Here is a 288,358-nt window from a genome sequence, read left to right as displayed (position 1 = left end):
AAACATTATGAAAACACTGACACAGAATCGCCAAGGTGTTTCATACACTACTATAAAATATGAATTGACTTTGAAATTCCGGGAATATGAAAGTAATTACATTGCAGATAATAGGTCAGCGCTGGCTAAGATGCAAATTTAAAGACAACTGTTTTAATTACAATGTTGCCCGGAGAGCGGCACGTTCGTTTGATGAGCCAACAAAATTAACGGGCGCAACAAAGCATTAAAAATGTGGAGTCACTCAGACGAGAATACATTCCATGCCGGCGTTGCATAAACCGCTCGTTTCCTGTCATGAGTTTGCTGAGGCAATTGATTTTCTTGCTGCATTGCATTACATAACACAGCATTCTCGGGGGCGGTTAAAATTAATTGCGACGAACAAAACATGGTAAGCGTTATTAGTTTAGGACTTTATCAAGTACACCAGTGTAACAAACTTCATACACTATGAGCTTTTTTTCATGTTTATTTCGTTAAAACTCTGAACATGAGGGATTGTTTGCACATCAGTAAAACACATTTTCTTCTGCATACATAAATTTACACTGAAAAAGCCTCTGAAATATAAGAACTGAGAAAAATTGAATATTTTTACAGATCAACTCTTGCCACATTAAAATGAAAAAAGGGCGGTCACTGCCTTTGGCGCGCTTTTCACACAATTCAATTGTGCCAAGTTGTTTGTGACGTCACAAGAATATTGTTCATTGTCGAATGATTGGTTATTGTTTTATGTACAAGCAATATTGTATGTTTTAATTTTGCATTGAAAGGGCTTAGGAGGAGATTTATCGAGGTTTGACGGTAGTCCGCGTACATATTAGTATCCGTAGAAACCTTACAGAAAACGTTAGTGGGGCGATGTACAAAGGTACGTCATCGCAAAGCATTGCTTTCACGCAAGCGTTGTGTTAGCGTGGCCTGGTCACTGAAGGAAAATCCAATGGAATCAAGGTAGTTATGGACGGATGAATATTTTTCATCAATGTAATCCAACAAGATCTGAATTGTGTCATCGGGATTACTCTGTTAACAATAGTAACCAAAATCAACTAGGTATCAAAATCCGTCTGTTGTTAACGAAAGTTTTGGAAGCTAAATAATTTCTGAATATTTTAGTGTAATGATCGCCAACTTCTATTATACGTTTTACCAGGTAAATTTTGCCTTGGTTAAGTATTATTGTTTTGTCTTTGTAGCGATGACTATAAATTTATTAAAGTCAACAAAGAATTGTTAATCTATTTCATGATTTTAAAGCTATCATTAACCTTACCTGTGCTGCATTGTAATCCTCAAATATTTTGCTCCTGTCAGTTCCACTCATTGCCAGAAGCAGGGCGGACATCATCCCCGTCCTGTCCCGACCATGATGGCAACAGATTACAGCTGGTAGATTTTCTTCGTCGTTAAGAAGTTGTAACACTGTCCTTATTGACACCCCGCACAGATCGACCGTCATCTGCCAACAAAAATAATTACTTTAGTTTTTGGCAGCAGTATTGCCATTCACAAAATTTCTTCCATTGTGTAAACATTGAGAACCCTAAACTATGAATGTGTTTTAATTGAATCAGGACTTTGCGTTTACGGGAAAATCGTATCATCTCCTGCAGTGCTTTCCAACCTTTTTCAGTCCACTTTTAATGCAAGTTTTATTTTGCAACCCACAATGAGATATGACCAAAACAAATATTACATAATGATAATGCAATAATTTCGTGATCTAATAGAAAACTGTAACATTTAGAAATGCTTCGCGACCCACTGGTTGGGAAGCACTGATATACTGCAATATTGACCCAATGACAATCATTAATAGGAAATCATTTTCGCAAATTGGTTTCAATTGAAATGTGACAAAAGTTCGAATAACACCAACGAGATCAACGCATTGTGAGCGATCCCACCTTGTAAATAGTGATGAATCCTAGCGACTTGATCAACTTTTTTATGTATTTGCTCACTGATTTCGTCCCCAGCATTCTCCACATCACCCAGAGCGCCAGAAGCCGATATCTCTAAGAAACAAAACAACAGTCTTTTACGACCAAATTTGCCATGTTAGAAACTGCATATGTTCATGTGCATTTGCATTTGCAAGGTTCGATGCCCTTTCATGTATTAAGTAGAATTGTTATAACGTGGAATCACCAAGGACCGATTAAAGGATCAATTGTACTGTTATGAACCTGGTGCTTTGAGCCTAAATTTAAGGCAAAAACAACAGATCCAGTTAAGAACGGAAAACTTTCGATATTTCATTTTTTCCATTGTTTTAAATATTCGATACGAAACACACACAAAATCCAACCTGAGCTCTGGGGAAAAGTTCGGACGCCATCATTTTGCGCAGACACGTGGTACCGAAAAACTCAACCATATAATGTTTAATCGGTTCCACATCAGAACCTTTTCGTTTCCAAATGATGTCATCGGATGACGTCATCTCCATTTCCCTGATGTCGACAACGTTGACGCCTAAAAATACAAATATATGTATAAGTGGGCGCCTAACTTAATGGTTTTATCGGTGCCCGTGGCATTTTATATCTTTTCATCTACGTAAAATATACATAATTTGATTTGTAAATGATATTCTGTGTTTCCCAATTAAAACCAATCAACTTTAAGCAAACAGGTTGGGTGATCTGTAAATAACCTTACTTTGAGTATTTCCATCGATAAGTTTCATTCCGTCTTCGTGAATATATTCACTCCCAAAGTTTCGTAAATCAATCACAGACCTTCGTACAATAAAATAACATAAGGGTTATTTATAACGTCCTATAAACTTTGCTGATTTTCATCGACTTTGATGTTAGAGAAGTTGTTGTTTTATCTAAAGTCACGTTAAATCACCAGCGCATTAACGGACAAAGTAGTCATCCCCATTTACACAGATGTAAGTGTAAACAAACCTTATCCCAACATCCTTGTGTAACTTGGTAAAATCGTCTTCACTAATTTTGTCCATCCTTCCACTTCTATAAACCCGCAGATTTAAGTGATCGTCACATGACTTTTCCTGCGAAAAGTTGTAATCCTCAGGATTTCCACCGAGAGGCCGAAAGTTTTTCACCGACTTCAGCATATTTTTGATGCAAAGTTGAAATGAAGAAGCTTCGTCGTCTCTTCTCTGTCACCTTCAGCTGTTGCATTTGTCCGGAATCGACTCGTCTGAACTACCTATACTTGGTTAAAATGGAGAGAAACGGAGTGCAGAGCATGCTACCACAACGTGACACCGTCCAATATTCCTGTCATGCCAACACTCTGGAAAACGGGCGAAACTGACAAGTCCCAGATTTTAATGTGTGGGAAACGGCATGTATGACGTCACAGACGTGCATAATGACTGTAGAACAATTACATTGTTGGCGCAAATACGGATCAATTGGCGCGTATTCTTGTTCGTGGAACACAAATCCTACAGTTATGAGATATTTAATATTGCTTCCAAGCATGATGTGGTGGCAAGCTTGACTGGTTAAATTCTTGGAATTAATTTCCCCACAGAAACATGATTTAACCGCGCAGCGGAACTTCCGATCATTTTAACAGCGCGAGGTTAAAAGGTCATCTTGTTAGGAACAACAAATTTTTTCTAGCCCAAGATTTTTACGTCTTATTACAACTCAGAAATGCAATCCAATAAAATTGCGGAAAGCTTATTTTGTTTACAAAAAATTTGCATTGTCCGGAGTTGCATAAAAGTTTTATTAATATTTAGATGAAATAACCACGAATACATTTGCACGGTGTCGACATAAAAAGAAAAAAGAAGTCACAGAAATTAACAATTTTCATTTTTCAGCGCAATTGAAGATGTTTGATGACGTAAAAATGCGATTCATATCCTTCTCACATTGCCATGAGAATATAGATTTGATCCAGTGGCAGCAGGATGTTCATTTGCATAAAATTAGATGTTTTAGTTCCAGCTGTTCTTCGAAAGAAAACCCGATCGATGCAAGATATTGAGGAACAGAACCGTATTTATCATCAATGTAACTCAGTAGACTTTCCATGACGTGTCTTGGGGCGCCTCGCATGTTTTCCGTGCATTTTCGTAACTCAACGTGTTCCGGTGGAAGGCTTATCTAAAAACGAAACTATCTCAAAAACTTTTTTTTAAAAAAATTCAATGAGTGGTTTTAGACCCAATTTCATGTCCATAAAAATCCGCAGGTAAAGGTCTCAATTAAGTGATGGTGACTTTTTTCTTTCTAGTAAACTGATATCCCTTTACAATTTAGGGCTCCATTTTTAGATGTACCCCTTGTTTTAGGGCCACTTACAAGCCAAGGGCGGTCCTAACTGCTGGAGTATTTGGACAATGAAACCCCAGAGAAAGTCAAAATTTTAGGCACATGTATTCATCAAAACTTTCTCTTCTTGTTTCGTCACAATTTATTTTCCACTAGGGCTTTGTGACGTATTTACCTCTGTCCTATTGTAGTCGCTCACAATCAGTTCTCGGTCAAAACCACACATGGCCAGTAGAAGTGCAGCCAATATTCCTGTCCTGTCCTTCCCGGCATGGCAACATATAACAGCTGGGATGTTATTCGCTTTGTTTAATAGTTGAAACGCTGAACAAATCGAAATCCCACAAAAGTCTATTGTCCTCTGAAAAACAAATACATTTCTCCACCAGGTTGTAGTCATGTGTGGTGTAGGTCGCCTGTCTTGCAAGCACCACAAACCCCAATTTATTTTATCGTATATTTTTAAACTGACACCACCAAGTGACGTTATAAACATTTTGTATCAAGTCGCCTGATGGCGCGTTACACCAAAATAAGACTGCATTCATGACTCGCGTCAGACCGATATGTCAGGAATTCCAACCTGGTTTTCTGAGTGGGTTCGAATCCCGATAAAACAAAGTATTTTGATCACTTTTTGGACTAAACCGGGATTCGAACCGAGGTTATTCTGGGGACGATTCCCGATTAGGTTTTCTGCTTGGGATTGCTGGCGCCGTTGATCGAAATTCGTAAGCAGGATAACCAGGGTTCGAATCCCAGTGCCGTCAATGAAAACAAATGCGTAAAACCTGATTATTTTTCAACGTTTTATACCTTATACATGAAAACGAGTCCCTTTGTATTGAAATAATCACTAACGTATTTCCATATCGCCATGTTGCTGCCGGTGAACTTGGAAATGAACCACATATACAGAATTTTCAGCATCTGGAAAAATGTTTTGTTTTTGGTCGTAAGTGTTGATGACATCAGTGATGTCAGTCATTTTTAGACTGGTTTATCGCATTATGAGTAATCATGATATGGTGATATCTTGTGCTGTGATTTCTGTTTAACTTCAAGCACTTAACGACCGATAGACAGCAGGAAAAGCACGAAAGCAAGATTTTAGTACCTGGGTAACCTCGAAGTTCCAACTAAAGAAGAGTTTGTGGACGAAATATTTTCCATAGAAGCTTGTCATGAAATGTTTTATTTGACTTTGATCGATCGACATGTGACGTTCCTCCCAAATAATTTGCGTCGTTAAAGCTTTTTCCATGCTACGTATGTCAACAACTTGCAGGTCTGCCAAAATAAAAACTACATTTCCCAGAAAGCAAACAAAAACATTGGAATTCGACTTTCGTTTTTTGCACTGAAATGAATGCCTTGTAAAACTCTTAACTAGGATTTTACAGTTGAAAATTCCAATCGAATTTTTTACAGATGTGGGCGGAGTATACAGTTTATTATTGGTTTTCCATTAGCAGGAGCAACTTACTGTGGTTTTCATCCAAGAGCTTCGGACTGTCGTTGGATTGATATTCGTAGTCAGGTGAACGGAAATCGATAACGGCTCTACACCATAAGCATATTGTTCAGGTTATAATACAGCATTGGAAAAAAATCGGGTAGTTACGAACCGGTTAAAGTGAAATATATGCATTACGTTCGACTTTTGGCAGATTTTAAATTCCATTCATAAAACTTTTTATGCCTAGTTGTATTACAGTCGCAATATAATAGCTTATAAAACTTGATTATGCCTCAATCAATATGACATAAGAATGACAAACCTTATATCAAGCTCATTTCGCAAACTCCGTAAGTCGGTTAGAGTTATTTTATCCAACCTTGCACTTCTGTAAACTTTGATCTTTGGTTTTGATACGTCATTACTTCCAACTGGCCTAAAGTTATCCAGCGAGTTGTACATTTTAACTGCGACAGCAAGCTGTCCTGCACTTAACACTTATTCTGTCCAGACATGCACCATCGGACGCACCAAATGAAAACACACTTCTCGGAATTCATTTGTTCAATAAATGTGATAGTAAATCACGACCGGATAATCCTGGTTGTAACGTAACAATCCGTGTTTCCGGAGCAAACCATTTCGGTGTTGTTCATGTATGTAAGGGATACAGGAGGTGAGAGACCAAATCTTGGCGAAAAAGCTTTATTTTTTAAAAAACTTTCTTGTACAAAACACACAGATGGTGAAAGCAGTCTTTTGCAAAACTTCAGTAGGAATCTACTGTAAGGACGATGTACGTGCATTGCGAATATCGTTGCATAACCAAGGGCATTAGTGCTGCAACGATTGTACTTTGGCATTGATTGAAATTGTACTTGGGTGTACATTGACAAACGCTTTTTCTTGTGTATTTAACGCGCTTCGTGTCGACAATTCGTGGCATATTCTGTAGGTCAGCGGAAGACAGACCATTAAATATTTACAACAGAAATTCCCGAATATATTTTTAAGAGGCTGATGACGTAAATCACGATAAAGCTGTCGGCTCGTATTTGGTTAATGCCAACAAGAAGCAATACGATTGGCGGCTTTCGCGTTGATAATTAGTTTTTAAAGTACTCGAATGACAACAATTATGTGTTTGGCGGAAATCTGATGTGATCGGAAGTATGACGTCATATAATTGACATTGTGAATAGCACATTTATAGATGTAAACATTTTCACATAATTTCTTTACTTGGTGCACTAATTTTACTGTAGACTATTAAAGTTTCCATCGCTTATAAAGTAGGCTGTTTTTTAGCTTATTTCATGCTTTTACTTTTTTACTTTACTTCGGAAAAGAGAAATGAAATGTGGTCATAAGCTATCCAACCGTTTTGGACTCCTACACAAGTAATATAGTCGAACACTTAGGGAGGTATTGTGTTATGGATGTCAAAGTATCGGATATACTGCAAAAAACTGCTCTTAAACATCATCTTACAAGATACTTGCACAGAGGGATAGCTAGCTTAAAGCATACACTGTACGTTTAAAATTTACACAACGAGCCAATTACTGAATTGCACCAATAACAAATGGCTTAAAACAGTACGTGCGTGTAAAATTAAGGCAAAAGCTTTAAAAAATAAGCGTGAATTGCACAAGTTGCTAGAGTAGAATGCGTTCTTTCAACTCTTCTTGCTCCTCAACAGAAAATCCTATTGACGAGAGGTACTTGGGAACCGACCCGTATTTTTCGTCGATGTATTCGAGAAGTTGAGCCATGACGTAACGTGGCGATCCACGTAATGTTTCACTATATTCGCTGAGTCCAGAGCCAGTGACTGGAAATGCCACCTGTGAAATACAGTTAAATGGGGTTAAAGAAGCAGGATTTTAGTCATTTTTCACGCGAAACAGAGGTTCTTTCAACAACAAAAACTATAACATGAAATAATAAACAGTGATAGAAATTAGATTGTTTGCAAACAAGATCATTTAACGATGCAGTCAACATGCATATTTAAAAAATCACTACATTTTTACATGGTTAAATTTATGTCAAATATTTGGTAAGTTATGATATATATATATATAAATGATATAAAGTAAGCACCAAGATGCAGTGCCCGGGACAATTGTTTCCAAAAAAGGATGCGACCATTTAACATTGCAGCATACAATGCCAGAGATAGATGAGGCATTTGATGACAGTGGTTCAACCATTAAACTAACAGCATTAAAACTCAAACTTACCTCAGTTTTGCTGTAGTCATAAACAATTGCTTTTCTTTCGCAACCGCAAATTGAAAGCAGCAAGGCCGCTATTATTCCTGTCCTGTCCTTCCCGGCATGGCAACATATCACGGCTGGTATGTTTTCATCATTGTTTAATATTTGGAGAACTGTGCGGATCGACACTCCACAGAAATCAACAATCATCTGCACCAAAATGTACGCTGATGGTTTAAAAAAATTGTGCTGGGACAAACCATTTATAACAGTTATCACAATACTATGTAAAGAGAAATTGCCAACAAACTTTAGCAATCAAGACTCAAGAATAACATAATATGTGTTTGCAATCATAAGCTTACTTAAATTTTATATTATGTTCTGCTCACCTTATAAAGAAACAACAACCCTCTTTCGTCAATTATTGAAATACTGTAAGACCAAATTGGTTTGGTTCCAAGCAGTGGGATTAAAAGTGACAGAAGCAAAAGCCAAATGATCTAAGAATGTATAAAATTTTTTATTTGTAGTTCTAGCAATTGTTATATTCATGAAGAAAAGGGTTTCAAGAATTTTATTTAATGCTTTAAAAATCAACCATATGGATACCTGCCATATTGAAAGCAATCTAGCAAACAAAAGCCCACGAACAAATTCTCTTCCAAAAAAATTGATCATAATATGTTGAATCCTTTGATTTTTTTTATCACAAGCTGTTGTTTTCCATTTTATTGATGTTGTATTTTTGTCCATTGCATCAATGTCAACCACATGAACATCTGCGGAATCATCGAGAAGTCTTGACCCCCCCTTCTTAAGTTCATTGTCATGATTCCGAAAGTCTATCACAGATCTGTGACATAATAAGAAATTACTACAATGACAAAATCATGCACAAAGCGAAAATAGAAACCTTAATTATTTGGCCTACTTTATTCCGAGTTTCCATTGAATGTCGTCCAGGTCTCCCTGCTCTATAAAATCGGGCTTTGAACATCTGTAAACCTTGATTTGTTGTGTATTAAATTCTGACAGGACACCATAGTTTCTGGTAGAATAAAGTTCACCACCAACTGGTCTGAAGTTTTTGAGGGATTGAAACATCTCTGCCGTCAAAAAAGCCCTATTTTTGTTTTGTTTTCCTTAAGTATCGTTCTACATCGAGAGGCAATCATGCGTTGACCGGCACAGTATCGGATTTGACCTTTGGCTTAAAAATCATCCAATGGACCGAAAACACGAATGATATAAACGCAAATATTTTCTGATAAATTAACTTCAAAGAATTTTCATTGATTTTAAATCTATTTTACAGCTAAAAGTCTACTGCAATTTCAATAAAATTATTTACTTTAACAGCGTCATCAGGTGGCGGTAGTTTTGTTGTCAAGGCAACAAACGCACAAAAGGTGAGTTTAGCAAAATATCGAATTCGCGTTTGGATAATTATCGAGGGCGATAATTTAATTTCTGCATTGTGTTTAAAAATTTAGGGTTTCGATTAGGTTTGCCGCCCAATTAAACACAATGTTGGCCACCCAAAGAACAAGAAGAACGAGAGAACATACAGGGCCGACGCCTCACTCTGTGGCCATTGTAAGATTATTAATTGGTTGTAATAAGCTTGATAAAGTTGTTATTGTTCGATATTGTGGTGTTCAGAGGGCAAAGATGCCGTCGGCCAAACTCCCCGAACATTTGATATTGGAAAGACGACGACAAGAAGATCTTCGCGAGGAAGCCATACAGATAACCAAATACAACAAAATGTTTGACTTAAAGGTGAGCCAATCTAACTGGTAATTTTATGTGGTCCAGTACATAACTGCAATGATATTTTGTAGGATAATTAAGTAGCACATTTACTTTGTCCTGAAGGATTATGATTTCTTTCCAATTGCCACCAATGATTTTACTTCAATCTGCTGACAATACACATAGCAGTGTTAAAAACATGTGGATATGTCTTCCAGTTTCAGCATAATTGCCCCTTCCTAAAAAATGGATTAAAGTAGAATAGAATTAATAAAAGCAAATATACAAAGTATTTTAGAAGCCAGATTGGAAAGTTTGTTTTTTGCGCGGAGGATATCGTTTCGGCGATCGTTAATTGCGCGGACGATCGCAACGTTTTTTGTATGTTAATGCATGAGCTAATTAATATTGCGCGGATTATCGGCGAATTTTCGCAAAAGTGCGCAGAGGATATATCCTCCGCGCACGACATTTTTTCCAGTCTGGTTTAGAAGTACTTGTATGTGTCCAGAATGACTGGGAAAGGATCACAGATCGATCGATTCAAAAGAATACAATCCAGCGTCGGGTGAAAGAGGTCATGGAACAGGGGAAGTTGGATCTCGATGAAAGAAGACAAAGGTGAAAATTTACCAAGTTTTTGTTCAAATTATAGTCGTCATTACAGTCAAAACTGTGTGACATGAAATAAAACCAACTTGTGTTTAGAGTAAAAAAATGTTTAAAAATTTAGGCTCCGTGAGAAACTAGCAGAAGAAGAACAACTGTATTTGGAAGAAATGGAGGCAAAGCAAGAAACAATTGAAGCGAGACAGGAAAAAATGTTAAAGAGAGCAAAAGTACTGAAGGAGAAAAGGGAGATGGAAAGACTACAAGTTGTTGAGGAAAAACTAGATCAACAATGGAGGTAAGTTTTCTTTCATTTTGTTCTTTCTACATAGATTATTTAACATTATACAGTTCCTAAAATTGAGAGCTGCTCTCAATTATTATGACCATTTTTGCACATATACAGTTCCTAAACTACTTTAATCTTTATGTCTTTTTTGTCAAGTTCTGAGATTAATGGCACACTTACTGTGGTGTTTTTTATGTTATGGAAGCTATAATTAACAACAACTCATTTTTACAATGCATTAAGCTTGGTTGCTTTCCCATACTAACTAACTGTGTTGTAAAAGTTGGGATAAATGTTATTGTAAAATTACACGACAGAGAACAGTGTGAGGAGCTAAGAGGAGTTCTGTCTCGCCGCCACCAAGATGAAGTCTGCATTGATCGCATGAACCAGCTCTCAATAAAAGCTGACCTTGAGCGAAGAAGACAAGAAGAAGAAAGAATGTACGCAGAACTTTGGGAGAAGGATCGACTCGCTAAAGCAGCAAGGGAGGAAATTGAAGCTCAACAACAGATTGAAAGAAACAGGTAGCCAACATGTTTTGTGGAAATAGTCATATGTGTAACAAGTGTAGTTTTGTTCATTCAATTTATGGTAATGAATTTATATCATGTGTGCATATCAGCCTCATTGCTGCACATGCTTGGGATTATTAATGTTGAAAATGGTTGAAATGGTATTAACACCAATAAAACCTTATGGGTTATATTTATTGGTACATGAAGTAAGATTACAAGTTTTCTGCAAAGTTACATCTGTTAGCTCAGCTTCCATTGTTGTGTTTGTGTTCTTTTGTATTCCTTTGTGCTTGTGTATCAGGTTTAACAACTGTACTGAGCTCCTTTGTGTGAATACAGTTGACTTTTGTTACAGAGCAATGGTCAACACTCTTCGGACTCAGAAGGCATCTCTGGAGGCCAAAAAGCAGGAAGAGAAGCGTTTAATTGAGGAGGAGGCTAAACTTTTGTCGGAGGAGAGAGAACTTCGTCAACTGGAAGAGACGAGAGCTACTGAGCAAAAGAGACTTCTTCAAAGACAACACAAGTGCTTTTGCATTTTACTTATTTTATAAGCACTGTCTGTAATAGATGCCCTATTTTATCTTAATACTGTTATGAACTGCCAGCCCAAGAAATAGTGTTACTGCTAATACTTTGCAGACAAAATCTTTAAAATGCATTTTATATCCACAAATATTTTTACTTTGGCCACATTATTGTACATTACCTTAGTAATAAACACATGAACATATTTGTCGTAAATCTTTCAGAGCTTCGTTAGAAAAATCGATGAAGCTGAAACTCCAGCGAGAGGCCCAGGAGAGACAAGAGGAACTTGCTCTTGATATGAAGATCCTCGAACAACTTCTGGAGGAATCAAGAAACGAAGCACAGGAGAAAGTTCAGAAGAAGGCTCAGAGAAGAGATGAGGAACTGAAATATAGAGATTACCTCCTTCAGCAGGTGACTTGCTTGCTTTCTCTATTTCTTAATGTGGCTTAATCGACTGCACAACTGTTGAATGCACTTTTTAAAAAAGTGAAAACTATTTTTGTTCTTCAAAATACTTGTATAATTCTTAAGATAGAAGCCAAAGCTATAAGTTTGCTGGTGAGCAACGAGGCAAATGTTTTAAACAGGAACATAATACAGTGTTTAAAACGTATACCTCCTTGCTTATCAGCCTAAAAAAAAACTCTGATTTTTTATCTTTAAAATGAAACTATTATGTAATAAGAAAGTTATCATTTTCATTTTAGGCGAAATGTGATGAAATTTTTCATTTGTCTAAAGTTGGCTACTCCTTAGGATGTACTTACACTGCATAAATAAATGTTGTTGAATTTGGTAACTCCGCTTACGCTATAACGCATAAAAAGCTAAACATGTTGCTCCAAACATATCTGCTGCTGTGTTGTGGTTGAAGGCAGTGCAAACATTAAAAATTTAACTTCTGTTATCTTCAGATGGAAAATGAGTTGCGTCGTGAAAAGGAGTTGGATCGTCTCGTTGAAGCAGATGTTGCTGCGATGTGGGCGAAGAGAGTTAACCAGTGGAAGTTGGAGAAGGAAGCAAGAAACAGATTGATGCAGGATGTCATGGTAACCAGGAGGAAACAACTCCAGGAAAAACGTAAGATTTTATTGTGTAGAAAGTATTTAGTTTGAGGAGGCATGAGTCTATAACTGAGAATTTATGAGTGGCTAAAAGTACACCAATGTCACACAAAATTTTTAGCTGTAAATTTGCATACACTGTGTTCCATCAGTTTTGCTGTTTAAAGTTAGATTATTATCAAACACGTGTGGCAGCTCAACATTTTATTTAATTCAAACGGATCAGGAGTAAAAAAAAATTGGTTTACCTCATGTAAGAGATCTTTTAACCTACTGTTAACTCAATCATTGAAACTTCATTAAGACATGAATGGTATCATAGTTCCTAGAAGTACACGACATTGTTAGGTTATGTTATTGTTTGTAACTACGTGGAACCTAAAACAACGTCATCTTTAGTGCAAGTTTTGGCACGTGAACGCGAGGAACTAAAGCGTGACCGCGAGGAGATCGCCAAAGCAATTGAAGAACACCACAAGATGGAAGAAGAGCGCATCACCAGGTTTGAAGCTTGTGTAAAGTTTGAAGCGCCCGACCCATATACCAAGAAGAAAACCTGATCGGGATTCGTGTCCAGGATGTCCTGGGTTCAAATCCCGGTGTTGTCAAAAAACTAAGTTTGCAAGTTGGGACATGTTTTTGCCAGTGTAGATCAAGGCGCTCGACTCTAATGTTAATACACTATTGGGTTCCTCCAGCATCATGACAAAGCACTATATTGCGTTCAGCCAACCAACAAAAAACACTTGTGGTGGGCAACCTATTGTGTACACGTGCTTATTATGAGTTCTTGATGCTTTCAACAGAACAAAGACGATCAACAAAAAGTACGAAAGCGACCTCTTGGGTCAGATTGAACACGAGCATGCGAATAAGAACGCCAAGAAAGACGAGGAGTTGAGGGAGTATAGGGAAGGATTGAAGACCGAAGCTCGTTACCAGGAAAGACTCAAGAATGTAAGTTTCTTCTGTGGCTCACTCAGCTGGAAACACCTTTTGTTTCACAAACTCTTGTGAAATTGTCAACTTGTTTTACGTATATACCGGTGTTTCTCAGCTGCATTCATTTTTATCGGCTCCATATATGTTTTCTTTCTACGTTATATGGATTTCCTCTGGTGCGAAGTGCGCGCTTTTGCCTTATCAAAGATTATTTTTAATTAATTTGTTGTATTCGTTACATTTTGGTTTAGATTTTTTTTTAAAAATTCGCAAAAGTTGTTTAAAATTTTACCATTCCGCGGGTGCAAAAAATTTAAGAACCACTCGTTTACACAATTTATAAGTAGCTGTAATCCATATATTTCAACGCTTTTTGCATATCCCCAATTGCACAAGTACGTTTAAATACAAAGGAATTACAAATCACGACCATGTATGAATAAGTTTCAAGCTGTCGTTTAACTGAATTTTTTTTGTTACAGGTTTTGTCGTCAGCTTCCCCACAGAAAACCCACCCCATGCGTCGCCAACAACCCCAACTGGAAGTGGTCGGCAACCAAGTCAAGTAGTTTACGTTTAAACCTTATCTCTTGTTTGTTGTATTTAAATTCCGTGCCTTTCGTATTTTCCGCGACGTTAGCGCAATAAACAAACTTGTGTTCAACCAATGCAATTGTGTGTACCTAAATCTTAGCCCTAACAGTGGTACAGGTTCAAACATCAAATTAGGATTTACTGTGAGTGGCAGTCAGAAACCCTCTTGGTAATTTTTTTGGTTTAATTCAGGGGTGCACGAAGCAGGGCACGCGTGCTAACATTATCACCAAGAATATGAAGCGTCATTCTCAATTGTCCACGCCTCAGTTCGAGGCAACCTTTTTTTGTGCAAGCTACAAATCTGCCTTTTCATCAATCACAATTGATGCAGCATAATAATATTAGACTTTAACTTATTGCACAAACAAATAATGTATAGTCTTATAATGCAATATTTTGTTAACAAAGTTTTTCCATCAAAATAGTAAGTAAACAAAATATTGGATTCCTTTGGTCATGATTACATGATAAAGAAAGTCTACCACAGTCTGAGTACAAAACAATAAGTCATTTCACAAATAAGCGCTTCGAAAATCTTTTGAAGAATGAAATGTAAAAAGTGGAGTCTTGAAAGAATGGTGTAAAGTATGTTTAAACAAACATTATTATGACGTAATACTGCATTACAGGTAACAAAAGTTCACTTAAAGGTCAGTTTCAGATCGATGAAAGGGTTTACTTTTGTGTTTTGGGGCCGAAAAAACATTCCTGCTCGATGCTATTTGCCAGGACCTGATATCATCCCTCGTCTCATCCGTCATAGCAACTTCGTACGAACGTTGTGGTGACAGAGGTAGAAGGGTTCTTCTCACCACTGGAGGGCTCAGTTCGTTTGCTGAAGGTCGTGGCAACGTGGATACAACATTCACAGCCACATTCTGATGACCGATGCCCTCGACTCCGTACATTCGGTGGACGTTGATACAATCCAAGTATTCTCGCTTGGTTCGTTTTTTAACGCGATTCCGGTCCGGTAGCGACATAGCGCCGTTATATGTTGTGTCATAATGCGAAGTTTGTGGCGTCATAAACGTTGAAAATGTTTGCACTGGCTCTGGATTTACCTCCACAGTGACGTGTACGTTAGTAATCGACGTCACTACGTCTTCCTCGCTGTCGTCATCCATAACAAATGACGCATTTTGTGCTGACGTAAGCGAACGTTGACGTATGTCTTCGTTTTCTGTCAATGGTGGAAGGGTTGTGACGCCGTTACATGGTGGTTCCCCATCTACTGACGTAACGGTTTGAAGTGACTCGGCAGTGCGCAGAGTAAAACGCCATTCTGTGAAACCATTGAAAATTCAAGTATGTTTGCAATATTAAGTGGCGTGTAACTATATTTATCACTTTCGCTATGTCTGTTAGCGCATATTTTGTTGATACAATTGTGTGTTTTTGTGGAAACAGTGCATCAACGTCGCCTAATCATGAAACAATTACATTCTCCATATGTTTGCACTAATTTAATTTTTACATGTATACGTATTTCGTTATAAAACAATGCGTACCTAGTATAGGGTACCCTGCAGATCGACGTTGACCGAAAGGTACCACAAAGTGGAGACTAGTGTGCCTGCTAGTGTGAAAGCTAGCACAGTGCCACTCAACAGCTGCACTGATGAGACCTTACAGGTCGAAACAGTGCGTGTACACACCCTGTCTGCAGCTTTGCAATATTATGGCTTTTTTTGCACATATAATGCGTTAATGTTTGGGAAATATATCGCGTCTATGAAATACTTACCATCGTTGGTCGGTTGAGATTTTCTTTTTAAACTCGACTTGAGCTTCTTATGCCAAGGCTGCGTGGCGCTTTGCCATTGGCTGACGCCGTCAGCATGTGACGCGTTTCTGTTCTCTGATTGGCTTCTGGTTCCAGTTGTTAGGTACGCCCTCGAGCGGTCAAATGTTGCACGTTTACCACAGGAAAACAAATTTCTGAATAATTAACCTCAATTACTATCTGTTATTTCTGTGTTAAACATACGTTTGCTTACGTCATAATGGAACAGATTACAGATTACTACAGTAGCGCGATGAAGTTGTATTTACCAACCAAAACTTACATGAAATGTGATTTGAAATTCTGTGTGCAAGCTCCGTACAGCAGCGGATCCCAAACGCACGTGCTCATCGACAACCACGTGACCACGAACTCCATCCATTGTGATGCAATAGTGACATTGCGCTTTACGCCGATCCATCCAAACGCGAGATAAAGTGCATGGGAGAAGTAGGGCACCCAGCAGATTACGAATACTGACAGAACGAATACTATTGTCTGCGTCGCGCGACTATCCATTGTTGCGTGCGTTTGTCCGCTAGATGTCGTAAAAAGGTTGTATCTTGACGAAAAGTAAGAGGTAAAGTTTCGTTTCGGGTGGTTCTCCTTGTTTTGAGGTATATTCAGGTTGACTTGTCCGCGACTCTCGCCGTTGGAGGTCGCCCCGTTCGATGTGGCGTGTTGCATCATGTTGCTATGGCTACGCTTCACAGTCTTCCGATGCTTCTGTGCTTGTGATTTAGTAACCTGCAACGCACATCTTGTATAAATATCCAAATAAACAGCATTGTAATAATTACAAAGATATATAATCAAAAGGAACTTTCTAACTCATGTTGCGATTTAGGTCCTCAGATTAAACATTTCTTTCATTAAATATCCACTAAACTAAAGCCAGGACTGGGTTCCTTCGATGACCCCGGAGAAATTGTTGGAGCGCAAAATCGCTGTTGACCTTCTGGCATTAAAACAGTTTCAAGGGCACCGCTTGACCCATTTTCCACTGACATTAACGACATCTCCAGCTGTTTTAAGACAAAACGTCATTTTACGGGAAATTGTGGATTGTTTGCAAGTGTCAACGTCACTTATAAAAGTTGGCTTGACCCCAAAAATCGTTTGCCGTCACTTCCGAAATTATGCAGTGGGTTAAGAAACTGCATCTCTACCATTTTATTGCATTATGCATTGAGAACAACAAATCCTCCCGCACTGTGTCGTAATTTCTGACAAGCGTTATAGGCTTCTATTTATTTCTCTTCAAATAAGTGTTACATGTTATTGCACGACAAGTCAGGACCTCCCTACTGCCCACTTGTATTTCGATCGTGTCCTTTACATGAATTAAACATCAATCGATTATGTCCTGTGGTAACGTTACCTTGTATATAAGTGCATATGATGAAAAAGCGGCCAATCCTGTTGTTACGTAAACAGTGGTGATGTAGAATACGGAATAAACGGTCGCACTTCCTTCTTGAACCCAGCTAATACCACATATATGACCGTTGTCAGAATATCTGTGAAAGACAGGTAAGTTAAAAAATGCAGGGATTAAAAGCCATCTGCTTATTAGTGATGCAGCCAGGCATATTATCAATACTAAAAAGCTCTTATAGCAATGATATTTATTTATCAACGTTTCGGTTGCTGATGCAGCAGCCTTCATCAGGACGTACATTTATAAAACAGTGCGGTCAAATGTCAAGGGCGCATAAACTGCGTACAGCGGCTATCTTATACGCTTTCTTTTTGTTTACTGCGGGTCAAAAAAAATCCTATTCAAAATTTAGTTACATAGAAATTTTCCTGATAAAATGGTGTCTAAGAACAAAAAAGTCTGAAAGGCCCTGGTGTGCAGCATGCCCTATTTCCATCAGAATTAACTCGTCAATGCACGCGTTCAAGGAATTTTTATTATATTTTCAAACCTGTAGCGACTGAGTCCAGTGAGAGGAAAGACGCACGAGACGGCAGCCGACCACCATGAGAGGAAGATCAACTTCTTTGCTGTTCCTTTCTTCATTCTCTTGCTGAATGGACGACTAATCACGTGATATCGGTCCATTGCGATTCCGGCCACCGATAAAATCGAGACGGTTCGAAAACTGAATCGAAAAATATTTCGTAAACTTTTGGGTTAAATTATTAAACACATTGTAACGTGATTTTACGTTACATGTCAACGGTTGCATTAATGGACTTAAGGTTGCATGTCATTTTGGCGTCTCACTCCACTGGGAACGGGTAATTGATATTTTGTATGGAATGGTATGGGGAAACTGTTCTTAGATAAATATGTAACAAATAAGTTTGCAAAAGCCAACAATACTGCATACGCACATTTCAAACTCGTTGCAACTTAGTACTGGGTGATTGCTCCCCTATCGCAGAGAATAAAAATCGTCATAAATACAAAAGAGATGGGTGCAAAATACGTAGCCTTAAATAAAGAACCTAAAAAAATCTGAACAAATGAGTTATGTAAAAGGTTCAAACAGTTAAATAGATAAGCAAAGTGGATGTTTTAAACTCCAGCGCATTTCACGTTTTCTAGCGCTTGCTTTCCATGCATAGTTTTTTGTGGTTTGGGTTGTTTTGTTGGTTGTTACAACATATATTACAAGGCAAAACATAATTTCACAGTAATTGATATTTACAAACTTAACAAGAAATATCTTGATCTCCACTCACATGAACGTGAAAAAACCATAAGCCTGACAAAATTCACTTCCCAGGAACCAACCATCCAACGCAGTCGCAACAACAATAAATGGTAGCGAGAAAACGCTCGTGAGAAGTTGGCTCGTGCACAGCGATACGACCCACAAGTTAGTGATGGTTCTCAGGGTGCGCTTCGTGTACACCAGCCAGATGATGGCGCTGTTTAGCACGGTTCCGAAGATCACCAAAGCTGTGTGATGAAGGTATGTAAGTTGCCGGCGGATGTCAATTATAAAGGGTACTGATAGCATGTGATACTGAAACACATTGCGTTACGTTTGCCTTATGGTTGTAGCTCCGTATCTAAACTGGCAAATAAGTACGCGCTGATCGGCGTATAAGAACGTCCGCAGTTAACTTTTGTTGAATCCACAACAGCACATTTTAAGAATCGTGACTTGGTCAGTTACCAAAAAAACTTCCACTTTTTTTATGAATAAACTAAATATGATTAGTTCTTCCCAGTATAATGCATTTGTTTGCAAAAAAATAATGCTTGGTCTGTTTCTTAAATTGTGAAAATTGTCGAAAGGCTCTCGGCATTAGTTTCTAATCCGTTTGTTTCGTCATAAATGTTTGAATTTTCCAACAATCGACTGATTACGAAATCACACAGATATTTGAGGTATGCTTCAACACCAAGTTTTAAAATTTAACGAATGCTTCAACACAAAGTTTTAAATTTTACGAATGCTTCAACACAAATTTAAATTTATGGAATGTTTAAACACCAAGTTTTAAAATTTTACGAATGCTTCAACACCAAGTTTTAAAATTTTACGAATGCTTCAACACCAAGTTCATGCGACATTCTCCCAGGACCAAATTAGCTTTTTCCAGATTGAGGGCAAGTCGCGCCGAAAGCGAAATACTTTTTCGATCTAAGTAACCGTAAAACGACCTAATTTTTTTGACCTGACATTCGTGCGAGATTGTCATGAAGAAATGTGAATTTTACACTGCGTGGGAAAAAAAGCAGCAATTTTTAGTCGACTTTCAGTTGTTCGGTCAATTACGTGCTTAAGTAGAACTATTTTGGGAGCGGTGTTACAGTTTCATGTTAGATCTAAGATAGGAAAAATGCCCAACTGGTCAGCCGAAAAAGTCCTAATGAGGTATCTTAAACATTTTTAAAATATTGCCAGATTTAAAAGATTTTGAGGTATTTAAGCTGCTGTGCTTCGCTGTGGAGAATTGTGTCAACGTTTAATTTCCATCTATTTGCTACAAAAGTAGGGACCACATTACAACATACTATAATTATTACCAACCTGAAAAGAAAATGCATTGTACGATGGTGGCAGCCAGAGAAATGCGGTAGTTGCCATTTTCACTGTTGAAAGTGGAGTTGTCCATGGTGTGCAGAAAACTTTCACATTCTATCACAATAGGTTTCTATAATTGTGAGTTTTACTCTTCGACCTACATATTCTAAAAATATACAAATGATTTTTACACAATTTTGGCTTTGGAAGCACCACTACCCTACGAAAGCTCCTTGCCACGACAACTACCTGCACTGTATATCGTTAAGGGTTAAATTTCGCCGCGTAAATGAATTATTCAACTTTATTTGTATTTCTTTAACGCCAAGCGCCTGCTTTTGCAAAAGCGAATACAGGAAAAACCCAGCCCGGGTATAAATTGCGTCACAGTAGAAATTTGGTTGTCAATCGCAGGGATTGTTTTGCAAAATTGGCCATTTACGACCTCAAAGAACGCTTCCGTATGTTAAATATTTAGTGCCCCTCTAATGGTCCGGATCTCACAAAGCCAACAAAGGAGTGATTCCACACAAGGCCGCGGTAGAATTTATACAAACCCAATTCTCATGCGATTCTATGACAACACCGGCCACCCCAGCCCTCTTCTGTGACAACAATCGAAAACCGGTTAAGGGCCCACAAAATTCTGGCAAAAATCTGAGCGCTAAGCTTATTTGAATTCGAATTTTGATAAACTGTTGGACTTCAACTCCAACAGCTCGTGCTTTTGTGATACAACGTAACCAACAAAACCTTGCAAATTATTTTTTTCCAAATTGTAAATTTATAATAATTTGATAAAATCAAAGAACAAGACAAATATGATGACCATTACAAATATTATTTCAAATCTCCAAAATTTTCCGTTGTGCAAACAAAATTATGTCCCTTTCTTGGATAAACGTTAATTAGGTAAGCAAGAAATTTGCACTTTTTCATTTGTCATCGGTCAACTTTTTTGACAAAATAACCTTTCATAACTTCACAGTTAGACTAGAGACACTCAAGATACCAGTTTTGCCTCGAAGTAATTCTTCACCTTTCACCAATTTCAAATCAATCGAGTCTCGGTGAACTGATCTTGCACGAACAATGCCTATGAAACCCTGCCAAACTTTTCTCCTGATTGTAACAGAATTATATTTTGCTGCTGACATCTGGATGGAATTGATACAATTTCAACGATCTTTCTTTACCATTTTTACACGGTGGTTGAGGCTTTTTTTGAATAATAACTGATACCGACAGGTGTAAGGGACAAAAATAGCATCTGCATCTGCCCCGTATGTCAAAAAATTGCCACTACACCTGTCCGTACAAAAGTATAGCCAATTAAGCATTGATTGACATTTCTAAATTGATCCTTCAATGCAGTGCTCGTAAAATTAGGTTTGGACTTCAGGACTCTTCTTAATTGACCACAGAAAAACGCAAACAAACCACATCAACTAAGCCTGACCACCTTATCTGTGAGTTCCTATGTGATGTTGTTCGACAAAACTTACCCTTGTGTTTGAAATACTCGTATGTATACAGGTATATAACGATTTCCGACAATGTAAATGCTTTGTTTGAATAGGAAAGTTGCTCTTTCCAGTTAGATTAAAAAGTAGACGTCCGAGGTTAAACAGTAAAACTGCATGACTGAACCACAACATATTCAAATAACATACATTCAATTCAACATACACACTTTTTCAACTGTATGGTTTGCTGCCGAGCTATGCTTTATTTCTGTCAGTCAGAAGCTCTATCTCTAATAGAGCGTTTCGCTACTGGATTGGTCACGTATTAGATGGAGATAAGTGCTCCTCAGGTCGCCACGCATGGCTGCCCGTCTAAAGCAACAAACCTACGCAGCGTCGGCTTGGACATATTTTCCAGGCGTTTGAAAATCTTAAGGGCCGCCCGACGTCGTTGACTCAATCATAACACGACCACCCCAAGTCAGACGTAGACTTACATGTCGCAATATTTTTGAACTATACAAGATCCTGCATCATTAACAGTGCTACCTTCCTGCAAATATCTTGGACATATTCTGAATATCGTTTCAAACAATAAAGCTACTTTCATGCACGCTATTTTCCGATTTCGCAATGTAGTGAAATTAAGGTAAAGTGATCCTTTGTGACGTAACGTGAATGATTAATTGTCATGACAAGAGCACTTGTCAGTTGAAAGAACAAAACCATTGTTTTTGAAAGTCACCAAAGTGCACTTCAAAGGCAACATAAAATCTAAGCTTTTATGCTATTTTATCGATAAGGGTTGAGAAATTTGTTTGTGCTTACAGACGAACATGGCGTCTAAAACAATATGCTGGGTTAGTTACTTTACTGTATGTCTTGTTTGGTCACAAACACTAAAACGAAGATCGCTTAGCAACAGAGGTCGTCGCTTAACCCTCACATGGTTTTAATTTACGCAAAACACTGTCGGCTGCCTCACTCATAAACTTTAAATGCGAACTAAAAATGCCTTTCCTGCTATGCCCTTGGCCGTCCGGTTGAACGCTTTCTGAACCCTGTTTACAGGCTGCAGTTGAATAACTACTTTCACAAGGGCAACAGCCCACGTAATGTGAAGCCAAGCAAGACCGAACGGATCGTTGCATCCAAGCAACTTTCATATGATTTAATTTAGTTGTTATTGACGACATACCAAACACCTCTGCGCTCTAGCCCTTACCTCGTTTCATGCTCTATCGAATGTAAACCATTGTTTCTGCGGCCGACAATCGCTCCCAAACGACTGATAGTGATTAAAGACCAAAGCCGCCCGTCGACTCAAGCGGCGGAGAAAACGCCACAATGACCTGACAGACGAAAAAATCTCTGCTTGTGAGATTAGACGGGAGGTTATTGGCACACTTGGCGGGAATCCGAGACTTCATTGCACCCCAGTGCTAGCCTTTGTATTTGTTCTCAAGGAAACTGACTGTTGGCCGCCAAGTCCAGTCGACAAACACCGGCCACACGTGGATGTCACACTTTCACAATCAGAGGTTTAACATTTCCAACGTGTTAACATTGATCGTTTCGGGCATAATTTCATTTTGCTGTGTCGAATTTTTTAACTTCAGCCACATAAAAAATAAAAGTTGGCTAACATTACACGAAGCGCCCTGTTTAAAGTGACCAAGTTTTGTGGTACTTGCTTGAGCGACAGGCTTTGACACTGAGCAACTTGTATTATTATTTTCATCGAATGCTCATGGGTACCCGGAGCTGAATTTAAAATAAAAAAAATGTGATAATTGTCATTTTGCAAATTGCATGAGTCTGTCATAATCCAATCTCAATTACTCTATTTTGTGTGCGCACACGAATATGTTCGTCCAGCTGTGACCAACACAAGCAATCCCATGCAATCCGAACGTAAACATCAACGTCATTTGCATACGGATGGAAGAGATTAAATTGAGAATACCATCTGTTATAATTTCGGTGCAGTGGTTTGCCTTCAGGTTGCTGTGCACCCGTTTGACCTGACTGCTAATGGAAGACTGAGAGAAGTGATTGTGGTACAGCGTGCACTTATTGCGTCATGTTTGTTTGTAAAGATTTCGATTGGTCGCTTCAACCTTCCCTCAAGCTCTTATACGGTTGGCGGTTTGTGTTTTTACTTTACGAACGAAGAAAAGATTTTAATTCATATAAATAATAAGCAAACTATTATCGTGGAGTTTATGGACACAAAATATCCCAAGAAAGTCGGCTATTATTGCCAAGTGGTAAAGCTAAAAACAAATATATAGCGTTACCTATTATTTGTCAAACTACAGGGATTTCCCATCATTGACATTCCTACCTTATCCGTTGCTCACAAAAATCGAGGTTTTGCAATAATACAAAATTGTTTCCTAAAACTTAAGGTTCTTTTCCATAAGCTGCGTAACAATTCTTTAATTACTTCGTTCTATAACCGGCCGTTGGAATTCGCGTTCAATAAAATTACGTGACAACAACAAAGTTACCCGCTATCTACCGCAACACAAGTTCTACCACGTCTATTACAAAATAGTTCACTGCGAGCTGACTTTACGGACATCAAAACTTAACAAGAGCGCTCACAAAAATCTTTGCTTTGCACGATTCGAAAGTGCATCGTAGCTCATGCGGAACGCCGTGCTGACGCTAATGTCCCCAAAAGAATGCACAAATTTTGTTGTGAAAATAGAACTCGTTCCAGTTAAGTTATGCTCTTGTGTGACTAATTCTGTTGTCATCCAAAAATACCACTCTTTGCACGAACAAAATTTAAAATTATCTCCTACTTTTTTTGAGATTTGTGTTTTTTAAAACACTTGTATCTGCAAACATCATAACTCTGAGAAAACTGCCTATTTACAACTCATATAGTCTGTATGACAAATAACAACACGTGAATCTTTTCTACAGCGTTTCTATCAAATTGTAATTTTGCGATAAGATTTTGACAACCACCACGGACACCCTAAGGGCAATCAACGTCTTGTACCACAGCGCCTAAATTTTCAAGAAGCCTCAATTTAAAGCAGCTAAACATATGCAGTCTAGTTAAATCAAGACCTAAGTTCCTTTGTCACCCAACCCCAAGAATTTCATTGTTTGGATCTGTCTGGACTTGTGCATATCGTCAACACCACTTTATTGTTTGCTTGAGATAATCGGCCGAGATTAAGTCAACATCCCATATAGGCGGTCTATCCAGGACGGGTATCTGAGAAAATTTTGTCTGTCGGTACAATAAAACTGCAGCTATTTTCGAAAGTCACTCTGAAGAACACATCCAAATGTTTACAAACTTACGACGCTATGTATGTTTCACAAGCACAATGACCTGTTAAAACTCCGAATTTATTTGTACTTTGTAATGTAGAGTTCTCTTTAACTAGCGTATGTTAAACCAAACAAACATTCCCACTTTAATTGTGTGTATGAATTGTGATTTTTTTTAAATCGGCCGACTAATAGTTCACTCGGTCAGAAAAGGTGTCCTTTGTGAGGACACGTAAAAGAATACTATTAGCCCAGGTTAACAACAAAATGTATATAAGTGTGGGTTACAAAACTTATGACGTAATGAAACTTTATCGTACAGTTGCTGACCATATTTACTGATAATTTCATTGAAAATACTTATAGTAATTAAATATTTACTTGAGCTATTATTTATAAGTGGTTTAAAAATTTCTATAGCTGCAAACTGTTTTAAATTGATTTGCTTTTCAGATTGGCACGGACTTGCGTGGTTTAGGCTATAACCGTAAGCAATAGACTCAATAGAGTTGCTGCTTCTGAGAAAGTACATCAACTTAAAATATTGTGTTTAAAACACACAAATGTAAACTTTGAATTTAATAATAAGTATGAGTGCTCAACAACAAACAGATCGCGAAAATAACGGAAGTGCGAATCGAAAAAGAACTCATTCTTCAACTTCAGATTCATCTTTTAAATCTCCGAACGAACCCCCCAAGAAACGAACATTAGATAGGGCGCAAAGTGTAGGTGAAGATGGTTTATCAAGCAAAAAAAAGAAAGAACTAGTCGATGGAGAAGAACGCTTAAAAATGCAGTAAGTCATGACGACAATACACATTTGGTTAATGGGAATTTCAAATTTCGAGATTGTCATTGTTGTTATTAAAGATAAAAATTTGTGTAAAGGCAGAAGGAATTAATCAAACGCTTCCATTAAATTAAGTTGCTCTTAATTATTGTGAAAAATATTTGCCACATTCATCCAGAGAACAAGAAGAGTATTTATGTACTTTCCTTCACACTATTTTTCCTGCAAAAATAATCTTCAGCCAATTGTATTAAAGAACCTATTTTAAAAATCAACAGAAGATTGGTGACCTCCTTCTCAGATGACCAACTTAACAGATATGAGATGTATAGACGTTCCTCCTTTCCCAAAGCATCTATAAAGAGATTGATGCAAAACATTGCTGGATGCAGTGTGTCTCAAAATGTTGTCATAGCGATGTCAGGAGTGGCAAAGGTTTGTACATACTTGTTTTGCATATATACCAATTGCATTAATAAGTGCCTATGATATATATATACATACTTGGGGATTGAACTAACATTTTCCATGGTATGTTAAACTGCAATCATGTTTGTTTTTTGCAACTCTAAACTGTGCCAACTATGGTTTCCAAAAGAGCTTCAACAAATATATGGGTATATCTTCATGTTGGATAACATTTTCAGGTGTACATTGGTGAAATTATGGAACAGGCTCTTGATGTTATGGAGGGCTTGGGTGAGCAACCACCAGTAAAACCACGACATATTCGTGAAGCTGTGAGGAGATTAAAATCCAGGAGAATCGTTCCTTACTCAACAGCAAATGAATCCCCTTTTTGATCATCAGCGGTTTTGTAGAGCACTGTCAATAAACTGACCAAGACCGACCGGAGGAGTCATAGCAGTGTGGCTGGATTGATGTTCTTGAGTGTGAACATATATATTTTTTGGCACTTATATGAAAGGAACTTTAGAAGTGTTTTAATGCTTCCTAGAATATTATTTTTTGCCATAAACTTTGTCTTTGAAATAGAAAAGCTAATATGCTGGCTTTTCCACTCAAGTACTCAAATTAATCAACTTCAAGTATTTTGCACCCAACTTTGTGCTATTTGTGTGCTTTTCTGTGGCAGCCAAGTTATTTTACATTGATTATCTGTGATCGCGGAAAACTACCAAAAAATTAGATTTTGTTTGATTGCTGAAATTTGCAGATGGATACACCCAAAGCACGTGCTTGTCCTTTTTTGAAGTTTGGAATATGTAAAATGTATAGGTTGCGCAATCTGACCGATGAAAAATTTTGCAAAAATTATATATACGTTTACTAACAACAGTGTTGTCATTTTACCATGATAAATTGGATTTTAGAGTTCGGACAATTTTTTAACCAAAGTATCGTTATATAAATATCGATAGCATTATGATTTATTTATGATTACATTTTAACAAAATGAAATGTTACACAGAATACGTAGTTTTGTTCAAGGTAGATTTTTGCGAGCTGAGCAAAACATTGCTTAGGTCAGCAATACATACTGCCGACGCCAGTTAAATTGACGCGAAACGCCACAACCATTGCTGTGCAAAGGCCAATCATTAGGACATTGTGACGCCATTTCATATTTCTCTACTTTACAACTCCTATTGTGCGGCCAAGCCGGCTAGGTAATACATGTATCAGTAGAGGAGCAGTCTGGATTTTGTAATGTCTTTTCTTTCGGTATCAATTATTTCACATAGTACAAAAAAATGACGCAATAGAAGTGTGACGTTGACAGCGCACTTAAACTAAGTGTTTGCAGGACTAAAGCTTGTGGTTTTAGCCGATATCTCCCTCGGGGAAGTTTTGGAGAGTAGGCCTACGTGCTTGGCCAGTAACTCAGGCGAAATTACCATGGCTATTGTACATAAAATGATATTCACATACATACAAGGCCAGAATTTTGTCATAACAATCATGCATGCTTTATGTGTTTTTGTCCAGACCTGGAAATATTGTCTCCGAAGCAATTATAATTTCACCTGCTGTGCGCCGGATATAGTCACGTGACATTTTTTTTCGGAAAGTTGTCAAACAAACTGAGAGGAGTGAAGGTGGACGCGACTTGTCTGTCACTCAGTTTGCTTGTGAGATGGCGACTTTAGAAGAGGGAAACGTCCGTTAGAGCGACGTTGCCCGTGCATTGAGAAATCAACAGAGCAACAGAGGTTGCGAAGGCCAACGCGCACGTACGCAGTCTGCCGTGTTTGCCAGACGTTAGTCAATCTGTCTGACGGTGAAGTGGCCTTGCCCCTGCGCAGTGAGCGAAAGGTATCTTGCAATCGACAATAATAAGATAAAGCTGGGGCTCGATACCGATTGGTGCAAAAAGGTTTTTGTAAGTGAAATCATTTACGCTGGCGCACGAAAAAGTCTGCTATATAGTAAGGATTTCGTCAGAATCGTGAGCAAGAAAAATGTTAATTCTGTTTTGTGTGGAAACTGGATTCAGACGGATATGTTGGAAATAGTTGCTTCATAATAATAATGATTAATTATTTGTTAAAGGGTTAGCATGTATCTTACTGAGTTTATGCCTAATGTCAACTTGTGCTTTTTGTTTCTATATAGGCTAATTTTCAGCTCTGTGCAATTCTAATTTTATCAGAGTAGCCCATGGCCTAGTTTACCATGAACAGTAACATAAATTCAGTAATAAAACTAATATTTTTTGTTTTAGAAAGGCTACATTGCAGTTTATCAAATTGAGTTGTATATATATATACAGCATTTAATTATGGCCTCATCATCCAAGCCCCACAAAGAGCCTGGCAAAGGAATTTTGAAAAAGGCCGACAATCATCAAGAGCACAAACACAAGGATGCAACTTTTGATGAAATGAACATTCTAGCTACCTACCACCCTGCAGATAAGGATTATGGTCATATGAAGATTGATGAGCCAAAGACACCGTATCGTCCAAACAGTGAGGAAAATGAAAACATAGATGTGGACGACATTTCAAAGAGGTTGGCAGACGGTAATGATCCCAAAGCCTTTCGCACACGACGAGATAGCGGAAGCGGAAAATCTGATGATGATGACGAAATGTTATCACCTGATGAGCGAGAAAGGAGGAACAAATTTCGTGAAGCACGCAAGCAGCATTACAACATGAAAGAACAGATGAAAAAGGCAAAGGAACTTTTAGCCAAGGAAATGGCAGAATTAGAGGATGACTGAATATTTAGATGCTTTTGCAATATCAATTTTCTTGTGCTCCAGCTGCCCTAGTGTATTCAAACCAACCTCTTGTTTCGATAATATTGTAACAAATGTATTGAAAATGATCCTATGACTTAATTATTTAACACCTATTAGCCTGTAACAGTTTTGCCAATCTGTTGTTATATTCTTGTATGATCATGTGCCTTAACCAAATATTTACACCTTACACCAGCCTTAACCACTCGTTTAGTATAGAGGTGTGGCAAACAAAATATTTACCACTCTACCAACAAAAGTTTTCATTTTTATATGCTCCAGAACTTGTTCTATTACCATTATTAACAGGTGTATTATACAGAGCATATTTTTGTTGAAGTTTAATTGCTAGTTTGGTTTTATTGTCATTTGTCTGTGTCGGAAACTAAAGAAAATGCAAATAGACGAATAGTGAAGTTTTCTCAAAATTCTCCTAAATCCCAGTTGTGTGGTTTGCAGTCCCAATTTGTTATGTTTGTGTTTAAATGTTTTGCTCTAAATGTTACGACTCACTGCATATATTTAGCAAGTAAGTCTATGTTGCCATGTTTTTAAGTCTGGGGCAAATTAGCCAAGCATTTATGTTGTAGTGTATCAAAGTTAATCTGTGTTTTGCATAATTCATGTATGTTTTTTTAAGAACGATCACTTGCTTGCATGAGTATAAAGCAATGATACTGATTGCACGACAATAAAAACAGCAATTTTTATGTCACGTACAATAAAATTGTGTTGTGCAAGGCAATTATTAGGAAATACATCAGCTTGTTAGTAAAAAGGAATTACTTTTCGAAATAATTACTCGGTAATGTCACAGGTTTTCCACCCTTTTTGAATTAGAAACATGTAATTTAGAGAGAACTAAAGTAGAACAATGTTAGATGTGTTTCATCTCCGACAAAACGGATGTTTGTGTTGTCCTTTTACAACATTGGGAAGTGCGTACATTACTTCCAGACAATGACAAAACGTTGTAACAAATACATTAATCACATATAATATGCAAAGAAATACTGCAATACGTAGGAATGCGAAAACTATTGAATAATTAAGTGCTTCTTGGAATAACCCTTTCTTAAAATATGCGCGCAATCAAGCGTAAAAATACATGGTGATTTCCCAAGTAATACATTCACGTGTGAAGAAATAAATCAAATTGAATTGAATCATTTTCGTGACTTTACTATGTTGTTTCGTGAAAATATTATGGTTTTACGCGGGCTTAAAATAAATGTTGAGCTAATTTTTGTACATTTATGTAGTTCCAGTTGAGTTATACAATACAATAGAATGGAAGGGACGGTTAGTCACACAACCGTTTTTGTGCAAGGAATTCCTACATCATGCTCCAATGATCAACTCAATGAAACCTTCAGTGTTGTGGGGCCAATTAAGAAATGCTTTGTTGTCAAAAAGAAAGGTGATGATGAAAATGAAAAGTCCCGATTTGTTGGTTTTGTTACTTACCAAAATGTTGACGACGCAAGAAAAGCTGTTAATTTTGCCCCGGGTAATTTTGAAGTTGATGGAACAAATCTCAGAGTTTGTTTTGCCCGAAAGAAAAAGTTTTCGAAGACTTCACTGAAAAAAGAGAAGAAAAATCTTGCAAACGACTTTGAAGTTGTAGAAAATGATGACAATACAGAGCAGAGTGGCGTCACACATAACAAGCCTTCCAAAGGAAAGAATAACTCAATGACTGATTTGTTGTTGAACTGCACTGTTGCTGTAAGTGGTCTCCCAAAAACATTTAAAAAATCTAATGTCAAAGATATTTTTAAGAAGAAAAACTTGGGTTCTGTGCAGTCTATTTCAATTAACAGCAAAAAACCCAAAGTTTATTATGTCGTCTTGCAAAATAAACAAGCGGCATTAAAGGCAATATTTCAATTGACTGGAAAGGTTATTGAAGATTGCACAGTAAAGGCTGTTCTTGTTGTTGATGCAACATCAAAAGATTTTAGGAAGTCCTCAAAACGGTCAAGATTAATTATTCGAAACTTAAGTTTCAATTGCTCCGAGGAAGAATTAAAATCTGCTTTTGAAATGTAAGTTTGAATTTTTTTGCACTGATAGGGTAAATCATTGCAATATAAAAACAAATTTTCTGACTTTAATTTGGCATTGAAATTCCTCAAAATGTGTTTTGAATGTGAAAAGTATTTAAAGCTGAATATGTAAAAAAAATATGTACATATATATATATATCACAAAAAATATTTGTTTAGCTATGGAAGCATAACTGACCTCCAAATTCCAACCAAACCAAATGGAAAGAAGCTGGGTTTTGGTTTCGTTCAATACACTCACATTTTTGAGGCCCAGAAAGCAATTGAAGAACTCAACAAAACGGAAATTTGTGGAAGAAAAATAGCTGTGGACTGGGCTTTGCCACGTGAAAAATACAAACAAATGAAAGAAACCCAAGAACCTCAACTGAAGTCTGATGACAGTGCAGTAGATAATGACATTGGTGAACATTCAGGTGAATTGTTTGGTTTTGTCTGATAGCTTCATTGTGTATTTTATTATAAACTAAGTTATTAGCTGACACAGAAATAAGTTTATCTGCACTTTTGTACTTAATAAAATAGACAAAACACACTGCATATCATATCTTGTGAAAACATTATGTACTTTAACCTATTTTCACATCTTAGCTGTTGTATTATTACTTTAATGCATACATTTAATAAATCCCAGCAAAGGTTACCACTTGACTCATTTAAATTTTATTTCCTTTTTGTGTTGATGCAATGATAACAGTCATGGGCGTATCCAGGGGGGGGGTCCGAGGGGTCCGGACCCCCCCCTTTTGTGAAATATTTTGGTCTTTTTTGATAACTAAACAAACGCCACTGTATTTTTTGTCAAAATCCGCGTGAAAACCAGAAATTTTCTTTGACGTTGACCTAAAAACCGCATCGTGTTGCATTCGCCATTGTTTCCAAACAGGGAGCATTGTTACCGAACATGTTGCATTGTTACGAAACAAGTGTCATTTTTCGTCAGTTCATGGACGAAACGTCGTTTTTCAGTGGCCACGTTGTAATGACAAGCGGTTTATTTGCGTGATAGTCAATTAGTTTAGCCGTTTATGTGACGATTGGCGCGAACACCGGCGTTGGTATTTTGCGATTCTCGCCCACAATAGTTTATACTTAGTTTGTACTTGAAAATCGGGGAATTCCCTAAAAAAATTTGGACCCCCCCTTTAAAAATTCCTGGATACGCCCCTGATAACAGTACTTAAATCAGATTATATGGCTTATGGTGATACTGGGAGTTATTTGCAACCTTTTTTGTCCTTTAGAGAGTGATGATGACGATGAAGAAGATGTTGATGAGGATAATGCAGATGATGATGAAATGCAATCAGATGAGGAGGATTCAGGGATGGATTCTGACTCTGAATTTGGTGAAGATGATGAGAAGGACAGCAGCGAGGAAGATGTAGATTCAGATGATGAAATTGAAGCGGAAAGTAAGAAAACAAACAAACAACAAAATGGTGAGAAACAAATACAGCTATCAGCACAAATTGAAACTTACAACAAGTCAAGATCATTCAAAAAAGAAAAACCTTTTGCCACAATTATTTTGTTAATTTAGGTTTAAGATAAGGTTTGCACATTGAAAATGCAGTTTGAACATAAGATGTCAGTTTTATTTTATGTTTTAATTCTTTAAAAATGACAGTGATAGTTGTATTTTACCTTTTTTAGGCACAAAATTTGAGAAGAAGCCAACACAAAAGAACAAGGATTTCTCATCAGATGTCCATGAAGGAAAAACAGTTTTTCTACGAAATTTATCTTATGACACCGTGGAAGAGGATTTAGAGGAAGAAATGATCAAGTTTGGGGACATTAAGTATTGCAAAGTAAGAATTCTCATCAACATTCAAAAACATTTGCATTTGTTGTGACATGACATCTGTTTCTAAAATTTAAACAAACCAAGTAAAAAATCTTCATGAAAATTTTTTTTCTAATTTGACATAAAAATAATATATCACATTGCAGGTGGTCATCAATCGGGACACTGGTTTATCGAAAGGTTGTGCTTTCGTCCAATACTTAAATGTTGAAGATGCTGAAAAGTGCATGGATACCTTGAACAGTGAATCAACTGTGAGTACTTCTGTTGCCAGGATGGATAGAATCACAAAAAAAAGTCCTAATAAACAGTGCATATATATAAGTAATTGCAATACTTTAAAAGAAATTGAAACTGGACGGTCGAGAACTTCTCGCATCTGTTGCCATGAGCAGACCGGATGCAAGGAAGAAAGTGAAAGAGGAGCAAGATGACAAGAAGGAAAAGGACGATAAGCGAAACCTGCATCTGGCTAATGAAGGACTTGTAAGAGCAGGTGGGGATCATGCATGAAGAATGACTTTTGTGGCAATACAAAACCGTGACAATCTCCGTCAGCATTACTTCATAAATGGGCACAAAACCTTATAAATGTGATACTTTTACATCAATGCACATGAATTCTATTTCAGGTTGTTTCATTTTCAGTGCACATCGTATTTTTCTAATTTTTCATTACTAATTGTTACGTCACACAGGCACCCATTCGGCGATCGGTTTGAGTGAGATTGAACTCAACAAGCGACGTAAGATCGATGAAGCGAAACGAATGAAATTAAAGAATCCCAACATATTTGTCTCAAACACTCGTCTGTGCGTCCACAACATTCCCAGGTCGTTCGACGACAACAAACTCAGGGTATTTACTTTCGTTGATAAAATTACTTACTCAATGTAAAACACTGTTTACCCCACCTTGTCACAATAACATTGTTCAATTTGTGCTTCCTGACTGCATTCACATAAATCCATAAATGATTCAGGCTTATTTATAAACTTCCCCCACGGAATGATTCTGTTTACCGGTAAATGTGAAGTCATAGAAGCAGGCGCTACTATGTGTGTAAAAGTGTATATTGTTTCTGCTGCCTGAAGAAGATTGTGTGATTGACGTCTTGAATCATTTATACGAGCACTGCATGGTGCGTCACGTCATCGATAGTCTACATTGTCCATGTACACAAATGTCGTAAATTGCTTTTTTTGAACTATTTTTGTGTTGCTGTTGCTATTAGGCATGCTGCAATTTACAATAGAACTGATCTTCTATAGCATAAATTAACGTAGTTTATTTCTCCTACGTTTCGTCTGCCATACAACGAGACTTCATCATGGTTTAACACAGAAACATTTACCCACAGGAACTTTTCCTCAAGGCAGTAAAAGGTTCAAAACTTACGGAAACTCGAATCATGCGGGATCGAAATAAAGTCAACACCGATGGTGTGGCAAGATCGCTAGGATTCGGCTTCGTCAACTTCACCAGACAAGATCACGCTCTGGCCGCCCTACGAGAGTTTAACAACAACCCGGATGTGTTCACCGCCACCAAGCGACCGATCGTCGAATTCTCGCTCGAAAACAAGCTTGCTCTCGCCACCCAGCGGCAAAGACGCAAGCGTCAACTGTTTAAAAATGATCTCCAGAAACGAATGAAGACTGGAGGAGCGGAAGGTAGTGGTGGTTCCCCTGAATCGAAACGGAAAAATCGTTGGCAGCGAAAGCGAGAGTTGAGGGAAAAGGAAAAAGGCGAAGTCGAGAAAAAGAAGAAAAAGGTAAATAACGTCAAAGAGGAAAACCGGGAGGTGGCGGCAGAGAAGAAACCCTTCCAGGGTAGCACCGGAACGACCTCCAGCGGCAAAAAGTTGCGCATGCCGAAACACACAGGACCGAAAATTCGCCAGAGAAACAAGGGCCAGGTGCTCGAACAGCTCCGGATTAGTAAGAAATTAAACAAGAAATCCAAGGCGCCACCTGGTGGAGCCCGGACCAAACGACCCAATCAAAGTGACGTCACCCCCCAACCGGCTGGAAAGCGATTCAAACCGAAGCTTTCGAAGGATTTTAAGGAGGACAGGGAGTTTAATTCGTTGGTGGAAAAATATCGAAACAAATTTGAAACTGGTTTTAGCAAAAACACGAAACCAAAGTGGTTCGAGGCATAACTGGATGATAACGTCGGAAAAGGGTGATTTTCTGTTACATTTGTCGCAACAAGACCTGTCTTTAATCACTTTGTTAATCGTTTTTCCAGGGAGCATGAATTGTTCTTGTGGGTTAATCACGCACTTTTGCCCAAGCTTTTAAACCATGTCGCCATTTTTGGTTGTGGTTATTTGGTGCAGACAAAGATTAAAAATTTAACTTCTTTAAGATTCTGTAACTTGATGGCATTTATGTTTTCAAGCGACACGGTTTGCAACTTTCAGTCAGTTTATTTTTCACCATCGTAAAGAAATAAAGAAGGCATTCTATTCATTGCAACAAACAGAAATAAAGCACCGTTGTTTACGTCACAAATACCACTCATACGCAGAATGATTATGTTAACGTTCCAATTACAATATGTATAGCATTCATTTTGTTGTGTCTGGGGTTTTAAGTGAATTGTACGAATAAAAACGACAGGAAATTTCAAGCCGAGTACTGAAAATAAATGTATAAGTTATGGTAGATATGCACATTTACAACATAACGCTTTATTAGTACTCTCTATAAAACAGTGTTTCTCAAACTTTTTCCAATCACGTACCGCTCATTTGTTTTTTAATACACTGCGTACCACCGTATTACTACACCATAACTGTTATGACATAACACCAATGAATAACAATTTAGCCAATATCACCAGTTGCTTGGTTTTCTTTATTGTGCATTTGTGACGCAATAGTATCAACGTGAAATTGTTGCACAGTTGAATACACGATGTTAGAATTACTTCAACAGTGCAACAATTTCACGTTGATACTATTGCGTCACAAATTCACAATGAAGAAAACCGACATCATGTATTTGCAGAGGTTTGGGCTTTTGCAAATGCGGCAAATTGTATAGAGTAAACTAAATCGCATACCACTTGAAAAGCTCTCGCGTACCACAGTTTGAGAAACACTGCTATAAAAGATGATATATATTGGGAAGCAAGCCTAATTTTTGGGATATGTTTTGCTGTGTAAATTTTACATATCACTATTTTGGACACATGAGTAGAATGATACACTTGATAATTTGGATCGGCATATGCTGAATTGTCAAATATTTTGACACAAAGTGTGTGTGTTTGTAAATGCCTGCTTTGAGCACCCAAGACGAAAGTGGATAAAAACACAAAAGAAAAGAGAAACCTACAAAACTATGGCAGTAACAACGCAAGAAATTAAATAATAAAACACAAACTAAGAGAAACAACGAAATGAGGAAATAGTCAATTGCTCTTCACTGCAAATTAATCGGAGGGCAATCTTTGGTGACGCCATTTAAAACTTTAGCACTTGAGGTATTATTGTTTGGAAAAGTCCTGTTGATTCTCTCGCTAAATTACTGTGGCCAGTTGACCCCTGGTTTAGCTAAATGCAATAAGGCTCCTGATACATCCTTGTAAAGTTGAATTGAAACTGATTGGTTGATGACAACGATAACATCACACTAATCGCACACCTCAAATTACTTGGAAACCTTGCAACCGATCGCGCCACGCAAGAAAAAAAAATTTGACGTCACAATAAACTACGTCACAGTTCCAGAATTACAAACGTTTTTTCTTCCCTTTCGAATAAAATTGTGAATTTCTTCGGGTGCTTTGTTTTTTGTGTCAGGAATGAAGACAGCCACGTAAGCGGCGAAGATTGCATTGAAAAAGGCCCAGGGGGTGAAAGCGTAGGCACCCATCCATTTCTGTGGAGATGAGTTGAGTGAATATGTTACACTGTTATCTCAAGCAGCAGTTCTCAATTTTGAAATGTAATAAAAAGAAAGCATTGTCCGAAAGTCGATAAATTCCACTTACTATGAAGTACGGTGTGATAAAGCTGACAAACCACGACAACACCCAGAAAATACCGCCTCCGAATTTGAAGGCGGTTTCCCTTGTTTGGTCGGAAGTAAGAGCGCCCAGTAGCGGAAATAATGTGAGGTTTATTCCACACGCCCACCTACATAGAAATAGTAAATCTTGCTTAATAACAGAAACAAAGGTTTTTTATTCAGAAATGAATTTTCAGATAAAATACCAGAACTTATTTAGACACAAAAACAACATCGCAAGTTGGTGGTTAGAAAAAAACTTTGTTGAATCAAACTCACGAGACAATGTAGATCATAACGGCACCGATAGTGACGAAGGACATGAAGCTGGCATAGGGGCTCGTCGCCATGGCAACTGTAAGGAGGACCATTGAGGCGGACATTATTGAACCGGAATAAATATTGATTGATCTCGGACCCCATCGGTCAACGGCCCCGGACTGAAAAATAAAAAATTATCATTTTCGAAAGCTTGACTTTTTTAGATCTCGCTCCGACTTGTCGCGAAAAAGTAGCTGATCTAGGTTGGCTGCAATGCGTGCGAACCTAACGATTTAGATACGAAAGCTGTGGTCGCAAGGTCAGGACTTACGCAGTCATGCGAAAGCATGAATCATTTCTGCATTTTTTCAAAGCGTGAAAAGCTGGTAATGGAATGTTGAGGAGTCGGTCAGGTTAGTTTACTGTAGTAAGGAATACTTACACCAGCAACTGCAACGATAAACTGGACGAAATAGACGATAGTTGATGCGAGTGTTGCTGTATCTTGAGTAAATCCACCTTCTGTAAAGATCTTCACCGTGTACATTCCAACACCGTTCACGCCACACAGCTGCGCTAGAGAGCAAAATAAACGTAAAATTCGTTTGAGAGCATCGCAAGCCACACGTAGCATGTAAGTAAGATGTAGAATAACCAAAGTTTGGCATGCCACATGACTATTCACGGAATACCAAGTAATTTAGAAGATTAAACTCCAATACATTGCCACACGTCCGGGAATGGGTCAATTTCGACGCAGTGGTTACCAAAAGGGAAAAAAATTGTCATTAAAATTTTGACATGATTTGTAAACTGGCACAAGGCGTTCAAAAACTTGCCTACCCACCACTGTATATAATGCATACAATGCATGTGACGACAATACGTTTTTCTGTTTTGAAAGTAACTTTTACAAGGACAATTTTAATTGTAGCAAACAAACCCAGTGTGTTTAGTAGATGGATATGTTTCTTTTCTTTCATACCACAAATGTTTAAAACTTGGACTTTGTAGTCGGTATTGTATTTGCACAACATGACAATTGGCTAATAGCCATTCGATTCAGCTCATATTATGAGTAAACATTGTTTACTAAACAATAACAATTATCAGAATGTATTTTCCAACTGTTGTAAACAATTGGTGAAACGATGACATTGTCACAAATGTTTGTAGTTTTAACCCTGGAGCGTATATAGTGCTGGATGTTAGTTCCAAGAGCAATGACTTGGCGATTATAGCGCTGCGTCACAGTGGCACCACGTGTTGTTGTTTATTGCGCAACAGTCGCGCAACTTTATGAAGCGCTTGGTAAACGAAAACTTGTCATTGGTACCTTGCATGAACACCATTAAAACTGCTACCAGTTGTCTTCTGTACCTCGTAGATCTAAACATTGTCATCAATGGAACTTGTTTAATCTCTCCGTGTGCCCGAAGTTCACGTTCCACCCGTGCAATCTCCTGATGCAGTTGTTCCTGTTCAAGTTAAAAGTGTTCGTCAAAACTTTCAATTTTTTTGGCTTTATTGACTTACATAACGACAGAACCACAGACAACACTGGTAAGCTGTTAAGCTTTGTGATGAAGTATATACAGATCGAAACTATATACTAAATACTACTTAACGTGGTAGAAATAAGTGAGTAAGGAATATATTAAAAAAAATAATGTATGCACAATAAAAACTACGCACATTAGTGTTGAAAAATAGAGAAGTATGACGTCACGTTAAGTCGGACCATGCAAAACACTAGGTTACTCACATACTTAAGTAAACAGTTAAATAATTTCGGAACAACTCATTTCCCGATTTTCCATAATCGTGCGCGTCCTAAGCACAGTCGCCGTCCCCTTACGCTTCGGCGCCAGCACTTCGATTACGTCAATGAGGAAAAAACATCCGTCGACTACCCGATTAGGCTTTCTATTGTCACGTCACAAAGGTGAGTGCACGGTAATGTTCTAGCTCTCGAGAGTGTCTATTGTCATGAGAGAGGAGACATGTGATGTTGTCGCAACAATTTAACGGACGAGATAACGATGTACTGGTTCGTGTTTCGAAGTAACAGTTTGGGATTAATTTTGAAACTTGAACTTAAGCAAACAAAACGAATTAAATCATAACAAAAAATTCAAGTTGGCCTTCCGCGGGCATTTAAACCAAGAGCTCTGATTTATTATTAGAAGCACTTATGACGAAAGTCTTATTTTTACACTATATTAAGTTATAAGCGTAGTCCTCAGTAAATTTTTGAACACTTCACTTTATCCCCCGACAAAATTGTTTTGAAACGATTTGATAAATATTCGCCCCAGTCGAGAAATGCTCGCTTGAAGCAAAAACAAGCTGTGGCAAAACTTGTCACAAACAACCAATCTACTGACGAAACCAGAGCTCCAAGATAAATACATGTTATTAGACCACAACTTAGGGACAATCAAAAGTCACCAGTCATTAGTATCAAGTAACTAGCGACCTGAAGAACGTGGCAGCTATTTTAGGCAACTTCTTTATCCGTGCTGGGAAGTTAAAGGTGTCCTCTTACATGGTTCACTAGGTCATCTTTTGTTTCGATCCGAACTCGATCGACCCAACATTATTATGGAACACGTTTTTGTTAAACCCGAAACACTCATTGAGCGTTGTGATTTTGATGGCGCGCAACAACAAGGCTGATGAGAAATTTGGTAATGGTCCTTCACCAAGCTTCTGTTCCGTAAAATGAACAACAGACTAAATATTAAACGACTTTTACCAAACACCAGGAAATCAAAACTCGTTCAAAAATAAAATAGTCGAAACTCGGTGAAGATTTAATTTATTACTGTTTAACTGCCATTGTACATTAACATTCTCATAAAAACGACAAAGTAACCTAAAACACGTGGATAGATAAGCGTTTTTCCCCAAAAACCACGTCAAAGTATCGCAGATGGTTGGAGTCAGAACAATTCTCATGTGTAACCTTTCATGAGGCGTAATCCATTAAACAAACAACACCAGTGGAACGTTCCTCAGTCAATGACGTAAATTAGTGAAACCTTGTTTGCGTAACCTTCATTCATTTACGATTGTGATGTCACAGACTCCATGCCGGGCCGACCTGTTTACTCAGCAAACATAATATTTGGCCAAAAAATTCAGAAAACCGTCAGAAATATAAAACGATTTTATGATTTTAACCAAACTTCAAGTAATTACGTCGATATTCTCTACTAGCCAGGGAATTTAGAGAAAAGAAAACCTGACAAAGCAGCATTAAAGGCTCAAGCTACAGCATTACGTAGTTTCAACGGAGCGTAAAATATGGGTTACTCTTCCACGCATGACTGCGTTCGTTGTTCTCTGTGCTGAGTTCGAGGTTTGTTACGAAAAGCCCGAGGCGATAGAGCATGACAGGCTCACATTCCAAACGACGTCGGGACAATTTAAGGTTTTGTGTGACTTGATCAATTGTGCTGAGGGCCGAACTACGATTTGTTCAGCATTTGCATTACTGAAGTTGTCGGGGGTTTTTTCTTGGCAGCACAACAAAATTTCATAAATTTTTGTGGAAACGTTTTAGTTTTTATCAAACAAGCTAAACATATACTTCCAATGCCACACTTTAAACAAGATTGTTTTTAGAAAAACTCCTTTGATATCTAATCTGCCACTCATTAGATTTACTTTCCCACAAAATTTTCGTGTAAACATTTTTTACAACTTTTGCCAGTTGCAAATCAAAAACAATTCTTGAAGTGTTCATGAGAAGCAAAGAGCCACAGCTGAAGATAGGGTAAATACTACAGGACCTGTTTATTTTTCTTGCTCAGCGAAAAAGTCGTTTCTCCTAAAACGCCCCCAGCAAATTTCCCAAAAACAACGAACTATTTTTGATTTTGGCGTTTTAGGCTGAAGAAAATTTAAAAACAATTGCCAGCTTCGTACGTGTTATGTGTAGCCGCCACGTAAACACAAAAATAAATTAGAAGCTTACCACTATACCAACAATGCCACAGCTAAAAAATAACTTTGCACTGGAAACAGAAAAACAACGTTCCGATATTTACCGGAAAAGTGGGAAGTACGTTGTACAGAATGAATGAAGCTTTATTCATTAAATATTTACTTCATAAAAAACCAAGCACATTTTCCAACCTCTTCCGGATTATTCCTCAGCTTCCTAAGAAGATCCAAGGCCTTTTCTTTCTTCTTCTGTCGGAGGAGATAAACTGGTGTTTCCGGGAGCCATTTTACGACCAGCAAGTATGCGAGGGATGGGACGGAAGATAGTGTCAGTAGGGCAGGCCACAGCTCAGCCGTACCCAGCACCTGCATCAGATAAACATGCCTGAATTTTACATCAAATATGCAACGCGCCTAAAGTTAAAAGGACACGCGTAGCCTTGGAACGTCACAATATTGAGTATCTGCTGTGGATTGTCACATAATTTTTACCGCGCTGGAGTTAAAAAAAAGTTGCGACCGACAAACTGAGGAATGCCGGAAAGGGGGTGTGTCCTGGGCGGGGCACATAACTGCGGCTGTCTGGCGAAAAGCAAAATTTAACTTACATCATCTGTCGGTAATATACGGTAATGGATAAAGTGCGTCCTTAAATTAGTTTAGCTGTACTAGAAGTAGATTATTGCCGATGTAAAATTCACGTGATCGAGGTAAATGTTACAGTTACCTAGCAACCGATACACACAAGCTACAGAAAAAAGTAGCGTTTAACGAACAACATAAATTAACATGTTGTTATCCTACGATCACGGAAACATCGTCACGAACATGGATAGATTTCGGTGACATTTACTACAGTTTTTAAATTCGCAATTCTTGGACCGCCCCAGTTTTATTTCCACAAATGTTCGGACAGTAGCATTTCAAACATTGTTAAAGTTAATTTCAAAGCAATCCATGTTGAAGGAGGTGATTTGTTCGGTCCAAGTAGCCGCAGGTAACTGTGAGCAAAGCGCATTGGAGGCAAATGATCATGTCACGTATTTCGGTCGTGGAATGTCTAGACGTGTATCGACCCAGATAGTAGAGAGGAGGGTTATTTCAATGTGGGTGAAGCAATTGAAATACCTTCCCTGGATGGGAAATGGGTCGCAATTTGACCTACTTTTGTGAACTGTGTTTCGAATATAATAAAGTCGGGCCCGAAACACAGACAAGATTACTGGTCTCTGTGAACCATCCTTAATATAGGATCATTTCCATCGTTTTTAATAGTATCCCACGTTTCACCTCAAAACCATTCAGATTCAAATGTAATTACTAATACGTGTAGCCCACACTGTTCAAATCACGCTAGATAAAATTTGTTCCTAATTTCATCTGTGTTAAGTTTCTTGAAACGAACCTCCTTGAATGCCAGACAGATTCCAAAGAGACCTCCAAATGACAAATTCACTCCAATTAAGCTCAAATAGAAAGCTTGTCGTTTCAGATTGGAAGTTTCGGTCACAACGATTGGGATAAGATCTGAGCAAAAAATATTGAATTTAGAATATGCGAGAAAGTGTAGAAATATACTGAGAAAAGCGCCGTCAAGTTAAGTCGGGATTGAACAGGTTTAATGTTTAAATATCGATAAAAATTAAGTAACAAATAGTGATTTTCTTTTCGTGGTTTGACGTAAATTTTGTTTCGGTTTATAATGAATGAAAGATATATTTTCTGGTTATTCTGCTCCTCCAAACTCATACTCACTCATTCCGAATCCGGAAAAAAGTCCCATCATGAACCTCCCGATGATTATACACTCATACGATGGAATAAGTGGACCTCCGATACATAGGACAGCGACTGCCACCACATTCGTAACGTTCATGATTGCCATGGATTGCTTTCGACTAAAGCGAGCCAGGATGAAACCGATAGAGAGGGCACCGATTATTCCTCCAGCAAGCAACCCAGATACTGTTAACGCGATGATTAGAAGACTCGTTTCTTCAGGCATGTAAACTCCGTATCTTTCCTGAGTAACGAAAGACGCAAGTTTACAATCACATGAAGACATAATGTAAGTAGTTTTGTTTGATCAAAAGCGCAAACTTGAAGTTTACAACACGCGATCCAGTCGTCAATTTTCTTAAATGTATAGCCTAATTACACTTCAAGTCGACCACTAACCTTGTTTCGCAAGCAATACATGAACCAGAAGCTCATTTCCCTACATCTTATATGCAAATTTCCGTGTTTGAATTTAATGTAAGCTTACGGTAATGAGGAGTGGATTTGGTCTTTTCAATATATATAAACGGGTAAAATATAAACGGACAGACGACAGCAGATTGACGTATTGAACTGACTTCGAATGACGTATTAACCTACCTAAATTATTCATAAATCTTCAGACAAGAAAAGGTTGCCAAACGAAAACTAAACTATTTGATTTACTGTGCCTCGTTAAATATATTATACCTAGGTGTATCGGCAGCCCAAGGTTTTATCTATGTAGTAAAAGGTCTACAGGATACGCTTCTCACATTAAGTATGACAACGTATTTGTTTTTCTTCATTTAGTCCGTACAATAAACAATAATCACTAACATGCATTCCAGTAATTAGCCAAAGTCTTTCGGCATATAAAATTTTCTAAATTCTTGGATATTGATAACATCGCGATTTTCGGTCGAATTAGTTGTGAAAAGAATTAAATGCAATAAAAAAAGGTTCGCTAGTGAAAAATAAATGAAGAAATATTTTTTGAATATCTTGAAAAGGTTCTGCAATAAAGTAGCTCACGTCAAGACAGATGATGAAAGTGGGTCAACGCCCGATTTTCAAAATGTCACGTTTGTTGTGTTAATATTTGAGCCCCGGTTACTCAATCAACAAAACAAACATGAACGACGAGAAAATAAAATTCAGGTCACAAAATATTTCATGTGTCATCTATTGTCCCTGATGGTAACGTTTGTCGTTTTTATCAGAAAAAGATGGTAAAATTACAGGACAAAGAAACCCGCTCTTAAATAAAAAAAATCGCCGTAACAGCACGCCTTGCTCTCTCAACCAGCCCAGTTGTAAATTTAAATGAAGTTCAACAATTGACCAGGAGGAAGCGTGTTGGGTTAGAATTGTTTAAAAATTTGCACCAGTGTGACAATAAAACCAAGCTGAGATTAAAATTTGGATCAACGGAGTTGAAAGATTCTAGTGTGCGCGAATAAAACAAGTCCTTTCATCATTTAAGACAAGCATAAGTGACATGGATTCAACGTATAATTGTTCAGCGGGCAAATAACTGTATTTGCGCTAACATATTAGTTCAAAGAAAAACGAAAAGTTTTTTGAATAATTAATCAAGTTTTTTTTTTCAGGGCCTTTTTTAGCTGGCAAGATGGTCACCAGCCACCTAGATGAGACCAAATAGATCGATACAATGGCCCTGCCTTTAGCTCACTACAAAAATTAATTTTACCTACACAAATAATTAAAAAAATTATTGAATTTTACCACCCTTAACTTTGAACAAATAAGTAAAAATTAAACTTACATAATAAGTTTGATTGTAAAAGTCGCCGAGAATCGCCATGGTTGGGTTCATGGTTCCCACTGCTATTCCAGTGGACATCATCACAGATGAAACAGACAACAACAGTGTCCACATACAGAAGCTTGAATTCTGAAGCAAAATATTGAACCAGGTTGTGAAATAATATTTTTAGAGTTTTAGATCGATGAGTATGCGTTAAAATAACACGGGCAGTTTACCAAGAATCCGATCGTGCCAAACTGCCATTCCTGGAAACAACAGGTCGAAAGTACCGCGAGAATCTCTTATGCAACCATTCGGCGAAAAAATATTGTTATCAAAATCACCTGTAGCTGTTTGGGGGATGCACCATTTTCGACCAGGGGTGATTTGTCGACGTCGTTGTGACCGTTTACCCCATTCGACTCCTTCATTTCAACCATTTCATGCGCTTTTTCCATTTCGTCCATTTTGGTTGCCCGGAAAATCTCTTCTCGGCAAAATCGACGGAAAAAGGTTGTTGCTCCACACGATTATGTCATACCTAGTGGCTACTGTAGTACGATCTGCGGGCAACACAGAGCGAGCACCTTTATTTTATAATTTGCCTCAACGAGAAAAAAAAGGGAAGACGAGGTAAAACAAACGACTTTCGAAAAGCGAAAAAAGGATGTTTGAAAGGTTAATGGGCAAGGATACATAACATCCGACCTTGCGTTGTGATTAAAATAATTTGATTAATTATCGTGTTGCCTAATTACTGCCATTTTCGTGATTCTAGTGGCGATGCACCAAACCAAACGCCTTCACAGTGAACCTGCGAGTGGAAACCACCCAGGAAAAAATTACGGGATTGTTACGTCATAGAATTTGGTCATTTTGTTTAGATTCGAATTCTTAAATCCATTCAGTTAGTTCAACCTTCACCAGTATACAAGTCTTAACTAACTTTAAGTCACACAAAATCATTTTGAAGCAGACATTTTGTATAATTAAAAAATCGGTCTGCTTTGAAGCCAAGTTTCTTTACTGTCACAAGGTTTTCACGATGCGGGCGGAAATGCAACTAGGTCGACAGGCGCAAAACTGCACAAGCGCCTGGGGCTTGCCAGTCGCTCAAGTCTCCAATAAATCGATACTAAAATATGCTGCAGGAATGCAGATTCGCAGCATCCGACATGGGTAGTGCAAACATTGATGCATTGCACGACCTTCAATTTACTTCAGTGACACAACCTTGCAGGACTTGCATCGACTGGGTGCACAAAGTTGATCCAGTAGTCTGCGTGGCATTTGTCTCTGCGTGAGATTCTAGTTAAAAGTCCGTCTCATCCAATAAGCTTGAAACGTGATCTTGCATATTCACAACGAGGTCATTTAAACACAATGAGTGACAACAGTGCGCGTTTGTATCAATAAGATAGTTTCCTTGAAACATTTTCACCTTCTTCTGAAATATTTCAAATAATGTTTTACTTCTGGCTATAATTTCTAGCTAGGTGCGTAGCTTCGTCAGACTCCAAATATTCTTAGTATTTAATACCCAGTGTGAAGACAGAAGTTTTTTTACAATCTAAATGTACTGCAGTGTGCAACCCAAGTTAGTCTATGCTGCTGTCAATATGCAAAGTTACAACAGGGGAATAACAGCACTTTCCTTCCTGTTACCCATAGCATGACTTATAAAAACGAACTACATCCTCAAAGAGTTTGATGCTGCAACACACTTTAAAGTGAACTTTGCCCATAGAATACAATCTGTTCGAGAGTTACTGCAGATAATTCTCCACATCAATGAAGCTGACAATGCAACAAATGAAATGTGCAAGTGCTACGATGACTGTATGAGGGCACAACATTTAACTTATAACACTTGCCTCCGGTTTTGGCAATAATTCAGATTTTTATGCTAGCTGACACGTTTTTCTCGAGGCTTGCATTCAACAAAGTACTTCCAATCACACAGCTGCGTGTGCATGTTACGTAACAGAGGCAAATATAACTGAAGAAACAACGACAATAGCTTAACTGCAGCTCTGAGGGTAAATGCTCAGGCTCTGGAGGAGATGCTGACCGTGACGACTGCACAAGTAGGTCAGCCCATTGTATAAGTGGGCCCCAGATAAAAGAGCGAGTCAATAAATAATTCATTTCAACACAAAGCTACCTTCAATTTGATAATAACACCACCTTCAGTTGTCCACAAAACTCAAGTCTTATTACGGCCTGCTTATGGCGTAATAATTGACGCCTGACCTTTATGAATGGAATGTTTCCATTGTTAGTGGAACAAATACAAGAAAGGTCGCAGGTTTTTATGGCGCGCAGGTTTTAACGACGCTTAACCAGCGTTTGCTTGGTCATACTTGACTAAACATAACTAGAGCGTGACAGTTGCTTCAAAGTACGCCCGGAATGCAAGAAATTGACGTCTTTAGTTGTTTTGAAAGCGAACTTTGACGGCCAAACAAATAATACTGAAAGTGTTATTCGGTACTGCAGTACATGGGCGCTTTGACCCCCGCTGTCAAATCGTCAAACAAGACAATTAGTTGATGTAAAATTGAATCGTCGAGTGTATTCAATTTGACAACGTGGCGTGGAATAAGACAAACCGGTGTTGCGTTGTAAGTTGTGAATCACGCCAGATGCACTTTGAAGGTGGAATATCCCCACGTACTCAACAAACACTGTGCCAGGACACTATTACTCTGTTCAACAACCCAATATTTGACGTTTCAGGCGTGAAAGCATACAATAGTCAACACCTTTTCGCTGCTATACACACTCTGCTGGGTAAACTCTGAAGCGTAAAAAATCAACACGTGTGTTTGCCTAAACTTGCATTCTCGCTGTAAGCGCAGTCAAAGCAAACGCATCTCACAGCTCGAGGCAAAACGTTTCTTATCTCATTGGCGAGCGATTTGAGGCATTTACGTAACGCCTGGAATCTGCCCCGGCTTGCAGCTAATGGGTAACGGCTCCAATCGTCGGCATACGCCCTGCTTAGCGAGGAAACAATTCTCAATACCTTGTCGGGTGCAACTTCCATTCTAAACTACTACTGCACTAGTTTTACGTGGAAGTCTTCTTGGATGTTTACCAGTGGTGTGAAAATAAGTGATATCTTTTTTTGCTTCGAAGTTTTTTTCCTACTCTGCATTGTTGCATGAAAACCTCATAATAAAGTAACCGCAACACACGCAGTCATATCACTTCGTGATTGCGGAAATGCAGATACATAAGCATGATGAACGTGGTTCCATTACCTGTTCAACTGTGTTCCTTATCTTAGGGTCAAGATTGCGTTATTTTTTTATTTTGAACAAGTGAAGAAGTTCTCAAATGGAACACCGCGATGCATCGATGCAGGGTTTCCTGGACAATAACTTTTTTAACTCTGTGTCCCCCATCACCGATGAACTGTTTTTGGAAAGCCCCGTGGACACCCCCCAAAAAAGGTCGCCATATTCGCCACTTAGGGGTCAATAGGCCCCACATGAGATACCTTACATTGGTGGGTCGTTTTTCAGCTAAGGCGTCGCAAGCTTATATTTTATGGCATTCCTCAATTTTAACACATACGAGTTTTTTGGCCGTTTTACATTTCTTAGTGCAAAGTAAGCCTTTCAGCTGATGCAGCCAAAAAACACACGAGAGGAACACGTTGACTTGCGAATTCTTCTCAACAAAGGAATCTCATCCATTCCTTCTCATTCTCTGTTCAAGCTTAAGCAATTCCGGTACCAACGAATCTCCGCTAGGAGGAAATTTGGTTATGTTTCAATGAAATTGCCATTGAATTTGTTTTTAACTCAAATTTTTCGCCAAAACTTTCGTCAAAAGTCATGGTAGATATTATTTAATTGTAAACGTAGGCAAGTGGTAAATATTTACGATAACTCGGTTAACTTATTAAAAAGTTCACCTGCGGAATCAACGAAAGAATTCTTTAAGCATCAGTGGTGAGTATTTTACCAGAACATTTTCACGTTTCTACTGTAGCGGTGCAAGTGTAGGTAACACCTTGTACCATCCAGTAAGCTGCATCACCAAGTCTGTGGATAGCTTGTTTATTTACCATTAAAACTCATAGCCGTGAGCAATCGGGCGACCTCAATTCAACTTTTACGAGACAAACCGAGCGACCAATAAAAACTATTTCTGTCACAACTTATATCCAATGAGCTCCCAGTTACGTCAAAGCTGACATTTTTGATTTGGAATTTGACTAAATTCACTTCTTTGTGAAGGTTTAGAGAAACAACATTTGAGTAACCGAAAAGTGATAATTCACAAAATCCTTGTGTTTACGTCACTGACAGCTTTTCTTTTGGTCTTTCCACATTCATCGTTGGTTAAATCCCAGAAGTTTAATTATACGCTTTAGTGTATTTACTAATCGCCGATAATTCAGCTTCATTAAGATTTGGTCGCAGTCCAAGTAATTTCAGAGCCATCATGCATTCTGTTCCGAAACATACTGATTCATAAAGACACCGTTTATTAAATATATCATAATATTACTTTGCGACGACTTGCACAACCCAAGACGCCAGTGAGGGTTTGGTTGTTAGTAAGTATCAACAGCAACGCGTTTCACATAAAATTTATGTGTACTAAACGCTAGCGCCACCTTGCGACAGTGCTCTAATCAACATTTAATCCGCAAGACGACGATGTTGCCGTAAAAACTGCAGAGGCTGTTAAAAATAAACATCAGAAGCTCACATTTATTCTCTGAACAAAATAACGTTAACTTTGCTTTAACATAGGCCAGACCCTCTCTCCGTATGATAACGATTTCCTCAAACGGCAGTTATCAAAAACAAGTCTTTCATGAAGTCAGCGTTCAGTCACGGGTTTAACACCAAGGTGTGAGTTGCACCGCCAGCAATACATGCAAAATCGAGTGCTGACCCGACATCAAATGAACCGGGAATTACGGTGGATGTATCACAGCTTCCGGGAAGGAAAAGGTATATTGGGTCGGTGTGATTCATGTAGTTGGGCACCCATTTCACCACTGATATTTCCACACCACTGAATCTGCGAATGTCAAGAAAAACTTTCAGTGAAACTAAACCAGCCAAGCAAGGTTCAATTCTAGGAAATACGGGGTCGCTCCCCTGTCGAACCCGATGGAAATGAGCAAAACCATGAATCGGAATATCAACAAACCGTTGCAAAACACAAACCAAAATTACCAGAAGTTTCGTCGCACAATATGTTTATACATCACCATAGAAACAATAACCACAAATTTGTTCAGCACCTTTTTGCCAGACTCAAAAAATCATCCCAGAAATTTTTTAAAAAGTAGGGAAATTTACCCAGAACTGTAACAAATGACGTCATCCCTTCCATCGCCCTCAAAATCAGCAATTATTACGACACCGTATAAACAAAATGACGTCATGGCTTCCCAGGTCACAGACGGGTAGTCCAACCTATTCCTGGCGAGTTTTACCGACCTAAAAAATATTGTTGGATTTGATCAGCTGAGGAACAGTCGAATAAAAACCATTTTGTATTTTTAACGATTTCTATTTTATGATAAAAAAAAAGGAGTAAATATTCTGAATATTTAAATCAAATATTATTTTTGCAGAAAACTGACGATGCTTGCATGAGCGAAATCGATTTTTCACAGTATAATCTGCTGACGTTAATCAGAGGCTTTGTTGCTTCATTATATTCGTAATAAAAGATGAGTTGTTTTACAACAATGGAATTAAAATCATACAGTTCAATGAATACTTAACGAAATATGTTTACATGTATCCAGTGTCTGAGTGGCACACTAGATCTGATATCTGATCAGCATTTAAATCGCCGAGCAACAAAGTTCCGTTGCAGAACCCACTTGACGCCACCAAGTGGTTTGTCGAAGTGTCGAAAAAACTGGCTGAAAGAAATCCACGTTTAATTGAACACAAATCATGAATATTCTATGGTTTATTTCTGTAGATTTTTTGGAATAAATGTTTACAAAATTGACAGTAAAAGTGCATCAGACCATTAAGGATAGAGATTAGCTTGAAATGTGCTTGACGCCAACTCATATAACACTTCTTGTCGCTTTTGACTTCCCAGCGAACACTTAACCCCCCCTTACTCGTTCTGGCTTGTGGTAGTAAATCTTTCTTAGTGCAACCTCCATTGTTACAAATCCTTCCTTCTGTTGATCTGCCCAGGCAATCCTTTCTTGAGCTGACACAGTTCCTCAATCTTCGTAATAACACAAACTTTACTGAATACTCGGGGTGGACATCCCTACACCCTACTGACTATAGTATTGTCAACTTAACAAGATCTGATGAAACACAAATTATTAGAACAAGGTTACAGGTTTAGATTCTAGTTTGTTATTATTTCTGTGGGCGAAGACATGAATGCACACAGAGTAGATTTTAGTAAAACAACGGATTTCATACAGTATAAGGTCGACCTCACAACACTTCTCTACATCCAAACCGCAGTTGAAAATAAAACAATGCATTACGAAACATCCAATTCGCTCGAACAAGCGACTGTAGATTTTCCGTAAATGATTCCATTATTGTACAACAGGCTGGACAACCTTTGAACGCCGCCAGCCTACATATGCGCACACAACAATTGACTTTTTTTGGCCACCATTAAATTAAAATTATTCAGGCATTTAGGTATTTGTTCACGATTCAATACATTTCTATACATATATTAAACTATAGGAGTACGAAGTCGTAATTCACCTGTTTGGCTATTAATAAGAACTCCGTTTTACACGCATGATGTAAAGTAAAGCTTCACCAACCTCCATTGTACACCGGATAAACAGGATTTACTGCAGTGACTCCAGGTCGACCAAGTACCCCACTCGGCTTTATCGAGGTTGTACCTTGCGTCCGGCACACGAACATCATCCGTTGCGCACATCTGTACACAAATACTTCGGTGTTGTCTTTTTAGCAGCGTTCAATTTTACGCAAATGAGCATAAAACCAATGATATGATTTGTGTAAGCTGCAGACAGATGGCCACTGTTTCGATCTAAAAGGTCTCATCAGTGCAGCTGGTGTGACTTTCAGACGACTTTGCTGCCCAAACGGCCAAGCAAAGACTTCCACTTTGTGGTGACTACACAATCATCGTCATATCGTCATCCGCTGGGCACAAAACCAGGTGCAACCATCCGGAAAAACAAAGTTTAATTTTATGTTGATGACAAAAAGACGACAATATTTAAATACATGAGGTGACAATTTCGTCCAAACCAATAGCGTTGTTGTGTTTTGTTGTTTGTTTACTAAACTTTAGCAGTTGTAATACAGGGTTTTTCAATGTGCTGCCTGAACACTCCAGCGAAATAATGACTATAAAAATAACTTGATTTCGTGCTTTTGCGATTACAATTCCAGGACGTTTCGATAGTTATCGTTCGTTTCTTACTAAACCTTCCTGCACGGATACTGGACGGGAAATTGATGTGACATATAAGATCGCCATCCACGATATTGTGGTCCGTGCGCTAATCAGTTTTGGGAACACCTCCAATAACATTGTAAACTTTCCCTAACTATTTTTAGGTTGACAAAAGTTCGTTGACAAAAAGAAGTTGTTCAGCTTTAGCCGAACTGTCCACTTCTGTACTAACACCACTTGTTGCTGGGTGGCTTTATCCACAAAAATATTCAGGTACATCATATCCCTGCCAGTTTGCCATCTAGGTTTAGCGATCTACAGTCACCAGCAGCATTGATATGACCTTACAAGTTGATGCAATGTGCCGAGCTGTCTGCAGCTCAGGTAAAGTTTTCAGTGAGACGTGGAAATCGTCGACCGAGTGAAACCAAATATAATAACTTATAAATATTGCAGAAATCCCTGCATGTCCAATGTTCTCGTCATTAGACAAATAGTTGTCACCACCTCAGGAACGCAGTTTTCCTCTTCGTTTTCTTCACCAGTTTGGCCACCGTTTTCTTTACTGCAAGTTGCAACAATCTGGTTGTCATGGGAACACGTCCTACGTCTTTCTCTCGTTCCCTGACAATCGGTTGGGCAAGAAGTCCATTGTGACCAAACACTCCAAGTACCAACTGAGCAAAGTTGTCACAATTAGTGAGTTTAGTAAGAACCAGATGAAAGTACGCCTTAAAAAAATCCAGAAAAGCATCGTTTTTTTTTGCTAAAAACTGTTTTTTGCATAGCAACGTTCGGAGAAATTCACAACGCACAAACCCGCATATTTAATTTCATCACTACGTTAAGTTTAATGTTTTCTAATTTCGCCAAAACTGTCCCATCAGTACCCACAGTTTTAAACCACAACTTACCTGGACAAAGTTTCTCACATAATTTCGCCTCTGTTTTGTGGCCAACACACTTTCCATCACACACTCTCGTTCTGCAACAAAGTTTAAAACGCAAGAAAAACAATAAATTATGCGAAGTTAAGTAAAATCAAAACCCAACGTCAAACAACGACAATAATCCATTCATCCTCGACGTGTGACGGGTTTCAAAGTAACGTTTTATTGCGAAGCTACAGGGAGTTACTAAGATAGTTGGAATAAATTTACACAATCCCACCTTTTGGTCTGACCCCGTCCGCATGTCACAGAACAATGAGACCAACCTGTCCATTCCGACCACTGGTTAGTGATGCGTGAAGATTCACCTACGACAATTACCAACATTTCTTAACTGGAAAATGTCACCACAAAGTTGGGCGAAAAATAAATTATGCTGATTCCCGTCAGTCAATCTCCAGGGAAAATTTTCTAACAAAAACGAAGGAAATATGTTTTTGTCATCGGTATTTTCATGTTTTTATTATTGTAAATTTCTTCGCATGTTGCTTGACGCAAACAAACATATTGACGTCACACTGTTTACTAACTTTTGGGTTTTGGTGTAACAGAGGTTTCTTTGATACAGGGCTCGGTGTTACATTCATTCATCTCCGATGAACGCCCACGACAAAACCCATCCTGGCTGAAGCACTTTCGGATTCTGAGCATCAGTATAATAAAATACTTAAATATACGAGTCAAACTTATGCTGGGTCAACATTTTCGTCTCCATCAAAAGTTTTGCAGAGAGATTATTCAACGTTTAGATTTAAACATGAAAATGTAGGGCAATTTTATTTATAGCAAGCAAGTTTGAACGAGGTGTTTAGCGAACAGATACCGACCTCCACTGAACACCGGATTTGCACGTTTTACTGCAACCGCTCCACGACGTCCACGGAGTCCAACCATTCAACTTTTTATGTCCAGACATTCGTGACGTGCTGTTCACGCACACCTACAATACGACGTAGTTGAGTACGTAACTGGAATACGGACGTTACCACAATTGTAATGTAATAACAATAATTAGATGTATACTTCCATAGCATTGATAAACACCATAAAATTGCCTGTTTTGTGACAAATCCTCAGTTTAATGGACACTAGTAAGCATTTGATTTTGGAAATTTCTGACAAAATAGGGGACAAAAAATGACTCGCGATGTGAAAAAAACGAGCATTGGAATTTATGTTTATTAAAGTTGCGCTAGCGGTTTAGTGAGAAATAAACTGGATCAAAAGACCAAAGGCCCCTGGCTGGCTGTCGATCGCCCACCGTATCAATAATGGTTCTATTTCTTTACAAAAACAGTGGTCTAACCGCGGGAGTGCAAGGTTCTATTTCTCTTTGGCGTCCACTTTTCCCGTTTCCACCTTCGCACGTCGGAACAATCTGGTTATGGAGATAAAAACACCTCCTCTGACGCTCCCGGTCACCCACGCATTGTACGAGACAATTACTCCATTCCGACCAATCGCCCCACGAACCAGCTACATGTATAACAGGGTTGTGGTATATAACTGCCCTGGGTGTATCTAGCAGCACATTAATGTACTGCTTTGTGTTATTCCTAGCAAAGAAGATTGCACCGAACAATAAACTAATATCTTAATCCTCTAGCCTACGCCGGAATTCGAACCCACGCCATAAAGTTTTCTTTTTCATTATGCAACAAAACTTGACTATTAAATGTTATTTTGACAGCCATTGTCCATCACTTTTTGATAGACACAGCACTCGGTTTCTCGGTGCAAAACGTAAGAATTGTTGGATCAAACGGAGCAACTGCCCGGGGCGAAATACAATGAAGTGAAAGTCTGCAAACACTCGTGTGCGTGGTTTCGTGTTGTTGGGAATTTGAGCGAAGTATGTTGAAGTTGAAGCTGCGTCTCATCAAGTTAACGGCGGGAATTGTTATTGTTATGACAATATCCTGGTATTTTGCTTATAACTACCAACAGGCAAGTGCTGTGTACATGTTGGTAGCACAATTGACAGGCAATTTATGTTGACGTCAAAGGTTCAATGCCATGATTAAGAACTACTTTGAGTTGAAGTATGTGCACTGCTTTGAGGCTGCCTGATTTGTTGTTCGTGCTCATACAAGAAAATATCTAATGTGTTGAAATTGTTGCCAGACCAAGCGTAATTTTCAAAAACTGTCCTTGTGGATCCCAAAATGAATAGTTATTAACTATCTCCAGCCAACAGACCAAAGTTAGCTGGTTTGATTATGTTTCAACTCAGGGTTTTCCCCATGCAGGTGAAGATTGTTGATCGAGCAACTCCAGCAGCACAACTAGACTTTCACAAATCATCACACAGATTTGGGACGAGAACTTGTCACCGACCAGTCACTAATATTGTGTTTGTGAAAACCCACAAGACGAGTAGTTCGGCTGTTGCGAACTTGTTGCAAAAATATTGGAAAAATCAAGAAAGACACGGGGTAAGGAAACATGTTGTGATTTCAAAAATAAAAAGAATGCAATGGAAACAAGACGAAAAAGCTCAGTTAATTAAAAAAAAAGCTTGATTTAACAAATCTAAATTGTTATACATTAGGCCAGGAAATACTTCGAAATTAATAAAAGTTTCCTGATTGAATGATTGAAGTTTGCAGATTCACATTAGGGGAATATCAGAGGCCGCAATTCAACTTATCCTGTTTCATAGCAAGTTTGTTTTTGTGCACATGAAAAAATGGTCTTTTTAGAGAGAAACGAGCCCCCAACCCCACCCCTTTGTTGGGGGTTACCCGGGGAGATTCCGGTGCGAATACAAATACCCCAAACACGCAACCTCCAACTTCCGTCACACGAGATTCGATGCAGAGGAAATGCGGAAATGTTTTGAACCAGATACAAGGTGGGTTGTGGTTATTTAATGGTTCATGATAACATATGGACTCAAAACCATCCCTAATAGAAACCACGGTCTTGCACCAATCTGTTTATATACAGACTCCGCGCGTCCTGTGTCGCGACTCTGTTTTTCATTTACATTTATTCGAATCCCACGATATTTTTACTTTAATTATGTTAACTCTGAAAATAATTATTAAATAAAGTAGGACTTGTTTTGCTTCTTATCCGGCTAGCAGATTAAAGCATATATGAGTGCTTGGATTAATGATAACTTGCTTTGTGTGCCTGCCAGTAATAACCTTGAAATGCAAGTTCACGCTACAACAGTTATAACTGGTGTTCATTTTAACTGATTCATTCGATTGTAAGATACAAGCGCCGTTAGGGTGGCGCTTACATTTCAATGCACACTATGAACAGTTCAGAGTCGTAAAAAGATTTTAACAATGCAACGACACCCATGTTGTTCAGATACATTTCAATAGTAAGAGAACCACGATCTGCATTCCTATCAGCATTCAACTTCTACAGGGGAAAGTTTAAGGACCAACCTCGATGTTTTGGAATGCCCCTGGCTTATTTGTTAGGAGGGGGAAAGTTGGATGTCAATCAGTTCCTTCTAAAATGTGCGAGATTTTTGAACGAATCCATCCCCTGGTATTTTAGGTGTGGTAAGAAAATTTAGATACAATCTTGTGTTGTTTTGCTGCCAATGGGCATCAATTTGAGGTCAAAAATTATGCTATGAACGGTTCGGTACAAATATTCCACAAATACCATTTTATAGTGGTATAATATTTGTTTCTAGCAACATGTATGCCCATTATTAACTAGCAAAGTTCTTATTGAATGGATAAATCAAACATCACTCTTCAACAAAGGTTTTTATTGTTACAAGATTCCAGAACTACCAGGCTCATGACCTCGGAATGGATCCAACTTTAAAGAATAAAGAAGAAATTGGGAGGCAAATTAATGAGATTGATAAAAATATGGACCTCGTGCTGCTTCACGAGTATTTAGACGAATCTCTGCTACTTCTCAAGGTATATTAGCAAACTTATATTGGTCAACAATGTAAAAGGTAGGATATGACCAATTATGGGAAATAACTTGAGAGTGGGAGTCGGAGAAAGTCTGGATTTTCCATAGGATTTGCGTTGGTAACAAACTTATTCACAAACTCACGATGTTTGACGCTCAGCAAATAACACAGCATTGGGATCCGCTGCATTGATGAATGGAATTCTCGAACGAATAAATCTCTTTAAACTCACGACATTCCAAAAACAGAATTTTTTACGTCGCAACTTTTATCTCGGGAAGCGACTGATGATGACGTATTCTTTAGTGGAAACTTTAAGTGAAAAAATTGTTTTAAGATCAATTAAACTTGTATATTCAAAACAGGAAACACTGTGTATGGGTTGGGATGACGTCATACTGGAGAGAATATTGCCGACGTTCAACGTAGCGTACGAGTTTGCCAGCGGAGAACACGAAAACATATTTCGACAACTCAACAACATAGTACGTATACTTATGTTTATCAGGCTAACAGAATACTTTAGTGCTACTGTTTTTGGGTATTGCAATTTAGAATTGCACAACTGTTATCAAACTAACGTAGAATTTATTTTGACTAAGGTTTGGTTCTGTATTTGAGACTTATTTAGGGTTAATGCGTTTGTTAAAATAAAATCTACGTTAGTTTACTGCCAGAAGGGGAGTTTTTCTGAAATGACAACCACTGTTTCTTTGGGAGAATTTTAAAATGCCCAATTTTTTCAGGATATTGCTTTGTACGAACACTTCAACCGCACTTTATGGAAGAGAGTTGATTTGTACGGACAGGAAAAATTCGCGGACGATTTACTGAAGATTCGAGAATTACGAGCAAGAAAAAGACGTCACGTGGGAAACCACGAAAAAGAAAAAACAGAGGAATTGGAAGCACTCAGTGAAGAGTGGTGGAAGTCGTTAAAACATTATATGATGGAGAACGCAGGGGGCTGTTACATGCCAGGGGGGAAGAAATTACTTGAAAAAGTCCATGTTTGAACCTTTTTTAAATAAGAATAAACAAGAAATGATGTTAGGTAACGAGGTGATGAACAAACTGTTATTTTATCGTGTAAGCTGCAGACAGATGGCCACTGTTTCGACCTAAAAGGTTCATATTATTGGCTCCACTTTGCTTATCTTATGATCATTGTGACACGGGGCCTGACGGCACTATTGGTTGAGCTTTGCTTGGTCATAGTGTTTCCACCTTGTTTTCTCCGTAAGGTTGCACCTAGTTTGGTGCCCAACGGATGACTGCGATTGTATAGTCACCACAAAGTGGGAGTCTTTGCTTGGCCGTTTGGTCAGCAAAGTCATCTGAAAGTTACACCAGCTGCACCTTTTTGGTCGAAACAGTGGCCATCTGTCTGTAGCTTACACAATTCATATTATTGGCTCCACTTTGCTTATGTTATTTTATCGTCTATCTGCCGCAATGCAACCGTAATGAAAAGGTAAAATACAACTTTATTCGAATATTTCCTATCACCAAGCTAGTATGTGGCATGTTCTTCTTCTGGAGCATTCATAAATTCACAAAAAAGTGTTTGTAAATTGTTGCATACGTGACGAAGTTTACAAAAAACTTCATTTGCCCTAATGCTATTGTTAAATTGTAGCTGTTCAATTAAAAACAAAATATAAAAGCTATAAAAATGTTGCGAGTTAAATAACAAACATCTTACTGATGGGACAGGGATCTCCACAAGATCTAGTTTCCGTTTTCATTATTCCATCGCAATTTCCGCTACACGTTCGCTCCCTGATCAGTAAATGCAAGTTAACCTAATTAACAAAAGGCAACAAGTCCCTAAGGCTATGTCAAAACACAATAAAAAGACAACTATTTCACAAAATACTTGGGTCGTTGTATTTAGAAAGTCAAAATTTCTTTTCCACACACACACGCACGCACCTTCTCATTTGTCCGTTGCCGCAAGTTAGAGAACAATCACTCCATATACCCCACTCTGACAACGTACCTGTGAAACCTGGATAGCAACAATATTTTGTTTGCATGTTTATCAACCCAAGGAAAATGCAGCTCGCAAGTGATCAAAATATTTTTTGTTCTATAATATGAATTTTTACAGCCTCAAATTAATTGTTTAACGGTAAATGGTAAATAAACCAATTACTTTGTAGACAAACAGTCTAAAACAAAATTTGTCTTCACAACAGTTAGCTGGGGAGCAAGATGTTGTTCTGCTCCCTTATGTCAAATCATGATGAAACCCAAACGTAGCTGTATTAACGTAAATATGCCAGGTAACATCGGTGGCAATTAAGTCACCTGTAACATTGCAAGATTCCGTGGCACAAAGTTCACTCTCCTGGTGGGAAGGGACCGTCTGTGGACACATGGTGATGTTGGAGGTCTCGTAGAAACGATCCACGCACCTCCTTTTCCTCTTCCTGAACCCTCTCCCACAAGTGTTGGAGCATGGTAACCATGACAACCACAGACCCCAGGAAAACTCCTCTGAAAAAGCAGTTGCAGAGATTGACGAAAGAGAAAATATTCTACAGAGACATCTACTGTGATGGCTGTTTAAAGTTTTGATGGGAATTACAGCAAGACGGAAAAAATGCAAAGAGTCCAAGTGGAGTTGTTCGTATACATACAGAGGTCCTGGTTTAAAATCACAAATAAATGAAGAAACCTTGGGAAAGGCATGGAGCGAGACCACAAGATGCAATTTCATATCTCTCCAATGGGTAACAACAAGAAGTCCTGGGAACACAACAAAGGTTTAGAAATGCCAGTGTTTACAATGCTGCCAAACTATTAACTTCTAGGATATTTACAGAATAAAACAAAGCGTGTTTCAAATAAAAATTGCATTCATTTTGTAGTAGATTTTCTACATGATTTATCAGGTCATGTTTCATTCTGCAAAACTGAAACAAGTGTCAGAAACTGACAAATTTAGGGAATATGTAGAACAAGAAATGTGTTTCTAAACAATATAATCTCATGTACATTCATTTGATTGCATATTTCTATACTTTATGATTCACCTGGTCATGCTTGATTTAATGTGGGAGTCACACACCTGTGCTTTTGACCGATCCCGCAAGACACAGAACACGATGACCAAGGTGCCCACAGGTCATTGTTGCAAGGTGATTCCCCACACTTCTTGTACATGCGATTTTCCCCTTGACACATGCCTTGCCAAACCAGCTCGCCTGCCAGATCCAAACATTCCCTTAATCGAACCCTATGTCCAGTACCACAGGTTGCAGAACAGGGAAACCACCCAGTCCATTCTGACCAGTGGTGATCAACATCATCCATAGAAACTTTAAAGAATTAATATAGGGCACATACTCAGCAGATGAGGAATCAATTGAACGTAATTTAAAGTTTCGACCTATAAGGCTTAATCAGTGCAGCCAGCAACCCAGTGAATATTATTAGTTTCATGTTTATTTATATAATTTAAAATGTCGATGAAGTCCGAGAATTTGGGCAAGACAATAACCTATTATTTCTTGTTTTAAGCAGAAATCTTAACATTTGTGCAGGAATTTCCCGACAGTCTTATGGTAACAAAGGCTTGGTATCTGATTTTTTAACAAGTTACATAAGAGCAAACGTAAGTCCTTTGTCTTTCAGTTGTTTTAGATACTTCGCCTATAATTGGGCATCATTAGTATCACTAAAAACAACGCTTATTCAAAAAGAATCCTACTGTAAGATGTAAAGTTTATAAAGACATACCTGTAAAGTCGTGATCTGGGCAATCGTAAACTTTTTTGATTCGTTTTATATCATCCTCACTTAGTTTTGACCTTCGGGCTTTAATTGGTTTTCCACTTGTTTTATTTACAATTGTTGCCTTGTTATTTTCTGAAAGAGCAAATCCATCCAAGTGCATGATGGAGTTAACATCATATGGAATGCTGAGATTGTCAAAATACATTCTGCCCATTTCCTTAAAATTAAAGTGGTTTTCTGTAAAACAATTGATGTCTTACATTAAGTGTGATATTACTAAAGCCAACTTCCATTACTCTGAATTGCACAAAACAGAAATATTTAAACATCTAAGTCTAAAATATTTTGCTTACAGGTTTTCAGGACAAAACAAGATATCAAGATAAAATATGTTAATGCCTGTAACAGAATTTTTCTTGCAATAAAAAACATGTTCATGGAACAAAAAAATTAAAGTCAAGTTGCCCGAAAAAGGCACAATATTATAATTAAAAATAGGCTGGCCAAAAAAACACAAAATATCATAGTTTTCAATATTGTTTCTGAATATTTAGCAAACTGGACATTGTAAAAACAGTCCTATATTAAATGTAATCTTTACTTTTGGCAACATTATCCAAATTTACTATCACATAATCATCTCTATCAGGCCTGGAGTCTTCATGCCAGAAACCCAACACGTGGAGAAGTTGGTGTTGGATCACAGCTGAGTAATTACAATTAGTGCCAAGCGCCACCGACTGCTTTCCACCGATGCGACCCACAGCTGATCTAACAACAATAAAAAAGGATGAACTAATATACTTGGGTGGCAAATGTTAGTTGGAAAAAAACTTATAATTTCATGATGAACATTTTGGGTTGATAAATAAAAGATTTCTTAAATTTTCAGCTCTCATTTTTGGAAATAATTTATTAATTATATTGGGGTGTACATGCACTGTTTGGTACTCAGCATAGGGTACCCAACAGATCGACGTTGACCGAAAGGTACCACAAAGTGGAAATTAGTGTACCCACTAGTGTTAAAGCTAGCACAGTGCCACTGTCAACAGATGCACTGATGAGACCTTACAGGTCGAAACAGTGCGTGTACATCCTGTCTGCAGCTCTCCAATTTCATAATTATTTAGCAAATATATTACAGCAGCAACTACTTGACTAATGACACAAATCTGCAATACAAGAAGAACAATAATGTTTCTATTTTTACTCAAGCAATTGCGTTTTTTCCAGCTAACCTACAACCGTGACCAAATGATGAAAATTCGATAAAGTCAATCTCTGATACTTTGGGAAAGAAATCGATGCAAGTTTTGTTGGATATTGCTGCTGTTGCCTCTTGTATTGCATTGTGTAAAAGGCTGCCAGTCACTGCAAAAAAAGAATATATATATAATGTAACGTAACCCCAACAATAAATTCTTAAAAAAAAAAAAATTAAAAGGCCTAAACATATTGGCAGAAACATCTTCAACCTATTTCATCAGAAATAATGTAAGGTATTCTCCACCGTCCAGCAACATTGTAAAGATCCCAAATATTTTTTTGCAGCACTGTTCCTTCAGATAATCTACCAATGGAAGAATCTTCTTCAGAAATATATGCCTGCATTAATAACAGTATTAACTTTCTTACTGAGATAGATAAAAAATTTCCTTAGTCAGTTTTATCCACAGATACATAATTGTTTACAGTGGTAAAAATAAACTAGTTTCACACATAACTTACATTTAAGACTGACTGAATGTTTATTGGATTAAAAGTAATATCAGTTTGCATAATTCCACCCAATGCGCAATCACAGTTAATTTGGCATCCGTACTGGTTTTGCACATAACCAAGATCACATGTCGTCGTACACTGGGTTGTGTCAAATGAACAAGAGACACCTTGTCTATATTCTACAAGCAACAAGAATACACTTTAGAACTGGGCCAGCATGTACAAAAGTGTACCGAAAATAACTCTACAGAAAAGATTTATTAAGAAACAGAGACATTCTTACTTTCACATTTTAAAATATCATAAGCAGTTGGTTCTTCAAAGTAGTTGCACAAATCACTGCCAACAACAACATCTTGAAGAAGAAAAACTACATAAAAGCAAAAGTAACACAGTTCAATACAATCTTAATAGCTGCTTATAAAGCCAGATGACATTCTGTTGACCTTTACATAGAGGAATTTTGCAGCTTATATTTTTTGTTTCTCATTAGCCTACCTGATCACATTTAGCCTATAGCAAATCATGATAAAAATATGAAGTTATTCTTTTAGGCTTACAGTATAGAAGAACTCCAGTTGCACCACCAAGCAAAAGAAAACAAATAAAGGCTATTGCTAACTTCCGACACCTCCTCGAAGAGTTTTGCTTTGATTTTATGCGTTTTGCCGCTGTAAATAAAAATGTCACAAACTCTATTCCATTTTTTTCTGTGTGCATATCACACGAAGATTTAAAAGACATTGATTTATTACCGTTTTTAAACCTACATATTTTCGTCATTGCCGTTTTTTGGCAAAGAAAGCAATTTAAAAATAATAGCCTACCCGCAGAGGTGCCGACAATTGCCTCCCGCTCTTTCTTATGTTTGGAATGTCGTCTGCGACTAGGAACCTCTGGTTTTGATACATACACATTGTAATCACGCTCTGCAGATGGAAACGGAAATCTAAAACCTTCCGGTTCTTCCATTTTTATTCAAATCCCAACAAAAATAATTACAATAATTAAAAGCACGTGACTAGATTTGCAGACGAACTTTTACCGAACACTTCCACAACTAATATATTTCATTTTCAGGGCAACATTCTAATTTTTGAATATTTTTAGGACAGTATTAAATCACATTTAATCTAAAAACCGATTTAAATGTCACCAACAAAGTTGTAAACAAAATTTTCTTAAGCACGGTATTTCCATTATACGATGGTCACCAATCAAAAACAGTTGGAAGCAGTTTCTACCCAACACAACGAATTTTATTTACAGAAGTCGTCTTTTTGGGATTTAGGGCCAAGTGTTTATCAAAACTTGTGTTTTTCCACTTTCTTCGACACACAATAAATCGCTTTTGTTGTCATCGTCCATAAGTTCGGTTGTAATAGTGGAAGTAGAATTAACACAAAACTCTCCCGAGTTCCACTCATGCATCTCAGTGTAGTCGGCGAAACTTCCATTGCGGGAAAGCGTGATAACCGACGACCTGGCAAACACAATATTTTTTATATGATGCATAAATGCGAAATTCATACTTTTCAAATCTGTTAAAGCAAAGAATATCATCAGAGCCGTCCCCATCAAAGTCTCCAGTGAGAAAAACGCCATTTGATGAAGGACAAAAGTTGGCCGATATATTTTCTGTTTTCAATAAACTGTTGTTTCCTTGGTTGGTTAGAACAAGTCTTGAAAGTACAAACACAATTTAATAGTCTGTTCTTGCAGCAACAGAAACATTATATTTGTACAAACACAACACAAACACGCTCATAAGCCAGTTTAAAGTGCTCACAACGAATGGAAGTTCAAAATACAAGCAAGATCTTCCAAACCATCTCCATTCACATCTAACATTCCAATCCACCCACCAACACAATCCAAATTTACTTGGGCCACCACAAAAATGTATACTGTTGGTGAATACACAACAATTGTTGCTTGTTTAAAAACACAAGTTTTGGAATGCACCACCTGCTGGGTTGGTACTGTGCGATGTTAAAAACGTGGTTGATGGTGTTAAAATCGTGGTTGATGATATTTCAACATAGCTTGGGCATCCCTTAAAATAGTAAAAAACAACAAATAAAACCACCAAACCCATTGCAATAAAACAGATCTTGTGTTTTGCACTGTGCAATTTTTAAATGTGTTGAGCACTTGACTATCAACATTAACGTTTTTTTTTGTCATCGACCTCGAAAGTAGCCGTAATTTGCACCCGGGTCAATTTCAACTTGGTGTATTAATATAGGTTTAAATTGATGAATCTGTGCGATTAGTGGCCGAATCTCAGCCTTTTGGAGAAATAGCGCATATTTTTTTTCTTCTGTTTGGACTCTTTTCTGTGGCCAGGCATAGTTGTAGTCATTTGATCGCAAATTTTTGTAAACATATACTACGCATATTTAACACCCCTAAGAAACACGAAACCATTCCACAGAGTGCACAACTATTGTACTGATCTAATGTCATTACGATACAAATTCTAGTCGAATTTTCCACATCCGAAGTTAAATTATAACCCCACCTTCTCATGGCAAACTGCAGTCTGCAAACCATCTCCCTTGCACATGTTCACAATAATATCTGCCATAAAACAATTTCTAAAGCGAGTTTTGGTTCCGTTGCAAACATAAGAACAACTGGACCAGTCCTGCCAGGAAGCCCACATTGCAGAGTTACTAAAATTGCCTGTGGAATAATTATGGATAGTTCAATGGACAAAGGCTTTTATTACACCATATTGTAAGAATAAGGTCAGTTTTATGCTACAAGAAAAATGCTCACATGGTATTGAAGTACATTCTATCGTTTCAGTTGCATTTCCAATGCAGCCTGGTTCACCGATGTCACCATCCAGGCAAATTCTCGATCTACAACCCGGAATATTAACATCAGCAAAGAAACCAGAAATAAGTTAGAAACAGTTTTGCCCGCCTGGTTGAATTTAGTCAAAACAAGATCAACATTAATATAGGGTTAAATTTTGAGTAAAATCTGCAGCAACTTTCTATTATTGACGCACTTAGTATCCCATTAACTACGATTAGTATGTTACACTGATATGGTTGATATATCATAAACTTCTTTTGTGGATTACTTACAACATAAAAAAACACAACTTTACAATAGATTGGAGCAGGTTTTGCTCCTTCTATACATAAGGTTTGTAAGTCATCTTGCAATACAAAAACTTATCATTTCTTACCTTTCACTGATACCTAGCCCACAAGTCTGACTACATGTCCCCCATTCAGTCCACAGCGACCATCGGGGTTCTTCTTCAGCCTCTGAGAAAACTTGGAACGTTTGATCTCCGTCACTCCCAGGTGCATTCAGATCAGGGCACGACTAAAAATCACAATTTAACCAAAATTTAACAGGTGGCCCAACAGGTAATGTGATTTAATTATGAAGTGTGCAAAAAGCATTTAAGCCAAAGTGTTACAAGGTATAATCAAAAATCTGAAAATCAAAAAAATCACACAAACTAAAGTCACTTTCATTTTTCACTTTCAAAATGAAGAATGCTACACACAGATACTGACATCCAATTGGCCTAACTAAAAGGCCCAGTGGGTTGGATTTGGCACATGGAGTAGTTTTTCAAGGTCTTTTGTAGAGAGTAAGGTATTAAGAACAATGAGATTGGATACATTCTTAGATACTGTTACAGAAAACCTGCGGAAAACCTTTTAAATGATGGTATGGAAAAGCTTGCTGAAGAAAACAACTGTTTACTTGTTTAAAGCAGGAGCCAAGTTCTGTATCAACATCACTATTAATGGAAGGCCCGACACACTCTGGGACAATTGCATAGTTTTCCCCAAAACAAAACCTTCTTCTGTTGGTTATTCCTTCTCCGCATGTCTTTGCACACAATGACCACCCACTCCATGGACCCCATGATGGCGACACAACTAGGAAAATATGGAACAACATTTATTGGAGAAGAAGAATAATATGTTGTAATGAAGGTTTATTTGAAACGAAGAAAAGTAAGAGTTGCTTGTCGAAGAAAAACTTTTGAAAAAAAATATATTATTACATTTATTGAAAAAAGGGTTTTATATCACCTTACAACCAACAAATAGACCATTGTATACCCATTTAAATAGTTTGTTGCTGATGCTGCCAGGCATAGTACTTAGTACTTAAATTACATTGTATACCCAACCTACAATATGAAGTTTTACTTAATTTTCTGTCCATAATATTAGTTACCGTAAGTCTTGTTTCTTTCAGGACAAGGCCCGAACATGCAGGCAGCCATTTCACTCCTAACCCCGTCGCACAAACCTCCAGGTGGGCATATTCTATGTCTAAGAATGCCACAATAAAATTTAGCAACTTAAACTTTCCCCATGATTGCAACAAGCACTCAAACAGGCTATATGATTTTGAACATCATAAGTCTGATAAAACAATAAATATTAATGCAATGGACATCAGCACATAACAATAGCATTTTAAGACATGAGGCCACTTTGTTACCTCATAGAAACAGCAGAACCACAGGTTTTTGAACATTCTGTCCAAGTTCCCCATTCATTCCAACCAGGGGCCGCTACAATCAATTACATTGAAACAAAGCAAATAAACTTCTATGAACTCTTTTCACAGTTTGTTTAACTTTGACATTACCTTGGCCCATTTTATGACAACAGACGAAAAAACAAAGAAAACATGAACTACCACACAATGTTAGTTATGACTTTTGGGAAAACTACAGCCATACAAAGTTATATTATGTGGACATTTATGCATAATTCTATAAATTCCAATACAAGTCAAATTGTTATTTGGGGTTTTACACCTTGGGCAAAATTGTCACATCACACACATGTACAATAAAAATATTTATGTCCTAATGAAAAAAACGGTATTTCAAAAATGAGATTAGTAAAAAATATATACACAGGGTTAGAAATTAACAGATTCTAAACTAAGTATAATTATTCAAAATTCCGGTAAATATTGCAAAATGCTTTACCTGTGCCATTACACTGTGTTGTCGCACAATTTCCCATTTCAACATCACCTATAAACTGCACAGGACATAAATGTGGAGCCACCACATTCCACGTTACATCTACACACTTCCTTTCTCTGCGGCGCCATCCAATGCCACAACTGTGTGAACATAATCCCCATAACGACCATTCACTCCACGATGTCACATCTGCATGAGCACCATTTATATCACAAACTTTCATGTAGTAAAATGTGATTTTAAACTATCTGGCTTAGGATTTCAAACGGAGAATGTTAATTAAATGTTAGATATTAAGCTGCTAACTATGTACATTTAAGTTAATCTTACAACAAACAAGTACCCCTGATACCAAAATGTACCTGGTGGACATGCAACATTCTGACATAACTCAGTTTCGTGTTTAATATTTGGATAACAACAAGATGATCTAAAAAGCAACAAACAATTAAATTTAACAGATAATAATTTGCTTGAATCATGTCCTGTCTCAGTTAAAATTAATAAAATTACACAAAAACTAACACAATCTTTTGTGCTATGCATAAAAATGCTAAATATGTATAAACTGGTGGCAAAAATGTGCAAAGCAACAATTTTTTAAGAAGGTCAAAACAATAAATATAATAAACATATATCTAAAATAGTATTAAAAATCTTTATGACTTAATCTTAATTTTTATAACCACCTGTGTCTGGACCCAACTCCACAGGTCACAGAACATTGTGACCACTCCCCCCACAACCCAGCACTGCAATCTTTTCCTGAACATTTTTTTAAGTCATAACTCTGGCCTGAACTACACCTGCCGCTATACACAATGGATGAAGAAATATCCAAACATTCTCGGACTCTTGCGCTTTCTCCAGTACCACATGAAGCAGAACAGGGCTGCCAATCACTCCACTGTGACCATTGGTCTCCCTCTTGAGGGGCTACAATGAGTTTTGTTGCAAGTTAGTTACAAGCCAACCACTTATACAATAGCTCACTTCATATACACTTAATTTATTTGACAAGTCAACAAGTTTTGTAAACATACTTCAAAAGCCTGCATACCAACTAGGTTTTCTCAAAAAAGTGTTTTAGGCTACAAATTTGTTCATGCTGATTCTTAATTATGCATTATCTGCATATACACTAAGCAGTATACAGGTAATTACTCACAAAATGCAAGCCATACACCAACCCAGTGATTTCTAACAATTTTCTATTACGTTCACCCGAAATGTTGTACAATGTATTCATTATGAGACAGTTTTTCTAGAGACAGTCATACAAATTTGCAGCAATTGTCTCATTAAATACCTAGACAAATCTTGAAACCACTGACTGCACTGTCAGTCCGTGGGGAGTGTGTGTTAGTAATGAATGCATGATAGACATCAACAAATAAGACAATGCGTTTAACTTGCAAAAATTTCATTAAACTGCCCACCCAGTTAAGAAACACTGTACTAACCAATCATATCTGGAGTGATAACACAGTTATAGAGCCTGTTGATTTCTGTAATATCCTCTTTACTTAAAGCATCATGCTGACCACTCACAGCTTCCCCAGTTGATGCATAAACAACCGTAGCTTCGGAGTTACTTGAGAATGAATATCCATCCAAATGCATTATGGATAAAAAGTCATACGGTGAATCCAAGCTCTGTGCGAAGCTCCTTCCAAGCTTTTTAAAGTGAACATGGTTTTCTGGAATAACAAAATTGTATCTGTGGCAACAGGACTGCTTTGAAACAATTAAATTTTAATGAAAAATTAAAGTAAAAAGTAATACTTAGATATTTTTTCTTATTATTATTTAACGACAGTCCAAAAACTGAAAAGTGTCCTTTGACATGCAACCATGCAAGGAAATTAAACGTATTTTCAGAGAAAGGGTAAGCCATATTTATATTCACCAACGATGAAACTCATTTACCACAAAAACACACTGTTTTCAATTTGTTAAATTTCTGACATTGTCATAATAATAGCTGAACCATTAATTTGCAATTAAACATCTAAATTCATTTTCACCTTTTGCAATGTTGTCAAATTGTACTGTCACGTGAGAATCCCGGTCAGGTCTTGCTTGCTCATGCCAAAATCCTAACGAATGCATCAACTGATGTAAAGTGTTGCCTACATTTTCACAACCGTTACTGATCAATATTTCCTGTCTGCCCCCAAGTCTCCCCACAGCAGATCTGCAAACAAGTTTTAGGGGTACACGTTGTGCAGCAAGTATAACAGAATTAATTATACAACTGTCTTGAGATGGGTAAAGGTTGTGACAATTATAGAAAAATATATACACATAATTTATTTTTGTTTTAACATTTCATTAAATGGCTTGCAAAAAAAATAATGCATAATATATGACACAATTAATCACAAATATATTGTCTGAAATTATAAAGGAAATGTTTTCTTTATATTCGATGAATTACGGTAAATATAGTACAGCAATAGTTTACTTGCATCCTCTTCTATTACCAACGAACTCAATGAAATCACTTTCAGCAGTTCTTGCAACAAAATCAAGACAAGTTAAGCTTGAAATCTGTTCCATGGCAGATTTGATTGCACCCTCTGCAGCTGCATTTTCTACTGCAAACACCGTATGAAACAAAAAGCAATTTTACTAAAATATAAAAAAAAGGTCAAGAAAATTGTGACATACAAATGTTTCCAGAAAACGCAAATGGAATTTTTGTTCTGCCATTTATAACAATGTTGTTCCAAATGTTTTGGTGAAGGCTAACCGAGCCACTTGGTTTAAGGACAGTGTTGTCCTCTTCTGATATGTACGACTGAAACAATAAAACACAATTGCAAAAAAACATAACAGAGTCTCTGCAAAAAAAAAAAATTATTCGAAATGGCATGAGTTTGAAATTACTTTCTTTATTCTAATGTATGCCTTAGCCATAAAATGTAAATTCAATGTAACTAGTCTTGAGAAGGTTAATTATTCAATAAAATGAAATGAAGTTTAAGTTGTGTGGAGGTTGTAAGCAGCAACAGGGTTAAATTGGCCAATCAGTCACCGCTCAACAACTTTTGACAACAAGACATTGAGACCCCTCGGCAACTTTACACTTACTGTTAATACTGACTGAACGTTGATTTCATTGAACTGTATGTCAGACTCCAGTGTTCCTTCAGTTGCACACCTACAACTTTTAGGGCACTCGTACTCATCTTGCTCATAACCCAAAACACAGGTCGAACCACATTTACTGACATCAAACGAACAGTCAACACCATCTGTGTACCCTAAGAGATATGAGTTAGCAGAAGCATGATTTATGAAGTCAAATTTAAGTTCCATATAAAAGCTTTCTTGGCTTACTATTACAGAGAAGAATTTGGTATTCTGAAGGTGTATCCTCAAAACTACACGGTCCTTGCAACAAAGGAATCACTGGAAAAAAGGGACACACATTAAATTCCAATCCCAAAATACTTGCAACAACGAGGTAATTACAGTAAACAACCAACAGTGCTGAAAGTCCAGCCAAAATGATCAACAAAACACCAAAGAAAAGAATAAATTTCGGATTGCAGATTCTTCTGTTGGAAAGCTTTGGTTTTCCTGAAGCACAAAATTGTCCACCAAATTAGCTTTCAACAGAAATACAAAACATTAAATACCAAAATTTTTGGCACAGGCTGGATCTTGGCGAAAATAGTTGCACAAAAAACTGAGCAGCAAAAGTTTTTGGTGACTGCCAATATTTAGATATCTGTTATTTTATTTAAATAAACTTATATACAGTCACCATGTGTTGCTGCACCAGCCGTCGCAATAGTCTTTTCGTGGCGACTTGACGTTCTCTGGGGCGGAATGGGCGCAATTGTGACAGTTTGTCCATCCATTTTAAATAAGTGTGGACCAAATTTGACATTAGGCTAATACCAACTAAACGGTAACAATTTGAAATAATATGATCGAATTGTGATAAATAGTCTTTCCTTTTTTAACTGAAGGTGTTTGCAAAATGGTCGTCGAGTGATATTCTTTCAGTTAGTGGTTGGTGTTTCGAAAACGCGCAACTAAAAAAATCGTAAAAAGGCGGGAAATTTGGCGGGGATTTTTGCGCACATCAATATCAATATCAAAGTTCATTTATTTTTATTCGCTGGAATAAGACAAGAAACAAACAATCTGGTCGGGGTTTCTGTCCTGTATGATTGTAAACATTGCAGTGCATTATTTCCCACTTTAAAAGAAAACTAGAAGAACGGAAATCTTTGAACGCTACGTAGATGACATATTTTTTCTCTCGTACGGGAAAAGATCAACAGAATTTAAGTTGCAAAAAACGCCCAACCCAAGAACAGTTCTCAATGACGATAGACTAATACTAACTTTCAGATAAATAAACACGACGCAAGAAGACAGTGCAGTGGAGTTTCTCCACGTGATTATAAGTGATTCCTTGTTGGGTTTCAAAGATTTCGTGAAGCTGAAAAGGGAAGGGAGTATATTCATCGATTGAAGATCACACCATCCCAAGCATATCTCAAAACATAGGAACATAACTCACGGTTTATAAATTTTAGAGAGAAACAATATGGCCTGTGCAACTTCACCGCACCATTTTATTCGCTCGCCTGCATATTACATTAAGAATGATTATAATTACAATCGAGACGTTACATGAGCTGTTTGTCTCGAAATATCCTAAAAGCTATCGTACACGAAGAAGCTATTAGGATGCGCTGTCTAAATGAAGAACCGAAACCATAGGGTGTCAAACAGCTACAGAGAAAGTGCGCTATGTCTAAATTCCTATCAAAAAGTACCAAAAGACTGATTAGCCATGAAATCGGAGGAAACGTTTGGTCCCAAGAACGAACAAGAAAAACCGAAAAGTGCCGTTCAATCGATGTATTGGGCTACATCGGCTGCGTAACTTTATCTTCGAAGGAAAACGCACTATAGAACTTAACGCTAAAGTGATCACGGACACTACAAAACTGGCTTATTGCTTTTAGGTTTTTAACTGAAACCCACGCCCACACAGAGCCAGGCTGATCAAAACCCTGCTGAAACAATGGTCTGTGTGGACACTCATGGCGGACGAAGTTAGACACCTTGATACTCCATCTGGTGCAAAGTACATTGTGCAAGGCATGGAATATATGTGGCAATTGCCACATTATGGCCCATCGGTTGTGGTAAATAGAAAGGTTACACAACATTGCACGATACCGGAAAATACAGTAGATAATTTCTCAACAGCACATTATGGCGGAAATTATGAATGCTGATGGCGCACAAGCTTGCAAGACGATTGTGACGTATAAGCAGTTTGGAAGGCGTGGCTTCATTTTGTCGTTACGTAAACGCGGACGCTATAGAATCTGTAAAATTACGAAAAACGTCTATTCTTTTTGTTTACTCTCAACATATTTAATACTTTTTGCAACATTTGTCTCATTGCGGAACAATTACTTTACATATGGACAACAAGGCTGGTGGGGACAGAGGTTGGTTGTAATCAACTTTGCAGTTTCAAGCCATATTTTCGTGTTGCACTCATTTGTTTTCGCTGCATTGAATTTACCACGGATTCCCCGTCGTACGCAAGCTATTGGAATGTTTTGCCAACAGAAAAACACTTCCATGCATCATGACTGATGATGGATTGCAACCACGTTGTAACTTCCACATAAACAAAATGACTTGTTAACTTGTCAGGTTGCCGTTATCTGTGTTAACATGTAATTGTCGAAACAGTAAGCTTGCATGCATAAAGTTTACTTTTCAACGAATGGAATAATATATTGAAACTTTACTCTGGTCCCAAAAAAACATTCTTTGAATCCTCGCGTTTTAATGAAGCGTGGCTTTTTCAATGAAGCGAAAAACAGTTTTTTTTACCAAATCTCCCGAATGAAAAGACTTCACGCCTCCCCCTTGAAAAAAGGCGTGAAAATGTTATTCTGGTTTTGGAAACGAGGCACAGTTAAGGCTGTGCCACGTAATTTTAAAAGTTCGCCAAGGTTGTGTTCCACTCAACCGTGAACTTGAGCGGCTTTGACCTTGCTTGCCAGGCGTAACGGCGCGAATAAATTCTACTGTCATACGTTATTAGTCATACTCGTGTGTTAGCTGCGCACATTTATTTTTCACATAACGGGAGGAAGGAATAGCTTGTTACACGCATCAGTGCAAACAACGGGGATGCTAAAAGCGGTGAGTGAAAAGGAAATGGTTTGTCATTTGTTTGGGCGAGGATTCGCAGAAACGTATACGGAAAAAGACAATTTCCTGCCGCATCGGCGCGGTCTTGTATAAACTGCCTGGTTTAGTAAGAGTTTCATTGTTTATGCTTATGTTAGTAACAGTTAATGCCATTTATGTTGTGGTGCTTTGCACCAACTCGATCAAAAAACAATATTTTTGTAGCTCCATATAAACCGGAGCGTACTTTGTCTAATTCAGATGAAGTCAACCGCCGACACGTTTTTTGTTTCTCGTCCAAAACGAAATCAAGAAAACATGCCCCGTTTTGTTTTCGCCGTATGTGAATCAGCTTTGAGTTTTTGGCTTATACATTGGCGAAGTAACAACAATAACAGATTTCTTTTTATATAGCTTTAACATTTCATATAGCTAAAGTCAGGTCTGATTTAGGAAACTGTAGGCAGGCATTAACATGGAAAAGGAACAAAAGCAACCCGCACAACAGAAAAGGTAACATATATGGTTGGAAACTTGCATGCTTTACGTCAACCACTCTAAACGCGGAAGCCAATAAAAATAGCGGAGTGCTTGAAAGTAAATGTCATTTAGCCTTTATTGTCACGGTTCAATGTTTTTTTAGCGACAGTGTTTCCAGAAACCTTTTGAAATTCAATTTCTTGGTCAAATATTTAATTGAAACATTATGTTCCAGGTTGATCTGGGATCGTCCGTCTGAGTTCATGTTCACCCTACTGGGATACAACATCGGTCTTGGAATGCTTTGGAGGTTCCCCTATCTCTGTTATAGAAATGGCGGAGGTTCGTGTAAGGTTTTCACCGCCAAACTTAAAACTGGATTTGACTTCTACGTGGAACTTTGGTCGTTGCTCCGCCACCAATTTATTGTAAAGATTTGTTTTTTGTGGCAAAGCCCGACCGCCATCAAAACGAGAAACAATATTAAGTTGTTAAACAAGTTTAAAACTTCATGCCCCGTGCGGACTGTGGTTATGTAGGAAGCCCACTTATGGTTTATTGATAAATTGTTTGCCTAAAAAGCTTTTCCTAAAAATTCATTAAAAACTATGATCTCATCATATTATTTAATCCTAAAATTTGCGAAAACGGGCTTAAATGAGCCATTATACGAAACCCAACAGACCAGCGGTTCCCAGTACTTCTTCGCTGGGATCGATCAAGTTTCAAAACAACTGTTACGCCCCAGTAACTTCGCAAAAATTTAGGCTAGAATGTAATGAAATAAATAATTATGATAATAATGCAAATTTAACATTGCAAAACTTTGCAAGCCCTTTGCATCAGCAGAAATCCATTTGATGTGAAAATAATATGCCGGGTAACTGGTAAAAATATCACCGCAGATAGGCGGTTTAGGAACGTTGCACTAAACCTATCAGTAGCTTAGACGTACATGGATAACCGTTTGAAGTTGTTGTTGTTTTAGGAGCATTCCTGGTCCCCTTTCTACTATCGTGTCTTGCCATCGGGATTCCCCTTTACACATTTGAAATTGGTCTTGGACAATTTACTAAACGTGGAAGGTTGGGGGCCTGGGACAGAATCCCGCTTGCCAAGGCAAGTAGATAGCATAACTATATGCTGGGATGTTTGTTTAAACCTAGTAGTGTTGATAGCTAACTGTTAGAGTCCTCATTAACAAGGGGGCGATATTGCTGTCAATTTCATCAACTTTCTATAAATGTATTAATAAGAAATACTCATATATGATTCGGGAGAATCGTTCACATATATTCGTGAGAATCGTTCACATATGTTCGTGAGAATTGTTCACAAATATTCGTGAGAATTGTTCACATATATTCGTGCGAATTGTTCACATATATTCGTGAGAAATATTCACTTCGGAGCTCTGCTGCAGGCCATAAAACAATTCCATTGTGCCTTTTTTCCTGTCATTGAGAATACAACGAAATGTCGAGTTTTTCGACAACCGCATCAACGGAAAACGATAAAGTGTTTATCGAATTACACGCTCTGTATCAAGTTATTACCACCACGGAAAATTGCCTTTGGATTTTCTGGTTTAACAGAAATCTTCGATGTGTGTTTGTTGGTTTTGGTCGGACTTGTTTTAAATGAGCCCAGCATAGGTGGGCTTTCTATGGAATTTTGTGGCTTTCCATAATCTTTTTTATTCTTTTCGTTAGGGTTTGGGGATCTCCAGTGTAGTGGTTGCCACGTACTGCATGATTCCTTACATGCTGATCATGGCTTGGTGCATTTTCTTCTTTGTCAAGTCGTTCACTACCGGCCCTCTGCCCTGGACCACCTGTGGTATGTAACAAAATCATAGAATTATTAAAAATTCAACCCAATTCTGCCTGATGTTTTGTATATTTCCGTTTGTAACGGACAACGGACTGTTTAGCGACTGGGAAATTTCACCGGGTAAAGCGATGCCAAACAACCTTTGTTTTCAAACACAAGGGAGTGTTTTTTTCCGACTCTTTTGTTCGTTCACAATTCACCGGCGCCCTCAACTCCCCATAAAGTGTCAGGGAGACACTTTTGTCTCTGCTATAACGGAATGTTGACTTGAAAAAGTATTAAGGGCTCCGTTGCGCCTCAACAGCCGAGCGATACCGTGTCCCACGCATACCTGCAGTGGGTGGTACGGCTTTCAGCATCACAACGCCAAAAAACAACAGCTTGTCTTCGTATTCTGTATGATTTTGACCAAGGTTTAAAACCTAGTTGTGTCGATAAACTAGTCTTGAACATTTTAATACAGACAACAGCTGGAACACAAACTCATGTGTACCGATATCAACTTCCTACACCAACGTTTCCGCAACAAACGTTGCCACGAATGTCGTCAACTTGACGTCGGTGGAAAACATGACGATGTCCCAGCAAAATTTCACCCTTCCGCAAGTCGAGTTTTGGAGGTGATTTTAATGTTCATGTTCTTCTCAATATGTGTTTGTAAGTTTACAACGATCATGCAGTTATCTCAGTTAGTTGATGTTTAAGTGTTGATTTTACATGGAAATATACATCGTGTTACGGTGCGCGATTGACAGCTTGCCAAATTAGTTCAATATTCATGTGGGACACAAACTGGAGCCGTAATCCCAAAATATAAGATTGAAACAAATGCACCAATTGTAGAGTTTTTATACTAGGAAGCAAACAAAGTCGCCAGCTTTTGCGACCTTACAGGAAGATACAGTACGTACACCTGTATACAGGTTTCAATGATTATTAAAGCTCTTTTTGCACATGTTATCTCAATTGATGCGCCGGAGTATGAATTCAGAACCACGAGGAAATGCCTCATTTAATCTGGATTTTAACTGAATGAAGTTCTTTCCAGTGCGCACGAATGGCAGTTTCGCCCAAACATTACGTGCGACAATTCCGCACTCTGCTGTGTTTACGTGTAACAAGTTGTGACGTCATGGGAGGTTGGCGAACACCTGAATGATTTAAGCGCGCGTGCTCTCCTTGAGGTTTTTCAACCGGTTGCATATTGCGCAGTAATGCAACAAATATGCTGATTGCGCATTCACTGGAGCGGAGCGGAATTTTTTTGTCCGTTAAACTTTTTTAATTTTCTTCCATAGAAATCACGTTCTTCAGGCCTCCTCCGGATTTGAGGATCCCAGCATCGGTTTCAACACAACCATGTTCTTCTACCTGTTGCTCGCCTTCGTAACAGTATTTATGGTTACAATAAATGGTGTAAAATCTAGTGGAAAGGTAATTGGATTATTTTTCTTATCCTTGCAGCCAAGTTACGCGGCGAGCTCTTTAAGCAACAACTTTGTGCTAGCAATGTAACTGGACCAAGTAAGTCTGATAGGACCACCAATAAAACAGAACATATCTTTTCTTTCAGCAGAAGATAACTTTTTCTGGTTTCCCTTTGTTTAATGTTTTTGGGATTTATGTATAGGTCGTATATTTCACTGCCACCTTCCCGTACGTCATGTTGTTCGTTCTGCTTGTACGAGGTTTGACGCTGGAAGGTGCGACGGACGGAATCAAAGTGTTTCTTCTGCCAAACATGAAGATGCTTCTGAAGCCCTCGGTGAACGAAGCTTTAAGTACTGTAGTAATATACACCATTATACCAGGGTGTTCATAATGGGATCCAGTGGTTCTTAAACTTTTTCGCGTGCGCCAGGATATCCTGGGTTCAAATCCCGGTGTAGTAAAAAAAGTCTCAATTCTATCAGGCCGACACGACGCACAGTTTGAGAACAACTGGGTTATAGACCGTGGGAAACTGTAGCGCCATGTTACTAGTTGAAATACTTCCTAAAAGTACGTTTTTAGCAGATCTGCGGTGACCGTTCACATGCGAATAATGCCACGTTTCAGGCGACGATAACATGCGGGAATTTTGTGATGATAAAGTAGGCTAAACAACCCACTACCTACGCTTAGTTTGTTAAACATAATTTCCTTCAGTAAACATAACCAGACAGAGGAAATCTATCCGTATCAAAAAAACTCGATAACAGTCTTAGATTGATTACAATTGAACCGACTCCGAGAAAGTTTAACACGTCACATCACGTGCCAACTTAGTTTTAGATTTCCAGTAAATTAATCTCACTCCTACAGTTAAGAAATGCTGGTAGATTGTAAAACAACACAGTTATCGGATACAACTTAATGTTATGTAACTCCAAAGAAACCAAGTATATTTTTGTCTTTTTGATGATTGAAACACGTCCTGAAGCTACTTGAGCAACAAACCTGTAGCAATTTTGTAAAAATGTCAACAAACGTCGTGTATTTTGTTCCTAACTTGAGTTGTTTTGCTTATAACATGTAAATACACACTGCATGTTTTGTAGGTATGGATGGAGGGGATATCCCAAGCTTTTTACGTGTACGGAATTGGATTTCCAGGAATAACAGCTTTCGGAAGCTACAATAGAAAGAAGCAGGACTTCTTCAAGTAATAGTTTAAACCAAAAACAACCCCTAAGATAGTTTTTTTTCACTTAATATTTCCACCAAAAGCTACTACATGATCTGGTATCCATTCATGCTACAAGTGGAATGCATTTTATTGTTTCTCCTCTATTTCCAGACAATCGGTTTTTATTATACCCTGTGGCATTGTGACGTCATTGGTGATGGGGTTTGTGACGTTCAGCATTCTGGGAAATTTGGCGCACGAAAACCAAGTCAATATTACGACGGTGATAAAGTCAGGTACGCGTCGTCGATTTCAACATTTACAACGGTGTTTAAAATGAAACAGAGCGAAATAAAAAAAAAATTGGGTTTTTCCCATATACGTTTCGCTGTAAATTGAATCACATTTCAAAATATCAAAAAAGGACTTTCAAAATATAATACAGAAAATTTTCCACCCTTATCTTAACCTTGAATTTTCAAGGTCCTGGACTCGTGTTCCAAGTCGTCCCATCAGCCCTGGCCTTGCTGCCTGTTCCACAACTGTGGTCGGTCCTGTTTTTTCTGATGTTGTATTTTGTCGCCATAGATTCAGCGGTGAGTGAAACTGTTTGTGGTATTCAATAATTTCGGCGTTTTGCAACCTCCGCCATTATATTGGGGCAGCTCATACAATAACATAGAAAGATCACAAAGGGTGTGTATGTCCATTCCAAAACAGCCTATGACTATGGCATGTGATGTTAAGACGGAAGTATAGTTAGCAAATTTATTCTTCTATACGACGATCATCCCCTTATAATATGCTTTCATTCCATGTTAACAAACAATAAGGTAACCAGAAGATCGAAGTCCATACGTCTGGTTGTTTGGAGGGCAAGATCGCTGTATATTCACCACTAAAAGCTGCTGTGATGACGTCCTAATAGGTCAAAACAGTGGCCCTGCACATTTTCCTTTGTTTACAGTTTGGCGAGTTTGAAGGATTGTCAACATGCCTCATTGACACGTGGCCCTCCCTCGGTTCCACGTTCAAACGACGAGCGTTGACCAACATCGGACTTGGAACAGTTTTCTTTGCTGCCTGTCAGATTATGCTCACTAGTGTACGTAAGACTTTCTTCGACAGAAGGAAACATTTTATGATTGTTCCAGAAAAAAAATATCCATCAAATGGACACTTTGATTATATGCGATAACCAAACAGGGTCACAGCCTCTGTTACATCTGATTTGTAATGAAAAGTGGGATGCCATTGTAACCCAATACCTATATATGTATGTGTTTTTAAATTCGTTCTAAAACAGTCTGGAATTACATTCTCAGTCTGGAATCTATTGGTTCGAACTGATCAACTATTATGGTGCCTCTGGTATATGTTTGATATGGATCGTCTTCTGTGAGTCAATGGCTTTGGGCTGGTTGTGGAACGCAAAACTTTACCGTGATGACGTCAAACGTATGATAGGAAGATCTCTGCCCACGTTCTTCGACTACAGCTATAAGTTCATCATACCACTTATAACAGCGGTAAGTTCACTGTTGGGTTTGTCAACTTGTGGTGGTCGGGTTTTCTTGTTAATCAACTGTCCAGATCACCTTAATCTTATGCTTCCGACCCAATTATGTAACGTTGCATCATTTCCACCAGTAGTAACTTCAACCATCACCAGTAGTGTGGGCCAGTGGGCGCCAATGGGGGCCAGTAGGGGCCAGTAGGGGCCAGTGGGGGCCAGTGGGGGCCAGTGGGGGCCAGTGGGGGTCAGTGGGGGCCAATGGAGGCATAGTTTTTTCTCATCTAACTGGTTTGTAATGTTTCTCTTTGTTGTTCAGACTGTACTGGTGATGTACTGTGTGAAGTTCTCACCCCTGACTGTTGGGGGTTATACCTACCCGACGTGGACGAACGTGATTGGCTGGATTATGACACTGTCATCCATTATGAGTATTCCAATCATGGCAATTGTGACTTTATGCAAAAGCAGAGGAACTTTTCGTCAGGTAAATAAACTTCTAGATACAAAAACACTTTCCTTGTGAAAGTGGATAGTTTTGATGTGTTCGGGTTACAACTATGTTTGTAGCATCGATCTGTCTTACAAAAAATAACCTGTCTGTCAATTGGAGCGAATCAATATTTTCGTTCTGCAATTTGTAGCAGATGAAGTTCCAAGTGTTTTTTGGTGAACTGAAAGTAACATGTTTAATTTTGCTAACATTGAGACTTTTTTTTTGTGTGTGTGTGTGCTGCATACTGATGTGACCTTGAAGGTCGAAACAGTGACAATCTGTCTGTAGCTCACATAATTGAGACTGTGGAAGGAATTTGAAAATACTAACGCTTAATGTAATATTTCGAAAGTTAAGTAAATCTTCAATATTACTTGCATCCCATCTTGTTAAATTATGGGTTTCAATATCTGTAAAGTGATTTTTATCAGGTATTCGTGTGAATAATTCAAGGTTACTCCAACACAAATCATAAAAAGTATTTTTTCAATTTTCAAATTTATGGTATGTAATTCCAAAATCTTTACATTTGCAGAGATGGAGTAAAAGTATTGAATCCAAATATGATTTTGGGTCGTTGCATGAAGAGTGGAACGACGGGACAGCAGAAAAAATCTCTCTCTCCAGCACCAACAGCGCTCATAGCGACGCTTACGCTATTAATAAATGTTAATATTGTGCAAAGCTTTCACTCGTGCACAGATTTTGATTGCACCCAAATAATACTTTTTTCCCTGGTTGCTGGTTCATGTTGAACGCGTATGCATTACGTTGCTGGGTTCCAAAAAAGTGCTTTTTGTGCACAATGTATATATTGTTGGCTTCGCTTCGCGTGCACATTTTAAAGCAAGAAATATCAAAATAGTTTGTAGCAAACCAACCATTGTGGCGTAAAGTTTGCAATGTTTATTTGACACAATTTTCCCTTCGTATCGACCCATTTGTACCCGCTCATATTAAGGTTCTTAACGCACTCAACTGCTTCCACGAAATTTGACTAAATCAAAATTTAACTACGAACCCAAACACGAAGAGGTTGGTTTTGACATGGGAGTTTTGTTTAGTTTTTGCAGGGTCATTTGTTTTGGATTTTGGTTCTAATTGTGCAGAGGTTTCCTAATTGTCACCACCAAAATAATCTTTGAAAATAATTAGTATCTTTTTCATACATTTGTCTACATTTAATATGAAGGATTTGGTTTGGTTCGAAACGTGTGAATACAAATACTTAAATTTGTGTTGAAATTTAAAAATAAAAGCTAGACCTTTTCTGAATGTGTCACAAACTCTCCCATCTGATGGAATACTACACAGTGCAATGCCGTTTCTTTAAAACGTTTGAAATCAAATACTCGCTAATGGTTTTTCTATTTAAGCACCTGTCCTTCATTTAATCTTTCTCTGCATTGAATCTCTCAACGAATGAAGCAACATTATTTTTGCAGCAGTTTGTAAACCAATATTTCTACACAACGACGTTGACAGAATCAATTTTCACTGACAACCGAATATTCCGTTCTGCAAACCGGGAACCTCCCCTCGGATCCAAACCTCGTGTTTGAGTACGTTCGTGTACAGACCTGGAAGCCCGGCCAGTCCGCACTGCAGAGGACCAAATGACGTCACAGCAGAGATGTACCAAGAGCAGGAGGAGCATCTTTGACACACAAGAGGTCCTCCACTGTCACCCTGGCAACGATTAAAAGTGACTTGGAATGAAAAGATTTGCCAAGTGCATAAATGGAATATGTGTGAGTTAATTGGCCTAAATAGTGGCCCGATTAATGGAAACAACAGGTAAAGCAGAAAGTAAAGTAAAACTAGTTGTCATTCTAGATTCGTCTGCAATCCATATTCACCTCATAACGAAAATAAATGCGTAACGACAGAAAAAATTGTATGCAACATTTTCCTTACAAGCAAAGATACATGACAAAAACACAAAAGTTTGAAGAACACAACAAAATTGAGGATCATAATTCGTGGTTTTGTAAATTTTTGGTACAAACAAAATAGTCCATATACCTGCTGTAAAATTTGTTTGCAAACGTTGCGATTGTATGTTATGCAATCATTTTCAACACACATTTTTCATCAAAGAATAATTCTAGACATACGATCGACGTTTGCAGATAAATTTTACAACAGCCGTTTGGACGATTTGTTTGTTTTACAAACAATAAAAGGATTATGTAAAAAGAAGAATGAACAAAATTGGTGAGAATTCTTACCACGCATGTATCGATTTGTCCAGCAATCCGACCGGCGCACGATACCCTGTCTGCGTTCAAATTCCCGAAAAAATTTCTTCCCTCGTATGACTGGGAACAAAACCTGTACGGGAGTTTGCGGATTTTCGCCTCTTGCAAAAGTTTTGGAAGCGTGACGGGGGTTGACGTAATACCTGGGAAAATACGCGCCCGATGACGTCACACCGATAGGCTGAAGATCCAAACGCTTTGTAAAAATGTCACAGGAAAAATTTTCTGCCACTTTAAATTTAATATATTTAAATTTTATAAGAGAATGCTTCATTTCATCGAAATAAAAAACGTTATTTTGTACGATAACCCTTTAATTGATGTTGACCCAAGGTACAATAGAGTGGCTGGAAAACGTGATATATCAGCGAATATCCACATTAGATTTATAAAAATAGTAAGAGCAAGAAAAATAAATATTATTGTCTTTGTAAGACTTGCTCAACAAGCTTCTAATTTATGTCAGCAAATTTATTTAGAAAAATCGATTTCGTTTATGTAGAATAAGCATCAGTTTCTCATTCAAAATTATTGCCTTTGTGTATTTAATATTGTGCCGTAATATTAATATATGCAGCATTAGCAGCAAATAACTCACTTCCCCATCCAACAATGAAGCAATTCTGACCATCTTCTGTCTTCTCCCCGTTAGGAAGACAAACCGGACCGACAAAGTCATTGTATGCTAATGGAGATTGAAACTGCAATATTTCACAATTAAAGTTACGTTAAACAAGATTTACAAACGTTTTCATAATATTCGTGATTCACATTCACTAATTTTCACACTTGCTAACTTAACCAATTCAGAAAATATTTGATTTTACCATTCCAATAATTCCCGCCCAGATCTCTAGCATGCAAAACGGTGAACTCAGCAGTTAAATTCCAACGTAGAAGAAGGAAGTCGCCTTACCCTGATTAGAGCAATGTCGATTCCAGGGTGCAGGTAATCTGGATGTATCAACACTTTGTTGAGTGGGACTTTCTTCTTTTTCGACGTCCCGAAACCCACGTAAGCTTTAATCTTGTTTGGAGTGATTCCTCTACACAACAAACATGTGTTTATTGTGTGACATATTAACACAATAAATACTCGTTAAAATGTATTGTGGTGAACATGTTAATTTTATTTAGCAAACATAGTTATATAGGGGACATGTAAAATATTCAAGCAAAGGGCATCGTTGAAGGTCGAAGTTAGGCCGGTGCCATACTTTATATATAGAAGTACAGGCAGTCACTGGGAAGCGTATCGATTTGAAAATTCGAGTTTTGCCCGGAGATAAATTTCTGACTGGGAAGCAGAGAAAGCAAGTTTCACTACAACATGGACTGGCACTTAACGGTTCACATGGGTAACAGGATTGCACATCTGCATTGAACATATTGCACAACTTAGCGGTTGCCTCTGTGATAATGACGTAGAAATTTGACCTACTCTATGCAATGACCGGCTGTGACGGCCCAGAGTCGGCTGATAATGGTTGCTCCGCATAAACTGCGTTGTCCAGGCCTTCGTTCAATTTCAAGACGAACCTGAAACAAAGTTAGTCCAAAGGTAAATAATTTACTCACTTTGACATCTTTTGAAATTAAATAAACATTACCTCATGACTTCAGATTTACATGCAGTGTTTTTTGAATGGGTTTGGTCTGATGCGAACTGTCATAGATTTTTTTTTAAGAGAACTTTCCTTTAGGCACAAAAGTTTTTATTCAGGGTTTGAAGATCTCTCGCCGAAGAGGCCTCTTTCCCTTTAGACTTTACAGCGAAAGGCATTTTACCTTTAGATTATCATTTGGCGACATGCCCGTGGAATCTACTATACATGGAGCGTTACCAGGGGTAAATAGCAACCACTGAAAACTCACTTTATGTACGGAAATTATAAAGGCATTAACTTTGTCATATGGAAACAAAAACATAATATGAGATGCACCCCAAGGTTAGTTCTTGGATGAGCAAATTTTCGAAAAAGCAAAAAGTGTCTGCGATTATCCTGACGTCATCAAACGGGCCCACTATTGCACAAAATTGTCGAGAACCAACTGAAATAAACCAAAGAGGGAAAGCTTCGTACCATGAACGGCCACTGTCCGGGTATCGCATCAACACCACCCAGAATCCTTCCTGCTGTTGGCGTTGACTTCCCGCAGGGTTCGTTAGGTTTCGGTCGACAGCACGATCCTTGTAACTGGTAGCGGTGGTTTTGTTTTGAGGGACATCCCACTAAAACATAAAGCGTGTAAAACAATAAATCAGACCTAAATGACATTGTGATTTTTTTTATTGATGTCTCTATCTCTCTTGTTTAACGCTTTTTTTCACTTCGCTGAAAAACACAAAACAATCACATTGACGGTGACATAAGGTTTTGCCAAAACGTCTAAAACAAACAAATCGTTTCAAAGTTTTTTACATCATATGGGCTATATTTCTTTTCACTTCGGCCACAACATTTTCATGTTATAGTTTTCGTTTTTTTTCACGATCACATGTGATTTCTGACTGCACGACAATGCCGACATTTTACACCAACTCACCGAGCGGACAATCCCCTTCATTGCAATCCTCGTATTCCCTTGGGCAAGCTTCAAAGTCATTAAGATTGCACAGTGGAACTCTGTACCGGGTTCCGCCCCCGCATGTATTTGTACACGGGGTCCATGTGTTCCACGCTGGTTGATCTGCAATTGGTGGAAAGATTTGAATGTTTTGGTGTGAAAAACACGGAGTTAAACAAGTCGGAATGGAAATGCCCAAGCTGAAATGATAATAATGCTAAAGCAGATGTTTCAAGCACTACTGTGTTCATCATCAGTGCTTAAAGAAGGACCCAGTTGTAACAACGCGGGCACAAAAGTAGGCAACACGACTGAAACGCATCACGTGACCAGCAACCAGCATACTCTGAGATTTGCGGGGGTGACGTCATCGTTTGAAATGAAAATGTTTGTTTTTGATTCTCAGCGCACCGAATTGGACACTTGTTTTGATTCGGTAACACTCCTTCTGCTATAATTTCTTGTTGCAATAACTGCCCCACACTGGTATCCACTGCGTACACTCACTAGTTTACCATCACGAAATCCTTTACTTTTTTTTCCACATAGCTTCACAATAATATTCGTTATTGTAAAGTATTCACCATGCTCACACAAACAAATGCGCACTTCTTAAATGACAAAAAAATACAATAAAAATTACGTACTTTGCAAATGGTTGTAAAGGTCACAAAGATCGCAGGTTTTGGGGCAGGTCTTCACATTTCGTTCGTCGGGGAAAAAACGACACCACAGAACACCGCAGAATCCAATCGGATTGTCCTTGCATTCCTGTCCATCTACAAAAAGAATGTTGACGAGTTAGTTGCTTGTGTATTGTTCATCTGCGTAGTTTTTTTGCGCAAAATACACTTGAGTTGATTTGATTTGTTTGAAACGTTCGAAAACCCATCAGGTTGTAAAATAAACGTCCTAACTGGGAAGAACTCTTCTTGCGCTACAATAGAAGTTTCAAAAATGTAGAAATAATAAGTGATGAAACAACGCGAAATTAGATTTCTATTGCGGCATTTTTAGTCGTTGGCTAAACTGCATTCACTTATTTGTTGACAAAACAAGAATATATTTTTGTATGGGAATCTATTCATTGGCGAATACTCTACAAGTTAAAATGAGGGTTTGCGTGAACAAAGTCTCCTGATATCTCTATGGCTGACAGAGGTAACAGATAAAACAACTTCATATACCTGTCCTATATAAAAAAAATAGGAGTTTGTATGTCTGTAGGCGATGTAATTACAATCCAAACTGGTTTACGAAAATTAGACAGAGCTTGACAGATGGAAAGGTCGCCCTCAAGCCGAAAGTTTATTTTTAGCGAAGGTTTTTTCGTGGACAAGCATAGTTGTGTAGGCATCCTATACGTAGGAAGCCACAGATAGTCCGCAAAGCTATGTTCGTGTGTAAACATATGTAGACCAATTACGCACCGTGGCGGCATAAATTGCCCCACGCCTATAATTTCCCCAAGGTCGTTATAACGTGTCAGCCATTACTGCACTTTGAACATTTAGCTGGTATTTTTGTCCAATGGAAAACAAACAACATCTTAAATTTGGAAAGCTGCAGACAAGGCGTGTACACGCACTGATTTGACCTGTAAAGTCTCATTAGTGCACCTGTTGACAGTGGCATCTTAAATTTAACATTAACGAAAATATATAGATTCGTTTATTTTTTTCGTGATCAATGCACACATTTTTATAACAGTCATGAAGAAGAGACGAAAAGACGCAGCTAAGAAACAAAAATGGTTTTCAAACAGGCTGACCGGACAGGAGGCTGAACTAGGCCGAATCTAGGACAACAAAACAAGTAAACTGTCCAGAGTACTGTTGAGGCGATCGGCAAATGAGTAACATTTAAAACCATTGGTCTTTGCTAAACGTTTGAAACTTTCAAAGTATTAGTATTTTGTGCGAAATATATTTATATACATAATATTTATATCTTGTAAAAGTAACTTTGGTTTTAGTTATAATTAAGAATGGCGGCTTAATTAATATGGTTGCCAATGAACCACAACAAAATTGCACGTTTGTAATGTTATCAAATAACTACACACCATATCGATGTATGCCGCTGTAACCTCAGCGGTATCAGTTTTTTTTCTGCATTCCCCTGTGAAACCAACCTTTCCCACCCCCCACAACCCTTAATTCCAAGAAATCTTAACCTTACCTGCAACTGCAGCAATTCCACAAACAACCACGAAAACAACGAACGACCTCAGCAGCATGACGGCGGTTTTGCAGCCGAGCGATTCGTACACAAAAAAGCGAGCTTTTGCCAGAGGCTGAAAATTCCCGCGTCAAATCCAACGTTTCAGCGAAACGTAAAGAATAAATGAAATTCCACGCAAGGCTTTGTATTAAATACTTGACACAGAGCCTTAGGCGAGGTAACTTGCCGAAAACTTTCGGTATATGCGATACTGGAAAGTGTACGGTTTGGGTACAATTAGCCTTAATTAGTTTAAATCCAGTTGTGGCGGGAACGCAAATTATTTCGCTTAAGTACACAAACCTTGGAAACACAACATAAGAGTAAGTTGTGCGCATGTTGCAATGCCAAACAAAGTTAAGGAGGTTAAACCCAAGCAAAATTCCAACATGTTAAACTTGGACTGAAATACTCTCTTATAACGAAATACATTTCCCATGACAGCAAAATATATTTAGCTTTTTGGAATTTGCCTCAAGCATTATTTTTTGTTGGCATTCACAATTGTCTTACTGATACTGTCTTTTCTATCCTGGAAAGGACTCAAACACTTAATGGGATCTAAACAAAAACAAAAGGTTAATAATGATGTATTTGGCAGGTAAAGGTAATATGATATTTAAAAAACATTTTAGGGCAAAACTTAAAGTGTGTAAATATTAGTCATGTAAATGTTTCGTCATGGTGGAATTCAACGGCAAGATACACTCCCTGTTAACGAGAATTCGACACATGAGAAAACAAAACCGCACTTGCAATTTCACTTTATTTTTTCCAATCATTTAGGAAATCAGTTTTCCAAACCAGAACACAATGAACCTTTAGATATTTCTGCATGAAGCCGTGTTGGCGTTTTAAGCACAGTAGTTTTGAATAGATGAGAAAGTTTTCTGAAGCTCTTCATTGTTTCCTGCAATAGTAATAAAAGTTAAAGCAGATAATTTTATTCCAGCATCTTATTGGATATGTAATAAAATGCAGAGGGTGTTAAGTGCTTGTCTTGTGCTACTTCTCACCACATACGAAGCTGAATCTATACCAGGTAACGGTTATGATGTCGTACGGTATTCTCTGGAACAGATACATAATATTTCATTTGGTCTATCGGGATTTTAACTTCGTCGTAATCAACAGATTAGTTGTAGCAGTAAAAGTAGAATTTGGCCTATATATTTACCCCTTGTAATAATAGATTTAAATACAACGACACGATTAGTTCAAAGAAGTAACTTGGACAGTGTTTTTTAATTTTATGAACCAATGACGTTCTCATCCCCAACAAAATCCTGCAACTAAACACGATTAGTGCAAAGAAATAAATGGAATATAAAGGAATAATGCAGTCACAATGTTATGTAGTACTTGCTGGTGCACTGTTTTGACAAGCGACAACTTTATTCGGACGAGCTTCCGCGAGCTTAATTGATCTCGCTTCATCAGGTGCAGCAAATCGAGATCAAGCTCGCGAAAGCTCGTGCGAATAAAGCTGTTTACAGTCAGTCTCTCGCAGTGCACCAGTAAATATATAGGTATATAGCAGAGACCGACACGGCGTATTGAAAGAGTTGAATGTTATGTAGGAAATTTTCTGTGTTTTCCAGTTTTTATCCCATGTACTGGAACCGCCATCAACTACGCCACAAGGTCAATCACCGTCACTTGTCCGTCCGGTTGTAACACCCCATCTGCCCGGGTATGGGGCGACGGGACGTACAGAGCTGACTCATATATATGTGCTGCTGCAATACACGATGGAAAAATATCCGGTAAAACTTATATTGCATACAGATAATTCTCCTACACAATAAAAAGAAAATCTTCTGTTTTGCACTTTCCTCTGATATAAAGCTTTTTCATGTTTTTACGATGCCGCAAACAATTCATTCAATCTCTTCCGCCAAAAAAATAATTTACTTGGTCGGCTTTTCCGACGTTATACAATCGATATTCATAAATTGTTTTTTTTGTCAGAAAAGCTTGTGAGTTTTTTTAACGTTATGTTTGGCTGCGATAGCAACAAACTGAAAAACAACGATTTCATAACATTTCCATTAAAACTGTAATGACGACACACCATGTTAACTTTAATAATACCAAGAAGAATAGACAAGTTGGTTTCTAACACTTTCTAAAACGACAAACGATCCATACACAATTATCATAAACTCCTTCGAACATTTTCTTTTCCCGAAGCTGGAGGTGGAGTTGTGAACGTTAAACTGGGCGGAGGTCAGCTCAACTTTCAAGGAACCACAAAGAATGGAATTACCAGCAGAGAATATTACGGTTACTTTCCACGCACATTTACTTTACTTCCCAGATCAAGTAAGCTTTAATTAAACCTATTGTGATTCTTGCTGGGTTCGCTTAGGCATAGCTAAGTATCTTTGAATATTATACACCCTGTTTAATCCAATATCGAATGAATATTTTAATAAACTAAAATCCCCCGTGTTTGCGACCCGAGATTTTCAAGAATAGATGAATACGTTTTAAGTACAAACAGAATCTATGAGAATGAGCGATACTGACGATGGCTGATGTAGGCTAAATATACAGCAGAAAAAAGACGATCAAAACGACAAATGACTTTTAAACATAACAAAAATCAGATACTAAGTCTTTGTTGCCCATAAGAATGTTAGCCATTCTGATACGTTAACAAAGAATTTTAAATATAAGCCTTTACCTCAGTAAAGAACGCGCTTAGTAACAAAACACCTTTGCAGCCAGTTGCACAACCAGAGGAGTCTCCATAACCACCAAAACGGCGGAGTTCAATTGTCCACCAGGGTGCGCAGCGCACACCAACTTCCTGTGGGGAACAGCGGTTTATTCACATGACTCCTATGTGTGCGCAGCCGCCATTCATTATGGAAGAATAACCAGTAAGTTCACGTTCTTAACAAATTCGGTAGATGTCCGAATCGTTTACACGATAGAGTATTTAGCGACACGAGGTCATTTAAATTATTGAAGCACCTGCAAAAGAATAAAGAATGGATAAAGCAAGCGTTCCTGAAACGTGTATCAATTTTACTGTATAGTTATATTACCCTGTTACAACAGGAGAATATTATGTTTGACACATATAACACATCATATGTAAATAATGTCATGCTCCAGTGCTGAATCGTATCACAGCCGGTAGCACGTGACCAGTCGACCAATATTGGCGGTAAACACCCAACTAATACTTTCTGCTGTCAATGATCTTCAAGCAAGCAAAAATTTTACTGTTGTATCAGTTTTTGGCCTACTGTCCACACCACTAAACATAATTATATCATGTATTTAATCGTGTCTGTGTAAGTGCGTAAATCTCTCAACAGATGCAGGAGGCGTGGTGGTGGTGAACAAGCTACCTGGCAAGTGCTATTATTCTTCATCGGTCAAAAACGGGATCCAAAGTAAAACACACGGACCAGCAGCTGCGTCGTTCGCATTTTCAGGTAAAAAATGTACGGCGTAAAAAATATATGTAGGAATTGAACGTAAAAACAAATGAATAAAACTAGTCTATTTGTGGAACATGAGGTTCGAAAAATACTGAAGCCTAGTGAAAAATGAATCTTAGTTTTGCCCAAATGGCAAATGCGTTGTAGATGTTAAAGGTTGCTTTGCGACTGGATTTGACCAAACAACTGACACATTTTCCATCACCTGCCCTCAAAACTGCCAGGAAGTCACCTGCAAACTTTGGGGAACCAATATTTACTCTGCAGATTCCTATCTCTGTGCTGCAGCAATTCATAATGGGCAGATCAATAGTAAGCATTCTATAGTAACGATTATTGAAATTGTTGTTTAAACTACCCTAAAATATTAAATTTGTGTAAGAAACATTTATAATATTTAGTTAATGTTATTCATGAAACTTTTTCACTTCCCCTAATACACAGTACATCCTCATTGAGTAAAATTACACATTAACAGCAAACTAAAAATATACAAAAAATTTTTTAGGTGATGGTGGGAGTGTTACAGGATACAAAGTTGAGGGAAAAAGTTCATATGAAGGATCTACACAGAATGAAATTACAAGCAAATCATTTGGAAGCTTTCACGCAGCATTTACTTTCACCAGTAATGAGAAATGTCTTACAGTCCAACACCCAAATACACCTTGTGTTTTAAACAACCACCAGCATAATTACACTACACACTGAATAATATAGTTTTTTGGAATGCCCTAATGTTCCAGAAATATTTTTGGTCAAAAATTAAATTTCTTTCGCAGATCTTTGCTTGAAAAGAGCAAGTAGTGAATCAGAGTCTGTGTTTACTGTCATGTGTCCACCTGGTTGCAGTAATTATGCCAACAGATTATGGGGTACCAGGGTTTATACCAGTGACTCCTATGTGTGTGTTGCAGCCATTCACTCAGGGTCGATCACTGGTGGGTTTTAGTTTAGTTGTAGTACTTACAATTGTGGCACTTTAAAGAGACACAAACTTATACGTTTATCTATAAAAAATGTATATTGAGATTAAACTTTTGGTAGTTTGTTTAAAGGCAAGTTACTGGTTCGAAAAAGTAAACCATACTTAAAATTTCGTTGTGTATTAGCATCTAGTGGGAATGGTTATAAAGAGTGTTACACCCATTTTTTTATGTCACTGTACAAAAACTAAAACCTGCACAAAAACTTTGTTATATCAGACTCCGGAGGAGAAATCACTGTACAAAAAGAGCCTGGTGCTTCATCATATCGGGGTAGTTTTCAAAATGGAATTACCAGTTCATCATATGGACCATGGTCTTCTTCATTTGTTTTAAGAGGTACTTAAAATATAAATAGTCGATAAAGAAAAATGATGCTTCCCTCTGACGGCTTTGTGTTATTTATTTGCATACTTTTGTACAAAAAACTCACAAGGAACTTTTTTTTTGACACACAAAAGTGCCAGATTACAGAAAAATTTTGGCACTTTATTTTTCTTCACCTATAACAAAACACCTATCTGACAGATTCTTGCATGAAACGTGGTGACTCCAATCATGGCCCGAAATTTGATGTCTGGTGCCCAACTGGATGCAGCTTGGTTACTGATCGTTTGTGGGGAACTGAAATTTACGCTGCTGATTCATACGTTTGTGCTGCAGCTATTCATGATGGCATTATTGATGGTAAGTTACATAACTTACTTCACTGAAGTGAAAAGAGCTACTGAAAAAATATGTTTGGGTTTAAATTTGTGAAACGTAAGAGATAATATGTAATTAGACAGGCTCCCAAATGTTAATTGATTTAATATTATCAGTTTAGAAAATTGTTTGGTCAAACTTACGCTATTAAACTTAATTTATGCAAAACTTTTGCTATGAAACTTATTTAAACTTAAACTTGACTACTGCACTTGCCACATTAAAAATTTAAACTCTCATATGATTTAGATTTTGGGCATACACTGATAGAAATTTGTTATGTTTATCTACTTGCACAGACGAAGGTGGAAAGGTGACTGTGCACTTAGTTGATGGATTATCATCATACACAGGGAGCACACAGAATGGAGTAATGAGCAGGGAATATTCAGAATGGGATAGCTCTTTTGTGCTCTTTGGTAAACTGTTTTTTTTTCAAACCTTTGTCACACAACAGTACAATTTGTGGTAATGCATTAATCTGTAACCCTTTTCTGTTAATATGATACTGTGATACCGATTTGTTTCATTGTCAATATATTGGTTTGTTAAAATGTATAGTTTCATATATAGCTGTTCGATTGTTCACAAATTACAGATCCTGAAGTTTGTAAAGAAACAGCGGAAGATAAAACAACTGAGGGGAGAATATCTTGTCCTCGTGGTTGTCAACATTTTGTCCGTGTTTGGGGAACATCAACTTATACAGATGATTCCTACATATGCGCTGCTGCTATTCATGATGGTCAAATAACAAGTATGAACTGATTCAGGCAACTTATCACTACTCTGAACACAATATTTGCTCATAGATTTTTGTCCAGTGAAATTCTCTGAATGCAATATTTTCAATTTTTTCCCAGGAAATGTCTTATGTGCTATGTTTGCTTAACAATATTTTGTGCTAAGAAATATTTTTGTGTCTGAACAAAATGTTTTGTTTGTATTGATGTACAACACTAACCCCATGACACATAAGACATTATTTTACTTACTTGATTGTTGCAATTGTCCCAAGATCGTGGTGGTGAGGTGAGATTTTACATTAAGCCTGGCCAGGCATCTTATGAAGGAAGTGAACAAAACGGAATTCGCACAAGAAATTATGGAGCATGGGGAAGATCGTTTGGATTTGACAGTAAATTTCAAAGCATTATCATCTTATTCATTTTATGCAAAACATAATTCATTTTAAATCAAACAATTTCATTGAAAATCTCACCATTCTTATCCAACTCTTCCTTTTATTTAACACAATATATATTTTCTAGTTTATCTTTATGTATCCACAAAAAGTGCATTTATAGTAAACACAACATATTTACCAGTGCAACTGTGTCCTAGACATATGCGGAAAAACAGCAGATGATTTTACTGAAACTGTAATCACCATTGAGTGTTCCAACCAATGTCAAAATTCCCCTTATAATGTTTGGGGAAGTAAAACGTATACAAGTCATTCCAACATATGTGCTGCAGCACTTCATGACGGAACATTTTCAGGTTAGAAAATAAGCAGGAAGTTGTGAGTTATCTAACTGCACATTAGATAAAACTATGTATTTGCATACACATAGATAGTAGTTGAGCCAATCAAAAACCTTATTTTTACATGCAGTGGAGGATGCTAGAATAACAGTTTACAAATCTGGATCACGTTTTCAATATGTTGGCACAACACGAAATGAAATAACAAGCCTTCCATTTGGGTTTTACCAATCTTCATTTGGATTTTCTGGTAAATATTACACACTATATAGAAATAGGTTTTCATAACAGTAAAATTAGTGTTGTTAAATTTAAGTAAACTTTATACACAGTAAAGATACCAGGCATCAGCCTCATAATAATGAGATAAATTTTGTTTTTTTCGATAAAAGCTTTGTAAATTGCACAGCAAAAAGTCATTGTTCTTTACAATGCACTAAATTTCAACTTTGTCTTTGAAATGTTTGCATTTATATCAAACTCAGGCATTCTAGCTCTATTATTCTCATTCAAAACTTTGTAATAAATTTGTATTTGTTTACTTTCAGATACATGCACTGTGCAGGGTAGTAGCTATGCAACAAAATCTTTTGATCTCACCTGTCGACCTGGTTGTCAGAGTATTACATCACAGTTGTGGGGCACAGATGTTTATGCTGACTCATCATATGTCTGTGCAGCTGCAATACACAATGGAATCATTACAAGTAGGCTTGAAAGGCTCCATTATGTAGTTAACATATTTAAAAAGTGAATTTTGAAAGTTTATGATTTTAGTTCATGCAAATTAATCATAATCAAATTCAAACATGGTGAGTTATTGCAGCCGAAGATAAATAATTGTTTTTGTTTCATTTTTTTAATTTAAAGTAAACGTAATAAAATTGTAAAATATGTTTAAAAAATATGGAAAAGTAAAATTTAGACCAGAAAGGTGGTAATTCTTACAATAAATATAATAGTAAAAGCCAGTAAATCCAATAGTACATTGATTGTATAGATGAAGGTGGAAAAGTGACCGTGTACAAAGTGAGGGGATTGCAGTCGTATCGAGGTAGCAGGAAGAACAGAATTGAAAGTCATTCACATGGAAGTACTTCAGAAGCATTTGCATTTGGTGGGTTAATGTACATTGCAATGAATTGTTAAATCAATCAAAAAAAATTAAATCGAGTATGTCAGTTTAAAAGCAGTACTGGGCTTTGAAATTGATGACTTGTTAATTTTTTCACTGGCGATCATTGAAATTATTTTACAGAAAATCTTTGTCAAAAAACTGCGATGCAACTTTCGTCGAATGTAGAAATTACCTGTCCATCTGGTTGTGCTGATACATCTGCTTCATTATATGGAACCAATTACTACAGTGGGGATTCAGGCATATGCAAAGCTGCTGTACATGATGGTGAACTTACTGGTGTGTGAAAATCAATAAAAAATATTTTATTTTATCTCCAAATATTGATGAACTAGTTTCTGAATGTGCAGTTTCAGTCAATATATCAATTCCATAATGAAATAATAAGATTTCCAAAAGGTAATTCATTGAATTGGAATTTTGTTGTTGCTAAACTGGAACTTTAGTATTATATTAGAAGTGTAAAGCTTTACACAAGTAACTTTCATCTATCAATTTCATGACTGATGTTAAAGATGCTGGTGGAAAAGTTATGGTTGGAATTGTCGCCGGCATGAGTTATTATGTTGGTTCTACAAGAAATGGAGTAAGAAGTTATGACAAAGGAAGTTTTTCCAAATCCTTTGTCCTTGGAGGTAAATTTAAAATAATAAATTTGCACTTGTCTGGATTTATGCAGAAAAGGTTATAACAGAATTATGTTTTCTGCTAAAAAATTATTTATTATTTTTCTTGTAGTAGGGAAACTGGTTTTTGAGAAGTTTAAAGAAAAAAAATAATTTTTATGACGTTATGTAATTGTTTAAAAATAAAATAAATTAAAAAACTTTTATTTATACTTAAATTTCTAACAAGGAATACACAGCAACTTATTAAAACTCTACTGTAGATCACTGCAAGAAGACTGGACTTACACTTGATAGATCTTCTGTTTTCTTCTGCCCACCTCGGTGTAACGCCAACACTTACACTGTTTGTGGAACCAAATATTATTCGTCTGATTCCAACATTTGTGCTGCAGCAATACACAGTGGGGTTATAACATGTATGTTTGTACATATAACATATTGCACAAGTATGTCAATGCAAAAAAAACAGTGTTAATTTACATTTTTTGTTTACTTACAGCTAATGGTGGCAAAGTAACTGTGTACACCACTGTAGGAATGGATGCCTATGAAGCGAGCTATCAAAATGGTGTGACATCACAATCCAAAGGAACTTGGAGAAAAACATTAACTTTTCAAGGTGAGAGCAAAATAAATATGCAATAACTTTTGGTAGGAAATTGTTAGTTTTTTGCAACCTATAAGTTTACTTTCTTTCACCGATCTTATTTGGTTTGGACTAAAGGATTGTTGAAACTTAGCCACTTTCAATATGTTAGATATCTGCCAAAAAACTGGCTCAACTTTAAACAACTTGGGAAAGTACATAATACCCTGTCCAAGTGGATGTGGGAATAATGGAGTTGTGATCGGTACCGACGTGTATCAGGATTCTTCACAAATTTGCGCTGCTGCAATTCACAATGGAAGAATATCAAGTAAAATCTGTCAAATGCTGAAGATAAATATGTTTGTTATTAAATAATATGTTTAATAATTTTTTTGGCTACTTTGCCAAACACATTTTGTTCATATTGCCTAGCCAGTTTTTTATGCATATGTTTAGATTCTGGGGGTTTGATTACATTTTACAAAGCAAGTTTTGCTGAAAGCTTTGCATCTACAACACAACATGGAATCAGATCAACACAGAGCAATGCAAGGACTTCAACTATTCTCTTCTCAGGTAATTAGTTTTTGGGAAAAATTTCACACATATTTAAACTAAAATAAAAAATACCATAAAAATATTAATAATAATGCCAAGATGCCATTAAATAACTTGTTTGCAAGACACATGTAGAAAAGAAGGAGATGGGGTACTTGCAACCACGTTCACTATAATGTGCATACCTGGATGCGACAGGGAAGACATTAAGATTTGGGGAACTGGGATATACACGGATGATTCTGATATTTGTGCTGCAGCAATCCATGATGGAAAGATATCAGGTTAAGAGTTTTCAAAAATCACAAATGTGTTTTAGTGTCATCTGTTCGTCTATATTTAAGAAAGTATTGAACTTAAAGTTTGAAAGCTAAAACTGTATTATTGGTAAAATACCCAGAGAAGCCTTTTTTGAATTATTTATATTCCTGGTGACTTTCATAATACAAACACTAGAACAAGTGTTTAAAATACAGTGTTTAATATTATTGGAGTATGCTACGTTTGCAGTTTATGTTGGTTCAGGTGGGTTGAAGTTGATTTAATTTTAAACCGTCTAATCATATAATGATGCCATGAATCAACCTTACCCTTTCTCATGATTATGTTTTACATTTAGCGTCTACTGGGGGAATTGTGAGAGTGCAGAAAGGTCCAGGAATGTCAAGTTACCCAGGCTCCTCACAAAATGGAATAGAAAGCTTTACATTTGACAAGTGGCACCGATCCATGACATTTCTTGAGTAAATGAGCTTTGTGCATAAATTGTTACTGATGCTGCCAGGCATATTTATTGCTGAATATTGCCCTTCTGGCAAACTTTTTTTTATTTTGTTTCGGCTGTTATGTTTCGTAATTCAGCAATAGCTTTGGTGCATGCTTGTAAATTTTGGGCAAATTCATTGTGTTTACATTTTTTCAAGGCAATTACAAACAAGTATGTAATACATTTTGTATATTAGTTTGTAAATAATATACCACTACTATATTGAATATACAAGTGTGTTTATTGAAAAGTGAAGAAAAAGGGGTACAGCCTAAAAATTAGACGAATGTGTGAAGTGCTTATCAAAAGAATGAAAATATATAAAAAGAAAATTATTGTTGCACCTGTTAAAGCATGCACATTCAATCAACAGATTGTGGGCAGATATATTGCATATTTACATACCGCAACATCATTAAACAGGCACCAAAAACCCGAAACTTTCCCATACAACAAAGGAAAATGTAAACATCTGTCACCAATGGAAAATAACACAACAGGATAGTCATTGTTGTATGGCAGGTTGGCAACTTCTGCCATGAGGTGATTATTCATGACATGCCAAATTATTGATGCATTCATACTTTGCCAAACATCTATAAAATTTACAATTAAAACCCAAATGTTCACATAATAAGGCAGTTACGGCGTGGCAGGGCAGCCATAGTTGTATTGTCAGCTTCAAGCACCAAGGAATGGAAAAGCGTTGGGCAGATAAAAGTTGGGAGCTCATGAGATAAAGCGTTTGTGAAACATTTGTATTATTCTCATTCATCGGCCTTTCCAAACTCCATAATCCAATGTACTGTGTCCCAATTGTATTGTAGAAAGGACAAGGTATCAAACATGTTGCTGATGAAATTTCTTGACCACTTTACCAAGTTAAATGTCTCATTTTTGAGAAAAGTTAACTGTGTGTAGATTTCAATCAGGCCACACACCAGCGCCTCTAGGAAATAACCCCGGGAAGTTAGGAAAGAACAAAAGTTACTCAAGGCTTTGACAACTTCTTTGCAAGTTTTCGGGTTTATTTTTGTTTTCAAAACTTCCAGGACTCCTTCTATGTCAACCACATCTTCATCATCGAAAATCTGAGACAGGTGAATGTTTCCCAATTTCAGCAACATTTTGCATCCCACTTTAAAAGACACATCAATGCAGCATATAATGTATTCCATGAGATGGGGCAGACATAGAAGCAAACCCTTGTCTGGAAATGGAAGAACAACTTCTCCGCGTTCCAAGATGGATTCTATGCACATGTTTAGGAAAATGACTATGCTGAAGTAGTCGTACGTACTTCTGACTCCGATCATATCGAACAGCATCATGAGGTCACACAAGGGCAACTCCTCACTACTGACCCAATCTTCTTGTCGTTGTTTCTTCAGATAGATGCGAAGGCGTATTTCGCAGGCAAGTGCAACCGCATACTTCAGCTTGTGTGCGATGTGAGGTTCTATCACACCTTTCTCTAAAAGCTCAGACACAATGTCAAAGCTTGAGGTGGAATGAATACATTCTTCCCTGCCCAGAGCCGAGATAAAAATTGTAGTTGCGCGATATATCGTCTTCTTTACATTCCACTTCACTGCCAACAGCATGTCAGTTACTCCTCTCAGACCGTTGAACTTGACAATGTCTTTGGCCATTGTGTGGCGCGCTTGCTCATTTAAACTGTCGTCCATCTTGCCTTCATCCAACTTTGACTTAAGCAACTTCTGGTAATCATCATAGACTTTAGGCATTCCAGCAACAAAGCAAGTGCACATTAACATATCCGACAGGTGAAAATCATCCACAGTCTCATCATGATTTACAAACTCAACCATTCTACTGACTGTTTGTATCAATTCCTTAGGGGTGCCAGGGTTGTCTGGGGTTCCATTTTGCCAACCAAGGGGGGACTTGCAGGCATTGGGCATCATGCCATCGAACGAGATCCCGTTACCAGAGTAAGCATCAAAAAACCAGTTCTCACCATCCTTGTGGAAATCATTGAGACATGGTATAGCCAAGCAAGGAAGTATAGTTTCACCAAAATTGATAAGAATAATCTGGAAGATTACAGAATACCATCGAAAATATTCTTGGATCTGAGCAAAGTCCTTTCTGTCTTCGATTCCATCTTCCAACAAGATCATGTTTTCAAAATCAGAGTAAGGTGTGACTTCCTTTCTTGCGAGCGATCCCATTCCAACTTGTGTGAAATTACATTGTGGATGACCAAGGACATCAACACAATATTCTGATATAAGTTTCATGATGTGAATGAAGTCCCTTGTGATGCCATCCTGGATCTCAATCATGTGAGAAATCTTCTCTTCCTCCTGAATCTTCATCTCTGGTCTTCCCTCATGTATCAGCTCCATCATCTCAATGAAGGACTTGATGGGGTCGAATGCTTGCTCAATCATGTCAGAAATTAGCTCCCATTTTTTCTCGAATGATTCATTGGAGTGCTCGATGTTCAACATTTGCGATTTGAAGCCGTTCATGTCATCTTGGTAATACTCATTTTCACCGTCAATTTTGTTTAGACTATCAAGGCTACTGATGGACTTTTTTCTCATTTCTTTCACCTCATTGAGAAACTGATAAGAGGCATCAATCAAACTGGCATTAGCCTTCCTGGCTCCAGATAATTGAAGAATATGCATGCACAGCTCATGGAGATCTTCTCTGATATCATCGCAGTCTTCTGGGTTACGAACTATGGCTGCATTGAAGAAAGCTGCACTTCTTAGTAGTTCAACCTTGTTGGGACTTTTTTGTCTGTAAATCTTTCCCAGCTCATGAAAAATGGGAACTGACTCAATTGGATTTTCCTCCTTGCCATTTTTATCACAAAGGGAATTCAACTTCTTCGTCAACTTCCATTCTTCTTCTGTGATTTCCTCGATCATTTTCTGATGGTGAATATCTGAAAAATTGGAAAAAAAGATCAAAGCTCTTTGTACAACAAATTATTCAAACGTATTTAACATCTCAAAAATAGGCTTCCTTCTGTCATACTATCATTAGATACTGACACATTAAAACAGCTTAGTTAGTCACAATTATGCAGTGAATGCCGATTCCTCTAGTTTTTTTAAACAATTTTACCTAAAAAACAGATCACTAAACATTTGTCAGCAAGACTGTTACCAACAAAGTCACTTGTACCTTCAAAAGTTGAGTCAACGTTTGTCAACATAGATTCGGTCTCGGATTTTAAACTCTCATCCACCAATTGATCATCTACAAAAAATTTAAATCACAAAAGCTGGAACACAAGTAGGTAAAATACACCGAATACAATCAACTGATATTTACATGTGGTTTCATAGCAATGCTTTAGTGTTATTCCATTACCTGGCGAAAAGCAGTAATCTTGAATAAAATCCAACATCTCCGGGGCAACTTCTGACATTTTGAGCAACGCAAAAGCAGATGCTTGTATTTCGGCTTTTTGCAAACCATCAGAGGATGTTAGACTGGAGACATAAACACACTTAGTTATAGATCATGATTTTATCTATGTACGATTTATATCTTGCCTAAAGTCTACAAAAACACCAACAACAATTGTTTCTGTTTTAATTATTAATTCTGTGTAGTCAGAATATGAAACACATTTAATGCTAATAGTAATGTCACGCTTTCCTAATGTAGTTAATGAAACAAGTTCACCTAGAAATATTTGTTTGTAATTAAATGATTTTCTGAAACCTTGTCATAAATGGATGTATAATACACAAGCATAATATCACTTGGGTTCTAACCATGCTTCGAGGAACTCCTCATCGCACAACATTTCAGTCAAGTCCAATTCCACGTCAACTTTCTCAGACAAACCACAAACTTAAAAGCAAATATATTAGTTTTAAACTTTATGCAAACAAGAGATAAAGATAAAAGCCAAAAACAGGGTATCTGGTGGTTATAGAATTAAAAAGTCTTTCTGCAACTTTTTAACTTAATAAATTTACCACATACTTTTTTCTTTAACATCGACCATCATTTTTTCGTCCAGTTCAGGTTTTTTCTCCAGAAGAAATCTTCTAATTTCGATCAACGTCGCCTCACTTGGTTGTGGGGGAACATCTAAACATTGCACATTTACTTATCATTTCGCACCATTGGTATGTAATTTAAAGTTCAATAGTTCCATTGTCCAGTTTTTAGTAAATAATAAACAAAAAAATACAGCATGATTCCAACAGTAATGTAATACATACTGGTGTAGAGAATGGCCTGTTTGATATTTCGGCTGCTCCAACCCATTTTAGGGTTTTGTGATTTGATCCATTTCACTAAAGGTGTGAAGTCATCTGAAGTCATTGCTAAACATAAAAAAAATGAAATACTGCTGTGAACATCACCACATAACAAAAAAGTCAATATATAGTAGGTCATAACATGAATTTGTTGCATTTGCTGCAGATAACCCTAATGTTTATAATGTTAAACCAATGTTTTTAAATTAATCACCTGCATATCGTTCATTGTTAAGATGTTTCACCAAACTGCAGTAAATTTCCTCAATTATTTCTTTCATCATGTTTGGCAAACTTTCAATCAAATCCATCAATTCTTCAGCAGATTTTTCAGCATCATCATTACCTTAGAAATTTCATTCATACATTTTTACCAACATACCTTAAGCCATCTATACGTGTATTTTTTCTGGAAACAAAACGACACATTTTTGCTATCCACATTACATTATTTTACACTAGACAGCATTTGTGAACAATAATTGCAACCATTTTACCATGATCATCTGACTGGTGTTCCTGCAAATACTCCAAAAGACATTGAACATTTACTTCATTAACTCCAGGACCTACATCTGCAATATCACAAAAAACATTGAGTATAATAGTTTACAGTGAAATAATCCCAGAGGTTACTTGTTGCTTTTATGGCAGCTTTGATTTGCATCTCATTGTAGTTGTGTTTTTCAACAGCTTTTATTAAATCCTTGTACATTTTAGTTTCTTCTTTCCTTCGCTGTTGTTTGGCATTGCTGTAATGTGAAGAAAATTTTCACTTAAACTCAACAAACTGGTCAAAATGTCATGTGGCAGCAATTAACGTATTGTTTACCAAAGTTTAACTAAAAAACAGATATTTCACAGAATATGAGGTTTCATGAGCAAGGATATTTATATCATTAAATTTGAAACATGAGGATGAATGTGATGCCTTGCAAAATAGACATATCTTGCAAGGCAGCATATGAACATGTTTTTTATATCAATCTGCCTACACTTGAAATTTTTAACCCACATATATTTGTAAACTTGGTCCTTTGTTTGTGTCTGTTTATAAAAACTTTTTCAGTTTATTCTTAAAAACAATCTTAATAATTTTAACAACGTTTTTTTGGAACTCACCGTTCACAAGCTAACCAATACTGTGGGATAAAATGACAAAAATCTTGCATCGAAATGCTTGCTGCATCTTCATCTTCTTTGTGAATAACATAAGCAGTCATTTCTTTAATCACTAGTTTAATATCTTCTTCTGTCGCTGTGTCCACATCAAAATTCTGGATGTCTAAGAGATTCAATGTGCCAATATTGAACAAATATTGAAAAAACTAGAAATCTGGTCAAGTTAGTTCAGAAAGTCTTTTTACAAATTTTGCAATAGAGATTGACTAATGTTGTTGTAAGTTATGTATTCCTAATATAACTTGACAATAAAGGGGTAAGCATTTGACTATGGGCCAGTGGTTCCTCCTTTGCAAAATCTGTTTCTAGGGGTTCTGAAATATTTAAATTACAACAGGGCAAAAATGTTAATTTTGAAGTTTTGCTGATCAAGGATAAGAATCTGCTTTGGTTGTAATCTAGCATTGAGCATAGGCAGTTATTTACCATCATCTTCCTCAGTTTCTACTTCATCTTCACTGCAATGTGGCATGCTGTGCAAGTAATCGAGTAATGTTCCAACAGTTACGTCTCCAACACTCGGATTTACATCTGAATTTAAACTGATTTGAAAAACTTGAAAGCTATAAATTAAATGTTGTTGGTGAACTTCCAGCTCCAGGGCTTAACAACTGCCATAGAAAACATTTTTGTATTTGCAGTAAATTGTTTTATGTAACTGCCCAGGTTGGTTTGTTATTTTTAAATTACACTTTTGAGCTTCTCTCTTGGTTTAATTTTTTACATCAACAAACAAATTTATATTTTATGCCAGTGAACCCATTTTTAGTATTAAGTGTTGATTGTTTTCCATTCTATTTAACATTGTTTGTGTTTCTTTAACTGACTTGTTGCTTTAATTGCCTTTTCCACCACATGTTGAGTAAAACCAAATCTTTGGACTTTTCTCACAAGAGCAGAAAATTCATCATCGATTTTATTTTGTTTTCTAAATAAAACAAAATAACAATACAGGTTCCTCATGAGAAAATAATAAACAAGAAGTTGGCAATGCCCAAAATCACCTACAGTAAAAACAGTACAAAAATCACGTTACATATTCATGATGTTCACACAACAACTTTGATAAAATAACAGAGCTGTGAAGAAATAAAAGACATTTTTAAAAGAAATAAAATAGTTAAAAGAACTTACAAATCATTTACCTAATGACTAGTTCTGCCTCATGTAAGGCAGTAATCTGATCAACAGCGGAATCCACCAAATCTTTCACCACAGCTCTGACGATTTCATCATCAGCGAGGCAAGGTCTTACAAGGTCAGCTGCATGAAGTTCTTTCTGTATTGTGTCAGGTGGATTCCAATCAACAGGTAAAGAATTGAGCTGTTCTTTGGCAACGCTTTCAGGTGCAGACATTCCATCATACATTGTTAAGTTTTCCTGTTTCATGTCAACAAGTGAATGAAACTCGGGAATCACAACAAGATCCTCAACCCCTGTTTCCATCATGTTTGGCAAGGAGCTGGGCTTCGTGTTGGGGGTTGTGTCCCCATGCACAGGAAAGTTAGACTTTCTTAAAATCTCATTTCCTGCATTTTTGTTGTGGGGTTCAAAGTTACCAGATTTATTTTCTCCAGTTTCATCACAAACTGAAACATCCACGTCATCATTAAATGATGTGTCCCCAGCAAGATGAAGGGGTAGAATTTGTTTAGGGACTGCAGGAATGCTGTTTTGCTGGCACTCGAAGAAATTTCGAGTCATGTTTCCAGTGTGGGCATCATTGTGGGTTTCTGTTTCCTGAGCTTTGGTGAATTGTGAATGAGGTTCGGAACTACGATGTGACACATTGTTACCTGCAAGACATACAATGTCATTGAAACTTTTCCCATGATAACATAAACAGCAGACCTACACAAACACTTTACTGCAATATTACTATAAGATTGATGTAAAATGAATGTAACCAAAAAAAAGGTTAACTGAATATAATCAATGTAAATGACAGCATTTGTACTTTGTGCAGGGGAAAGAAATTTTTACCTTGCATATTTGATTCTATAAAATCACTGAGAATTCCAATGCTGATGTCACTTACACTTGGGTGGACGTCTGTAAAAGGCAAAAAATCATACACGATTAGGAAAATCAACATTGCACAATGCTTGCATGTGGTAGGATTGAACTTAAACCATGAAATAATTGCCCATAGTTTGTCACAAGCAGCTTACTTGTTGCTTTAATTGCTTGAACGATTGACTCTTCAGAGTACCCAAGAAATCTGGTTCGTTTTATCAATGCATTGAATTCATTGGAAAGCTTTTGCCCTCTGCACATATAAAAGAGTTCGTAAAATGATATTGGGAATTGCAGTTTTGCAGTTGGTGCAGGATTCCTTAAGTCACGAATTGCTGATTTACCATGTTACAAAGTTATTACCTAAACAAATGTCGAAATTAATATAGGTTTTTATTCAACTTCAACAAATTACCTCAAACTTTCTTGATTTGTCAACAAATTTGACGAAGGTTTACCAGTAGGTTGTGGTGCATTCTTTTCATCCCGCTCTGCAGTCAGTTGTTTCTTTAATTCTTTGGGGGTTATTTTTACCAGTTTTGCTTCTGTATCCTGACCGGCACTCGAAGAATCTGATTGTTTTGGAACTTCTGATACTTTGAAAGAACCAGAAAGGGGTTGAGATGTTTTGAAGTTGTAAATATCAAGAGTTGAATAATCAATGGAGCTGAATGAGTGGTCAGATGTACACGGAGAGCTTAAAACCTGCCCTGGTGTTAAACTTTCACCTGGTTGTTTGGAAGTACTTGGGCTGTCTGTATGTGGACTGGCATCCACCACATTTTCAGGTTTAAATGGGGTGATTTTGGAGTTAATTGAATGCAATTCTTGACCAGGGGCATCAGAGTCTTCAGAATTTCTTGACAAACTTTTAATATCACCAAGGCTTATATGTGACATGGACTGAGGATGAGTCTCTACTTTTTGCTTTGGACTGACATTTTCGTTTGCCAAAACTTGTGGTTTTCTTGTTGGTGTTACAGACTTGTCAGGGGTTGAACTGTCAATTGCAGCATCTTCTGCAGTGACGTTATTTTCATTTGAAGTTTGCTCGACAACAACTGATGGATCGCTAAGTAAGGTATAAGAATGAAGTGATTCGCTGTCGCCATCACAACTATGGTGACAGGAGGAATTTTCGGACTCTTCGTCGTTGTCAAAAGGTTCCACCTTGCTCCTCATTTCCTCAAACCCATCAACCTCATTGACCTTTGTTGCTGAATGTGGGGTAGAGAAAGTGCTTTCATGTGATTTTAGTGAAACTGAATGTAAAACCAAGTCATCATCTTCTGGTTCTTTTCCATTCTGTGTAGGAATAGATGAGGGAAGCTGGCTGGAAATCACTACATTGACAGTCGGGTCTGACAAATAAACTGGAGTTTCCGAGTTTGCTTCATCAGACGGCTTTTGAACTTGATCATTTAAGCTGGGAAGACTGTGTATACTAAAACCTTCATTGGAAGAAACCAATGTTGAAAAGGTTGTAGAATTTGTTGTTTCTTCCATTAGATCTGGATTTTTAGATATATTATCATTTTCACTGGTAGACTGTAAATTAGGTACAGGTAAAGCAGCACCAGATGAAGGTGTTAAGGACACAGGTGCAGGTGATGTATTAGCTTTTACTGCAGTTTGAGAGTTGGAACAATTTGATGAGAAAGATGATACTGTGTCATCTTGTATTGTAAATGCATTGTTATCTGCTGGTTTGTTTGTACTTGCATAGGGTGACATTACACTAAAACCACCTTCAGATGGCCCAGGTTCATTATCTGAGGTTGAGGAAACACTGTTATCTTGCAGCAAGGAATGTTCATGTAGGGCTCTTATCTTTGCAGATGTGGTTGGCTTTGAACTATCACCAGTTGTTGATGTAGCCTTGCTATACAGTGGTTGTGTAGCAGTGGACAAACAGGGTGCGTTGCCAGCTTCTGAAAGAGTTTCATTGAAGCCTGGGGTTTGGGTAATACATGTATCATGCTCAAGATTTGTGGTTTCTGGAATATCTGCAAAAACATTGAAGCTACTGTATCATGTTATGTTACTAGAGTTAAAAGCTAAATTGCTTATTTCAGCATGTGCCACAGAAGCAACAGAGAAAAAAGTGATCACCGAAAGTATGAAAGTTCTTTGTCATAACAAAACCAACATTTTATATGAGAATAAAAACACAAAAAATACCTTTCTGCAGTTCAAGGTACTCGACAACCTTATTGATGTTTTCATCAGTTACAAATGGACTCACGTCTAAAAGAATAATTTAACATAAATTGTATGTTTATTAACACAGTTTTTCAAAAATATCATAACAGAATTTTATCGAGATTTAAAGTGTTGAAACAAATTACATTCAAGACATACTTGTCGCGATAACACCTTTTCTGGCTTGAATATCTGCGTACCCAAGAACCTTCAGTTGAAAAATCATAAAATCAAATGAACTTGGTAATTTCTCAAGTTTCTCCTGCACTTTATTGTTTCTATAGAGGCAACAATAAAAGTTTTAAACCAGAATAATGCAATCTTATTTTGAACGTGTCTGAACAAAAAATACGCAAATCGCATGTGTATGATAAAACCAATAGGTTTATTGGCGCTCAGAGTAAATGCATACCAGACTAAACCTACTTCATTTTTAAGGATGTAGACTATAGTGCCTAGAGCAAATAAATATTAAACTTTTTCAAGCAGTTGTAGTTTTTTCTGTTAGTATGACTGTGCAGGTTTACAATTATTTCCGGTACACCAAAAACTTACACAATTACCACACTGCTACTTACTTTGTCAACCCACACTCAACCGGTTTGGCTTTTTCATATGTAACTTCACTTGTTGCATCAGATTTTGTCCCAACAGTAGAAGCAGACAGCTCATCTTTGTCATTACCCAGTCCTTCCTGTGCTGTTGGTTGTTTGGAATCTTTTTTGTCTGGACATAAAGTAAATCAAACAAGAATAAATAAAAATGTCTTTAATCTATAAACGTTTTCCAAGCACCGATGCAAAACAACAAGAATACAAAAAACATGTTTTACAATAAAAGCAAATCAGACATATCAAAAATCATTGAGCAGCAGATAGTAGTGTATATGATTTGGGTGAATCCCGAGTCTATAGCACTACTAAATACCAAACAGTTGTTTGGCCAAAGTGCACTTAACAGTGGTGCATCTAGCTGTTGTTTGGTTCCTACCACACAGATTGAAGTTGACTAAAAAGTGCCAAAAACTAAAACATTCAGAGCAGGCTCATTTGAAATCTAGTTCAGTCAACAGTAACCACCAGCTGCACTGGTGAGACCTTATAGGTCGAAACAATGTGAACTACTGTCTACAGCCCAATGTATAACAACGTTTCTGTCCTACTTCTACATACCGTCCAGTGGAGCCTCAGAATGAAAAGATAAAAATTCAAATAAGCGATTTACATTGAAGTCATTCAGTTGTGGACCAACATCTAAACAACAAAAATTATACTTTTAAAACTACTATTAGACACTTTTTAAGAGTAGTGTGTTTAATAGGTATGGCTGTCAGATAACCTCTGAAGTTTTTTGGGTGTCCATGCCATTTTGTTTTTTGCATGTATATTTTATTTACGTTGTAATCTTTTGCACAAAATAAATTTGGATACAAAGCAAAACAGCAATTGTGAGTCCACAATTAAATGTAATTAAACATACTTGCTTCCTTGATCGCTTCAACCAGTTGTCGCCGAGAATATCCGAACGGCTCAAAATACTGAAGAAGTTGTTCGTAAATTGCAACCAACTCTTTGTCGTCGCTATCTGTATCTAAATGCAACATGGTGCACTATTTACAAAGTGCATGAGCACACTGCACAAACGTTTTCAGAAGCATTTGCAAAAATGGCGAAAACAAAACTAAAGTTCCTCTTTTCGTTAAATATGATTCGTAAGGTAAACAAGGGGGTTAAAGGTTAACAATGTGCTGACTAATTTAAAGTATTGACAGTATCAGAATTTGTCTAATACCTAAACACCCATGGCAATAATTGTATTGAAAAAAGAACAGTTTTAAAATTTGATTTTTATCCAGATTACCGGTATATCAATTTAAGTTTCAAGTTTGTTTCAAGGACTTTTAATATTATTGGTTTCAAAACATGTTTTGCGCTTTTTGGTTGAATAATTGCAAAAATATTTCCATTTTAAATCGTTGCGATAAATAGATTAGTTTAGACACGATGGCGAAAGAAAGTGATTTTATTCTTTTGAAAAATGATTGTCACGCACTGTTGCACTGTTGATGCCCGTTCTGCGCATGTGTGGTACAGTAACGGACGACAAATGAAAATTGGAAGTTAAGTGAGTTTTTCTTTTAATTTTGGTTCAGATAACCATGCGGCATAACTGCCTTATTACATAACAGTTAAATGTAAGTTGATTCTTGCAAGAAAGGTTTAGGCCCGTGCTATAAGTGCTACTGAATTGCCGATATTGCAGCAGTTTTCATGTCAGTTCTTTGTTTATTTATTATTCAAAACTTTACCCACAAGGATTTTCGTACAAATTGACAAAATTATCCCTCTGACTTGAGAGAACTCGCACTAGGGGCGTTTGATGCGTTTTAATCGTGTGTAGACATAAGCCTAAATGCCGAGATTGAATCTGAACTACCTGGGGCTATTTTGTTCAGGGCGTGAAGGCATATTACCTTGGATAACTGGTTTGATTATCTTAGTTACCAATAAAGGAAACTGATAATTAACACCAGTATTGTTTTTTTAGCAATAGTTTTAGACACCTGTTCGTGAATTTATTTTTGGCATATCTCTTTCATGCAGAAAAACTGCCTGACAATTCCTTTAGTTTCCCCCATCCTGGGGTATTTTTCCCAACTTACTGAGCAAAAGTTTTGTTCCGAAAGTGTCATGAAAACTGTAGAACAGGATTTTGTTGAAAAATGTGCTCATAATGTTACAGATTTTATATGGATCTTAATAGAAAATTAAAGGTTGTTGAAAACTAAATGTATTTCAATTTACACCAAAATGGGTTCATTTGGGTGTCGTCAAAAAAAAAAAAAGAGTTTACAACTTCAGCTATTGTTCACCCCTATATTTTCCACTTTTTAAATCCTGTATCTGTGCAATTTATGTCTGCTAATAATCAAGGACGTTTTGCATTGCTCACTTCATATTATTTTAGGGGTTCCCTTCTTTGAAGTTTATTCAGTGAATTAAAGCAAAAAGATTGCACTTAATGAAGGTACGTGTTAAATTTAAATGGGTCTGTTCTAACTTCTATCAACCGTTTTTCTCTGTTCTGTCAGCTGGTTGTGTGTGCAGCAAATGATGATTTTTATTGCAGTGTAACAAAAATATAGTCAAAAAGTAATGAAACTCATCGTACAGCATCATAATGTACTTAGAGACCATATCCTGGGTAAATAGTGTGCTAAAAACCATTTAGATCATTTTGAACAAAACCACATACTCAAAGATGCAAAACTTATTTCCTTATAATGCAAAAATAATTATGCATATTCAGCAAACAAACCAATAAACACTGGCAAAACTAGCAGGTGCATGCAAGCGCACTACATGTGGTAAATATTGTTTATTCATTCATATCATTGTTTTTTCCCTAAATGGGCTCCCCCATCCTTATGGGACCAAAGCAGAGGAATTAAAGATGCTGCTCCAGATCTCCAGAAACGTCATTGAATCCCCCCAAGTAAAAACCAAATGCTCCTTACAAGATCAGAACACGATTTGGAACGTACCATGAGAATGGACATTAGCCATCTGTACCACCACAAACTGTACATAACCCTGCACCAGCTCTTTGTTCATAAACACCAACATGAAGAGACTGGGGTACAGCTTTGAGATGTCTTGTATGGGTCATGTTAAAACAATCGCTCTCTGCCAGAGAGTAAAGTGTGTTTAAAATATGTGACTGATAATGGCCTTTAGGTTTCATCAATATTTTTTGCATCTTGCACACTCCATTTTTAACACATTTTTTTATTTCCACATGTATAAATTCACAAATTTAACAGAGTGAGCTTATGTACCTTCCTGTTGTACTTCAATGATGGCAACATTTACCACAAACAGGGAATCCCTCCTCTGTAAGCATGACACATTTCCTGACTAATGTGGATGCTGAACCCGTTCCGTTGTTTTTTTTCAAAGAATTGCTGCATGAGCGCTTCTGCTTTCGGTTGAGTAGTACATACTTTCCATGGCTTGGCTTTAAAAACCTAAGTTGACCTCCATTGCAAAAAAATTGTATTCCTTGATTTCAGTTGATCTTCATCTTAAACCTTCTGTGACTTTTTGGCACATGAAATGAATTTTACAGATTGGGGAATCACCACAGAAGTGATCGATATCAGTAATCAAACTTGGAATTATTCTCTTTGCCAAGACATTGTTGCACAAAAATTTGTTTAGTACAGTTTTGTAAGTGTAGACTTCCTTTGTTTCACAGACCAATGCCTACAGAGCTATGATCTGTAACTTTTCACAAAAAAATCAAATCGGATTTTGTTTTCGAAGAGATGCCATAGTTATAAGTAGCATGTTAAAAGCATTCAGGCAATGGAATATTTAATAGGAATTCTGGCAGTGTTTATTAAAACCAATGTTTCACAACCATCTGTCGAGACTTCCTCAGGGTTTTGAGGGGTAATTCCTATTAATTACAATGTCTGGCAGCAAAAAAAAAGCACAATGGAATATTTGTTTGTCTATTTATACAACAACTTCACATCCGATTTACAGTTCCTTATGAATTAGTGTGTTGTTTTAGGAATCCAAGCAATTACAGTAGAGCACATTACATGGTAGTGTCATCTTCCTGGTGACGCAAACCAATTCAGCAACTTGTGGGCTATGTGTTGTAATTGTGACAAAGCGCCTACATGTATGACTGGGCAGGAATAATACTGACGGACCACGTACAACTATTGAACTTCAGTCTAGATAGCAAGGCTTGTTGAACACAATGAGGAGATTATGTATTTGTTGGTGTTGCAGGTAGAGTTAATTGAAAAGTGTATCTATAAACCAGACACTGGTACTATGTTTTGAGCTGTAATAGTGCTTTGAAATGCATTTAGGTGTTAATACATAGGATAACTCAAATTTTAGTTTACCACACCAAAAAGTGGCACATTACTTCGAAAGTTTGTAATTACAAGCTTTACCAGTGAAAAATTGACGTCTGTTTATAAAATTTATTGATGGAAGATGTAATTTCCTACCCAACCCCCAAAAATGCACACACAAAATAACGTGCGACTTGCATTACGATTTTGTAAAAACTGTATATTTCCCCTACAAAACACATTTTTGTGTAGATGGTGTAGAAAGAAAGTAATTCACGCTACTTTTTACTGCTTTGGTTAAGTTACACAAAAATTAAACACTGTTGTTATCGGAGTTACATTTCAAATGTAAACAATAGTGTATTTCACCACCGTCATTTCGGCGAAATGGAATTTGGTAAAAACCGAAATTATTTCACGCATGAATGAACACGGCTTCAAACAATTGTGTTCACACAAAATAAGCATTAACTCACGAAAAAAACAAAAATGAGTTGTAATAACAAACATTTCAATCAGCAAGGTGACCAATATTTGCAAAACAATATCTACACTTTAAAATTGCAATTTTTGAACACCTATAAAGTATATAACAACGAAATGGGTTTGACTGCGGTGTCGCTGTGTGAATCCCAGCATTCGCGTATTTTCGGCGCTGCATACAAGTGCCAATTTAATGATGTTCCGGGCCATAGGATTTTTTATAAATTGGTGGAGAATAGGCTTAGAACATGTAGATCACATTACAATAGCGTTTTTTGAACACCTATAAAGTATATCGCAACGAAATGGGTTTGACTGCGGTCACGCTGTGTGAATCCCAGCGATGGCGTATTTTCGGCGCAGCATACAAGTGCTAATTTAATGATGTTCCGGGCCATAGGATTTTTTAAAAATTGGTGTAGAATAGGCTCAGAGCATGTAGATCACATTACAATAGCGTTTTTTGAACACCTATAAAGTATATCGCAACGAAATGGGTTTGACTGCGGTCACGCTGTGTGAATCCCAGTATTCGCGTATTTTCGGCGCTGCATACAAGTGCCAATTTAATAATGTTCCGGGCCATAGGATTTTTTAAAAATTGGTGCAGAATAGGCTCAGAGCATGTAGATCACATTACAGTAGCGTTTTTTGAACACCTATAAAGTATATCGCAACGAAATGGGTTTGACTGCGGTCACGCTGTGTGAATCCCAGCATGCATGCGCATTGTTCGTCAAAGGCTTTGACTCAAACAGAAAGCAGTGAGCATTTGCGGCGCTGCACACAAGTGCCAATTTAATAATGTTCCGGGCCATAGAATTTTTTTTAAATTGGTGTAGAATAGGCTCAGAGCATGTAGATCACATTACAATAGCGTTTTTTGAACACCTATAAAGTATATCGCAACGAAATGTGTTTGACTGCGGTCACGCTGTGTGAATCCCAGTATTAGCGTATTTTCGGCGCTGCATACAAGTGCCAATTTAATAATGTTCCGGGCCATAGGATTTTTCAAAAATTGGTGTAGAATAGGCTCAGAGCATGTAGATCACATTACAATAGCGTTTTTTGAACACCTATAAAGTATATCGCAACGAAATGGGTTTGACTGCGGTCACGCTGTGTGAATCCCAGTATTAGCGTATTTTCGGCGCTGCATACAAGTGCCAATTTAATAATGTTCCGGGCCATAGAATTTTTTTTAAATTGGTGTAGAATAGGCTCAGAGCATGTAGATCACATTACAATAGCGTTTTTTGAACACCTATAAAGTATATCGCAACGAAATGGGTTTGACTGCGGTCACGCTGTGTGAATCCCAGTATTAGCGTATTTTCGGCGCTGCATACAAGTGCCAATTTAATAATGTTCCGGGCCATAGGATTTTTTAAAAATTGGTGTAGAATAGGCTCAGAGCATGTAGATCACATTACAATAGCGTTTTTTGAACACCTATAAAGTATATCGCAACGAAATGGGTTTGACTGCGGTCACGCTGTGTGAATCCCAGCATGCATGCGCATTGTTCGTCAAAGGCTTTGACTCAAACAGAAGGCAGTGAGCATTTGCGGCGCTGCATACAAGTGCCAATTTAATAATGTTCCGGGCCATAGAATTTTTTAAAAATTGGTGTAGAATAGGCTCAGAGCATGTAGATCACATTACAATAGCGTTTTTTGAACACCTATAAAGTATATCGCAACGAAATGGGTTTGACTGCGGTCACGCTGTGTGAATCCCAGTATTCGCGTATTTTCGGCGCTGCATACAAGTGCCAATTTAATAATGTTCCGGGCCATAGGATTTTTTAAAAATTGGTGTAGAATAGGCTCAGAGCATGTAGATCACATTACAATAGCGTTTTTTGAACACCTATAAAGTATATCGCAACGAAATGGGTTTGACTGCGGTCACGCTGTGTGAATCCCAGTATTAGCGTATTTTCGGCGCTGCATACAAGTGCTAATTTAATGATGTTCCGGGCCATAGGATTTTTTAAAAATTAATGTAGAATAGGCTCAGAACATGTAGATCACATTACAATAGCGTTTTTTGAACACCTATAAAGTATATCGCAACGAAATGGGTTTGACTGCGGTCACGCTGTGTAAATCCCAGTATTAGCGTATTTTCGGCGCTGCATACAAGTGCTAATTTAATGATGTTCCGGGCCATAGGATTTTTTAAAAATTAATGTAGAATAGGCTCAGAGCATGTAGATCACATTACAATAGCGTTTTTTGAACACCTATAAAGTATATCGCAACGAAATGGGTTTGACTGCGGTCACGCTGTGTGAATCCCAGTATTAGCGTATTTTCGGCGCTGCATACAAGTGCTAATTTAATGATGTTCCGGGCCATAGGATTTTTTAAAAATTAATGTAGAATAGGCTCAGAGCATGTAGATCACATTACAATAGCGTTTTTTGAACACCTATAAAGTATATCGCAACGAAATGGGTTTGACTGCGGTCACGCTGTGTGAATCCCAGTATTAGCGTATTTTCGGCGCTGCATACAAGTGCTAATTTAATGATGTTCCGGGCCATAGGATTTTTTTGAAAATTGGTGTAGAATAGGCTCAGAACATGTAGATCACATTACAATAGCGTTTTTTGAACACCTATAAAGTATATCGCAACGAAATGGGTTTGACTGCGGTCACGCTGTGTGAATCCCAGTATTCGCGTATTTTCGGCGCTGCATACAAGTGCCAATTTAGTGACGTTCCGGGCCATAGGATTTTTTAAAAATTGGTGTAGAATAGGCTCAGAGCATGTAGATCACATTACAATAGCGTTTTTTGAACACCTATAAAGTATATCGCAACGAAATGGGTTTGACTGCGGCCACGCTGTGTGAATCCCAGTATTAGCGTATTTTCGGCGCTGCATACAAGTGCTAATTTAATGATGTTCCGGGCCATAGGATTTTTTTGAAAATTGGTGTAGAATAGGCTCAGAACATGTAGATCACATTACAATAGCGTTTTTTGAACACCTATAAAGTATATCGCAACGAAATGGGTTTGACTGCGGTCACGCTGTGTGAATCCCAGCATGCATGCGCATTGTTCGTCAAAGGCTTTTACTCAAATAGAAGGCAGTGAGCATTTGCGGCGCTGCATACAAGTGCCAATTTAATAATGTTCCGGGACATAGGATTTTTTAAAATTGGTGTAGAATAGGCTCAGAACATGTAGATCACATTACAATAGCGTTTTTTGAACACCTATAAAATATATCGCAACGATTATGTTATGTTAATTAAATATACCTCTTAGTATCACAATCTCCCCTTTTTTATTTCCGCCCACGCATAACAATGTAAATGTTGCGAAAAAAAATCATTCAAAACACAAATGGAGGTATTTTCGAATATGTCCGTGTTTCGAAAATGTGTGGGATGAATTTTAAGTGGCAACGTCGACGTTTAACTGATATCACATTACAGTGAATTATGTGGGTGAACGTTTTCATTGATTAAGTGACGATTCTTTATCTTGTGTGGCGTAGCAAAGCCCAATGGGGATTTAACAAGGCGTCAATGGTGCGTCGCAGCATACTCAGCTATTTAGCATCATTAAAAAAAAAATTTTAAGAAATTCCTGGGGGCATTGTGTGCGGCCGCACTTCCAACGAGGCCTCTGTTGCGATACAGGCAAGTTGTTTAAAATTCATCTTTCTTTTCGTTTGCTAGAAACCATAGTGTTGCAGCTTCTCACTACTTGTGGGGCAGCTACGACGGTGGGTTGACAAACTACAAACAAAATTTTTGTAATTAATGTAAATGATTTTACATTACCATTCAATAAAAGGGCACAAGGATACTTTTGGGCGGTAAAAAACGCTTTGAATTGTGTTTAAAGTCACATAAGCTTTTGCAAAAATAATTTTACAAACATATTGTATCACTTGCCGGTATTTGTTTAAAGCCACTACACCACGTCAAGGTTCCGGCAACCGTAGTGGATTTATTTTAAAGATTTAACAAATAAACAGTTATTTGGCAGATTGAAGTTGGAGTTTAAAGTTAAAGCAAGTTCTAATAAGATTTTAGCATAAGTAGACCACGGCCTTTAAAATTATTGGGTAAAATATCATATCTGGCCTTACATTGATTAACGCAACAACGATTTTAAGTACAAGAGGTTTGTCCTAGCGGCAAATGCAAAAAATATAAGATTAACACAAAAACAAAACATTCACAGCATAATTGCGACTACTACAACTTAAGGCATGCAACGACCCAAACAACACAAATATTTTCTTTTGGTTTCACGTTGGTGAAGTTTTAAAAAGTCTCATACAACAAACATACAGTCACGGGAATGAACACAAATCGACACAAAGTATTCACAACAACATGGATTTTATAGATTTTTGTACATCAGTGCAGGAAAACCAAGCTTAAGAGAGGCATCTTCGTACGTAAAATTATTAAATTTCATTACGTACAGAATTTCTGCCTCAAAATTGAGTATTTGACACAAAATAAACCTGGATTTTATCTTTTTGTCCAACACTATATGTCCCAACATGGTATGTTTACTGATCAACTCAGGTTTTAGCACAAAATCAGCAATAGATTCTCGAAAAATTTGTGTCCCCACGAGTTGTTGTCGGATAAGGAGTTGACAAAAGGAGAACTCTACAAATCTCCAAAGGTTCATATGGACATTTGCCGATAATATTTGTTGCCGTACAGTTTGATTATACATTATAAGGCTTTTAGTGTGTTCCCGGTAACATAAACAAAGGCGGTAACAATCTGTCCGGAACTGACCTTGTTCAAACGTCTGAAAAAGAACTGTTTTGAGCTGTTTCGCAACGAAATCGTAGATATCTTTAATGTCTGAAGATAAATCGTCCAATTCCGAAATTTCAACATCTTTACCGTTAACTTGTTGTTTTAAAGTAATATTTTTATAAACCAGGCATTCGGTTGATTTTGCTGCCTCTTCGTTGAAGCGGCGTCGCTTCCGACGAATTACAATCTTTGGTTGCTGGTTAGGATCGTGAAGGTTAGATTTAACTCTTTTGTAAAATAATGTACAACAACCAGTAAGAATTCTTTCTTTAACACTAGCCCAAGTGACGTGTTTTAAAACTGCGTCATCAAATTCAGTTAAACCAGATTCACAAAATTGATACGCCACGTAGTGACCCGAGCTTACACTGTCTCCAATGTGCACGAGAACGGACACTAACTGAAAAGAGAAATGTTGCGAAATATGTAAAACCTGATTTGGAACGATTCTTCTCTTTCGTTTGTGGCCATCCACATTTCTGTGAAGTCCAATACACAATATATTCGAAACATCAGTGATCTGGCCTTCCATATTTGTGGTAGCTTGTTTATGACAAAAGGGGCATGTCCTAAATACCGTGTTTCGAAACTCAGCATCACAGTATGTGGCCAGATCACTATTGTCAGCAATGTTATCGGCAACAGGCAACGTCAGTAGAGATTGTTCTTGCACTGACTCGGTAACATTACCACAGGACTGGCAAGTTGCAGATGTTTTGTACTGAAAACACATGTTAAGATTACAGTATTTTAAAATAGAGCTAAAATCAAATACCATTAAAAATTCATTTGGGTCTTGTTGCTGACCCAACTTCCAGCCAAGTGCGCCACATACATCTTTGACCAACTGCAAGTACAAGTTGTTATCTGATTGTTTGAGATAGAGGCGACAAATGAAGTTAGCGATTCTTTCTCGTAAAGTTTCACCGATGGTAGCCGCTGGAATCTCATCAAATAAACATTGGGCTGCTTGAAACAGACTACTTAACCAACAGTTGTTGTGAACATTAGGGAGACCCAGCTGGACCAAACTATTTTTCTTCAAAAATAGTGCAACTTTGTCGCTGCAACTTGCAGAGTCTTCAACTAACGCGTATAACATCCAAATGCGAAAGCGCGCAACAACAAATTCCAATTCACTTACCTTCAGTACATAGTTATGGTGTCAACAGTAAAACATGCACATAAGCCGCAACTTGACAAATCTTCCTGCTCAACTAGTGAGCTGTTTTTCTGTATGATTTCATTGCTTGTGAAAACGCATAAAATCGGTATCAAGTTTTTCCTAATTAAACTTGATAATTGTCTGCTGGACCCCGGAGCTGAATTAAAAAGTATCAGTTCTCCATTAACCTGTTTAAACCATAAAACCACAAAATGTCGCTCGAACAATGTTGGAATGAAAATATTTTCGCACAATTTTTCTCCAAAAAACATTCCATGGCATGCCCTTCGTATGTTTTTTAACTTCTTTCCACTCAGTATTTCACATGCTAATACGGTTGAAAGAAAACCAAACTTACCAGGGTGTACGGAATTAGCATTTCTGACTGTTCTGGAAATATAACAATCTACTACATTATTGGTTAACCATCCAATCGTTGCATCATTATGAATGTTGATTGGATTTTGAGTTAAAGAGATATAGGTTTTACCTCTAGGTTTACTGCAAAGCGAACACAAATCCAACCATGACAGTGACTCACCAGAAGGCGTGACTAAAGCTGTATTAAAAATAGAAGTGGGAGTAAATGGAATAAGATGCCAAACATAGTAAGCAAGATCTTTGCACGATGTATGAATTTCGCTGTGATCTGGACAAAACGTAAAACGTGGCAGAACTGGGGTGACAATAAGTTTTTCGAATTTTTGAGAGGAATCGCATGGCTTATTTGCGTATTTCAGATTTTGAGAAAACGTTTCTGAAGAGTAAAAACTTTTCTCTTTTCTTTTTCTCTTTTTGAATTTAGATTCTACCACCTGCGTACGCTTGACAGCATCCGAAGTGACATTTGTACGTCTACCAGGCTTGGTACCTAAATGTGTAATGGAATCTGCAAATAATTTTTGTAAAATTAGTATTGATTCATGATATTTAATGACAAATTCATCTAATCGCGCAACTCTTTTTCCGTCTAATATGTTTGATTTCAGGTCACCAAAATGCTCTTCGATTATTCCTTGCGTTTGATTGTTCTGTAAAATGGTCTGATGTTTACAATTTTTTAACAAGTTACATTTACTTGAGTACATATTAAACAGTTGTTCCTGTTGATAAGTGGTTTTTTCTTTGTTTATATGTCGGGATAAATCCCCCAGCAGTAATTTTGATGTAGCACAAATTCTACTCAAAATTATTTCTATTACACGTGCACAAAATGTTGGGTTGTAATACACATTTTTACTGGTACTTGTATTGAACTTCTGGGACACATCCGACTTCAAGTAGGAGTCAAGCTTGCTTCGATATCTGAGATAAAAAGGTGATTGGCGTTCTTGCAGTTTATCTGAATGCTTGGATGTGTAAACAAAATCGGAATTAGAAACAAAACATTCGCCTTCGTTAATGTCGCAGTCGGCTTGGTCAGAAAATACCTTTTCTTTTAAACGCTTAAAATGAAGTTCCACTAATGATGAAGTGGATTCGTTATTGGTTAAAACTATAAAACTTTCCACCATACTATCTAGTTCAAAAATAGTTACAGAAACAAAAAAATGCATTAATCCAATACAAGTATGTTTTCAGGAGTTTTTTATTTTCACTATACTTGTTGCATAGCACTTTAGCTGCTTTCATGGCATGGCTATAGCAATTGTGCACGAAAGTTTCTTGCATGTCATTCTTCAACGGAACTCCTGTAACAATACGGTAACATCGGTTGTAAAAGGTCAATCGTGTTTCGTGACAAAATGCCTTTAAAGCGGAGTTCCACATAGCGAACGAGCCATCAATAACAAGTAGTTTTGGTTTGCGTACGGTGCTGCATATTTTGAGGCAATCCGACAAAAATGTTTCCAAAAAATGACTGATGTTTACCGCATCATGCTTCGATGTTACGTGAGTTGCAACTGGAAGCGGTGTCCCACCCTTATTAGGGTTTCGAATTAGTAATGTATATATTTGAAAATCAGAGTAACTTTCCATGCGTCGAAGCACGCTGCCGGTCGCATCCAAGTACGCAATATCAAAGGCACAAATTTGATTAAAAATTTTTATTTGTGCATTGGAATATAGCGTTACTTCTGGAGGGTGTAAACGAATGTTCCTGATAAATGGTTTATTTTGATTTGCCAACACGACACGCAAACAATCCAAATTAATAAACCACAACTTACTTCTACGTGTTCCGAGATACGTTTCGCTTTTTATATTGTTCAAGACCGATTGGGAAGGCAGGTACGTATGGGCACCCAGCCATCGTTCTTCTGGATAAAGCGTGTTAAATAATGTGCGATGCTGCTTGACAGCGGTTTGATGAACCAATGTCTTTCGAAGTTTCCTCCTCATTATTCCAGTTATTCGTCTACTTTTCTTACAGCCTGGTAGGTGGTTACGCTTACCTGATATTTTAACCCTTCCTTCAACTTTATCAACAAAAGACCAAAACGTTACTACAAACCTGACTCCACACACACAATCTTCACATCTGCGGTGACCGCAATAAAAGTTAATCCAACCTTCTTTATAACATTTTTCTTCCTTTGTAATGTCTTTTACCCCATCAAAACTCATAAGATAGTTGTTGGACACGTTTGGAACACAGCCTGGGTATATTTTGCGAATTTCCCTAATTGTTACTCCTATGTAAAAATCGTTAGCAAAATGGTTGACGGATCTATTTTTGACTAATGACTGCCATTCCTGCACAGATAGAACAAACACACCATCTATATTGACGTCTGCTGTGTGCGGAAACTTTTGCTTTGTTTCGTTACTTATTCCCCCAAGTTCACTTAAAACGTCAGCATTTTCATCAAAAGGTAAATCACGATATACAATTGTTGCCATATCGTCCTCAAACGTTTCTGTTACATTAGGGGAAGTTTCAGAGGTTATTTCACTGGACAAATTATCCAGTGTGTTTCTAATTGGAGAAATAGGTACATCCGGTAATATAGGAGACAAACTTACCTTACAACGTTTGCTTGAGGAAGGTAAACTTGGGTCTCTATCACCAACTAAACCGTCCATGCTTTCACTTTCAACCAACATGTGCTCATAGCTATGTGGTGAGGAAAGTTTTACACCTGGACAAACGAGGCGAGAACGTTTCCATTGTTTTTCAGAAAGTGTTGCGGGAACAGACAAACTTGTAAAAACACAACTAGGGTGAAACCATTGTTTGCATGTTTCGCATTCTACCATCAATCTACCATCATAAGGGGTTTTGCAAATGCAGAAAAGATCTTCAGAACGTGAAGGGGTACTACTACTTAATACTGGGACTGGTGTAGTATTAAATCCCTTTGACCTGTTATACAAATCTTGTACAGATTGTCGAAACATCGGGTCTATTACCCAGAGTCTGTTCACTTTAAGCTTGTTTTTTGTGCTTAGGGCAATTTTGCAAGACTTCAACGTGGCATTAACCGCCTTACACGGCAATTTTGAAGTGTTTGGATATCTGTGTAAATGTTTTACCAGTGACGGCACAGCACTAAAAAAAATATTCTGTTTTCTAAACGGCGTGGATTCAAAGCCAGTACATTTACGTAATAAAGTATTAATTTCCGTGCGAAAAGAACGACAAAAGTTAAAAAGCCGTTTCACGCGTTTCCTGGAATGCAAACCCTCCCAAAGATTACAGTTGCTGAGAAAGTCTTGTGCTTGGTTTCTACTAAATTTTTTACGACCACGCATGGACAAATACTTTGCAATGAGGTTCATTTTGTCTTCGGAAGTTACAAATCTGGAACCACCAGTGCGCGTTACACACCACATTAACTTACCTAGACTGCGTAAGCCGGTGCAATTTTATGCCATATATTAGATTAGGCTGCCTCGGGTGAGCACAATTAGAAGTAGAAAACAGTCTAACATAAATTCTGTGTGGACCAGGTACATGTAGTAATGCATGCAGAACAACGCTAAATATGTAGCCAGTGCCAATAGCACACAAACAGTACAACATAAATAGTGTGTAAAACACAAGAAATGCTAATAAAACGAAAAAAAAATCTTGGACCAAAAAAAATAAAATGCGTAACAACCAAATCCATGCCATGGGGTTTAACAAATTTTCACCCACGACATGCTTACCTCCAAAACATTGTCCAACATAGGGACGAAAACTACAGTCGGTCGCCTTTGCAACCTCTCTGCGTTTTAAATTGCTACCAGCAACACATGGCACAAAAATCTTGAAAATAACTTCTCTGAATGTGACCATACTGCAAAAATAACAACTAGCTTCTCAAAGTCAACTCGCTGACTTGTTGTAAGTTGTTCATATTATGACAGAATTTAAAAACACACGAGTTTTAATAGGGTGTTCGCAAAAAAAGAAAAAAATGATTTGACAGATCGAAAAGTAAATTGGCGATTTGACTGGGCCGGTCAAGCCCAACGGGGGACAAATCGAAACACATAAGATGCAACAATTGCTACGTTTCTAAACCTGCGGGAAGGGAAATCAATTTCCAAAGTTTTCCGCAAAACAATTGTTCGATCGGTTCGCAGCTTCCTTTGTTTTTATATGCGTCCTTCCAAGTTTGTTCACGTCTTGATCAATCAAGTTCTGACGTTTCGGACCTTGTGGGAAGTAAAATAAATTTTGCCACTTCGTAGGATACAATTGTTCAATCAGTTCCTTGTTCCATTGTTTTAATTTACGACCCTTTAAGTTTTATCACGTCTGCTGTCTGGCCTGCCAATTTACTTTACTATCAGTGAAGTTAAAGGGTTATGCGATCGAAGTCTGCGGGAAGAAAAAAAATAATCCTTGCCAAACCAAAGGGAGCAATTGTTCAATCGATTCATCGCTTCCATTGTTTTTGTTGACGGGTTTCAAATTTGGTTTTCATTTAGTCGCCTGTCTGACAATATAGAAGACATCGAAAAGTACAAGTTTCTCAGCAAAATTTCAGAAAAATACATCTGGGACAAGTTCATTTCGTTGCGATATACTTTATAGGTGTTCAAAAAACGCTATTGTAATGTGATGTACATGTTCTGAGGCTATTCTACACCAATTTTTAAAAAATCCTATGGCCCGGAACATCATTAAATTGGCACTTGTATGCAGCGCCGAAAATCCGCGTTCGCTGGGATTCACACAGCGTGACCGCAGTCAAACCCATTTCGTTGCGATATACTTTATAGGTGTTCAAAAAACGCTATTGTAATGTGATGTACATGTTCTGAGGCTATTCTACACCAATTTTTAAAAAATCCTATGGCCCGGAACATCATTAAATTGGCACTTGTATGCAGCGCCGAAAATCCGCGTTCGCTGGGATTCACACAGCGTGACCGCAGTCAAACCCATTTCGTTGCGATATACTTTATAGGTGTTCAAAAAACGCTATTGTAATGTGATCTACATGTTCTGAGGCTATTCTACACCAATTTTTAAAAAATCCTATGGCCCGGAACATCATTAAATTGGCACTTGTATGCAGCGCCGAAAATACGCGTTCGCTGGGATTCACACAGCGTGACCGCAGTCAAACCCATTTCGTTGCGATATACTTTATAGGTGTTCAAAAAACGCTATTGTAATGTGATGTACATGTTCTGAGGCTATTCTACACCAATTTTTAAAAAATCCTATGGCCCGGAACATCATTAAATTGGCACTTGTATGCAGCGCCGAAAATACGCGTTCGCTGGGATTCACACAGCGTGACCGCAGTCAAACCCATTTCGTTGCGATATACTTTATAGGTGTTCAAAAAACGCTATTGTAATGTGATCTACATGTTCTGAGCCTATTCTACATTAATTTTTAAAAAATCCTAAGGCCCGGAACATCATTAAATTGGCACTTGTATGCAGCGCCGAAAATACGCGTTCGCTGGGATTCACACAGCGTGACCGCAGTCAAACCCATTTCGTTGCGATATACTTTATAGGTGTTCAAAAAACGCTATTGTAATGTGATCTACATGTTCTGAGCTTATTCTACATTAATTTTTAAAAAATCCTATGGCCCGGAACATCATTAAATTGGCACTTGTATGCAGCGCCGAAAATACGCGTTCGCTGGGATTCACACAGCGTGACCGCAGTCAAACCCATTTCGTTGCGATATACTTTATAGGTGTTCAAAAAACGCTATTGTAATGTGATCTACATGTTCTGAGCTTATTCTACATTAATTTTTAAAAAATCCTATGGCCCGGAACATCATTAAATTGGCACTTGTATGCAGCGCCGAAAATACGCGTTCGCTGGGATTCACACAGCGTGACCGCAGTCAAACCCATTTCGTTGCGATATACTTTATAGGTGTTCAAAAAACGCTATTGTAATGTGATCTACATGTTCTAAGCCTATTCTACACCAATTTTTAAAAAATCCTATGGCCCGGAACATCATTAAATTAGCACTTGTATGCAGCGCCGCAAATGCTCACTGCCTTCTGTTTGAGTCAAAGCCTTTGACGAACAATGCGCATGCATGCTGGGATTCACACAGCGTGACCGCAGTCAAACCCATTTCGTTGCGATATACTTTATAGGTGTTCAAAAAACGCTATTGTAATGTGATCTACATGTTCCAAGCCTATTCTACACCAATTTATAAAAAATCCTATGTCCCGGAACATTATTAAATTGGCACTTGTATGCAGCGCCGAAAATACGCTAATACTGGGATTCACACAGCGTGACCGCAGTCAAACCCATTTCGTTGCGATATACTTTATAGGTGTTCAAAAAACGCTATTGTAATGTGATCTACATGTTCCAAGCCTATTCTACACCAATTTATAAAAAATCCTATGTCCCGGAACATTATTAAATTGGCACTTGTATGCAGCGCCGAAAATACGCTAATACTGGGATTCACACAGCGTGACCGCAGTCAAACCCATTTCGTTGCGATATACTTTATAGGTGTTCAAAAAACGCTATTGTAATGTGATCTACATGCTCTGAGCCTATTCTACACCAATTTTTAAAAAATCCTATGGCCCGGAACATTATTAAATTGGCACTTGTATGCAGCGCCGCAAATACGCGATCGCTGCCTTCTGTTTGAGTCAAAGCCTTTGACGAACAATGCGCATGCATGCTGGGATTCACACAGCGTGACCGCAGTCAAACCCATTTCGTTGCGATATACTTTATAGGTGTTCAAAAAACGCTATTGTAATGTGATCTACATGTTCTAAGCCTATTCTACACCAATTTTTAAAAAATCCTATGGCCCGGAACATCATTAAATTAGCACTTGTATGCAGCGCCGAAAATACGCGATCGCTGGGATTCACACAGCGTGACCGCAGTCAAACCCATTTCGTTGCGATATACTTTATAGGTGTTCAAAAAACGCTATTGTAATGTGATCTATATGTTCTGAGGCTATTCTACACCAATTTTTAAAAAATCCTATGGCCCGGAACATCATTAAATTGGCACTTGTATGCAGCGCCGAAAATACGCGTTCGCTGGGATTCACACAGCGTGACCGCAGTCAAACCCATTTCGTTGCGATATACTTTATAGGTGTTCAAAAAACGCTATTGTAATGTGATGTACATGTTCTGAGGCTATTCTACACCAATTTTTAAAAAATCCTATGGCCCGGAACATCATTAAATTGGCACTTGTATGCAGCGCCGAAAATACGCGTTCGCTGGGATTCACACAGCGTGACCGCAGTCAAACCCATTTCGTTGCGATATACTTTATAGGTGTTCAAAAAACGCTATTGTAATGTGATCTACATGTTCTGAGCCTATTCTACATTAATTTTTAAAAAATCCTAAGGCCCGGAACATCATTAAATTGGCACTTGTATGCAGCGCCGAAAATACGCGTTCGCTGGGATTCACACAGCGTGACCGCAGTCAAACCCATTTCGTTGCGATATACTTTATAGGTGTTCAAAAAACGCTATTGTAATGTGATCTACATGTTCTGAGCTTATTCTACATTAATTTTTAAAAAATCCTATGGCCCGGAACATCATTAAATTGGCACTTGTATGCAGCGCCGAAAATACGCGTTCGCTGGGATTCACACAGCGTGACCGCAGTCAAACCCATTTCGTTGCGATATACTTTATAGGTGTTCAAAAAACGCTATTGTAATGTGATCTACATGTTCTAAGCCTATTCTACACCAATTTTTAAAAAATCCTATGGCCCGGAACATCATTAAATTAGCACTTGTATGCAGCGCCGCAAATGCTCACTGCCTTCTGTTTGAGTCAAAGCCTTTGACGAACAATGCGCATGCATGCTGGGATTCACACAGCGTGACCGCAGTCAAACCCATTTCGTTGCGATATACTTTATAGGTGTTCAAAAAACGCTATTGTAATGTGATCTACATGTTCCAAGCCTATTCTACACCAATTTATAAAAAATCCTATGTCCCGGAACATTATTAAATTGGCACTTGTATGCAGCGCCGAAAATACGCTAATACTGGGATTCACACAGCGTGACCGCAGTCAAACCCATTTCGTTGCGATATACTTTATAGGTGTTCAAAAAACGCTATTGTAATGTGATCTACATGCTCTGAGCCTATTCTACACCAATTTTTAAAAAATCCTATGGCCCGGAACATTATTAAATTGGCACTTGTATGCAGCGCCGCAAATACGCGATCGCTGCCTTCTGTTTGAGTCAAAGCCTTTGACGAACAATGCGCATGCATGCTGGGATTCACACAGCGTGACCGCAGTCAAACCCATTTCGTTGCGATATACTTTATAGGTGTTCAAAAAACGCTATTGTAATGTGATCTACATGCTCTGAGCCTATTCTACACCAATTTTTAAAAAATCCTATGGCCCGGAACATTATTAAATTGGCACTTGTATGCAGCGCCGAAAATACGCGAATACTGGGATTCACACAGCGTGACCGCAGTCAAACCCATTTCGTTGCGATATACTTTATAGGTGTTCAAAAAACGCTATTGTAATGTGATCTACATGTTCTAAGCCTATTCTACACCAATTTTTTAAAAATCCTATGGCCCGGAACATCATTAAATTAGCACTTGTATGCAGCGCCGAAAATACGCGATCGCTGGGATTCACACAGCGTGACCGCAGTCAAACCCATTTCGTTGCGATATACTTTATAGGTGTTCAAAAAACGCTATTGTAATGTGATCTACATGCTCTGAGCCTATTCTACACCAATTTTTAAAAAATCCTATGGCCCGGAACATTATTAAATTGGCACTTGTATGCAGCGCCGCAAATGCTCACTGCCTTCTGTTTGAGTCAAAGCCTTTGACGAACAATGCGCATGCATGCTGGGATTCACACAGCGTGACCGCAGTCAAACCCATTTCGTTGCGATATACTTTATAGGTGTTCAAAAAACGCTATTGTAATGTGATCTACATGCTCTGAGCCTATTCTACACCAATTTTTAAAAAATCCTATGGCCCGGAACATTATTAAATTGGCACTTGTATGCAGCGCCGAAAATACGCTAATACTGGGATTCACACAGCGTGACCGCAGTCAAACCCATTTCGTTGCGATATACTTTATAGGTGTTCAAAAAACGCTATTGTAATGTGATCTACATGTTCTAAGCCTATTCTACACCAATTTTTAAAAAATCCTATGGCCCGGAACATCATTAAATTAGCACTTGTATGCAGCGCCGAAAATACGCGATCGCTGGGATTCACACAGCGTGACCGCAGTCAAACCCATTTCGTTGCGATATACTTTATAGGTGTTCAAAAAACGCTATTGTAATGTGATCTATATGTTCTGAGCCTATTCTACACCAATTTTTAAAAAATCCTATGGCCCGGAACATCATTAAATTGGCACTTGTATGCAGCGCCGAAAATACGCGATCGCTGGGATTCACACAGCGTGACCGCAGTCAAACCCATTTCGTTGCGATATACTTTATAGGTGTTCAAAAAACGCTATTGTAATGTGATCTACATGCTCTGAGCCTATTCTACACCAATTTTTAAAAAATCCTATGGCCCGGAACATTATTAAATTGGCACTTGTATGCAGCGCCGAAAATACGCTAATACTGGGATTCACACAGCGTGACCGCAGTCAAACCCATTTCGTTGCGATATACTTTATAGGTGTTCAAAAAACGCTATTGTAATGTGATCTACATGTTCTAAGCCTATTCTACACCAATTTTTAAAAAATCCTATGGCCCGGAACATCATTAAATTAGCACTTGTATGCAGCGCCGAAAATACGCGATCGCTGGGATTCACACAGCGTGACCGCAGTCAAACCCATTTCGTTGTTATGTACTTTATAGGTGTTCAAAAATTGCAATTTTAAAGTGTAGATATTGTTTTGCAAATATTGGACACCTGATTTGAAATGTTTGTTATTACAACTCATTTTTGTTTTTTTCGTGAGTTAATGCTTATTTTGTGTGAACACAATTGTTTGAAGCCGTGTTCATTCATGCGTGAAATAATTTCGGTTTTAACCAAATTTCATTTCGCCGAAATGACGGTGGTTGTATTTCAAATGTATGATACCAATATCTTTTCGCGCAACAATTTTGCTGACTAATAAACGGAAAATTCATTACAACTAATTTATTTTTTCGCAACTTCTGGACGACTTACAGGAATTTCAGTTGACAATTACCGTGTTTAAAAAAAACATTGAGTTTCGGGAATAACTAATTTATTTTAAAATGCAAAATCATTTTTGCAGTGTTTTTTTATATTTGCGCATGCGCAGTATTCGCACAGAGGACGTACTAATGGATCTGTCGCAGAGAAATGTAGCGAAATATTTTCCGGTTGTAAAGCTTTTCTCAATATTGTATGTTTCTTTAAAGTAAAATTATTAAACATATTGTGTTTCTTTATAGTTTTATAATCACTGCAAATAATTTCAAAGCGTAATATTAATATTGTTTTCAATCTAGTAGGCGTTTTCTGAGTGTAACCGCTGATACTGCGAAAATGTGAACTACTATTGTTGTTTTTTGACGTAGGTCTGAAAAAACACGCCTTCGTATGTAGGCCGTGGGCCTGTAAAGCACCATCCAGGTAACTAAACGGTTAGCCAGTCACCCACAGTTGGTCAATAATGACGCATGGTGGTATTACACCAACGTAGGCCCCGACACCAACGCTATGAGTAAAAAAGAAGTAGCTCGAAACAAACTGACTGACTATGTTTAGAAACTACTCAATAATAGTGTGATGTCTATCGCAAATTACAGAATCATGAAACATTTTTGATCTCGCAAAAGTAGCTGTTTTCATATACACCTTTCTCCCTAATGTTTGCTTAAAAAGATATATTTGGGGTGTTCGGATAAATATTTTTCGATTTAGCTGTACACTAGTTTCGGACAATCACGCTTCATTTAACAAGGGGACTCGACCAACCGTGCTGATCGGTTTGTGTAGATTTCAGTGTGAAGTTATCGAATGGGGATTTTTATATAAATCGCTTACTCCGTTTACCAACTTTTGTGTAAACGTTCCTGCGTTTGAGTGCCAACTGTGGATCTGTATTTTCTTAAGTTTGTGTAGCGAAATAATATTTCTAGTAAACACAAAGGGCATTGTTAAATGCATCATCATTATCAAAATACTTTCCTCTATACCACACCACATAGCCTTGGCCGAACTTGCCAAATGCATTAGGTTCCAGGCTTTTATTTGTTACTAGAGCAGTGTTTCTCAAACTTTTTCCAATCACGTACCGCTCATTTGTTTTTTAATACACATCATACCACCGTATTACAGCACCATACCTGGTATGGCATAACACCAATGAATAACAATTTAGCCAATATCACCAGTTGCTTTTATTTCTTTATTGTGCATTTGTGACGCAGTAGTATCAACGTGAAATTGATGCACAGTGAATACACGATGTCAGAATTACTTCAACAGTGCAACAATTTCACGTTGATACTATTGCGTCACAAATACACAATAAAGAAAACCGACATCATGTATTTGCAGCGGTTTTGGCTTCTGCAAAGTGCGGCAAATTGTATAGAGTAGACTAAATCGCGTACCACTTGATAAGCTCTCGCGTACCACAGTTTGAGAACCACTGCACTAGAGGAAACACTGTGAATAATAGGGTTATTGTCATCTCTTCCAACAATCCCACTCTCGTTTAAGACTCGATACAAAAAACACTTAAATTTGGATAAGTTTTATTGTGTATTTAATACCTTCACATAGAGTTTGATAACCAACTGTAATGGGGACTGTATATTGACACGGTCTACAAAAACTAGCTAAAAGCACCGCAATTGTGTACAAGCTTAGGCACCACATAGGCCAGGGCACATTGTGAGCCGTGTATCATGCACTGGTACACTCTCCAATGCGTTTACAGAATAATTCGGAGAAAGTGATGATGTCTTTTATAGGCGAAATATATTTTTCTAAAAAAAAACATCCACCATCTGAGCTGTCTACAGATCTTTTGCTAATTTTAGCATATAAGCCGGTACACTCTCATTTAAGATATTGTCTTCTGGCATTTGCTAGTGCATCACTGCTACATCCTTTGGTTACTACAGTAGTTGTGCAGAATCGAGCACTGCGCTTAGTAACCAATCGTACTTTTCGCACCGGAATCCACAAAGCACTGCACTCATTCCTTCTCAAATCTAATGCCTGCTTAACATAACTTTATACAAAAACACATGGGCGGGGTAAACACCCCTAGGATTGTTGTGGTTCAAACAGGCGCGACGCTCGATCAATCTATCAAACAATCATCAAAGTTTATTTTGATAAAAGAGTTTATTTTTAAATTGCCGCTTTGTGTTTTTATTCTTGTAACGCCTGAACGCGGCTTCATAACCAAGAATGTTTTCATCAGTCTCTTGTCACCGTCTGCATTCGATTTGCACGTCGTACTATTTTTTATTTTTTTTGCTGACGAAAATAAAATAAATTGAATTGAAAATTGAATTCACGCATACGCTTTTTGTCTAAATGTCGTTTGACGGCGTATAAAGTAATTTGGGAATGAAAGGGGGTATTGGCAGATTATTTTTTGGGTGCGTTAACAAATTTTGATTTGCGGTTTAATGTGTCGTTAACGGGGGGAAATTGTGTACATGGTGCGACATATTTAATCGTAAATTGATCGATAATTCCTATTTTGAGGATGGGTGATTTTTTTTTATTAGTTTTACCATTCCCTAAAAGTGAGACTGTGTAGCAAAGGCTGAAAATGTTTTATTGTCGATATATGGGGCCCGCGGCTGTGTTATTTGCCAGGCAGAATTTTAGGTTCAGCGCCGCAGGAGGAATGTTTAGACAGCATTTGAAAAACTAGATTTTGAAAATTCTTTAAAAGCGTTGATTTAAACCTACCTGAACCTGAAAAAATTCATTCGGTTATTTTCAAAAGGTTCAAACAATTTATGAGGTATTTTTTTATCATTGACCGAGAAAGTGAGTGTAGCGAACCCAAGTGGTCAGATGTTTTAGAAGTAAAAGTTGAGACTAGTTCTGGAATAGTTAAAGAAGGCTGTGGCAGACCGTGTGGTGAATAGGTTCATACTATAATGTAAATAAACCTCGTCATTTTTTCCGTCAACTAGTTGCCAGTAGATTGAACTGAAAGGCAGAGGTATGTAAGGTTTTGTTAGCTGTATTAGTAGGCGGGTGTAGCCAGGATTTTTTTATTAATCGAATCGGTAGTTAGACCACATTGCTGTTTCCGAAACTACTTGGCTTATAAAATTTCTAAAGGCATATTTTGAAATAAAGCGTTATTTTGTTCTTTTAAGTTGTAAAACAGCTCCCTATCACGCGTATTCAAATAAGGTGTAGAAATTATAAAACCCAAATAAATACCTGTAACCTAATAGATATGACTTAGTTTTTTGGTTGGAGTCATTAAGCTCTGTAACAGTGGTTTCCAACCTTTCTTGACATATTCCTTTTGTAAAAATTAAAAATCTTTTTCTTTTAATAAGCTCAGTAAAAAAAACTTATTTTTTAGAAAGAATCCAACAAAAAAATTTTAACCTTGTCTCGGTAAAGCAGAAATTCACTGTGAATTACGTTTGGTAATATTTACACGTTTTAGTGTTTAATTTAAAGATCCGCAAAACCATACACCCATAAAGGTGCCCTACCGGTAAATGTGTACCCACAAAACAAAAATATAAAAGTAGTAAAACTGTATTAACACGGCAGATGTTCAGCAATATGTTTTTTTGTACAAAACGTCTGTAAATTTTGCGAGGCTTTAAAGCTTTTGCAAAACACGCTACTAAGTATGAATAGCATTTTTCGGGATGTTTTAAATAGAGGTTGTTTTGATTAATCCAAACTTCTTTGCAGATTTAGCCTACAGCTAAATTTAACTGTTGTGTTTAGGCTAGTGGTTCCAGGTTGTGTTTAGGCATGCCTCAGTAGTGGGTCACATATGCAGTTTCATTTGGCCACAGAGCTATTTGAACAGATTATGATATTTTATAAACGTATTTTGCGCCTTTGTTATGTCAAATATGAGTCTCGAATTTGGTCTTAACAATATTATTTATGATCGATGGAAATCCTATTTGATTAGCGCATTTGACATTAGATCGCACGTGAGTTCTAATTGTTGTGTTTTTCTAACCTGACTTAATTAACTGTCGATGCAAACACTACACCAATATTTATTTCCCACGAACAATTTTGGATACGAAATTAACATGCACAATTATACCAACGCCAAACTAAGTGAATTTACGAACTGAGGAAAGCACAGTACCGCTGCACTGCCCCGCTCCACCTCAGCTAAACGCACACGGAAAATTTCATTATTTAAACCGGAGAGAAACAAAGCGAACGAAGGATTTTGAAAAGAAGGACTAACGGTCAGCGAACAGTTAACAAAAGACGCACTCTTACACAAAACAATGAAGGACTTCTCTAAGGCGACACATTTAAGCTGGCCAATGAAATCACATAAAAACACAGCTGTTGCGTAGAAACTAGTAACGAGATCAAATCACTCGAGAAAGCAACCGTTGCTATACATTTTGAAATGAGATGCTGGATAAGACGCTACCTAAAATGCCTTAACACAAAAACCCATGGAAAGAGATTCCGGACGTTGGTGACGAAACTGGCTGTTATGTGACCATAGTTCATATTTCCAAGAATGCAAACGTTGCTATGTAACGCAAAATTACGTTACAAGTATTGTCTAAAACATGGGTTGTTCGAGTTTCATGAATTTCGAAACAATATTAAATGCTTTTTACCTTGTAATTTTTTCTCGTACCTTTCAGAATAGCCTACACAGTGGGCCACAAGCCATTGAAAAAATATAATTTTGCCACAGATAAACGCTAACTGTTTCGCAAAAACTTTGTAGTCAAAAGATTCACTCATTTCGATTTTTTAGTTTTTTTTGTTCAACATCATTTCAAACATTGAAAGCTTATGATCACCGGTGTGAGAGATAGAGCTTTTGAGAAAGGAGTAAAACAAATCGTCACGAACATATCGTGATAGGCGCCAAGTTTTCATAATAACAGCCTCTTAAAGTTGAGCAAATAAAAATGGAACTTGTTTCGTAACAATGCGACATGTTTGGTAACAATGGCAAATTTAAGCACGACAATCTAATGCACTTGACGCGTTGTTTTTGGTTGGTAGAAACATTTTGTCATTGCAAGGGAGCTTTATTCCCTTCATGGTGCAGAGTGCCTTTTTCAAAAAAGTCACACCTTCGTGTTTGATGTTTGCTATATTAGAGATAAAAAATTTTTGGAGATGTCCTAATCCAAACATACGTAAGTTTTCCTGGCCACGGTTTAATATGGGTGATGTTTTGTGCATCACCTTATGGGGCGACTGTGTTTGCACCTCCAGCAAGCGCGTGACGTCATACACGGAAAGAGGAAGCGCAGTAAGACCGAAACTCACGTTCAAAGAACCCAAGTCTAATTTATCAACTATGCGGATGCGAAACTTCAATTAACGAATGACCTTTGCGGCATGAAAAGCTTTTGGCATCATTTCAAACATTGAAAGCTTATGATCATCGATGATCCTTAGTTAAAGCTTTTGAGAAATAAGTTAAATAAATCGTCACGAACATATCGTGATAGGCGCCAAGTTTTCATAATAACAGCCTCTTAAAGTTGAGCAAATAAAAATGGAACTTGTTTCGTAACAATGCGACATGTTTGGTAACAATGGCAAATTTAAGCACGACAATCTAATGCACTTGACGCCAGATTTCATACAATGTGGGTCAGTTTACCGACATTCCTGGTTATTTACATCTTTAATTTTCACTCGTTCCAACGCGTCGTAGCGCAACATTGTGATTGGGACCAAAAAACTGAAAATTTGAGGGGGGACCTGCTCCATACTTTTCAGTATAGCATACGCAGTGGGACACAAGCATTGTAGTTAAAATATTCACTCATTTCATTTTTTTAGCCCATGTTCAACATCACTTCATACATTGAAAGCTTATGATCACCGGTGATCCTTAAATAAAGCTTTTGAGAAATGAGTAAAAAAATCATCACGAACATATCGTGACTGGACTTCAACGGAATGTAGCTGGTTCAGCGTCGTGCCACTATGGTGTATGTTTCGTGATTGCATTGATAATTTCGGGCATAATTTATCAGCATGAACAAGATGTAAAGGCCCACGGTAGATGTTTGTGTCGATTCCAAGCAAGTGTTTTAGGATTTTTTGTTTGTTCGGATGTGACGTCTTTCGAAAAACTTTCAAACATTTCGGTAAAAGCTGAAAATCATCAAACTTGTTGCAGAATATTTGTAAATTCAGCAAAGAAATATTTGTACATGTAATAGCCTATGCTAAAATACGTTTGGAACAATCGTTTTTTGTGTATCAACACTCCTAGATTACATAAATATAAAAGTAACCATAGAAACAACCGTTAATTGATCAAATCTGCTATGGATGTAATGATATTTAATTTGATGTAAGGATTGGACTCGCATATTAACCAGAATAAGTTATTATCTTGAAAATTTAACATAAATGATGTTGGGTTATAAACACAATGTTTCTAAATATCGTCAACTGCAATGAAAATATGTTTATAGTCGTTACGAACCACTAAAGATGTACCGAAACGCTATATCTAAACTTTTGTTTTTCAACGTAAAAACGTTTTTTTTACCGGCATTTTTTTTTTTTTTTATTTACAGAGACTCAAACAATTTCAAGGAAGAATTATATGCAGAGGTATTGCAGAACGCGTTGCGAAGATTAGGACGTATTTTGGCAAACAACAATGTAGGTTTCCGATGTTATGGTGAGCAACATATACAAAAGGTAAACAATATACCCTGTCAATAACAACAATATTCAGTTTGTCAATAAAGGCTATTAACAATTATAATGGTGTGTAATATTGTAATTCTTGACTAAGACAAAATAATAACCACACGATGTCGCCATGGCGCTCAAAATCAAGCAAATTCGTTGAATGAAGCAGAAATATCTGTGTGCGTCACTCAAGGAAGTGTTTCGCCTCAGATCTTTCTTGCAGTCGAGATTCGGGCATTTCCAACTCGAACTCTTGAACAGTGCATGACCTCGAGTAACACACGAAAATAGAGGACGTTAACCTCGGGCAGCGATTCTCATAGTGGGTTCCGAAAAATCCTTGGGTTCCAAACAGAAATTTAAAGAGGCTCCATAAACTACAGGCTAGATTTAAACATAATTCTAAATATGAAGCCTTTGGGCATGAAACTGACTCCTTTGAATTTCATTTGAATACTGTTTGTGCAGTGTTTCACAGACAAAAAGAGTTTAGGAAAAACTAACCTAGATAATTGTGCTACTTAGCACACCATGTGGGATATATGTTACATATAACACATCGCATAAGTCACATCCAGATAAATTAATAGGGAGCACCAAATGTTTTTGGCCAAACAGCACTACGTTCGTTCATGTATTACGTTGGAACGTGGGTTTATTTGTTGTATAAAGGTAAACATCTAAGAAACATACAACAACTATTGGCTAGGACCAAGGCTTGTTCATATACATTGGGTCACATCGATGATTTGTCAATATACGATTGGATAAGGTGAGTAACTAATGGTGACGCAAGATGGAATGATTTAGTCACCTTCGAGCTCATTTGCTGCGTATTCGGGTTCATCGCAAAGCAACATGAATCAGATTGTTTATGCTTCTAATTGACTGATTATAAAACGTTGTTTTCTGTTCAATCTACGGTTTAACCGTTTACGTTTTGTAAAGTCCTTGTCACAACCAAACGAAGAGGAAGTTGATGCTGTGACGTGTTTGTGCGATTGTGTTGCAAAAACGCGAAATCGAGAACGTGTTTCGGTTTCGCGTTTACAAAGCATTCCTATCACAAAGCGAAATTGTCAGAATCAAAACTGGTTGCGATGGGAGTGCTTAACGTTTATATTGTTGTGTCAATATATTGAAACCACTTGTGGGATGAACGTATATCGCAAACAAGCTGCGCTAAATTTGGCAAACAATGGAAGCGGGCGGCCGTACTCCCCACGCCTAGGGAAATCCTGGCATCCCACATACTGTGAAATGGTGGAATACCAGGAAGCTTGTTGCATCCAACTTCCTGATTAAAGGCTACGTTGTTTTTGGTTGGTAGAAACATTTTGTCATTGCAAGGGAGCTTTATTCCCTTCATGGTGCAGAGTGCCTTTTTCAAAAAAGTCACACCTTCGTGTTTGATGATTGCTATATTAGAGATATAAAATGTTTGGAGATGTCCTAATCCAAACATACGTAAGTTTTACTGGCCACGGTTTAATATGGGTGATGTTTTGTGCATCACCTTATGTGGCGACTGTGTTTGTACCTCCTACAAACGCGTGACGTCATACACGGAAAGAGGAAGCGCAGTGAGACCGAAATTCGCGTTCAAAGAACCCAAGTCTAATTTATCAACTATACGCGGATGCGAAACTTCAATTAACGAATGACCTTTAAGGCATGAAAAGCTTTTGAGACTATGACACAAACTGGTTTCAAAAAGTTTTTCAGAAATGAATTTGTTTGGCGTGGTACATTTTGAATAAAAGTTGCATTGTTTAATGCCGGAACACAACTCATCGCACGAAGCTAGACACAAGGCAGAAGGTGTATTGTTCTCATGCAAAAACCTGTCTAATAACATGCACCACTTGCCGACAAACTTATGCGTCAGAAGAAAGTAATGCAAATTGGGTGTTGTCTCGCTAATAAACTAATGAACATACCAGACACTAAACAACATGTGCGGGTCATTGACCTTATAAGGTCATTTCCTTCAGTTCCTTTGACGTAAGCAGGGCAACCAAATATTCAATACCGAAAGTTGTTTAAAAAAATAAACAAGCAGTTACTGATTCCCCGATACCAATGGTCTCAATTTGTTCTATAAACGGCTACAACACATAACAAAGCGAAAGTGGTGCCATTCTTGTCAGGCTTTTACATCGTATGTCGTTAGCCGTTACGTCTGTATTGTGAATTGACAAATATTGGCATTGTGGTCGTCGCACGAAAAACCTGGAAACTAAAATCGGTTCTCGGACCATTATTTGTAGTTCCGGAGTGCATTAGTTGCGTAACAATGTCCCAAGTTCTTCAACTGTCACGTAGCATAAGCCCTTTTGGTGACCCTCCATGGAAGATTGAAGTGTTTGTTTCGATATTTCGTAGCAACCCACTTTACAAACGTAATTAAACTTTGGGCGACCTCCAAATGTTCGGCTCTGAACCTTGTGGAAGCACACATGGTCTCATGATACCGTGATTACTCGATTGTGAGCCACGATTTAAGAAGATTATTTTTATGTCACTGTTAGTACGACTTGCAATCGAAGCGGCTTACATTTTTTGAAGTCATCCACTCGTGCGATAGATTAGCTTAACAATTTTATACGACAGGTTTGGTAACAATATTTTCACTTGCAATACAAACCCCAAGTATTTCCATTTGCATGTCGCTTGTAATCGAATAAATACCACCTGCATTTTAACTTTGTTTGTACTCCAATTTTTTATTATGTTTCGTTGTTTTGTTTTTTACTTTTATTCATTGGTCAATGCAATGAGGGACATGTTGGAGCCATCAAAGTTTTAGGTGTCGCCACAAAAAGTATTAAACGTCATTTTGTTCAGCCAAATGCATGCGTTACGCACATTCTGCTGAACAACCCGCGGTGCGCTCATGTTACGCTACGGTACTTCCTTGTACAGGCCAATGCATACATGCTGTTCGAGACTGGAAAGTAATTAATTCCTGACATGTTCTGCCCCTCATCGCCTTGTTACATACAACAATTCATAAGACATGGCTTAATATTCACACTTCAAACCCCCGAAAGAAGTTGATTGTTTGAAAGAATCACGTCACTTGTACAACCAGGGATTTAATGGCAATTTTATACAAACACTTTGTATGAATAAAGAATACTTGTTTTTCTAATAACCGATGATTATCTTGCAAGGGTGTCGAAGCGGAGATGCCACTGCTTACAACATTGTTTTAGATGCTCGTTGGGTAATTTTACTTGATGAGCCTTGAAACCAATATACCGGGTGGGCGACGGGGGTATAGAGGACTGTCTGTGATCAATTTTGAGTAATCAATATATACACTAACATTTATGCCGCGATAAATGTCTAGCAAAGGCGCATTCTCTTCATTGTTTGCTAAACAAACTCAATACCGAAAGTGTCGTTTCACGCAACGGAATAAAATTTCCCGGTAAAAACTTGTTTGTTCAGAACGGGATAATGTTTGCGTGGTCGGTTACAACACACAATAAAACGAAAGTGTTGCTCGTTACCCGTTATTGTTCATTGACTATTGCCTCGTTCGTATAATGCTTTGTATGAATGGCAAATATTAACTTTGTCGTGTGCAACCCGTGGTTCTCACAATCTGTTCAACATTTTCACGCTTTTTATCATAAGATTTCTTCGTTATAATTTGGCGACTTGTATTAAATATACGACATCGAAGTTTTGTTTCAGGACGAAGTAGAACTATTTCCTACAACAAACGAAGTTTTGTAAAATTTTGCATTGTTATGATGGTGCGCTGAATGGCGCGTCATCCGCCTGTGACGTTTTACAAGCAACACTTTCGCTTAATTGAGACATTTGAGCAATGTGTATTTTTTTACCAGCATGGGACGACCATACATCTAAGTATCAAAAACTGCTGATTTTTATATTTTTTCTTATAATATATCGTGTATTGCCGCTACATGACACAAAGTGTACAGTCACCTTTAGAACAGCGTTGCGACCAGGTTACCTCACTGTATGTTACTTCCTTATGACTTGCTGTACATGTGACTCATTTTACGTTGAAACCAAGCTCCCCACTGTCCTGTTGTATCAACCTTATCTTAGAGTCAACGTGGGGACAACGCAGATTGGATTTTTCTTATATTGGTGCAAAATCACATTGTACAAATCATTGACGGAACAGTGCAGCAAATACACAGGGCTTGAAATAGGAAGTTATAAACACTCAAAAAATTGGCATACTGGAAAAACAGCAGAAGCACGCATTTCTGCATAAAACTAGCGGCACTTGAAAAACATCAGGAATTGCACTTGAATTGTTTCAAAATTTCACAATAAAAACAAAACTGCAGTGTTTATGAACGAAAGATGGGTTTGAAAATTGAAGAAAAAATTAAATATTGCACATGAAAACTCACTTAATATCCAAGAAATAATTCTAAGAATGTTAGTTCAACGACGTAAACAAATCACTACAATAACAATATTTTTTTTTCTAAAACTGTGACATTTTGTGAGTGATGAGTTATATACCCTGTTGCATTTTGGAAATATGTGAAACCACAGTGCTTTCCAAAAACTTAAGTGCAAGTGTTGAATATTTGTGTATGTTAAAATTCACTTGGGACTCCTCATAAGGTAAACAGTTTAGTTGGCTTTACATAGGATTTAACTAAATTTGTTTGCGATAAAATCTTGTCATGGCCAGTAGCGTGCATAAACTTAAGTAACAGAAATACAGTGCATATTGATCCGACTACAATACAAGAATGTGGTAAATATAAAACGATTAAAAAACAGCAGTTCTGCATATAAAAATGCAAAACAAGCTTCAAGCTTGTCCATGGATGAGACTTATAGTCATTTTCTCAGTCAATTCTTGTTGGATGAATCCTGGGCAAAAGTAACATCAAAATTAGATCACTTTAGTAACTTATTGTATGCATTTGAGTCATAATAAATCCCAAAACTGTAAACCTGGCAATCACAGCCCTTTGGTAGTTACACACACAAAGCACTGTGGTCACAGAAAATATTTGCTGATCACTAGAAATAAGTAAGTGCCTTCATATGCATATTATTTTGTGTGGTTTAGTAATTCCATGAAATCAGGCATGCAAAAACCTAATTATCATAAAAATAGAGAAAACGTTAAAATTACTACATGAATCAACCTGTGTAGGTCAGTGGCCTTCTGTCTTACAAATCAATAAATATTATATTCCTGAGACTTCACAATGAGTGAAGGATGCTTTTTTATCTTTCAATGCTATTCTTTAAGACAGAAACTGAGGATGCCAAACGGCGAAAATAATATTTCTGTTCAAAAATAAAGATTATACACTGGTGCTGATCGTCCTTTACTCCTTGTGGAGTCTCACGAAAATAACATATTATGAAGATATTACAATTCATTGGATATACAAGTAATAATTTGAAAGTTACAAACAATGTTTGGAAGTACTAAAGTCTTTCAAGACAAAAAATAAAAACTATTTAAGAATTATTGGAAAATTGTTAGTGCTGTAATTAGTTAGCTGTCATTAGCATTGTACCAAAAATGTAATTGAGAAGTTAGAATTTGTTATGCAGGACTTATAAAAAAACAATTGAAGTGAGTCAACTAATTGTTTTCATGCATAGAGATCTTACTTTGACTACTTCTCAATCTTCCTGTTTACACACAAAATGTCATCTTATTATGTATCTCTATACACTTGAAAACATTCAAAATACACACCTGACCATGAAGATCAACTTCAGCATATGGGTCATCATCTAAACAGAAATATGTGAAAATTTCTAAGGTAAGAAAAATCAAACACAACACACTATGTAACTAGTAGTGCTTTCAAATCAGTATTTGGTGTCATACGGTAATAAAAAATAATGCTTACTGGGACTTTGGGGTGGGGATGTTGATTCTTTCTTCTTCTTTTTAGGCTTAACCACAGAGTAGGTTGCACCACCACTGTGTTCACCCTGCTTTTGGCCTGTCAATATAATGCACAGTAAGAAAACAGCAAAGAAATTTGCTTATACACAACAAACCAGCATTCTTTTTCTTCCTTTTATCCACCTCTGCATAGGCATCTTCTCCACTTCCTCCAGCTGGAGAGGAACCATACAGAATATTCTCCTTCATCTCTTTCTCTAAAATTGACCGAGGATGTATTAAGAAAGACGTATTTCAGCCTTACACAAAGTTTATGGCACCTTTCTTGCCCTTGTTTTTCTTGGCTTTGTTCACTTCAGCATATGCTTCTTCAGGGGCATCAGGATTTTCAGGGGTTGGAACATAAGCAACATTTACTTTCATTTCTTTGCTTTTATCTATTGATTGAAATATGCCATGTAAAGCTATGCATGCAAGTATATTTTTATTATGTAACTACTTTTCTTTTTCTTTCCTTTATCCACTTCAGCATATGCATCTTCAGTTTGTGATGAATGAGCACCAGCTGATCCATACAAGATATTCATTTTAACTTCCTTCTCACCTAAAAGTGCAACGCCTGATAACCTTTTTTAAGGATGAAATTATTTTAAATGATTTGTGCAGAAGAACCAAAATAAAATTAATTTTCTCAAAAACCACTGGGGATTATTAATATTAAATAGGTTAATTTCTAATTACTTTAAATTAAGCTATCAAAGTTTGTGTTTGATCACAATACAAGACCTTTCAACCCTTTGTTAGCAGTTAAAAAAAAGTTTTAAAAAAACAGTTTCATAAAAAGGACAAAACAGTAAAAAATTTTCATAACCATAAAAGAAAAAAGCATTCATCACATACCTTTGCTAACAGAAGCATAGGCGTCCTCAATAGCCTCAGGAGAGGATGCAGATTGGTAAGCGACATTCACTGTCATTTCTTTCTCCTTGGATTTTTTGTTTTTCTTTTTAACCTGAGCATCATCTGTCCCATTGTTGGGGGAACTCCCATATATCGGGTTGTCTCTTTCCTCTCTCTCAGATTCTACAGCACAATAAATTTAAACTATAAATTAGTTTCATCAGGTCTTATGTGTTGATATTGCACGGTTGTACAACAATTTTGCATCAGCATGCATTGTCATTCAAAAATATCTTTACATTTGACATATTCTTATGATATGTAAATCTTTGCACACAATTCGTCATAACTACAAGTATGTAGTAAATTACTGAAGTAAACAACAAAAAACGATGCACTTTCAAGAAAGTATCAGAACTGTCATTAAATCATAACTCAATTAGTAGCTTCCTACCTTTGGAACCAATGGTCTAGCATTGCGTAAAGCAAAACTTACTTTTGGATTTTCTTTTATGCAATACAATAACCAGAATGATTAATGCAATTACAAAAACAGCTGCTACAGATATTCCAATAATCATTCCCAGTTGGATGGTAGTGATTGCAGGTATTGTTATTGTAATCGAGCCTATTCCAATTGCATTTGTAACATGCAAAGTGTAGGTTCCTACAGGCTTCTACAAAAAAATAACTAAACTAGGATTACAAAGAACTCACTGTGCATAGTTTGTTAATGCCACAAATGCACAATATTTTTACTTTGACACTTGGCTAATGCCCATAGAGAACAATGGTTTCTTTTAATGGATTATATTCTAAATTGTATTTTTATCGCATTTTCCTACATCTTTTATTTAAGTCAACCTTATGGACACATTTCATATTAAACAAGTATTGGTAACTGGCATCAACTAAAGCAACCATTATGGGCATAGGCGTATCCAGGATTTTTTAATGGGGGGGGTGGGTCTAACTTCTTGGGAATTTCCCGATTTTCAGGTGAAAACTAAGGTTAAATGTGGTCAAAAGTTACAAAATACAAACGCCAGTGTTGGTGCAAATTGTCACATAAACGGTGGCTTCCTGGCTTGCACAATCGCGTAACGTTGTGGAACACTTGATGCGAGTTTTTGTGGTAGTGCTTGCGCCGTAGTTTTATAACTACTGCTTTTAAAGAAAGGCTTGAAATATGTAAAAAAGTATTGGTAACTGGCATCAACAAAAGTAAATGTTTTCAACATGTGTAATATTGGCAACGTGTTAACCAACTAAACTAATTGACTTTATACACAAGTAAACCGCTCGCCATTACAACAACATGACCACTAAAAAACGGCATTTCGTCCTTAGACTGACGAAAAATTATATTTGTTTCTTAACAATACAACATGTTTGGTAACAATGCCAAGTGTTCGGTAACAATGCCCCCTGTTTGGGTTTTTAGGTCAACGTTAAAGAAAATATCTGGTTTTCACAGAGATTTTGACAAAAAAATACAGTGGCGTTTGTTTAGCTATCAAAACAGAACAAAATATTTCACAAAACGGGGTTCCGGATCGCTCCTGGATACGCCCATGATTATGGGATTTAAGATAAACATTCCTTTAATACTATTCTATATTTGAAGTAACTTACAATAACAAATAAATGATTCCCTACTGTTTAACAACATAATTTACCTTAATTTGATATGTGTAAACTGGTGGAGTACTTATCAACCATGAAGAAGTTTCATTTCCACCTCCTAAAAAATATATTTATAAATCAAATGTTAAGATATGGCAAGTATTCAAGCATTACAAACCTGGTGATATTAAAACAGGGGCATAAGGTGGAGGATTTGAATACACAGTAATATCACATGGTTGGTTTGGTTGGCAGTTCACATTGCCAACAGTGTATGGTTGGTCTACGAAATGCCAACATTTAGCACAATTACAAAATATATACAATTATCATTTGAAATAGTGTAAACCAAATTTAAATTCACACATGATTTATAAAATGTCTAGAGGTAACTATTAGCATTGTGCTAAGTGCTCAATCATTAATTGGCTTTGATGCACAAATTGCTTATTGGGAAAAAAATCTGCTACTTGTACCAAAAGAGTTTCTAGCTTTATCTGATTGTAAAGCAAGTAATGGTATTTTTGTAAATTTTAATGTTAGGTGACATCTTCGGGTGGCATTTTACATTATCAGATTTATGAAACTGATAATAATCACAAAAACAGAAGAAAAATCATCCTAATAGATTATTAGTTGCTATGTCACAAGTGCGATGAAACTTTCCACATGCTACACACATAGTTGGAAGCATTTCTCATACTTGTTATTACATTATATTACTAAGATTAAAACCCAGGTATTTGCTGCATGATGTGCGTAAAGGTTTAAATGTAAGGGATATAATTTTACAAAAGACCTGTTCTACGATGAAATGTCTACAGTTATGCTGGGAATACAGGAAATAGGTTGCAAAAAATAAGAACTTGTTTTCGGAATAGAACCAATGCAACCAATAGAAACCGTTACTGAACACCCAGTTATTAACAGGTTAAGCAAGACATAAAACACAAAACAAAATTATTCATAATTAAATCATTCACCAGATAGCATACATAGCACAATTAAGGTATTCTATTAATACACTCAAAGGTGTAGTTAATCTTAAACAGAACAAATTTGGGTCGGTTAAGATTTCTACCAAATTCTACATTTTGCAATAGCTTCCAAAACAAATTATTTACGCAACATGTCAAACAACACTCTGTTTTTAAGAGAAATATGGAAACATGCAGATTTGAATGGACAAACTATTTCAAATTAACACCACATGCAAACTTTCTATGGTGCAAACTTACACTGAACATCAATGTTAACCCTTGTTTGAAAACTTCCAAACTCATCAGAAGACTTGCATACATATGTACCAGTGTCATTTGGTGTAACATTTTTTGGCAAAATGCTATCATTATTAACATCTATCTCAACATCAATTCCATCTTTTGTCCATTTAAAGATTGTACCAAGATAACTTTGGTAATCAACAGTGCATTTAAATTTAACAGCATTGCTTTCATTGAGAAGCTTTGTTGTATTGTTATCAACTGTTTCACCATTAACTGTTATCTTTGGTTGTCCTGAATAAGAATGTTTTAAAAGAAAAAATGTATAAATTCAAAAACTAACTTCAAAGTTAACTTACTCAATGTTGGAACTGAAACAATTGAAATGGTTGGACTGGTAGAATTACCAATGCCATTAGTGGCTTGACAAGTTGCATTTGTTGAATTACTAAATACTCTGCTTATGCTGCATGAATTGTTGTGTTCATTCAAGTTATCATATGACCAAACACATTTGGATGGGGGATTTGAATCCACAGAGCAATTTAAGCTTATACTTATGTTTCGCAAAATAATATATTGGTTTTCAGTTTGTTGAAATAACCCCTGTGGTGTGATGTGGGTTGAAATTGATGGTGGATCTGAATACAACAAACAAAAAACAATCAACAAGCAAAATTCTGTGAAATATGTAGTTATACCCATTTCAAAATGCATTTGATTGCAATTTATAAGTTTGGAATTTGAACATTATTTTTGCATGAGAGAACTTGTTAATTTGTATCAAATTTTTTTTTTTTAACAAACACACAAATTCATGTTCAATTCAGCTCTTGTTTATAAACTTATCACAAATGTCCTTTTTCAGAAAGAATTAAATTTTAGTTTCAAGATTGTCTTATACAACATTATTGCATGAAAGAACTTGTTAATTTATATTGCAACTTACACTGACATTTAAATCGATAAAACATGAAAACGTCACCGTTGTTTTTATGACATATGTCATTTTTCAGACATAATCAAACTTTATATTTTAAGATTGTCTATTAATACTACAGTTTCATGGTCCATTTTGACAGACATAATAGATCACAATTAACATTAATTTACATAACTAATGTCCTTTTTATCGGGATAAGAGAAGTAAACAGACAATAGTATTCCTGATACATGTAGTTTTTTCACATCAATAATTAAGGGTACAAATCTTGACAAATCACATCAGTAAGCAACCCCTAAGCCAAGAAACACCTTTTGCAAAATGCTGCAAAGAAGGCCAAATTTATAACTAATCAAGGTGAAAAAAATATTTAATTAAGAAAGTGTTTTACTTTGAACACAATCATTTAAAGTATTTGACATGAAGTTTAACCAATTAACAATTTTCTATATTGAATAAAGTTAAATTCTGAAGAAAATTATACAGCATGCAACATCTCATAGTGCAAACTTACACTGAACATCAATGTACACCATTGTTTGAAAAGTTCCAAACTGATCGGAAGACTCGCACACATATGTCCCACTGTCATTTTTTGTTATACTTTCAAATGAAATGCCAGCATAATTTTTAATATCCCTCGCAACGTCAACATATTTTGCCCATTTAAAAGTCGTATTCAGATAATTCTGGTAGGCCACAATACAATTAAGAAATACATCATCATTTTGTTTGAATGGCTCTGTTGTGTTTTCATCAACTGTCTGTCCATTAATTGTTATCTTTGGTTGTCCTAGTAATGTTTACATGCGGATTACTTCAACTGAACATTATCTCAAACAACGAGACTTACTCAATGTTGGAACTGACACAACTGAAATAGTTTTGTTGTCAGAATTACCAATGCCATTAGTGGCTACACAAGTTGCATTTGTTGAATCATTAAATTTTCTAACTAAGCTGCATGAACCATTGCTTTCATTCAAGTTATCATAAGACCAAACACATATAGACAAGGGATTTGATTCCACAGAGCAATTTAGGGTTATACTGGTGTTTCGAAGAATAATGTACTGGTTTTCAATTTGCTGAAATGAGCCCTGTACAGTGATACTTGAAATTGAAGGTGGATCTGAATGCAACAATCATTGAAGAATGAACAAATATAAAAAAAAATCTGTAAAATATCCAGAAGTAACATATTTATATAAGAAGCATGTAATAGCATTTTAAATATATTGAATTTGAACTTTATTTTTGCATAAGAGAACTTGTTAACTCCAACAGCAACTTAAATTGATATTTAAACCTATATACATCAAACGTCAAATTTGTATTTTTCATTTATCAGATATCATTAAAATTTACGTTTTAAGATTTTTCTCCCAAACCACACTTTTACGATCCACTTTGAAAGACATGAAAAATCGGAATTAACATTAATTTATACAAATAATGAGCTTTTTTATGAGGACATGAGAAATAAACATTTTTAATTCTGGTCATAGGCGTCGATTTCTTAAGTTTCCAGATTAGGCCAAGTAAAATCATTACTCGGCCCACAAGTTCTGAGACGTATTCGTATTGGACTGGTCCTGCGAGTGCCGAGTCAATTTACGGCCTTAGTGCTTTTTGGTGGTGAACCGAATCGTCTAAATTCGTTATACGTTATCGCCAGATCGTCTAAATTCGTGTTTAGATTTATAGGTTATCTTGGCCGTCATTGGTAGTTTCCAAATGTATTACCAATCTTGTACCGTGCGTGAGCAAAACATGAGCAAATTCAATACCAAGCACTAGACTCCCGTTTCTCAAAGGATATGTCTTCAGCGACAGTATATGCCAAGACTTACATTACGAAAATGTTACGTCACTGAACTATCACAAGGCGTCGTTTATTCGTTGGTTTTAGCACAGTTTGTAAGATTGTGTCTTGTGTGATACACAATTACACAGAAAAGACACGCTAAATACTATCATTTTTCATAGTATTGAAAATTATCGCTGATTCAGTAAATGAAATCTGGAATCCGAAGCTTCGGTACATCACTTTAATGAATAAACTGTTCCAATCCGTGACGATTAGACAAATGCACGCCACACATTTAAACAGTGAAACACAAAGCGAGCATTTAACTATCGCACGATGCGAGATAATGGTTGCCTTTGCGGGTATATCAGCTAAAAGAACGAAGGAGACTTTCCAAATCCAGGGTAGGCCGCCTAACCTGGGTATTTTGCAGGTTAGGCTGGCCTTCTCTAGAAGATAGGAATCGACGCCTATGATTCTGGTTGCATGGTAACATTTTCATGTGAATAATTTAGAGCAGAAATCACATCAACAAGCAATCACCAAGCCAAAATACTCCTGAGCAAAATGCTGCATTTTGCTTTGGCATAGTTTAAAATACAAAAAAACGCAACCTTATGAAATTAGCCTAAAAAACTTTTCCGATTGGAATCCAAAATCATTAAATGTTTTCAAATTGAAAAAAGTTATAAAATAAAAGATAATCTTTTGCTTTGAACACAGTCATTTATAGTATTTGACAAAAAATTGCACCAATGAACAATTTTCTATAATGTATAGGCCAAATTTCAGGTAATTATGTATCATGCAATATCTCATAGCGCCAACTTACACTGAACATCAATGTGCACCATTGTTTGAGAAGTTCCGAACTGATCAGAAGACTCGCACACATATGTACCACTGTCATTTTTTGCAACATTTTTGAATGAAATGCCAGCATTTTTAATGTCCACCACAACATCATCACCATCTTTTGTCCATTTAAAAGTGGTATTCAGATAACTCTGGTAGGCCACAGTACAATTTAAAAATACAACATCACTTTGGTTGACTAGCTTTGTTGTGTTTTCATCAACTGTCTGTCCATTAATTGTTATCTTTGGTTGTCCTAGTAATGTTTACATGCGGATTACTTCAACTGAACAATATCTCAAACAACGAGACTTACTCCATGTTGGAACTGACACAATTGAAATAGTTTTGTTGTCAGAATTACCAATGCCATTAGTGGCTTCACAAGTTGCATTTGTTGAATTATTAAATTTTCTATCTATGCTGCATGAACCATTGCTTTCATTCATGTTATCATAGGACCAAACACATGTGGATTGGGGATTTGATTCCACAAAGCAATTTAGTGTTACACTGTTATTTCGAAGAATAATGTACTGGTTTTCAACCTTCTTAAATGAGCCCTGTACAGTGATGTTGGAAATTGAAGGTGGGTCTGAATACAACAAATGCAAAATGATCAACAAACATTTTTTTCTGATAAAAATACCGTTACTGCCACATTCCAGGCATATATCTTCTTTTCAATGTGTTAAATTTCCAGCTTATTTTTGCATGAGAAAACTTGTTTATCAACAAGTAAACTATATAGCAATATACATGAACATATAAGACTATGAAGAAGACAAATGTCATTTTTCAGATATTATCAAACTTTACTCAAGAAATCGTTTGATAGAATTTACACTTTTTTGGAATATGTGATGAACATGAGGAATTAGTATCACAATGAATGTACACCGGGAGTAAACAGTAGTTTTCCTAATCCATAAAGTTTTATCAGTAAAACTGTGGAAGAAAGCAAATGTTGACAAATCACAAGCGACCACCCAGGTAATGAAGACTAAATGCTACAATTTACTCAGGGCATTAACATGAGGATGGCAATATTTAAAATGGAAAAAGTAAACCATTTACATTAAGTTGTTATAGACTCAGTAGTATCTTTCATTGGTAATCCCATAACTTTTTGAAATGTAACAAAATATTTGGAATAAGAAGATAGGACTTTAAGTTTAAGTAAGATATACTTTGAACACAATCATTTAAAGCACTATACATTAGGTTTACCCAATACACAGTTTTCAAAACCAATAAAATCTGCAATATTTTAAATAGATAACTTAAGAAGAGAATTGTGCAATTCAATAGCACCAACTTGTACTAAACATCTATGTACAGCAGTGTTTGAAAAATTCCAAGCTGATCAGAAGACTCGCACACATATGTCCCAATGTCATTTTCTTAACAAAGCATTATACCCGATAACACCAATCTCAACAGCTTTTCTGTCTTTTGATTATTTCAAGGTTGTATGAAGGTAACTGTGTCAGTCCACAGAACAATTAAAAGTAACAGCAGTGCTTTCATTGAAAAGCTTGGTTGTGTTGTTGTCAACTTTTTCACCATTAATTATTATCATTAGTTCTCCTGAATGAGAATGTTTAAATGCAAAAATCAAGTTGAAGTGAAAAGTTACGCAAAAGTTAACTTACTTATTGTTGGAACTGACACAATAGAAATAGTTTTGTTGGCAGTATTAGCAATGTCATTGTATGCTAATCAAGTTCCATTTGTTGAATCATTAAATTTTCTATCTAAGCTACACAAACTGTTGCTTTGATTCACATTATCTTAAGACCAAACACATGTGGATTGGGATGTGACTTCACAATACAAGGGTTATAGTGGCTACAACCGGCCTACATTTTAAAGAGAAAACCAATACAACATTATACTTAAAACAGCCAATATACTGATAAATGCATTTCACATCACTGAACTACAATGAATAAAAACATATCTCGCTAAAAATAAAAAAGCTGGACACAATGACCTCCAACATTTAACTATTTATGCAACACAAGTCCAATGAAAACAAAAACACATTGCCAGGTTTGGATTTTTTCAAATACACAATTTTTCATACTTTTTATATTCCTAAACACATGTTTATTCTTAACTGACCAAAAATTAATTCTACCAGAGGTAAAAAAAGCAACTGAAAAGTTCTGACCATAACCTGCAGACTCCTATGGAAAACAATAACACAGACAGTAAAGAAACTGTTTCAAAGACAACACGAAGAACTTTTGTGCAATATACAGCTTTTATCTCAAGCTAGCTTTCTATTACATCAGCATGAAATGAAACAAATTAGTCACTTAATATTTAGCAAATTGAAGTTTCAAACATTTACATTAATGAAGACTCTCAGCTTTCAGATCAAGGTTGGCACAAACTTCAGTGCAGTTTTGATTTTTTTTTACTACAACATACACGGAGCAGCTACTTACACTGTACATTGATGATAACACTTGATTGAAACTTTCCATAGTCATCAGAAGTGTTGCAAGTATATATACCCGAGTCAATTCTTGTTATATTTTTATGATAAAAGTTATATGTGCTGTCATTTGCAACAATAATTCCATCTTTTTTCCACTTAAATGTTGTATTTAGGTAAAGCTGAAAATCCTCCGTACAAGTGAAATTGACAGCATTGCTTTCGTTAAAATGTTGTGTTTTATTATTTTCAACAGCTTCACCATTAACTAGTATTATTGGTTGCCCTGTGTAAAAAATATGTCAAAAAAAATAATTCCAATGTAAACTGACTAACTTACTCTCTATTGGGACTGACACAAGTTCTATGGTTTTAGTGGTTTTGTTGCCGATGCCATTAAAGGCTTCACAAGTTGCATTTGTTGAATTAATAAATTCTCTGTCTATGCTGCATAAATCATTGCGTCCATTTAAGTTATCATATGACCAAACACATTTAGATTGGGGGTTAGAATCCACAGAGCAATTCAACCTTATACTTGTGTTTCGCAAAATAATATATTGGTTTTCAGTTTGTTGAAATAACCCATGTACAGTGATGTTGGGAATTGATGGTGGATCTGAATACAACAAACAAAAAACAATCAACAAACAAAATCCTGTAAAATATGAAGTAGTACCCATTCATCTTACAATGCATTCAATTGCAATTTAGAAGTTTGGAATTTAAACATTATTTTTGCATGAGAGAACTTGTTAATTTGTATCAAATTTGTTTTTTCAACAAACACACAAATTCATGTTCAATTCAGCTCTTGTTTATAAACTTATTACAACTATCATTTTTCTGACAGAATTAAACTTTAGTTTTTAAGATTGTCTTATAGAACATTATTGCATGAAAGAACTTGTTAATTTATTTTGCAACTGACATTTAATCGACAAAACATCAAAAACCACCATTTTTTAAGACACATGTCATTTTTCAGACATAATCAAACTTTTATATTTTCAGATTGTCAAATAAAACTACAGTTTCATGGTCCATTTTGACATACATAATAAATCAGAATTAACATTAATTTACACAACTAATGTGGTGTTTTTATTGGGACAAGAGAAGTAAACAGACAATAGATTCCATGAAGTATTTTCACATCAATAATTAAGGGTACAAATCTGGACAAATCACACCAGTAAGCAACCACTAAGTCAAGGAACTCCTTAGGAAAATGCTTCATGTTGCTTAAAGAAGGCCAAACTTATAACTAATGAAAGTAAAAAAATATTGAATCAAAACGAAGTCTTTTACTTTGAACACAATTATTTGAAGTATTTGATTTGAAGTTTGCCAAATAAACAATTTTCTATATTGAATCAAGTTAAATTCTGAAGAGAATTATACAACATGCAACATCTCATAGTGCAAACTTACACTGAACATCAATGTACACCATTGTTTGAAAAGTTCCAAACTCATCAGAAGACTCACACACAAATGTCCCACTGTCATTTTTTGTAATATTTTGGATTGAAATGTCAGCATAATTTTTAATATCCACCACAACATCAACATCTTTCGTCCAATTAAAAGTGGTATTCAGATAACTCTGGTAGGCCACAGTACAATTAAGAAATACATCATCACTTTGGTTGACTAGCTTTGTTGTGTTTTCATCAACTGTCTGTCCATTAATTGTTATCTTTGGTTGTCCTAGTAATGTTTACATGCGGATTACTTCAACTGAACAATATCTCAAACAACGAGACTTACTCAATGTTGGAACTGACACAACTGAAATAGTTTTGTTGTCAGAATTACCAATGCCATTAGTGGCTACACAAGTTGCATTTGTTGAATTATTAAATTTTCTATCTATGCTGCATGAACCATTGCTTTCATTCATGTTATCATAGGACCAAACACATGTGGATTGGGGATTTGATTCCACAAAGCAATTTAGTGTTACACTGTTATTTCGAAGAATAATGTACTGGTTTTCAACCTTCTTAAATGAGCCTTGTACAGTGATGTTGGAAATTGAAGGTGGGTCTGAATACAACAAATGCAAAATGATCAACAAACATTTTTTTCTGATAAAAATACCGTTACTGCCACATTCCAGGCATATATCTTCTTTTCAATGTGTTAAATTTCCAGCTTATTTTTGCATGAGAAAACTTGTTTATCAACAAGTAAACTATATAGCAATATACATGAACATATAAGACTATGAAGAAGACAAATGTCATTTTTCAGATATTATCAAACTTTACTCAAGAAATCGTTTGATAGAATTTACACTTTTTTGGAATATGTGATGAACATGAGGAATTAGTATCACAATGAATGTACACCGGGAGTAAACAGTAGTTTTCCTAATCCATAAATTTTTATCAGTAAAACTGTGGAAGAAAGCAAATGTTGACAAATCACAAGCAACCACCCAGGTAATGAAGACTAAATGCTACAATTTACTCAGGGCATTAACATGAGGATGGCAATATTTAAAATGGAAAAAGTAAACCATTTACATTAAGTTGTTATAGACTCAGTAGTATCTTTCATTGGTAATCCCATAACTTTTTGAAATGTAACAAAATATTTGGAATAAGAAGATAGGACTTTAAGTTTAAGTAAGATATACTTTGAACACAATCATTTAAAGCACTATACATTAGGTTTACCCAATACACAGTTTTCAAAACCAATAAAATCTGCAATATTTTAAATAGATAACTTAAGAAGAGAATTGTGCAATTCAATAGCACCAACTTGTACTAAACATCTATGTACAGCAGTGTTTGAAAAATTCCAAGCTGATCAGAAGACTCTCACACATATGTCCCAATGTCATTTTCTTAACAAAGCATTATACCCGATAACACCAATCACAACAGCTTTTCTGCCTTTTGATTATTTTAAGGTTGTATGAAGGTAACTGTGTCAGTCCACAGAACAATTAAAAGTAACAGCAGTGCTTTCATTGAAAAGCTTGGTTGTGTTGTTGTCAACTTTTTCACCATTAATTATTATCATTAGTTCTCCTGAATGAGAATGTTTAAATGCAAAAATCAAGTTGAAGTGAAAAGTTACGCAAAAGTTAACTTACTTATTGTTGGAACTGACACAATAGAAATAGTTTTGTTGGCAGTATTAGCATTTGCATGCTAAACAAGTTACATTTGTTGAATCATTAAATTTTCTATCTAAGCTACACAAACTGTTGCTTTGATTCACATTATCTTAAGACCAAACACATGTGGATTGGGATGTGACTTCACAATACAAGGGTTATAGTGGCTACAACCGGCCTACATTTTAAAGAGAAAACCAATACAACATTATACTTAAAACAGCCAATATACTGATAAATGCATTTCACATCACTGAACTACAATGAATAAAAAAATATTTCGCTAAAAATAAAAAAGCTGGACACAATGACCTCCAACATTTAACTATTTATGCAACACAAGTCCAATGAAAACAAAAACACATTGCCAGGTTTGGATTTTTTCAAATACACAATTTTTCATACTTTTTATATTCCTAAACACATGTTTATTCTTAACTGACCAAAAATTAATTCTACCAGAGGTAAAAAAAGCAACTGAAAAGTTCTGACCATAACCTGCATTTACATTAATGAAGACTCTCAGCTTTAAGATCAAGGTTGGCACAAACTTCAGTGCAGTTTTGATTTTTTTTTACTACAACATACACGGAGCAGCTACTTACACTGTACATTGATGATAACACTTGATTGAAACTTTCCATAGTCATCAGAAGTGTTGCAAGTATATGTACCCGAGTCAATTCTTGTTATATTTTTATGATAAAAGTTATATGTGCTGTCATTTGCAACAATACTTCCATCTTTTTTCCACTTAAATGTTGTATTTAGGTAAAGCTGAAAATCCTCCGTACAAGTGAAATTGACAGCATTGCTTTCGTTAAAATGTTGTGTTTTATTATTTTCAACAGCTTCACCATTAACTAGTATTATTGGTTGCCCTGTGTAAAAAATATGTCAAAAAGAAAGGATTTCGATGTAAACTGACGAACTTACTCTCTATTGGGACTGACACAAGTTCTATGGTTTTAGTGGTTTTGTTGCCGATGCCATTGGAGGCTTCACAGGTTGCATTTGTTGAATTAATAAATGTTTTGCTAATATTGCACACAGAGTCATTTCCAATGAAGTTGTCATACAACCAAACACAAGTGGAAGTGGGATTTGAATCAACCAAGCAAGTCAAAGTTATAGTGACATTTCGATAAAATATGAACTGATTTATGTCTTGCTTTTGTGAACCATATGCAGAAATGTTGTAAATGGATGGAGGATCTAAAATGTAAGACATGCTGTTCATCAGCATGCTTCAAGAAATCGAAAAAGCCCCTGAACATTATTTTTTTAGCCACATAAAAAAATATTATAACAAGCCCAATTGAACAAACAATAAATTTTACAAATGATCTATACCATAAAATTTTGAAAATCAAGCAGCCACAATTATGACACTTTTTACAATGAACAAAACATTGTTCGCTGTCTCAGTTAACCTAGTGACTTAGTTCAAATAAAATTGATTTTTCATCACATTGAAAATTTTATAAAATACACAGAAGGCTTTACCAGTAGCATATGTTGTATATTCAAATCAAATACAAAACTTAAACGTTAAAATTCTCAAAAAAACAAGTACAAATATTTTGTATAAAGCAACTTGTTTACTGTTTTCTCTTTGGAACTAGTTTCACAAGCAAATAGTAATTCCCAATGATGACAATGTTCAGCTTTAAACCATCTCCTGAGTTTAGAACGTATACAAATTATTTTTTAATTTACTAAGTAGCTCAACAAGTAAAATGGCTTGTTCCATACGCATATTACTGTTTTTTTCCCTATTAATTCCTAATACTCATGTTGTCTTGAAACTTGAAACAACCAATATTATCCAAACAACCAATACTCACAAAAACCAAATTGTTTAAACTCAATAGTTACATTTGTCTATTGAAGTAAGAACAAATATTCCAGACAAGAAATACAGTTAACAATTCCAAACATGCTTCAAAATGGTAACATTTTAAGTAGACATGCAACAGTTTTCTTTTTGTACATATAAATTACCTGGTAGACTCAAATAACCAAGAGGAAAGCCAGGACTAAACAAGGTTTTCAAGAGCAGTTAAAAATGTAGCACCAGTTAATAAATCCAACAGATTGTGCAAAATGAAGCCAAAAACCAATCAGATGTACAAAAAAGTGGCCATGCATGTGTTATGGTATTGAGAGATACTTTATATGTTTATGACATTGTTGGGTAAATTTTACATTAATATGAATAAAGATTTATGGCAACAAATGCAGCCTTTCATAATAACAAATAAAAGTTTGAAACACTCAAGGGAAGGTCAGTTTTGTTTTTACATTTAACTATTCATGCAAAGTTCACTGAAAACAAAAACACATTGCCAGGTTTGGATGACTTCAAATACACAATTTTTCATACTTTTTTTTCCCAAACACATATTTATTTTTAACTGATCAAAAATCAATTCAACCAGAGGTAAAAAAAAGCAACTGACAAGTTCTGACCACACAACCTGCAGACTCTATTGGTAAAACAGCAACACAGACAGTAAAGAAACTGTTTCAAAGAATATAGGAAGAACTTTCGTGCCATCTACTGCTTTTATCTCAAGCTAGCTTTCTATTACATCAGCATGAAATGAAACAAATTAGTCACTTAATATTTAGCAAATTGAAGTTTCAAACATTTACATTAATGAAGACTCTCAGCTTTCAGATCAAGGTTGGCACAAACTTCAGTGCAGTTTTGATTTTTTTTTACTACAACATACACGGAGCAGCTACTTACACTGTACATTGATGACAACACTTGATTGAAACTTTCTATAGTCATCAGAAGTGTGGCAAGTATATGTACCCGAGTCAATTCTTGTTATATTTTTATGATAAAAGTTATATGTGCTGTCATTTGCAACAATACTTCCATCTTTTTTCCACTTAAATGTTGTATTTAGGTAAAGCTGAAAATCCTCCGTACAAGTGAAATTGACAGCATTGCTTTCGTTAAAATGTTGTGTTTTATTATTTTCAACAGCTTCACCATTAACTAGTATTATTGGTTGCCCTGTGTAAAAAATATGTCAAAAAGAAAGGATTTCGATGTAAACTGACGAACTTACTCTCTATTGGGACTGACACAAGTTCTATGGTTTTAGTGGTTTTGTTGCCGATGCCATTGGAGGCTTCACAGGTTGCATTTGTCGAATTATTAAATGTTTTGGTAATATTGCACACAGAGTCATTTCCAATGAAGTTGTCATACAACCAAACACAAGTGGAGTTGGGATTTGAATCAACCAAGCAAGTCAAAGTTATATTGACATTTTGATTAAATATGAACTGATTTATGTTTTGCGATTGTGAACCCTGTGCAGAGATGTTGTAAATGGATGGAGGATCTAAAATGTAAGACGTGCTGTTCATCAGCATTGGCCAAAACTTAAAATAGCTTCTGAAAGTTTATTTCTTTAACCACCTTTTAACCACAAAAAAATATAATAAGTCCTTTGAGACAAACATTACATTCCACAAACATTGTACATTACAAAAATTAAAAAAAAACTTTAACGTAACGCAGTTACAATATCAAAAAACAAGTATTTCTAATTTAAACTTATATCTTGTACCTGCTGAAACCATTTAGGACATGAAAACAGATTAATACAATGAATAACATGCTATAGCTTTAGGCATTAATATACAGTTTAAAGTTGTAAGAAACAAATAATTCTAGTTTCTTGAATATAGAAATTAACTCACACACAGCTACCCTGATGCATCTTTTTTTAACAAAGCATCAGAAGAGGTCAGAATACTGGTTGAACAAGAATTTTCTTACTAGTCACAGTACTGATTCACTGTTAGAACTGGTTTCACTTAAAGTATTTCTAAATGATAATAAAATAAGTTGGAAACCATCTCCTGAGTTTAGAATGCATACAGATTGTTTTGCAACTTAATAAAAGACCTTATTGTCCATGCATACCATTGCATATGTCCATAAAACTCTGTCTACCAGCATCACCAAACACACTTTTAGGTAACAAAGACTTGGTATCATTTATTTGTAGTTATGAGCAATTTTTCTGACATATATATTTAAATTTTCTGATAGGCGAAAATTAGATATATCATAGGAAAAGCACAGTCGTAACTGTTAACCATACATTTTTTCTTGAATGTGTCTTTTTGACTTTTCTTTATAGAGTTCTATTTTCTTTATTTATATTTTAATTTATTGCATGAGTGATTTTATATATGTGGCAACATGCATGAGTTGTCACTCATCCTCCTCAGTTGGTGTTACTATTTGTTTGTGTTAGGATTGTGTTATCTACTTGTTAGCATGGGTAGGTCATATGTTTATGTTAATGCTTTATGTTTTGATTCTATTTGAACAAGGTCTAATACAATGTTATAAACTGTGCACATGTGTGCATTTGTTGGATATATTGACTTCAAGAATAAGATAAGTTTTCATGGTAGCAGAAGATGGTTAAAAGGTCGCCACCAAAGTTTAACGATGACTTGCCATATTCTAGTTGGAAGAATAAAGTTGGAATGTGGCAACTGGTCACTGATGTTCCCAAGAACGAACAAGCAGCTGTTGTAATTTTGGAATCATTTGATGGCAATTCCAAGGCAGAAACAGCTGCTTCTGAACTCAGAACTGAATTTATACACAATGATAATGGGATGGAGCGCTTGCTCGCCCATTTAGATCTTGCCTACAAAACTGAAAAAGTGGATGGTGCATATTCTGCATATACAAATTTTACAAGCTTTTCAAAAAAAGCAGGTATGTAAATGAATGATTATGTCTTAGAGTTTGAACACTTGCACCATCGGTTAACATTGCATGATATGAAACTGCCAAATACTACACTGGCCTTCAAACTGCTAGATGGTGCTAACTTAAGCCCAAGTGAAAGACAGTTGGCTCTCACAGTTGGCAGTGATTTGAAATTTTGTACAATGAAATCAGCTTTAAAAAGGGTTTTTCAAAACCCTGAATCTTTTCAATCCATTAAGGAGGAATCTTATATTGGTGGCTCAAAGTCTCTTACAAAGAGAAACACTTCTTTTAAAAGTAAAACAACTAGATGTAGGATTTGTGATTCTATCATGCATTGGGCCCACATGTCCTCATAAAGATTGTGTAGAAGAACTGACAAAAAGATGTTAGTGCGGAGCAATGTGAAGAAGTGGAGATAATATTGGCTACTGGTCAGTCTTCCAATGAAGTATTTGTGGTGGAATCTTCATGCTCAGCCATTATAGACACTGCTTGCACAAAGACTGTGTGTGGTAAATCTTTGTTTGATGGGTGTTGTAAAAAATTAACTGACCGTCTTAAAAATAAAATCAAAATCATTAACCAACAATCAATCTTTACGTTTGGAGATGGTAAAAAGGTTATCTCCTTGAAGCAAACTGTAATTCCTGCTTTCATTGCTGGAAAGAGTTTATCTATTAGAATGTGTATTGTACCGTCAGAAATCCCTCTTTTATTGAGTAAAGCATCTTTGAAAAAGCATCAACTCAACTTGACTTATCTCAAGATAAAGTGACAATGTTTGGTAAAAAGATTAAAGTTCGCTTGACAAGCAGTGGTCACTATTGCATTGATATTTTACCTAGAGAAAGTGTTGATATCCTGATATTGGATAATTTGCCTCCAGATGAAGCTCTAAAGTGCATGAGGAAGTTACATGTTCAATTTGGACATGCGTCAGAATAAAACTTGTTGAAATTATTGAAATGTGCAAAGGCGTGGAAAGATGACTTTTCTGCAGTAATCTGTAATGCGATTCAAAATTGTGAAGTTTCTGCTTTACACAAACGTCCTGTTGCAAGACCCATTGTCGCACTTCCCTGGGTAAAAGATGTAATTGAAACAGTAGCAATGGATTTACATGAAATTGAGCCCAGTTTGTGTTATTTCCATATGATTGATTTGTTTTTTTGTCACGGTTTAGTTGTGCTGTGATTATAAGAAACAAGTCTGCTTTGGTCATTGTGAAAAACTTTTTGAAATATTGGGTAAGCATTTTTGGTTCCCCAAAGAATGTACTGAGTGATAATGGCAGAGAATTTAATAACCAAGAATTCAGGGATATGTGTTCTAGGTTTACAATTGAAGTAAAAACAACTCCTACATACTCTCCATGGAGTAGTGGTGTTTGTGAAAGACACAACATGATTATCACAGATATCTTGCAGAAGATCAAGCTTGATACAGGATGTGATTGGGACACATGCCTTGTCTGGGCACTTTCACCTAAAAACTCACTTGTTAACAACAATGGATTTAGTCCCAGTCAGATTGTTTTTGCAAGCAATCCAAGACTACCATCTATTTTTACAGGTGACCTTCCAGCTTTAGAAGAAGGCTATGGTACTGTTGGGTCGCATCTGTCAGTCTTGCATGGAGCAAGGAAAGAATTTATAGCAGTTCAAACCTCAGAAAAGGTTAGGAGGGCTTTGCATAAACAAACACGCCAAACTGGGCAAACTTACAACATTGGGGATCATGTCCTTTATAAACAAGATGATCAGGCAGAATAGAAAGGCAAAGTTTTAGGACAAGATGGAGCAGTTATTTTTATTCGACATGGTGGGCAATTTGTTAAAGTTCATGTTTGTCGAGTGCAGCCTGTGCACAACAAAGTGATTATACAGGAGTCTGGTGACTCCTATCAGAGATGGTGACGAAAAAGAAGATTCAAGTGAAGATGAAGACCCTGAGCCACAAACGTCAACACAAGAACCAACATTTAACAGAAACAGACCATCGGGTAAAAACCTCTTACACAGGAATGTAAGTTTTTCCAATTTGGATGGTGTCGATTGTACTGCAAAAGTGTTGAGTAGAGCTGGAAAGGCAACCGGAAAATACATTTAACATTGAATTCATTACTCCTGGCAATCTAGCTGGAAAAACAACATGGGTTTTGTCGGTGATGCCAGAAACAGTTGAAGTTGTGGATGAAGTTTATAATTGTGACGTTTCTTTTTAAACAGCTAAAGAAGAAGAACTTGAAAGCTGGAAAAGAAATGGTGTTTATGAAGTTGTACCTAAGAAAAATCAAAAGTGCATCTCTGTGCGGTGGGTTTGCAAATTAAAAGAAAATGAAAATGGAGTAAGGCCAAAAGCCAGGTTAGTTGCAAGAGGATTTGAGGAAACCAATACGGATTCACTTGGTAGGGAATCACCAACTTGTTCTAAACACAGCTTATGGGTTCTTCTAAGTGTGGCAAGACAGCAGAAATGGAAAATTAACTCAATTGACAGTAACGGCAAATCACAGTTAATAAAACGTTTAAAACATGGTAAAATTTTTCTATTAAAGTAAGAATAATCATCCAACAAATATGTTTACAGTTTAGAAACTGATATTTTTCAGTGAAAATGTGACAACTTTTTTTTTGTGGACAGTTTGTAAAAAAAAACTTGGTGGATTTCTGTAAGGCTAAACAAGTTTATTCAGGAGTAGTTAAAAACATAGTAACCATAAATGATTTATATCATCTTGAGCAAGATGATTTATTTGATATTTAAATCAGATATATGAGAAAAGTGTACCTAATCTTTAAAACCAAGTACAGACAAATCAGTGGGGCTAAAAAACGCATTTGTTGAATCATTAAAATTTGTAATTTAGATGATTACACCAACTTTCTTTAAATTTATCATTTGTCCTTATTGTCCAAATACATAGAAAAAAAACGTAACTATATGCAAATTAATGGCAAAGGTTGATTATCACATTTTTTTTATTAATCACAATTTTATTAAATATTCACAGTAGCAACATACAGCATTTTACCATGACAATGTAAACTTAAAACAAGGTCAGTTACGTTTTACCAGAAAAAAATATACTGGTTTGAATTTATGTTGGTTCTAAAAAAAGTGATGTACATGATCAACATACCCTGAAATGGACCCCAAATGGTAGATTTTCTGATGCAATTGATTTACATCACTGACTAACTCAAGCTGTTTTTTATCATTAAATGATGACTTTCTCTATTGAAATGCAACTTAAGGTTTGAGGAAACATAAATTAACCACACATTTTTAACTTTTTATTTTTTTAACTTTTTAACTAACCAAACACCAGAAATTTTTACTGTAGTAAGCAAAACATTTTTACTAGAATAAAACCAGCGACTTTGCCAGACAAACAATGCCAAATATTGTTTTGACTATTTTGTCTTTGATCACTATATTGACACAACTGGCAGACAGAGCAAAACCATAAAAATCTCACTTCCTATAGGCATGCTTCTAGGAAGACTGAACCACATGATGCAAAAGTAACAAAAAAACTAAGTTATGTTCAAAATTGGGTGTGTTATCAAGCCTACCACTCTAACTAACCACAACTACTAAAAAATGAAATTTTGACTGAAAGATGTTAACAGTCTCCAAGCCCAAATAAAGAAGCTATTACAGGTTATATAACAATGATAGCATGAAAATTTGACCACTTACAACGTGTGGCCAATGGCCAGACAACTTCTGTTTTGTTAGGAACTTGAAACACATGACTTTTGCTGTTTCTTACCACCACACACATATTTTAGCAAGATTTAAGACTATGGTTGAGGAAGTAAAAATGTAATGGAATGGCCCTGATAATAGTTTGTGGCACATTTTACAAACCACCTGGCTGTGGCATATGGTGAGCGCACCATTTTTCCTTGCTGAAAGTGAATGCTATAACTGCAAGACCAACCACTCAACTATTGCAACTATTTACTCTGAATTCTAATTTTAAGAAGATTAAATTAAGTCCATTTTCTTTACATATAGCAACATTTAACTTCACCAAATTATTGGTAGAATTTATGCAAAAGTTCACCCAATCAACAGTTTTAGAATCAATTACATCAGAAATTTGTCACACTAGAAAAATAAAATGATTAAAAAAAATTTTTATTCAATGCTGTTAATGGCTTAATATAGCAATTGCTCTATTTAACTTCTATAATTCAAGTTTTTGTTAGACCAAATACACCCTGACACATAAATGCCCCTTAGGGCTGATTCGGTTTGCTTACTTTCTCGCAATTTTTATTTGATAGCTATATATAACTAAATTGTGCAATAATAAGAAAACATTTTAACTTACAGTATACTGTAAGTCGATGGTCAGAAGAATTTCCTGATGTACTTTTTAACTTTGTGTAGTTTGAGGTGACCTGACAATGAACCATTTGATTGTTCATTTCTCTTTTCAGTTGAAAACTGAAGTTTTGTGATTCCTGCAAATATAAACTTACATGGATCTAAATTTAAAAGATTTGCCACTGCCATGTATCATATTATAAATTCAGTAGCAGACTTCGTTGACCTTCCACATACTGTTTAGGGGTACATTTTACACAGAAAATATACCATAGCTACTGATAGTGTTTTGTAATTTCTTTGCCAAAAACAGAGCATTTTTGTTTGTACGTTTTTGATATTAGCAATGTTAATAGTCTTTTTCAAATGACAAACCTGTTGTATATAAACAACATTTCCAATGTAGATGGAGTAGCTTGTAACAGGCGGAAACACATGTGATGCAACATAACACTTCAAAACCACCACAGTTTTTTCTACCCCAGTAAAGTTTCCAGAAAGCTGTGGCATTGGGTCTAGTAAAATATACAGCGCAACGTATTACATCACAATTTATTGCCGAGACAATATTTTACACAAAATATGTGAATCAAAGATATGTTCAACTGCTATCTATCGATTTACAAACACTCACCATTGCCAATGAAATTATACCAACATAATTACCACTAGCAAAACACTTTGTTAGAAGTAATAGTTTTCATGAAGTGCTGTTAACAAGACATGTACAAGAATTTTTGTCAAAAAAAGTTTCTATCATATTATAACAATACGAAATAAATATAAAAATCATTTAAAGGTTTTCTTTCCATGCCATAACTAATTTAGTGCATTAGACATCTGTAGTTCATCATCACAATCATGAAGTGTTTCTATTTAACTTTATTTTTGTATTTAGCTAAACTAATGTTAGCAAGTTTACCTGACCAACATTCTAATCCATCAGCTCCAAACCATGTTGCATCATTTTGACAAGTTGTATTAACAATACCAGGAGTTGAGTTGCTGTAAAACAACTTTTGACCTGCTGGACATTTAAACTGACCTGGTGACTTATAATTAAGTTTCAGTGCTTCGATAAATGGTCTGGAAGGTAAAGTGTCATTCGGACAATCTAAACATTAAAAAAAATGTTAAGCCTAATATAATGTTTAATTTAAGTACCTAAAACAGCCTAAGGTGGTTCTTATTGCTTAGCTAGTTTTGTAAATAAATGACTAACCAGGTTGTTCTACAAATTTTATATTTTTCTCTTAAAAATCCTCAAAAAAACTACAAAGATAAATGGTGGCACTTAGGTCCAGCAGAAAGTAAATGCAAGTCATTTCAGTAACCACTGTTCAAATAATTTCAAAGCACAAAACACTATTCCCAATAATATATATACTGTTTTGAATGTAATTTAATAATGGTTGTGTTACAATTAAAATTGTGTTACCAGGATAAAGACTTTCATTCAAAGGTAGTTTAAAGAAATATTGATAACAACTGAAGCAGGTTTCTTGTTGTAAATACGTAAAGTAAAATTCACAATATCAATTACCTTTTACTGAAAAATTTGCCGTCTTAATCAATGAACTTGTTCCAATAGTCCAAGTGGCAGTGGAATAATTGGACAGCACATTAAAAAAGATGAAAACTACGTTTGTAACTCCTGATGTGTTGGTACAACTGAAACACATAAAAAATATTTCTGCATTAAATGAGTAACATTTTATGATTTCTGTGTTTTAGATGTCCAAAATCTTCCATTTTATATATTTTTGTTTGTTATCTGACATTAATTAGCCAACAGCTGATGGGAGACCAAAGTGTTTGTATATATTAACAGCAACAATAAATTTTAAGAATGTGTCATATTATTGGGAATATTCCAAAAATAAGTTAAAATCAAATATTAACATTTCTAAATACAACAAACCATACTTTTCAAATTGCACCTTAAAACCATAAATAAAGTAAAACTGTAGGTGGGCAGGCTAGATGCACTGAAAATGGTAGGATTTTGACATATGCTGTATGATAGGCAAAACAAATCTATACAAAAAAATGTTTACTCAAAACCAATGTTTTTAAAAAGAAGCAAGGCACTACTGCTACAATGCAATACCTTATATTCCCATGAAAATTGTTTAGCACTGAACATTGCAGATTATTCTGAAATTGAACTGATGCTACACCCTAAAAACATAAAATGTTTTTGTTATTATTGTGCTAGAGTAGCATTAAAAACCTTTACAAATATAAACGTCATCTATCTGCCAAATTGTAAAGATGGGCACAACTGTAACTTTTAACTGGTAAGTTTCTGAGGCTTAATTGTTTGAACAAGAGCATAAAATGCCCATAGTTGTAAATACACAACCACTTAATTGTGTTTCTAGCAAACCCAAAAATGTGATTAATTGAAAGTAAAAATAAGTAATATGCAACTCTACCAGCTTGGTGATATTGTGTTTAGAAAAGCTGCAAATATAAACCAAACTTTAAAAACTACCTTTTTAACTTGGAAAAAAGTGCCATACTCACATTAGTGATATTCTGATTATTCAGGTATAAGAAGGCAAAGGAGGAACCACAAAATGTGGAAAAAAGTGTAACATCTGCATTGGTTGCTTGATTGGGTACAGGAAAAAGTGTAACATTGGAAACGATTTCTGTCAAAAAGTAATTTTTAAACTGGAAAGTTGATACACAAACATTTTGTTTTGATATTAATGATCTTAAACACTGGCGTAGAATACGGGGGTGCAGGGATGCCGCGCACCCCCGACCTTTACTAAATTTAACCACACAATCGCATTGCGTCCTTTCGGCAACGGCAGCAAAGATGAAGACGCATTACTTTTCTGATCACACTCGTATTTTCGTCCAAAAACGTTGCTAGCATATTTGTATATGACAACGCTATAATTTGTATATTATGGCGTGCAAACGACCTTCTGACGTCAGTATTTTTTTTTCGCCTTTGATCTTAAACATAAACTGTAGCAACACAAATTGACTTCGACTTGTTTGGTGTAACGCACAGTGATGAATAACAGAACAACAAAATATCAGCACATCATATCTAGTAAAACAAAGCACATCCACAATGCAATAACACTTGTTACCAATAAAGAAATATATATGGATTAGCATACGGGGTTCGAATTAGAAGTACCGTGACAACACAAGAAAACATTCAACGAATATATACAAAAAATCCAAATTAAGCAGCATCGCTAGCATGCAGTAAATTATTCCAGTAATTAAATTTAGGGTAAAAAACGTTTTTGCGAATTTAGGTTCAAACATTTTAACTAATTTGTACCCTGGCATAGGCTATATGATATCTATTATCTAAGTGTTTAGCAACCACTAATAATTACCTCCTCATAATTTAGCAATATATATTTCACCATTCACTACAAAACTAGCATTAAATAAATGAACTAAACAACAGTAACAGGATCCATGAGACTTACCAGCAGAGGTGAAGCCAATTGCAAGATATAAAATCACAATCAAGGTTTTAAATGAATTTGTTTCAAAAATGCTATACAAGCCAGTTCGACACATTGCATAAACACAACTTCAAAGATTGTTTTATTATCCTAAGAGACGACCAATGAGACGATTGTCGACAAAACTTTTTTTCGAGTCAACAAAACGTCAACGCACACTCTGCCCTCTGTCGTTACTAGTGGAAATGCGAAATATTTTTTTGTTTCAACGAAATATTTTTCACGCACGAGTGAACACAACTTCTGGGGATTTATCAAAAACAAAACACATGTACATACACAAATTAGAACACAATGACAATCAATAAACATCAAATGTAACTTTAACATCCCTATGCTATTGACTCTGACGTTCATACAAGATATAATTTAAGGCAAGAAAACTTGTAAGTTTGATGCGATCATATATCAAGCAGATAGTGGTATAGTCGCGTGATATAGGCGAACATTTGAAACCTTTCCGGTCCATAGGATTTTTTATAATTTTGCACAGGGCTTGCCTGGAGCCTGCTGATGAACGTGGTATAAGTAAAAATACCAACTCATTTCAAATTTTCCAGCGAAATGAACTTAACTGCAAGTCACCGGCTGTGACGGCATAGAGTCCATTGCCCGCGTACAGCTTGGCGACAAGGTCTCTTGTATAGGCGAACATTTGAAACCTTTCCGGTCCATAGGATTTTTTATAATTTTGCACAGGGCTTGTCTAAGGCCTGCTGATGAACGTGGTATAAGTTAAAATACCAACTCATTTCAAATTTCCCAGCGAAATGAACTTAACTGCAGGTCACCGGCTGTGACGGCATAGAGCCCATTGCCTGCGTACAGCTTGGCGACAAGGTCTCTTGTATAGGCGAACATTTGAAACCTGAAAGTTAAGACCGGTATTGATTCAACCAGCAACCCAGCCCAACCTAAGATTTTTGTCCGTCGCAAGCCAAGACGTTTCAAGGAGTCGGCGGCTTTATTAAAATCATTTCAACAAGCCAAAAATTTACCAGAATGTTACCGCCTATGTTTATATTACCATGGTAAAAAAAATATGTTGATAAACTACAACAAAAAACTTTCCCCCCTTACAATTTCCCAGAATGAAATGAACAATATAATGCGATTCGTGGAATATTTGTTTTGTCGACGTCTCCTGGGTCAACCACTTGTTGGTATTGAATCATTTTGCGGCCGAGATTTGAAACCAGGTTTGATTGTGGAAGGAACCATGTTGAGTGAAATGGTGATGGACAAAATACTGGATGTAAATTTTTTCCTAAACAACGTTTTGTACTTTGAGGCCATTATTTGCTATTTAATGAGTACGAGTAGCAGTACATACGAGGAAACGAGCAGAAGGGTCTGTTCTAAACCATCGATTTTTGTTCAAAAAAGAACACAGTTAAATTTGCCTTTTTTTTGAGAAGGTGTATAGATTGACACAAAATTTTTGAAATTTTGTAACGCATATTAATACGCATTTTCATAAATCAGCTATAACTTTTTTCATAGGTCGACAGGAATAATAATTCTACCACCGTTGGAAAGCCCTTTGAATGCCCTTTAAAATCCCTTTACAGCGATACCTAACTTGTGCGCGATTTCGCGGGGGAAATATGTTTACCGGCCGAATATTGTTCATAACCTCGCCCCCCAAAAAACATTTTCGATCATAACTTTTTTTTTTTCTAGGCACAGCAAGAAAAATATGTTTTTTTTTTTTCGACAGTAGCGTTGCCAACGAGTTCGCGTCATGAATGATTTATTTAATTCGCCACAATCAACCACTAATGTATTTTTCGCAACATAGTTGTAACTAGAAATGTTGGAATCATCAAATTAAAGTCAGCACAAAGGTGAGGTTAAAGTTATGACATCACACCCAAAATGACGTCATGTAATGTCACTGAGCAAAGAAACGCAACATCCCCGTCTCATCGAAGTAATGTTGTATCTGCTGTACCCTTTGGTCTGCCGATAATCAGGGACAAATAAGCCTTTGGTTTGTGACGTCACAGTGACATACTTTTGTGTGATGTAAAACCTTGTCCTGACCTTTGAGGTAACGTGTTCTTTGGATTCTCCTATGCTAAAAACTATTCGATATCTGCAATATAAGACGACTTCTCCTATCTAAACAATGCATTTTTTCGACGCGAGCGCCTTGTGTCATGTCAAGCGAGTTTTCTACATTTTTTAGTTGACGTAGAACCGTGAAACTTTGGATAACTGTTTGTTGTAGATGTACCTTTAATTTTACGCAAAGTTGCCATGGCCGTGTCATGTGCACTTTAAGTCACGCGAGTAATCAAGCCTACAAGTTGGTTGCGTTAAGGACACAAACTTTGGCGATTACACTAATAATTATTATATTTAATTGTGTAACATGTATAAAAATATTTTATTTCTTGCAAAAATATTTATAAAACTTGTTTATGGCAAATTTTCTACTTTTTCGCTTGCACCTTTCAATCAGTGTGGATGCTTTCGGGTGTCGGGAGCGTGAGTGATCGGCCTCATTACCCGCTGACTTGAGCGGCCGCGCATCTGATCGGAGGTGAAAAGGCTCAAAGTCGTCGGCAAGTTTTCCAATCAGAGTTAATCAACTATTTTTATGTTTTTTTAAGAAACTCTATATAAACCTAGATGTTACGGACAATAAGCTCCCCAGTACAAAATAATTATTTCCCGCCACTACAGTGATTTTGTTGTCGACGTCTTGTGACGTAATAAGAACCTATATGATCCCCAAGTTTCGGCCGATGTAATGTTGAGGCCGGTGCAATGAGCCTGTATGTGCTTTAATATTCTATTTGAATACAGGTGTGGTCTAAATCTTTCAAAATCGAAACCTAGAAATTTATTTCGAGAATACTGAAATAAACGTTAATATTAAAACTTGACCGACCTTATGCAACCAGTTCAAGAACTGTAAGGTAGAATGGAGGAGGGACTTGAATTCCACACTAGGGAAAATGCTGTTTCGATCCATTTCGTTTTTTACAAGGAAGTACTGCCAAAATTTACAGCAATCTTCTTTGTAAGTTTTCGAAAAAGTTTTGAAATGTCTTCTTCCATGTTCAATGGTTTTAAGATAGTCTGTAGCCAAAGAAAGGTTTGTGATATGCTTGATCTTCTGTTGATAAATTGTTGCGGTTGTTGACGTTGGATCGGTTTTAGTCCAGCTGAGTCGAGAGGTTTATGAAACGGGCTTCTCTGGCAAGCAGACAAAGTGGGGGATTCCGGAGAAGAGTGTTCGGGATCGGTTGCTGTCCACGCCAGGCGGTTTGTATCTCCGTATACAGTCAAACCAAGCGATGACTTTTGTTTAGACATTGCGGCTCTGAGTATGCCCGGAGGAAGGATTGACCACGCGTTCGTTGAGTTATCCAACACTCCCATTGTTGAGGATGTCGAAGCTGTCGTCGTAAGCTTCGGTACAAACAACATCCTCAACATACACGGGAGCTACCAAAGCATTGCTAAAGTCGTGGTGCTTACAAAGTAGCTCATGAACTTGGTTAATGTTCTTTACCCCAAGGCCAAATTGAGTTTATAATTTTGAACTTCGACATTGTTGTTGCTTTGCTTTGTAACTTGTTTGCAACTAAATGAAAACAAACTAAACAAAAAAAACGATCTTCTAACAAATGGTTTCATCGTCTAACTACAAAGGAAACCTCTTATCACAAAACTTGTGGGACTAATGTATTTAGTTCTATCACCGTCGTCCGTCACAATATTTGTCTCCGCTATCGGTTATGGTTGACTACATGGATAAGTACAAAGTTTTGAAAAGATAACGTATGGGAAAAATGGATAAGTATGAAACATATTGATGGGTTGATTTTGGTTTTAATTAATTATGTGTATTATGCAGATTTGCCACAGTGGTATACTCATGCCGCTTGCTGGAAGACGAGGATTTTGCGCCGCAGAAATGAACGTTCATAGAAACTGCGGTTCCAACGCATTTTCTTGCAAGGGATGGTATTCACTTAACAGAGGAAGGTTCAAAACTGTTTCTTTCACAGGTGGAGGAGAAAGTTAAAAGAGGCATTGTACGAGTTTCCGAGAAGAACGAGTTTCCGGCTCTAGGGTTTCAAGCCACGCCGGAGAAACCCAACAGACCGACGATACTGTGGTTGAAAAAATGGAGCATCGGAGAAAGATGAAAATGTTCCGAATTTCTGAACCAAAAATTGATTAAAACGTGAAGCGACCAAAGGAAAACAACATTGTAAAAATAACCGAAGCTCTTGCTAATATTGACCACCATTGTGCTTCATCAAGTAATTTTGTTGAAGGTGAGGATGTATTTACTGAAAACGCTTTCACTAATTTGCCCGTTGTTGGTGACGCTCCTGTTGAAATTAATGAAGAAACGCTTTTTAGGACGCATATTGGTATTTCTATGTAAATAAGTTTTGTTGCTGGGAAATGCCCAACCTATGCCACAATAGAAATTCATGCATCACCAAGCAAAGCAGTGATGCATATAAGTTAAATTTACGGTTGAATGAGCGCACATGTGCGTGCTGTTGTCATGGCGAATTAGGGTGTTTGGGGCAATTTTAGTGAGGTGTTGGGCTATTTCAATTAGGTAGTTACTTGCTGGTGGGTGCTGCTGAAAATTATGTTGAAAATGGAGCACAAAATTCAGGCTGTATTTGTGGAAAAATAAATCGTTTAAGTGGCCGATCATTCTTAATTTTATGAAAGATCCCTCCCATATCTAAAAAAATTGATCAAAATTAGTCACTAAAAAATGGTTTAGCCATCCCCTGGGGGCATTAGCCCCCCTGGTTATTTTGTATGCAAGTGTTTGCATACGAGCAAGTTCTGAAAACTTCTTCATCTTTTATAATAGAGGGCGCTATGAGAAAGATCAACTTGTGAAATTTTATTTTTCTTAATTCAAAATAATTATCCATTCTTTTGAATTGAACTTGTTTCATCAAAGCCATCAAAATATTGATTGCAAAATAAATTCATCTCGCCGAAAAAGATTTAATACCATCTTTATTGACTTTAAAAAGAGAAAAATAAACTTGTTCCCGTATCAAAAAATGCATTTTAGTTATCTTTCTTTTGTTTGGTAGGTACAGGAACAAAGGCGAAATATTCGTGAGTTGATCTTCAATGTTCCAAATAATAATAAATTGTTCGAGGACATTATTTCTGGTGTCAAATTGTGGAAAATTTAGTTTGCTAAGCAAAACAAAATGATTTTATCAGGTCGCTTGTTGCCAAAATACAGTTGATTACACCTTGTCAAAATTTGTGTGTAACATACGTCACAGAAACCAGTGCTTGTATTGCATAATGTTTTGCGTGTAGTGTTTTTGCCCTAACGATTGTTACATTCTATTATATTCGCTTCGATTGAATCGTTCGTATTGCAAAGGTTGTATGTATCGACAACCTAAAGTTATTTACAAAGGTGCCCCGCTTGGGTCGACTCCTTTCTTGAGAATTTACAATGATGCCCCGCTTGGAACATTTCAGTGGATCCAGGAGGACAACTTAGTTTGATATTGTGCTTGTTTTTTTTTATAGCCGTATCACCGAGACGTTCTTCCTGCGATAATGACGTCTTTAGAGGCCATGTGTGGATTTAAACCTTAACTCCTTGCACTAAACTTGAGTTGTTTCGGTTTGATGAAGCACGTAACTTCTAACAGGCCAATTTCTCGCATTGGCAAATTTGATTTTGTAGACTTTGATTTTGTAATGCTTGCATCAAACTGTACAATATTGAATACCATCAAACGCATTAAAATTTCGTAGTTACTTTGAATGTGCATTTTGTTCGCTCAATCGCATTAACCGACTTCTTAATCGCCTACAGCTGATGTTATGTTCATCACCTGCAAATCTGGGGGGAAGTATTTGTAACATACGTCACAGAAACCAGAGTCCTTGTATTGCGTGCAGCTTTGCACATGTATTGTATAATCCCATAATGTGACCCAAATGATTTATCCATCGAATGTTCTCGAGTAAAGTGATTCATTGTATTATATTACTTCAAGCGGCTCATGGTATCACGTGACATTATTGACCAATCAGCACTCAAAATGCAGAGCTTTTGAAAAGCCCAGTGTGTACCTAAAAAGATTATTTTATTTTATTCTCTTCGATTCGATTCTTTTAATATTCTATTGAGGAGCTTTCAAAAAGCCCCGTTTTAATGAAGCCGATGACAGTTTAAAATACATAAATTATTCGCGAAGTTATCCGAATTCTAATTGCTTTATAGGACTGGCAGAAGCAGGCTAAACAGTCAAAGAGGCTCAATTCGCGCTATCGAGGCACTGTTAAATATCTCTGAGACAATTAAAGTTATTTACATGTGCATATGACATGTAATTTCCACCTTAAAAGAACAAAAAATATATATATGTCCCTGAAAATTTCAGGTAGTGCTTTTCAACTGTTGTTTTTTCATTGTTATTTTATTGTTTTTTTCCTTGTTATTAGTTAGTTACCTTTGAGAAACACGCATGCAATTATGATTTGACAAAAAAATAATTAAATAATGTTTAAGCTAAAAATACATAAAAAAAGCTTAGCCTGAAAAAAAGACACAAAAATCTCTCACTGTTTATTGTCACTGTAAACTTTGTCACTGTTGTCACTTATTATCCATAAGTGAGAAAATAATCCAGCCTTTGTTTGGGAACAATTGGCATATAGCTCAGTTGCAGGGTTTAAATGTGGAAGTGCTTGATCTGCTTTTTTATGTATGCGACATCGGATAACAACTTGTTAAGGTTGCCATAATTTTTAAGTAACTTTTCAGAGACGGTTGGGTGAGTTTCGCAGCGCTTAGAATGGCGGAACGAGATTTTATTTAAATCTCATTATCTGTCAAGGATAGAGTGCAGAATAGCTTGAAAGTAATAAAAATCGGTAGAGATCCCACGTATTCCATCAGAATGACCTGAAACACGGGTGTTTTTGCGCTTTTTTGCATTGCCGGTGACGTCACTTTCAATCAAGTGCCAAACCACTTTCCGCTTCATAGGATTTTATTTAAATCTCATTATCTGTCAAGGATAGAGTGCAGAATAGCGTGAAACTAATAAAAATCGGTAGAGATCCCACGTATTCCATCAGAATGACCTGAAACACGGATGTTTTTTCGCTTTTTTGCATTGCCGGTGACGTCACTTTCAATCAAGTGCCAAACCACTTTCCGCTTCATAGGATTTTGTTTAAATCGCAGTATCTGTCAAGGATAGAGTGCAGAATAGCGTGAAAGTAATAAAAATCGGTAGAGATCCCACGTATTCCATCAGAATGACCTGAAACACGTTTTTTTTGCGCTTTTTTGCATTGCCGGTGACGTCACTTTCAATCAAGTGACAAACCACTTTCCGCTTCATAGGATTTTATTTAAATCTCATTATCTGTCAAGGATAGAGTGCAGAATAGCGTGAAAGTAATAAAAATCGGTAGAGATCCCACGTATTCCATCAGAATGACCTGAAACACGGGTGTTTTTTCGCTTTTTTGCATTGCCGGTGACGTCACTTTCAATCAAGTGCCAAACCACTTTCCGCTTCATAGGATTTTTTTTGAATCTCAGTATCTGTCAAGGATAAAGTGCAGAATAGCGTGAAAGTAAAAAAGATCCCACGTTTTTCATCAGAATGACTTCAAACCAGGGCTTTTTCACTTTTTTTGCGATTTTTAATGAGGCCCAACGCTCCACCAGATGAGCTGTACATGGTCGCAACGATTAGAGAAGTCAGATTTTGGCCAATGCAGTGTTTTGTGCACAAATTGCCTGGCAAAATTTGCATTTACGATATCCACCATTGTAATAAAACAACACAGAAATGTTTACATTGCATGTACTATAGCTGCCAAATACCATAGCTGCCAAATGAGGGTTTTCGCATTGTGACGATCCTGTCTCGTTATGCGATAGCCTTTGAGGTACTTAATGTTATCCGATTGGGAGTTTTTATTGACGAATGGTAGTGGCGAAATCGTCGGATTTTAACCTTATTTCCATACCGACATTAACATCCTTTGCAAGACTTCTTGATTAAATATGCCAATTGCCCATCATGCTGGTTGACTTGATTCGATATTGTGCATGTTTAATTTCGATTTACGTCGCTGTATAAAGTATGTTGATACACATACCAAACGCGTTTGTTAGTCTTTTCATAAACACGCCTAACCCTTGCGAATATGTACATGTAACCATTTATGTTGACTTCCTTTTAATACGAAGGTTGCTTAGATTTATATTTCGCCTTGTAAAGGGCGTCATCAGTTTGCGTGGAATGCAAAACACATATAAGCAATGTGATAAACATTTGAAACATAGGTCCAGCAAGTATCAAACCTTTTACTCAGCACGATAGATACGGTAATCGATCGACAGCCTGCCAGGGTAGCTTGGTTCCATCATCCAGTAAGGTTTGAACAAATGATTTTTTCTCTCGTTTGTTTTCCTTTTTGTATTGCGAATGTGCATGACCGCCATTAGGCCTATTATTAGCATTGCGCACACCTTTATCGTCAATTTTGCGTGTAAAACGTACTGTGAACATACATTATTTTTCAAACATTTTTTTTCACGTTCTGAAGTACATCCCAATATCAGGGTTAAGTACTTTTTAGCGTCATTCGATTTACATTGCGGTCGTGTGACGCAAACCGCCTTTGACATATGGGTGAAAATGTACCCGCAATCGCGTTGATAAGAATTTGCATTGACACTCACCAAGTCGCATGTGGGACAATGTCAGAACTGGAAGCTGCATTGATAAAAATTTGTCATCGCATTCCATTGTTAGGGGAGTTTGTTTGTGACAGGGATACTTCACCCTACGTAATTGGCTGGGGCTTTCTTACCCAAATTTTATTTACGAGCCCACTGTCTTTCTCTCACAATATCGCATATCACGAGACTATATGTTTATACGGTAACGCATTTCGCCCTTTTCTGACCGTTCTATTTGATTCTAAATATATTCCATTTTATTTTATGCTATTTAGTTACATTTCATCAATAAACAATTACACCCAACTGCCTGCATCTTAGCCAAGTGCACTGGTAAAGGGACAATTTAAAGGCAATTAGCCACCATTATCATCGTGACATATTGCAACTTCACATTCAAACCCTAAACGTAAATTATGTTGTTTTGGACATACTGTTGGCCAGGCTTTAAATAACGAGCACGTTCGTTATGTTGTTTGGGACATCGGTGTCATAATTCGCCATATTGTACGCGTACCTTAGATAACGTGCGTGTGCCGTAATAATGAACGTGCGCGTTATCTAAAGCCTGGCCAACAGTGTCAAATTCCGAATAAGAGCGACATCATGTGGAATAATAAGGTACGCGCGCGTTAGTAAGCAGCACGTTCGCTATTAGTTTACATGTACCTTAATTGGATATATTTCATGGCCAACCGTGTCATAAGTCAAACTGATGTACGCATACGTAATTAACGAACATGCAACTAAGTAACGTGCGCGCATGTTAAGTTGGCCGATAGTGTAATAATCTTAGGTAAAATTACCTGTACTGTCGTCGTATTTTTTCATTTCAAAGAACAAATAGTTAGCTTCAAGTCAAAGCTTATGGGAGTCGATATGCCCTTGTTTTCTGCTTTTACTTTGCAAATATCACTCATGTATCCATCTTGTGGATATCTGTGGTTCGCACCGTTTACTTTGATGTCTCGCAACCCCAAAGAGAACTTAAAACGTGAGGTTTCACTGCAATCAACTCTGCTTTTTGGCAAGCTTAACACAATTAAATTGCGACGTAAAGATGCAAACTTTGTAAAATTATTGTGTGGCATTGCAAGCGCTGTAAAATTCTTTTGAATATGGGCAGCCCATGCGCACTAAAACAAAGTATGTACATGTTTACTATAACTTAAAATCAAGATAATTTGTAAGGGCATATGCGCACGTAAAAGTACAAGGTTAGCTGAGTATACAGCGCAACTTCGCTGTTCAAATGTTTAATTCTGGAAAAAGAGGACAAATTTGACAGAGGATAAATATTTGAAACATACATTTCGGTACTTACAAATTTGTGCGGGGCCATGGTATATTTGGGCCTGTGATGAAACACTTACATTTTTAAGCAGTTGCGATAACATTTGAGGATTTGACATAGATCTGACGCTGCCTGCCACTAGATGGATACATGAGTGATATTTGCAAAGGTGAAAGCAGAAAACAAGAGCATATCGACGCCCATAAGCTGGTGACAGTACATGTAATTTTACCTAGGATTATGACACTATTGACCAACTTATCATGCGCGCACGTTAATTAGTTACGAGCACGTTAATAAGTTGCATGTTCGTTAATTAAGTACGCGTACATGAGTTTGACTTATTACACGGTTGGCCATGAAATGTATCCTATTAAGGTACATGTACAGTAATAGCGAACGTTTCCGACTCATAAAAATTTCAGCAATCTTTGATCCTGTTACCAGAAGGTACTTACTACAGATGATGCAGAAATGTTTATGAACTCAATTGTCAAAGATGTGGCAGATATCAAAGCTTCTGATAATTTAAAACTGTCCGAATAAACGTGCAATGTTTCTTCTTTAATTGTGCCTGTTTACTCAATTTGTTTCTTAGATTTAGTGGCCACCATAAAAATTGTGTTTCTTATATGTTTGTGTAACAAGCAAAGATCACTTTCACCTGTGATACATCAACATCATGTATAAATTTACCATTTTTTAAGAGAAAATATCATTTCATTTGAAAATGTTAAATCAAAATATTTATTTTGGTATACCTTTACGGTCATTTATATTCACTACAAAAAGAAGGAAAAACAATTGGACGCATATTGCACAATAAAACGTTCTTTGCAAGTTCGTGACACATTGTGATTAGAAGGGAAAATATATGAGATTGTGTGAAAAATCGAGTGTGTCACTCCATTAGATTTTGCGACGACATAAATTCTGGACAAATACAGAGATTAAAAAAATCCTATGAAGCGGAAAGTGGTTTGGCACTTGGTTGAAAGTGACGTCACCGGCAATGCAAGAATGCGCAAAAACACCCGTGTTTCAGGTCATTCTGATTGAATACGTGGGATCTCTACCGATTTTTATTACTTTCACGCTATTCTGCACTCTATCCTTGACAGATAATGAGATTTAAATAAAATCCTATGAAGCGGAAAGTGGTTTGGCACTTGATTGAAAGTGACGTCACCGGCAATGCAAGAAAGCGCAAAAACACCCGTGTTTCAGGTCATTCTGATGGAATACGTGGGATCTCTACCGATTTTTATTACTTTCACGCTATTCTGCACTCTATCCTTGACAGATACTGAAATTTAAAAAAAAATCCTATGAAGCGGAAAGTGGTTTGGCACTGGATTGAATGTGACGTCACCGGCAATGCAAAAAGGCGCAAAAACACCCGTGTTTCAGGTCATTCTGATGGAATACGTGGGATCTCTACCGATTTTTATTACTTTCACGCTATTTTTCACTCTATCCTTGACAGATAATGAGATTTAAATAAAATCCTATAATGCGGAAAGTGGTTTGACACTTGATTGAAAGTGACGTCACTGGCAATGCAAAAAGGCTCAAAAAGATCCGTATTTCAGGTTATTTTGAATATAAACTTGGGACTTCTACCGATGTATTAGTACGAAATGATGAAGAAGTGAAATATTTTGCAAAATAATGCTTACTGGTATGATATATACCAACAATAAACTCCTTTGTATACGTTAAACCTTCTTGTGCAATGGTGCTCATTGATGCGGAACGCATTTTGCGAAACAATAATTTTGGATTCTGCCAGAATGACAGTAGTCTTAATATCTTACATGCGCTGCTGATAGTGCGCAGGTTCTTCTGAGTCCAAGAAAAATGGAAATAAAAAGATGGTTTGTGTTTGGACTTGTTTTTGCATGTTTATTCTATAAATCAAGTAAGTTGTTAAAAAAGTGTTTAAATATTACTATGCACCGAGACGCAACTATGTTCCAGAAATAACAACAACCCCCAGTTGCGAAACCATAAAGGTGGGGTTAAGTTATGACATCACACCAAAAAATACGTCAATGTGATATCACTGAGCTGCAAACTGTAAAAAAATGCACCTGCATCAAACTTTATTATTCTTTGTGTCGGATTTGTAATTACGTCACATACATGCTGATGCGCATATGGTACGTTGGGTTAATCGCTTGGCTTCTGCCTGACATATTGAAAATTGGCTTTAGGTTTAATAAATAAATTGATGTTTTAATAATCCTGTCCATGTCACTATTTTTTTTACTTTCAATAATCGTATATAGCCTATATCGAAATATACGCCACGCTAGCGAAGAATAAGCTAAGCGAAGAATAAGACAAGTGGGAATATGAAAAACGTTATGCGATTGAAGCAAAGCTCTCGTTGCCGCATTTAACGTTAAATCTAAGGTATGTGATATGTTTTGTTATTGTTTTATTCTGAAAGGTCACAAAGGTAGTTCATGGCAAATGTTTTAATAGTCATATGATGTGATAGATGGAGTGTTTTCCTGCACACCTTCCCTGACCTATAAGCGGCTCTCATGTAAGAGCATTTGATGCCATATGGCATAACATCAACGAAATAAAAACCCTCTAGTTTTTACACTTATGCAGCATGGTTTAATACAAACTGAGCATAACTAAACTGTTTAGGGGTTAGGGGCTTAGTTACTATTAATTTAAACCCTATCTCTGAAATAAGTTTAATTGTTAACATGCAGACCAATTTTATGGTTGGTGTACTTTTTGCCCAAAATCAGAGGTATGCCAGTGCTTGTAACCTTAGTGTGTGATGTTACAATGACCAAATTTTTTTTTGTGATGTCACAGCATGCCCTGACCTTTGTGATATTATTGTGCATCTGCAAGGATCACATAATTACATGTTCATTTCATGTAAAATCAGACTTGGTTTTCTACTCCTGGTTTTCTTTGAATCTAATAAATGACACTTAGTTAATTGTCTTTGGAAGGAAGGGTTTAATTCGAGTATTGAACAATTGTTGTGCATGAGGGAACTGAAAACTGTGTGTGCTGTATTGAGGGTGACTAAATTTTTTTTCAGATGCACAAACCATCACTGCATCAGGTGGCTTAGAGGATGGTGGTAATGTATCATTCAACTTTAGCCCTTTGTTCACGGGCAGTGTTCCTGCTGCCTCAGTTTTTGTTTGTACATGGAGAAGAAACACGGTTGCGGTTTCTACTTACTATAATAGCGGATGTGTTGAAAATACAACTTTGACAATGAATAATATAACTTGCTCAATATCAGGACCAAACATAATTTCAACATATTCACCACCTGCCATAACAAATGATATCACAATTGACATCACTTTGAACCCATCAATCGGCAACCCAAGTTTTACATTGACAGCCAAGTGTAAGTGTATTCATAGAAGAAAAGGAAATATTACCAAATCACTAACTATTTGATATGGCTCATATGCATTCAGTTTTCAACCAAAAAATGCTAATTCATAAAAAAGATGTAAATGACGAATCGATTCATGTAATTTTTGTTCCCCTAAAAAATATTCGAAGTTTAAAGTTAAAACAATTTAAAAGATTTTATTTTTTGAATAAATATTTCAAGTTTATTCAATTCCTGTTTGTGTAAAATTTTTGTTTAACAGTAATTTATAAAAAAGTTTCAGTCTGTATTGGTTAATCATAGCTACAAATGTTGCAAAACTGACTATGCTTTTGGTGTATTTTAAGAGCAACATAACGCTGTGTGAACCTTATACCTACTGAACATTTGGAATAAATCTTTGAAATAACAAGCAATTATCTGGATTATGCTATTTACTGTTTTTTCTTCACAAAAAATAGAGATAAAATGCAATAAATTGGATCATGTGATTAATGTATTAGTTTACATTTCACCTTACAAAGGTGTTTGGATGAATAATTTAGCAGTGCCAGGACAGCAAACAGGTTGTTACAAAATATTTTTCATAATTTACAGAGAATCTAGTTGTTAATATTTACTAAAACATGTTACAAACAGTTTTTTTAATAATTTAGTGATGCTTGTCGCAAATATCAGTATGTTCTGTGGTAGGTTTTCCATTCTATCTTTAGCCAATATTTGCCTAAATTTTTTTCAGATTGTGGAAATGTCTCAACTCCTAATATCATTATGGATGTGCCAGCCAAGCAAGGTTACATGAGCTCACACACATTTTCATGCAATACAGGGTATGAAGTACGAAACCAACCTTCCACATGTCAAGCTAATGCAACCTGGAACCCACCTCCTGATTGCAAATTAAGTAAATGCATTCCTTGTTTCGAAGTAGTAGAGCTATCTTTTTTTACAGATAATAATGTGTTCATTTTGTACAACTATAAAAAGAAACACAAAGCTAGGTTGGATTCTCTATACCTTTCAAAAATTAACATGTTTCTGGGTTTCTTTTTGCTCTTTCAAATTGCAAAGTTTGGCAATGCCATTACCAGTGGTGGATCCAGGGGGGTGTTTTGGTGTCAGAACACCCCCTCAGCATTTTTGCACATTGTTTTTTTAAGGGGTGTGAAAGTGCGGTCAATTTCCCGCTACGCAGGAACGTACACTACCGTAAAGTTTTCGTCTCCACAGTTGGTTTGTTTTTTCCACAGTTGTTTTTTTTTTTCGCTACCTGTTTTTAAAGCTGAACCTGCATGGTAAATGTCTGATGAAAATGCATCTAACAGCTTCATTAATTAGGTACCGAAGCCGAACACCTCCCTTATATTTTTTCTACCCACGCCACCAGTTTAGTTGTGGTTGCATGGTCCAACCCAACTATGTAGGAAACCCATGTGAACTTTTCTATTACAACCAAGCTGCCAAACTTTTTTTAGTTTATTTAAATCCGTAATGTGGTTGATTTGTATGTTTTATGGCAAAATTTGTTCTTGGTATGTAAAAAAGTGCAAGCAAAGGTTTCATGCATAAAAATAGCTGTTTGCTTAGGAAATATGGTGTAAAATATAAGGATATTTGTGCCCGGACAAAAGTCATGTTTGGTATAGAAGCAAAGTTTAATTGGTATTATAGCTCAGTTTTGTTTCACTGGCTCACTCACACAGCTGCAGTATAATTCGATCCAGAGTGTGTTTGGTTTGTGTGTTAGATATTTTTTGAGCAGCATATTTAGTCTAAAGGCATTTAATCAGAAAAGATGTGTTGCTTACAAGTAAATTATGGTGAAGTATTAAGTATAGTGTGTTACAAAATTGCATAAAAATAGTACACTGTCAACTAGTTGTTCAATGGCAATGATAGACTTCTGTTTTGCATATTAACCAACAATAGCAATATGTTTGATCTGCTTTGCAAGATACAAGTATTGATTGTTTCATATCACATTGTTATATTTTAGTTAAGTGCGCTGATACTAGTGTACAACAAAATGACTCTTATACTGTGCCCCAAAATGGCTCAACTGCTTTTGGGGAGATTGTAAACTTGACATGTGCTGGAAATTACTCTGGAAAAGCAGCAGCAGTGTGTGTGGGAGTTGACATATGGAACATTACCAACGACTGCATGGGTATGAATTAAAATCAGTGGTTTCTCCAACCTGTCACGGACCCCAAATAGTATCAAGGATGTGTGCACAACCTAATCAGTTATTTTAATAAATATGTTCTGCTGTCATAAGTTGGTTATGCGGTAATCCATAGCCACCGACTGACCAACATTTGTCATGTGTAACCAACGCCATTCAGCTTGGTTATTGTCTCAAAACCAGGTAATTGTTTGCATTAATTGAAATTGTGAAACGGGCTACACTAACTTTTTGCAGCAAGCAGTTTGTATTTCATGCATCATGATGTCTTAACGAATTAAGTTATCACAGAAGCAAATCTCAATTAAAAGTTTCTGTACAAAAAGGATAGAAAAGCGTGGTTTAACAGTGTTAAATATAGACCAACATATACGTAAATATGCTTTCCATAACATTCCAAATATATGTCATTTTTTAATGATGGGAACACATTTTTGCACCCTTCTTATTTAGGAAGTGGTACATAAAAAACACTAGCTGTGTCCCAATTTTTGCAAGTTTTGTTCTTTTTCTGGTTTGATTATTTTTTAGCAATTGTTGAATAAATTCGTTTTTAAAAATTTTTTATGTCATGTGTTACATAATTTTTTTTATTTAGGGAAGTAAAACAACTGTGTTTGTCACAAAAGCTTTAGGTATAGTTTTTAGAAGTTTGCAAAAGGGGTCCGTGAATTTAATAAGGTTGAGTCCACTGATCTTGATTAATTTATCTAACCATTAATCTTGCACAAGTATCTGTGCCTAATAGACTTTATGATTTTGCTTCAGGCTCATGTGATAAATCAGCCATACCAACTGACATGTCATATAGTAGTAATTCCACTGGTGTTTTGCTGGTTAATAAAAATGTAAATCTTGTTTGTAATACTGGCTACACTGGAAGCCCATCTGCACTATGTGTTAGTCCAGGGCTATGGAATGTTACAGAATGCTCAGGTATAATTGCAATTGAGTATTTATATAAATGTTTTACAGGGTTATTTTTCAAATTTTTGTTTAGCTGTTTGTGAAGTAGACCCTTTGGGTTCCAGTGCAACATATTGCACAAACAGCACAAACTCAACCATTATTGAAGGAACTGTTGGTTTTGTAGTTTGTTGTAATGATGTCAATAATGGTAGAAATGCAAACTGTGCACATAATCGGATAATAAGTGATGTTCCAGATTGCCAAGGTAAAAAAAATATTTCCAAGCAATTTGTATTGAAAAAACTTTTTCTGCGACAAATCTTTTTGAGACCAATGAAATCAACACCTTGTAATTTTTCAATAGATTCACTGCATTTCTTGAAGCCAAATAAAATTTCTTTTTTAAGCTTAAGCTGACAATAAGATACAGAATTGTTGTGTCACCATTATTTATCCTTCTGTTGCTTAATGTGCTTTGTGTTGGTTGTGATATAATTTGCATGAATAAAGAATTTTTTTGCAATTGTTCAGTCTGCTTTTCTCACAAGCATGATTTACAAGTTCATAGTTTCTATTTTAACAATTTTATAGCAGTTAGACATGTCGAAGCTACTAAACTGTGCTACAAAATAGAACATATTATACTAAAATATGGGTAGTATTTTTTGGGGGGTTTTGTTGTTACAGGCACAAATATTTGTCTCATGTGTCCTTTGCTATTTGTTTCTTTGCATGAATGTGGTGTCAAATACATATGCAACAGATTAGTTACACTCTTTGTGTTGTTTTAAAGTGGTCTTTGGTGCTCTTCACAGCAAATATCAATGAATTTTCAACAAAAATTTAAAAGGTGTGCTAAAATCTGTACAAAAGTCTTTGCATCCTCTGTCAGTTTTTTTTTGCATAACATTCCATTTCTCTCTGTTTTAAAACTTTTTCTTGTCTGTATTTACTTCTTGGATATAATTGCCAGCATTAGACTACTTCATTAACAATTGTTGCTTAGCACCTGTAGGAAACATGTTGTAATTGATGTTTTTCAACTGCAAACTTGTTTTCCAGTTACCACTTCTATAATGGATATGAGTAATGTAGGCAATACAGGTTATATTTTGGTTATGTAGTTGTTTTTGTCGAACAAACCCAACGTCAAAAGTCTATGGGTGACATTTGTGCTCTTGAAGTTTTATAATGTGGATTTGTAAGTAATCTGCCAGACTCAAACTTTTTGTGCAAAGGTCCACTTTTTTAAGTTTAGATAAAAACTATTTTTAAAGCCTTTAATTATTTAATTATCCTGGTTTGGCACACCTTAAGAAGTCTAACATTTATTTTCTAAAATACACAAGCTCCCCCATTCTGCACTTGTTTCTTCTAATGCATTCATTTACACATTATGCAGCAAGAGGTACGCGAAAGCTTGTGCATTTTGGAAAATATAAGTCAGTCTTCTACCAAACCAGGATAATTCAGTTCAAAGAGGCAAGACTGATATGGCACCTTCCATAATTTTTTTTAATTACCTTGGCAGTTTTCATTGTTTTTGTTTTTTATCTAAAATAAACATGGGTTATTGATGTTAATGGTACACATAGTTATTCGGTTTTTAATGTGACCAGGAGTGCTTCCTGTTGGTAAACTTAATATATTGTCTGTTTTTACCCCCCAATTTTTACATGAATGTAGATATGAACATACATTTATGGTAATATATTTCGAAGGAACTTGCAGAGTCTGCTTGTTTTTAAAGTTTGAATAAAGAGCAAAAAAAGTGACATTGAATGTAAGATAAGATATTGTTAGTTTTTTTTATTATGGAGGCAACAAAGTTATCTAAGTCTTGGTTTGTTTGTTTAGAAAATTGTTCCTTTTTACAGTTGCTACAACTTCCAGTGTTGTTGAATCTAAAGTTGATACAACCACCATGTCTGTTGTAAACACATTGGTTTCGTCTGAAAGTAGTACTTCCATAGACAATAATACAATGACTGTACATAGCATTGTTGATCCAAATATATTTAGTACCAATGCCATTGATGCATCACCTATGGTAACTAATAATGGTGAAGTAACACAACCAGGTATTATGCATATCATGCTTAAAAAATTCCTTTCCAAATAACATTTATTTTCTTAGCTGTCACTTTCCCATTTTAATTTCTTGGATTCTTGAAATGCGAGAAATTGCCATCTTTACTGACAGTTGTTGACATGCTCCTTATCTGCTATGACATAATTAATTGTTAAATCCCCAATATGTAAACATATATTTGATAAATTCATTCAACTATTTGACGCTGTTAACTTGAGTTTTGCCCAAAAATGAAGTCACAAACTTTTTCTAAGAGGATATTTATGTTTTTTGGTATAAACATGGTCTAATTTACTATTTGTTGTTTGGAAAAAGGATATTCAAGTATATATTTGACTAAATTTGTTGCGCAATATTAGAAACTGCTGATGTGAAGCATGTATGGGTCAAAATGCAAAACTTCTTGCTCTGTACACATGTTCTTTGTCTTCTATCCCTTTGTCTTCAAAAAACACCATTTGCATGAGGCATGTCAGCCAGAACTTGAATTTTTTGTTTAAACATTGCAATGAATTGTTTTCCAGTAACCACAATGACCATGAGCACCTCAGGCAGTTCTGCGACACAATCTTCTTCTAGTGCATTGGGTACTGTTGGACTTCTAATCAATGATAAATTCTTTATGTGTGGAATAATGTTTGTGCATCTAGAGACATTTAAGTCCTGTCCAAATTTACTGCATTATGTTTTTGCAGCTAGTTCAGCCATGACAAAAAGAAATACTACAGATATCAGTATTAGTTCAGAGCAAGCTGTGTTCAGTTTAACCGAGAAAGGTGATGTTTGGTATTATTTGCAGTTTCAATACTGGCATAATGCAGTGTCCTGTTGGTATATACACTAGTATCAGAGAAATGTTATGATGGCTGACAGCAAAGTCTTCATATTATTAATTACTTGTAATATATTTCTGTTTTCTAAGCATTGTTGGTTGTTGAAAAGGAATTTAACAAATGTATTTATATGGTTATAAAGTTGTCTGTATGCATTCTGTATATGCACTCTGTTGCTTCACATAAAATTGTTAAACAAGTAAACATAGCAGTAAACAATAGTTTTGTTACCAGAACAAATCATTAGATGAGCTGTATAATTTTTGTGATATTATTTATATTCCATGTTTTATTGCATTTTGAGATGAATTTATGTTGCAGCTACCAGTGGTATGGCAGCCAGGAGTACTACAGACAATAGTAGTAGTGGCAGTAGTACAAGACAACCTGTACTTAGGATGGCAGAGGAAGGTGATAGTTAATGTGTTGTACAGCTTTAGCACATTTATTGTTTTGTAATGCAGTCTTGCTTATTCTATCGTAGCAATGAGACCTAAATGAAATTTTATCTGCGAGTCGTTTCGTGAAAATTTGTTTCTATCAATTTAATATTGATGTTTGTATGATATGCAGTAATATATAAGGTGAAAGGCACACTTCTTTTTGTGGTGATTTTAAATCGGCAATTGGTTATAAGTCACAACTAAACATGTCTCTAAAACTTTTATCTGAAACTTTTAGGTTAAGGCTCATAAGCTCAAACCATGTTTGCAGATGTTTTTAGTCTTTCATTGTATTTGACCATTACAACATCAAAATTGTCTTATTCCCATGGATGATATTCAGGAAATTTTATAATGTAGAGTTGTAAAGTTTTTGGTAATCCGTCAGATCAAACTTTTCATGTAAAGGTCATGTTTTTTAAGTTTAGATAAGAACAATTTTGAAAGGTTTTTATCATTTACTGAGTCAGTTTTTATTGTTTTTGTTTTGAAACTAAAAGAAACATCAGTGATTGTAATAAATTAAGTTGTTCAAAACTTGGTTTTCAATATGTCCAGGAGTTTTCCTGTTGGTAAACTTAGTCATATTGCGTGTTGCATAGCATTAATATTGCATGGTGTGGATGTCAATCTGCATAATTAGCTTACACAAGTGTTAAATGATGGTATTGCAAGATTATTGAGTTTTATTATTTTATTTTAGTTACAACCGCTCCAATAGCAATAACAGCAGCAACAACAACTAATGGTGGAGCAACAGGTAAATACATGTAATGCATGTATATTGGTAGCATACAAACCCAGTCTGTGATTTAATTGTAAAGAATCTGAATCAAAACAGCTTTAACTCAACTTTGTTTTTTGAGATTGTACACATGTTCAAAATGAACTCCTTTGTAGAAATATATTTATCACTATTTTGAGAATAAAAAGACTGGCCCATACTGTTATTAACATTGTCATGTTTTAAAAAACGTTTGGGCAAGAACTTCTGCCATCATCAGTTTGAATGACGCGATTGGTGTAGCTCTATTATTATAAGGAGCTGACCTGACCGACGTTACAGATAAGGCTTGTGCGGGTGGTGACGTCATTTTGCTATCGGCCACACACCACTAGAGGTTGAAAAATCTGCAGTAAGCAACAAAAATTCAAAAATATGCAATAAACGGCATAAAACGCAAAACAAACATTAAAGATTGAATAGAAATAGTTGTGCAGAAGATGTTAACAACAGTATGGACTTTTTATTCTCAGAATTGTAAGTAAAACTGTGAGTTGTGTTCCTATTTATCACTAGTTTTAAGAGTTGTAATCTTCATTTGGGTTATATTAGACAATACAACTATTCAAGGATCAGGGACTATGGGAGGTAAAATAAATGGAAGAATGCACTCTCTTTTAAACTAGACTTCGCAAAACCTAACAGATTAATTACTAAATTTCTCCCTGTATTTTTCAGTTTTTTTCACCTTCTGGAATGGCACACCACTAGTCATGCTTTTATTTGTTGTTGTTTGTAATCACATGTAAATTTTCATGCAAAAACACTTTTATGTTTGCATGCCTTTGATTAAAATGTTTAAAATTTCTAAAAATTTCTTCTTATAAAAATCCTTAGTACGAGTTTTCTGAATGTAGCTGCTGTTACAAATCAAAACCAAAAACCAATAGAATCTATACAAAAATGTCACAGTATGCAGTAAACCTGAAATATTGGTTTTATGCAGTATTTTGTACAGAAACAATTTTTATGTGATGTAAATACTGAAGAAATGTTTGTGCAGCTTGGTTGGTTATTCTGTGATTGAAATGTATGTTATAAATTTCGTTTTTTGTCAGTTTACTACTGTTGCAACTACACTTTCGTATTACTGTCAAAAACATAGATAAATCAGTAATCAACTTCTATCCTTGGCAAGTTATAATTGAACATGATGCCAGTAAACTGATCAAATATACACTCCAAAGGAAATGTGACAATTTTTTTTGCACTTTTCAGTGACTTTTATGTAGAACAGTTCATGTTGAGTTATTGTAGAAATAATATATATCATCAGATGCAAAACAATTTATTTGTATATTTCTGCTTTGTTTGCTTCATTTCCTGCTCAGTACCTACCATGCAATGAAAAACTTGTGTTTGTGCTGACTGGTTTTGCCCTGTGTATATACTGCAGAATATAATTACAATGTATGCAAAAATTCTACTTCGTTGGGTTGTTATGTGTCGATATATATGAAAATACTGTGAGCACATTTAGTACGGATTCTGTTCTGGGTTTAACCTATACCACTCAAAGTTGTGGTAATTAATGTTGTTATTACCAACTGTGAGGTTTATGCTTTCCTCAGAATTTTGTTGCTAGTCTTCATAACTATTTTAAAATGAAAGCAAGGTTTATAAAAGAAAGAATTTATCTTGTTGTCTGTTAGATGATCTACTTATGCTTGATTTACCTGCATGATAACCTCTTTGCTGGTGTGAAAAAGTGTTTTAGTTTTAATATGTTAACATTTTACTGATTTGATTTGCAACAAACCTGACATTTGGTGGCATATGTATTACATGATTAATTGTCTGTAAATTTAAAACTGATATTAAAATGTTTTTTTTTGCGTTTTGGTAAGTTTAAACTAGGACAGCTTTGTCGATCTTAATAAATTTAAATGAACATGAACCTACAATATTTATGAACAAATGGGAAGCCTTGTTTAACTCCTAATATTTTTTTCAGTCGGAACTCAAACAGGACTAATAATTGGGATGATTGTGCTTGGCCTTGTCTTAATTGGCCTCGGAGTCCTCATTTATTTTGGAGTGAAAACTCAGTGGTTTGGATTTGGAGGTGAATTACTATGATATATTTGTAACCAAAAAAGTGTAATATTTGCCTTTTGCTTCTTACAAAGCCATTAATGATGATTTCTGTTTGTTAGGGATTTTAAAAGTATTTCTTGAACAATCTTTCCTGAACTTTATATCAAAAGTTTATTTTTTTTTTGAATGCAATGTTGTATTTCTAGTTTCTTTACTATTTTGTTTGTGATGATCTATATTGAATTAACAATTTATACCCTGCATGTAGAGCACTACCACAGTGTGTGATGTGGTGTTTTCATAATTGGATTTAAATTACACAATAAATTGCTTACTAACCAAACTTAACATAATTTTGTGTGTCATCAGCATGCAGGTTATAGGAAAACACATTTATCTTGCTATATATTAAAAGTTTTTACCAAGTCCTAATTTATTTCTAAAAACTTGGAAGTAATATTTAATTTAAAGAAATAAATTTAAAGGTAAATATTTCTGCATGCTAAAATAGCCAATCTTATCTAAAACATGAACCTTTTGCCTGAGCAGACATATTAACCAAATCTAGAGTACAATTTCAATTGACCAGTTACTATCGCTTTTCTTCAAAATTTCATTTGTTTTCCAATTTGGGAAATTTAGCACATATTAAATTATAACAGGCCTCAAAAAAGTGTCACCAAAACCAACAGAAACAGAAAATGTTGCAATGATGGCAAAGGTTACCTAGGTACCAGACTGAATACCTTAAGTACTCACATTTAAAAGTCTGTGATAATTTGTAATTGTTTGCTAGGTTCATGAACACAAGGTCAGTCGAGACTTGGTTTCTAAATTGATCATTTTATGTTCAATATGTTGTTCCGTTTGATTTGTGGCTTTGTGTTTTGGTTTTGTTCCAAGCAGATAAGTTTTTGTGATTAGGCAAAATAAATTATTGTTTGGTTTTGTTTTTTTGTGCGGTTGTGTTTTTAAAACTTATTTAACTACATGACAACATTTATGCAAGTAAAAAATATTGGCAAGCTGCAGACAGGGTGTGTACACGCACTGTTCTGACCTGTGAGGTCTCATTAGTGCAGCTGTTGTAGTGGCACTGTGCTAGCTTTTACACTAGCAAGCACACTAGATTCCGCTTTGTGGTACCTACACTGAGTACCAAACAACATAGACGAACCACTGTGAAGCGCACTATGGCCAAACGGATCTGCTTGGTAACCGATAGCACTAAAGGCAAAACACCAATGCAATTACCAAGCAGATCTCCACTGCAACAGCTGCACTGATGAGATCTCACAGGTCGAAACAGTGCGTGTACACCCTGTCTGCAGCTCGACAATATTATAATGGCTTTTTTTGCACAAGTAAAAAATGTTTCACAAAATCATAAAAAAATTTTGCTTTGTTAACAAGCTTTAAGTAGTGCTGCTTATAGTGTAATTAATAATTTTTTTGCAGCATCGAAACCACCATCTACCCCACCTCCTGAACAAATAAATTTAAATCCAGCTGAAAATCGTTCACCAAATGTTGATGTTACAACTTAAGCATAAAATGGAGAACTTTCCTTTTCAGAATATCTTGGAGTTTTCACTGGTTAAACAATCACAACATGATGATACTGCTGGATATTGTCATAACATATGTTTTTGTATACAAGCTGATTTGTCACAGACTTTGTTGCTTTACGATTTCAAAAAAAACTGTCCGTTAGCTGTAAACTTAGAACCTAGTGTGTTTTTCCTAAAGCGTGACAAGCATGTTTTTTGAGTACCATACATAGCAGCACTACAATTACACAGTTAAAAAGTCTGCTTTCTTATTTTGTATATTAACCTCATTCAGTATTTTGTGGTTGGTTTATCTCACTATGGTTATTATTTGGTTCAAATTCTTTAAAACCTTGTCTGGAGTTATTCTAGTTAAATTTAAACTTCACAGCATCGCACACACTATTTTCAAACCAATTATATTGTTGTACTTCTTAGCTTGTTGGTCATGCAATTACATAAACATGTTTGTAGTTGTGTAAAGTGTTGTACAACTGACCTGTGAAAAACATACAGATGTAAACAGTAAATTTGTTACATATTTTAGGTTTGTCTGGAATGTCTTGTTTAGACACTTGAACTTTAAACTGTATTTAAATATTCATGCTTAGCTAAAATAATGCACAGCTTAATGTTTGTGTTCTTGAAGTTCCTGTGTTCCTGCAACTTTTACCCATGTGTCCTTGATAATTGCAGTGCTGTTTGTTGTTTTTGGCTTTACATTGTTTAAAAGCAAGGTTATGTTTGGGCCTTGCGATTGCAAATAAATAAGTTTTTTTCATTACCTACTAATATGTGTATAATCCAGGAGGTTATTGCAGCTAAATCATGTTTTGCCCAAAAATCTCCTCCTTGAGTTTTCCTCTATTTGAGGTAACCTTACAAGATACACTTCCAATTTGGTGTGTTTAAATTTCCAGTCACACACAACATTTCACAATTGCAAAATTTGGTTAAACATCATTTTGTTTTGACGTCTTTAGTTCTACAAACACCCACTTCCTTGTTGTTGAATTTTGCCCTTTATAACTGGTAGCTTCCTTTCATGGATTACAGTCATGTGTTTGGCTTGTCGACACCATGAAAACACAGGAACTTTGGTGCATTGTTTTTAAAATGTCTCTTTGTATCCAGAATATAATGTTTGGCTGGACGGTTTCCATTGATATTTTATTGTACAAGACTTCTGTCTTATAAGTGTACATAATATTTTGCTTGTAAACTCTTTTAAATGGTTTTGTTAAATGTTGAAAACTGAAAATAGGTTGTGACCACCAGGTATCATAAATAATGTATTATGAATCTGACATTCTTCCGGTGAAAATACAATCTTTTTTAAACAAAAGGTGATATTTGTTGTTTTTCACCAGGAGAACGCCAGATTCATAATTCTTTGTTAAATGTTTTGTAAAAGGTATTTCAGCTGTTGGCACATTTATTTTGTGGAGGTGTTTTGTCAACCTTTGGTTGTGCTTCCTGCTTTGTCAGTTTTAGCGCTTATTGTGTAAGTATATTGGCATCTCACCAAATTTACACTGCTACTTGTTGTAAAATTAAAAAGAACTTACTTTTATTAAGTCTTTGTAGTTCACATACTCTGATTTGCTGTTTAACCCCAAAGTAACAACTGGTCCATGCGTGATGTCTAACCCTTAAAAAACGCTACATTTTGTGCACGCTACTATTGTGCTCCTAGTAATATATGCGTATCGTGTGGTGGCGACGCTTTTCCCTTGTGGTTTTCTGAAGCGCGTTAGAGCCACACATCCGCAAGTTTTACATGAAACACGAGAAGTAATTGTCAATTCGTCACTCGGTGATTTTCGCTTGGGTCATAGTTTTAACGGAACATGTTTGCTGTAACTGGTGGTAGATATATGTGAACTAAAAACCCGACTCCTGTTTTGTTTTTACCCAGATAGTGTTTTAAATCCAGGTCTGCCCAAGTGTAACTTGTGTTTTGTTACCCCAGTTTGATTCTCCGTCCTTTCACATCCTCGCCCTTTCATTTAACTCCGTCAGGTCGGTCAACAACTTCATGTCGTGGGAATCGCAAATAATCGTTGGAAAAACAAATATAATCGCACTTACACACGTGACCTAGGTTTCCCCAATTCGCCGTCCTGCTATTTCTTTGTTTGGCGTTGATAGGGCAACTTGATTGACTCTGGCACTGGAAAGAATATTGCGTCAGGCAATAGTTATGGTCGTACTAAATCATATCCTCCACATGTGCGCACTTTCACCGAAGTACAAAACAATTACCAATGCTAATTCAAATCAGCGTCAGTGGAAGGTTGATTTAGGCCGGACGGTTTTTTTTTAGTCCATACATATTGTATTTTCGTTGTGCTTGCTGTGTTTTGCAGTTTCGGCGTTACGTCATATCGTCACTATGCAACAATCAAGCTGAAATAAGTTTACTTCCGTGTGCAGAGTTATTCTACCTACACTTAATTAAACACAAATGAAGGCTTGACGCTGTTTTCCGCCGTTTGCAGAGTGGGCCGGTTGAACACGTCACGGTTTTAAACCCACTCACAACTAAATATAGAAAATTGTTTTTCGAAATGTTTACATTCGAACACGTTTGACTTCACCCACATGTCTTCAGCTTACCTACAATGCCAAGACCTAAAAGAATCTCTATGTGCTGTGTACCTACATGTTCCAAAACAATTTTTTTGTGTAAAATTGCTTGATTTCATACTTAGCAATTACTTTCTGTTGGTTGTTGCTTGTTACTATTGTGTACAAACCACATTGTGTTATCGGGGTTTACTCTTTAAGTTCCTTGATATGATGGATGGTGCGAATAGAAATGTCTGACTTGTTTCATGCATTCGTTTTCGTTGCTTGATGTTGTAGCGAACACAGTGTAATGTTAATATGAAAAGTGTAATATTGTCATTCCAAAACCGACGCAACAATGTGAACGTAGCTTTTCTTACTCTCATCACAAGAAACTCAAGTGGCTAAATTTTGTCAACCATGTATTGATAATATATTACTGGGTCTTTTTGTGCTGTGCTGTTTTGTGTGTAGTTCGCTAAGGCCAAAAGAGACGCTTTGTCGGTTGATTTCAAAGAAATATGCTGGGCTCTGACGTGCGTTGTTGGTTGGTTGTATTTTGTTATCACCCATCATTGATCAATCTATACATTCTTATTTGCGTAGGATCTTGGATTGCGATGTGTGTTTTTGCTGCTTAATATCGGTGTATTTTGTAAAACCATGTCAGATAACAGTGACGTTTTACTAGAATAACTGTCTTATCGGTTGTAGCGTAGGAACATATCCGCCTGTTTTGTAGAAAAGGCAAACAGCAGCCTGCTGTCGCGATACGCGCCACTGTTCCGGGACAAAATTTCGAGCAGAGCGTTTTGCTTCGGCTGGGACCACTTATGAAAACTCGGTATGCGGAACCCGCACTGCGCGTTGTTTCGTTAAACATTAACGTGACATTGGTTATCCGCTGTTACATTGGCCTTTGTGAATTTGCGCAAGTCTAATCTCGTGAATTGCACTTGTTTGAATTACGCAAACTCGTTGTCACACAAATGACGAAGCTGGGTTTATTGTCTTTTCGTCACGGGTCCGTGTTGTTCGAAGCTTTGTCACGGTCGTTAGTAGTTTCGCGAGAACTGCAAATAAACCCCTGTTTCGCCTGTTTAAAACGGTTTAACCGTGGCCATAAACACGGTATCGTTTTTCCAATAGGTCGCATTTTGTAGTTTTGTTGCAATTCCCGCGTTTTCAAACAACAACAATATTTTTCCAACTCCCACTGCCAATGAATGGAAACGTCCCTTTATTTTGTGCTATCCCGTGATTGGATGGTTTCCCCACAAAAGAACAAAATCCCCTCGCTTTGTTCGTTGTTTGTGGTAGAATCCTTTGTGATTTCAACGGTTTGCTGGATCATGTGATTTACGTTAACTGTGTCTCTTTTGTGATATTGTTGTGGATTTGTTACCTAATTGCTTCAAGACAATAGCTTCTTGGTTTACTTTAAGGTATAGAAACACTGTATCGAATTAATGACAAATTTCAATTTATCAACGAATGTTTGTGGAATTTGAATTGTTGTTTACAGCTACATATTTTAATTGTACCCGAAGTGTTTCATATTAGTAGAAGCTAGGCTTTATGCTATGCACATTTTAGTAGTGGTGACAGTTTTCCCTGTGGCTGCCTCTCAGTAGTGACGTAGAGTCAAAACATCCCCATGTTTCCCAGGAAAGATAAACAGCAAACAGCGAGCAGGCTGCTGTCGCGCCCGCTTCAGTGTTTGGTGGATGTGTGCTTGGTTCCGCTTGCCTGGTTCGCTTGTCTGAGAAAACAGGTAGCAGTAAAACTGATCAAATTTAAACCAAACCAGTTTTCTTACACCACAATGACGTTGGAGTGCCCGCTGCTGTTACACATGTATAGTTTTAAACACCCAAGTTTGTTCGAGTGCAAGTTTTCCTACTGCAAACTTATGTTAACGTACTGTGTTTGTTTATGTCGTGAGAATCAAATTGTCGCTGAAAAAAGTATATTCGCTTGGCCAAAGTTTCCCGAATTCGTCATCCTATTATTCATTGTTTGGCTTATCGATATACCCTGACACTGGAAAGAATAGTGCGTGACGTCATACAATAACCGAGCCTACTTAATCATGCACACATGCGCGTATGCCGAAGGTCGTAAAACAACAGCAATTGGCATATACCTAGCATGATTAACAAACCGTTTACACCTACATGCAAATACTGTTCGTCAGTACAAGCTTAATTTGGGCACTGCTGGCAATTTGTGATACGTCCATTGAGTAGACTAAGTCGTTTTTAGCATTGCCCCAGGCATTGCAAGCGTCCAGGCCTGCGTACTTCGCATTACCAGCATATCGCAACCTCGGTAAAATGTGAAAGGATGCGCTCAACAGGGCGTCCTGTGACGTATTTTTGGGCAGAATGAATAATGCATTCTCGTTGTGTTGCGCAGGCTTGGGGTTACGTCATATCACCTCTTTGCTGTCGATACGTGAACGGTTTACTTCCGCGTATAGAGTCACTCCACTTACAATTAAATGCAAATGGCTTTGTGCTGTTTTCTGTCTCTTGCAAAGCGTGGAGAATGAACCCGGCATGGTAAAAAAAACGAATCTGGGATATACAACAGGTTACAATAAACGAGTATTATGTGAAATTTTTTTTACATTGGATGTTACACGGTTTTTTAAGGTTGTTTCATTGAATGCTTTGTTCTTTATTTACCGTCGTATGAAATAACCCGGTTACATCCAACTTCCTTGTTGTGTCGCAATACGCGGTTGTTGCTAAGAGCACCACATTCATAGGTCATGTGCTTTTGACGCTTTGATTGCTTCAGTGTCTTGAATAGGAAATTTTTTGGGACGAGACTAAGTCACTTACTTTCACTAGCCTTTGTTACCACTGTTTGTAAAGTTAGCGTAACTTTTCGGCACAGGGTTTGTGTACGTGATGGAAACCACCCGGTCCCAAATATAACCACACAATAGGTTTCGGTTACGATCAAATTTCTGAGTTTCCCGCGCAATGTTTACCGGTTGCCTAGCACAGAATTGCCTTTTTTCTTTCGTCTGGCTTCGCCCACGTTCAGCTGTCTAGTCTGGAAATGACGTAAGTGACCGCGCCCAAAACAGAGATTCAAGAAGTAAATTTGTGCTCCAATGCGCCATTTAGTGTGGACAAAAGTGCCATGGGCTTTTTGCCTCTGATTCCACATGACCGAACTTAACAATGTATTTTGCCTGGAATACCTGTATCTAATTCACGCACCAACTAAATTAAAAGGCAGTAACTTTGCTGTACACACGTGCAAGCATAGAGACATAGTTTTTAACATGTGATTAAATTCACTTTTTTGCCCAAACTAATCGCTACGGCTTGTGACACATGAAGACCCACTAGTAGCCTACTATTCAAAAGGGGAAAAATTGATTGAGCTGCATTGGACAAAACACAGTAAGGATCTGAGGAGCCTCCAGTAGGATCTCCTATATATTCATGGGGCCAAGTAGAATTGCTCAGCATAAATTATGTTACTTCATGATCAATTTATGTCGTTTTCCGGTAAGAATCGGAACGGAGCTCCGACTTAATTACTTGCAGCACTGGTAAACAGACATAAAACACAAGCTTGTAAAGTGGTTTTTAATCTATTCGTACCGCAACCCATTTAATTTAGTTAATTAGCGGACCTTAAGTACACCACGTCACATGCCAGAGCCTACGCGAAGGGGGTGCAATAGGTGTGGCGCCTCAGGGCCCATGTCAGTATAGGGGGGTCAGTCCATAAACACCATTGTTTGCTTTAAAACCAAGTGATTTTTATTGTTAAATCTTTCTATTGTAAATGTATAACATGTCTGTTTCTAAATCTGTCGCTCCTACAAAACACTTGTATTTGCCCAGAGAGTTAATGCTATTTGCCGGCTTGAGATTTATTTTCATAAGCCTGGATTAATAAACTGCCTGTTCGAATAGAACTGCATATCACTGATTACTGCACAGTAACATACTTGGGAGGACAATCGGGCAATATTGGCCACTGTTTTTTCTTGCCGAGAGTCTAACTTGCACCACCAGGTTGGAACAGATTTGGTAACTTGCCCCGGAAAAAACACTGTTTCATTGCGAGAGGAAGATTGCTAGCATTGCTGGCTGGTTCTGAAAATTTAGAGAAAAGGCCGGCAAAAATGACGGAAAGAGAATCACTACAGAACAGTTCGTGATGTTGCCTTAATGGAATACTAATATGCTATCTGACTTAGGTTAACTCCAGAACTAGGAAAGCGGCAAAAACCGAATCTTTATATAGTAAACCGACTCCAAATAAGGCGTAACAAAATATGTATAAAATAATGGTCTTTTCTTACCAGGTAGGCTAAATATCTGTTGGTCTCAAGAGGCTTTTTTTTAATGCAAATAGCCTAAACCTGTTGTGATGGTTTGTTCGCTTATAACAAATAAGCCATCAACTGGTCGGCTGTGAAAAAAAAATTCCTAACTTGGCTTCCTCTGTGTCTCGCTTAGCAAAGTGTGACTTTGGCGAATATTATTGGTCCGCTAGACGGCGATGAGATTTATTGGGTTCTGGGATATATATAAGGGAGATATAATGACAATGAAACAGCTTTTAGTATCACAACAAACCATACATTAGTTACGTTCCACTTGGTTTCACAACTATTCCTGTTTGTTTTTAAAAAAGATGAACTCTGCTAGTTCAGTTTGAAAGCTGTGTTTAGTGGGAATTTTTCACGAAAATTTGCTTCAGTTGAAACAATCCTTGGAGGCGAGTTATCCTTCATCCACAATAAATTACGGGTTATTCAACCTGAAACAATGTTTGGTTGGCAAGATTTTGCCGGATATGTCCTGAATTTGGTGTTAAAATTCGCGTACGGTAAATGGGAAAAAGTGCCTAGATATTCCGGATTAGGGTCTAAAAAATTGTCTACGTGACTGAAATAACTCTGTGGCGATTGTGCAGTGACTAATGCGGTGACCATGAATCCTAACAAAGAAAGTGAAAGTAGTCGATTGTTTAAACACCCATATCCACCCTGTACACGAACCATGTGTATCATGAGCATTTTACACAACCCATCATCCCATATGCCTTAGCAAACAACACATAAACGTATGTATGACCATTTCCTAGTTTTCCCGTACATGTACTATATATGTGACATTATTACATCAAGCAATTAATTAAAACCAATTTTTTCGGATAAAAATGGTTAACCAAACTTTGTGGCTTAAAAATGACGCAATATATTTTATTTATTTAAGTCTTTGGGAGATTTCTTTGAGAGAAAACAATTTAATAATAAACTGGGGTGAATATGTGCGTACTATATATTTGTGTGACCACCGTGCAATATGATAAAGCCTGCCATCAATGCACTCCTTGTAACGCTTTGAGAGGCGTCAACATTTAATAGAAATGCTTCCTGGTTGACTGTTATATCGAGGCATATCTTGGTTGCATCAGCGCACAGTAACCTATTGAACTATCCAGTGACAACCAAGTATTAATCAAGGCAATTAAAAGCTGCGTTATGACAATGATTCAAACTCGGCATTGTCATCACAGTCCTTCACATGCAGGAATTTAATAAACGACAACTAAGTCGTTTTAGTCTAATTGCACACCCTGTTTTTTTGCAAACTAAAAGGTATTTGTGACACTATACTGTTTCTTGTGCCAAAAGTGAAGCAATGCGCATGCTTTCTGGCCAACACGAAAGTGCTATAAAGGAAAGAAATCCTTGCCTGTAAACCACCGCCTTCCGCGTATTCGTCACCACGCATGTTGTTTTAACGTAGAAACGCTACTTCATATTGATCACATTAGTTTAATCACTAAGTAAGCGGCACAGTGATTGTAGCAATGGATTAAATCGCCATAAATCCGGGAAAATTACAACAGTGTAGGGCTACACAATTTCAAGAAATTAAAGCCAAAGCTGTCACACCAAACAATTTATGACGTGTAAGAGGCAAATAAAACGGAATTTTTATACAATACAGTATAGGTTATAAAATTGTCCAAAATTCTTTTAAATATGGGAAAGAACGAAAATGAAACGACTGCACAAACATTAAAACTCTATACACACGTTCGTTGTATCACGTTGCGTAATCTATAGAAATTTCGGCGTCAGTGTAGCAAACAGTCTACATTTTGACACTGCATTTGATTCAATATTTGGACAATAACCTTGAGTGAGTACAGGAGTATTATAAAAATTTGTATTGCGTATCGACCTTTGTGTGGATTTTTGGAGTGGTTGGTTTCGGGAAAACTGTTTCTAATAAATCGTCAGAAGAAACTGGGCAAGTTAAGTTGGTAAGGATTATCAGACACCCTTGTTGGTGCGGACTTGAACCCCAAACTAGGGATATTGTACACTTACGGCGTCACATGTGATTCTTGCATACAACGTTTTAGGGATATGAACGTTACAAAGAAATCTAAATAAAAAAAATCTGCTACAAAGTAAGAATATGTTTTCGATATCGCTATAATTTTCAGTTGTAAATCCGTCGGGTGCTGTTTAAATTTCTAAATTGTTGGTCATTTATCTGAGAACAGTTTTCCTCTTAACAAGGAAGTGTTCCTGGTTTCAAAACCTCTTTGTAATGAATCACTTAATTTCCGCCTATTCTCCTGATGCTTACTAGGTTGGCAAAAGAAAAATCCTTGCAATAGAAACTCTACGCAGCGAAGATCACATTCATTTAATGACATTATTAAAAACACACAGTGATGGACAATAAGTGAACACATTACAAACTGTAAAAATAACATGGATAGAAAACAAACCGATCGGGGATTATTTCAAACGAGAATCAACATAAATTTCTTTTGGGAAGCACAGTCTGGACACTGTTTTCTTTACAACATTGTAAGTTTACACAGGGAAGTTAATATGAAAACAAAAGGAGAGTGTTCTCTTCCGTGGGGTAAACCTTTAACCCTAGCAGTATAAGGAAGTAAATGGTTTTGCTCGGACTTCGGGAATTTCCAATCTACGACTTTCCATTAGTTTTTAAACCAGCTTTAAACTCAATCAGAAATGAAAAGATGCTAAAGTTTATCACTCAAAAAATGGATGATCACATATAATACAAAACACTTTTACAAAAACAGTGCACTGTAAAAACTTGCACAAAACCTTTAGCAGAGAAGTTAAACACAAAGTTTAAATCCACTCAATCCAATCATAATTCCAATGCAGTAGTGGTCAGTACATTCGCATTCTTTCTTAAATCTGCAGTTAAAGTGTTTCTTAACTGGGACCAAATGTTTCATATGCTGATGCACTTTGGTTTGCAGTTGTGGTTTGACAAGTTGCCACATTATGATACTCAGGTGTGTTTTCATATGTGGGTGTATTAGGTCGTGGAGGTGTGTTTTCATACACATGTGTGTCTAAATAAGCAGGTGCCCTCAGTGAAATGTTTGCAGGTGTTCCTTTCATTTTGTTACCTACAAGTTAACAACATTAATATGAAACAAAACTCTGGGTTTAATAACCCAACATTATAAAACATGTTACAATTTCACACTTACCTGTTGATCTTTTGAAACAAATTACTGCAAGTATTATTGCAAGAATCACAACAGCAGCTGCTACAGATATTCCAATAATCATTCCCAATTGGCTGGTAGTGATTGCAGATACTGTTATTGTGATCGAGCTTGTTCCAATTGAATTTGTAACTTCCAAAGTGTAGGTTCCTGCTGGCTTCTACAGCAAAATAACCAAACTAGGATTAGAAAGAACTCACTGTGCATAGTTTGTTACACTACTTTCAACATGCAGCAATGAAACTATATTGCTCTAAATTTATTTTGGGATATATTTAAGTATGGGCACATTTTGTATTAAAAAAGTATCGGTAACTGGCACCAACTAAAGTAAACCAACCATTATGGGATTAAAGGTTAACCTTCATTTAATATTATACTACCGTTAATGCGACTTACAAGAACAGAAAATGGTTTCCTACTGTTTAACAACATAATTTACCTTAATTTGATATGTGTAAACCGGTGGAGTACTTGAGAACAGTGCAAGAGTTTCATTTCCACCTCCTAAAAATAATTTTATAAATCAAATGTTAAAATATGGCAAGTATTCAAGCATTACAAACCTGGTGACATTAAAACAGATGCATTAGGTGGAGGATTTGAATACACAATAATATCACATGGTTGGTTTGGTTGGCAGTTCACATTTCTGTCAGTGTATGGTTGGTCTATGAATATAATTTAACTTGCAAAGCTAACACTAGCACAATTACAAAAAATATACAACTATCATTTGAAATAGTGTAAACCAAATGTAAATTCACATATGATTCATAAAATGTTAAATTGTAATCATTAGCATTGTGCTAAGTGCTCAATCATTCATTGGCTTTAATGCACATATAGCACAAATAGTTTCTTAAATTTGTACCAAAAGAGTGTCTAGCTTTTTCTGATTGTAAAACATGTAATGGTATTTTTGCAAATTTTAATATTATACATGTTAGGTGACATCCTTGGGTGTCATTTCATGTTTTCAGATTTATAGAACTGAAAATAAACACTAAAACAGAAGAAAAATCATCCTAATACATTATTAGTTGCTATTCCCTGAGTGTTGTGAAAAGTAATTGCTACACAAGGTAAAGGTTTAAATGTAAAAGTTTTTGTTCCACGATGAAATGTCTAATGTTATGCTTGGAATACAGAATAGGTTGCAAAAAATATGAACTTGTGTTTGGAATAGAACTAATGCAACCAACAGAAACCTTCACAAAACACCCAGTTAGTAACAGGTTAAGCAAGACATAAAACACAAAACAAAATTAATGATAAGCCAATCATTCACCAGATATCATACATAGCACAATTAAGGTAATCCATCAATACAAACAAAGGCGTAGTAAATCTTATACACAACAATTTGGGTCAGTTAAGATTTCTACTGAATGCTACATTTTTCAATAGTTTCCAAAACAAATTATTTACGCAACGTGTCAAAAAACACTCTGTTTTTAAGAGAAATACGAAAACATGCAGATTTGAATGGATAAACTATTTCAAATTATCACCACACGCAAACTTTCTATAGTGCAAACTTACACTGAACATCAATGTTAATCTTTGTTTGAAAACTCCCAAACATATCAGAAGACTTGCATACATATGTACCAGTGTCATTTGGTGTAACATTTTTTGACAAAATGCTATCATTATTAACATCTATCTCAACATCAATCCCATCTTTTGTAAATTTTAAGATTGTACCAAGATAACTTTGGTAATCAACAGTGCATTTAAATTTAACAGCATTGCTTTCATTGAGAAGCTTTGTTGCATTGTTAACAACTGTTTCACCATTAACTGTTATTTTTGGGTGTCCTGAATAAGTATGTTTTGAAGAAAAATATGTCTAAATACAAAAACAAACTTTAAAACTAACTTACTCATTGTTGGAACAGAAACAATTGAAATGATTGTACTGGTAGAATTACCAATGCCATTATTGGCTTGACAAGTTGCATTTGTTGAATTACTAAATTTTCTGCTTATGTTGCACGAATTGTTGCATTCATTCAAGTTATCATATAACCAAACACATTGAGATTGGGGGTTTGAATCCACAGAGCAATTTAAGCCTATACTGGTGTTTTGCAGAATAATATATTGGTTTTCAGTTTGCTGAAATAACCCCTGTATAGTAATGTTGGGAATTGAAGGTGGATCTGAATGAAACAAACAAAAAGCAATCAACAAAATTCTGTAAAATATGTGTTAGTAACCCTTCATCTTAAAATGCATTTAATTGAAATTTGAAAGTTTGGAATTTAAACTTCATTTTTGCATAAGAGTACTTGTTAATTGAGAGCTGCAGACAGGGTGTGTACATGCACTGTTTCAACATGTGAGGTCTCATCAGTGCTTTTGCAAAGACACTAATTTATGTTCAATACAGCTTTTTAGTATAAAAAAACAACACTTTACGGCCCACTTTGACAGACACAAAAAATCAGAATAAACATTAATTGTTAAAGGCATATCCCTTTTTCACAAGAGTTCCTGACTGACTGATCATATCACAAAAATATTTATGGAACTCAAGTTCACTAAAAACAAAAGCACTTGGCCAGGTTTGGGTATTTCAAATATGCCATTTTTTTGTTTTGTGATGTGGTCACTTAGTCAGGATCTCTTGTGAAAGAGAGATAAGGGAAACATTTTGTTTTACTAAAGGACGTATATTGGTATTTCAATGAAAACAAGTTTTGGTGGTGGGAACTGCCCAAGACCTTCAAAGTGGACCTTAGAGGTTTAGCCATCCCCCTGGTGGCACTTGCCCCCTGGTTATTCATGATTTTGGTCAAAACAGCAACAAAAAATGGAACTGGATTTTGTTTTGACGATTCTAAAAAACAAATAACCTGTGCAATATTAAGATAACAAAACTTACAGTATACCATAAGTTGATGGTCAGAAGAATTTCCTGAAATATTTTTCAACTTTGTGTAGTTTGAGGTGACCTGACAATGAACCATTTGATTGTTCATTTCTCTTTTCAGTTGAAAACTGAAGTTTTGCGAATCCTGCAAATATAAACTTACATGGATCTAAATTGTAAAAGATTTGTCACTGCCATGTATCATATTATAAATTCAGTAGCATAACCACATATACTTACCTTTTTAGCTGCAAGCAAATCACTATTTATCAAAAGACTTTGTTGACCTTCCACATGCTGTTTAGGGGTACATTTTACACAGAAAATTCACCAGAGCTACTGATTGTGTTTTGTCATTTATTGGCCAAGGACAGAGTAATTTTTATAGTACATTTATGGTATTAGCAATGGTAATAGTTTTTTCCAGGTAATTAACTAACAAACCTGTTGTATATAAACAACATTTCCAATATAGATGGAGTAGCTTGTAACAGGCGGAAACACATGTGATGCAACACAACACTTTATCACAACCACAGTTTTTTCTACCCCAGTAAAGTTTCCAGAAAGCTGTGGTGTTGGATCTAGTAAAAATATATAGCGCATCGTATTACATCAGAATTTATGGCCGAGACAATATTTTTCATAAAATCTGTGATCGTTTGCAATCATCGACATGTTCATCTACTATTGATTTACAAACACTCACCATTGGCAGTGAAATAATACCAATATAATTACCACTAGCAACACGCTTTTTTTGAAGTAAAAGTTTTTATGAAGTATTTTTACAACAATAGTACAAGAATTTTTGTCAAAAAAAACTTTATATAATTATCTAACAATTTCCATGCCATAACTAATTTAGTGCATTGGACATCTGCAGTTCATCACCATAATCATGAAATGTTTCTATTTAGCACAAACTTTATTTTTGAATTTAGCTACACTAAATTTAGCAAGTTTACCTGACCAACATTCTAATCCATTAGCTCCAAACCATGTTGCATCATTTTGACAAGTTGTATTTACAATACCAGGAGTTGAGTTACAGTAAAACAACTCTTGACCTGCTGGACATTTGAACTGACCTGGTGACTTATAATTAAGTTTGAGTGCTTCGATAAATGGTCTGGAAGGTAAAGTGTCATTCGGACAATCTAAACATATAAAAAATGTTAAGCCTAATATAATGTTTAATTTAAGTACCTAAAACAGCCTAAGGTGGTTCTTATTGCTTAGCTAGTTTTGTAAATAAATGACTAACCAGGTTGTTCTACAAATTTTATATTTTTCTCTTAAAAATCCTCAAAAAAACTACAAAGATAAATGGTGGCACTTAGGTCCAGCAGAAAGTAAATGCAAGTCATTTCAGTAACCACTGTTCAAATAATTTCAAAGCACAAAACACTATTCCCAATAATATATATACTGTTTTGAATGTAATTTAATAATGGTTGTGTTACAATTAAAATTGTGTTACCAGGATAAAGACTTTCATTCAAAGGTAGTTTAAAGAAATATTGATAACAACTGAAGCAGGTTTCTTGTTATAAATACGTAAAGTAAAATTCGATATTGTTATTAACATTAGACTTTTGTATTTTTACCTTGTACTGAAAAATTTGCCATCTTAATCAATGAACTTGTTCCAATAGTCCAAGTGGCAGTGGAATAATTGGACAGCACATTAAAAAAGATGAAAACTACGTTTGTAACTCCTGATGTGTTGGTACAACTGAAACACATAAAAAATATTTCTGCATCAAATGAGTAACATTTTATAATTAATGTGTTTTAGATGTCCAAAATCTTCCATTTTATATATTTTTGTTTGTTATCTGACATTAATTAGCCAACAGCTGATGGGAGACTAAAATATTTTAAGATTACATTACTGTGTGTAAAAAAGTCTGTTTCAAGCTAATAAACACACATTGAATTGGTAAAATTTACAAGTAACAGCAACAATAAATTTTAAGAATGTGTCGCATTATTGGGGAATATTCCGAAAATAAGTTAAAATCAAATATTAACATTTCTTAATACAACAAACCATACTTTTCAAATTGTACCTTAGTACCATAAATAAAGTAAAACTGTAGGTGGGCAGACTAGATGCACTGAAAATGGTAGGATTTTGACTTATGCTGTATCATAGGTAAAACAAATCTATATAAAAAATTTTACTTGAAAGCAATGTTTTTAAAAAGAAGCAAGGCACTACTGCTACAATGCAATACCTTATATTCCCATGAAAATTGTTTAGCACTGAACATTGCAGATTATTCTGAAATTGAACTGATGCTACAACCTAAAAACATTAAAATGCTTTTGTTTTTATTGTGCTAGAGTAGCATTAAAAACTTTTACAAATATAAACTTATCTATCTGCCAAATTGTAAAGATGGGCACAACCAGGTGTTCCCAACCTTTTTTGTTGCTCGTACCCCCTTGTCAGGTCAGAGCATTCTTAGTACCCCCCAAAAAATTCTGATTGAATTTTTCAGATATATACTGCTAAATTAAATTGCTTTTATTGATCAATTAAACGTTAAACCAGTATTTCACACAAAAATGCAAAAATCACTTTTTGTTATGAGACAATGAGGCTTCTCAATAAATAACAACAATTATTTGTGGACAAATGTTTTTTTTCAAAGCAAAGACCGTAATGGCATAATATCATTTATAATTCCAAAATAAAACTGTGCTGTGAAATCTGTTTGAAAAGCTGCTCTGTGGCCAAAGGATCTTCCTACCCCTTGATGCTCAATCTCCCCAAGAGGTATGAGTACCCCAGTTGTGAACCCCTGGCACAACTGTAACTTTTAACTAGTAATTTTCTGAGGCTTAATTTTTTGGACAGGAGCATAAAATGCCCAAAATTGTAAATACACAACCACTTAATTGTGTTCAATCATTTAAATAAGATTTCTAGCAACACAAAAAATGTGTTTAATTGAAAATAAAAATAAGTAATATGCAACTCTACCAGCTTGGTGATATTGTGTTTAGAAAAGCTGCAGATATAAACCAAATTTTAAAAACTACCTTTTTAACTTGGGAAAAACTGCCATACTCACATTACTGATGTTCAGATTATTCAGGTATAAGAAGGCAAATGAGGAACCAGAAAATGTGGAAAAAAGTGTAACATCTGCATTGGTTGCTTGATTGGGTACAGGAAAAAGAGTAACATTGGAAACGATTTCTGTCAAAAAGTAATTTTTAAACTTGAAAGTTTATCAAATATTATGAAAACAATTTGTTTTGATGTTGTTTATGATCTTAAACATAAACTGTAGCAACACAAATGACTTCATTTTTTTGGTCAGTGTCACAGTGGTGAATTGGTTCAAATGGTGATACAACATTGTGAAGTCTATTATAATTTAGGGGCCATATTTGCGCATCTATTTATCCTTGACATAAAGTTTGATAATTTCTCTGCTCATTCGTACTTGAAACATGCACTGATAGAAGCCACGGTGTCAATTTTTTTTTTTATTGTACAATTTTTTATTGTGCATCGAATGTTGAAAAAAAAAAAACATGCTGCCCATTGAATAACAAAGGAGATGCCTGGTAACCAACGCAAGAGAATGGCCGGGTGTATTTTTTATAAAGATATTGCATTCGATAAAACTTCACTATAGATTATACTGGTATTGATTACAGGTTTCATCTTTGCATACAGTGTCCAGCTATGCCTCCTAGGCTTAAATTTAATGAAAAATGCAATTGTTTGGTAACAATTCAACAACATTGCCTGTTTATATCTTGACAGTATATATTTCACCATTCACTACAAAACTAGTATAAATAAACTAGACAACACAAACAGGATCCATGAGACTTACCAGCAGAGGTGAAGCCAATTGCAAGATATAAAATCACAATCAAGGTTTGGAATGAATTTGTTTCAAAAATGCTATAAAAGCCAGTTTGACACATTGCATAAACACAACTTTAAAGACTTTTAAATTATCCTGTATTAAAAGAAAGTGTTTGTGCACAATCCTGATAACCGATTCTGGGACTCACTCCCCATTTCTGACTAATGGTTGCAATGACTTCCACCCATTGCTTTTAATGACAAAAAAAATGTTTGTGGGAAAAAATGTTTTTTTGGGATCTGTTTCAATAAAACACTGTAGATGCTTTATTGCGAAATAGATTTGTCTCACATGAAAGTGAATAAATTTTTACCCAGAACACATAATTTCCTATAATGTTGTTTGTGCACAATCTGCAAAATGTCATGCAATATGTTAAGATAATTACTTCGTGTAGTTTCATGTAACAATTATTTCTTACTTAGCTATATGGATAAGTTTTTCAATTTTGTGTGGTTCAAGACAACCACAAACCCTCCTTTTGGGGGACATGTCCTGATGTTTGGAAAAAATGCATATCCGTCGACGACATGAAACATCACTTAACTGTACTCTTTTAACGTTTCACTTCATATTTCATTTTAAAGTCCTTGTTCAAACTAGTCAGCAACCAAAATTGTAGTGGCTCATACATGAAATTTTAGTCATAACATTGTTTAAATGATTCATGTGAGTCATATTGAGACAACACATAGACAGTGTATATTATTTCAGTAGAATTCAACTCACATAAAAGTAAAACCAATAAAAATGCCAAAGAGATAATTATTTGTTCAGATATAATTAAATGTCATTGTGCGGCAAAGTTACCAATTCTCTAAACAGCAACAACCTATTTTGTTAAATTATATGATATGTAAAATGTTGTTTTTGGTTCCCAACCCTTTTGTAGTCACAGGCCCATTTTAAAATCTGTGAACCCCTAATTTGCCTGTAGCCCGTGTGGAAAGTTAGCTGTATAAATGGGTATCAAATAACATGAAGAAAAGACCAGAAACCAACATAAGTTTGAAATAAACAAGAAAAAGGAGTAAATTTGTCAATAAGAAGGTAAGTGATTCGAACACATTTCGGCCATAAAACCTTACACAAACGTATGCCGTAGAAATCCTCACTCTCCTGCTAACCAATAAAATCAAACTTGGCCTTCTAAAAAAACGCGCACCTTCTTAGATTTGACAAATATTAGCCATACCGCCATACAACGCGATTGGATGCCATGGCCACTTTAGTGGCTTACTCTGGAGGATACAACAGCCGCAAAACCAAAATGTTATTTTGTGGAAATTGACCACGTCTCACAAGTAACCTGCATTGCGTCGTGTGACTTTTACTTCTCTGTTAAACGCCTTAAATAAACACGCCGAAGTAGCCTGCAGTTAGTACAAAAAAAAAACTAATGAACAAGAAGTACTCTTAGTCTCACATATTGTCAGGATCTTTGAACAAATACCATTGATCCAATTGAGAACATTGTGGCATCCTTAGAAACGTCTATCCCTCTACTTTACAATAAAGTTAAAAGAGTTACTGTTTAAAGATTTACTGCGCTTGTGCGACATCAGCTGGTGCAAATATAACAACGATTTACACAACCTGACGTCACAAACAAATTAGAAATGGTATCTAGATTTAAATCAATCTAAAGGCAAACGAGTTAGTTAAATTTTAAGGTTGTAATGAGAATATTTGGCCGAATATTGGCCAAATAACGTTAAATAAAAGTCAAATGTTTGAGCGTGGCGGGATTTCGAGAACATGTACAGATCAGAACATTCGCCTTAGCTGTATTTGAAATTAGATGTTTTTTAAGCCCTGGTGTATAATTCGCTAATAACCTGCGCTGTCTGCTTCATTTCCGCAGAGGAAATTTAGTTTATGTGGAAGTGTTGGTCCCGATTACAACTCACTCTACAACTCATGAACTATCAGGTCAGAGTACTCCTTGGTGGTAGTTATGGTAAACCGCTCTGAAGAGTTAGTTGTAAAAATTTTTGCCAAGCCCGATGCTAGCCCGAAAACGTTTTTTTAACCATAAGCCCGAGCCAGACCCGAAAAGCCAGACAAAGGCCCAAAGTACGGCCAGCATTATGATTTTGTGCGGTCTGCGACATAAATGCGATAAAACGGCAGGCCTTTATATAAGTTAGGATTCCCGGTTTGGTCACAGCAAAAACCCATGCGCTGATTAGACATATTAACATATTACATTATATAATATCCAAATGCTGTGAGTAACGATTCCAAACTTTCTATAGAACTGGAGACAAAATTTTTTTGTCACAATGCGCACAAAATTGTCAATTTACTTAGTCTTTATGTATCGGAATGTTACAGAGAATTTTGTTAAATTCGTTTGTACAACATGATAAGGGTCGAACGTTCCCGTAGACTGGAATACATTTTGAGCAGTTGGTACAGTAGTTAAGTTTATGTAGCATTTGGTTGCATGAAACTACGCTTCATACACAAAAAGGACTTCTATATGCGTACCAAAATTATTGTTGCACGCGCTAATAAAATTCCTAAATGCGGGTCACACTCTGCTGGTACATATAATTCTTCTACCATTGTATACATAGAGAATATTTTGAGTTTCGGTAACAAATGTGAAAAGGATAACAAACGTCTACTTATCGGACAATTGTCATTCGCACTTGTTCGCACCGTGCTTGTCATTCGCACAATAAATTTTCACTTCCGCACCAGTTCGGATGGTCCCACATGTTAAAAAGTACTGACCTTGCCTATGTTTCTATGAGCAACGGCGTCCGGCATTGAAGAAGTTAAAAATGTGACCAAAATTAATCGTCCTGCTACGTTTACAGTTTCATTCCGCCTTTGATATTTGCAAGCAATTGAACATTGCCGCAAATGAGGCACGTAGATAAATCGAAATATTCCAATTTCGTTTCTAGATTATAAGGTAGGCCTGCTCCTGTTAATAATGTTGGTCTTGTCACATTATCAATTGTAGACTCCACTATACTTGCTACTAAATGTGTCTAACAATGTCATGTTTTGAATGTGGTTGAAGAAACAATTAACTGGAATATACGGGACTTGATGGAATTTTAAATATTTCGTGTTTTTTGCGTCCAAAGCCCGAACACGTCAATTCTTGTCACGAATATTAACTAGGATGCTGTAGTTAAGTGGGAAGGAGCAATCTGATATCCCGCAGTGCTTTAGTATAGGAAACATTAACAACTTGCAATAAGATTAGGACAGCAAGGCAAATAAGAAACTCATAATGTGCTCACCTTTTTTACATTATATGCTATTACCCTACACGTACATTATTACAATAACACAAGTAGAAAAAGACAATTCAGTTTGACCGATAACAACCTTCATTCAAAAGATTGCTTCTCTGTTTAACTTCATGGCTTGACATGTGAGCTGAACGTTTTGGTGATCAATAGATCGCCGGATTGTTTTCCATAACCGAACACAGTTTTTCCTGGCATGGTAACGAATCTCATTTAAGGCTTTTATGTATTTTTTAGCGCCATCTATCGCAAGAATGTAATTGGGAAAGTCCCTAAAGTAGATTTATTTTGTTTAAGTCTAGTTCTTTTTTGAGAAGGGAAACAACAATTTGTTGAAATCAACAACACTAAAAAATGATTGCTTTATTTATAGTGTACAGGTCTCTGATGCGATTTCGTGTCATGTAAAAACGGTGTGTCAAATTGGAATATCCTACACCACTTTGCTTAGTGCCAAAACATACTGTTAAAACATATATAAATCGTGCCAACAGCCACGAATAAGACTTTACGCTCTATACAATTGAGAAACCAGCGGTTTCAAATATATTGAGGGGTGCGTGTATTTCACACGGGCCAGATATCTTGTTCTCCGCAAGAGGGCGATAAAGATTGTATTTAGTTCTGGAGACCGTTCATGACCAGCTTCCAATCAAGCTATTTTTGGGTTCAGAATTTTCAACACTGAGATAAATAACGATCAATAAACGTAAGGTTTGCATATGATAACACGATTTAATTTTTGGGAGGTTTCCGTTTGATTCAAAATGGCAAGAAGCAAGTCACAAATGTAATCTCCTGGTTTAACTTTGGGAAAAACGGTTCTAATGGGAAAAAAGTGTTCAGATGTTTAAGATTTAGCACTAAAAATTTGTCTACGTGACTGATATAACTCTGTCCCAATTGTGCGGTGACAAATATGATAACCCTAAAGTCTAATAATCCTAACAAAGAAAGTGAAAGTTGACGATTGTTTGAACACACATATCCACCCTAGTACGCAAACACGATATTACGAGGGTTTGTTTGCACTACCATTGCACACAACACCTCATCCCTTACACCATTGCAAACAACACTAAAGGTTATGTATGACCATATTTCTGTAAGTATGCAGTATATGTGACATTATGATGTCAAGCAACTGATTAAAAGTACTTTTTTCTCAGGCTCATCAACTTGAATGATGAAATTTGCATTATCTGTTTAGGTGTGGCTTGCGAATTTTGTTTTTCGGAAAAAAATCATTTATCAATAAACTTCGGTGAAAATGTATGTGCTCCATATTTCTGAACTTATTGTGCAATAAGATAAAGCCGTGGCACCCATGCACTCCTTGTAACTTTATATAATTACTTCCTGGTTGGCTTTAACATCGAGACATATCTTGGGTTCACCATAGCACAGTAACCTATCGAACTATCCGGTGACAAAGTATTAGTTACATCAGTGCGACGCAATGAAAATCTGCGTTATAACAATGATTCAAACTTAGCTTAGTGGTCACTGTCCTTAAATCACATGTAGGAATTTATAAAACGACAACTAAGATATTTATGGTTGAAGACACACCTCGTTTTCTTACAAACAGAAAGTATTTTCACTCTATATTGTGTCTTGTCCCAAAAGTAAGGCCATTTATTTCATAATGCGGTCGGATGAATTTCATCACAAAACATTCAAAAAACTATGTTTGTGCAACTTCCTAAGGTCTTGTTCCGTGTTCTCGTTAAACTTATTACATCGGTTATTCGTAAGTAAAGAAGGTGGTAGATAGAGAAGAGAGCAAAACACACATTTCGCATATTAGCTTTCCTGCCAACACGGAAGTTCTGTAAAGGAAAGGAGTCCTTGCCTGTAAACCGCCTTCCGCGTATTCGTCACCGAGCATGTTGTTTCACGTAAAACCCCCTACAATATATTGATCACCTTAGTTTGATCACAAAAGTAAGTGATGCACAATTTCACGGAATTAAAGCCAAAGCCGTCAAATCAACCAATTTATAGGGTGTAAACGGCAGAACTTTTGTACATACAAAGTTCAAATCGTCCAAAAAAGGTTTAATTGGCTCTTTGTAATGAATCACGTAATTACCGCCTATTCTCCTATTGCTTACTATAGGTTGGCGATAGAAAAATCCTTGCAATAGAAACTCAACTCAACGAAGATCACATTCATTTATAAAATATGAGAAACACACAGTGATGGACATTAAGTGAAATATTATGAAACACGAATAGAGAACAAACAGTGGTCACAGTTTTCTGACAACATTGTAAATTTACACAGGGAAGTTGAACACAAAGTCATTTAAAGTCAACCTTCCTGTAATACTCAATACCCTGGCAAACAAAAGGAAGGTGTTCTATTAAGTCAGGTAAAACATTAACCCCAGCAATACAAGGAAGTAAATGGAACCGTACTTGATTGCTTGAACTTCAGGTATTTGCACTGGGCGACTTTACGTTGTCGAATCAGCTTCAAAATTAAAGAGAAACTAAAAGTTGCAGATGTTCAAGAACACCGCACTGTAATAACTTGTACCAGCCGTTTTACCAGGAAAGTTATCATAATGTTGGCCAACCTTAAGTTTAAACAAATTTAAACCAAATAAAATACATTCGCATTCTGTCTCGAAATGATAGATGATCGTATGTAATACAAAATACTTTTACAAAAGCAGTGCAATGTAATAATTTTTATCACAATGTTGACCAACCTTAAGTTGAAATCAACCAAATACATAGTAGCGGTTAGTACATTCGCATTCTTTCTAAAATCAGTAGTTAAAGTGCTTTTAACTGGGACCAAATGTTTCATATGCTGATGCACTTGGGTTTCCAGTTGTGTTTTGACAAGTTGCCACATTCTGATACTCAGGTGTGTTTTCATATGTGGGTGTATTAAGTTGTGGAGGTGTGTTTTCATACACATGTGTGTCTAAATAAGCAGGTACTTCCAGTGAAACCTTTGCATGTGTTCCTTTCATTTTGTTGCCTGCAAGTTAACAACATTAATATGAAACAAAACTTTGGGTTTAATAACCGAACATTATGAAACATGTTACAATTTCACACTCACCTGTTGATCTTTTGAAACAAAATAATGCAAGTATTATTGCAAGAATCACAACAACAACAGCAGCTACAGATATTCCAATAATCAATCCCAGTTCGCTGGTAGAGTTTGCAGATAACGTTATTGTAATCGAGCTTGTTCCAATTGAATTTGTAACTTCCAAAGTGTAGGTTCCTGTAGGCTCCTATAGCAAAACCAAACTGGTATTATAAACAACTCACTTCGCATATTTTGTAAAATTAATTTTGATACACAGCAATTAAAATATATTAAAAACAATATTGCTACTTGTAAAAAATATATTTGCTGACACTTTGATAATTGGCCATAGAGATCGATAGTTAATTTTAATGTTGGGTAATTTTATTTTTTCTGCATCTATTTTTTCAACAATTTCTGCTTCTATTACTTCAGTCAACCTTTTGGTCACGGTCAAAAATGTATTAGAATCTGGTATTATATGATCTTCCATGTGACTTAGAAGAAAGCAAAAAACTAATACTTATTGTTCAACAACATATCTTACATTAATTTGATATGTGTACCCCTGCTGATTATTTGACATCCATGTAAGATTTTTATTCCCACCTCCTAAACCAAATAATTTCATAAAACAACTTGTTTTAATCTTAAAATGATCTAAGCATTACAAACCTGGTGACATTAAAACAGAGGCATAAGGTGGAGGATTCGAATACACACTAATATCACATGGTTGGTTTGGTTGGCAGTTCACATTACCGACAGTGTATGGTTGGTCTATAAAATTAATTATATTGTAAACCAACATTAGCACAACTACAAAATATGTGCAATTATTGTTTGAAATAGTGTAAACCAAATGTAAATTGACACATGATTTATGAAATGTCTCATTGTAAACATTAGCATTGTGCAAAGTGGTCAAATATTCATGGTTTCAGATTTATGAAACTTAAAATAATCACAAAACAGCCTAAAAACTAAGCGTTAAAACCTATTACTAGCTTAAAACGCAGGCAATTGCTACACGATGTGTGTAAAGTTTTAAACGTAAGGGATATAAAGATAAAAAAACAGATGCTATAATTTTACAAAAGACCTGTTCCTCAATGAACTGTTTACTGTTATGTTTGGAATACAAAAGTAGGTTGCAAAAAATATGAAATTGTTTTTGGAATAGACCTAATGCAACCAACAGAAACCTTCACTAAACACCCAGTTATTAACAGGTTAAGCAAGACATATCACACAAAACAAATTAAATGATAATTAATTCATTCACCAGATACCATACACTAGCACAATTAAGATAATCCAATAATACACACAAAGGTGTAGTTAATCTTATACAGAACATTTTGGGTCAGTTTTTACTGAATGCTACATTTTGCAATAGTTTCCAAAACTATACGGAAACAGGCCGATTTGAAAGGACAAACTATTTTAAATTAACACCACATGCAAAATTTCTATGGTGCAAACTTACACAGAACATCAATGTTAATCCTTGTTTGAAAACTCCCAAACACATCAGAAGACTTGCATACATAAGTACCAGTGTCATTTGGTGTAACATTTTGAACAAAATGCTATCATTATTAACATCTATCTCAACATCAATCCCATCTTTTGTCCATTTTAAGATCGTACCAAGATAACTTTGGTAGTCAACAGTACATTTAAATTTAACAGCATTGCTTACATTGAGAAGCTTTGTTGTATTGTTATCAACTGTTTCACCATTAACTGTTATCTTTGGTTGTCCTGAATTAGAATGATTTAAAGGGAAAAATGTCTAAATTCAAAAACAAACTTTAAAACTAACTTGATGTTGGAACTGAAACAATTAAAATGGTTTTACTGTTAGAATTACCAATGCCATTATTGGCTTGACAAGTTGCATTTGTTGAACTAATAAATTTTCTGTTTATGTTGCATGAATCATTGCGTTCATTCAAGTTATCATATGACCAAACACATTGGGATTGGGGGTTTGAATCCACAGAGCAATTTAGGATTATACTGTCATTTTGCAAAATAATATATTGGCTTTCAGTTTGTTGAAATAACCCCTGTACAATGATGTGGATTGAAATTGATGGTGGATCTAAATACAACAAACAAAATCCTGTGACATATGTAGTAGTACCCATTCATCTTAAAACGCACTTAATTGCAATTTAGAAGTTTGGAATTTGAACAATAGAGAGAACTTTGACATCTGACAACTATGTAATACATTGACATGGGATCAAAGACACACATTTAAATCAAATCATTTATAAAGCATATAGCCATTTTGTTGCATAGGGATTTTGAGTAAAAAGAGGCGATGCTATTACTTTAAAGACAGTCCTGTTTTTTGCTTATTTTCATTGCATGGACCTAACAAAAATCAAGTAGATTGGTATTATTATGCAATCACTAACAACAAATTTTAATTGTTTAAAAACAATAAGAATGCTTTTGTTGTGCTTTAACAATACAATAGCAATGTCTCTGCTACTTTTATGATCATTTATCTGCATAGCACAGCAAATGTCACAGATGCTTTCATATTATTTGGTTTTTGGTCAACATGAGATGACATGCACATATTTTATTTGGGACATACCTGCCTATGGAAGAAAGAATATCTTTGTTGTCATAGATTGTAAATTAGCATCTCTGTAAGTTTATACTACTTTATATTCCCATTTATCACATAAGAAAATTTCAAATGAGATTAAAGGATTATTTGCATAATAAACAACAGCAGCATATATTTCAAACAGTGAGTGTAAACAAACATACCTACAAGCAACATTAACTTTTTGTGTGGAAGACCATCCTTCTGATGGGTTGAATTCAGTGTAGTTTGTAACAGCCTGACATCTATATTCATCTCCATTCATGACTTTAGTGAGAACAACTTCATAAGGTTTGTTCTGGTCAAATAGTAAACATATGCATGGTATTGTGCTATAAACATAAATTGCCAAAAACTTTTCTTTAAATTGTACTCTAGTATTTATCGAATAAAGGATCATAAGTATAAACTGCAGACAAAGGTTTTAACTGCCCTAACAAAAAGGATACACACACAAACAGTACATGTAATGATAAAGTTATGTTACCATAGCTCTAACAACTAAATACAACAATGCATTTTTGTACATCATAACATGTTTTATAATTTAATATGTGTTTTCTATACAGGAACTGATGATGTTGCAGGGTGAAATTTATATTCCTTTTAAGCATACAGGCTGATCCTGTTTTTGAAGCAAGTGCTTTTTGTTCATGCAAGCTCGATTAACATTCAATTTTTAAGGCAACTACTATTGTTTGTAACCATGCAAAAAATGGGACTTAGGCATTACACCAGGTTCCATATGTATGTTATTTAGACATACTGTATGCAACACATTTTTGTTTGATATTTTGATTTTGTGTTTGGGGCATGTTACTTATAAAGCTATAAATCATTTCAGTCACTACTTTAAATGCAATAGCGTTTCAAATTGCTTGCTGTCGGTTCCATGTGGAACAAGAGTTTTCTTTAAACTTTTGTTTGGTTTCTTAAAAGTGTGCTAAATTAATAATGAATCTATAATGCCTTAAATTTGAACAAAGCTGAGTCAAAAAAAAAAAACAAATAACATTTGCTCACCACAAGTCCTGTTAATAGCACTTTTCCATTTTTTTCCAAGTAATACTGACTTCCACTAGGATAAATGCTTTGATTATAAAAACAGTTCATTATCAACATATTCACAACAAACCCAGAAAAATTGCCTTGCAGAGTTGTATGAGGTACTGCAGAAACAACTTACTTACTTTCACACTAAAACCTTTGGTATAGGTAATTGTATTGAATAAAGACTGAAATAAAATAGTGCATTTTACAATAAGATAAAATGGGTACCAGCTTGCCTCGCTGTTCCAACATACATAGCACAATGGACACATGGAAATTTTACACTAATCAAATACCCAAACTTTATTCTCGTAAAAGTTTATAAAATTAAGCCTTATGTGAAATGGATACTCTTTTTTGCACATTTTTTTATGTCCTGAAAAAAATAATGTGTCATCTTTGTATATTTACCTGTCCAACATTCCAATACAGATCCACCATCCCAAGTGGCATCATTTAGGCAAGTGGTTTTATTGATACCATGGGTTTCATTTTTGTAAAAAAGTTTTGCTAAACCACAGTCAAGCTGACCAGGTGCATTGTATGTGTAATGGGTTGCATGAACTGCTGGTTTTACAACTGGTTGCAAGGTAGCAAGTGTACGTGGACATTCTGTAATAACGTATATTTTATTAGTTTAAGAAAATGCTACATATTGTAGCAATACTAGCATTTTATTGCTGAATTCTGCTCTTCTGGCAAATTTTATCTTATCTGTGTTGGTGGGTGCATCGGCGTGTACATTGGGGAAACTGGCATCGCGCTGAGAACGAGGTTGAAAGAGAAAACTGCTGATTCTCAGCATGCGACCCAAACAGACATACAGTGGACTTACCAGAACGATGATTTTGAAACTGAGTTCGAAAGGTACAAGAGGATGTTTTTGGAATCATTGATCATTAATGCATATGCTTTATTTCCCCCAGTGTACCGACACCAGGATTTTTTGCCGTTAAACATTGCGCACTCCAAAAACCATTAGTGTTTTTGCTGATAATTGTATAGTTCAGGTGCGTTCGCCCTTCCTTATAGTCTTTTCACTTCTTCCCTTCTATTGTAGTGTTTTTTCTTTGTTTATGTGCCACAACCTTGTCCACATTGCTTGATTCCCATTTCATCATTGAGAAATGTTGATACAATAAAATTTATCAGAAGGGAAATGTTCAGCAATAAATAGCATTTTGTTCATACCATTTCATTACAGCACTTTTTGTGTTACATAAGGTAAGATATGTTACAATATAGTACAGAATATTAAAAACCTTTGTTACAACGAGTTTACACATATTCTGAAATCATATTTTAAAAATGTTTAGCAGATATTTACCTTTGACATTTATTAGTAGAAGTTGTGAATGTAGAGATACAGAGTTACCTGAACAACTTATCATAAAATTCATATTGGAAATAGGTTTGTCAGTGAGAGTGTAAGTGGTATTAATGAGTTTGTCAGTCATAGTGCAAGTTATGCTGTCAGTGTTTCTGCACATGGAACCAGCAAAGAAAGACAGCCCTGCAATATTGTTCCAGACACAACTAGAATACCCAGAATAATTCTCAACTTGTCCATTTACAACTGGGATATTGCCGTTAACAACCACATCTGTGTTGTTGGGTGGAAATGGAAAAGTGATGGTTATACCTGTAACAATACAAGTGTTTAGTATTGTGCTTTGGGAGTTTGCAACTGCATCAGCATCAGGCACAGGCTGTTTACCAACCACAGACCAAAAACGTACGAAACAGTCTGCAGCCAAGTTAATTTTTAGGCAAGTTAAAAAAAAAAAAGCAGACGTTCTGGAGAAAATTTAAGTTCACAGTGAGTGTCAGAATGAGTTAAACCAGGGTTTTTTGAAGGCTAAGTGCCAATCAAAATATGCTAAATGTTTTCAGTCACTACACTGTAAATGAATCAATATATGAGATTTTTTGGATATATTCTTGTAATTCTCAAAAACTAAAATATGATTGCATGAAACATCACTGCATTATCTGTTTACAGTAGCAGGGATCCCCTACATATTTGTAAAGGTTGCCTGACAAGTTATATACGTGCAACCACTGACCTGCAGAAGCTCATTCGGTAGAGCGTTAGGCCTGGTTAGCCCAGGTTTAGGAGTTCAAACCTTACTAGGAGCTTGATTATTCACTTAGACTCAAACATCTCTCTCCGACTTGTCAGGAAAAAGTGGCTGATCCAGCTAGGCTGCAATGCCTGGGCTGTGAAGCCTTTAAACCTAATGATCCCCAAAACTATGCACTACTTTTTTTAAAAACAACAAAACTCGGTTGTAAGATCTGGTAAATCACATTCTTTGTTGGCCTTTGTCGACGAACTCATATGCTATGTACCATATACAATTACACATAATAAACAAATATTGTTTAAATCAGTAAAATATGCTTATTTCAAGGTACAGACAGTGATAGGAACAATTGTTTCTGTGGTGTGCTGTAGTACTTGTCCAGCCATAGGCCAAGTGTGAGTTTTTGCCACATGCTTATTAAATTTCTTGATTTCAATATCAACAGATGCCTGACTTGATAACCCTTATGGTTTTATCGGATAAATGTAACCGCCATTGTATGTGAAGGCGAAAAGGTATAACCATACTTTCTGTAACAGGTCTAGGGCGACTACTGACAAGCCCAAAGTTAAAAATAGTAAAAAATAATTTGGCAGATCAAAGTTGAATTGATTTCACACTTCTCTTGACCCATTAAGCATGCACAAACATGTTTGAGGGTGTTTTGTGTTGAAATTAGTCACATAGAAAACTCAAAGTGCAGTTGCTGGTTGTGATAACATAGGCACCAGGTTTTCTTAAAATATTTGTCAAATACTGGAAATTTGTCAATGTTAAAAAGCATTAGGATTACAGGCTTTGCACCCAGCTGGATCAGCCACTTTCTTTGACAAGTGGGAACTTACGACCCTGGACTGACCAACTGAGCTACATGAGCTCAGCACTTTCATGGGGTATATTGTGGTCAAGGTACGCTGGTGCGTAAGTGCACAACTTGCCAGGCAATCTTCACATATATGTGGGGGATCTCTACCACTATAATCAGACAGCATAGTCTTCTGTGTATCATCTTATTAATAACACAGCACAAACTATCTACACATCTCGCACAACTACAGAAACCAGTTGAAACACCTATGCCTGCAGGCTGCAGTTTGGAAACGAGCATGACAGGTGTACAGACCTGTTATAGAGGGCGCTATGGGATTATGCGAATAAGCATTTATGATTAACCAGAGAATTTTCTTTATGAAACAAAGGCTACATATTGTGATTTACGCTCCATAAATCAGATTATTTTATTACATTATAAATTTCGGTTTCCTTTTCTCTGTAAAAGTCAGTCAAGGGAAGATGAAAAAAAAACGCCTGGTGGTGCAGACTTGCTGTACACTTAACACTATGTATTGCATGGGATTCGGACATTTCTACACATATAACTTTTACAACAATTTTAAGGCTTACCTGCCGTATATTGGTAGCAAGCAAAGAGCATCAGCAGTGTTTTACCAAATGGCTTTCTCGTTGTTTGAACCACAGTCATATTTTCAATTATGCTAAAACATTACTAGTTTGTAGTATTTTGTCTGTAATAAACATTTGCAGTAATTTGTTAAGCAAACTGCTAAACTACTGTATTTCTACATAGAAGCCATTACACTGTTTTGGTACATCAAAAAACAATATTCACAACAACAAACATTTTAATAGTCAGTTTATGGAAAGGTTCATTATTAAAAGAAAATACGAAAGAGACGCTATTCGACAAAACTGAGAAGACAAGTTGGTATCATTGGAAAGGTAATTGTGTAAGCTTTGCTATAAGTGAAAGACTGATTTTTTTATGACGGTCATATTTAATATTCGGTCGGTAAACTAACAGCCCCCATGAAATCTCGCACAAGTTTTGTCGACTGGAAAAAAAGTTTTGTCAACTAGCGTCTCTTTGGTGTGTTAAAGGGGATGCAATGCAATAGAGATAAAATTTTTGCTTTTGTGTAAGAAAGAGCCATTGCAGCTTGCAAAGATTTTTCTTTGTTGTGAAAAAATCAGGAAAACCAATCTTTATTACCCTTAAGTTTTATTAAATTTAAATTACCACCAAACACATAATGTACATTCATACAATATAACAGTCTAACTAGCTCATAACTAGCCTAAACACTTTTTGGAAGTCTATATACTTCACACTTCACACTAATGTTAATTGACACTACAACATACCATGACAAATTTTACGTCATCATGTATGACGTAACGAAATTTACAAGAGTTTTGCCCTCCATACGCGTTACGACGGCCAACGAACTTCAATGGCATACTTCGTAAGGTACCACATCCACAAAACCAAAATGTTATTTTGTGGAAATTGACCACGTCTGACAAGTAACCTGCATTGCGTCGTGTGACTGTTGAACGCCTTAAATAAACACGCCAAAGTAGCCCGCAGGTACTACGAGCAAAAACCTAACGAACAACATGTACTCTTATGTTGCCAGGATCCTAGAGCAAAAACCACAGATCCAATTGAGACCATTGTGGCATCCTCAGAAACTATGTCCGGGTCCACACTCACGCTTTGCGCCGGCGGATTCTTTGTTTGTTTCATTATACGCCGGCGTGCGGGCGTAAGCTTGGGACATTGAAACAAACAAAGAATCCGCCGGCGCAAAGCGTGAGTGTGGACCCGGCCTAACCCTCTACTTCACAATAAAGCCAATGTTAAAAGATTTACTGCGCCAGTGCGACACCAGCTGGTGCAAACATAACAACGATTTACACAACATTGTGACGTCACAAACAAATTAGAAATCGTTTCAAGATTTAAATCAAGGCAGACGAAGTAACTTAAATTTCAAGGTGAAGTTGCAGGGACGTGTTTGACACGTGTGCAAAATAGAACACTCCGTTTTATCTGACTTAAACTAATAAAAAAAAAAATTGAAAACATATCAACTTAGAATACAAACAAATGACGAACATGACACATACCTTATATCACAACATGTAAGCGCTCAAAGCAGCGACGAGATCTATGCTTTGTTTGTGTATCTTTTTCTTCTCCCCCTCTCCATCTTGGCTTAAGGCCAATGCGGAATTTATAACATTTTTGAAATTGACAAAATATGTGATACTTTTTAATAAGCCCGAATCTGACCCGAGAAGCCAGACATAGGCCCAATACTCTTCACCATTTTGAAAAATTGCATCATCTTGTATCGAATAAATAGGGTATACGTCAGAGGTGACCAAAATACGGCCAGCATTATGATTTTGTGCGGTCTGCGACATAAATGCGACAAAACGGCAGGCCTTTATATAAGTTAGGTTTCCCGGTTTGGCCACAGCAAAAACCCATGCGCTGATTAAACATATTAACATATTACATTATATAACATCCAAATGCCGTGAATAACGATTCCAAACTTTCTATAGTGACAAAATTTTGTCACGATGCGCACAAAATTGTCAATTTACTTAGTCTTTATGAACCGGAATGTTACAGAGAATATTATTAAATTCGTTTGTACAACATGATAAGGGTCGAACGTTCCAGTAGACTGAAATATATTTTGTGCAGTTCGTACAATACTCAAGGTTTAGCCTTATGTAGCGTTTGGTTGCATGAAACTACGCTGCATACACACAAAAATGGACTTCTATAGCGTAGCAGAATTATTGAGGCACGCGCTAATAAAATTCTTAAATGCGGCTCACACTCTTTGGGCACCACTGGTACATGCAATTCTTCTACCATTGTATTCATAGACAATGTTTTGAATTTAGGAAACAAAAAGGAAAAAAGGATAACAAACGACTACTTATCGGACAATGGTCATTCGCACTTATCGGCACCGTGCTTGTCATTCGCACAACATATTTTCACATCCGCAGCAGTTCGGATGGTCTCACATGTTGGAAAGTACTGACCTTGCCTATGTTTCTATGAGCAACGGCGTCCGGCATTGAAGAAGTTAAAAATGTGTCCAAAATTAATCGTTCTGCTGCGTTTACGGTTTCATTCCGTCTTTGATATTTGCAAGCAATTGAACATTGCCGCAAATGAGGCACGTAGATAATTCAAAAAATTCCAATTTCGTTTCTAGCTTATAAGGTAGGGCTGCTCCTGTTAATAATGTTGGTCTCGTCACATTAACAAGTGTAGACTCCACTATACTTGCTACTGAATGTGTCTAACAATGTCATGTTTTGAATGTGGTTGAAGAAACAATTTAACTGGAATAATATACGGGACTTGAGTGAATTTTAAATATTTTGCAGTTTTTTGCGTCCAAAGCCCGAACACGTCAATTCTTGTCACGAATATTAACTAGGATGTAGTTAAGTGGGAAGGTGCAATCTGATATCCCACAGTGCTTTAGTATAGGAAACATTAACAATTTGCAATATGATCAGGGCATATAATGATTACATTCTGCCTTAATTTCTATGCACATCTAAATTAACCAACCTTGCGTGTAGATGTATCACCATGACAATGTCCAATTACATGCAAAAAAAGCAAATTGAGCATGGTCTAAATTGCAAAGGAAACTCTTAATTATGAATGACTTCAGTGATCAGTGATTGCACATCTTTCAACTCATCATATACATACACGCGCATACACGTAATATTTAAAGTCGGGCAAGGCAATAAGAAACTCACTATGTGCTCACCTTATTGACATTATATTTGGAAAAAGACAATAACACATGAGGAAAAAGACAATACATTTTGACCGATAACAACCTTCATTCAAAAGATTGCTTCGCTGTTTAACTTCATGGCCTGACATGTGAGCTGAACGTTTTGGTGATCAAAAAACCTCCGGATTGTTTTCCATAACCGAACACAGTTTTTCCTGGCATGGTAACGAATTCCATTTAAGGCTTTTATGTATAATTTTAGCGCCATCTATCGCCAGAATGTAATTGGGAAAGTCCCTATAGTAAATTTATTTTGTTGTTCAAGTCTAGTTTTTTTTGAGAAGGGAAACAACAATTTGTTGAAAACAACAACACTCAAAAATGATTGCTTTTTTTCACCGCACAGGTCTCTGATGTGATTTTGTTTTATTGAAAAGCCGTGTTTCCAATTCGAATATCCTACACCACTTCACTCAGTGCCAAAATATACTGCAAAACATATATAAATCGTGCCAACAGCCACGAATAAGACTTTACGTTCTATACAATTGAGAAACCAGTGGTTTCAAATATATTTAGGGGTGCGTGTATTTTACACGGGCCAGATATCTTGTTCTCCGCAAGAGGGCGATAAAGATTGTATTCAGTTCAGGAGACTGTTCATGGCCAGCTTCCAAGCAGGCTATTTTTGGGTTTAGAGTTTTTTGCTCTGAGAAACAAAACGATCAATAAACGTAAGGTTTGCATATGATCACAAGATTTTATTTTTTTGTTTTTTTTTTCGTCTGATACAAAATAGTAAGAAGCAAGTCACAAATGTAATCTTCTGGTTTGATTCTGGGGAAAAACAGTCTTAATGGGAAAAAGTATCCAGATGTTTAAGATTTGGGACTAGAAATTTGTCTACGTGATTGATATAACTCTGTCGCAATTGTGCGGTGACAAATATGATAACCCTAAAGTCTAATAATCCTAACAAAGAAAGTGAAAGTAGACGATTGTTTGAACACACATATCCACCCTAGTACGCGAACAGGATATTACGAGGGTTTGTTTGCACTGTAACGTTTATGCTATGATGTAATGACTTGCAGTCTTAACCGCCCAGGTAAATACCACAGTTCTTGGAACTGTCTGAGACAAGTATATGAGAATTGACCGTAATGACAAAATGACAAGAGTCGTGGGCTCACGCGATTGCATACTTGATTGTGTATATATTCTGTGTTTTTTTGTGGTGAGAATCATTTTACATTTGGGCTTGCCATATTGTGTGGAATCGCCCTATTCTGCACATATTCGTTCGTATCTTGGTGTCAATTGAATAAAACAAACTAACCCAAGTTTCGTTTGTTACTGAAGCGGAGTCAGGAAACGTCAGTCGCAGTGAACACGCAGTCAACTAGTAAACATTCCCCCTCAAATCTTACACTGGGATCACGTCGGGGTCACCAAGTGTAAGATTTGGGGGGGAGGTTTATTAGATTTTCCCAAAAACTTTGAAACCTCGCCACCTTTAAAATATCCTGGATGCCAATTGTAACATGTTGGTTTATCTGATAATCTTCTATAAGTTGCAAACAGCTAAAAAGTGCAGTATTGACAAAAATTTACTAACCTTTACTGAAGCATCCAGATAAGAGAACAAATGCAACTTGAAGTAATAGTTTCACGATCATGGTAAAACAAACTCTTTTACACAACAAATATCTCAGCTACCCTGGAACCTGAAGCTGCACAAAAATGTTAAACGACCCACGACCGTGACACCTGTTTTATTGTTATATTGTGTGTGATGTCAACAAAGCGCAACAGAGATTCAATGGAACGTCAATTTAACGCAAATTGCAAACAATGGAACTCAGTCGTCATGCTTGTGAACCGCGAAACCCGTCGAACTGACGGCGCATTTTCCGACTCCCTCACAGCAGGTATAAATTTTACTCGTAGCATAACGTAACTACATTCAAAACAAGAAATTACGTTCGGCGCTCTAGTCCAGGCGTACATCGTAAAGTACAGCAACTATACAATCATAATATATTTTTTTAATGATGTCGAATCACAACTAGCATTATTGCCAAAGTAGCCTGCACTTACTACAGGAAAAACGAACGACGTTTCTAGTCTACTTATGTAGCTGTGTAATTTTGTTCGGTGTGCGACGAAACCAACAAGTACCTGTTGGCATATCATACTACGAGACTGAGGTTGCAGCAAACCATTTCAGCTACGCAAGCGAACTTAATTATCAAAAACTTGGTTAAGATTGTTGTCTGCGTCGTGTAAGGAATAAGTCGCTCGCAATATGATCAGGGCAGCGTGTGATGTTTATATCCTTCCTTATTTCCTATTCAAATCTAAACGCGTCAACCAACCATGCGTGTAGATGCATCACCAGAACAAAGTTCAATAATATGTAAATGAGCCAAATTGAACATGGTCTTAAATTGTAAAGAATATTTTTATTTCTGCACGTTTTTTCTCTCGCACGATAACTTTGCAAAAAATTCATTTACTTTCAATCTAGTTTTTGAGTTGGCTGAACAAGTTAGTTTTCGATAAATTGACCGAATCCTAGAGTTGAGAACAACTTATCAGTGAATGCACATCTTTCAACGCATTATCCTAGTACACACACGAAATATTTGTAAGTATTTGAGAGTTGTTCGCACACACGGCCGTAACACAAACGATCAGGAAGTCGGGTAAAGCAATAGTGAAAAGCTCATTATGCGCTAATCTCATTCACATGATACACTCTTACACACGTAGGCTACATTACAAAAAAACAAGTGGAAAAAGATAATACAGTTTGACGACAGCAATCTTCATTTGAAAGATTGCTTCGCTGTTCAACTTTATGGCCTGACATATCAGCTGAAAGTTTTGATGATCAATAGACCGCCGGATTGTTTACCACAACCGAACACAGTTTATCCTGGCCTGGTAACGAATCACATTTAAGGTTTCTTGTATAATTCTAGCGCCCTCTATCGCCAAAATGTTTTTGGGAAAGTCCCTAAATTGAATTTATTTTGTCAAGACCTAGATTTTTTTGAGAAGGGACCTAGATTTTTTTGAGAAGGGATGTAATTTCCTGGTTTCATTCTGGGGGAAAAAAACGGTCCTAATTTGTAAAAGTGTTCCGATGTTTAAGATTTGGGACTAGAAAATTGTCTACGTGACTGATATAACTCTGTCGCAATTGTGCTGTGACAAATATATGATAACCCTAAAGTCTAATAATCCTAACAAAGAAAGTGAAAGTAGACGATTATTTGAACACACATATCCACCCTAGTACGCGAACAGGATATTACGAGGGTTTGTTTGCACTACCATTGCACACAACACCTCATCTCTTACACCACTGCAAACAACACTAAAGGTTATATACGACCATTTTCCGTCAGTGTGCAGTATATGTGACATTATGACGTCAAGCAACTGATTAAAATTATATTTTTCTCAGGATCAATAACTTGAATGATGAAATTCGCATTATCTGTTTAGGTGTAAGCTGCGAAGTTTGTTTTTCGGAAAAAAATCATTTATCAACAAACTTCGGTGAAAATGTATGTGCTCCATATTTCTGAACTTATTGTGCAATAAGATAAAGCCGTGGCACCCATGCACTCCTTTTAACTTTATATAATTACTTCCTGGTTGGCTTTAACATCGAGACATATCTTGGGTTCACCATAGCACAGTAACCTATCGAACTATCCGGTGACAAAGTATTAGTTACATCAGTGCGACGCAATGAAAAGCTGCGTTATAACAATGATTCAAACTCAGCTTAGTGATCACTGTCCTTAAATCACATGTAGGAATTTATAAAACGACAACTAAGATATTTATGGTTGAAGACACGACTTGTTTTCTTACAAACAGAAAGTATTTTCACGCTATATTGTGTCTTGTCCCAAAAGTAAGGCCATTTATTTCATAATGCGGTCAGATGAATTTCATAACAAAACATTCAAAAAACTATGTTTGTGCAACTTCCTTAGGTCTTGTTCAGTGTTCTCGTTAAACTTATTACATCGGTTATTCGTAAGTAAAGAAGGTGGTAGATAGAGAAGAGAGCAAAACACACATTTCGCATATTAGCTTTCCTGCCAACACGGAAGTTCTGTAAAGGAAAGGAGTCCTTGCCTGTAAACCGCCTTCCGCGTATTCGTCACCGAGCATGTTGTTTCACGTAAAAAACCCTACAATATATTGATCACCTTAGTTTGATCACAAAAGTAAGTGATGCACAATTTCACGGAATTAAAGCCAAAGCCGTCAAATCAACCAATTTACAGGGTGTAAACGGCAGAACTTTTATACATACAAAGTTCAAATCGTCCAAAAAAGGTTTAAATGACTCTTTGTAATGAATCACTTAATTACCGCCTATTCTCCTATTGCTTACTATAGGTTGGCGGTAGAAAAATCCTTGCAATAGAAACTCAACGCAACGAAGATCACATTCATTTATAAAATATTAGAAACACACAGTGATTGACATTAAGTGAAAACGTTATGAAACACGAATAGAGAACAAACAGTGGTCACAGTTCTTACAGCATTGTAAATTTACACAGGGAAGTTGAACACAAAGTCATTTAAAATCAACTTTCCTGTAATACTCAATACCCTGGCAAACAAAAGGATTAAGTCAGAATAAAACATTACCCAGCAATACAAGGGAGTAAATGGAGGTGTACTTGATTGCTTGAACTAATCAGGTATTTGCACTGGGCGACTTTACGTTGTCGAATCGGCTTCAAAACCAATAAGAAACTTAAAGTTACAGAAGAACACCGCACTGTAATAACATGTACCAGCGGGAAAAGTTATCATAATGTTGGCCAACCTTAAGTTTAAATAAATTTAAACCAAATAAAATACATTCGCATTCTGTCTCGAAATCATAGATGAATGTAATACAAAATACTTTTACAACAACAGTGCACTGTAATAATTTTTATCACAATGTTGACTAACCTTAAGTTTAAATCAAACCAAATACATGTTTCAAATACATAGTAGTGGTCAGTACATTCGCATTCTTTCTAAAATAAGTAGTTAAAGTGCTTTTAACTGGAACCAAATGTTTCATATGCTGATGCACTTTGGTTTGCAGTTGTGGTTTGATAAGTTGCCACATTCTGATACTCAGGTGTGTTTTCATATGTGGGTGTATTAGGTTGTGGAGGTGTGTTTTCATACACATGTGTGTCTAAATAAGCAGGTGCTCCCAGTGAACCCTTTGTAGGTGTTCCTTTCATTTTGTTACCTGCAAGATAACAACATTAATATGAAACAAACCTTTGGGTTTAATAACCCAACATTCTAAAACATGTTAGAATTTCACACTTACCTGTTGATCTTTTGAAACAAAATACGGCAAGTATTATTGCAAGAATCACAACAACAGCAGCTGCAACAGATATTCCAATAATCATTCCCAGTTGGCTGGTAGTGATTGCAGATACTGTTATTGTAATCGAGCTTGTTCCAATTGAATTTGTAACATGCAAAGTGTAGGTTCCTGCAGGCTTCTACAGTAAAATAACCAAACTAGGATTACAAAGAACTCACTGTGCATAGTTTGTTACATTACTTTCAACATACAGCAATGAAACTATATTATTTTAAATTTATTTTGGGATATATGTTTAATTATCACATTTTCCTGCATCTATTATTTAAGTCAAACTTACGGGCACATTTTGTATTAAATAGGTATTGGTAACTGGCATCAACTAAAGTAAACCAACCATTTTTGGATTAAAGGTAATCGTTTGTTTAATGTTATACTACCTTTAATGTGACTTACAAGAACAAATAAATGATTCCCTACTGTTTAACAACATAATTTACCTTAATTTGATATGTGTAAACTGGTGGAGTACTAGACAACCATGCAAGAGTTTCATTTCCACCTCCTAAAAAATATATTTATAAATCAAATGTTAAGATATGGCAAGATTCAAGCATTACAAACCTGGTGACATTAAAACAGATGCATTAGGTGGAGGATTTGAATACACAGTAATATCACATGGTTGGTTTGGTTGGCAGTTCACATTGCCGACAGTGTATGGTTGGTCTATAAAATTAATTAACTTGTAAAGCCAACATTAGCACAATAACAAAATATATACAATTATCATTTGAAATAGTGTAAACCAAATGTAAATTCACACATGATTCATAAAATGTCTAATTGTAATCATTAGCATTGTGCTAAGTGCTCAATCATTCATTGGCTTTAATGCACATATAGCAAAAATTGTTTAATGGAGAAAAATCTGCAACTTGTACCAATAGAGTTTCTAGCTTTTTCTGATTATAAAGCAAGTAATGGTATTTTTGCAAATTTTAATATTATACATGTTACATGACGTCCTCGTGTGTTATTTCACGTTTTCAGATTTATGAAACTGAAAATAATCACAAGCAGAAGAAAAATCCTCCTAATAGATTATTAGTTGCAATGAAACTTTCCACATGCTACACATATAGTTGGAAACATTTCTAATACTTGTAATTACATTATATAACCAATCTTAAAAACCAGGTAATTTCTACATGAGGTGTAAAGGTTTAAATAATGGATATAAAGATAAAAGAAACAGTTGCAGTAATTTTACAAAAGACCTGTTCTATGATGAAATGTCTACAGTTATGCTTGGACTACAGGAGTAGGTTGTAAAAAATATGAACATGTTTTTGGAATAGAACTAATGCAACCAATAGAAACCGTCACAAAACACCCACTTATTAACAGGTTAAGCAAGACATAAAACACAAAACAAATTTAATGATAATTAATTCATTCACTAGCACAGTTAAGGTATTCTATTAATACACTCAAAGGTGTAGTTAATCTTAAACAGAACAAATTTGGGTCGGTTAAGATTTCTACCAAATTCTACATTTTGCAATAGCTTCCAAAACAAATTATTTACGCAACATGTCAAACAACACTCTGTTTTTAAGAGAAATATGGAAACATGCAGATTTGAATGGACAAACTATTTCAAATTAACACCACATGCAAACTTTCTATGGTGCAAACTTACACTGAACATCAATGTTAACCCTTGTTTGAAAACTTCCAAACTCATCAGAAGACTTGCATACATATGTACCAGTGTCATTTGGTGTAACATTTTTTGGCAAAATGCTATCATTATTAACATCTATCTCAACATCAATCCCATCTTTTGTCCATTTAAAGATTGAACCAAGATAACTTTGGTAATCAACAGTGCATTTAAATTTAACAGCATTGCTTTCATTGAGAAGCTTTATTGTATTGTTATCAACTGTTTCACCATTAACTGTTATCTTTGGTTGTCCTGAATAAGAATGTTTTAAAAGAAAAAATGTATAAATTCAAAAACAAACTTCAAAACTAACTCACTCATTGTGGGAACTGAAACAATTAAAATGGTTTGACTTGTAGAATTACCAATGCCATTAGTGGCTTTACAAGTTGCATTTGTTGAACTAATAAATTTTCTGCTGACGTTGCATGAATCATTGCTTTCATTCAAGTTATCATATGACCAAACACATTGAGATTGGGGATTTGAATCCACAGAGCAAATTAAGCTTATACTGGTGTTTTGCAAAATAATATATTGGTTTTCAGTTTGTAACCCCTGTACAGTGATGTTGGGAATTGAAGGTGGATCTGAATACAACAAACAAAAAACAATCAACAAACAAAATTCTGTGAAATATGTAGTGGTACCCATTCATCTTAAAACGCATTTAATTGCTATTTAGAAGTTGAGAATTTAAACAATTCTTTTGCACGAGAGAACTTGTTAATTTGTATCAATTTTTTTTTTAACAAACAAACAAATTCACGTTCAATTCAACACATTTTTCACACACAATTAAACTTTAGTTTTTAAGTTTGTCTTACAGAACATTATTGCATGAAAGAACTTGTTAATTTGTATTGCAACTTACACTGACATTTAAATCGATAAAACATTAAAAGTCACCATTGTTTTTATGACATATGTCATTTGTCAGCATAGGCGCCTAGTTTCCATTTTTCCAGGGGAGCGGCTATGTTATGACGTCATAATTTGTTACTATGACATCATCAAGGATCGAAAAACTGTGTTTGAATTTTAATGCATGGGGAGTATTAGCCAAAAGGGCGGCGTTAACGATAAACACAAGAGATCGGTCTACGACACAACCAATAAACCTGTACCTGTTGGCATAGTATACTGCGAGACTGACGTTGCAACAACTGATGGCAGCTATGCAAACGAAACTAGGTCAACATGTTTTGTGTGCGTCGCGTAAGAAACACATTGTTTTTAGGTCTTTTTTCTTCGAACGTTACCCCCCGGACTAGGCGCCTATGTTTGTCAGACATAATCAAACTTTATAATTTAAGATTGTCAAATAAAACTACAGTTTCATGGTCCATTTTGACATACATAATAAATCAGAATTAACATAAATTTACACAACTAATGTGTTTTTATTGGGACAAGAGAAGTTAACAGACAATAGATTCCTGATACATGTAGTATTTTCACATCAATAATTAAGGGTACAAATCTAGACAAACTACATATGTAAGCAACAACTAAGCCAAGGAACTCCTTAGCAAAGTACTTCAAGTTGCTTAAAGAAGGACAAATTTACAATGCACAAATAATGCAACCTAAAGAAATTGGCCTCAAGTAGTTTTTCAATGTGAATCCAAGATCATCATATGTTTTCACATTGAAAAAAATATTTTGCAGTTTTCTGCCTCTTCACATACACCAACTGGTCAATTAAATAAAATAAAACTCTGTAATTAAGCAAAAATTGTCAGGTTGATGGTGTTGAAAGACATATGTAACAACTTTCAGCCTTTCACAAATCAAACATTTAAATACCTGGATTACCAGGCCGGTTCCAATTTTTTAACAAAATACATTGGTTCACATGGAATTGGTTCCATCTTGTTTGTAAGCTCGCAGATATGTCATTTTTTAAGCATTAAGCGGCACAAGTAGATAGCAAACCCAGACAGTAGATGTACGATTTTAAATCACTTAACTAAAAACAAATGTTAACATTTCAATCCCCACAATATGACACAACTTTAACAAAACAAGTTGACAAATTATTTGATAGGCAGCGCACAACTTGGAACATCACCACTTCTGCATTCAAAATTTGAAAGATATTGAAAGTAAGTAGTTTTCTATTCAGATTTATTTTTGTAATCCAGATTTGGGTGGATTTTCGTGCCTCAACCATTCATTCATTCATTCATTCATTCATTCATCAACCCAGGTTTCAGAGACATTTTTATTCAATACAACTTTTTAAGATCAGTTACGTGAATTGTTCACAATATCATAATTACTGGCTACCATCTTTATTACTGTGTGTGTATGATGTCACAAATGCCAGGTTATTTTGTCCACAAAAACTGTATAAAATGGCACATGTGTTATTTTATGTCACATTTAGTTGAGTTGAATACTTTTAGCAGCAATAAAATCACAAAATGACACACCACTAAAATTAATAAAAAAAGAACATGTGCAGTGTATTAGCTCATTATATTTGTATTGTACAATTTGTTACTTACATTTGACATTTAATGTCTTTGGTGTTGATATTCCCAAACTAGTATTGAGAATTGTGTACTTGGTGTTTGCTTTGCAAGTCACCTCTTTCCCATTCATTTGTCGCTGGAGAGTTACAATATATGTCTGTTGTCTTCCCTTGTAAAACAAAAAAAAGCATCACTAATGTTTGGACCAATAGCAATATAACTCATCAGTGGTCAAGTGTGTTCACGTGCATCATAACCCCCCCCCCCCCCCCCCTCTTCTGAAAATTTGCACATTGTTTTAAGTGTGATTATTTTTCTGCTATGCAGGAATGAATACTAAGTGTTCATCTCCACAGTTGATTTGTTTCTTGGCCGCGCAAACGGTGATGATCAAAAACAACTGTTTGTATCACATATACTGTCAACTACTTACCTAAACTTTGGCAAAGATATTCAGTACAAATCAGTAAAAATTTACATGCACAACCTAGTTGATTATTTTATGTGTAAGTTGCAGACAGATGGCCACTGTTTTGACCCAAAAGGTCTCATCAGTGCTGTTGGTGTGACTATCAGATAACTTTGCTTACCAAAAATGAAGTAAAGATTTGGCTCCACTTGGCCTATCATAGGATTATTTTATGTTTACTCGTCTATTTTTTCTTAACTTGCAATGTTGCAAATTTTAAATTTGTCATGTAATGCAATTCAGAAATAAAAATAACACCAACAAAAAAAATTTTGGCCTTTATATGTTGCAGAAAACAAGTTGTTGAACTGTTGAATAATGTATAACAAATGTCCATGAAATTTAGCGTTAATTGTGCATGACCTACATCACTTATCATTTGTCGTGACATATACCATTAGTGTAAATGCACCAAGGCATGTTTACTTGAATAATTTCATATCACAGGGAGGGTTGAATAACACAGAACAATTTGGCACGCCCATGTTAAGAGAATGACACATCTACAAAATTATCTCATAACTGACTTCCATGCCTTTTATTACAACTGACCATAGTTTTGCAGTACTTCCAGGTAAAACCATGCAAAAAGGGGGATTGAAAAATATTACCAATTAGATGTGAAAAACAAGTTAGTACAAGTAAAGAGAAAATATGTTCACAGTTTTTGGTGTATTGTGAATAAATTACTGAAAGCGTATACTAAAGGCAACAGTTTTGCTAAACATTGTGATAACAATGCAAGTGGGTGACTGGATTCGGCGTGCCAAGGCTTTCGATGGTGCATGCATGAAGTGCATGACATCCTTAAATTAAGACCAAGAATTTGTTTTTTCTGTACAGGCCAGTTACTAACGACTCACAGTCCAATATTTGTGGAACCCAGGTATAAAATATTTTGACATGTATCCTTATTTGGGTTGTCCACAATTCTCATTTTATCATGCTTTCAACAAAATTTATGCAAGGGCCTACCTGTTGTGTCAGTGTTTTTCCAATATAAAAGGAAACATTATTTACTGGAGGGTAAGCAGATGGTGATGTGTTGCAGAATATATTAGTTGTTGTTCCTTCATTGCTAGAAAAATTTCCAGTCAAGTAAGGCTGAGGATCTAGATGAAAACACCTGCTTTTGTTGGGGAATATTGAGTTACACATGTGCTTTCAAATAAGTCATATAAGTATGGGCATTAGTAGCTCTTGATTAAAATATGACACATAGCACTTAAGGTTGTCCCATACTGTTGTTTTTCACCCGATAACAACACCTAATATTTTTCATAAGAAGTACTGTGATATCGATACTTCTAAAGTGCTGCAAAAGTACATGCAAAATTGTTACATGAAGTTTCATATTATATGTGCGAGAGCCATAATTATCAATGAGGGCTGTAGACAAGGTGTCACATTCACAGCTAACTTATCAAGAAGCGAACATTTCAGAGGTTGTTTGTGAACAATTCTGCATTATTGAAACACAAACATGTTCCTTTATTGCACACAAAACTTTAATCTTTAAAGTTGTGATTGTCTTTATCATCAGCATGTGCATTCTAGTGCAAACATTCTGTCACAATATTACAAATTGTGCCTTCATTTAACTTACTGCAAGCAGCACATTATTGGTCTGTGGTAAAAATTATCATTTCTGATTTGATACTACCTGCAAGTAATGGGTAAGATTTAACACACGTAAGATTTAACACATATTGGATATTATCTGATATCGATAAGAGGATTAAAACAAATTGTAACAGTTACCTGACCAACATTCCAACCCATCACCTCCTAACCATGTTGCATCATTTTGACAAATTGTATCCCTGATAGCAGGAGTTGAGTTGCTGTAAAACAACTCCTGTCCATTTGGACATAGGAACTGTCCATGTCCATTAAACTGATATTTATCAGCTGCAATATTTGGTCCATTATTTACAGTACTCGGGCAATCTAAGTGTATAAGTCATGAGTTACAATTACCCAAAATATTCAAGTAAAGCTACTGGCTTAATTTACCTTTAACAGTAAACTTGGTCACATATGTAACTTGTCCAACAATCAAAGACAGCTTAGAGTACTCGGATGAAACATTATAAAAAACTGTAACTCCCCTACTAGTGGTGCAACTAAAAAGATAAGAACAATTGTTGCTGAAAGTGACAAAATGAACAATATCAGGCTAAGATATCATAAAATGTTTTATAATTAGCTGCCACAAATATACAAACATTTAAACTCACTACACATGCTGCTAATAGTTTAGGACTTTCAATATTTTCAGCACAACTAGTTAATTTAAATACAATTTTGCAATATTATGTCTGTTCACATATACCAACTGGCCAACTATGCAAAATATGAGCACCCTATTGTTAACAAAACACATGGTTAGACGATTTCGGAGGATCATTATCAAAATTAATGGGGAGCATTTTTTTGCACATTTTACTTGCAAATATTTGGCATGAACTGTGCAAAGAAAACGAACATATAATGGGATAACTTAAATTTAACAAAGTTTCTCCAAACCATAATAGTAAAATGTAAAACACAAATGGTTGGAACAATCTGTACATTTCATCTTTTTTATACCAGTAACAATATTGCTTGCAATTGGAACACAAGGTGTAAATGTGGAAAGTATATGAAAAGTTTGTGGCAATTAGTAGATCTACATATGTAACAATGGAAAACTAAAAAAACCTTTGATCATTTTTAATAATAATCATGCAAGAGTATGTTTATTCCATTTACACAAAAATATCAGTTTTCATGAAACACAATAAACAAATATGTCTGATTTCTAACACAGCATAGTATATATTTTATTTACACATTACTGCAGATATTAAATAAAATTTACCATACCTCCGTAATATATGAGGCAAGTTTGATGAACAAATCCAACGAGTTGGGATATATGTTGCAAGATTCTAAACAAAAGGATGTTAGACCTAACTTGACTCCCACAACTATACATGAAACAGTTATTCAGATTATTCAGTTGCAAGTTGAGACAACACTGCTCTTTTAGCTGAGCTAACATCATTTTAAGAGTATACGTAATTACTTTCCACTCTAATAAATAGGCTTAAATGTACAGGGCATAACAACCATTAGTGAGGGGACAGATCTGGGAAAGGGCCTCCGAAACATTTTTTTATATTACACTTTAGAGATGATATGTGCTTGCAAAACCCAATCTACTTTTACATGTTGGCGTAACTGGTATTCACCTAAAAAAAGCTGGTTGTTAAATGGAAATGCAGTTTCTTTAGTAAAACCAATTTTTGCATTTCAGTAAAAAGAATACTCTCATTGTTAGACACAACAAAAAGTAAGCATATATTTACCTCTAAAACTTTAACATGATGAAATAACCATAAGTGTAGTGGTTCTCAACTTATTTTTGGAAAGATTTATCTCAACAGAAGTTTGCAACTTTATTCACAATGTTACACATTGTATTGTGGTTTAATAACTTAACTGCCTTTAACGATAATGATTTCAAAGGTAAGAGACAAATCCCGTTATGAACGTTGACAACAGATAATGTTAGTTGGATACAAAACAAATGCAACCAACATTGGTTTGGAATTTGCAATGGCACTGGAACACCGTGACTGCGAAAACTTTGTACCTGTGTTATAGCACTGCAGATGATCACAAACTTAACAGGATTTTGAACCACCCTTTGACAACATTGCATGAAACCAGATCACATAAAATCAGCAATTTTCAAGGGTGAAATGTGACTGTTTGGGGTAGAACATAAAAAAACCTGATCCACGTCTCTTTACTTAAAAAACAATTCATTGACAAAAAAAATTACACTCATTGCCCTGATCAATTATTTTCTGCACTCAGTTAAGAAAAAACCTTTATGTAAAACTATTTCAAGGTAATACTTACATTGCTTGTCAAATTTGCATCATTAAAAAAGAAACTTGCACTCTCAATGACAGTGATTGTGACAAACACATTTGCACCAGTTGCTTGATTGGGGTACGGTGAAAGAAGAATTTGTTGACCTGAATATTAAAGCTTTTATAATACCACTTCCTACACACAACAAAACAATCCAATCCTGTAAAAACAGAAAGGACTAATTTATTTAGCTCAAAAAAATTAATGCAAAACCATTAGCACCCTACCAGTTAAGATGTGACACAAACTTCCATATTAGTTTTGGGTTAAGGTTGACATATAAAGTCATTGCCAGTTAAATCAATTTATTTTCGTTTTGCATAAAAGGTTTCTATGCACATGAAACATAAAATATTAAGGGCACGAAATAAATAATAAGATTTGAGTTATTAAGTCAGGCAGCATATTGTAATGACAATATTTAGGGCCATTTACTACTTTCTCGGAATTGTAGCATTCTGGAAAACACTCATAGCAGTTCATTTAGAAGTTGTAAGAGTACTGCAGTGGTTCCTTCAGGTGTAAGTTAAGAAGGAATTCTACCAATGTCAGGAAAATATACTACCATGCGCGTGATTATGTCCAACAACAACAAGGATTGTGTTTTTAATGTATTAGTGATTAACAAAAGCTTCCTGTGCCAAGTAATAAATCATTAAATACTAAACTACGTTACACAGAAATATTCTGTGGGAAAATGCACTCATGTGCGGAAATATAGGGTTTGATGGTGCCTCTATTAAATGAATGTTTTGATGCATAATTTGTAAAATTTCACTGATAATCCCAAAATTAAGTAACTAATGTATTAACATAGGAAAAACATAACATTGTTCAAGCATTACGAACTTGGTACCAAAAAAAGTTTCAGAGCACTGTGCACAGGTAGTTTAATTTAATGCTCACCTTCGCTTATACCACCTGCAGTCATCAAAAGGACAAAACCAGAATACACTTGAGATAATTTCCAAAACAACAGCATGTTCGGTCTAATTCTGTTTGGAAAGCCAACATGATACAAATTCATTGTAACAAAATATGTTCTAAAGAAAGGTTAACCCAAATTACGCCATCGTAATCTGTGACATCATACAAAAACTACAAAACGTTACTGTGACGTCACGGTTCAAATGTTAATTGTGACGTAATTGTCTCTTATTATCGACAGAAGGCACAACAACAACAACACGAATGTTAAATGACACCTTACGAGTTACAATGCCAAAAATGACGTCATTGCCATTTCTGCATTGAGTCGATGCGTAGACTGAATACACACAGTGCCTGCGACACCTACAATGCCTAGACTGAATGCCTGCGATGCCTACCATGCCTACAATGCCTAGATTCTATACCTACAATGCCTAGATTCTATGCGTACAATGCCTAGACCAGGGTGTACAACCTGCGGCCGTACAGCTTCATGCGGCCGTTGGTAAATTAAGTCTGTGCGATGCGGTCGGCATTAATAAAAGGGCTGTGCGCCCCTGGCCTACACTCAATGCCAACAATGCCTAGACTCTACTTAAATCTATGCGCACAATGCCTACAATGCCTAGATTCTATGCGTACAATGCCTAGACCAGGGTGTACAACCTGCGGCCGTACAGCTTCATGCGGCCGTTGGTAAATTAAGTTTGTGCGATGCGGCCGGCATTAATAAAACGGCTGTGCGCCCCTGGCCTACACTCAATGCCAACAATGCCTAGACTCTACTCAAATCTATGCGCACAATGCCTACTATGCCTAGACTCTATGCGTACAATGCCTAGACTCAATGCCTACAATACCTACGATGCCTAGACTCCATGCGTACAATGCCTACGATGCCTGGGCTCAATGCCTACGATGCCTATAATGGTATTTCAGAGACAGCACCTCTTTTAGTTACAACAGCTACAAAATCAAAATAATAATTTACGAAAATTTACACGTCGTAACCTGCATTGCGTCGAGTGACTTTTATGTTTAGAGCAAGAACGATAATCGCAACATTGTGATGTCTGAAGCAAATTCGAAATCGAAACTTGCATCGATCGAAAGACATGTCCTTTGTGACAAAGTATGTCAAATTTCAGCTTGCAGCAACCTTACTTTAACATCGACCGAAATTTAAGTACCTACTGTGTTTCTGCGACACCTAGTGGTGCCTAAAACAAAAACGATTTATTGTCACTTTGTTCTCATTGTTTACAACCTCACCTCGTACGCTTGAACATGAGGCGGGCCTGACACAAAATGACAAATGAAGTTATACTTCTGTGATTCAATCTTTAGCTTTGCATCAAACTTCGTTATTGTTTGTTTTATTTTGAGTTAAATTGTAATTACGTCGTGTACATGCGCATATGGTATTTTGGGTTGATCGCTTCGCTTCTCCCTGACATGTGGGTAAATATCTGATATATGGAAAATCGGTTTTGGGTTCAATAATTAAATCGACAAAGTATCTGTTATTGTTCGTTTTTATTCTAATTAAAGCAAATGTTTTGATAGTCATAGGAGTCGTGATACACAGAGTGTTTTCCTTTTGCAAACGTCCCTGCAGCTTCATTTTATTGAACATTTTTATGCTTTATCAACTAAGTTTTTGACCACACCCAGCACCAAATCCCTGAAAAAAAAAAAAACGCACCAAAGCAGTTGAAAATCGCCCTGGTATGCAGCACATACGTCTCTGCTCATTCAACCCTTAATTAGACCTTTATGCATCACGGTTGCTTTGCTACGTGCCGTCTTTCTTTGTGGCAGAGGAACATAGGGTAGGAATACTAACATGCGGTCTAAAGGTTGCTACGATTGGCACCTTTTCTAGATGAAAATTATATTGCTTCAATTCAATCGAATCAAGAAATATAGGAGTTGTTTATTAAATGTAAACGTGATGGGATTATATCGCTTTTAATAGGTTTTTGGTCAAATGGTTAAGGGCGGGGGAACCTCCTTACAATTATGGATACCAAATCATTCAGACAGAGTTGTTGTTTCGTTTGACCCACTAAAACTTCACAAAACAAACCTAAAATTTCACACTAATGTTAAATGACACTACAACATACTATGACAAATTTTACGTCATCATGTATGACGTAACGAAATTTACAAGAGTTTTGGCATCCATCCGCGTTACGCCCGCCAACGAACTTTAGTGGCTTACTCTGTAGGGTACAACAGCCACAAAACCAAAATGTTATTTTGTGCAAATTTACCGCGCCTCACAAGTAACCTGCATTGCGCCTTGTGACTTTTGCTTCTCTGTTAAACGCCTAAAGGAAACACGCCAAAGTAGCCCGCAGTTGGCACGAAAAAAACTCAACGAACAACAAGTACTCTTAGTCCCACATATTGCCAGGATCTTTGAACAAATACCATTGATCCAATTGAGACCATTGTGCCATCCTTAGAAACGTCTATCCCTCTACTTTACAATAAAGTTAAAAGAGTTACTGTTTGAAGATTTACTGCGCTTGTGCGACACCAGCTGGTGCAAATATAACAACGATATACACAACATTGTAACGTCACAAACAAATTAGAAATTGTATCAAGATTTAAATCAATCTAAAGGCAAACGAGTAAGTTAAATTTTAAGGTTGTAATGAGAATATTTGGCCGAATATTGGCCAAATAACGTTAAATAAAAGTTAAATGTTTAAGCGTGGCAGGATTTCGAGAACATGTTCAGATCAGAACATTCGCCTTAGCTGTAAGTTGAGTGTTTTTTTTGCATTTCCGCAGAGGAAATTTAGTTTATGTGGAAGTGTTGGTCCCGATTACAACTCACTTTACAACTCATGAACTATCAGGTCAGAGTATTCCTTGGCGGTAGTTTTATGGTAAACCGCTCTGAAGAGTTAGTTGTAAAAATTTTTGCAAAGCCCGATGCTAGCCCGAAAACGTTTTTTTTTAACCATAAGCCCGAGTCAGACCCGAAAAGCCAGACATAGGCCCCAAAATACGGCCAGCATTATGATTTTGTGCGGTCTACGACATAAATGCGACAAAACGGCAGGCCTTTATATAAGTTAGGTTTCCCGGTTTGGTCACAGCAAAAACCCACGCGCTGATTAGACATATTAACATGTTACATTATATAATGTCCAAATGCTGTGAATAACGATTCCAAACTTTCTATAGAACTGGAGACAAATTTTTTTTGTCACAATGCGCACAAAATTGTCAATTTACTTAGTCTTTATGTATCGGAATGTTACAGAGAATATTGTTAAATTCGTTTGTACAACATGATAAGGGTCGAACGTTCCGTAGACTGAAATATGTTTTGTGCAGTTCGTACAATACTCAAGGTTTATGTAGCATTTAGTGCCGTGAAACAACGCTGCATACACACAAAAAGGACTTCTATATGCGTAGCAGAATTATTGTTGCACGCGCTAATAAAATTCCTAAACGCGGGTCACACTCCCCTGGTACATGTAATTCTAGTACCATTGTATTTATAAAGAATGTTTTGAGTTTCGGTAACGAATGTGAAAAGGATAACAAACGACTACTTTTTGGACAATTGTCATTCGCACAATAAATTTTCACTTCCGCACCAGTTCGGATGTTGGAAAGTACTGACCTTGCCTATGTTTCTATGAGCAACGGCGTCCGGCATTGAAGAAGTTAAAAATGTGACCAAAATTAAGCCAAAAAAAATCACCAAAATCGTCCTGCTGCGTTTACAGTTTCATTCCGTCTTCAATATTTGCAAGCAATTGAACATTGCCGCAAATGAGGCACGTAGATAATTCAAAAAATTCCAATTTCGTTTCTAGATTATAAGGTAGGCCTGCTCCTGTTAATAATGTTGGTCTCGTCACATTAACAAGTGTAGACTCCACTATACTTGCTACTGAATGTGTCTAACAATGTCATGTTTTGAATGTGGTTGAAGAAACAATTTAACTGGAATAATATACGGGACTTGAGTGAATTTTAAATATTTCGCAGTTTTTGTGACCAAAGTATCACTCTCGACTGCCCAAACACGTCAATTCTTGTCACGAATATTAACTAGGATGTAGTTAAGTGGGAAGGTGCAATCTGATATCCCGCAGTGCTTTAGTATAGGAAACATTAACAATTTGCAATATGATCAGGGCAGCAAATGATGATTACATCCTGTCTTATTTCCAATTCACATCAACACACGTCAACCAACCATGCGTGTAGATGTATCACCATGACAATGTCCAATTATATGCAATAAACCAAATTGAGCATGATCCAAAAGGAAACTTTTAATTATGAATAACTAGGCCTATTATCAGTGATTGCACATCTTTCAACTCATCATATACATACACACACATACACGTAATATTTGAAGTCGGGCAAGGCAATAAGAAACTCACTATGTGCTCACCTTATTCACATTATATTTGGAAAAAGACAATAACACATGTGGAAAAAGACAATACAGTTGACCGATAACAACCTTCATTCAAAAGATTGCTTCGCTGTTTAACCTCACGGCCTGACATGTGAGCAGAACGTTTTGATGATCAATAGACCGCCGGATTGTTTTCCATAACCGAACACAGTTTTTCCTGGCCAGCTAACGAATTCCATTTAAGGCTTTTATGTATAATTTTAGCGCCATCTATCGCCAGAGTGTAATTGGGAAAGTCCCTATAGTAAATTTATTTTGTTCAGTCTAGTTTTTTTTGAGAAGGGAAACAACAATTTGTTGAAAACAACAACACTCAAAAATGACGCAGAAGTAATGCCATGCTTTCGCATAAGCATCAAGGCATGCGAAAGCGTGGTATTACTTCTGCGTTGTCTGATTACGGTGGTGGAGATCCTCTACGTTGTGAAGGTCGCCTGACAAGTTGTGCGCTTGCGCACCAGTGTACCTTGGCCACAATATACCCCGTGAAACCAGTGAGCTCCTGTAGCTCAGTTGGTAGAGCGTTGGGCCTGGTTAGCCCAGGGTCGTGAGTTCAAACCTCAGCGGGAGCTTGATTTTTCAGATCTCGCTCCGACTTGTCGGGAAAAGTGGCTGATCCAGCTTGGCTGCAATGCCTTGGCTGCGAAGCCTGTGAACCTTACACTCAAAAATGATTGCTTTTTTTCACCGCACAGGTCTCTGATATGATTTTGTTTTATTGAAAAGCCGTGTTTCCAATTCGAATATCCTACACCACTTTACTCAGTGCCAAAATATACTGCAAAACACATATAAATCCTGCCAACAGCCAAGAATAAGAATTTACGCTCTATACAATTGAGAAACCAGTGGTTTCAAATATATTGAGGGGTGCGTGTATTTTACACGGGCCAGATATCTTGTTCTCCGCAAGAGGGCGATAAAGATTGTATTTAGTTCAGGAGACTGTTCATGGTCGGCTTTCAAGCAAGCTATTTTTGGGTTTAGAGTTTTTTGCTCTGAGAAACAAAACGATCAATAAACGTAAGGTTTGCATATGATCACAAGATTTTATTTTTTGAGTTTTTTTTCGTCTGATACAAAATAGCAAGAAGCAAGTCACAAATGTAATCTCCTGGTTTAATTCTGGGGAAAAACAGTCTTGATGGGAAAAAGTGTCCAGATGTTTAAGATTTGGGAATAGAAATTTGTCTACGTGACTGATATAACTCTGTCGCAATTGTGCGGTGACAAATATGATAACCCGAAAGCCTAATAGTCCTAACAAAGAAAGCGAAAGTAGACGATTGTTTGAACACACATATCCACCCTAGTACGCGAACAGGATATTGCGAGGGTTTGTTTGCACTGTAACGTTTATGCTATGATGTAATGACTTGCAGTCTTAACCGCCCAGGTAAATACCACAGTTCTTGGAACTGTCTGAGACAAGTATATGAGAATTGACCGTAATGACAAAATGACAAGAGTCGTGGGCTCACGCGATTGCATACTTGATTGTGTATATATTCTGTGTTTTTTTGTGGTGAGAATCATTTTACATTTGGGCTTGCCATGTTGTGTGGAATCGCACTATTCTGCACATATTCGTTCGTATCTTGGTGTCAACTGAATAAAACAAACTAACCCAAGTTTTGTTTGTTACTGAAGCGGAGTCAGGAAACGTCAGTCGCAGTGAACACGCAGTCAACTAGTAAACATTCCCCCTCAAATCTTACACTTGGATCACGTCGGGGTCACCAAGTGTAAGATTTGGGGGGGAGGTTTATTAGATTTTCCCCAAAAACTTTGAAACCTCGCCACCTTTAAAATATCCTGGATGCCAATTGTAACATGTTGGTTTATCTGATAATCTTCTATAAGTTGCAAACAGCTAAAAAGTGCAGTATTGACAAACATTTACTAACCTTTACTGAAGCATCCAGATAAGAGAACAAATGCAACTTGAAGTAATGGTTTCACGATCATGGTAAAACAAAATCTTTTACACAACAAATATCTCAGCTACCCTGGAACCTGAAGCTGCACAAAAATGTTAAACGACCCACGACCGTGACACCTGTTTTATTGTTATATTGTGTGTGATGCAAACAAAGCGCAACAGAGATTCAATGGAGCGTCAATTTAACGCAAATTGCAAACAATGGAACTCAGTCGTCACGCTTGTGAACCGCGAAACCCGTCGAACTGACGGCGCATTTTCCGACTCCCTCACAGCAGGTATAAATTTTACACGTAGCATAACGTAACTACATTCAAAACAAGAAATTACGTTCGGCGCTCTAGTCCAGGCGTACATCGTAAAGTACAGCAACTATACAATCAAAATATATTTTTTTAATTATGTCGAATGACAACTAGCATTATTGCCAAAGTAGCCTGCACTTACTACAGGAAAAACGAACAACGTTTCTAGTCTACTTATGTAGCTGTGTAATTTTGTTCGGTGTGCGATGAAACCAACAAGTACCTGTTGGCATATCATTACTACGAGACTGACGTTGCAACAAACCATTTCAGCTACGCAAGCGAACTTAATTATCAAAAACTTGGTTAAGATTTTTGTCTGCGTCGTGTAAGGAATAAGTCGCTCGCAATGTGATCAGGACAGCGTGTGATGTTTATATCCTTCCTTATTTCCTATTCAAATCTAAACGCGTCAACCAACCATGCGCGTAGATGCATCACCAGAACAAAGTTCAATAAAATGTAAATGAGCCAAATTGAATATGGTCTTAAACTGTAAAGAATACTTTTATTTATGCACGTTTTCTTTCTCGCACGATAACTTTGCAAAAAATTCATTTACTTTCAATCTAGTTTGTGAATTGGCTGACCAAGTTAGTTTTCGATAAATTGACCGAATCCTAGAGTTGGGAACAACTTATCAGTGAATGCACATCTTTCAACGCATTAGCCTATGTACACACACGTAATATTTGTAAGTATTTGAGAGTTGTTTGCATACACGGCCGTAACACAAACGATCAGGAAGTCGGGTAAAGCAATAGGAAAAGCTTATTATGCGCTAACCTCATTCACATGATACACTCTTACACACGTACATTACAATAAAACAAGTGGAAAAAGATAATACAGTTTGACGACAACAATCTTCATTCAAAAGATTGCTTCGCTGTTCAACTTTATGGCCTGACATATCAGCTGAAAGTTTTGATGATCAATAGACTGCCGGATTGTTTACCACAACCGAACAAAGTTTTTCCTGGACTGGTAACGAATCTCATTCAAGGTTTTATGTAAAATTCTAACGCCCTCTATCGCCAAAATGTTTTAGGTAAAGTCCCTAAACTGAATTTATTTTGTCAAGACCTAGTTTTTTTTCAGAATGGAAACAACAATTTGTTGAAAACAACATCACTAAAAATGATTGCTTTATTTATAGCGTACAGGTCTCTAATGTGATTTTGTGTTATGTAAAAGTCGTGTTTGCCATTGGAATATCCTACACCACTTTGCTTAGTGCCAAAATATACTTCTAAAACGTATATAAATCCTGACAACAGCCACGAAGAGGAATTTACGTTCTATACAATTGAGAAATTTCATATATTTTTAGGGGTGCGTGTATTTGGGCCAGATATCTTTTTCTCCGCAAGAGGGTGATAAAGATTGTATTTAGTTCAGGAGACCGTCATGGTCAGCTTTCAAGCAAGCTATTTTTGGATTTAGAATTTTCGGCTCTGAGATACAAAACGATCAATAAACGTAAGGTTTGCATATGATAACACGATTTATTTTTTGGGGGGATTTTCGTCTGATTCAAAATGGCAAGAAGCAAGTCACAAATGTATTCTCCTGGTTTAATTCTGGGGGAAAAACGGTTCTAATGGGAAAAAAGTGTTCAGATGTTTAAGATTTGGGACTAGAAATTTGTCTACGTGACTGATATAACTCGCAATTGTGCGGTGACAAATATGATAACCCTAAAGTCTAATAATCCTAACAAAGAAAGTGAAAGTAGACGATTGTTTGAACACACATATCCACCCTAGTACGCGAACAGGATATTACGAGGGTTTGTTTGCACTACCATTGCACACAACACCTCATCCCTTACACCATTGCAAATAACACTAAAGGTTATGTATGACCATATTTCTGTAAGTATGCAGTATATGTGACATTATGATGTCAAGCAACTGATTTAAAAGTACTTTTTTCTCAGGATCACTAACTTGAATGATGAAATTCGCATTATCTGTTTAGGTGCTACCTGTGAATTTTGTTTTTCGGACAAAAATCATTTATCAATAAACTTCGGTGAAAATGTGCTCCATATTTCTGCACCTATTGTGCAATATGATAAAGCCGTGGCACCCATGCACTCCTTGTAACATCATAGAATTACTTCCTGGTTTGCTTTAATATCAAGACATATGTTGGGTTCACCAGCGCACAGTAACCTATCGAACTTTCCGGTGGCAAAGTATTAATTACAGCAGTGCGACGCCATTAAAAGCTGTGTTATAACAATGATTTAAACTCAATTTAGTGGTCACTGTCGTTAAATCAAATGTAGGAATTTATAAAACGACAACAAACATATTTATGGTTGAAGACACGCCTCGTTTTCCTACAAACAGAAAAGTGTTTTCACGCAATATTGTGTCTTGTCCCAAAAGTAAGGCCATTTATTTCATAATGCGGTCGGATGAATTTCATCACAGAACATTCAAAAAACTATGTTTGTGCAACTTCCTAAGGTCATGTTCCGTGTTCTCGTTAAACTTATTGCATCGGTTATTCGTAAGTAAAGAAGGTGGTGGATAGAGAAGAGAGCAAAACACACATTTCGCATATTAGCTTTCCTGCCAACACGGAAGTTCTGTAAAGGAGTCTTGCCTGTGAACCGCCTTCCGCGTATTCGTCACCAAGCATGTTGTTTTACGTAAAAACCCTACGTAATATTGATCACCTTAGTTTGATCACAAAAGTAAGTGATGCACAATTTCACATAAATGAAAGCCAATACGCAACGAAGATCACATTCATTTATAAAATATTAAAAACACACAGTGATTGACATTAAGTGAAAACGTTATTTTCACTGTCAGGGAAACACGAATAGAGAACAAACAGTGGTCACAGTTCTTACAACATTGTAAATTTACACAGGGAAGTTGAACACAAAGTCATTTGAAGTCAACCTTCCTGTAATACTCAATACCCTGGCAAACAAAAGGAAGGTGTTCTCTAAAGTCTGGTAAAACATTAACCCCAGCAATACAAGAAAGTAAATGGAGCCGTACTTGATTGGTTGAACTTATCCGGTATTTACATTGGGCGACTTTACGTTTTCGAATAAGCTTCAAAATCAAAGAGAAACTAAAAGTTTAACAAGAACACCGCACTGCAAAAACTTGAACCAGCGGTTTTACCAGGAAAGTTATCACAACGTTGGCCAACCTTAAGTTTAAACAAATTTAAACCAAATAAAGTACATTCGCATTCTGTCTCGAAATGATGGATGATCGTATGTAATACAAAATACTTTTACAAAAACATTGCACTGTAATAATTTTTGTCATAATGTTGACTAACCTTAAGTTTAAATCAACTTAAACCAAATACATGTTTCAAATACATAGTAGTGGTCAGTACATTCGCATTCTTTCTAAAATCAGTAGTTAAAGTGCTTTTAACTGGAACCAAATGTTTCATATGCTGATGCACTTTGGTTTGCAGTTGTGGTTTGATAAGTTGCCACATTCTGATACTCAGGTGTGTTTTCATATGTGGGTGTATTAGGTTGTGGAGGTGTGTTTTCATACACATGTGTGTCTAAATAAACAGGTGCTTCCTGTGAAACCTTTGCAGGTGTTCCTTTCATTTTGTTATCTGCTAGATAACAACATTAATATGAAACAAAACTTTGGGTTTAATAATTTAACATCATGAAACATGTTACAATTTCACACTAACCTGTTGATCTTTTGAAACAAAATACTGCAAGTATTATTGCAAGAATCACAACAACAACAGCGGCAACAGATATTCCAATAATCAATCCCAGTTGGCTGGTAGTGATTGCAGATATCATTATTGTAATCAAGCTTGTTCCAATTGCATTTGTGACATGCAATGTGTAGGTTCCTGCTGGCTTCTACAGATAAATAACCAAACTAGGATTACAAAGAACTCACTGTGCATAGTTTGTTGCATTACTTTTGACATGCAGCAATAAAACTATATTTAAAATAATATTGCCACAGATGCAAAATATTTTGCTTTGACACCTGACTAATGCCCATAGAGATAAATGGTTTCTTTTAATGGAATATATTCTAAATTGCATTTTTATCATATTTTCCAACATCTATTATTTAAGTCAACCTTATGGGCACATTTCACACCAAAAAAGTATTGGTAACCGGCCTCAACTAAAGTAAACCAACCATTATGGGATTAAAGGTTAACCTTCATTTAATATTATACTACCTTTAATGCAACTTGCAAGAACAAATAAATGATTCCCTACTGTTTAACAACATAATTTACCTTAATTTGATATGTGTAAACCGGTGGAGTACTTAACAACAGTGAAAGAGTTTCATTTCCACCTCCTAAAAAAGTATATTTATAAATCAAATGTTAAGATATGGCAAGATTCAAGCATTACAAACCTGGTGACATTAAAACAGATGCAGAAGGTGGAGGATTTGAATACACAGTAATATCACATGGTTGGTTTGGTTGGCAGTTCAAATTGCTGTCAGTGTATGGTTGGTCTATGAAAATAATTTAACTTGCAAAGATAACATTAGCACAATTACAAAAAATATACAATTATCATTTCAAATAGTTTAAACAAATGTTAATTGACACATGATTTATCGATTGTCTAATTGTTATCATTAGCATTGTGCTAAGTGGTCAATCATTCATTGGCTTTAATGCACATATAGTAAAAAATGGTTTGAGGAAAAATCTGCAACTTGTACCAAAAGAGTGTCTAGCTTTTTCTGATTGTAAAGCAAGTAATGGAATTTTTGCAAAATTTAATATTATTCATGTTCAGTGACATCCTCGGGTGTCATTTTATGTTTTCAGATTTATAGAACTGAAAATAAACACTAAAACAGAAGAAAAATCATCCTAATACATTATTAGTGGCTATGTCCTGAGTGTTGTGATAAGTAATTGCTACACAAGGTAAAGGTTTAAATGTAAAAGTTTTTAAAGGGAAAAAAAGATAAAGAAACAGTTGCAGTAATTTTTGAAAAAAACCTGTTCCACGATGAAATGTCTACAGTTATGCTTGGAATACAGAAGTAAGTTGCAAAAAATATGAACTTGTGTTTGGAATAGAACTAATGCAACCAATAGAAACCTCCACAAAACACCCAGGTATTAACAGGTTAAGCAAGACATAAAACACAAAACAAATTATTTAATGATAATTAATTCATTCACCAGATACCATACACTAGCACAGTTATCCATCAATACAAACAAAGGTGTAGTTAATCTTAAACAGAACAATTTGGGTCAGTTAAGATTTCTACTGAATGCTACATTTTGCAATAGTTTCCAAAACAAATTATTTACGCAACATGTCAAAAAACACTCTGTTTTTAAGAGAAATACGAAAACATGCAGATTTGAATGGATAAACTATTTCAAATTATCACCACATGCAAACTTTCTATGGTGCAAACTTACACTGAACATCAATGTTAATCCTTGTTTGGAAACTCCCAAACACATCAGAAGACTTGCATACATATGTACCACTGTCATTTGGTGTAACATTTTGGGATAAAATGCTATCACTATTCACATCAATCCCATCTTTTGTCCATTTAAAGATTGTACCAAGATAACTTTGGTAGTCAACAGTACATTTAAATTTAACAGCATTGCTTTCATTGAGAAGCTTTGTTGCATTGTTATTAACTGTTTCACCATTAACTGTTATCTTTGGTTGTCCTGGATAATGTTTTAAAGAAAGAAATGTCTAAATTCAAAAAGAAACTTCAAAACTGACTTACTAAATGTTGGAACAGAAACAATTGAAATGGTTGTTCTGCTAGAATTACCAATACCATTATTGGCTTGACAAGTTGCATTTGTTGAATTACTAAATGATCTGCTTATGTTGCATGAATTGTTTCTTTCATTCAAGTTATTATATGACCAAACACATTGAGATTGGGGGTTTGAATCCACAGAGCAATTTAAGCTTATACTGGTGTTTTGCAGAATAATATATTGGTTTTCAGTTTGTTGAAATAACCCCTGTATAGTAATGTTGGGAATTGATGGTGGATCTGAATACAACAAACAAAAAACAATCAACAAAATTCTGTAAAATATGTGCTAGTAACCCTTCATCTCAAAATGCATTTAATTGAAATTTGAAAGTTGGAATTTAAACTTCATTTTTGCATGAGAGAACTTTTTAATTGAAAGCTGCAGACAGGGTGTATACATGCACTGTTTCAACGTGTGAGGTTCTCATCAGTGCAGTTGTTGACTGTGACACTGTGTTAGCTTTCAATTATTATTGTTGAAACGGTGCGTGTACACCCTGTCTGCAGCTCCTAATTATTATGACTTTTATGCAGATATATTGAATTGGGTTTCAGCTTTTAGCACTTCGGTTACCAAACAGTTTCATTTGGCCATAGTGCGCCCCACAGTGGTTCGTCTCTTTTGTTCGGTACTCAGTATAGGGTAACCAATGGATCGACGTTGGCCGAAAGTCACCACAAAGTGGAAATCAGTGTGCCTACTAGTGTAAAAGCTAGTACAGTGCCACAGTCAACATCTGCACTGATGAGACCTTACAGGTTGAAACAGTGCATGTACAACCTGTCTGCAGCTCTCAATCATTATGACTTTTTTTGTGCATACATAGAACTTGGTAACTTATACTGGCATTAACATCAATACACATCAAACGTAAAATTTGTATTTTTTAACAAAGACACTAATTTATGTTCAATTCAGCTTTTAAGTATATAAAACCACACTTTACGGTCCACTTTGACCGACATGAAAAATCAGAATAAACATTAATTGTTAAAGGCATATCCGTTTTTCACAAGAGTTCCTGACTGACTGATCACATCACAAAAATATTTATGGAACTCAAGTTCACTCAAAACAAAAGCACTTGGCCAGGTTAGGGTTTTTCAAATATGCCATTTTTTTTTGTTGTGTGATGTGGTCACTTAGTCAGGATCTCTTGTGAAACAGGGATAAGGAAAACATTTTGTTTTACTAAAGGACGTATATTGGTATTTCAATGAAAATAAGTTTCGGTGGTGGGAACTTCCCAAGGCCTACACAATGGACCTTAGAGGTTTAGCCATCCCCCTGGTGGCATTTGCCCCCCTGGTTGTTCAACATTTTGGTAAAAAAAAGCAACAATAAATGGAACTGGATTTTGTATTGACAATTCTAAAAAACAAATAACCTGTGCAATACTAAGATAACAAAACTTACAGTGTACTATAAGTTGATGGTCAGAAGAATTTCCTGAAATATTTTTCAACTTTGTGTAGTTTGAGGTGACCTGACAATGAACCATTTGATTGTTCATTTCTCTTTTCAGTAGAAAACTGAAGTCTTGCGAATCCTGCAAATATAAACTTACATGGATCTAAATTGTAAAAGATTTGTCACTGCCATGTATCATATTATAAATTCAGTAGCATAACCACATATACTTACCTTTTTAGCTGCAAGCAAATCACTATTTATCAAAAGACTTTGTTGACCTTCCACATGCTGTTTAGGGGTACATTTTACACAGAAAATTCACCAGTGCTACTGATTGTGTTTTGTCATTTATTGGCCAAGAACAGAGTAATTTTTATAGTACATTTATGGTATTAGCAATGGTAATAGTTTTTTCCCGGTAATTAACTAACAAACCTGTTGTATATAAACAACATTTCCAATATAGATGGAGTAGCTTGTAACAGGCGGAAACACATGTGATGTGACACAACACTTTATTACCACCACAGTTTTTTCTATCCCAGTAAAGTTTCCAGAAAGCTGTGGTGTTGGATCTAGTAAAAATATATAGCGGCCGAGACAATATTTTACATAAAATCTGTGATCGTTTGCAATCATTAACATGTTCATCTACTATTGATTTACAAACACTCACCATTGGCAACAAAATTATACCAATATATTTACCACTAGCAACACACTTTATTTGAAGTAAGAGTTTTTATGAAGTATTTTTAACAACAATAGTACAATAATTTTTGTCAAAAAAAACTTTATATAATTATCTAACAATTTCACATAACTAATTTAGTGCATTGGACATCTGCAGTTCATCACCATAATAATAAAATGTTTCTATTTCTGTAAATGTTTTCTAGCACAAACTTTATTTTTGTATTTAGCTAAACTAAATTTAGCAAGTTTACCTGACCAACATTCTAATCCATTAGCTCCAAACCATGTTGCATCATTTTTACAAGTTGTATTTACAATACCAGGAGTTGAGTTACAGTAAAACAACTCTTGACCTGCTGGACATTTGAACTGACCTGGTGACTTATAATTAAGTTTGAGTGCTTCGATAAATGGTCTGGAAGGTAAAGTGTCATTCGGACAATCTAAACACATAAAAAATGTTAAGCCTAATATAATGTTTAATTTAAGTACCTAAAACAGCCTAAGGTGGTTCTTATTGCTTAGCTAGTTTTGTAAATAAATGACTAATCAAGTTTGTTCTACAAATTTTATATTTTTCTCTTAAAAATCCTCGAAAAAAACTATAAAGTTTAATGGTTGCACTTAGGTCCAGCAGAAAGTAAATGCAAGTCATTTCAGTAACCACTGTTCAAATAATTTCAAAGCGTAAAACACTATCCCCAATAATATATATACTGTTTTAAATGTAATTCAATAATGGTTGTGTTACAATGAAAATTGTGTTACCAGGATAAAGACATTCATTCAAAGGTAGTTTAAAGAAAATATCAACAACTGAAGCAAGTTTCTTGTTGTAAATACGTAAAGTAAAATTCGATATTGTTATTAACATTAGACTTTTGTATTTTTACCTTGCACTGAAAAATCAGCCGTCTTAATCAATGAATTTATTCCAATACTCCAAGTGGCAGTGGAATAATTGGACAGCACATTAAAAAAGGTGAAAACTACGTTTGTAACTCCTGATGTGTTGGTACAACTGAAACACATAAAAAATATCCCTGCAAGAAATGAGTAACGTTTTATAATTAATATGTTTTAGATGCCCAAAATCTTCCATTTTATATTTTCGTTTGTTATAATCTGACATTAATTAGCCAACAGCTGATGGGAGACCAAAATATTTTAAGATTACATTGCTGTGTGTAAAAAAATCTGTTTCATGCTAATAAACACACATTGAATTGGTAAAATTTACAAGTAACAGCAACAATAAATTTAAAGAATGTGTCGCATTATTGGGGAATATTCCGAAAATAAGTAAAAATCAAATATTAACATTTCTAAATACAACAAACCATACTTTTCAAATTGCACCTTAGTACCATAAATAAAGTAACTGTAGGTGGGCAGGCTAGATGCACTGAAAATGGTAGGATTTTGACTTATGCTGTATCATAGGTAAAACAAATCTATGTAAAAAATGTTTACTTGAAACCAATGTTTTTAAAAAGAAGCAAGGCACTACTGCTACAATGCAATACCTTATATTCCCATGAAAATTGTTTAGCACTGAACATTGCAGATTTTTCTGAAATTGAACTGATGCTACACCCTAAAAACATTAAAATGTTTTTGTTTTTATTGTGCTAGAGTAGCATTAAAAACTTTTACAAATATAAACGTTATCTATCTGCCAAATTGTAAAGATGGGCACAACCAGGGGTTCCCAACATTTTTTATTGCCCGTACCCCCTTGTCAGGTCAGAGCATTCTTAGTACCCCCCAAAAAATTTTGATTGAATTTTTCAGATATATACTGCTAAATTAAATTGCTTTTATTGCTCAATTAAACGTTAAACCAGTATTTCACACAAAAATGCAAAAATCACTTTTTGTTAAATAACAACAATTATTTGTAGACAAATGTTTTTTTTCAAAGCAAAGACCGTAATGGCATAATATCATTTATAATTCCAAAATAAAACTGTGCTGTGAAATCTGTTTGAAAAGCTGCTCTGTGGCCCAACCCCTCGATGTTCAATCTCGTAACCCCAAGGGGTATGAGTACCCCGGTTGAGAACCCCTGGGCACAACTGTAACTTTTAACTGGTAAGTTTCTGAGGCTTAATTTTTTGGACAGGAGCATAAAATGCCCAAAATTGTAAATACACAACCACTTACTTGTGTTCAATCATTTAAATAAGATTTCTAGCAACACAAAAAATTTGATTAATTGAAAATAAAAATAAGTAATATGCAACTCTACCAGCTTGGTGATATTGTGTTTAGAAAAGCTGCAAATATAAACCAAACTTTAAAAACTACCTTTTTAACTTGGGAAAAAGTGCCATACTCACATTACTGATGTTCTGATTATTCAGGTATAAGAAGGCAAAGGAGGAACCAGAAAATGTGGAAAAAAGTGTAACATCTGCATTGGTTGCTTGATTGGGTACAGGAAAAAGTGTAACATTGGAAACGATTTCTGTCAAAAAGTGATTTTTAAACTTGAAAGTTTATCAAATATTATAAAAACAATTTGTTTTGATGTTGTTTATGATCTTAAACATAAACTGTAGCAACACAAATGACTTCATTTTTTTGGTCAGTGTCACAGTGGTGAATTGGTTCAAATGGTGATACAACATTGTGAAGTCTATTATAATTTAGGGGCCATATTTGCGCATCTATTTATCCTTGACATAAAGTTTAGTAATTTCTCTGCTCATTCGTACTTGAAACAAGCACTGATAGAAGCCACGGTGTCAATTTTTTGTTGTGCATCAAATGTTGAAAAAAAAAACATGCTGCCCATTGAATTACAAAGAAGATGCCTGGTAACCAACGCAAGAGAATGGCTGGGTGTATTTTTTATAAAGATATTGCATTCGATAAACTTCACTATAGATTATACTGGTATTGATTACAGGTTTCATCTTTGCATGCAGTGTCCAGCTATGCCTCCTAGGCTTGAATTTAATGAAAAATGCAATTTTTTGGTAACAATTCAACAACATTGCCTGTTTATATCTTGACAATATATATTTCACCATTCACTACAAAACTAGTATAAATAAACTAGACAACACAAACAGGATCCATGAGACTTACCAGCAGAGGTGAAGCCAATTGCAAGATATAAAATCACAATCAAGGTTTGGAATGAATTTGTTTCAAAAATGCTATAAAAGCCAGTTTGACACATTGCATAAACACAACTTCAAAGACTTTTAAATTATCCTGTATTAAAAGAAAGTGTTTGTGCACAATCCTGATAACTGATTCCGCGAATCACTCCCCATTTCTGACTAATGGTTGCAATGACTTCCACCCATTGCTTTTAATGACATTGTGGGGAAAAATGTTTTCTGGGATCTGTTTCAACAAAACACTGTAGATGCTTTATTGCGAAATAGATTTGTCTCACATGAAAGTGAATAAATTTTTACCCAGTACACATAATTTCCTATAATGTTGTTTGTGCACAATCTGCAAAATCTCATGCAATATGTTAAGATAATTACTTCGTGTAGTTTCATGTAACAATTATTTCTTACTTAGCTATATGGATAAGTTTTTAAATTTTATGTGGTTCAAGACAACCACAAACCCTCGTTTTGGGGGACATGTCCTGATGTTTGGAAAAAATGCATATCCGTTGACGACAGTAAACATCACTTAACTGTCCTCATTTAACGTTTCATATATTTCATATTTCATTTTAAAGTCCTTGTTCAAACTAGTCAGCAACCAAAATTTTAGTTGATCATACATGAAATTTTAGTCATAACATTGTTTAAATGATTCATGTAAGTCATATTGAGACAACTCATAGACAGTGTATATTATTTCAGTAGATTTCAACTCACATAAAAGTAAAACCAATAAGAATGCCAAGGAGATAGTTATTTGTTCAGATATAATTAAATGTCATTGTGCAGCAAAGTTACCAATTCTCTAAACAGAAACAACATATTTTGTTAAATTATATGATATGTAAAATGTTGTTTTTGGTTCCCAACCCTTTTGTAGTCACAGGCCCCTTTTAAAATCTGTGAACCCCCAATTTGCCTGTAGCCCTTGTGGAAAGTTAGTTGTATACATGGGTATCAAATAACACGAAGAAAAGACCAGAAACCAACATAAATTTGAAATAAACAAGAAAAAGGAGTGAATTAGTTAATAAGAAGGTAAGTGGTTCGAACACATTTCGACCATAAAACCTTACACAAACGTATGCCGTAGAAATCCTCACAATCATGCTATCGAATAAAATCAAACTTGGCCTTCTAAAAAAACGCGCAGCTTCTTAAATTTGACAAATATTAGCCATACCGCCATACGACGCAATTGAATGCCATGGTGCTTCAAGTGAATCGAACACTAAAATTTCACAGTAATGTTAAATGACACTACAACATACTATGACAAATTTAACGTCATCATGTATGACGTAACGAAATTTACAAGAGTTTTGCCCTCCATACACGTTATGCCCGTTAACGAACTTTAGTGGCTTTCTCTGAAGGATACAACAGGCACAAAACCAAAATGTTATTTTGTGAAAATTGACCACGTCTCACAAGTAACCTGCATTGCGTCGTGTGACTTTTGCTTCTCTGTTAAACGCCCAAAAGAAACACGCCAAAGTAGCCTGCAGTTAGTACCAGAAAAACTCAACGACCAACATGTACTGTTAGTCCCACATATTGTCAGGATCTTTGAACAAATACCATTGATCCAATTGAGAACATTCTGCCATCCTTAGAAACGTCTATCCCTCTACTGTACAATAAAGTTTAAATATTTACTGTTTAAAGATTTACTGCGCTTGTGCGACACCAGCTGGTGCAAACATAACAACGATGTACACAACATTGTGACGTCACAAACAAATCAGAAATGGTATCTAGATTTAATTTAATCGAAAGGCGAACGAGCAAATTAAATTTTAAGGTTGTAATGAGAATATTTGGCCGAATATTGGCCAAATAACGTTAAATAAAAATCAAATGTTTCAGCGTGGCAAGATTTCGAGAACATGTTCAGATCAGAACATTCGCCTTAGCTGTAAGTTGGGGTTTTTTTTAGCCCTGGTGTATAATTCGCTAATAACCTGTGCTGTCTGCTGCATTTTCGCAGAGGAAATTTAGTTTATGTGGAAGTGTTGGTCCCAATTACAACTCGCTCTACAACTCATGAACTATCAGGTCAGAGTATTCCTTGGCGGTAGTTTTATGGTAAACCGCTCTGAAGAGTTAGTTGTAAAAATTTTTGCAAAGACCGAGGCAGGCCAGAAAACGTTTTTTTTTAACCATAAGCCCGAGTCAGATCCGAAAAGCCAGACATAGGCCCCAAAGTACGGCCAGCATTATGATTTTGTGCGGTCTGCGACATAAATACGACAAAACGACAGGCCTTTATATAAGTTAGGTTTCCCGGTTTGGTCACAGCAAAAACCCATGCTCTGATTAGACATATTAACATATTACATTATATAATGTCCAAATGCTGTGAATAACGATTCCAAACTTTCTACAGAACTGGTGCAAAGAATTTGTCACGATGCGCATAAAATTGTCAATTTACTTGATCTTTATGTATCGGAAAGTTACAGGGAATATTGTTAAATTCGTTTGTACAACATGATAAGGGTCGAACGTTCCAGTAGACTGAAATATATTTGTTCAGTTCGTACAGTACTCAAGTTTATGTAGCATTTGGTTGCATGAAACTACGCTTCATACACAAAAAGGACTTCTATATGAGTACCAAAATTATTGTTGCACGCGCTAATAAAATTCCTAAACGCGGGTCACACTCTGCTGGTACATGTAATTCTTCTACCATTTCCTATAGAATGTTTTGAGTTTCGGTAACAAAAATGAAAAGGATAACAAACGACTACTTATCGGACAATCGTCATTCGCACTTGTCCGCACCGTGTTTGTCAGTTTGTCATTCGCACAATAAATTTTCACTTCCGAACCAGTGCGGATGGTTCCACATGTTGGAAAGTACTGACCTAGCCTATGTTTCTATGAGCAACGGCGTCCGGCATTGAAGAAGTTAAAAATGTGACCAAATTAATCGTTCTGCTGCGTTTACGGTTTCATTCCGTCTTCGATATTTGCAAGCAATTGAACATTGCCGCAAATGAGGCACGTAGACAACTCAAAAAATTCCAATTTCGTTTCTAGATTATAAGGTAGGCCTGCTCCTGTTAATAATGTTGGTCTCGTCACATTAACAAGTGTAGACTCCACTACTTGCTACTAAATGTGTCTAACAATATCATGTTTTGAATGTGGTTGAAGAAACAATTTAACTGGAATAATATACGGGACGTGAGTGAATTTTAAATATTTCGCGTTTTTTGCGTCCAAAGCCCGAACACGTCAATTCTTGTCACGAATATTAACTAGGATGTAGTTAAGTGGGAGGGTGCAATCTGATATCCCGCAGTGCTTTAGTATAGGAAACATCAACAACTTGCAATATGATCAGGGCAGCATATGATGATTACATCCTGTCTTATTTCCAATTCACATCAACACACGTCAACCAATCATGCGTGTTATGTATCACCATGACAACGTCCAATTATATGCAAATAAATCAAATTGAGTATGGTTCAAGGGAAACTTTTAATTATGAATAACTTATCAGTGATTGCACATCTATCAACTCATCAAATAATATTTAAAGTCGGGCAAGGCAATAAGAAACTCACTATGTGCTCACCTTATTCACATTATATGCTATTACCCTTATTACAATATATGCTTGCTTGTGCACTGCTTTTATAAGAGACTGACTATGAAACCAGGTTTTGCTGCACCTGAAGAAGCGAGATCAATCTCGCAAAAGCTCGTGCTAATAAAGTTGTTTAACAGTCAGTCTCTTATAAAAGCAGTGCACAAGCAAGCATATAGTCATAGATCAGAGACTGACACGACAAATTGAAGAAATTGAATTATTACAATAACGCATGTGGAAAAAGACAATACAGTTTGACCAATAACAACCTTTCATTTAAAAGATTGCTTCGCTGTTTAACTTCATGACCTGACATGGATTGTTTTCCACAACCGAACACAGTTCTTCCTGGCCTGGTAACGAATCCCATTTAAGGCTTTTATGTATAATTTTAACGCCATCTATCGCCGCAGTGTAATTGGGAAAATCCCTAAAGTAAATTTTTTTTGTTCAAGCCTAGTTTTTTTTGACAAGGGAAACAACAATTTCTTGAAAACAACAACACTAAAAAATGATTGCATTTTTTCACCGCACATGTCTCTGATGTGATCTTTTTATTCAAAAGCCGTGTTTCCAATTCGAATATCCTACACCACTTTACTTAGTGCCAAAATATACTGTTAAACGCATATAAATCCTGCCAACAGCCACGAATAAGAATTTACGCTCTATACAATTAAGAAACCAACGCCATAAACCTGCGGTTTTGAATTTATTTAGGGGTGCGTGTATTTTACACGGGCCAGATATCTTGTTCTCCGCACGAGGGCGATAAAGATTGTATTTAGTTCGTCTGATTCAAAATCGACACTGAGATAAAAAACGATCAATAAACGTAAGGTTTGCATATGATGACAAGATTCAATTTTTTTGGGGGTTTTCGTCTAATTCAAAATGGCAAGAAGCAAGTCACAAATGTAATTTCCTGGTTTAATTCTGTGGGAAAAAACGGTCCTAATGGGTAAAAGTGTTCAGATGTTTAAGATTTGGGACTAGAAATTTGTCTACGTGACTGATATAACTCTGTCGCAATTGTGCGGTGACAAATATGATAACCCCAAAGTTTAATAATCCTAACAAAGAAAGTGAAAGTAGACGATTATTTGAACACACATATCCACCCTAGTACGCGAACAGGATATTACGAGGGTTTGTTTGCACTACCATTGCACACAACACCTCATCCCTTACACCATTGCAAATAACACTAAAGGTTATGTACGACCATTTTCTGTAAGTATGCTGTATATGTGACATTATGATGTCAAGCAACTGATTAAAAGTACTTTTTTCTCAGGATCACTAACTTAAATGATGAAACTAGCATTATCTGCTTAGGTTTGAGCTTCGAAGTTTGTTTTTCGAACAAAAATCATTTATCAACAAACTTCGGTGAAAATGTATGCGCTCCATATTTCTGCACCTTTTGTGCGATATGATAAAGCCGTGGCACCCATGCACTCCTTGTAAAGTCACACAATTGCTTCCTGGTTGGCTTTAACGTCTAGACATATGTTGGGTTCACCAGCGCACAGTAACCTATTGAACTATCCGGTGACAACAACGTATTAATTACAGCAGTGCGACGCAATTAAAAGATGCGTTATAACAATGATTCAAACTCAACTTAGTGATCATTGTCCTTGAATCACATGAAGGAATTTTTGAAACGACAACTAACATATAAAGTTTAAAGATACATCTTGTTTTCTTACAAACAGAAAAGTATTTTCACGCTATATTGTGTCTTGTCCCAAAAGTAAGGCAATTTATTTCATAATTGGGTCGGCTGAATTTCATCACAGAACATTCAAAAAACTATGTTTGTGCAACATACAAAGTTCAAATCGTCCAAAAAAGGTTTAAATGGCTCTTTGTAATGAATCACTTAATTACCGCCTATTCTCCTATTGCTTACTATAGGTTGGCGATAGAAAAATCCTTGCAATAGAAACTCAACGCAACGAAGATCACATTCATTTATAAATGTTAGAAACACACAGTGATGGACATTAAGTGAAACGTTATGAAACACGAATAGAGAACAAACAGTGGTCACAGTTTTCTTACAACATTGTAAATTTACACAGGAAGTTGAACACAAAGCCATTTGAAGTCAACCTTCCTGTAATACTCAATACCCTGGCAAACAAAAGGAAGGTGTTCTATTAAGTCAGGTAAAACATTAACCCCAGCAATACAAGGAAGTAAATGGAACCGTACTTGATTGGTTGAACTTATCAGGTATTTGCACTGGGCGACTTTAAGTTTTCGAATCAGCTTCAAAATCAAAGAGAAACTAAAAGTTGCAGATGTTTAACAAGAACACCGCAATGTAATAACTTGTACCAATCGTTTTACCGGGAAAGTTATCATAATGTTGGCCAACCTTAAGTTTAAATAAATTTAAACCAAATAAAATACATTCACATTCTTTTCGAAATGATGGATGATCGTATGTAATACAAAATACTTTTACAACAACGGTGCACTGTAATAATCACAATGTTGACCAACCTTAAGTTCAAAACAACTTAAACCAAATACAAGCTTCAAATACATAGTAGTGGTCAGTACATTCACATTCTCTCTCAAGTCTATAGTTAAAGTGCTTTTAACTGGAAACAAATGTTTCATATGCTGATGCACTTTGGTTTGCAGTTGTGTTTTGACAAGTTGCCACATTCTGATACTCAGGTGTGTTTTCATATGTGGGTGTATTAGGTTGTGGAGGTGTGTTTTCATACACATGTGTGTCTAAATAAACAGGTGCTCCCAGTGAAACCTTTGCAGGTGTTCCTTTCATTTTGTTACCTGCAAGTTAACAACATTAATATGAAACAAAACTTTGGGTTTAATAATTTAACATCATGAACCATGTTACAATTTCACACTTACCTATTGATCTTTTGAAACAAAATACTGCAAGTATTATTGCAAGAATCACAACAACAACAGCGGCAACAGATATTCCAATAATCATTCCCAGTTGGCTGGTAGTGATTGCAGGCACAGTTATTGTAATCGAGCTTGTTCCAATTGCATTTGTGACATGCAAAGTGTAGGTTCCGGCTGGCTTCTACAGATAAATAACCAAACTAGGATAACAAAGAACTCACTGTGCAATTTTTGTTACATTACTTTTAACATGCAGCAATAAAACTATATTTAAAATAATATTGCCACAAATGCAAAATATTTTGCTTTGACACCTGACTAATGCCCATAGAGATCAATGGTTTCTTTTAATGGAATATATTCTAAATTGCATTTTTATCAAATTTTCCAACATCTATTATTTAAGTCAACCTTATGGGCACATTTTCGCACCAAAAAAGTATTGGTAACCGGCCTCAACTAAAGTAAACCAACCATTATGGGATTTAAGGTAAACGTTCATTTAATATTATACTACCTTTAATGCAACTTACAAGAACAAATAAATGATTCCCTACTGTTTAACAACATAATTTACCTCAATTTGATATGTGTAAACTGGTGGAGTACTAGACAACCATGCAAGTGTTTCATTTCCACCTCCTAAAAAAGTATATTTATAAATCAAATGTTAAGATATGGCAAGTATTCAAGCATTACAAACCTGGTGACATTAAAACAGATGCAAAAGGTGGAGGATTTGAATACACAATAATATTACATGGTTGGTTTGGTTGGCAGTTCACATTGCCAACAGTGTATGGTTGGTCTATAAAATTAATTAACTTGTAAAGAAAACATTAGCACAATTACAAAATATATATATACAATTATCATTTGAAATAGTGTAAACAAATGTTAATTGACACATGATTTATCAATTGCCTAATTGTAATCATTAGCATTGTGCTAAGTGGTCAATCATTCATTGGCTTTAATGCACATATAGTAAAAAATGATTTATTGAGGAAAAATCTGCAACTTGTACCAAAAGAGTTTCTAGCTTTTTCTGATTGTAAAGCAAGTAATGGTATTTTCACAAATATTAATATTATACATGTTAGGTGACATCCTCATGTGTCATTTCATGTTTTCAGATTTATAGAACTGAAAATAAACACTAAAACAGAAGAAAAATCATCCTAATACATTATTAGTTGCTATGTCCTGAGTGTTGTGAACAGTAATTGCTACACAAGGTAAAGGTTTAAATGTAAAAGTTTTTTATGGGAAAAAAAGATAAAGAAACAGTTGCAGTAATTTTAGAAAAAAACTGTTCCACGATGAAATGTCTAATGTTATGCTTGGAATACAGAAGTAGGTTCCAAAAAATATGAACTTGTGTTTGGAATAGAACTAATGCAACCAATAGAAACCTCCACAAAACACCCAGGTATTAACAGGTTAAGCAAGACATAAAACACAAAACAAATTATTTAATGATAATTAATTCATTCACCAGATACCATACACTAGCACAGTTATCCATCAACACAAACAAAGGCGTAGTTAATCTTATACAGAACAATTTGGGTTAGTTAAGATTTCTACTGAATGCTACATTTTGCAATAGTTTCCAAAACAAATTATTCACGCAACATGTCAAAAAACATTCTGTTTTTAAGAGAAATATGGAAACATGCAGATTTGAATGGACAAACTATTTCAAATTATCACCACACGCAAACTTTCTATAGTGCAAACTTACACTGAACATCAATGTTAATCCTTGTTTGGAAACTTCCAAACACATCAGAAGACTTGCATATATATGTACCAGTGTCATTTGGTGTAACAGTTTTTAACAAAATGCTATCATTATTAACATCTATCTCAACATCAATCCCATCTTTTGTCCATTTAAAGATTGTACCAAGATAACTTTGGTAATCAACAGTACATTTAAATTTAACAGCATTGCTTTCATTGAGAAGCTTTGTTGTATTGTTGTCAACTGTTTCGCCATTAACTGTTATCTTTGGTTGTCCTGAATAAGAATGTTTTAAAGGAAAAATGTCTACATACAAAAACAAACTTTAAAACTAACTTACTCAATGTTGGAACTGAAACAATTGAAATGGTTGTACTGGTTAAAATTCCAATGCCATTAGTGGCTTCACAAGTTGCATTTGTTGAATTACTAAATACTCTGCTTATGTTGCATGAATCGTTGCGTTCATTCAAGTTATCATATGACCAAACACATTGGGATTGGGGGTTTGAATCCACAGAGCAATTTAAGCTAATACTGGTGTTTTGCAAAATAATATATTGGTTTTCAGTTTGTTGAAATAAACCCTGTGCAGTGATGTGGATTGAAATTGATGGTGGATCTGAACAAAAAGAGGCGATGCTATTTTTGCTTATTTTCATTGCAAGCACCTGACAAATATCAAGTAGATTGGTAATATGTTCACCAACAACAAATTTTAATTGTTTTAAAACAATAGGATTGCTTTGTTGTGCTTTAGCATTACAATAGCAATGTCACTGCCACTTTTATGATCGTTTTTCTGCATAGCACACCAAATGTCACAAATGCTTCCATATTATATGGTTTTTGTTTATCATGATATGCACATATTTTTTTGGGACATACCTGCCTGTGGAAGAAAAATATCTTTGTTGTCATAGATTGTAAATTAGCACCTCTGCAAGTTTATGCTACTTTACTGTATATTCCCAATTATTACAGTCAAAAAAAGCTTGGCAAATTGCAAATGATATCAAAGAAATTTTTGCATAATAAACAACAGCAACATATACTTCAAACAGTGAATGCAAACAAAAATACCTACAAGAAACATTAACTTTTTGTATGGAAGACCATCCTTCTGATGGGTTGAGATCAGTGTAGTTTGTAACAGCCTGACATCTATATTCATCTCCATTCATGACTTTAGTGAGAACAACTTCATAAGGTTTGTTCTGGTCAAATAGTAAAACAGTTCATTAGAAAACCAATCTTTATTACCCTAAAGTTTTACTAAATTTAAATTACCACCAAACACATAATGTACATCCAAAACCAAAGTTCATACAATATAACAGTCTAACTAGCTTATAACTAGCCTAAACACTTTTTGGAAGTCTATATGCTTCACACTTCACACTAATGTTAATTGACACTACAACATACCATGACAAATTTTACGTCATCATGTATGACGTAACAAAATTTACAAGAGTTTTGCCCTCCATACGCGTTGCGACGGCCAACGAACTTCAATGGCATACTTCGTAAGGTACCACGTCCACAAAACCAAAATGTTATTTTGTGGAAATTGACCACGTCTGACAAGTAACCTGCATTGCGTCGTGTGACTGTTGAACGCCTTAAATAAACACGCCAAAGTAGCCCGCAGGTACTACGAGCAAAAACCTAACGAACAACATGTACTCTTATATTGCCAGGATCCTAGAGCAAAAACCACAGATCCAATTGAGACCATTGTGGCATCCTCAGAAACTATGTCCGGGTCCACACTCACGCTTTGCGCTGGCGGATTATTTGTTTGTTTCATTATACGCCGGCGTGCGGGCGTACGCTTGGGACATTGAAACAAACAAAGAATCCGCTGGCGCAAAGCTTGAGTGTGGACCCGGCCTAACCCTCTACTTTACAATAAAGCCAATGTTAAAAGATTTACTGCGCCAGTGCGACACCAGCTGGTGCAAACATAACAACGATTTACACAACATTGTGACGTCACAAACAAATTAGAAATCGTTTCAAGATTTAAATCAAGGCAGACGAAGTAACTTCAATTTCAAGGTGAAGTTGCAGGGACGTGTTTGACACGTGTGCAAAATAGGACACTCCGTTTTATCTGACTTAAACTAATGAAAAATAAATTGAAAACATATCGACCATGCGACCTTTTAATTAGAATACAAACAAATGACGAACATGACACATACCTTATATCACAACATGTAAGCGCTCAATGCAGCGACGAGATCCATGCTTTGTTTGTGTATCTTTTTCTTCTCCCCTTGTCCATCTTGGCTTAAGGCCAATGCGGAATTTATAACATTTTTGAAATTGACAAAATATGTGATACTTTTTAATAAGCCCGAATCTGACCCGAGAAGCCAGACATAGGCCCAATACTCTTCACCATTTTGAACAAAAATGCATCATCTTGTATCGAATAAATAGGGTATACGTCAGAGGGGCCAAAGTACGGCCAGCATTATGATTTTGTGCGGTCTGCGACATAAATGCGACAAAACGGCAGACCTTTATATAAGTTAGGTTTCCCGGTTTGGTCACAGCAAAAACCCATGCGCTGATTAAACATATTAACATATTACATTATATAACATCCAAATGCCGTGAATAACGATTCCAAACTTTCTATGCGCACAAAATTGTCAATTTATTTAGTCTTTATGAACCGGAATGTTACAGAGAATATTATTAAATTCGTTTGTACAACATGATAAGGGTCGAACGTTCCAGTAGACTGAAATATATTTTGTGCAGTTCGTACAATACTCAAGGTTTAGCCTTATGTAGCGTTTGGTTGCATGAAACTACGCTGCATACACACAAAATTGGACTTCTATATGCGTAGCAGAATTATTGAGGCACGCGCTAATAAAATTCTTAAATGCGGCTCACACTCATTGGGCACCACTGGTACATGCAATTCTTCTACCATTGTATTCATAGACAATGTTTTGAATTTAGGAAACAAAAATGAAAAAAGGATAACAAACGTCTACTTATCGGACAATTGTCATTCGCACTTATCGGCACCGTGCTTGTCATTCGCACAACATATTTTCAAATCCGCACCAGTTCGGATGGTTCCACATGTTGGAAAGTACTGACCTTGCCTATGTTTCTATGAGCAACGGCGTCCGGCATTGAAGAAGTTAAAAATGTTACCAAAATTAAGCCAAAAATAATCACCAAAATCGTCCTTCTGTGTTTACGGTTTCATTCCGTCTTCGATATTTGCAAGCAATTGAACATTGCCGCAAATGAGGCACGTAGATAATTCAAAAAATTCCAATTTCGTTTCTAGATTATAAGGTAGGCCTGCTCCTGTTAATAATGTTGGTCTCGTCACATTTTCAAGTGTAGACTCCGCTACTTGCTACTAAATGTGTCTAACAATGTCATGTTTTGAATGTGGTTGAAGAAACAATTTAACTGGAATAATATACGGGACTTGAGTGAATTTCAAATATTTCGCAGTTTTTGTGACCAAAGTATCACTCTCGACTGCCTGAACACGTCAATTCTTGTCACGAATATTAACTAGGATGTAGTTAAGTGGGAAGGTGCAATCTGATATCCCACAGTGCTTTAGTATAGGAAACATTAACAACTTGCAATATGATCAGGGCATATAATGATTACATTCTGCCTTAATTTCTATGCACATCTAAATTAACCAATCATGCGTGTAGATGTATCACCATAACAACGTCCAATTACATGCAAAAAAGAATTGAGCATGGTCTAAATTGCAAAGGAAACTCTTAATTATGAATAACTTCAGTGATCAGTGATTGCACATCTTTCAACACATCATATACATACACGCGCATACACGTAATATTTAAAGTCGGGCAAGGCAATAAGAAACTCACTATGTGCTCACCTTATTGACATTATATTTGGAAAAAGACAATAACACATGAGGAAAAAGACAGTACATTTTGACCGATAACAACCTTCATTCAAAAGATTGCTTCGCTGTTTAACTTCATGGCCTGACATGTGAGCTGAAAGTTTTGGTGATCAATAAACCTCCGGATTGTTTTCCACAACCGAACACAGTTTTTCCTGGCCAGGTAACGAATCCCATTTAAGGCTTTTATGTATAATTTTAGCGCCATCTATCGCCAGAATGTAATTGGGAAAGTACCTAAAGTAAATTTATTTTGTTGTTTAAGTCTAGTTTTTTTTGAGAAGGGAAACAACAATTTGTTGAAAACAACAACACTCAAATATGATTGCATTTTTTCACCGCACAGGTCTCTGATGTGATTTTGTTTTATTGAAAAGCCGTGTTTCCAATTCGAATATCCTACACCACTTCACTCAGTGCCAAAATATACTGTAAAACATATATAAATCCTGCCAACAGCCACGAATAGGAATTTACGCTCTATACAATTGAGAAACCAGTGGTTTCAAATATATTTAGGGGTGCGTGTATTTTACACGGGCCAGATATCTTGTTCTCCGCAAGAGGGCGATAAAGATTGTATTTAGTTCTGGAGACCGTTCATGACCAGCTTCCAAGCAGGCTATTTTTGGGTTTAGAGTTTTTTGCTCTGAGAAACAAAACGATCAATAAACGTAAGGTTTGCATATGATGACAAGATTTTATTTTTTGGGTTTTTTTTTTCGTCTGATTCAAAATGGCAAGAAGCAAGTCACAAATGTAATCTCCTGGTTTAATTCTGGGGGAAAAAACGGTTCTAATGGGAAAAAAAGTGTTCAGATGCTTAAGATTTGGGACTAGAAATTTGTCTACGTGACTGATATAACTCTGTCGCAATTGTGCGGTGACAAATATGATAACCCTAAAGTCTAATAGTCCTAACAAAGAAAGTGAAAGTTGACGATTGTTTGAACACACATATCCACCCTAGTACGCAAACACGATATTACGAGGGTTTGTTTGCACTACCATTGCACACAACACCTCATCCCTTACACCATTGCAAATAACACTAAAGGTTATGTACGACCTTTTTCTGTAAGTATGCAGTATATGTGACATTATGATGTCAAGCAACTGATTAAAAGTACTTTTTCTCAGGATCACTAACTTGAATGATGAAATTTGCATTATCTGTTTAGGTGTGGCTTGTTTTTCGGAAATAATCATTTATCAACAAACTTCGGTGAAAATGTATGTGCTCCATATTTCTGAACTTATTGTGCAATAAGATAAAGCCGTGGCACCCATGCACTCCTTGTAACTTTATATAATTACTTCCTGGTTGGCTTTAACATCGAGACATATCTTGGGTTCACCAGCGCACAGTAACCTATCGAACTATACGGTGACAAAGTATTAGTTACATCAGTGCGACGCAATGAAAAGCTGCGTTATAACAATGATTCAAACTTAGCTTAGTGGTCACTGTCCTTAAATCACATGTAGGAATTTATAAAACGACAACTAAGATATTTATGGTTGAAGACACGCCTCGTTTTCTTACAAACAGAAAGTATTTTCACTCTATATTGTGTCTTGTCCCAAAAGTAAGGCCATTTATTTCATAATGCGGTCGGATGAATTTCATCACAAAACATTCAAAAAACTATGTTTGTGCAACTTCCTTAGGTCTTGTTAAGTGTTCTCGTTAAACTTATTACATCGGTTATTCGTGAGTAAAGAAGGTGGTAGATAGAGAAGAGAGCAAAACACACATTTCGCATATTAGCTTTCCTGCCAACACGGAAGTTCTGTAAAGGAAAGGAGTCTTGCCTGTAAACCGCCTTCCGCGTATTCGTCACCGAACATGTTGTTTCACGTAAAAACCCCTACAATATATTGATCACCTTAGTTTGATCACAAAAGTAAGTGATGCACAATTTCACGGAATTAAAGCCAAAGCCGTCAAATCAACCAATTTATAGGGTGTAAACGGCAGAACTTTTGTACATACAAAGTTCAAATCGTCCAAAAAAGGTTTAATTGGCTCTTTGTAATGAATCACTTAATTACCGCCTATTCTCCTATTGCTTACTATAGGTTGGCGGTAGAAAAATCCTTGCAATAGAAACTCAACGCAACGAAGATCACATTCATTTATAAAATATTAGAAACACACAGTGATGGACATTAAGTGAAAACGTTATGAAACACGAATAGAGAACAAACAGTGGTCACAGTTCTTACAGCATTGTAAATTTACACCGGGAAGTTGAACACAAAGTCATTTAAAATCAACTTTCCTGTAATACTCAATACCCTGGCAAACAAAAGGATTAAGTCAGAATAAAACATTACCCAGCAATACAAGGGAGTAAATGGAGGTGTACTTGATTGCTTGAACTAATCAGGTATTTGCACTGGGCGACTTTACGTTGTCGAATCGGCTTCAAAACCAATAAGAAACTTAAAGTTACAGAAGAACACCGCACTGTAATAACATGTACCAGCGGTTTTACCAGGAAAGTTATCATAATGTTGGCCAACCTTAAGTTTAAATAAATTTAAACCAAATAAAATACATTCGCATTCTGTCTCGAAATCATAGATGAATGTAATACAAAATACTTTTACAACAACAGTGCACTGTAATAATTTTTATCACAATGTTGACTAACCTTAAGTTTAAATCAACTTAAACCAAATACATGTTTCAAATACATAGTAGTGGTCAGTACAATCGCATTCTTTCTAAAATAAGTAGTTAAAGTGCTTTTAACTGGAACCAAATGTTTCATATGCTGATGCACTTTGGTTTGCAGTTGTGGTTTGATAAGTTGCCACATTCTGATACTCAGGTGTGTTTTCATATGTGGGTGTATTAGGTTGTGGAGGTGTGTTTTCATACACATGTGTGTCTAAATAAGCAGGTGCTCCCAGTGAACCCTTTGTAGGTGTTCCTTTCATTTTGTTACCTGCAAGATAACAACATTAATATGAAACAAACCTTTGGGTTTAATAACCCAACATTCTAAAACATGTTACAATTTCACACTTACCTGTTGATCTTTTGAAACAAAATACGGCAAGTATTATTGCAAGAATCGCAACAACAGCAGCTGCAACAGATATTCCAATAATCATTCCCAGTTGGCTGGTAGTGATTGCAGATACTGTTATTGTAATCGAGCTTGTTCCAATTGAATTTGTAACATGCAAAGTGTAGGTTCCTGCAGGCTTCTACAGTAAAATAACCAAACTAGGATTACAAAGAACTCACTGTGCATAGTTTGTTACATTACTTTCAACATACAGCAATGAAACTATATTATTTTAAATTTATTTTGGGATATATGTTAAATTATCACATTTTCCTGCATCTATTATTTAAGTCAAACTTACGGGCACATTTTGTATTAAAAAGTATCAGTAACTGGCCTCAACTAAAGTAAACCAACCATTGTTGGATTAAAGGTAATCGTTTGTTTAATGTTATACTACCTTTAATGCAACTTACAAGAACAAATAAATGATTCCCTACTGTTTAACAACATAATATACCTTAATTTGATATGTGTAAACCGGTGGAGTACTTATCAACCATGCAAGTGTTTCATTTCCACCTCCTAAAAATATATATTTATAAATCAAATGTTAAGATATGGCAAGTATTCAAGCATTACAAACCTGGTGACATTAAAACAGATGCATTAGGTGGAGGATTTGAATACACAGTAATATCACATGGTTGGCTTGGTTGGCAGTTCACATTGCCGACAGTGTATGGTTGGTCTATGAAAATATATTAACTTGCAAAGCCAACATTAGCACAATTACAAAAACTATACAATTATCATTTCAAATAGTGTAAACCAAATTTAAATTGACACATGATTTATAAAATGTCTAATTGTAATCATTAGCGTTGTGCAAAGTGGTCAATCATTCATTGGCTTTAATGCACATATAGCACAAATTGTTTAATGAGGAAAAAAAGATAAAGAAACAGTTGCAGTAATTTTTGCAAAAGACCCGTTCCACTATGAAATGTCTACAGTTATGCTTGGAATACAGAAGTAGGATGCTAAAATATGAACTTGTGATTGGAATAGAACTAACGCAACCAATAGAAACCTTCTCAAAACACCCAGTTATTAACAGGTTAAGCAAGACATATAACACAAAACAAATTATTTAATGATAATTAATTCATTCACCAGATACCATACACTAGCACAGTTAAGGTAATCCATTAATACAAACAAAGGTGTAGCTAATCTTATACAGAACAATTTGGGTTAGTTAAGATTTCTACTGAATGCTACATTTTGCAATAGTTTCCAAAACAAATTATTTACCCAACATGTCACACAACACTATGGTTTTAAGAAAAAAATACGAAAACATGCAGAGTTAAATAGACAAACTATTTCAAATTATCACCACATGCTTTCTATGGTGCAAACTTACACTGAACATCAATGTTAATCGTTGTTTGGAAACTCCCAAACACATCAGAAGACTTGCATAAATATGTACCAGTGTCATTTGGTGTAACATTTTTTGGCAAAATGCTATCATTATTAACATCTATCTCAACATCAATCCCATCTTTTGTCCATTTAAAGATCGTACCAAGATAACTTTGGTAGTCAACAGTACATTAAAATTTAACAGCATTGCTTTCATTGAGAAGCTTTGTTGTGTTGTTATCAACTGTTTCACCATTAACTGTTATCTTTGGTTGTCCTAGAAGAAAACTTTTAACAAGAAAAAGTCCAATATTAAAAAGCTTAAAAACTTACTTACTCATTGTTGGAACTGACACAATCGAAATAGTTTTGTTTGCAGATTTATCAATGCCATTAGTGGCTTCACAAGTTGCATTTGTTGAGTTAATAAATTTTCTGCTTATGTTGCATGAATTGTTTCTTTCATTCAAGTTATCATATGACCAAACACATATAGGTCGGGGATTTGAATCCACAGAGCAAATTAAGCTTATACTGGTGTTTTGCAGAATAATATACTGATTCTCAATGTGTTGAAATGAGCCCTGTGCAGTGATGTAGTGAACTGTGGGTGGATCTAAATGTAACAAACATAATAGGTCAAAGATAAAAAATTCAGTAAAATATCTCGTAACCATCTTCATATTCAAAAGCACATAACTTCATTTTAAATATAGTGAACTTCAACTGAATTATTTTTTTTTATGACAAAACCTATCCCATATATCCACTTACACCGACATTTCAATTATGAAGAAATCAAACAAAAAATTGTTTTTAACTAACACACTAAAACTAACACACAGCTCTTGTTTATCAACTCATTAGGAATGTCACTTTTCAGACGTTAACAAAATTTTCCTTTATAGATTGACTATAACTCTGCAAAAGATAGTGGAATTCCTAATGCATAGCATTAGTTTACAATGCAATGAAATTAGCCTTAAATATTTATTATTTTTTTGATTGGAATCCAAAATCATCGAATGTGGTCTAGATGAAAAAAAATTTAGTTGAAATATGACTTAAAAATAATCATTCATAGTATTCAACATGACCCAATGAACAGTTTTTAAAACCAATTACACCTACAATATGTTGAATACACCTAATCTAAAAAGAGACCTGTGAAATGAACCATCCTAGTACGCCATTTGACAAGCAGCATTTGTTGATTGAATATCTAGGCTACATAAACTGTTGCTTTCATTTAAGTTATTATAACACAAAACACATGTGGATTAAGAATTTGACCCTAAAATGCAATTTAAGTGCAATTTATTAGTAGAATATTGCAAAATAATGAACTGGTTTTGAGTTGGTTTAAACACACCATGTACAGTGATGTTGGAAATTCAATGTGAATCATCATGCAACTGACATTACTTTTAGTTTTTAATTATAAACATTTACAAACAAAATACAAAAGTTTTGACATAATCATCCCCTGCAAATAAACATTCATCCTGGAGCAACATTTTACACAATTTGCTCATAAAATTAAAGTAATGATTTAACAAGAGCTCGCTTATTTGTCACTGTATTGGAAACTGGCATTTGAAGGAAAACATGGATGAAGTATCCCAATGTTCAACATTACTGTTTTACCATACTGTTTAAATGCAGAAAAGAAAAGTAATTTGACACTGAGCACTTATTGATGGAACTGATGTTGACAATTCCTAATTAATTTGCTATGATGTAAGTGCAGTGAACCTTTCCAATATCATCTTACACAAAATTATGAAAATCACCGGAAATGTTTTACAAGAGCTGGGCCTTACTTCAATGTCTAATTTAATGTAGGGTTTCCCAAACTTTTTGGCTGACCCCATTTTGTGAATATGTTTTTTTCTTGGACCCCCTTCTTACTTCACATCATTTTGCAACATAATCAGCGTTGAAAATACTACAGGCAACAGTAATGATAAGTGTGAATTCTTGTACCATAGATGTTTTCAAAAGTAACAAAAAAATTTGTAAACAATTTTAAAATTGAAAGATACAAGGATAGTATAAGAACCATTCAACCTGTTTTTTTAGGTGTAGTTACGGACCTCTGTGTAGTCCTTGCAGACCCCGGTTTAAGAACCCCTGATTCAATGGACTGAAAACTTTACTTTTACACTTCATTGTAATTTTTTAGACTTTTCCGACTATTTTTTACTACATGGGGCTGCGACTATACCTTTAAATGCAAATATAAAATCCATGCCACTACCTGTGCCAACTTACACTAGACATCAACATAAACCGTGGACTAAAACGTTCCAAATTAATCTGAGGACTGACAAACATATGACCCAGTGCCATTCTGAGAAAAAATTTTCAACATAGAAATTATTTGTGTCACATCACAAACAACATCTTTCATCTACTAAAATGTTGTGTTCATATACCTTAATTAAGATATAACCCACACTGCATATATGTTTGGCAGCATTATTTGATTTTGGTTTTGTGTTAAACAGTGTCTGCTTGTATATTTGCTTGTATTTGTGGCACGCCTGTTTACTAAAACATGGTAAAATTGCTAAAATGCATAGAAAACCACCAATGCCCTTGTGGTTAGAACTGAAACAATGTTTGAAATGTTTGAAACAGCCTTTTTCTTCGGTGCCATTGGTTGTTTCACAGCCAGCATTGGTGAATTAGTAGTAATATTATTTGACACCACATTACATTATTTAATATTTTTTAACAACATGTGGATACTGGATTTGGATCAACATTAGAAGACAAATTTAAACCGACATTTTGTAAAACAATTTGTTGGTCATTCTCGTTTAAATCATGCCATTTACAGTGGATTGTAAATATATGGTGCATCTAGAACAAAAGTTTCAAAATTTTTTTTAATCTTAATTTAAAATAGTTGTCATCACAAAATCCTTTTGTTTGTAGTTTAAGGCAAACTTCACATCATCTGAGCTGAACTTATGCATAGTTAGTAGATATCCAAATGTGTCCAATTAAAGGTTAAATCTAACAAACAATTAGGTGAAAAAAACATGTCTATACCGTGCAGGTACATTTGCAGAGAGAGAGAATCAGCACTTGAAATAACCAAAGGGGTTATAAAAGAATAAGTGTAACTTTACATGCCCCACATTCACATCAACTTATATTGTACATTAATATACACAGTTGCTTTATCAAAACCAAGACCATCCAAAGAAGTGCATCAACATGCATCCAAATCACTTCCTCTTACACAGTTCAAAGTGTACAATTTATTGTAACTAATACATTTTTCCTTTTTATCCATGAAAATGTGTATTTATATAATTCTGACACCAACATTGTATATCAAGTACAGGAAATTGTTTTGGTTTAGCTTAACAGTCTGATTTATTTCAGCATTTATGTCATTTACTTGTATCTGTATGTTATGAAGGGTTGGAATCAACCATGCACAAAAAACTATGCTAGTTCGTTTTGCAGGATTACATGCTAATTTTTATCCAACCTCTGAAATATCCAGAATTGAGTTATATTGCATTTAACCAGCATGTGTTATTTTGTTAAACTATTAAACAACGTATTACCTTACATATTAGTGTTACAAGCTTGCAACAGATTACTACAGAACTGTGAACCATTAATATATTCATACACAACAAGCACATTCATTGCACCTATTCTTGTAAATGCAAATGCACATAATGGATAATACAATCTTATGGACACAACTAATTGGAATATACTTGCCTTATGCACCACTAATTGTTATTTCATTTGAGATTCTTACTGGTTAAATAAATCACAAAAACAAACTACTTGAACTAATTTAGAAGTGTTAATTTTAGTTTGCTTGGAAGTTTTGACAAGTGTCATGTCATGGGGATTTTAGCGATACATACTGGCTTAAAAAACACAAAACTTATCAGATACAATCTTATAACTTTACTTACAAGTCACATCCAGTGTTTGTGGTTGTGACCATCCTTTGTTTGTTCTTACTTGAGTGTACTTTGAAACAACTTGACATCGAACTGTAGCTCCGTTTAGCGCACGGGTAAGATTAAGCATGTACACTTCATTCTAAAAATAGTTTTTGCACAAATTTCCAAGCTATATAACTTCTACCATTTTATTTAAATATATCAATAACTTCGTTAATAAAAGTGTTACTGTTTAACTTCACAATTTGGCAGCAACAATTCACACGAGCAGAAAATAAATACAGTGAACATATGCATCCACACACAAGTGGTGGTGTTATTTGATTGTTAACATCCAGTTTATCGCCTTGAAAACACAGCTGGTCTGAACAAAACTGCATTGCTTATATTCATATCTCAAAATTGCCAAAAAAAAGAAACCTCTACAAAGCCAAGGAAAACAGTTTCAATCAGTCAATACAATATATATCGATGTCATTAGTATTACTTTATACTAAATTTGCAAATATTTTTATAAATAAACTTATTTGCCTAATAATATAAGCTTGTCCATTAACAAATACAGTCGACATATGCTACATACAACGCCATGTTGTGTTCTTTGATTGTTAACATCCACGTTATAGCCAGTGACAGGGGGTTGGATTGTTTTGCTTGAAACACATGTGATCTTCACAAAACTCCTATCTCTTCCAGTAAAACTTCCATTAAGCACTGCAGTTGGTTCTACAAAAAGGCAAGAAACAAATTGTAACGGAAGATGGTGTTAATTTTGAGTCTACTGTCACATGATTTCATTTATCGGATCACAAGCTTATTAATTTTTTTCTTGTAAGGTGGCATATTAATAGGGTATGTAGTAAAAATTTTGCCACCAAACCAGATTTACATCAACATAAATCCACACAGTTTATAAAATAAATTCTTTAACATATTTTCCTAATACAGTGAAATATGCTTGCCAAATTTGTCTGTGTGAACAAGTACACACTGATTTCAAAAGGTACAGTGATGTAAATCTGTTTTGTCACCAAGTTCGTGTAAAAGTGGCCCACGGTGTATTGGGCTTGGTTGTAATTGACCTAGCTATGCTAAAGGTTGCATACCCCTGCTACATTACAAGGCACAACAAAATGTAAGTTTTGATCAGGGTTAAAAAAAAACAGTTGAAGCACAAAAAGCTTAAGTCATTAAAAAATGTAGTATGGTGTACTTTGTTTAAACTACTTTGAACAGAAAATTGTTTTTGATTATTTAGATTGTTTTTCAATGTGTATTTTTACTATTTGACTCATATCTAACTGCTTCATCGATAAATAAAAGAATTACAACTGCCAGCATACAGATGCAAAGAAATGTTTCGAAACAGATGATGAACTAAGGTTGTCCGATACTGCTGTTTTTACCAAAAGTTTAGTATAAACTTGTTTAGATTGCTTGTCTAAGTATTGCATAAGTCAAACAAAATTTAAGGTTTTCTATTAATATTTTTGGGGGTATTTTTGAAAACTTTGAAACAACACATTGTTTACAAACAGTTTGAAAAAAGGTTAGTTTGTTCAACAAACTTAATCCAGTCACCTGCCCAGCATTCTAAACCCTGGGATCCACTCCAAACTGCATTATTTTGACAGACTGTGTCGTTTGTGCTCGCAGGAGTTGAGTTGGTGTAAAACAACTCCTCATTAGCATTACAACGAAATTTACCATTATCTTTGTAGTGGTAGCTGGCCGCATCAATAGCTGGTCCAAATCCTGTGGTATTACTGGGGCATTCTGTTAACATGCAAATAAAACTACATCAGTTTCAAACTAGGGTTCAATGAAAACAATTGTATGACACCAATTTTTATGTTGGTTCTAATTTGTTGCACTTTCTGACCTAAAAAATGGCCTGTTCAGTCCTATGCACTGAAAATTTTATAGCTCTGGCATTTATTTTCAAGATCATAGGCTATGTATTTTTCACATTATTTGCAGCAAATATAAAAAAAACACCTTTACTAACATCATTTAGGGCAACTTTTGTTGTCAAAATAACTTATGTTCAGTCACTTCTGAGCAACAATATGGCAAATGTTAAACCTTTAATTTTGTTTAAATTAACACATATTTTTTTATCAAGTTGTGCAGAAAAACATTTTGACAGTTCAAAATTTTTAAAGGTCGCACCAAGTATTTAATTTAAAGTTTTTTTCACAAAAAAGTTAAACATTTAAAAAATCTTCTGAAATTAATTTATAATGCCTCTAATGTTACATATACCAATGCAAAGACACATGTTTTAATTACTGATAATTTAAAAGAATTATGCAAACATAATTTTATGTGACAAATACAGCAGAAATAAGTGTTTTGTAATGCAGGAAGTTCAAACCCTACTTAAAAAAGTGTCAGACATCTATGTACAATATAATTTGAGATAAAAAGCATAAAAATATGCAAAGCAACATAGAATAATTTTCAATGACAGGACCTGCTTTAAATCAAATGTGAAAGTCAGCATTTAGTGTTCACAGCGATAAAGCTCCATACGGCAGCATGTTAAATTTTTTATTTTTGCTTTTTGAGTGTGAATGCAAGTTTGCAAAACATTACTTGCTGATTGTTGGGAATATTTGAAAAAAAACATTTTTGAACCCATATAACCTCTTTGTAATGATGACTGCATTTACTTTTTGCAGTTTTTGCACATTGTTTTACAAAATTTTGTTGAAACTTACTCTTGATACTAAAGTTTGAAGTGAAGGTATTCCCAGCAGCTGTCCATTGAAGAAGATGATAATCCAATTGTACATTGGGAAAAGAAAATTCTAGTTTCCCAGGTGACACAACAGTACAACTGCAAGTGTATGTAAAGAATTTTACAACAAGCAATTAAGTTTACAAATAGGAACATCACCTGTTTTATTTTATTACAAATATTGCAATATTACAATAAGTTACACTTTCTATTCCATAACACTGTATAAGTGACCACAAATGTCAAAGCAAAGTTTACTGCCTATAGTAGATCACAATCTAAGCTTATATCCAGTAGACAAGAACAAAAAATGTTTTGCAATGATTTAGCTTTATCAATTATGGTAGATAGTCTATCAAAACAAATATATACCAAAACATACGTTCTGGAAATGTTCTTCAAATTGTTGTCATAACATTTCCCTGGATTCTGTGAATATCCACCAATAATCTAAAGCATAAAAGAAAAATAGAAAAAGTACTCCACTAGTGTTGAACAAAATACACTTGTTAAGCAAATACAGTTTAGTCCTCCCTAATAAGTTTGTTCAAAGCCCCAACCCCACTGCCCTAATATACAGCAAAATTTAGATGCTTACATTGGTAGTACTGCGTAAGTTGAAATACAAAACTGCTCCTGTGATAGAAGTGTATGCAGTGACATTCACGTTAGCTCCAACTGCTTGATTGGGTTGAGGCAAAATTGTAATGTTTGTCTGCTGTCCTATCAAGTAGAAAAATGTTAGCAAACCAATGCAATTAAAAAAAAATCTTCAAAAAAAGAAAATTAATATTTAATAGTGTTGACTTACAGTAAAATGCAGGTAATGTGGACTTAAATTGCAAAAAAATACTATGCAATTACTATAAATTAAACAAAAAGGTAATTAACCTGACAAAACTTTACTTTTACATAAAAGATGATTTATGACCTGTTTTCCCACATATCCCTTTAAACAGGGCATTAAATAACCATTGTATAAGACCAACAAAAACACTGAAATTATTTGAGGACCTATAAGGGTATTAAATCAAAAAAATCCTCTTTTTCAAGTTATTTGCAAAAATACCTGTGCACAATGTTTTGCTTGATTGGCCAAAACAATCCTATGCCTGATTATAGAGGTATATGAGGCCTCTTAAGCAACATTTTATCAACTATTGTAGAAAAGAGTTGGAACTTAAACGCAAATAAGTGGAACAAAAACGCAAATAAGTGGGCAGATAAACGATTCATCTTTTCTTCACAAATACAGCCTGAATTATGATCTCCATTTTCACACCCACCAGCAAGTAACTACCTGATTGAAATTGCCAAAAACCTACGAAAACTGCCCCCCAAACACCCTAAAATTCACCATGACAACAGCACATGCATATGTGCTCATTCAACGGTAAAATTGACTCCTATGCATCACTGGTTTAAAACTTATATTCATAGAAGTACTAATATGCATCCTTTAAACTAATCTAGTTTACGCCTAAAATAAGGAAAAAAACTGTGATAAATAAAAAATAACCAACCCAAGTCAACCTATTATAACTACAATGATATGGAACTGTGATTCAAAAAAACTTACCACAGGTAATGTGCTGCATCGGCAGAAGTAGAACAAGTACCCAATACATTTGTGTGTAACAAAATCCATTTTTTTCCAACATGACAAAGTTTTAAATATAAAATCAGCAATTGGTTATCAGGATTTATACCCACTGGAAATTTACAATTTCTGAAAACACACATAACATATCTTTTAAAGATCTTATGGTGTCCAAATTTGTGATTGTATCATGTTTAATCATGCTAAATACATTATACATAATAGCTACAAAATAAGTCTGATTTGTCAATCAGCAATACATGCACCACAAAAAAATATAGGACAGAGTAGGAAACACATATATCTGAAAAATATATCCAGGAGACGTGCATGTTTTTACTACGTTATGCAGAAAACTGGGGTTTTTGTGTGCTTATATGTCAGTGGCTGACAGAACTTATAACTAAGGTGCCATGGTTTAAGATGCAAGTGTTTGATATAATATATATTTTTTTTTATCTCACGTCCTTTAAAACACCTGGACACGCCTATGCGGACAACCCTCTTTAAAGTTTTTATATAGTACTATGCTCCTAAATTAGTCATTTATTGGCAAAAGTCATACGATTATACAATCATCAAATATCATTTCACACTGTTAGCCGAAGTCATACGACAAAAGGACTATGAAATACAATTTCAAAACACCAATGCAGTGTAGTTTTAGTGTTGATGTTTGAACATTAATAAACATCGCTAACGTTTGTTAACTCACATTGTATGAATTGCATTGATTGCTTGTAATTTGCCACATTGGTGGGGAATTTCCATAAAGTGTTCAAGCAAAGGCAAATATTTTGTAGGGGGGCGAAATTTTTGGGGGAAATTTTGTAAATCAAGGTTAATTGTGGTCAAGCAGCACAAAATTTGAATCCCGCCTGGTAGTGCAAAATATTGTTTTTGGCACCAATTGTAACATGGTGGTTTATCTGATAATCTTCTATAAGTTGCAAATGGTAAAAAATGGAGGATCGACAAAAATTTACTTACCTTCACTGAAGCAACCAGATAAGAGAACAAATGCAACTTGAAGTAATAGTTTCACGATCATGGTAAAACAAAATCTTTTACACAACAAGTATCTCAGCAACCCCGGAACCTGAAGCTGCACAAAAATGTTAAATGAACTGAGCACTATTCCAAGAATAATGTTATCGGCTCTAATGCAACTGTGTTAAGAAGATAATGAAATATCGGGTCTGGTGTACTTTTAGCACCACACCTAATATCTCAGCTATCCCTAGCACTACAAACCTTAAACTTCACACGAATGTTAAATGACACCTTACGAGTTACCATGTCAAAAATGACGTCATCACCTATGACGTAACGAAATTTACCAGACTTCGAAGTTTTCCTCTATATTCGCGCTACGCCCGTCAACGAACTGCAATAGCATACTCCGTAAGGTACAACACCCACAAAACAAAAGGGTTGTTTGATGAAAATTTAAAAGTGTCACAAGTAACCTGCATTGCGTCGTGTGACTATTACTGATTTATTAAATGCCTTCTTAAGCAAACACGCCAAAGTAAACCGTAGTTATTACGAAAAAACACAACAAACAACATGTACTCTTTTCACCACGGCAAATTGTCAGGATCATATAGCAAAAACCACTGGTCCAATAGAGTCCATTGTGGCACCATCAGGAAGGTAGGATATAACCCTCTACTTTACACCAAAGTTAAGTTTAAAGATATATTTCGATTGTGCGACATCTAGTGTCGTTTAGAACAAGGACGATTTACGAAACATTGTGACGTCACACGCAAACTACTAAACTTGCATCGATCGAAAGACATGTCCTTTGTTGCAAAGCGTAGCAAATTCTAGCTTGCAGCAGCCTTTACTTTTGAGTTGGGACCCCATCAAAGACCCCCACCCAATTCGCTCGTATACACGCAAAAAGGCCGAAACCGACCATTTGTACTTTTAGCACCACATATTCGATGGGTCGTAGCGTCCAAAGTAGGGACCCCATAGGGTCGGTTGATGCATTGTGTGGAAGGTCTAATCCTTCTCCCTTACCATCCACCGAAATTTAAGTACCCACTGTGTTTGTGCGACACCTAGTTTCGCCTAAAACGAGAACGATATATCAAACATTGTTTATTTTTATCCAACATTGTTTCGCTGTTTACATTGTTTATCAACCCCACCTAATACGCTCGTGATCAAGATGGGGTCTAACATAAAATTACGAATGAACTTATACTTCTGTGATTCAACTTTTAGATGCATCCCCTGTAACATTTTTGTGTTTTTTTTTAACTAAGTTACGTGCCGCCTTTGTTTGTGACGGAGGATAAAACCTTTTTTTTTAGAAATACTCATATGCGTTCTAAAGGTTGCTACGAATGGCACCTTTTTTAAATGAAAGGAATATTGCTTCAATTGACCATCTTAAAACGGTAGATAATATAGATCCACCCCATAGCTAATTCGTCATGTGTGGGCCTCACATAAGCTTATGAAACATAGAAATTTGTGCTAAGTAAACGTTTGATGTTAACAAACAAATATTTGAGTTTAAATACTGCACTAAATTGTGCATAATTTGTACCGTCTACATTCGCACATGTTTCTTTGTTCCAAACTTATATTGAGAATCACAAATGCTGACCCAGCTGTGAGGTGGTTCTTTAGCATTCACTTCTTAAACCCGAATACCCATAATTTCTATGAGCAGTAGCAATTAAGATATCAACCTCAATTAAGACATTTTCTCATTTACCTGTTGTTATTTTGTATGTTGCCATTCTGTTGCCGAGCCGAGGTGGTGGAGCGGGTGTTTGTAACCCAACCCTAGGTTTTTTCAACCCCAACCCTGGTTTTTGGTTAAACCCACTATTTGACAATATTTACCCTAATGATTTGTTTTCGATTGAAACCACTCACTATAACCTTTTTGCAAACGTAACTCTAATGTATTTGTGCCTGTGCAACTGATGAATGACGGCAGTCTTGCCCAGTCAGACAGAGACTTTCTGCTTTGTAGTGACCGTCGTCAGCCACCACCAGCAGTGATGAGGGGTCGTTGCTCTCACATCTTACTTCAATCGAACTGAGAAATATCAAAAACAACACGATGGGATTAAATCGCTTACAATATGTTTTCATTGAAAGGGTAAACTCTTTACAATTGTGTATTTAACACCAATTCATTCTGACAGAGTTATTGTTTCGTTTGACCCAACCCATGCGGTGGTGCGTCCACTGTACGATAGCGCGAAGATTTGAGATTGGTCACGTGGATAAAGATCTTTTGACAAACGGCTTATCTTATCGTCGAGATGTGTTCTGTGCTAGCAACCCCGCCTGATACTTTCCTTGATATTGCATTTCTAGTACCGCTAAGGAGAGCGTTCAATACGACAGTGAGACAGACCGCGCCCAAAGAACAAGTGCGATGACATCAATTGCAAGAAGACATTGTTTCAACATGCCTACAGTTGCACAATCAAAAGCTTCGTTACGGTTGTAAAATGGTTATGGATAGAACTTTTGACTGAAAATTACACATCAGGGTCAGGGTTGATAAATACTGGGTTAGGGTCGAAAAAACCTAGGGTTAGGTTTTTTTTGCCCAAACTTGAGGGTTGGGATTCCCAGACAGACGACGGCGATACATTTATGCGTGAATCCAACATCGATGTCCTGCAACCGGCCATTTACACCTGCTACTGGAGTCAACTTCTACCAGCACGCAGGCACCCCCCAATTCTAGATCTACAGAGCCACCATAGATTCCCCCTTTCAACCCTCAAGATCAATTTATCACAAACCCGCATTTTTTTCGCAACCCTGTACACCGACCAATATCTTTCTTCTTATAACCATCAAAGATTTCATTAACCTCCCTCAGAATCCCAGAATAATATCTTGAAATCCTTCCAATCCCATAATACAACATGAAGTTAAAAAGTCCCATCCTCTTTCCAACTGGTAAAGCCCCCGGCCCCGACGGTCTCAGCATGGAGTTCTACTCGCTCTCCTGGGACTGAATCGGGGCCGATCTCACCCAAACCCACAACTACACCCATACGTGTGCATACACCTCGGTAAAATTTAAGCTTGGGCACCAAAAACTAATACACAATATATCCCGACCTTTCCATTTTTAGTCGCATTTATTGCTCCTGGTAGACTAGTTTGTGCTTGTTTTTTTTTAGGATTTTACGGTCACGTTTGAGCGTGCGTTTTTTTTTCTTTTCTCCGCTTCCACCTACTACGCTCGCTACCACACTGTAGTTCACAGTTTGAGCTTTGAGGAGATAGCGTGAAGAAATGACTTCCAGTTTCAGCGATGTTTTATGTGCATTTTGTTGCTTTCATTATTACTATTACGTAATATTTGCAGAAACAAAAAGTGTTTATGGTAACCTACTTAAGCGAAATAGAGTTTTCAAAATAAAATCTTCTGACGTCAATCAAAGGCTTGTTGCTTCACTATATACACCAAGTAAAGTAATTTGCTGTCGCAGATAAATAAACAATGCCTTACCGAGGGCAATTCCTGTTAAGCAAGTCCTATCTCGACCCATTTTGTTAATTACTTTTTCGTTTCTCTTAACTTCAAAAAAGCGTTTCATTTCATTTCTTTTTCATGGCTCTCTTCCCAGTAGAAACTTGAACGCTTTCCCCTTCATTACCTTTCTGCTCTTCACTCTTCCGCCAATTTCCGGGACATCGTCAAGGTTTGGCAACGATGGACTTTCAAGTCAGGAGATGCGTCAGACAGGGAGATCTGAACCTCCTCGTTGCCCTTCACAATCGCTAACCCTCCTGCCATAAAATTCTTCCCTTGCCAACAGTCCTCCCTTCCATTAGATTAAAGCCCTCACGGTCATTTTTGCACATTAGGCTTTGGAATATTTACACGCCTATTTTGCGACTGCTCTTCTATACAACCTATTACCCCTGGCCAAAAACACCCTCAACGCACTTCTTAACATGACTACCACCTATTTTGACACCCGTGCCTACCATAACATCCCCAAACTCCCACAGCCTAACAACACCCTACAACTAGTGATGTTCCCAGTTTCAAATTATCCGGCCCGGCCGGATCCGGATAGTTATCAATCAAATCCGGCCGGATAATTTGGATCCGGCAATTTGTTAACACCGATTCGTGTATTTTATCGGTATGGCAAAAATGTTTGATTGCCAAACATAATGCTATGTTAAGGTTAGCCTGTCATGAGGGGAACAAATAAACGTGGGTATTTATTAATATGGTACAACACGTCACGAAAAACCTTAATAACAGACAACAGAAAAATCTTACGTCGGCGAGAATGGATCCCAAAAACGAGTAATTTGCGAAATGTTTGTCCGTTTTTAGGACAAAAATGCTTTCACAACTATCCGGTAAAATTAAGTGTATTATCCGGCCGGGTCCGGGTATTGAAAATTGGTCAATATCCGGCCGGGTCCGGGTACCCGGATCCGGCGCAAGACATCACTACCTACAACACAACCCTTAAACCCTTCTAAACACCTCTCTGTCGCATAATATTCGGAAA

The 288,358-nt window shown here is 36.1% G+C and overlaps 22 protein-coding genes, 1 long non-coding RNA gene and 2 pseudogenes across 51 annotated transcripts; 9 read left to right on the top strand and 16 right to left on the bottom strand.

Moving 5' to 3' along the window:
* Positions 1-509: 509 nt before the first annotated feature.
* On the bottom strand, positions 510-2,988 carry LOC145899271 (uncharacterized). The gene is made up of 6 exons (XM_082988003.1): positions 2,928-2,988; positions 2,674-2,753; positions 2,321-2,487; positions 1,917-2,027; positions 1,283-1,468; positions 510-1,032 (listed from the first exon to the last, which is right to left on the bottom strand). The coding sequence occupies exons 1-6, from the start codon at positions 2,981-2,983 to the stop codon at positions 883-885; spliced, it is 750 nt and encodes a 249-aa protein (XP_082844129.1). The 5' UTR covers positions 2,984-2,988; the 3' UTR covers positions 510-882.
* A 929-nt stretch (positions 2,989-3,917) lies between these two features.
* LOC145899886 (uncharacterized) lies at positions 3,918-6,198 on the bottom strand. Its single transcript, XM_082988818.1, has 6 exons — positions 6,059-6,198; positions 5,764-5,840; positions 5,395-5,582; positions 5,094-5,207; positions 4,453-4,638; positions 3,918-4,109 (listed from the first exon to the last, which is right to left on the bottom strand). The coding sequence occupies exons 1-6, from the start codon at positions 6,196-6,198 to the stop codon at positions 3,918-3,920; spliced, it is 897 nt and encodes a 298-aa protein (XP_082844944.1).
* A 344-nt stretch (positions 6,199-6,542) lies between these two features.
* LOC145899171 (uncharacterized) lies at positions 6,543-9,113 on the bottom strand. Its single transcript, XM_082987898.1, has 5 exons — positions 8,893-9,113; positions 8,571-8,814; positions 8,351-8,461; positions 7,983-8,168; positions 6,543-7,583 (listed from the first exon to the last, which is right to left on the bottom strand). The coding sequence occupies exons 1-5, from the start codon at positions 9,063-9,065 to the stop codon at positions 7,395-7,397; spliced, it is 903 nt and encodes a 300-aa protein (XP_082844024.1). The 5' UTR covers positions 9,066-9,113; the 3' UTR covers positions 6,543-7,394.
* Positions 9,114-9,395: 282 nt separating this feature from the next.
* Positions 9,396-14,334, top strand: LOC145898626 (cilia- and flagella-associated protein 53-like). The gene is made up of 11 exons (XM_082987155.1): positions 9,396-9,557; positions 9,624-9,743; positions 10,228-10,337; positions 10,450-10,623; positions 10,932-11,141; positions 11,488-11,658; positions 11,885-12,077; positions 12,581-12,746; positions 13,130-13,232; positions 13,537-13,687; positions 14,155-14,334. Exons 1-11 carry the CDS (start codon positions 9,489-9,491, stop codon positions 14,239-14,241), a joined length of 1,554 nt encoding a protein of 517 aa, XP_082843281.1. The 5' UTR covers positions 9,396-9,488; the 3' UTR covers positions 14,242-14,334.
* A 394-nt stretch (positions 14,335-14,728) lies between these two features.
* LOC145898906 (putative G-protein coupled receptor No18) lies at positions 14,729-20,195 on the bottom strand. The gene is made up of 7 exons (XM_082987567.1): positions 20,051-20,195; positions 18,750-18,969; positions 17,987-18,163; positions 17,437-17,575; positions 16,339-16,802; positions 16,017-16,210; positions 14,729-15,554 (listed from the first exon to the last, which is right to left on the bottom strand). The coding sequence occupies exons 1-7, from the start codon at positions 20,133-20,135 to the stop codon at positions 14,914-14,916; spliced, it is 1,920 nt and encodes a 639-aa protein (XP_082843693.1). The 5' UTR covers positions 20,136-20,195; the 3' UTR covers positions 14,729-14,913.
* Positions 20,196-25,314: 5,119 nt separating this feature from the next.
* Positions 25,315-26,946, top strand: LOC145898744 (transcription initiation factor TFIID subunit 11-like). Its single transcript, XM_082987328.1, has 3 exons — positions 25,315-25,606; positions 25,879-26,035; positions 26,248-26,946. Exons 1-3 carry the CDS (start codon positions 25,398-25,400, stop codon positions 26,401-26,403), a joined length of 522 nt encoding a protein of 173 aa, XP_082843454.1. The 5' UTR covers positions 25,315-25,397; the 3' UTR covers positions 26,404-26,946.
* Positions 26,947-28,161: 1,215 nt separating this feature from the next.
* LOC145897558 (protein phosphatase inhibitor 2-like) lies at positions 28,162-29,531 on the top strand. The gene has a single exon (XM_082985902.1). It carries the CDS (start codon positions 28,344-28,346, stop codon positions 28,788-28,790), a length of 447 nt encoding a protein of 148 aa, XP_082842028.1. The 5' UTR covers positions 28,162-28,343; the 3' UTR covers positions 28,791-29,531.
* A 554-nt stretch (positions 29,532-30,085) lies between these two features.
* LOC145897556 (RNA-binding protein 28-like) lies at positions 30,086-35,636 on the top strand. The gene is made up of 8 exons (XM_082985900.1): positions 30,086-30,859; positions 31,040-31,296; positions 32,125-32,322; positions 32,537-32,694; positions 32,837-32,944; positions 33,036-33,186; positions 33,389-33,549; positions 34,052-35,636. The coding sequence occupies exons 1-8, from the start codon at positions 30,102-30,104 to the stop codon at positions 34,853-34,855; spliced, it is 2,595 nt and encodes an 864-aa protein (XP_082842026.1). The 5' UTR covers positions 30,086-30,101; the 3' UTR covers positions 34,856-35,636.
* A 57-nt stretch (positions 35,637-35,693) lies between these two features.
* On the bottom strand, positions 35,694-45,000 carry LOC145897557 (solute carrier family 2, facilitated glucose transporter member 1-like). Its single transcript, XM_082985901.1, has 10 exons — positions 44,799-45,000; positions 44,473-44,601; positions 42,681-42,948; positions 42,331-42,452; positions 41,118-41,291; positions 38,311-38,452; positions 37,417-37,550; positions 36,993-37,153; positions 36,697-36,841; positions 35,694-36,584 (listed from the first exon to the last, which is right to left on the bottom strand). Exons 1-10 carry the CDS (start codon positions 44,919-44,921, stop codon positions 36,417-36,419), a joined length of 1,566 nt encoding a protein of 521 aa, XP_082842027.1. The 5' UTR covers positions 44,922-45,000; the 3' UTR covers positions 35,694-36,416.
* Positions 45,001-49,307: 4,307 nt separating this feature from the next.
* Positions 49,308-68,414, bottom strand: LOC145899881 (uncharacterized; annotated as a pseudogene).
* LOC145898939 (galactosylceramide sulfotransferase-like) lies at positions 54,642-58,316 on the top strand. The gene is made up of 7 exons (XM_082987613.1): positions 54,642-54,755; positions 55,058-55,243; positions 55,511-55,662; positions 56,133-56,327; positions 56,560-56,707; positions 57,072-57,191; positions 57,453-58,316. The coding sequence occupies exons 1-7, from the start codon at positions 54,663-54,665 to the stop codon at positions 57,720-57,722; spliced, it is 1,164 nt and encodes a 387-aa protein (XP_082843739.1). The 5' UTR covers positions 54,642-54,662; the 3' UTR covers positions 57,723-58,316.
* A 209-nt stretch (positions 68,415-68,623) lies between the features above and the next one.
* Positions 68,624-70,489, bottom strand: LOC145899880 (astacin-like). The gene is made up of 5 exons (XM_082988813.1): positions 70,262-70,489; positions 69,839-69,968; positions 69,633-69,765; positions 69,193-69,362; positions 68,624-68,865 (listed from the first exon to the last, which is right to left on the bottom strand). The coding sequence occupies exons 1-5, from the start codon at positions 70,487-70,489 to the stop codon at positions 68,624-68,626; spliced, it is 903 nt and encodes a 300-aa protein (XP_082844939.1).
* A 2,778-nt stretch (positions 70,490-73,267) lies between these two features.
* Positions 73,268-81,552, top strand: LOC145897529 (sodium- and chloride-dependent creatine transporter 1-like). 2 transcript variants are annotated; one of them, XM_082985857.1, is made up of 15 exons: positions 73,268-73,363; positions 73,805-73,864; positions 74,067-74,173; positions 74,820-74,950; positions 75,544-75,670; positions 76,128-76,284; positions 76,963-77,098; positions 77,295-77,429; positions 78,205-78,308; positions 78,444-78,568; positions 78,756-78,868; positions 79,240-79,377; positions 79,598-79,801; positions 80,105-80,272; positions 80,817-81,552. In XM_082985857.1, the coding sequence occupies exons 2-15, from the start codon at positions 73,827-73,829 to the stop codon at positions 80,952-80,954; spliced, it is 1,821 nt and encodes a 606-aa protein (XP_082841983.1). In that variant the 5' UTR covers positions 73,268-73,363; positions 73,805-73,826; the 3' UTR covers positions 80,955-81,552. The 2 variants fall into 2 exon arrangements, with proteins under 2 accessions (XP_082841983.1, XP_082841982.1); XM_082985856.1 differs by lacking the exon at positions 73,268-73,363 and having other exon boundaries at positions 73,707-73,864.
* A 223-nt stretch (positions 81,553-81,775) lies between these two features.
* LOC145899879 (testisin-like) lies at positions 81,776-87,349 on the bottom strand. Its single transcript, XM_082988812.1, has 9 exons — positions 87,292-87,349; positions 85,758-85,889; positions 85,090-85,233; positions 84,627-84,775; positions 83,984-84,081; positions 83,459-83,588; positions 83,141-83,243; positions 82,513-82,685; positions 81,776-81,970 (listed from the first exon to the last, which is right to left on the bottom strand). Exons 1-9 carry the CDS (start codon positions 87,347-87,349, stop codon positions 81,776-81,778), a joined length of 1,182 nt encoding a protein of 393 aa, XP_082844938.1.
* Positions 87,350-97,878: 10,529 nt separating this feature from the next.
* On the bottom strand, positions 97,879-108,990 carry LOC145898616 (uncharacterized). Of its 2 annotated transcripts, XM_082987141.1 has the most exons (21): positions 108,790-108,990; positions 108,483-108,563; positions 107,889-108,036; positions 107,470-107,588; positions 107,290-107,355; positions 105,524-107,114; positions 105,264-105,361; positions 105,076-105,144; positions 104,237-104,888; positions 103,919-104,019; positions 103,518-103,622; positions 103,032-103,194; positions 102,546-102,661; positions 102,407-102,484; positions 102,124-102,255; positions 101,871-101,975; positions 101,629-101,736; positions 101,415-101,493; positions 101,005-101,126; positions 100,816-100,890; positions 97,879-100,573 (listed from the first exon to the last, which is right to left on the bottom strand). In XM_082987141.1, the coding sequence occupies exons 1-21, from the start codon at positions 108,911-108,913 to the stop codon at positions 98,418-98,420; spliced, it is 6,288 nt and encodes a 2,095-aa protein (XP_082843267.1). In that variant the 5' UTR covers positions 108,914-108,990; the 3' UTR covers positions 97,879-98,417. The 2 variants fall into 2 exon arrangements, with proteins under 2 accessions (XP_082843267.1, XP_082843268.1); XM_082987142.1 differs by lacking the exons at positions 108,483-108,563; positions 108,790-108,990 and having other exon boundaries at positions 107,470-107,577; positions 107,877-107,996.
* A 23,078-nt stretch (positions 108,991-132,068) lies between these two features.
* LOC145898389 (uncharacterized) lies at positions 132,069-138,969 on the top strand. 4 transcript variants are annotated; one of them, XR_014402427.1, is made up of 3 exons: positions 132,069-132,238; positions 135,807-135,913; positions 136,600-138,969. It is a non-coding gene; the product is annotated as an uncharacterized LOC145898389 (long non-coding RNA). The 4 variants fall into 4 exon arrangements; XR_014402426.1 differs by having other exon boundaries at positions 135,807-135,933; XR_014402424.1 differs by lacking the exon at positions 132,069-132,238 and adding an exon at positions 133,631-135,209.
* Positions 138,970-140,041: 1,072 nt separating this feature from the next.
* On the bottom strand, positions 140,042-167,513 carry LOC145899496 (hemicentin-1-like). Of its 6 annotated transcripts, XM_082988295.1 has the most exons (28): positions 167,318-167,513; positions 166,380-166,507; positions 165,961-166,031; positions 165,394-165,521; positions 164,773-164,964; positions 164,226-164,365; positions 163,855-163,987; positions 153,385-153,663; positions 153,046-153,324; positions 151,952-152,230; positions 151,622-151,897; positions 149,482-149,760; positions 149,143-149,421; positions 147,354-147,632; positions 147,015-147,293; positions 145,917-146,198; positions 145,573-145,851; positions 144,513-144,617; positions 144,388-144,452; positions 143,205-143,385; positions 142,709-142,891; positions 142,308-142,412; positions 142,129-142,245; positions 141,964-142,065; positions 141,810-141,905; positions 141,653-141,690; positions 141,565-141,585; positions 140,042-140,805 (listed from the first exon to the last, which is right to left on the bottom strand). In XM_082988295.1, exons 1-27 carry the CDS (start codon positions 167,409-167,411, stop codon positions 141,577-141,579), a joined length of 4,677 nt encoding a protein of 1,558 aa, XP_082844421.1. In that variant the 5' UTR covers positions 167,412-167,513; the 3' UTR covers positions 140,042-140,805; positions 141,565-141,576. The 6 variants fall into 6 exon arrangements, with proteins under 6 accessions (XP_082844421.1, XP_082844420.1, XP_082844426.1 ...); XM_082988294.1 differs by lacking the exon at positions 141,565-141,585 and having other exon boundaries at positions 167,318-167,512; XM_082988300.1 differs by lacking the exons at positions 141,565-141,585; positions 145,917-146,198; positions 147,015-147,293; positions 147,354-147,632; positions 149,143-149,421 and having other exon boundaries at positions 167,318-167,508.
* LOC145899698 (uncharacterized) lies at positions 159,162-162,069 on the top strand (annotated as a pseudogene).
* An 11,652-nt stretch (positions 167,514-179,165) lies between the features above and the next one.
* LOC145899498 (uncharacterized) lies at positions 179,166-192,392 on the top strand. 16 transcript variants are annotated; one of them, XM_082988306.1, is made up of 14 exons: positions 179,166-179,308; positions 180,464-180,784; positions 181,515-181,679; positions 182,772-182,942; positions 183,729-183,896; positions 183,961-184,134; positions 185,747-185,950; positions 186,486-186,548; positions 187,941-187,997; positions 188,574-188,609; positions 189,976-190,086; positions 190,721-190,788; positions 190,855-190,869; positions 191,634-192,392. In XM_082988306.1, the coding sequence occupies exons 1-12, from the start codon at positions 179,248-179,250 to the stop codon at positions 190,786-190,788; spliced, it is 1,599 nt and encodes a 532-aa protein (XP_082844432.1). In that variant the 5' UTR covers positions 179,166-179,247; the 3' UTR covers positions 190,855-190,869; positions 191,634-192,392. The 16 variants fall into 16 exon arrangements, with proteins under 16 accessions (XP_082844432.1, XP_082844431.1, XP_082844435.1 ...); XM_082988305.1 differs by having other exon boundaries at positions 191,517-192,392; XM_082988309.1 differs by lacking the exon at positions 188,574-188,609 and having other exon boundaries at positions 191,517-192,392.
* Positions 192,393-200,871: 8,479 nt separating this feature from the next.
* On the bottom strand, positions 200,872-208,730 carry LOC145899497 (uncharacterized). 3 transcript variants are annotated; one of them, XM_082988301.1, is made up of 12 exons: positions 208,484-208,730; positions 207,707-207,834; positions 206,864-206,934; positions 206,231-206,358; positions 205,589-205,780; positions 205,065-205,204; positions 204,633-204,765; positions 203,629-203,907; positions 202,306-202,410; positions 202,182-202,246; positions 201,722-201,899; positions 200,872-201,637 (listed from the first exon to the last, which is right to left on the bottom strand). In XM_082988301.1, exons 1-12 carry the CDS (start codon positions 208,575-208,577, stop codon positions 201,438-201,440), a joined length of 1,713 nt encoding a protein of 570 aa, XP_082844427.1. In that variant the 5' UTR covers positions 208,578-208,730; the 3' UTR covers positions 200,872-201,437. The 3 variants fall into 3 exon arrangements, with proteins under 3 accessions (XP_082844427.1, XP_082844429.1, XP_082844428.1); XM_082988303.1 differs by lacking the exon at positions 203,629-203,907; XM_082988302.1 differs by lacking the exons at positions 200,872-201,637; positions 201,722-201,899; positions 202,182-202,246; positions 202,306-202,410 and adding an exon at positions 203,263-203,563.
* A 5,277-nt stretch (positions 208,731-214,007) lies between these two features.
* LOC145899500 (uncharacterized) lies at positions 214,008-222,146 on the bottom strand. Of its 2 annotated transcripts, XM_082988321.1 has the most exons (9): positions 222,023-222,146; positions 219,859-220,173; positions 218,943-219,143; positions 218,505-218,650; positions 217,650-217,779; positions 215,525-215,629; positions 215,397-215,461; positions 214,874-215,054; positions 214,008-214,789 (listed from the first exon to the last, which is right to left on the bottom strand). In XM_082988321.1, the coding sequence occupies exons 1-9, from the start codon at positions 222,099-222,101 to the stop codon at positions 214,590-214,592; spliced, it is 1,422 nt and encodes a 473-aa protein (XP_082844447.1). In that variant the 5' UTR covers positions 222,102-222,146; the 3' UTR covers positions 214,008-214,589. The 2 variants fall into 2 exon arrangements, with proteins under 2 accessions (XP_082844447.1, XP_082844448.1); XM_082988322.1 differs by lacking the exon at positions 215,397-215,461 and having other exon boundaries at positions 214,622-214,789.
* Positions 222,147-230,297: 8,151 nt separating this feature from the next.
* On the bottom strand, positions 230,298-240,219 carry LOC145899875 (uncharacterized). The gene is made up of 13 exons (XM_082988806.1): positions 240,099-240,219; positions 239,178-239,296; positions 238,134-238,198; positions 237,282-237,391; positions 237,027-237,215; positions 236,241-236,377; positions 234,830-234,965; positions 232,634-232,906; positions 232,290-232,568; positions 231,209-231,313; positions 231,085-231,149; positions 230,582-230,762; positions 230,298-230,497 (listed from the first exon to the last, which is right to left on the bottom strand). The coding sequence occupies exons 1-13, from the start codon at positions 240,217-240,219 to the stop codon at positions 230,298-230,300; spliced, it is 1,980 nt and encodes a 659-aa protein (XP_082844932.1).
* Positions 240,220-249,514: 9,295 nt separating this feature from the next.
* On the bottom strand, positions 249,515-257,983 carry LOC145899507 (uncharacterized). The gene is made up of 13 exons (XM_082988340.1): positions 257,854-257,983; positions 257,100-257,227; positions 256,284-256,354; positions 255,651-255,778; positions 255,009-255,200; positions 254,497-254,636; positions 254,065-254,197; positions 252,606-252,884; positions 252,277-252,543; positions 251,238-251,342; positions 251,113-251,177; positions 250,537-250,717; positions 249,515-250,455 (listed from the first exon to the last, which is right to left on the bottom strand). Exons 1-13 carry the CDS (start codon positions 257,945-257,947, stop codon positions 250,253-250,255), a joined length of 1,986 nt encoding a protein of 661 aa, XP_082844466.1. The 5' UTR covers positions 257,948-257,983; the 3' UTR covers positions 249,515-250,252.
* Positions 257,984-264,115: 6,132 nt separating this feature from the next.
* Positions 264,116-283,077, bottom strand: LOC145899872 (uncharacterized). The gene is made up of 11 exons (XM_082988803.1): positions 282,807-283,077; positions 281,826-281,945; positions 281,610-281,677; positions 281,208-281,326; positions 280,066-280,260; positions 279,068-279,210; positions 278,494-278,623; positions 265,103-265,207; positions 264,977-265,041; positions 264,400-264,580; positions 264,116-264,315 (listed from the first exon to the last, which is right to left on the bottom strand). The coding sequence occupies exons 1-11, from the start codon at positions 282,873-282,875 to the stop codon at positions 264,116-264,118; spliced, it is 1,395 nt and encodes a 464-aa protein (XP_082844929.1). The 5' UTR covers positions 282,876-283,077.
* Positions 266,404-267,673, bottom strand: LOC145899696 (uncharacterized). Its single transcript, XM_082988591.1, has 3 exons — positions 267,578-267,673; positions 267,237-267,366; positions 266,404-266,771 (listed from the first exon to the last, which is right to left on the bottom strand). Exons 1-3 carry the CDS (start codon positions 267,671-267,673, stop codon positions 266,404-266,406), a joined length of 594 nt encoding a protein of 197 aa, XP_082844717.1.
* Positions 283,078-288,358: the final 5,281 nt, after the last annotated feature.

This window comes from Ascidia mentula, chromosome 4 (assembly GCF_947561715.1).
Source record: "Ascidia mentula chromosome 4, kaAscMent1.1, whole genome shotgun sequence".
Lineage (NCBI taxonomy): Eukaryota > Metazoa > Chordata > Ascidiacea > Phlebobranchia > Ascidiidae > Ascidia > Ascidia mentula.
Note: the sequence above shows the minus strand (reverse complement) of the source record. Positions and strands in the feature narration are given on the sequence as shown.

Bases quoted from the DNA above. Each gene is read 5' to 3' on its own strand.
- LOC145899872 (XM_082988803.1), bottom strand. From the start codon at position 282,875: ATGGATTTTGTTACACACAAATGTATTGGGTACTTGTTCTACTTCTGC. The intron at 279,211-280,065 runs GTGACTGGATTA...GCCTTTTTGTAG, and splicing joins GGGTTTAGAATGCTGGGCAG to AACCAACTGCAGTGCTTAAT. The intron at 265,042-265,102 runs GTTTGTAATGCT...ATACTTTTTTAG, and splicing joins ATCTGTTTTAATGTCACCAG to GAGGTGGAAATGAAACACTT.
- LOC145897529 (XM_082985857.1), top strand. From the start codon at position 73,827: ATGGAAAAGGAACAAAAGCAACCCGCACAACAGAAAAG. The intron at 74,951-75,543 runs GCAAGTAGATAG...TCTTTTCGTTAG, and splicing joins ACAGAATCCCGCTTGCCAAG to GGTTTGGGGATCTCCAGTGT. The intron at 77,099-77,294 runs GTAATTGGATTA...ATTTATGTATAG, and splicing joins GTGTAAAATCTAGTGGAAAG to GTCGTATATTTCACTGCCAC.
- LOC145898939 (XM_082987613.1), top strand. From the start codon at position 54,663: ATGTTGAAGTTGAAGCTGCGTCTCATCAAGTTAACGGCGGGAATTGTT. The intron at 54,756-55,057 runs GCAAGTGCTGTG...TTCCCCATGCAG, and splicing joins TTGCTTATAACTACCAACAG to GTGAAGATTGTTGATCGAGC. The intron at 56,708-57,071 runs GTATATTAGCAA...TATTCAAAACAG, and splicing joins AATCTCTGCTACTTCTCAAG to GAAACACTGTGTATGGGTTG.
- LOC145899500 (XM_082988321.1), bottom strand. From the start codon at position 222,101: ATGACTGTGGTTCAAACAACGAGAAAGCCATTTGGTAAAACACTGCTG. The intron at 215,630-217,649 runs GTAGGTATGTTT...TTAATTTTATAG, and splicing joins ACAAAAAGTTAATGTTGCTT to ACCAACCATACACTGTCGGT. The intron at 214,790-214,873 runs GTGAGTGTGAAA...GTTAACTTGCAG, and splicing joins TTGTTTCAAAAGATCAACAG to GCAACAAAATGAAAGGAACA.
- LOC145898744 (XM_082987328.1), top strand. From the start codon at position 25,398: ATGAGTGCTCAACAACAAACAGATCGCGAAAATAACGGAAGTGCGAAT. The intron at 25,607-25,878 runs GTAAGTCATGAC...AAAAATCAACAG, and splicing joins GAAGAACGCTTAAAAATGCA to AAGATTGGTGACCTCCTTCT. The intron at 26,036-26,247 runs GTTTGTACATAC...TAACATTTTCAG, and splicing joins CGATGTCAGGAGTGGCAAAG to GTGTACATTGGTGAAATTAT.
- LOC145899886 (XM_082988818.1), bottom strand. From the start codon at position 6,198: ATGTACAACTCGCTGGATAACTTTAGGCCAGTTGGAAGTAATGACGTA. The intron at 5,583-5,763 runs GTAAGTTGCTCC...TGGGAAATGTAG, and splicing joins GCTCTTGGATGAAAACCACA to TTTTTATTTTGGCAGACCTG. The intron at 4,110-4,452 runs GTAAATACGTCA...TTTCGTTTTTAG, and splicing joins GCGACTACAATAGGACAGAG to ATAAGCCTTCCACCGGAACA.
- LOC145899875 (XM_082988806.1), bottom strand. From the start codon at position 240,219: ATGAATTTGTATCATGTTGGCTTTCCAAACAGAATTAGACCGAACATG. The intron at 237,392-238,133 runs GTATGGTAAATT...TTATCTTTTTAG, and splicing joins TTGCCTCATATATTACGGAG to TTGCACCACTAGTAGGGGAG. The intron at 232,569-232,633 runs GTGAGTTAGTTT...ATTCTTATTCAG, and splicing joins TGTTTCAGTTCCCACAATGA to GACAACCAAAGATAACAGTT.
- LOC145899497 (XM_082988301.1), bottom strand. From the start codon at position 208,577: ATGTGTCAAACTGGCTTTTATAGCATTTTTGAAACAAATTCATTCCAA. The intron at 206,359-206,863 runs GTATTGCATTGT...TATGTGTTTCAG, and splicing joins AATTTTCATGGGAATATAAG to TTGTACCAACACATCAGGAG. The intron at 202,247-202,305 runs GTTTGTAATGCT...AATTATTTTTAG, and splicing joins ATCTGTTTTAATGTCACCAG to GAGGTGGAAATGAAACTCTT.
- LOC145899507 (XM_082988340.1), bottom strand. From the start codon at position 257,947: ATGTGTCAAACTGGCTTTTATAGCATTTTTGAAACAAATTCATTCCAA. The intron at 257,228-257,853 runs GTAAGTCTCATG...ACTTTTTGACAG, and splicing joins AATTGGCTTCACCTCTGCTG to AAATCGTTTCCAATGTTACA. The intron at 250,718-251,112 runs GTAAATTATGTT...ATTTATCTGTAG, and splicing joins TTTACACATATCAAATTAAG to AAGCCAGCAGGAACCTACAC.
- LOC145899879 (XM_082988812.1), bottom strand. From the start codon at position 87,349: ATGCTGCTGAGGTCGTTCGTTGTTTTCGTGGTTGTTTGTGGAATTGCT. The intron at 83,589-83,983 runs GTAGGTCAAATT...TTTGTTGTGTAG, and splicing joins ACAGCCGGTCATTGCATAGA to AGGAATCACTCCAAACAAGA. The intron at 81,971-82,512 runs GTAAGAATTCTC...AATCGTTGCCAG, and splicing joins GACAAATCGATACATGCGTG to GGTGACAGTGGAGGACCTCT.
- LOC145898906 (XM_082987567.1), bottom strand. From the start codon at position 20,135: ATGGACAACTCCACTTTCAACAGTGAAAATGGCAACTACCGCATTTCT. The intron at 16,803-17,436 runs GTAACGTTACCA...TGTGCGTTGCAG, and splicing joins CATATGCACTTATATACAAG to GTTACTAAATCACAAGCACA. The intron at 16,211-16,338 runs GTAAGTTTTGGT...TTAATTATTCAG, and splicing joins AATTTCAAATCACATTTCAT to AAATTTGTTTTCCTGTGGTA.
- LOC145899171 (XM_082987898.1), bottom strand. From the start codon at position 9,065: ATGTTTCAATCCCTCAAAAACTTCAGACCAGTTGGTGGTGAACTTTAT. The intron at 8,169-8,350 runs GTGAGCAGAACA...ATTTTGGTGCAG, and splicing joins GGTTGTTGTTTCTTTATAAG to ATGATTGTTGATTTCTGTGG. The intron at 7,584-7,982 runs GTAAGTTTGAGT...TGTATTTCACAG, and splicing joins ATGACTACAGCAAAACTGAG to GTGGCATTTCCAGTCACTGG.
- LOC145899696 (XM_082988591.1), bottom strand. From the start codon at position 267,673: ATGCCATTGAAGTTCGTTGGCCGTCGCAACGCGTATGGAGGGCAAAAC. The intron at 267,367-267,577 runs GTATGTTGTAGT...CTATTTGACCAG, and splicing joins ATGACGTAAAATTTGTCATG to AACAAACCTTATGAAGTTGT. The intron at 266,772-267,236 runs GTAGGTATTTTT...CTTTTTGTTCAG, and splicing joins ACAAAAAGTTAATGTTTCTT to ATCCACCATCAATTTCAATC.
- LOC145897557 (XM_082985901.1), bottom strand. From the start codon at position 44,921: ATGGACGAAATGGAAAAAGCGCATGAAATGGTTGAAATGAAGGAGTCG. The intron at 37,154-37,416 runs GTAAGTATTCCT...TTTATTTTTCAG, and splicing joins TTATCGTTGCAGTTGCTGGT to TCCGGGGCCGTTGACCGATG. The intron at 36,842-36,992 runs GTGAGTTTGATT...ATTTCTATGTAG, and splicing joins GTTATGATCTACATTGTCTC to GTGGGCGTGTGGAATAAACC.
- LOC145897556 (XM_082985900.1), top strand. From the start codon at position 30,102: ATGGAAGGGACGGTTAGTCACACAACCGTTTTTGTGCAAGGAATTCCT. The intron at 32,945-33,035 runs GTGAGTACTTCT...ATACTTTAAAAG, and splicing joins CCTTGAACAGTGAATCAACT to AAATTGAAACTGGACGGTCG. The intron at 33,550-34,051 runs GTATTTACTTTC...ATTTACCCACAG, and splicing joins TCGACGACAACAAACTCAGG to GAACTTTTCCTCAAGGCAGT.
- LOC145898616 (XM_082987141.1), bottom strand. From the start codon at position 108,913: ATGTTGCATTTAGATACAGATAGCGACGACAAAGAGTTGGTTGCAATT. The intron at 108,564-108,789 runs GTATGTTTAATT...TTTGTTGTTTAG, and splicing joins TGAAGCGATCAAGGAAGCAA to ATGTTGGTCCACAACTGAAT. The intron at 103,195-103,517 runs GTAAATAACTGC...TGAATCTCTTAG, and splicing joins AGAAACTGAGGAAGATGATG to ACATCCAGAATTTTGATGTG.
- LOC145899498 (XM_082988304.1), top strand. From the start codon at position 179,248: ATGGAAATAAAAAGATGGTTTGTGTTTGGACTTGTTTTTGCATGTTTA. The intron at 186,549-187,940 runs GTACTGTTGGAC...ATTTTATTTTAG, and splicing joins ATCTTCTTCTAGTGCATTGG to TTACAACCGCTCCAATAGCA. The intron at 188,610-189,975 runs GTAAAATAAATG...TATTTTTTTCAG, and splicing joins AGGATCAGGGACTATGGGAG to TCGGAACTCAAACAGGACTA.
- LOC145899496 (XM_082988294.1), bottom strand. From the start codon at position 167,411: ATGTGTCGAACTGGCTTGTATAGCATTTTTGAAACAAATTCATTTAAA. The intron at 143,386-144,387 runs GTAAATTATGTT...ATTTTTTTGTAG, and splicing joins TTTACACATATCAAATTAAG to AAGCCTGTAGGAACCTACAC. The intron at 142,066-142,128 runs GTGCCATAAACT...GGTCAATTTTAG, and splicing joins GAAAAACAAGGGCAAGAAAG to AGAAAGAGATGAAGGAGAAT.
- LOC145899880 (XM_082988813.1), bottom strand. From the start codon at position 70,489: ATGGAACTTAAATTTGACTTCATAAATCATGCTTCTGCTAACTCATAT. The intron at 69,969-70,261 runs GTAAGTGTAAAG...TTATTGTTTCAG, and splicing joins ACGTTCAGTCAGTATTAACA to TCGTACATATCAGAAGAGGA. The intron at 68,866-69,192 runs GTGAAAATGAAT...TTGTTATTCCAG, and splicing joins ATTTGACAACATTGCAAAAG to AAAACCATGTTCACTTTAAA.
- LOC145897558 (XM_082985902.1), top strand. From the start codon at position 28,344: ATGGCCTCATCATCCAAGCCCCACAAAGAGCCTGGCAAAGGAATTTTG.
- LOC145898626 (XM_082987155.1), top strand. From the start codon at position 9,489: ATGTTGGCCACCCAAAGAACAAGAAGAACGAGAGAACATACAGGGCCG. The intron at 9,558-9,623 runs GTAAGATTATTA...TGTGGTGTTCAG, and splicing joins CGCCTCACTCTGTGGCCATT to AGGGCAAAGATGCCGTCGGC. The intron at 9,744-10,227 runs GTGAGCCAATCT...GTATGTGTCCAG, and splicing joins ACAAAATGTTTGACTTAAAG to AATGACTGGGAAAGGATCAC.
- LOC145899271 (XM_082988003.1), bottom strand. From the start codon at position 2,983: ATGGACAAAATTAGTGAAGACGATTTTACCAAGTTACACAAGGATGTT. The intron at 2,754-2,927 runs GTTTGTTTACAC...TATTGTACGAAG, and splicing joins CACAAGGATGTTGGGATAAG to GTCTGTGATTGATTTACGAA. The intron at 2,028-2,320 runs GTTGGATTTTGT...TTTGTTTCTTAG, and splicing joins AACTTTTCCCCAGAGCTCAG to AGATATCGGCTTCTGGCGCT.